This window comes from Oryzias latipes, chromosome 6, assembly GCF_053564925.1.
Source record: "Oryzias latipes strain Hd-rR chromosome 6, Olatipes_Hd-rR_3.1".
In the NCBI taxonomy this organism is placed as follows: Eukaryota; Metazoa; Chordata; class Actinopteri; order Beloniformes; family Adrianichthyidae; genus Oryzias; species Oryzias latipes.
Window position 1 is genome coordinate 9,715,192 of NC_136242.1, and position 244,069 is coordinate 9,959,260.

The window sequence follows — 244,069 nt, forward strand, 5'->3', positions numbered from 1 at the left end:
TGGACATTTTTGCAGCTAACGGGTGTGTTGATAACATTTGAGTGTTTGTATGGACAGGCCCCGCCCTTTTTGTACTACATTTGAACCTTACCGTAACGATAAACAACCAGTAAACTTGTTGCTTTATGCAGCTTCATGGTTTACCCCCCCCCCCCCCCATCACCCTCCTACCCCCCCTCTCTCTAACATCCCTCCCTTTTCTTCCCTTCTTTCCTTTTCCGTCCGGTCCAACACCCAAGATTTTCAAACATGGTTGAAATTAATAAAGTTTGGCCTCAATTACAAAAGGGGATTATTCAGACATACCTTTGGTTTGTATGAAGATTAATAACCCCTATTGTTAAAGTAAAATATGTCCAACACAAGAGGCCCTCAGCTCTCATCTGTCTGCTCAGCTGTTGGACAGGACAAGTTAAAAAAAAAAAAGAAAAAAAAGAAACTGTCAAACAGTTGAGCTAAACTTGAGAAGGATTTACTGTTTTTTGTTTTATTACATTACACCAGACTTAGTGTAAGCCACCTGAAAGGTTTTTCTTCATTGTTACATTTAATTACAAAAAAGGATTTTACCAAACTTTTAGTCTTTTGTTGTTATTTTGTCACACACTAATCATCAGTGGCGGTTTTTGATATGGGCGATGTGGGCGGTCGCCCAGGGCGGCACGTCATAGGGGGCGGCATTTGCCGTGCCTGATGTGTTACACATAATGTGCTACATACTGAATTCAAAGAGGAAGCTTGGAGCTTTAACACATCAGACTACTAAGAATGTCTTCCTCCTATTTTCTCTTCACACTTATGGTGCAAAAATAAAAAATAAAAAATAAAAGAATACCTCAGAGTGAAACAACGTAAAACAGGCACATGAAAAGGAATTAGGCAGAACAAACATCCGTGCTCAACCCAATTTCGACAAAAGCAGGCAATGGAGATTATTTCCAACAATTCTTTGCTCCGACACAGCAGACCCGATGCGCACGTGATCACCGCCCTCTGCTACAAGACGCTTGCGGCCACACCTCTTTGCGGTAGTCTTTGGAATAGGGTTGGGCGATGTCCCTTAAATTGGCCGTTGACGATGTTTGCTGTCAACCATCGGGATGGACGATGACATCGTCGGGGGGGGGGGGGGGGGGGGGTATTTTTTACATTTTTCGTTCTTATATAACTGCTATTCGTTTTTTTGCTTTTTTCATTTTATTTCCCAACTAATGACTCATCCGCGATGATCCAGTATAAACGGAGGGAAGTGACTTTAACAAAAAAAGTAACAAACAAAATAGAAAAGAAGTAGTCCGCTCCCGCACTTCCGGGGGAGTGCGGACTTGCAGCTTTGTGTTTGATGGGAAGGGGGGGGGGGGGGTGTACATGAGCGGTATGTGTGGGAGATTTAAGACTGCGATCCGTCCCGCAGCTCTAGGGGTACAACAGGCAACCGAACTCAGAACCGGGTCTAAAAGTGTGTGTCTGTGCACAGCTCGGATCGTCAGCACACACACAGCGGTTTGAGCTTCAAGCAGAAATGTCGCTCAGTCCTTAGAAAACATTCAATCAATCACGTGGATTTGTGTTTCCAGTCGTGTCCCGACTAAATAAAGGCTGATGTTATTCTTACATGTTTACGTGCAGCCAGCAAGCAGCACCACCCAAAGCTAATGTTGTTAGCCCGTGTTAGCATACTGCTAATCCTGGCTTCGTTCAGAAAAAGCACTGACCACACGGATTAAAATTCAAATTATGAGCGAACAGGTGTTTCATAATAACCGTAACATTATTAAAAGCACGTTTAGAAGATCATCTCGTATTTTACCGAGCTGACATGTCAATGAATAATGCCGCTCGGCGCTGTTTAACAATGTTTTGTATTGAATTGTTACATACAATAAAGTTTGAAAAAAAAAAGCCGCTCGGCGGAGTTTATATCCTTCCGTTTTTCAAACCCTACTGCGCATGTGCGAATGATTTATTCCGACGGAAAGTGTGACCTTAGTGAACGTTTTTATATTCTGAAAACATTTTTCTGGGCCCATCTACACGGTTGGATTCTAATCCGACCATTGATCCCATCAAGATATTTTGTACATGTAACCGCGGCTTATGGTGTCGACGCGCAACGTGGCGGGGGCGTGGCATCACGATGGTGGTCTCTCCATCGGGATGTCAGTCACCCATCACGATGGACGATGATATCGTCCATCGGCACAACCCTACTTTGGAACATAAGTCAAAAAACTCGAGAGGGGAGCGCAAGTCGCCGGTGGCTGGGTGAATCACACTAACAGGTGATTGGGAGTCTTTTATTTATCTGACAATCAACTCTGAGCCGCAGCTGCGCCTCCCGTCATAGAGACGGAGCCGCGTGTGTCAGAGGGAAGGGGAGGGGGAGGGGGGATGAGCGCAGACCATTTTTTATGGATTGAGTTTTTTTGGAGGATTTCTACTGTTGGTCTTGCACAAATTTGGGGAAATGCCAAATATTTTTGGAGTAATCCCACTGATGAGTTCTAAGATTTAGTCTTTAATGTTTTATAAGACCTAAACATATTAATCACAATAAGTTTTATTTTTTAGATCTAATCCCTCTGTTATGTTTTACAAAGACACACACAGGACGTCACACATTAAGAAATTATTGCTAAAAATGAAGCAGGAGTCCAGCTCTAAAAAAAGTGCTCTAAAAAATGATGAAAGAGCAAAAAAATGGAATTATTTGATATGTAATTTCTTATTAATATTTCCAGGCTTTCTTTGTTTTTTGTCCTGCAGCATGTTCATATTTGTATAATTTTGACAGAATATATTTAAATGGAGAACAAAATATTACAAGTTATTTAAGGTTTAACTTGAGTTATTCTGGATTAATGTTCCTGTTTTTATTCATATTTCAAAAAGTTCAGTGTAAAAGGTTTAAAAGTTTAGCTTTAGTGTGTAGTTCAGTAATTTTTTATCCTCTTCAGCTCAAAACCTTAAGCGTGTTTTTAACTTAGGCCCCTGTGTGACTGAGTTTGACCCCCCTGTAATACGAGTCTAGAAAATTCATGCATTTTTTGAGTAAAATGGCTAAATAGAAGATAGGGAACACAACAGGATGTTGTCAAATTTTGTATGTGTGCGCTGGTGCGGTTACTCGCCCAGGGAGTAAGTTAGTGTAGAACCGCCACTGCTAATCATATGTTGAATCGAAACAAAACCTTGACCCAAAATTGAACCAAAACGTGGTGAAAGTGAATCATTGCATCCCTGATAAACGTGTATTGTGTTTTGGTTTTTGACCATCCCCTACGGCATCTAGAGAGCATTGATGGAAATGTCAAAACCCTCAGAAGAAACAATCAGAACACACGTTCTGACAAATTACTAAGATGGACCAAAAAACTTTTGAAGCTTTTTTAGCAAAGGTTCTCCATAATTACAAGTCTAACACAATCTACCCTTTTTGTGTTATTTTCCATCCAGAAGAAATGTTGAGTCTTCAATTTGCTGCCTCCAACTGGACAAGCATGAGACAAAAGACAACCTTTTGTTTTATTAAATCCACATTGTTGACTATTTTTTACTGTTTAATTATTGTTTATGATCGTTAAAATGGTGAACAACAGTGTGCTGTGGTATTGCAACACATAAACATGGAACAACAGACGCTTTAGGTAAATTACAGTTAGATTTGTATCAGTGTCAGTGGTTGCATTCTTGTGACATCTTTCAGAGTATTGGGGTCATAGTGATCTGAGGAAACCGCATTGTTTAGCCCAGATTACCAACAGATTCATGACTTGCCTGAGAGAATCTACTTGTTCTCTTGCTTTCTGGGCGCTTTCTTTGTTCACACAAAAATACGTCAGAAAACCCCTGAGCTGAGCTCTCTGTGAGTCACCGTCCTCGCCAGCCTCTCGGCTCTTTCTGCCTCAAGGCTTCTTCTCATTCTTGTTTAGGTGCTTCCAAAGAAAGTGCTGCTGATTGAAAACAACGGCAGCCAGAGGGCATCAGATTTATGCACGCAAAACTCATCAGAGGTAAAAATGTGCTGTTATAGCTCTTGAAAACAGGGGCTTTAAGTGATCTGAATCTTCTGCGCGGCGTGAGATGATCGAGGCCCAGAACTGACGTAAAGACGTCTGACATCTTCTCTGACTCACACATCTTTGTGTTCTTGTTTTCCATCAAGGTAAACGGTTGATGCTTTCATTCAAACCATGTAAGGAGAGTCGTTCCTGTAGATGTTTTAGGAAGGAAAACTTCCAAATTTGAGCACCGTTTTTATGGCCTAACTTAATCATTTTGGTTACATTTGAACTGAAAATAATTGGGATTATTATGTTTATTTAATTACAAATACGGAAATGTTTGTTTGTTTTTTAGGAAAAATCTCTAAAAAATGAAGTTGACCTCATCATAAATATTCATGATTATCAGTAACGACTCATTCCTTGAATCCAGGATTCTTATTTGACAGTGTGAATAATCATGAGTTTGGCTGCAGGCCGCATTGGTAAACGGATGCAGACACGCCCCTTGCTCATTTGCATAGACAAATACACCTTGGACCACAGCTGTAAACATAAAAATAAAAGTATAGACGACATGAAGAGGTGCCATGTTAACAAATGTGTTACTCAGACAGTCATCCAAAAATAAAAGACAGGAAAACCAAGACTTTCTAAGAATATGACAGGTTTTTTATCCAGCTATTAAAATGAAAATAAAAATCCTATTTGGCATTAGGTTTTGTGAAACTGCCTGTGTGTGGTAAAATAGGGATGCTTTTATACTGTGCTGCTGAACATATTTATAATCCAACATAATAATGTCACATATAATGTTGGATACATGTGTTACATCACTCCTAAAAATCATTTTTAAAAGAGTAAAACAGGTATCTTTGAACAAAGAAATCATCTTGATGAGTTGAACAGTTGCTAACATATTTTTTCAGGTTATTTGAAATAACATGGAAGCAGAAGAACTAGATTAAAATCATTTGACTGATATCATTTTTGCTTACTCACCAAACAAGTTTTACCTGAAGCCCTAACAGAACAGATAAATGCTGTCAGTGACTATTTCACTCCTGATCCCCCCCCCCCCCCCCCCCTCCGTCCCTTTAAGCTACATGCTACATACAGGGGAGTTGAATCTTCCAGGGTTGAGTTGGAGAGTCCTCGCTTTTCTTAGCATCAAGTCAACACCTGCTGGCGGAGCAGCCAACATTTTCTGTAGCAAAAAGTAAAAAAAAAAAAATACACCAGTAAAATTCTCAGAAAAGCACATATATACCATCCACAAACCCCTCTGGCTCTGTTTTTACAGTTGTATCTCATGCAAATAACGGGTGAATAATGCATGGCTGAGTTCACAACTTGTACTGCTGCATACAGCACTCTTTTGTTCTGTAACTTTCTTAATGTAGAAGTAAAATGGATCACCTAAAGGTAACCTGGAAGCTTGAGAAACTCACCTGGATGATGTAAGCTACAATCAACAAAACAGTTCAATTACTGCTTCATCCAGGAATGGACTCATTTGAAGCTTTCTGAGCAATTTAAAGAGGACATTAGGTTTGATATTTAAAAGGCCACAAAAGAAGAGTCGCAAGAAGTTTCGTGATAAGATCACACTCTGGCAATAGAATAAATTCATAAATACAAAGAATTACAGTAGTCAGGTGGATTGCTATTGGATGTAGAATTGCTTTGTAAACTATAAGTTTTCTGAAGCTTTGGAGCAAAACAATAAAACTTTATTTAATCACTAAAATTATATTTTTGAAGGACTATAGTTTGGAAATAAATGTTCTCTGTAAAAGTGACAAGTTGTAAGCAATATTTGTTCATTGGGTCATTAAAGAGTGAGGTTTTTTCATCACTTTGTCTCCCTCTGGTGGACATTAGAGGAACATATTTACATTGCAACAGCTTGCTAAATTCAGTCTAAATTCTTTTAATATTACCAAACGGCTTAATTAATTTGTGAAAATTTCCATACGACCAAAATCGTTTTAATTCGGTCATTTTCTGTGTAACTCTGTTTTCTTGTCTTATCACTAACTATTTTAAACAAATGGCTTTAAAACCTGAATCCATGAAAATGTGTCTTGGTACCTTTTTTCCCAAAACCTGATTAAAGGATTGGATCCATGAACACAAACAGTTAAGTTGGCATCAGTTTCACTGAAAGGCGTCTCCTTTGCACGAGATTTAGTCTCACCTTGTTTTTGTTATCTGTTCTGTAAACAAACTGAATCTTGCAGTCAGTTAGATAGTCTGTCGGTCGGTTGGTTGGTTGGTTTTTGAGCCTTTTCTCCCTGTATCTGGAGCAGGGATCTGCAACCTGAGGCTCTAGAACAGGGGTGCTCACACTTTTTTGGCGTGTGAGCTACTTTTGAATTGACAATGTCTTGAAGATCTACCTATACGAACCACATGCAGCTCTTTCTTTGCTCCATTGTGGCTCTTTAAAGTTTTTAAAAAAAAACGCTAGTGAAGTTTTGTCATTATTGTAACATTCGGAAACTGAGGTGTTCTTACATGAGTGAAACTTAAATGTCTTTTGTTGTTTTGTTGTTTTTTTGCCACTGCTGACTACACTAAAGCACTGAGAGCCAAGCAACGTGATTGTGAAGGTTTCGATATTGTCAGAGTGGAACAAGTTCAAACTCTTATCTAGTGTCTAGTTGTAGTTCATAGACAAAGTTCTTAAAGTATAATTGCAAGTAAATCTACTGCAGCTGGAAGTTTTTAATAGACACAGGGTATATTTTATTTTGAAAGGAACTGGTATGTGCTGCTGTCAAAAGTAATACAGTACAATATAGTACTTTTACACATCAATTATTTTAAATATTTATAAGCTACATTTTACAAATAAATGGCCACAAAAAAGTGTTAGTTAGTTAGTTAGTTAGTTAGTTAGTTAGTTAGTTAGTTAGTTAGTTAGTTAGTTAGTTAGTTAGTTAGTTAGTTAGTTAGTTAGTTAGTCTCACCTTGGGTTTTGGTTCATGGGGACCTGGACCACATGGTTCTTCTGATCTGGTGTTATTAGTAACGTTCCCCACAAGAGGGCAGCAGAGTTCAACTGCTACGTCATAGAAGTTTGAGCCTAAGATTAATCTAATTTGAAAACCGAAAATATTTGTGATTTCATTTATGACCTAATTGGTTCTTTTTTTTGTTTGATTCTGGAAATATGTATTTTTGGATCTTATATCAAAGAATATAAAAAAGGACTGGTTTGCTTTTAAATCTCTTGCTCATTTTGGCCAAATTTCATATTCACAAATGTAAGTTCTGTGGTGGAAAATCTTGTTTCAATGTATTCTTTTCTGAGTTTAATCTGTGTATTAATAGTATTTATAATTCTGAGAAGCAAAATGTAAAATGGCATAATGTGCAATAAAATTTATTTAAAAATAAAAACTAATTAGAAAACCGAGGAGTGTTTTGTATTAACCCTGTGCTATCCTATTTCTTCTTTTGTGTAATGCTGACATAGAATGATTTTTGTAAGATGTTGGAAAGAGTTCTCTAACAAACAAAGATAGAATAAATGAGTTCTGAAGTTTTGAATTAACCGGTCGACCATTAAACAACAGAGATGGAAGCTGAACTTGAACACTATGAACCAGACTGGAGGACATTTGGATTCAAGTCTGAGGGATTGCTTTGATCACATTGTTGTATTGTTTTCTATCATTCAATTTAAACTTACTGGAAAAAGTTTCAAATGAGATCATGTTTCCATTATCATTCATAATATGTAATAATGACCAAATACCGTTATCAATCCAATTTTTGTAAAATATTGATTTGTTCCTACATAAAATATACCAACAGTTCCATATGGGAGTGTTGTGTGGACTAAAATTATGATTAAACATGAGCTTCCAGTACAGTAATACCTGCTGATGATAAGTAGAAAGTTTAATAGGAAGTTTTCTGTAATCAAAGTCACATTTTAGGAGGAACTCAATGCCCCCAAGATGAGAGAAAATGTTTGAAGGAATATGAAACCAAATAATTCTTCCATTTTGCAGAAAAGACCTAAGCCAATTTCTTTTAACCCTTGTGCTCCTATGACCCCACCCTTACATTGACGTGTTCTCCCTACCATGACAAAGGTGGATTAAGGTGGAAATATTTCATGTAATCCATGGACACCAGTGAAGATCACAAATCATTGAAGAAAAAAGGTTCAGAGCATTGTCTAGTGGGTCTAAATCAGTGTTTTTCAACCAGTGTGCAGTGTGCCGTGGAGAAATTGCCCTCATTAACTGATCTAAAAACATTTTCTATCTCCAGGATTTCAGCTCTGTGTTCATCCAAACAGGCCCTGATAAAACATTGAGTAGTTAGGAATATAAAAGATCTTAAAATTACTTTTTCTTTGTGTTTATTTAATTCTATTAAAGACATTTTGATAAGAATCACGGTACCACGATTTAGCTACAGCTATAACTGTGCAAGGAAAAGTCCCGCCCCTTTAACTGTCTCCGCCAATCATTCTTGAAGGCTTAATCACATGTCATCAGTCTGACCAATCAGAAGTGGATAAAGTCTTCACTTCCTTGTTCTTAATTCTGCTGATAAAGTCGCTCAGTTCTAACAAAAATACCAGCTAAAGCTCGTCTTTAGCTGGTGGTTCATCTCTTAGAAAAAACAGCCTGCTTTTTCTGCCACAATTATCACAAAAATCCACGTGAGATTGCGCGGGGCGGGGGGGGGGGGGGGGGGGGGTATCAATACAGACCATGAATTTCTGCTTTTTTTTTTTTTGGATGCTGGTGTTCCGCGGGATTTTTGTTAGGGTTAAAGTGTGCCGTGGCTCAAAAAAGGTTGAAAAACACTGGTCTAGATGACCCAACTCCCAATGTTAAAGTGCCTAGGATAGCACAAGGGTTAATCATACCATCTAAACTTTCAAAGTCTATGGCTTCAAGTCCATTCTCACTATAATCCTGAATTATTATTCTTTTTTTTATGTAAATAGTTTTGTTTTTCCAGATGAAGTTGAAATTGGCCTGGTTTACTGCTTTCCTTGCAGATTTAGGAATTGGGAGTGAATATGATGGATAAATGAATCTGGATAAACTTTCTAATTTAGTGAGAAACACTCTGCCCAGAATAGAAATGTCACGCTGTGACCACATGTTTAAATTGTTTGGCTATCTTTGGTAATATGAACACCAAGACATTTCACAACAGTCCTAACAGGTCTGTTATGAATAACTGACTGATCAGAATGGTGAATTGGGAACAATTCACACTTGCTGAGATTTAGTTTTAAATCAGATGCTTTAAAGAGAAAATCCACGGTCGGTCTGAATGATCTCTGGTATTTGATGACTGTCCTTCATGAATATGGCCGTGTCGTCTGCTAGCTGAGTAATGGCTAACTGTTCTCCCAGGACATTGACTTTACAGAAACAAGAGTTTTTTTTACAAGTACTGATGACATTTCTGTTGCTGTTATAAAAAGTAACGGTGATATTGGACAGCCTTATTTCATTCCTTTGTTGATTAATAATCTGGGAGAAATGCCATTTGGTAAAATAACTACACTGTTTGTATCGTTATAGATTGTTTTCTTGATTGCTGTTTTTTATGGAGTTAATTCAGTCTCAATAATCAGAAATGCACACAACCGGTTTTACAAATGCACACGCTCCGATTCACAAATGTCATTTTATGCAAACGTGAAAAATAAATTCGGAAATACACACCCTGTGTTTCACAAACACACAGATTGTGTTTCACACATGCACACTAAATGTTTTACAAATGCACAATAAGTGTTTCTCACAAATGTGCACACTGTTTTTCACAAAAACATTTTAGAAATTCACAATAAATGTATCAGAAATACACAGTAGGTGCTTCACAAACATGATTTTTAGGTACACATGTGATGTGAACTCACAGATCATTCGAATTGCAGACTGTGCATTCAAAATCCCGTTCTCGTTTGTGAATCTCCCCGTGTGTGTGAGAGATTTTTCTACGGTGAATATTGAGACTCATCTGACGGAGCGGGTCGACTAATCTCACCATTGGCTAGTGAATCTGTCAATCAAACTAATCGGCAAAGCAGGCGGGTTCGCTTTTAGCCAATCGAATGGCCCCTTACACTCCTCACTTTCAAAGTGACGAGGGAGGGAGCTGTTCAGCACAGCAGTTGAAAGGACGCGGGCGGCAAACATGGCGGAGAGGTCTTCTGAACGGGATCAGTCTCAGCCCGTAAGTAATGCATTTATTTGATCATTCCCTCGTTGTACGTCCTGTAATGTTATTGAATACTAAGTTGAAGCGTTCTCCTTTGCCAAGTGACATGTGTGAATGCTTTATGAACACTGCAGCCGAGTCGTTTGCAGAGTACCCCCACCGCAAATTAGCTTAGCTTTGTTTTGCTTAGCCTGTGCAAGTTGTGGCTGCCTGTGAGTGTGAGTGAAGTTCAAGCCGGTGTCGGTTCAAGCTAGCATCTATAGCCAATGATCTGTAGGTTCTTAACATGATTCATAAGGAACTAAGGGGAAAAGCATGCCGGATTTACAGCAGCAAAGAAAGTTTAATAAAAAGTATTGATTTGGAGACGGCGATTTGTTTAAACACTGATGCTATGCTATGCTAACTAGCTAGTTGTTCCGTGTGCTGCCTTATGTAAACGCGATCCGGGTTAAAGTTAGACACAGCATTTTCACAACCCAGACTTTAAGACGGGGTGGACTGTGCAACAAAGTTAATTCATATGACATTCATGAAAACGGCATTTTTTAAATATAACATACATGAATCCACTGTTGAATGAAAGAAGCCTCATTAAGTTTCTAACGTTAGAACCCGTATTCATTGTGATGACCAGCCCTGTGAGATTGTGTCAGAGTGACAGCCACTAAATTCCCCGTATCTTTACTTCCAATGACGTAATGACAAGAATCCCAAACATTATGTTTTTAGGCTGTTTTGTAGTCGATAAGTAGTCACAGAAAGGGTGGATGGGAGAAATCAGCTGTCAACAGTGATTAGAGTAGAAGTTACTGTAAGTATTACACACAGGCTTCCTGTGATCAGTGTCTTGTCTCTGATTTTTTTTAAAGGTGTTCTTTACTACAAGCTCAAGTAATCATAGCAAGAGTGTTTTAAAAAATTCCCCTTTCATATATTTGAAAATTATGTAATTTAAGATCAGACAGCTAAATGATTTAATCCATGTTTGTTGTGTTTTTATTTATTCTCTAGGAATTACTGAAGCGTGACAGCGTGACAATCTTTTGTTCCTCGTGACATCAGGCAATACAACTCTCTGGCAGGGCATCTTACAAGTAATTTCTTTTAATTTTACCCACTGATTTTCCAATTATTTACCTATTTTTATCAATCTTTTTATTTTGTGATATTTCTATTTGTAATGCATGTAAAAACACAAACACTTATGTGTTTTTTTAAGATGGCCATTTAAAAAAAATTTCCTCAGGGATTATTAAATACCCTTCTATTCTATTCTATTTCATATTTTATCATCCTATTGTATTACTGTTTTACCTGTCAATTGGGAATTTAGCATTTTTGCCGCCGTAAACATCTGTCAGTTGAAAGTATTTGTACTTGTATTCCATAGATCTTGTACCTGAGAAGATAGCAGACAACAACTGTGCAGACACCCACTTGCCCTTCTTCAGTGACGCTGTGAACGTGTAAGGCTTTCCTCTGAGGTATTCATGTCATTCATAAAGAAATCTTTTATTCACATATCAGGCAGTATAAGTACTTGGTTATTTGTACAAAAATAAAATTACTTTTTTTAGACTCCTCTCCATAAACAAAGGCAACTCTAAAACTTTCCCCTCATGAATAACATTTTACCCCCCCTTAACAGTCTCTCTCACCTCATTTTTTCCCCCAGTGATACATGTAACCCACTCCTGCAATTTTTTTAACCTAGAAATTCTACTTATTGGCAACATGCATAAGAACATTACATTTTAAACTGATGTGTACCGTATTGGCGATGCATTTGTAATTATGTGTTTGAGACATGATTTTCATGTTATTGTCAGGGTGAGAGGAGATCACGGAGGAGAAAATGTGGGCATAGCCGAGTTAATGCTCACAGTACGTACAACTGACACAAACAGCTTCATTGTGGGAAAAGTGTACACACAATCAACGGTGAGTTGAACCTAGTTTTAGAAGCTTTAATATATACACAGGGCTCCAGACTGCGTCCATTTGGTCGCATTTTGCGACCAAAATTTGAGAGTGTGCGACTGAATTTTACACCCAGTCGCACATGTGCGACCAGTAAATTTGCCTCTTCCACCCTCCGTATTTTTTATACATTAAACATGAAAGGAGCACGTCAATGATCGATGAAATGTGAGATGAAATCATCAATGAGACGCGAGCGCGCACGCAGGCAGACACACACACTCACGCGAATACTCATGAGACTGGAGCACACACTCGCGTTTCATTGAGTGATGCCTGAGGCGGCCAATGCGCGTGAGAAGAATAGGGAAAGTCACTGCAAGTGGCTAAAATATGTGGAGGGGCGGGGCCTAGAGATAATCGAGCGCGCGTAAACATCCGTGGGAAGGAAACGGAGACAAATATCATCACAACCTGATATGTGCGTCTGAGCTATGAGCAAGCGAACTATTGATTAGTTCTTCCGACCTGCAGCTAGTGTACCAGTGACAGAGTGTACAGCAGGGGTCTCAAACTCGCATGAAATCGAAGCTGCAGCGAGACTGAAAGAGACCAGGAATTAGGAGTTGTCCTTAACATTCAATTTCGTTTTAATATGCCTCTCCCCCTAAGTATGAGCTGTGATATTACATGTTTTATAATTATTTTAATGTTTTGTAATGGATGTAGCCTTTTTTTAATCAGTTGGTATTTTAAATTATTTTAATTGATCAGTGAACTACAAAAAACCCATCAGGACGCATGTCCCATAATGCATTGTTTTTTAGTCTTTAGGGCAGCTTTTAGTCAGTTCAATACTAAATTTCCAGCTGCGTTCGCTCTGATTGGTGTCTTGCTCTCACCCCTTTCTCGTGATATTTTTGTTTTGATTGACAGGTGATGTTGGAGCAAAAACAAAAATATACGTCACACACCAGGTGATCTGTGCAGTGTTGCGTCCATCTGGGTGATCTCAAACACGCTTATTGTGCATCTTGGCTGAACCTATTTGGTGTCACCAACATGAATTTCCATCCTCTAATATTTACATACATTTAAGTATTGTTTGAAACTGTGAAATTACGAAAGGTTACTACGGTAATCACTTGTTACTAAAAACTTTTTTTTATTCTAAATGTATGGTATTTTTTTTACTATTTTTACTTAGTTGTACTGTCGTGACAGCGATGGTGCTGTCAGTTTACCTTCATGTTGCATCTTCAAAAGTGCAGAATAAAATGTGACACTGAATTAGAAACAGCAAATTGTAATTTCTGCATCTATTATTAAAGTATTTATTTGTAATACAGTGGAAATTAGTAGATTTGGTTAGAATGTTGATTTACGGTATGCGCCCCTAAATTTTCTGGTTGTGCCCCTAAAATTTTCAGTTAGGGGCCACTATGCTCCTAGTGAAAAAAGTTAGTCTGGAGCCCTGATACATAAAAGTGAATGATGTTTTAAAAATAAATCTGACAATATAATATTTCTTTTTGCTTTTTTCCAAATACAGGATTGAGCTCCTCTGGTGTGATGTCTTCGTGAGTGTTACTGGTTTATATTACAACATCCTGCACTCTCCTGAGGACCAAGACTTGCTCAATATCAGTCACATCACGTATTCTGCAGCCATTACATTTTTCTACCACGCATTCAGGCCAGTTTGGATGTCTTTAGTGACGCGTGGGACAGCCATCCAATCAGGACGGAGCAAAGCATGACACCAAATCAGCTGTGGCAGTTGGGCTTGACCCAAAACCCTGTTTCTGATCCCCGGGTAAATGCTTTATTTAATCTCACTGTACTGGACAACTGATTTGTGTGCAGTTTGACTAAAGTGGAAAGTATCAAGAAGAGTATCATGAAATCATAATGACTACAGTGAATTTTCATCGAAAATGAATGAAAAGGATTATTGTTGTGTGGTGCAAACAATTTCCCTAAATTGTTTGTTTGTAGGAAGAGTAGCACATCTGCAAGTTCAAAATGCATCACAATGCATGGCCTTATGAGCCATCAGATATACTAATGTCACTACTTTGTTAAGGTTCACTTATTTGAAAATTATAAACAGTTATGGAGATATGAGGTCTGCCTGCAAGCAACAATATAAGTTATTATTAGTCTGTCACTGTTCCTACATAATCTAAAACACAAAAAAAACAGTGCTGTTCATAAACAGTATCTTTTTTTTTTTTTTTTGTCAGGGTATGCTGGTTCCAGAGATTAAATGTGAGGAGAGTGGATCCATGACTGAACCTCATCCTGGGATCAATGTCCTGGTAAGGGACAGTCCCCTTTTGGGTCCACAAATGTTGGAACTGCAAGACGACATCAATCCATTGTGGAATTCAGACCGTTTGGGAGTTGACCTACATCTTTACTGTCCAGTGTGTTTAGAACTTAATTTAGGCGACATAATTACATACAGAAGAAGAGAGACTGAGGGGAGGAAGACAGAGTTCAAATAAATACTGCTGTATTGTTCAAGGGACTTCATTGTATGTAAGGATGTTATGAAAATTAGTTCCAGTTTAAATAAAATTCAAATCAGTAGAGATCCCACATTTGCTTAAATTTTGATGTTTTAATCTGTCCATGTTTTCACTGAATTTTACTCTGCAATAAAGGGTGAATGTTTGCACTTTGTTGTTCTATGACCATCTTTTGTTGTGTAGTATTTAACCAGCTATAAAACCCAGAGAGATGAGGATCTTTTTTGCAAGGGTGACCTGGCCAAGAGGTTAGCAGAAATATGGTTACAATATAAAATCAATGACATTTGAGTTATTAAAAAAATAAAATTAAGGTCAAGCAAAGTGACTTCGGGCTGAGCAGGGGATGTGTATTGGGTATCTGTGATTGACAGTGAGATGAACTTGAGGTAATGTAGTCCCACTGCGTGGTACGGAGCTAAGTGATGGCAGTTTCTCCACAAAACCTGTGGAAGTTGAAGATTTTTCTCCACCTTCATATGATCAAAACCGTGTCTGAGTGTTGAAATGACGCTAGCATGAAAGCTAAGAGAATAACGTACAAACAATCCCGAGTGAAACATTCATTTTAAATCTCATGACCAGTACAGAGTTCGATGGATTCAATGTCAACTGCATTCAACCACTGTTGCCTTGCTTCCAGGTCCACTGAAAAGTTGCACAAGCCAGTAATTTTTGACAACCGAAGGCAATAAACCGACAAGCCATGCTAAGGCTAACACGCTAACGACCGACTGGTACAGAATCAAATATGGGCGGGGCTTTTGCCACCCGCAGAAAGCGTAGAGAAAGTGTAAGGGGCCATACGATTGGCTAAAAGCGAACCCGCCTGCTTTCCCGATGAGTTTGATTGACAGATTCACTAGCCAATGGTGAGATTAGTCGACCCGCTCCGTCAGATGAGTCTCAATATTCACCGTAGAAAAATCTCTCACACACACGGGGAGATTCACAAACGAGAACGGGATTTTGAATGCACATTCTGCAGTTCGAATGATCTGTGAGTTCACATCACATGTGTACCTAAAAATCTTTGTGAAGCACCTACTGTGTATTTCTGATACATTTATTGTGAATTTCTAAAATGTTTTTTGTGAAACACAGTGTGCACATTTGTGAGAAACACTTATTGTGCATTTGTAAAACATTTAGTGTGCATTTGTGAAACACAATCTGTGTGTTTGTGAAACACAGGGTGTGTATTTCCGAATTTATTTTTCACGTTTGCATAAAATGACATTTGTGAATCGGAGCGTGTGCATTTGTAAAACCGGTTGTGTGCATTTCTGATTATTGAGACTGAATTAACTCCATAGTTTTTAACCCAGGAAGACTCGTTTGTGTCTGTCATCATCTGCGCATGCGCGTTTCCCTTCCTGTTCCCATCAAAGATTAACGATGTGTGGCCGTGGTGTGTATGTGCGTTTTGTCACGTAGTTTGAAGGGTTTGCGACCCCTTGTGGTTGTAGTTGAACATTACACCAATGTCTTGCTAACAATCAGACATCGTGTGTAATTAATAAGACAAGAGTGTTAAACAGGATGAAAGCGATATGCAGTGTGGTAAAGGGCACCTGGAGAAGACAGTAGTCTTTGGAATAATAATTATTGTGAGAAGACTTTAAAATATTAACTTTTTTTTCTATTGAACTGAGCATGTGACAGGGAAAGTCATTATCTTGTGTGAACTCAAAAATGTACATTTTACCTAAAAAACAAGGTGATGCAAAGCCTTTGACATTGGTAAAATGTGGATGTTACAATTGCAAAAATCTCTTAAGAAAACCACTTGGTTGAATAAAACTGTAAATTGGAGTTTTAATTAAAGCGGAGTAAATTGTGAATGCATCCACAATGCTATGCAAACCAGACTTGCTGTGTCCACTGCAGCCGTCTGAGCAAGCTGGCTCAGACACAAAAGCTGCTGGTGGGTTGCATCACCAGCTAATTGTGACCCCAGAGACTCTGTTTTGTGGCAGGCAGTAACAGAGGCCACCACATGTGTGCAACAGAAAGCCCGCCGCCCCTGCTGCTGTTTCTGCTGCAATCACCTGCAATCCTTTCTTGCAGTTCCAGCCGGTTGCCAGGAGACGGGGTCGCCTGGGCCAGAAAGCTTCTGCTAGCTGCAGGGAGACTTTGAGGAGTGGGTTCAAGAGGAGGGGGAGGCACTGGGAAGGTGCCAGTTCAGTCTGCATGATTGCAGTCTAGTCCGGTTTGAAGCCACACAGCAGCTCACTGGATTAGGAGCAGTTTACACAAAAGGTCTGGGCTATAATTAGATGAGCAGAGAAACTGCCAACTACGTCCATTTCTACTCTAAAAATACCCTAAACCTCTTACCTCTTGCTTTGAAAGTTATATCCTAGCATATGTTTACAAAGGCATAAAAATGTTTTCATATGTTCATTCTATTTTCTTTAACCTTTATGAAATATCAGATTTTTTTATTTGATCCTTTTTACTATTTTCATCTTGAGCAAATGATGAATCACTTGCTTTAAAGGCAATTCTCTCAATATTTGGTTATATACTTTTAATGCTAATAAATATACATATATAAGTCTTGTATTTGTTTTTTTCTACCTTTAAGTACAACAGTAACCCTTGTGCTATCCTGGGCACTTTAACGTTGGGAGTTGGGTCATCTAGACCCACTAGAACCTTTTTTCTTCAATGATTTGTGATCTTCACTGGTGTCCATGGATTACATAAAATCTTTCCACCTTTATCCACCTTTGTCATGGTAGGGAGAACACGTCAATGTAAGGGTGGGGTCATCTAAAATAGCACAACATTAAATACTTTAAGTATATGTGGAACAACCTGCAGGTGTTGCACTACGCTTTGGTGGCGTCAGCAGAGGACACACCGCTGACACAACTGATTGCTCACCTTTGCACCATGCTGCAGGCGTTGGAGCCCAATTTGCTAATTAATTTAGTCCCGTAGGAAAGCCATTTCATCATACTTTGTGTTTTTTAACCTTATCTGATGACAGCCTTACAGCAGTCAGTCTGCACACAGACTCTTGGGCCTCTGGGAAATTACGAGCTCCTGAGTGACTGTGGAGACGGCCTACGCAAGGCCAGAGACACCGTGAGGAAGAAATGAGGGAGCTTTTTTTAAAGCTTTTAAATATCAAAAATGATAATTAATGCAACTTACTGACTTTGGGCAAAAGAATGAGTCATTTACATTAAAAATTGTAATTTAGCAAAAACTGTTTTGTCCATGAAGATGTTGTTTTTTTAATAGCATATCTGTAGAAATATGAAAAAAAAACAAATACACCTAAACACAGAAATCTCAATTATCAAAGCAGAATTGTGCTGTTTTTATTTAAGATTATTAGAGAGTAAAGTCTTACAAAAAGCGTGACAGCAGAAAACACAGTCTAAATGTAAAGAAAGCCCAAACTAGAAAATCCGGTTTCTCTAGACGTTTGCACAAACACACACTAAAATCTGCACTGCTCCACAATTCACCAACACTAAAAGATTTGACTGATTTCTGTCAAATACTTGTGTTTTGTTCTAGTTTTCTGGGGCAAATGAAAAATCCAAACAAACTGTAACATAGTGTGACAAATTTTATTGACTTTCAAGTACGAACAATCAGTTTGCTACAAAAAATGTTCACAACGTCATCGTGAAAGGCCGAGTGTCAGTTTTTACAGTTAAAGCTGCCATCATGAGCCAAGGTACGAAAAAAATAGACAAACATCTTACATTTTAAATAAAGAACTGCTGCACAAAAACTCCATATGTTCGTATCATGCTAAAATAGAAAAATAATAAGCATTTCCAAATTCCTTCTACTGTAAAGCTTTTGTGATAGCACTTCTAAACGTCTACAGTCGTCACAGGGATTCTGTCACACGTAGAAAAACAGTCAAAAATACACAACAAGCTCCATAGGGCATAAATAGGTTACATTACTAAGTCAGTGTATAAGGCATACAAAACAACATTCCACATGTTAGGTTACTATGAGAAAGTGTCCATCAGTGCAACAGCTACACAATGTATAAAACCTTTGAGGTACAAGGTTGTTTAGCTTCACACCAAACATTTAAGATGGCCAAAATAAAAATACTAAATTAAAATCACTGTTGCATTGCAACCAATCACGGGTCCTCATCTGACAACCAACCAATCGTGTCAGAGTTCAGGACCTTTCTGCTTTTCTCAAGGCACCTTCTACATATGCCTGGATCTTCTGTCTGTGAGGCGGACTGAAACAGTAGCCAATGGCTTGCTCCGTCTCCACAATCCGCCTCCGGAAGCGGTCTCTGTCCCGCGCCATTTCTTCCCACAGTCCTTTGCGGGACGCCTGGCGGGCGAAGGGCCAGGTACGCATGACATGAACTTGGACTTGAGGAGAAAACCGCACCTAAAGGCCAAAAAGAAAAAAAAGAAAAATTTAACAACTCTTCACCAAATACCACATGCTTATGTTAGCAGGTAAAAATCCGGTTTACAGTTTTTAAAATGTACCCTGAACTTTACAAACAGAAGCAGGGAAATCATCAGATAAACATTACGGTTTATCCTCAGGGATGAATTTAGAGTCTGAGGTCATTAAATGACAACTCAGCTTCCTGACTTTGCAACACTGCTGCAACTTCTCTTCACAATTTTCCCCCTGACTCAAGGTCACATGACCAGCTCAGTCCTGACAACCAGCTCCGCAGCGGTCTAACAATCAGCAGCTGATCAGGACATGGTGTGTCACTGGATTATTATCGCTGATCTGTGAAGTCAGGACACTCCTGATGATTACTATGTTTCAACTGTAAACATGTGACCTCGGCCTCTTTAGTGACTGTGCCAAATTAAAGATGGATGTTAAAGTTACTTTGGTTTGCTTTATAGTTAAACTCTTCATGGTCTCTACATTTAGTTCTAAGTTTGTTTTGGGAGCTGACTTCCTGGTAGAGTATCTAAAGCAGAGATCTGTGAGCTTAATGACCTGCTTTGATGAGGCGTTCTTGGTTTTCCTCTCCTCTGGAGGCGACTGTCCTGGTGGTCTTTTCCAGGGTACCAGAATTCTGTCGGGATGGGAGTGCTGCTTTACCGGCCTCTCTGCCAGAGCGGGTTTGGCAGGTCCGGATTGTTTGGATGCTTTTGTGAGTCTTCTGCTCTCCGTGGGAGGAAGCTTTGAGGCCTTGTCCAGCTGGAGTGTTGGTGTGGTCTGAAAGGAGGCCTGGAAGTTGAGGGGGTGGTATGGGTCATGGTTTGGGCTGAGAGATTTCCAGAGCAGCTCTTCTTCGTCATCCTCTGACGGCGGGGAACCGCTCTCTTTCTCCTCATCGTCTGGGTCGCGCCGTGAGGGAGGTGCAGGAGAGGAGGCCTGTCCGGCGGCAGAGTTGGCACGGGTTTGGGAGGTGACCTTACAGGCTGAGAAGCTCAAAGGATTGTAGGGGTCTCCGGGGCTGCTGAATAGCTCCCAGAGTTTATCACTTTCCTCCTGGTCAAAATCTGGACTCGAGCAATCTGAACCGGCCCAACTGCTCCAACTGCTCTCACTGTCGGAGCGGCAGAGCCACATGTTCAGCCTTGGAGGCCCTTGTACCTCCTCTTTGGACTTGCTTGCTAACTTGAGGTCAGCGTCACAGCTGCCTCCTGCTGCGCTTTTGCTTTTCCCCATGTCTGTTTTGGTTGAAATGCAGGCAGAGAAAAAGAAGGGGTTGTACGGGTCGTTTGATTTGGACAAGGATTCCCAAAGTGCTTTTGTGTCTTCACTCTCGAACTCTACGACATGCGGCTCTTCCTCGCTGCTCCAATGGGAACTTCTGTCGTCCTCTGAAGTGTCCCGTTTGAAAACTCTCTCCTTACATAGATCTGCTTTGAAGAACTTCTCGCTGTTTCTGTGGGACGCATCATTCGAACAAGAACTGTCACTGCTCGACACGAAGATGTTCCAATCGCCTGGAAATCCCACTTTCCAGGTGGACTGTTTCCCGACAAAGATGCCGTCCTCGTTCCCCGCCGTTCTGGACACCAAGTCATCCATCAGTCCACAGCATAGATCATCAGCCCGCAGACTGGACAGCAGGGCCTCAGCAGTGGATTTCCCGGGGAAAGGATCGCCAACGTCAGCACAGAAGTTGGAAAGAGGGTTCGAACCACCAACCACGGAGGAGAACAGGAAGGATTCAGATGGGTTTGCTGCTGAGCTCATGTGCTGGATGTGTTCTCCAGTTTCATCTGTGATCCTCACGTGGACCTCAAACCTGAACATCTGGAAAACTAAAAGGATAAAAAACAGAGCGGAATTCAGTCCAAGATTTTTGAAGATTTAATTCTGTAGTTTAAAAAAAAAACAAGAGCTAAAATGTGCAAATTAAAAAGCCTGATTTGTTCATTTTCTTGAAATGACAGAAGTTCCCTTAAACATATTTTTGAACTATTAGTTTACGACCCCAGACAACGAAATACGGAAGGAAAATTGTACATTGCTGTTGAGGATTAAATTACCATGGAGACTGGACGGAAGTAAACGAAAAACTAAGGGACTGCCTTAATCGTTGATTTTTAAAGCATATATAGTGAAGTGGTAAACGTTTTTGACTGTTAATTCACAACTGCCGTAAAGTAAAGCAGATGTCGCACTTATGTGCAGAAAACACGTTACGTGAGTTACGCATTTGAAGAAGAGCTTTAAAAAAAAGAAAAACGTTCATACCGGACATAAAGGTGTAGTAAATGACTTGAACCAGCAACCGCAGCTGTTCCCACAGCACGGTGAGCATCTGCTTGGTCCACGGCAGAAGCGCCATCCCGCCGCCGATCCCGAACTTCTCCATGGCCGTTGGCTGAGAGCCGTTCTCGGAAACCTCCGTAGCCATATTTCCTTCTTCCCTCTCGATTACGGCGACAGTCGAGACTAATCCCTCACGTATTCTGATACTCTTCAACGAAAACCAGTAGATTCCGTCTTTGTGCTGATGGCAGACAAGCGTCGCTGAGCTGTCGCTTCATTTTCTGGCGTTTGACAGTCATTTTCTGATTTTCCTTTGTCAAAAGTCCCGATTCTGCTGCTCCATGTTTCTTATCGCTGTTGTCTTCTAGTTGTGGAATGAGTACACAGGGCGAAATACAACCAAATATATACCAGCGGTGACGTCACGCTCTACTGTGATTGGACAGAAGGAATGTCACAGAACGGACAGGTTTCCAAAACAAGTCAGCTCAGAACGCTCATTGGTCAAGACAAGCTCCTCCCCTGAGTTGTGTAATGTGTGACGCATAGAAAGTGCCCGTAATTTCCCCAAACGGCATGAAAAAAACCTCTGAAAATCCACAGAAAATACAAGCGAAATTATGTCTAATAACACGAAAGTGATATCGCCGTCAATGTTCAGATTTAGAACCGACTTAACTCTAATATTAAAGATTTAAATATTAATGTTTACGTTTTAAGTGGCTTAAAACCACTACAAAAAGATACTACCACATTTTTGACATTCATTAACACTGATACTGGCTGAACACAGAAAAAGACAAACACGTTTCAGAATTTAAACTGTTTTATTAATCCAAAAGTGTTGACGTTTATGCCACCAGAGCAGATGCTGTGGAAGATTCACTGTAACAAAAAAGAAAAATACATTAAAGCCTCAGGATGTCTACAGTACAATCAATAACAAATACTTGAGGTTAAAATAACATGTATGAAGGGGACTGGCAAAGATGACACCAAATAGTCACTCTGCTAATTTACCTCCAGTTTTTTTCTAGCACAGCAGAAATATCACAACTCTTAAAAGTAAAGAGCAGGACAATGAAATGTGCAAAATCCAAGACAGGTTTATGGGGTGTAACGATTAATCGACTTAATGGGTGAATCCATTTCTATTCCTACGATCCAACCAGATCAATCTGTCTGAGGCAAGTTAGTAATCGAATCAACCCATTCCATTGTTATTTTTAAAAATTAAAATAAATCAATGATATTGGAAAATAACATTTGGATTGATGTACAGTAAGTTTATTTTACTATAACATAAAAATGATGTGATGACAGCAAAACCTGATCAGTCCATCATTCCAGTTCAGCGTGTTAGAATTTAGCAAAGTCATGTGACCAATCAGCGGTGCTGGTTGTCAGGACTGACCAGTGTGCTAGAATGTTCTAATAATGTTCCCTTTGGATTATATGGATGTGGAAAACCAATGGTGGGATGACGTGAGACTAAAATGTGAATGGATTTGACATTAATTCTTGTTTACTTGTACACATTTTATTTACGCTTGGTTATCTTGAAGAAATACAGGGAATGTGGAAAACCTCTCCTGCACTGTTCAGTACCAGGTATTCATCTATGAGTCACACTGGTTGAAATTTTACCTAAAAGTGTCCAGGATCCAATGTAGGTCAATTGGATCATTCAAAATGAAAAAATGACCAACTATGAATTATATCAGCAAGGCCACATTATGATATGAATCAAATTGTTCAACTGAATCGTTACACCCCTATTTTTCATATAATATTTACAAGATGACATTTAGCTAGTTTTTAATTAGCTATGACTTGAGCAGGAAACTAATGAGGAATACTTACTACTTCCAGTTGGGGGCCAGGACTCTCTTGGTCTTGTAGTAGCGGGCCAGCCTGTGGATCCTGCTCTCAATGAGAATCAGGCGAAACTTGGCATCTTTGTCCTTTGAACGTAAAAAGTTATAAATTCAGTCATATCACAACAGCTTAATATCATCAGTCTATTGAAAAACAGAACAAAATTCAAAAAAGATCTTAAGGATTTTAGCAGTAGATCTCTCCTAAAAGTTTTTATTTTTATTTTTGCAAAGTGTAGACAAACATTTGGGCCTCTCGTGGCATGTTGGTTCAACACTGCCACAATAAAATGACAAAACAGTATTTATCAGTGTATTCATAAACAGCCGAGAACAATGCTCTCATGGCATGCCGTACCTTTCTGTTTCTCTCCAGGTGCTTCCTGACTGCCACAGCCTTCTTGATCAGGTGGTAAAGATCCTCTGGCAGGTCAGGGGCCAGACCCTTGGACTTCAGAATCCTCAGGATTTTGTTGCCAGTAACGAAGCGTACCTGGGCCACACCATGGGAGTCCCTCAGAATTACACCTGAATAATAAAACAAACAGGAGCATCGTGGATTAGGGGGGTAAAACCTTTGGAGACTGGGTTATTAATAAGTCTGGGTATCATTGCAACATTTTTTATTTTTTTATGATTTATTTTGTAAACTCGTTACACCGGGCATTTGACACGCGTTCAAGAAAGCTCAAAACGCGGGTCCATGAATATGCTTTCAAATATGGTGTTTACATTGGGCTGTCGCTACCAAATACAGTTGAAAGAGGTTTGATGCAAAATGTGGAAGCGGTACAAATCTTGTGAATCTTGCTCCAGGCTTTTTCTTTCACAGCTCTAATTCGATACATGACAGACTTGGTGTCATATTTCTGTCCAGACACAAACCACAATTATCAATTTCTAATCCATGATAACTTTCAATGTTTAGCATTTTTGTAATTGAAAAGGACGCTATTGGGGCGGTTAGAAAAAATTGATTCGGCAATACATCGCAATAGTTCATTTGGTGATACTTGTATCGATTCAAAATGCTGTCAGGGTGATATATTATTAATTGTTTATGAGCGGCCGACTCTTGTTTTCCACTTACACATCCGACCACTATTTGGCAGCAGAGCACACAGAGCCTCTTTGAGCAGCTCTACCCCACACAAAACAACAGGAAGACCTCAGCCAGAGGCAGCTCTTTTGTTATGAGACATGAACTACTTAGTTTTTACTTAGGATGGATACCAAACCGAAAGTCTGTTCCCTGTTGCTGCCAGCAACACATAAAAACACGGATTGCAGTGCTTTTTAGAGGCTCAGATATGAACGAGTGAAGCACTGTGGCTTCACAGCGGCTAATGCACTTGGCATCAGCTAAGATGCTATTGGCAAAGCGGGTCAAAGTTCTGCAGAACCTCCAAGCAATAGATTCTAGTTTAGCGACCTGATCAATCAGAGTGATGTGTACAACGCTCTGAAAAAAGGCCAACATCGTTACTAGTTTACTTCCGCGTATCAGAAAGTATGGCTGCAGCAGTGCAGTGCAGACTGATATGTGAACAAAGCATCTTTGCCACATTTAAGCGTCTCCTTCACACCGTCATGCAGCATCAGCATCACACTTTATTGTTTCTGCAAAGAATTAAGTGTTTTCCCCCCCCTTTTATCTTTGAAGTACCATTCAGGCTCCTGTTTCATGCTGTGTTTAAAAGTACTGAGGAAGCTGCAGTTAGCCATATTGGAAATAAACAGAACTTTATTTCCTTAATCATACTTCAGAACCTTATTGGTTAAGGCACATTCATTCCATTTTTTTTGTTCTTATACTGATATATTTTGTTGTGGAAATCGGACAATGTTGACTCTTACCTTTCTATATTTTAAGTCACCAAAATAAAAGCACTATGATTTTGCCTGGGTAGAAGCAACTTATGTATGAGATACAGTTGCATTGCTTAGCATTGTGATCATTAAATAAACAGAATTTGATCATTCTATTACAATGGAAGACGTATTGAAATTCAGGTAGAGTTTTTCTAAGTCATATTAAAAAAAAAAAAATAGAAAAGGGGTTCTGGTACAATATTGGGATACGCATCGTATCACCAGACTGGCCAATACAACACACCCCTAGACGCCATCTACAAGTCAATACAAAATCAGAGTCCTTGACTGCTCAAAATTTAATTGGTTTAACTTTCAGTGCATGTTCTATGGTTGAGCGTTTTGCTCATAAAGGTCGAGAACTGACCGTGCAGTACAAGTTAGGAAATGTTCCGGATGGAATTTGCATTTCACAAAACCACCAGTCAGCTTTCTAAGGTAAGCTCGTCGTTGTCTAATCATGATACTATTCGATTTTTGTTGTTGTATTCTTCAACTCCTGAAAATTTTATGAGAAAATAACACTTAGCAGAAATTGTTTTCTCATTCGCAAGCCTGTGTGCCCAAGCAATGAATGCTGGAACATGAGGTCATGTGACCGGCTTTTAGTAAACCGACTGCAGCCAATGTCCACAAACATACAGGAGCAATTGTAGCCAAATGAAATGCATTTAGAATGTGGCATTTTTAATAAAACAACGGGTTTATTATTGTTTTATCAAAAATAATAATGATAATAATAATAATAAATCAATCATGACTTATAAAATATTTAATAGTATTTTTACCCGTTGGTTTGATATTTTTTGCAGACTTTTAAGACATTCTTTTCCTTCCGACTTTCATCATGTTCTAACTTTTTTTTTTAATGAAAATTTGGTTTGCCACCAGGATGTTTATATTTTCTCTGCTTTCAGCTTTTGAGTCCTTGGATCTAAAAAATAAGAAGAATGTCTTTGTGATGCACAGAATTGCTGCCAAATAATGGATATGAAAGCCTGGAATCTTTTCATATTGTAAAAAAAAAAAGATGTCTGCTTTAAGTTTTATTTCTTTTTTAGCTAAATAAATTTGTAAACATATCTCACGCTGAAGACGTCAGTGTTTGCTCTGCCTTACAGCATCTGTGTAGCTTCAAATTGAACTGTACCATTTTCTTTATTATTTTCCTAATTATTATTTGATAAGGAAATAAAATTGATTTTATATCAACTTTAATTCTTGTAGATCTTTTATCTAGCTTTGCAATGACACCCCCTTTCTCGGATGGGACAAGTAATAAGAAGGTTATGAGACTATGAACACTCATCTTTGAATTGGGTCACAAAAGATTTGTTGGTTTTCTTCATATTTCAGAAATAAAATAACGCCCCATATGCGATCACTTAAAATGCAAATTTTTTTATTTGGACCTAACTGAATGATCTTTATACCGTTGGAAATGTGTCTTTAAGACCTTTTCAGTGACAAAGATCAAGTAAATCAAATTCATTCTAAATCTTTAGTCACATAGTTACTACATAAAATTTAAAAACTTAAACGAAACAGTTTACTTTTAATATTTAAGTGATGTCCTTGAATTGAACGGAGAAGTTCTTCAGTTAAGCGACTTCAAACTCAAATATTATATTGAATGTTCAACCAAGGAATTTCAGAAAACCTGCAGAGCAATTCAAATTGCTCTAATACATTTAAGAAAAAAATACAATATTGTCTTCAATGTTAAAATTAAACTGCCAAATCTAGTAATAGGAGAAAAAAAACGTTATAAAAAAAGTGATAATATATACCTAAACAAATCCTTTAAAGGTAAATCATACCATGACTTTAATAGAAAAGTGAAATATAAAATAACAGACACCTGACACATCAAGTGCTCATTCAGTCTATTCATTGGGCAGCAGTTTAACTCAGGCGCAATCCTCCTGATTTCGGGAAAATATGTTCATAAAAAAAAGGGAAAATGATCGACCAAATTTTCTGTGTTTTAAAAATGAAGTCAGACTGTATTTATCCTCATTGAAATGTATTCAGAACTCAAGTCCTTTCATTGATGACATTTGTAAATCTGCTACAGAATGGTTACTGATCTAGGGTCGAGAATGTCGATTGCCTTAAAATGTAATTTATGCTTAAAGATTTCTATATTTTTATATATGTTTGCGTTTTTGTTTTTTTATTTGTTGTTTTTAGTTTAGAGCTGTGCCTTGAATCATTGTGTGGTTGTCTGCTAGACTATATTTCAATTTTAAAAAGTTTACCTTGACTATATTTTAAATATTTACTAAATTGCACAATTTTGACAAGATTACTTACCAATTTGAGAGGGAGTGAGACCCTTTTTAGCAAGTTTGAAGATCTGCTCTTTGACATCATCCGATGTAAGCTTGAGCCACTATTAAGAGAAAAATAAAACGTTCTTTGTTATTAAAACTTGACTAGCCTAATAGTTACCAGATAAAAATAAATCGAAAGAGGAGCATACTCACAGTGGGAACACTTCGCCTGTATGGAAGAGCTGACTGGGACAGGCCCTTTCTGCAGAAGAAAGCAGGCGAACATAAAGCCAGAATTTTGACAGTTTCTAATAATACGATGCGTTAAGCAATTTTATGTAAACGTATTTAGAAGAGACACGTGCAACTCAGACAACTGCGGGGCAAAGAAAGAGGCCCCGAACCTTTTGCTTTTCGTGTTAAACAGCCATTTTAAAATAACAATACTACTGGTTTCATCTACGACTTAAATGAAATATGTTAGGACTAAAATCAAACACTTTGTGACAAAAACACCTATACTGTAAAAATTAGGCAAGACGTCCAGACCCAACGGCTAGTATGCTAGCATGCTAACGCAAGCTAACAGGAGAGAGGAGCACAGGAAACAAAGTTGTTTTCTCCACCTTTTATCGAAACCCTGAATATTTGCTTGGGCTCACACTTAAGCAGTATATGTTAATTAGTAAGGTCATGGGAATAAATTAGATTCAACGTCGTTTTAATCGAAATGTGTACGATTAAAGGAAGGCTCACCCGGGAGCGTGCATGCGACCCATGATGGCGGTAGAGGAAGAGAGGCCGCACACGCGAAAGAAAATGGCATTTTTCGCCGGCCTCGGAAATGACGCAATGACGTACAGTGACGTATTTTTTGTGCTTTGGTTTTTTATTTTTACCAATATTTTTTTTATTAGAACTACAAAAAGATGACACACGTTCATATAAATACAACATAAAGAAATATGAAAAATAAATAAATAAATAAAATTAGAATTACAGTCCACAATACTAGGGATTGTCATGCAACATGTGATAAATGGACAGTTTTAGGCGTTTTTGTTTTTCATAAATTTCAGCGATTTAAAATATTAATAGATTTTTTTTATGAAATGTATCAAACAATGGTTTGATTTTTAAAAATTTGCTCTAATGAATGAGAAAAAAGTGAATGAAAAAAGTTCCAGAAGATTCAAAACAGATTGAAACGTTCTGAGACGTTTCCTCGCGGGTGGTTTCTCACCCAAGCTCGGGTCATACCAAAGGTCTGGGCTTGAGGGTCCTGTGCAGTATCTAAGCTTTTCTTGACTGAGATGTTGAAGGTTTTTTACAAGGATCTGCTGCTTGCTGTTCTGAGTGCTCTGACCACCAAAGCCACCACTGACACCTACTGTTCAGGCATTTGCAAATACAATTTTTTAAGGTCTGCTTGAATTGTATTTCTTTTTACTCCTTGATGTTTGTACTGAGACTTACATTTCGATTTCAGGAATATTGTCTTTTTCCTATAGTTTGCCATTCAACATTTAGGATTCAATGACCACCCTTTCTGGTGTTTATTAAAAATATTCTCATCAGTTTGCTACTCTTTGTAAACTGTTATATTTTATTCTGTTCTTTCATAAAGCTAATTAAAACTAATCAACATGTGGAATAAAATCAAACAATTAAAAAATAATTAGTTTTACCCTTATGTTTAATTGCCAAGTGAGCCTATGTAGCTGTGCCCAAGCAAAAAAATAAAATATACCCACGTGTTTTAGTTCTGCTGATATAGAAAAACCATCTATTTATAACAGCCTAAAAAACATTGAATGTGTGTTTTATTGACTAATCAAAAGCGAATTCAACAGTTTGGGGGACTTAGTATAGGGTCCTATCTATCTAACCTATCTATCCTTATGTGTTTTTTTTTGTATCTGTATGTTGTTTTTTTAACTCCAAGTCACTCATGAAAATGATAAATGTACTTATTTTGTTACAGCTGACTCCCCCAACATAACTAATTATTTCTTCATGTAAACATGCAGTCAATAAGTAAAATCTTTTCGTCAGTTTTGGGTTAATAATAAAGCAACTCCTGCTTTTCTAAATCGTAATTTCATCAATCACCTTTATTTATTATCTTATAGTTTACAAAATGTCAAACAAAGACATCCATATGTTATGCTTGTTTCAAAACATTTAATTTGCTCTAGGAAAGAGATGGATTACAGTACATGACATGTTCATCCATTCAGGGTAGAGGTAACCAATTCAGAATAAATAACTGGCCGTGGTAATGCACTTTCTTTGTAAAGTTACTGAAAACGTAGATTAGACATCGAACATCAAAGTATGAAATCTTGTCTTGAAGTTCTCTGAAAAGCCTTTGTGGATATATTCATCTTAGTTTCTTTATTAATCATCAACAACTTTACATTTAGTTTACAGAAAAGCAAAAGCAAGTCATCTCTTGTTCAGAAACTTGTTCCCTTCTTTTGAAGACACGAGACAAAGTTGAAGACCCTGACATACAAAACAGTCCCAAAATGAAATAAAACAATCTCAGCTTCTGGACCTTGTGGCAGTTATTGCTGATTTTTTATTGCAGATTTTATTAAACTAAGTCATTAAACACAGAGTTTATACACTATTACCAAAATACAGTGGTTGTTATTGGTCCTAGATCCCAAAATAGTTAAGATTTCTGCTGGGACTCGCTTCCTGATTCAATTTTAACTAGTTTATTTCAGATGTTTGTTAGTTTACGATATTATTCATTCAGGAGACAGAAAACCAAAAGTATATTTATAGTTTGATATAATTAAGGTGTGCTGTGTAGAGACTCAAGTAACTCCACAAGAAAAAGACCAAAGTGGTGTGGCTTTTGGTGACATTTCACTGTTCAGAGGTTTCCAGTCAGGACTGCTCTTGTAAAACTACGGCAATAGCTTTATACAATCTAGAGGTTTATTTTCTGAGAACATAGCATATTGCTAATAAAATATACATATTGTTTTAAGGTTAAATTTTGCATTTAAAAATATACTGTGAGAACATACTAAGGCACCCTGATCAGCTCCCTTTTGGGGAGAGTGGTTTGAATTTCAATAGTTTTGGCACACTTTGGCATTATGTGAGTTGAACTCACAAAATACTTGGGCGAGGTGGGGGTGATATTTATGTCTTTTATCAATAGAAGAAAGAAAATAAGGGAAAAGTAGAAAAGAGCCTTCTTTTGATTCCTCAAAAATGTAGACTGACATAGTCTACATTTATTTAGTCTTTTGAAAAACTGTTTTGGTCCTCTAATTTCAACATTTACAAAACATACCAGCTCTTTATTGAACTTACAAAAACTACAAGACTTTGCGTCAAAAAAGAAACGAAATAGTATGGTTTTAAAGAGTGGAAAAAAAAAATCAAAGTTAAGGAGCAGGCTCCTTGTTCTGTTGTCCTCAGAGTCTGAACTGGTCATTTCATTTGAGACTAAACTGTGGAACAAAATGATGATTACAAGATATTCCAACAAAACTCATCTGCCTCACACCATGGAAAGACACAATTTATGATACACACTTTCATCCAGAAGCACAGCTATATCTCAACACTTCCATCTACAACTGTATTCATGTGAAAAAGTGTCAGTTTGGTCAACTAGATTTCAAAATAAAACTCTGTGCCTAAATTTCAAATGAGATTTAGTCAAAAATCCTTCTTAAACAAAATAAAGGTTTGTTTTTCAGATGTTTATGAGTAGCTAAAGGAAACCATGATCGTTTTTTTTTTCAAGTGAGGTCACATTTCCTGCATTTTTCCATATGATTTGAATGCATCGGCTGTCTGCAAAGTCAGAGCCAAGTGGGGCTTAGAAGTAGGGAACTGCTGTCAGTTTGTACCACTTGACCGTCTCTTTGCTGAGGTCAAAGTCTTTGAGTCTGAGCGTGATGCTGCCCAGAAAGTAGTTTTCACTCAGTGACTCAGCACTGAGCACGCTCAGTTGCAGCTCCCGCAGTCCAAGCGTTTCTTTGCTGTAGCCGCTGTACACCAGCTGAGGAAACAAGAGCGAGAAGAGAGCAGTGAACATCTCATTTTTGATAATACTGAATACATTATTTATGGGCTTCAACTTCCTCCATTATTCTCACTACTGTGTAAATATTTTCAGATTGCAATTTCTATAGTCATACAACAAAAAATGCAGGAAACTGACCATCTCATTGAAGGTGGGGTTTCTAGTTTTCCTGGAGATCTTCGTCTTTCGTTTGGAGGTCTTGTGTGGATCTGGAAGCAGGTAGGTTTTCACATATGGGTTGGGATCTGTTCCATCTTCAGAAACCTATAAGGGGGAAACATTGTTGGTAGTGTTGCAACAGCCGTTTAAATAAAAGTCTTTTCTTCTGATTAGCCAAAAATAGCTGCATTTAGAAATGATCTTGACAGCTACTGTATTTATTTACCAGGTCCTTAATGTGCATGACCATGATGAAGAGCGTGCTATTCCTGTAAGAGATGGAGAGCTTCACTTCTCCCTCCACCCGCCCTGAATTAGGACTCATTGGAGGCTCTATAAACATCACACAGAGTAGAAATACATGTACCAGTAAGTCTTCAGCATAAATAAGATAAGAATTGAAACACTTTAAAGGACAAAATGGCTAAGAAACAACTCAGTTATTGTTTTTCAGCAAGTCTAAAAATAATTGAAATTTCACAACAATAGATGGGGTATTTACCAGGTGCTTTGGGCGTGGCATCTAAACCTTCTGCCCTGTCATCTCGTGCAATAGGATGAAAGAAGGTGTAGATCAAGTCACACTAGAAGAGCAGAGTTTAACAAATTAACGCTGATCCTCGACTTGGAATGACACCAGCTGTGTGTTTGTGTGTACCTGGATGACCTCAGTGGAGCTCCTCATCAGGTTGTGGACATAGTGGCTGAGCTCCACCTTCCTCTTGGCTGCCACCTCCTTAATGTGTGTGCGACCGAGCACCATTTTGTTTGGGAAACTGGAGAGAAACAGAGAGCCAGCGTCAGCTGCCGTCCTGTACCGGCTCTTCTAATGCTGATTTCACACTGAACACCTTTTGCGCATCGGATTTTTTCCATCCGCCTCTACAAGAAAAAAATACTAAAATATCTGATTGAATATGTATTTCTTTTGTAAGTGATAATAGCCGACGAAGTGTGCATTCTCAGAAAATAATGCACTTCTCGCGGACGGTTCAGGCTTCCACGGCGTGCGTTATCCCTTAAACATAGTAACTGCCCTGTGAAATTTCGACAGTTTGTCCTTCAAGGCTAACTAGTGTATTTCGGTTCAACATTTGAATTTCAGAGTCAGAGAAGTAAAGGTAACATCCCACCTTGGCAGCTTCCACAGAGGAAAAAGAATGGTGAGTTTATTGTGGAGCTCTTGAAACTCATCAAAGGTGCGGAAGACAAACTGAGGCTCATTCTGACCTTCCCTGAGAATCCTCACCACGTAAGTCTACAACAAGAGATCAGGATAGAAGCAAACAATCAGAGTTATGATCAAGTAAAACAACACGGATTAAAGATGGAAACTATCAGGGTATCTAAAAGATAATCAGTTGAACTCACATAATACTTGTCAGGGTTGTATCTCTTCTGGAAAGAGAAAATGGATGCGTGGAGGATACGCCCCTCCTGCTTCATTGTGTATGTTTTTGGGGAGAAAGACAGGATTGGCTCATCATTGGCAGGAAGGCCAGAAAATCTCAGCTGGGCAAGGTTGTGGATGAAGAAGTTAAATTTTGTGGCCACACTTCCCAGACTGGACTCTATGAGCCTACAGCAAAATAAAGAAAAAGAAAAGAAAAAAACAACAGACTTGAAGGAAGGTTGACAGAGATTAGATCGGAGGACAAAAGTCAGTGTCTTGCTGAAACTGTAGCTTCTTAACAAACCCACTCTGATAAAAATTGTGTTTTTAACATGTTCTTGTGGCATTTTTCTGATAATGTAAGACATATGAAGAAAATTAAGCTTACAATTGCATTTCTGACCAGTTCTTTTTCAAATAGTTGGGAATCAAGTGCAGATGAAAAAGAGCATGTTTGTGACATAGAAAACATGCTGGGTTGGTCACAAGCTCCCAGCTCTGCTCCATGCTGATGCATCCACTTATAGAAATAGATCCATGTACACTTTAGTTTTCCTCGTCTGAACTGTAATCCAGCTCAAAAATTGTACAACTGGATAGCTTCAATATTGCTCGCCATTTTTGTTACACAGGTCAAGTTGGGCTGGGTGTGAGGGGCTGTAAGCTAGAAAGAGGGCATGTAAACAGAGCGCTCTCAGAAATGGAGAATGGAAGGGGGGCGAGGTTGCCCTGAGCCAACGGTCCTGGCTACAATTCAGAGGTGAATTTCTAGTGAACTACTGTCGCTTTGCAGAAACTGTCCTAGGAAACGACACAGGTTTATGGATTTTGTCTCAAAACGACATAATTATAATTAAAAGACCACTGGGGACGCTTTGGAAATAGATCAAAAGATGATTGGAGTGGGACTTTAAAAATCTCTCATAAAACAAATGTTCAACTTTGATTGGGATTTTTGCCACCTAGTGGCAAAATACAGAACTTTAAAATGATATGGAAAAAGGATGCAGAACTTATAAGAAAAACAAGTTGATGCTATGAAAAACATTCAGAGAATCTTTTTTTCCCATCCCAAATTTAAAAGTATCACAGAGAGATTTATGCTTTATGGGCATCCCAACCATTAGGGCAGAAGTTGAAATGTTCACCTTGTGAAGAAGATTGTGGCCTCAGCGTCGGTGCTGTGAGGCTGAAGGGCATCGAACACGTACTTCAGATCTTCAGAGCCGGACAGCTCGGGGAGGCCTGATGACATCATCTGAGACAAAACACAAACATTCCAGATAAACAGACTATTTAACTTTAACAGAAAACAACAGGCTGCAGGGTGGCGCAGTGCTTAGCGCTCTTGCCTCACGGCAAGAAGGCCCCCGGTTCAAGTCCTGGCTGGGGGACATGAACCAGAACATCAATGGGGACCTTTCTGTGTGGAATTTGCATGTTCTCCTCGTGCATGCGTGGGTTCTCTCCGGGGGTCTCCCGCTTCCTCCCACCGTCCAAAAACATGCCTAATAGGTTAATTGGTTAATCTAAATTGTCCATAGGTGTGAGTGTGACTGTGAATGGGTGTGTGATTGTGGCCCTGCGACAGACCGGCGACCTGTCCAGGGTGTCCCCTGCCTCTGCCCACAAGTAGCTGGGATAGGCTCCGGCAGCCCCGTGAAGGGATAAAACGGCAGAAGATAAATGAATGAGAAAACAAGATTTTTATTAAAAGAAAAGAGGTGACACTTTCAGTCAGGTATTAGTTTTTTAGTTAAGAAAACCAACACCTTTTTTATTTCTACAATGAAACTCAATGGAGAATCCACATTCCCAACTAAAATTTGTAAATGTTTCCACTTTGTGAGAAAGGTCTGTAATGTTCATCATAGATACACTTCCACTGTGTCAGAGAGCAGGTAAACAAAGAATTCAGATCCATGTATGTTGAAGTCGCAGTTGAAGTCTATGGTTGTCATTGACATAGTTATATTACATACCAAATATTTATTTTCTGCTCATTATAGAAATATATTCTTTAAAAATCATACAAAGAGATTTTCTTTTTTTTTATCCCGTTTCTCACAGTCGGCAATTGAGTGCTCAGAAAGGCTCCTTTATAAATAAAATGTATTATTATTTTATTATTATTATTAGTTGAAGTGAATGCAGGATGAACATCAAGAACTTTCTTTAAGTGGGACAACTGACTCATACTGGTACTTTTCTGTCCCACTGGGTTTTTATTTATTAACAAATAGGAAAAAAAGTTGATACCAATAATTCAGCCACCTTTACATTTATATAAAAAATGCATTTGCAGTTGACCAAAACCAAAGGTATGGGTAATTGAAAATCCAGATATGAACAGTTTCAACTTGTCCAAGGAGCAAAACTCTCTGAAAGGCGATCCAGGAGGCCAAATGACAAAATACAGATTTAAGCTTAATATAACCAGGTAATCCTTCAGGTGAAATTTCTTTGAAGAACAAACTGCAAAGCTTTGTATGAATGCAAATAGATTAAAATGTTTGCACACAAAAACCCTTCCACTAAAAGCAGTGTGGCACTGTAGCCTATTTCTGAAAATAAATGTCATCAATTGGGTTTAGTAATAACTTTGAACTCTGAATGAACTCAGCACAAAAACCATATCACAATTTAAAAGCATAGCTTTAAAATAGGCTTAAGCATTAACTTTTTGTCTGCTATTTATGTGTGCAAACAACTTGTGGTCTGTGTGCGTGCTCACGTTTGTGTAACAGCTACAGTGTGAGTGTATTTTGTCTCACCAGAGACAGCAGGTTAAGGAAAAGGCAGCAGTGCTTGCGAATGAGGTTGTAGGCTTGGCAGCAGAGGTCCACAAACAGCTGGAAGCGGCTGGTGGGGCGCTCGCCTCCGTTGATGACGTATGCCATGTCAGATGTCAGAACAAACGGCGCCCGGTCTCTAAAGCAAAAGAATAATGAGTCAGTATTCAGGCTTAAACCGGTTTTTATCAGGCTTTAGGCAAAACGTATTATAGTAAATCTCAGAGGATGTCACAGGTTAAATTCCATGGAACGTAAACGTAAATTCCTCACCTTTTGAAGCTGCCAAACATCTGGGCATGTCCCAGGAACTTCCCAAAGTCAATGTGAAACATGTGACCAGTGGAGCGCAGCATTATGTTGTCATTATGACGATCACAGATGCCAAGCACGTATGTTGCAACACAGCACCCTGCACAGGAGTAGATGAAGTTCTCTGATGCCTTCAAAGAAAGAAAAGAAGGCGTTTCATGCTGTGATTGTGAAGATAGGAAACAAAATTAGATCTGTATCCATCTGGCTGAAGTACAACATAATGATTCTCAGTAGGTATTAAAACTGTTTTCTAAGCTTTAATTTTGTTATATTTCAGTGTTGACCTTTCATAGCAAAAGTACCAGGGTCAAAGGTCAAGAGGTGAGTGAAGGGTTTCGCCATTAAGTCAAAACAGATGGACGGCATTAAATGGAGATTTCTGTCCAAAGAAAACAGCAGACAGACTGACATTTTTATATTACATGACTTCCATTCAAGCAATCAATTTTTTATGTTTTTCACTCCACACACACACCTGTTTAATTAGGATGAAAAGAATATTAAACAAAGTTTTCTGTTTGTATATTTCTATCGTCTTCAGGCCCTAGAACGTTAGAAATAAAATAACTAACAAAATACCTGGAAAAAAAGGGGTTAAAAACACACATTTTTAAGTGGTAATCTTATTTTTTTATAAAACCTTTTATTAATTTTGATTTTTTAAAAACTTTAATAATCTAAAAAACAATTTTAATCACTAAGAATTTTCAATGTCCATTATTAAACTACAAACATTTTTATTTGAAGGGCTCGTTTAGGCTTGTAAACTCAGAGACCCTTGTTTAGAACTTGAAAACACTCATTTGTTTTAAGCTGTTAAAATCTATAAAGAACCGGATGCTTAAAGAATTACACAGAATTACACATCTTAATATGAGCAGTATAATATGAGTAATTATTGAGGTGATTGTTGAGGTTAATTATGTGGCTCTCTTATTTTGTGTACCTTCTCGTATTCATCCTCTGCAGGGTTGTATTTGCGAAGCCATTCTGCAAGAGGTTTGTCTTTAAAGGATCCAGTGACGCCATACTCCACCTGAATCTTTCTCAGGGTGTCTGAAGACGGTACCAGCTCCACCATACCTAAAACAAAACAACACATTTTATGAACAGAGGGTCATAGAAATGTTTAATTGGTTTTCCCTTTAGGTGAACTGATATTACAACAAAGTTAGGAAAATGAATGCCAATTGGTCGGAAGATGTAGTGAGTCTGGTCAATGACGGATTCATCAAAGGCTGAATTTGGCTGTTTAACTTACCTTTGTCTTTCCCGGTGGAGATGCACTTGAAGTTAACGATGCGAAGATCCAGCCCTTCCTGCAGCCACATGCGGTCCATAATGCGAATCATCTGAAGAGCCAGCATGTCCTGTCGCAGGTCTTCCCCCACCTGAAGCATCAATTATAATTTTAAAAAGCATCAACACGTGCTGAGATGGAGGAAACATAAGCGGAGCATTTGACACTTGTTTGAAGTTAAATTCAACCACCAGGGGGAGCAGTAATCAGAGAAAATGTAAACAGTTGAGAGGCTATGTTGTTCTTGCAGGAATCTCCCTGGTTTATAATTGAGTGTCCATCTATGCAGTCAACAGATAGAAATACCGATCAGATACATTTGTTATCTCTGTAGCTGTTCATTTAAAGCATTTTGATTGTAGTTTTGTAAGAGTGTGGTTGTGTGTACAACATCCCATCACCTTAAACATGACATTGATCTCCTCTCCCAGTGGGTCAGCATTGACCAGGGCCAGCTTGAGGGGAACTGCGTTTGAGCTGAAAAAGGAGCAGGCCTGCACACAAACACAAGCAGTGTGAACTTTATCCTCACTGCGCCACCAATGCTGCTTATCTGAAACACACCAAGCTACGATTTCCTTCCCAATCTTTAAACATTTTATCTATTGAAACAACTAGAGGCCAAGAAATGTACTCATTATGTATTTTTAGGGCAAATGTTTCAACGGGCCAAATGGTTTGGTTCACTGCATGGAAGATGTATCATGTAGATACGTCAGGTTCTTTTAAAATGGATGTTTTGAAAAGAGCTATGTGGGATGGAAGCCTCATAAAAGATTCAATCTGAGCAATGAGAGGTATTTTTTTAATTACCAATTAGAATAACTTCTTTAAAGCCTGCAGCCTACTCAGTTGCAGAACTGAAAGATTATTTGAGATGCTGTCCTTTGAGTCTAATTAGAAGATCTTACTCCCACAAATCCTTTTGTTGCCAGTGGAAGAAGGGACCATAGAGACAATACATTACATTATCTGTGATCGACAAAGGAGTATCTGAGTGCATAATTGCATTGAAGCTTTTGTTTTTATGAAAGTGGAGCTTAATGTGCTTTTCTCAGGGGGTCTCAGTAATGTATTAGGAGTAGTTCTTCAAAACATTTATCGCAGTCAATTCATGGACGACGTGAGATACCTTAATATTTAGCTCCTTTGCCACCAGACTGGGGCTGAGAGGAAGCCGGCAGCTGTTCCTCTGGAAATAGTTCTGAACATTTTCAAGGCCTTCCTGCAGTGCGACCTAAACACACAAATATAATCCCAAACAGACACATTACAACCACATTTTAGTTCCTCTGTGACGCAAAATCACATACTCGCGCAGACCTGTCGTGCAGAACCTCCAGCCTGTTTGACCCTCTCTGCCACAGCGCCCAGCAGAGTAACCAGGTGAGTCTGTTTCTCAAGCTCCGCCCTCAACTTGCTTCCACACAGACAAAGCAGGGCACCCAGCACCCGCTCATATCGCTGTCCCCAGACAGGATCTTGCACAGCATCCTTCAGCAGCCTGCAGCCATTAGAGAAATGTTTTAGAACTTAACCTACATTTTTGTTCCGACTCCGTTTGTAATTTACAGAGTAGGTAATTTGTGCACCAAAAATGCTAAAGTGTATGCAAAAAACTGCTAATTTGTGGGCATAAAAGCTCATTTGGGTGCACACAAAATGCTAATGTGCAAAGACAAAATGCTAATTTGTGCCCACAAAGCTAATTTGTCCCCACTAAATGCATATAAATTTCAAATCTGTGACCGCATAATACTAAATTCTGGCCACAAAATGCTAATTTGTGCCCACAAAGCTAATTTTAACCTGCAAAAGTTAAGAAAGCTTACTAAATGAGAATTTGAGTTAAAAAGACCAGAAATGACAAGACCAAACTCCATTCTGAAATGAATAATGCAAACATGACAATCCTGTCCAGATGACACAGTTTCAAAAGCATCCTAAAATATCCTAAACATGGTTGGAGCTTCCCAAAGTACCACTAGAAAGACTAAGAGGTTACCCTCTCCCTAAACAAACAAACTTAAGATATATCCATGTTTGCTCACTAGTGCACCACCTGGTTGAATGTATTGCTGTTTCAGACTCACCAGTAGAGATAATGTGCTATATTGATGTTTCCTTGTGCTCTGGATAGGAGGAACTTAACGAGGGCATTGTTTAAGTGACACTCAAACTTTAATGCCTTAAAAAGACAACAAAAGACAAAAATTTTAGTTAGAGTTGGAGACATGATGTGAAGACACAAACTCATAACTGATCAAATTCATGATATGAACTGTGTTGATGGTTGTACCTGTACTAGTTGTGGCAGGTAGTCAGCTAGTTCATCATCAGAGCTCTTCTCGATCCAACTAACAGCCACACTTCTCACCTCAGTGTCTGCAAACCTACAAAGGAAGCCTTGTTAATCAACAGGTATTCCAGAAGAACTTGGTTCTGAGTGCATTTCTTAAAATTAACACTAACATTAAAATGTTTCATTGCGTTATCAATGGATCTATCGCAGAATAAAAATACAGTGTATTGTTGCAGATGAAGTACTGAGCACAGTGCTCACTTTGAGTCAAGCAGCTCCAGCGCAGCGACAGGGGGCAGGGTGGGCCAGTGGTGCAGCAGGGAGTGAATGTGAGCCATGCTGGCCCAGTCCCAGCTGGGTGCACTGGCCAACACCTTGGGGAGGCTGCTGGGGTGGTCCCTGCGACAGTGGAGCCGGTAGTCCCACAGGAGCTGATGATCGGTCTGTTTCAGTCTGGAAAACAAAGAAAGCAGGTCAGACAGGAGGGCATTATCTAAACACTCTGAAGACAAAAAATGAGAAATTTGAAAATGAGAAATTTGAAAATGAGACAAGTTAAATCCTTTTTCTAATATTAATAAATTAAATGCATTGAAAAAATAAAAAACAGCAGCGTCCATTAGGCTAAATATTTAAGGTGATGGATCTCAAGAGTAAAACTATTTTAAAACTTCATAGCTATACTAAAAACACTAGTCACATGCACCCGTACAGAGGGTTGATTCCTACAGGTGCTGCAGGTTTTTGCATTGTCGGGGTCTGTAGAGGGTGGTAGACGGGTGCAGCCGTATCTTAAGGGGAGTTCAGCTGTGTTTTGAGATGATGTTGAAAATGTAATGCACGATTGTTGTTCGTGTGGTAAGTGTATTGTGAATTATTTGGAAAGGACAACGCAATTTGCATGCACTGATGACATATGAGTGATGCTGCAGTACAGCGCCCTTAAGCCACACACTAGTCATTAGTAAGGTGTGCGTCCTGGCATGAGTTGTGCAGATGATACAAAAGCATCCGTTGGACGCCCACACAAACTACACAATGATTTTCTAATTTCCTGATTTCTAACCGTCTGGATGCATGCAACTATTGTGTGCCTTTCACTTGAACAGCACTAACGGGCTCCTTGTGCAGTGTACAGGATTTGAAAAAAGGAAAAATCTGTATGACCATGCCTGCGTCTCACCTACTTCCCCCTTCTGTTTTGTTTAAGTGTTCACTACAACCTGTCGCCCGTAGAAAAAGAGTGTGTGAACATTTGGCTCTAAGGGATAACTGAGCAGTCTAAGACTTTGATATTTTGCACAGCCCAGCTGTGTGCCCTGCAAACAAAAAAAAGTCTTCTAATAATCTTACAAACTATAATGTCATGTAACAATTACGCAAAAAGGCCTCTTTTCAAGAATTTTGGCAGGAGAAGCTTGAGAAGAAGTTAGCGGGCAGGACAGAAAACACACACTGAGGGAGTGCTCTGTGCCGAAGGGCCACAAAGTCTTGTGGATGTTGGCAGAAGAGTGGAGGGGAGATTTGGCTGGCAGCAAGCAAACGACAGCATTTAGCTGAGCTTGGCACAGCTGGAAGAAAACAGACACACAGAAGCAGACGAAACACTGGCACTCATGGGGGAACTGTTGATAACAAAGCGAGCACCGTCCTCTAAAATCCCCTGATTCTACTAAATCCATCGAATTCTGAGGGGTTGAGGTGCCTGGTGGTACATTTAAAAAGGACAAAGCGTGAGTTTTAAACAATAATAATGGACTGCTTCTACAATCTAGTAAAAACCCAACTAACATGCAAGATGAAAAGGAAAAATGAATCAGCAGATTTGGTTTCATTTTGGAAAAACTTCTATATATTTCAAATAAAATATAAGAAGCTATCAATTGCACTTTTCCTATGCTTGGTTCCAAATTCTCGTGTTTATACAAGCTGCACATCTGTTTTAGACATCAGACAGAAAAATCACAGCCTCTTCATGCACTAACTGATATCCGTGCTTTATTTCAGAACCACACAAATTTCTCCTTTTGAACTTGCAAGTGATTCTGAATTGGAGCATTCCTTTAACCATTTATAATGAGGAATGTTGTCTTGCCCAAAATTAGATGCTCGGCTGCAGATTTTCTCCAGTTTGCGGCGGAGGTCTGGATCCAGCTCCTCCAGTGCGTGAGCGTCAGGGTTGGGGACCTCTTTGGGTCCAACGTATAAAACATCCACGGCCGAGTTTGGGAAATCCACCTGATGGTAACATAGACACAAGTACTGGATTCAGCTTTTTCTTCAGACAAACCTTTAAATTATAAAATTAAGATTTTTTTAATAAAATTATTATAAAAGTTATTTTAGCCAATCACAAAAAACTTGTAATTTTCTAGGACATAGTTTCTGCAGAGCGGCAGGAGTTAATTAGAAATTCACCTCCGAGTTGTGGGCCGGACTGATAGTGCAGTGTAATCCTGTCCCAATTTCCCATCATGCACTCACACTAGCTTACAGCCCCTCACACCCCAAGCCTATCATTAGCAGGTCAACAGAAATGGTGAGGAGTACTGGTGTTATCCAGCTGAACAGTTAAGATCCAGACTCCAGCTCAGGCGAGGAAAACAAAGATGTACATGGATCCTGGATCCATTGGAATGGAGCAGAGCAGGGAGCTTGTACCTCCCAATTGTAGCTTCTACAACACAAATAAGCTCTCTTTCCACAACAGCATTTTTTTCATGTGCTTCTGATTTGAATAAAGAAATACTCAGAGATTCAACTTTAAGCTTAATTTTCTTTATACAAGTCCTCCATCATGAAAAAAATTATTTTTAGCGGAGTGGGTCTTTAATTTTTTTGCAGCTTTATATTTAGCAGGATCAACGCAACATAACGTGTGCAATATACGTGGCAATGTCACTAACCTGTAATACTACTCTTTCTGAAGGTATTCTCTTGCGACTACCTGCAGGCCCGGCAGCAGCAGGTCCCAGTGCAGAAGTCCACAGACCCAGCAGCTTGGTGCCACGTGCAAGTACTCTGTAAAACAGACCATCATTAAAACTCAGACCTATAACTTGCTGTTTAAGTCTGAGTATTCACAGACACTCAATGTTAAACCTTTCAAACACCTAAAACACACAACTTTTTTTGCTTGTTGTGGATCCTCTGCTCTACTCACCGTCTGAAGTCAAACAAGGGTGTGGACACTTTACCCAGAAGCTCTGGGGCTTTCCTCTGTTTGTTGGAGTCTGGAGAGCCGCTGGCATTCTGGTTTAGCACCCCAAACAGAGTCAGGCTCAGTATGGATTCCAGTGGGAGTATGGCTATTGCTATGGGGAAACTTATCCTTAGAGAGAAGGGGGAAATGTCAGCAACAGACAGGTTCACTTCCTGCGTTATCAATGCTGCATGAGCTAATGGTGAAGGATAACATCCAAATAGAATGAGAATATATTCAAAAAGTTTTGTTGTACACGAATTTAGTTTAAAAGATTTAACTCATTTAACTCATTTTCTGTTTGTCTTTCAATTTTGATGAATAGAACTCACAGCTAATCAAATCACAGAATGCAGCATCTCAGAGCTAAAAAAAAATTCCTTAAGAGCAGATTGAAAAAAAAAAATTTAGCAACAAGTTTTATGAGAACTACAAATGTGCAGAGCAGTCAGTAGTTGGGCTTTGGTTAGCATGAATCACTGTAGTACTGTAATGTGGAAGCCCCTCTCTGCTGAGTTGCTCTGATAGCAGCTTTCTGCACGTTTGTGTTGTTTGGTCTGCTGTCTCTGAAGTTCTCCTAACATCCTCTTTGGAGTTCTGGTCTAATAAATTTGCTGGTTAATCCACCGTAGGGGTACCATGGTCCTTAAAGCAAGAGACACTACTTCTATGGACAGGAGCCAAATCCAGCAAAAACAAGCAAAAACAATCAGCTACTCTGAAATTCTAGTCAGATAAAGATAGAATGAAATGCTGTCAAGAATTTGGCAGCACTGACTTGATAAAACAAAGGCAATACCAGTAAATGACGGGGCTCTTTCCAAAATGAGGCAACTCCTCATATAACCTCAAGTAACCTGGATTATATTCCCCTACTGTTTAACTCCAGACTACAGGACATCAATTTAAATTAGTTAAAAATCTGATGTTCTTCTTATCCCACATAAGACACCTTTGGTGTTTTCTCTGCTCTAAGAGAGGCTTACAATGCTAACCCTAACCACCTGTCAGAGGTGATTTTTGAAGCTCTGTCCTAAGAAGCATCAAATGCTGGCTCTGTTAGACTCCGCTGGTGAAGAATGTCAATGATGATCTTCTGGACACCTGTCAAATTAAAGACCCACTCCTATCTTCTGCTGATCTATGGTCAAAATGTTCCCAGGGGTCTTTCAATTGTGATTATGGCGTTTTTAGACCAAATAAAAAAAACCTGTGTCATTTTATAGGATATAGTTTCTGCAGAGCGGCAGGAGTGCATTAGAAAGTTGCCTCTGAGATGTGGGTGGGACTGTTGGCGCAAAGCAACCCCACCCACCCTTCTCCTCTCTGTTGTGGAATGGAGCAGGGAGCTTGTGGACCGCCCGGTGTATTCTCTACATCAGTGTTTTTTCAACCAGTGTGCCGTGGGAGATGGTCAAGTGCGCCGTGGAGAAATTGCCCTGATTCACTGATCTAAAAACATTTTCCATTTCCAGGATTTCAGCTCTGTGTTCATCCAAACAGGCCCTGATAAAACACTGAGTAGTTAGGAATATAAAAGATCTTAAAATTACTTTTTCTTTGTGTTTATTTAATTCTATTAAAGACATTTTGATAAGAATCACGGTACCGCGATTTAGCTGCAGCTATAACTGTGTAAAGAAAAGTCCCGCCCCTTTAACTGTCTCCGCCAATCATTCTTGAAGGCTTAATCACATGTCATCAGTCTGACCAATCAGAAGTGGTTAAAGTCTTCACTTCCTTGTTCTTAATTCTGCTGATAAAGTCGCTCAGTTCTAACAGAAATACCAGCTAGAGCTCGTCTTTAGCTGGTGGTTCATCTCTTAGAAAAAAAAACAGCCGCAACTTCCTGCTTTTTCTGCCACAATTATCACAAAAATCCACGTGAGATTGCGTGCGGGGGGGGGGGGGGGGGGGGGGGGGGGCTGTCGATCAATACAGACCATGAATTTCTGCTTCTTTTTTTTTTGGATGCTGGTGTTCCGCGGGATTTTTGTTAGGGTTAAAGTGTGAAAATGTTTATTTAGCGTCTTCTTTATAAAATATAAATAAATGTTTCAAGTAAATCCACTTTTTAATGACTTTCTATTCTATGGAGAAGCACTTGAACTATTCAATATTCAAAATTTTTGGGACTTTAAAAAAATTACCAACAAGTACTTTTTTTGCCTGTTAAAGGAGAAGACATTGAAATCATACAGAAGAATTCTGTTTAATTCGGCACTTTAGGAGTAAAACCACTGAGAAATTTGGACGATAAATGTTGCTTGCATCGTTTCATTTATACGCACTCTCAGCCTGCTTTTACTACCACCAATTTTCCCGTTTAGCTATAGTGTAGACCCATGAAAAAAAGACAAGAAATAAACAAAGGGGCAAGGACAGGACTTACAATTCATCCCATTTGATGTGGTAGAAGAAGCTTTTGTACGTGCCCACTTTCTTGGACTGGACTGGTTTGAACAGGTTTTTTCCATTGTGGGTAAGGGAACACATCAGGAAGTATTTCTCATAGCTGAAACAACAAAACAAACACTGGTTCAGAGTGTTTTTGTCTTGGACTGACAACAGAAACTGTAGATTACATTAGACATAAAAGCAAGTAAATTGTATAGAAATAATTCCATGTTTAAAATATAAAATGATATAAATATATCATAAAAAACAAAAAACAAAAGTCACTTTCTATGTATTTTGTCTAAAAATGTGATCACCCGAATTACTGTAAAGAGAGCTAAAAAAAAAAAAAAAAAAGGCTGCATCACCAAGTTTTAAAATGAGGCTTTAATATTTTTATCAAGTCAACTATAAACTGCTCCCAGTGTCTGTGGGAGGGGACGGAGTCTTTTACAAACCTCTGCATAGATTTAAAGAAAACTCACATGAGCCAACACCTACCATGTGAAAATAGCAGTGCAGCTGCAAAGTTAGTGCAAGGTGCAAATGTTTGCTCAAAGGTCATGCATTAAATGGCCTATCCCATGCTTAATCTTTTCTTTGAGCTTTTAAGTGTATTATAACATTCATTCCCCATAAAAAGAAACCTCAAAGCCATATTTTGATCTGTTCACGCATTTCTGAGTTTTCCTCTAAAAACCTGTGCTCTGAGCACCAGACCCTCCACAAAAACAAGTGGGTCATAGATAAGTGAGAACACCCCCTTGCAGGAAAAAATTCTGCTGCCAGCACTGCCCCATGGCTAAAACACACACACCCACTTTCTCTGTGAAGCCCGTAGTAATCTGCTAAAGTTCTGCATTAAAGTTCTGCTAAAGTTCTACATTAAACACATTCATCTTTGCTGATAATTGACTTTTTTTGCTAGTCCTATGTTCAGACTTCAAGGGCTTCTGGGGGAAACCTTTTATTAGTGTTCTCATTCATTCCCTGCGCCGCGCCTCTCACGCCCTCTACGCTACACGCACTCCTTCTTCTTACACACACACGCGGTTTCAGAAACACACACACATCCTCATTCTACAACAGAAGTTTCCGTCTCGCGGGGAAATACGACAAATTTAACACGTTCTAATAATTGATTTCCATTGTATTCATTGCCATCACAAGCTGCGTGCTTTCTTGAGTGCGTGACATGGCCGCCCACCGTAGGATTTTGTGTTTGTGTGTTTATTACTGTTCTCCTTCACTCTGTAACACCAAACATGAACGTGCACTGTTAGATTTCGATGTATATCACTACAAGTTTTGTTTGGGAACTATTTTGTGCAAGTTACGTGTCTGTATAAATAAAGGCGGAGCCTCCTGCCCCGTGTTCTTCATGGGTGTCAGGCTTCATGGCTACCAGACAGGTACACTTGGTGACAACAGAAAAGAAATGATTGTAGTAGTGGTCCAACTAGGTTACAAATCAATATTCATTAATGATATGCAGCATTGGAAACATTTCTAAATGCCTCATAAAGAAAGTATGTTCGCATAGCTTTTTACGTACCCTTTAGAATTACCTAATTGCAGATGTGAGGCAAAGAAACCTCCATAAGCTAGCAGTTTTCTTCTTGTACTACTATAACAATAAATTGTATTTACTATGATGATAAACTCATGGCTATAAGAACAAGCAGCCACTGCTGAGTGCCATCTGTTTTGGCAGCTCCGGCATGAAACCTGGCACCGACAGAGGCCACAGATGGATGACACATGAGCCACAACAATGCCAAACACTCAGACTTTAATAAATCAGCATTATAGTAAAACCACAACACAAAAGACGTGGTTTGCTACTCATCTGAGCTACAAAATCTGTCTCTGTGGCACTGCGCAGTGTGCAACTCAACACTTTTATGTCTGTTTTTGAATGCTGATACAATATTTGTTGGCATCCTAAAATAACTGCCAGAGCTGGCTGTGCCAGAGTCAACAGGCCTGCTCAAAGGGAGTTATTCTGACGAAGGCCTCTGTCTGTTTTCTGCCAACCAGAAAATTACCATAGAAGGCTTCAAAGCCAAAAATGTCACAAAAACACAGTTTAAAAGGAGCATCTGCCCAGAATCCTTTGTAGGTGGCTTTAATTGTAACTCATTCTAGCCCTTTTTAAAATGAAGATGTTGTAAATCTAAGAAAGTGAATAAAGATGCAAACCGTGTGTTCCATTTTTGTGAAGTTTGAAGGTTTTTAACCCTGGACAAGACTCCTAAATCGATCCTAGTTGGTGACACATGACTACATGAGGATGGAAATTCAGGCTTGGCTCTTTTCCAAACACAAACAGGAGATAAAGTCTGGGTGAAACTAAAGCCCGCATGGAAAAAGAAGAGACACGGAGAGCAATACCAGAGGTGTCTAATCCAAGAAAATGAGGGTACCAGGTGAGTCAGCACACCTAGAAAACCAACACTATAGCTCTGCAGCATCCTAGGAATGCCTTCTAAAATCTCTTTTATAAAGTTTAAATAAACACCCATGCTCCTGACTTGTGTATTTTCTTAAAGATCATCCATATCAATATAATAACTGAAACCGTACCGCTGAATTTACTAGAACAATATTCCATCTGTGAGTGTGAGAGAATTCAGGAAATTCAGGAGAAATAAGAACGTGACACTCTGACTGGAGCTTTTGAGGTCAAATTTCGTTCATACTTTCCAACGTGTCAACAGCATTTTTCAGACTGTCCAGATAATAACCAGAGGCTTTCACTGAGGAGGAAACTTCAGAGTGCATAAACAGCTTGCAACATTAGTCTGTATGTGCTCCCTTCATCCTCTACAGACACAAAGCGAAACTAAGAAGCCAATTAAAACTGTAATTTTAAAGGCTAATATTTTCTACATAATTTGTTTGAACAGAAAACAAACAAAAATTGTATCAATAATTGTGCTTTCATGTATTTCCTCTAAAAAAACAGAAGTTTTAACAGGAAGAATTTTTTTTGAATTTTTGGGGTTTAATAAACAAGGTGATGGGTTACCTGCTGACCCATGTGCCTGGGATGCCGTGCATGGCAAACAGAGTGAACTGCAGATGATCTGTTGTTCCAGAAGCTTCTTTGACACCCCTCCCCTCTGTGGCGTCCCCTCCTTCTACAACCTGGGGCAGAGGAGGGGAGGTGAAAGAAGGCGACGGGTGACAAAAGGAGCGCAGGTACAGCTTGGCAAGGTCACAGACGGCCTTTGTTAGCATGGCCATGCTCTCCTCCACAGGGCCGGAGACACCTGTTGGGGTCAGGTATGCATCAGTGTGAGTTCAGGGAGATCAGAAAACGAGAGATGAGGTACAGGACATGCAAATGCAATTTAAAAAAAAAAAGCAAAATGAGTAGAAGCTTTAAGCATAAACAGAACAGGACTCACCATTGGATGACTGACCAGAGGATGTGGTCCCCAACTAAAAAACAACACAATGGCTTTATAATGATGACATTTTTTATCCCGATGATAAAAGTGTTGGTAAATGCCCTTGTCTCACCTTTGGTGAGCTTGACTGGGCCAGGTTGGCAGAATGGCGTAGTCTTTTGACTGCCTCTGTAATAGCTCGAGTCTCCACCTCGTCTAAAGCACAGCAGAGGTTCTTCACAGTCTGCACCACCCTGTCCACTGTCTTAAACTGAGTATTCTGCACAAAGCGAGAAAAAGCAGACCAGTCACCGCTTAGACTGACAACAGTTTATGTTCAAAGTTAGTCAAAAAGATCACAATCAGTGGTCCAGACCTCAGAGGAAATTAAACCAACAGCTCACATTCAGAGCAGTTTTCTTGTACAACCACCTTTATGATCATTGACAAATCCAGAAAAGTGTTTTGAAAGCGTGTTTTCTTAATTTTTGCTGAGCTATTTAGATTTTCATTTCAGATTTCAGATATTCACACTGCATCAGGAGGAAGAAAAGTCCCTAGCTGTTGTGAGAAATTGGCCTCTTGTCTTTATTAAATTATTTTTATCATAGCCAGGAAGATAAGATAAACATATTCATCCTTCTTTTGCACTTTAAGATCTTCACAGGAACTACATGTACCTCATTTTGCAAACAGCTGTTAACTTGATTGTGATATCCTTCCAAATAGTCAGCAAGCCCTTGTCTGAAATAAAAACAAAGTTATGCTAACTTATTGTGGGTGAAAGTCAGACAATGTGAAATAATAAGAAACCAAAAAAAACAAAACACAAAATCAAAGCAATACAGAGTGTAGATCTGGAGCCACATTTTCCAAATAAAGCTATATTGATACCAGGAATGGTCATACCTGGTGACATTCTCCTTGAAAGGCCTCTCTACCTGCCCCAGGTGTTTCTCTAAATCTATTCGGGAGCTGTCATCGTCAGACTAAGGAAGAACATAGATTTGACCATCAAACACATGAGCTGAAGTAAGGCAAAAACATGATTGTAATTGTACCGAAAATATTTTTTTCAATGTTTCAATGGAGAAAATGTGGATAACAAGTCAGAGTGTTGTCTAGATGCCACCATCAGGAGATTATGCCCTAAGTTGATAAAGTGACTTACAGTGCGTGCCAAGTCCCTCCTCATTGTGGAGTGAGAAAGCAGTTGCAATGTGATCTCATTCTCCCACTTCCTGCAGTTCTGGACATACTCATGGCTGCCAAGGCTGTGTTTGCTGTGGCACAGAGGGACAACGGTCAAAAATATCCCACAGCATGGCAGAAAATGATCAATCATTAGATGCTCCTACATAAACAAAGCAGGTCTCCTCAGATTTTCCAGTTACATAGATTTGCCTTTGATTACATTTTATTTGACAGCAACACACAACCAGGATAGAATTAATCTGCCTCCTTTGTGTAGCTTCCTAACTGAACTTAAAAAGACCCACTCCGATAAAGATTGTGTTTTTGGTGTCATTAACATGTTCTTGTGGCATTTTTCTGAGTGCATTTTTATTCAAATCGTTGCGAATCAGAAGCGGATGAAAAAATGTCATCAGAAAAAGATCTTACTTATGTTGTAATAGCTACAGTGGCAGGCAAGTGGCACAAGATCCCTACTCCGCTCCCTGTTCTGATGCATCCACTTCCAGACAAACAGATCCATGTATGAGCTGGAATCTGGGTCTAAACTGTACGGCTGGATAGCTCTTATATTGATTGCAAATCTTTTTTCACCGTTAATGATAGGTTTGGAGTTTGAGGGGCTGTAAGCTGAAGGGAGAGCATGTAAACAGAGAGCTCTCAGCAACAAGGAGGGGTTGCTCTACACCAGGTGATGTTCTAATGAACTACTGCTTCTCTGCAGAAACTATGTTCTGGAAAACAACACAGGTTTTTTGATTTTGGCTAAAAATGGCATAATCATAACTAAATAAATAAAAATAATAATAAAGACCACTGGAAACACTTTTACAATACATGTAACGATTATCTGAGTGGATCTTTAAAGCAGTATATAAAAAATGTTCACTTATGTTAACATTTATCCTGCTGTTTAAGTGCACCTGCCATCTTAAGCCCCTTTCCTGACAGTCTGACCTGTAATGGAAAGAGGGGCATCATTCCCATGCATCCTAGATTAGCATTAGTGCTGGAGATTAAGGGGTGGGGCAGGAAAGAATAACATTTACCAAGACATTGGGAGTGTGTGCCAAAACAAGAGTGACAAATTAAGATGGAGTAGAGAGAAAAGGACATAAGAAAACACATGAAGCATGTTAAAGCTCGTGGGAAAATATGTTTCTGGAGGTTTATAACATGCCCGTGTTTTGAAAATACTCACTTCTGCAGCACTTCCTCCCGACCACAGACTTTGAGCAAATAACTGGAGAAGTCCACTTGGTTCAGGTCATCATGGACCCAGCAGAGAGTCTGGCTTATCAGGAGCTCCACTGGAGAACTCACTGGACAACCACAACAGATCGGATGGAGGCAAAGTGATTGGGGGTTGGTGGTGGAGAACAGAGAAAAGAAAAGAATTTGAAAACTTGAAACTTCAGCAAAACCTTTTGCTCCATAAAACAAACTTTGTCTGCAGCAACATCTGAATATTTCTGTAATCTTCCACGGGAACCAAAGAAGATGCCAAACCCAGAATTTCTAAATCATAGTTGACTTATCCTAGTATCAGTTATGATGAAATATAGATAGATAATTTTCTCATGTTCCATCAACATGAACAGGTTTAGTGTTTTTCTCAAAACACTGAAAATGTGTGAAACTTGGATGTCATTATAGTCAGAATTCCTCTCAAATCAGAGGAATCTCAGTTGTGTGTTCTCATTGTCCTTGAGGAATGGAGGGTTAAAGCTCCTAATGCGTTTGCATGTGCTCAGTTAACCAATGTGTCCAGCCAAGCTTGGTCGGATGCAGAAAGTAACCTGACACACAGCAGATTCCTGCTGCTTTTCCAACGCTTCAGAGCTTACAGGAACCACTCTTCAAATACACAAACTCAGACTCACAAACACAAAAGCAGATAAAGATTATTTTGCTCAAAGAAACTTCTCAACTTTGGCCCGAGATCCTCTGCTCAAGTTACTTCAGTCACAGAGCAAGACCACTCCTGCCTCCAGGAATAACAGACCACCACCCTGCAGAGGAATGGTGAGTCTTTTTCTGCAGCCTGGATCAGAGCTGGATGTTTTTGTGGCGATAGTGGTGCTGCCAGCATAGAACATGTGATACAGGTGAAACATGGGTGTTTCCAAACCAAGTGATCAGACTGACCACACCTTATCCATGTTTTTTCACAGCAAAGACAAGGCCATTTAGGAACTAACGAGTGAAAAGAAAGCAAAAGTTATTAAGTTAATTACTTAATCGTTTCCCTCACAGGATGAGCAAAATGCCGCAAAAAATGTGTTAGCAAATAGCTAATAACATCATATGTACAGGATCATGTGTGATGTTAAAATAATATTCGATAAAGTTCAAAATCAACAGTTGCAGGATTGAAGAACCATTCTGAGGAAAATTGAGTTTTGGGTGTTTTTAACATGTTCTTGTGGCATTTTTCTGATGATGAAGACATTTATAAAGCAAATTAAGCTTAAAAATGCATTTCTGATTATTTCCTTATTCAAATCATTGTGAATCAGGAGCAGGTGAAAAAATGTCGATTGCAAATGATCGTATTTGAGACGTAAAAAGTACGTTGGGCGGGCCACAAGCTTCCCGTGCCGTCCCATTCTGATGCAACCACAACTCAGGTGAATTTCAAATGAACTCCTGCCGCTCTACAGAAACTATGTCCAAAAAAACTACACAGGTTTTTTTATCTTGGCTAAAAACGGTATAATCATAATTGGAAGACCACTGGGAACACATTTAAAACAGCTCAAAAGATGATCAGAATGGGCCTTTAAAGAGCTTGAGAAAAGCTACGTATGAGAAGATCTCTCTCTCAGCACTTGTTAAATCAACAAGGCAACTATTTTAACAATGTGGAAAGGATGACTGCAATTCCTCAAGAAGCAAATAAAGATTTATTTGGCAAGTCCAATAGTCACACAGTCATTTAGAGACAGAGGGAGAAGCAAACACGTACATAAACACATGGGAGGAAAGGGAAGACAATTAGTCAAACTGTTTCTTACAAATCATTAACTTATAAATGACCAAAAAGATGGACAGCCAAGTCATTTAAAGGTCAACAGTCTGACTCAACAAGCAGAACTGTTCCCGTTTATCAGAAGTTCAAAAAACAGACTGAACAGGCTGTAAAAACATCTCGGCTAAAACAAAACTGTTTTGTGTGCTTCAAGTCATATTACCTAAACTCCACCAACCAAACAGCTTTCCAACTGGTGAGTGAAGAACTGCTTAAAAATTCTGGATGCAGTTTTTAATCCTAACATTAGAACCAATCCAAACAATGATGGTAACTCCTCCATGTTTAATTATATATATACTTTTTGTCTACTCTTCACATTCATAATATTACCAACACTGTAAGGTAACTAACCGACCCTGTTAGTTATTTTAGTATGTGACCCATACAAAAATAAAACACTACCACATGTAACTTTAGCTTATTCAAGTTTGATTTTTTTTCAATAATGTACAACCTTAGTTAGCATTTATTTAAAAATGGAAAGGCAAAAAAAGATTGCAGCTTTGTAGCTATGAGGTTTTCTCTGACTTGTTTAAATATTTCTTTGTTAACATTATCCATTGATCTACTGAAAGAAGCTCCCTAATGGACTCCTGACTCCATCTTTAAAAGGTTTAAAAAATAAGCAATCTTCAAGATGTCTGAGCTGCAGATAAAATCTTGAATACAACTAGAAACATTTCCATAAAATTCTCCTTTTTATTTTAAATGTAGGCAGTTTTTTTGTGTTCTGAAAGTTTAATTGAAATTTGTATCTGTTGCTTCATCGGATGAAACTTCTGGTCTTTCACAACTGTCTGTACAGACAGTTAAATTTAGAAAAACATGAGGAATGATTGAGACAAATTGATAAAAGAATTACAGTATTAAGGAAGAAGCTCTTCCGAACAGATGATTTGATTCTGAGACAGAGATTTGATTCAAAGACAGGACATGGATGAATGTTAAGGATGTCTGATAGAAGTGACTTCCAGAGGTGAAGACAGAACAAGAAGAAAGCTCAGCTTACTGAGTTGCTGAGTTGGTCAGAGACACAGGAGGATGAAGATCTTTGAGAGCAGGTGGAGATAAAAATACGGAGGAGGACAGACAAATATGGAGGTAAGAGGTGGTAAAGGGACCTGAAAGTATTTCGAAGAGAATTCTGAAAGGAACAGGGAGCCTGGAGTACGTTCAGGGTTGGGGGTGACGTGGTGAGGAAGTGTTGTTCCAACCAAACTGTAAAAATCCTCAAGTCCAATTATTTGGTTGGTTTAAAAAAAAATGCAGAAATTTTAAGAGCAACTAAAACTGCACATTTTGTGACACGTCTACAAATGATTCATCATTGCAGACATTTACAGAAATGTCACTGGGTAATTTTGGCATGATTACACTTTAAGGCAATAAAAATTTAAGAAAGTAAGCTCCAAATTATTTTGCAACGGTAAATAAAGATGAACAGGGAAACGGTCAATATATATATATATATTGATGCTTCAATATATATATATATATATATATATATATATATATATATATATATATATATATTGAAGCAGAACTCACTATGAGGCTCCAGTCTCTGCTGCGGATTTCATAAACAAACACATTCTTAAAAATTGAATTTTTAATGTAGATTTGCAAAGATTGCAGCATTCATTCATTGACATTAAGTTAGATTTACATCAGTATAAACTAGAAGTAAAATGCCTCAAATGCTGAGATCCATATATTTAGTTAAATTGCTTTAACAACAATTAAGGTTACCAGTCTTTCATCCATGGTGGGTGCTTACCATCACAGGTGAAGGTTACCGGCTCCCGAGATCCAGAAATTTCGATGGAAACTTTGACAGAGTTACTGTTGTCGCCCCCGTCGCCCCTCTGAGCGATAACCGGGCTAAGGACGAAGCCCGGGTTTGTGGAAATGTCGTCATTAGGGAATTTGGAGCGCAAGCTAGAAGACGAAACAAAAGACCATTTTAAAATTATTCAGCTTTGATGGCACGTAAAAATTAAAATGCACAAAGCAAATGTCAGCCAGAAACACAGACGCTTCATTTTACACAAAAGTCAGGATGGGTAAAGGTCAAGGAAGAAGAAAACCCTCTCAAGAAATACCACGTTGATGCATTCTAAAAGTCACACAAACCTTACAATTTTGCAGTGATGTAGAGGTAGAAAGCAGACAACACATTACAAGAAAATGCACTTATTGTGTTAACATGCAAGAGTCTAAGATACAATCAAATCCATAAAGAGTCTTGCATGTCTTTTTAGCGAGTTGATAAGATTTGTAGAGTACAGCTGCATCAGTGATGCAGAAATGACAAATAAAATTCTGTTGTATTTGTTGAACACATTTCTAAAGACACATCACTTGAAGAAGTGATGGACAGACTTGTGTGTTCAGCCCAGTCCATCAGTTGTAAAGAAAATACTCAAGACTGCTTATGTACTCCAGGTCTGTCTACTTAGTTGTGTTTAAAATAAAGTAACTATGAAAATAAGTCAGTCTTTAGACACTTCTGCAGTTCACTAAAACTGATGTCAAATGATAAATAAAAGAGGAATTTTTGGTTAATATGTGCCAAACAATACCTATGAGACATTAGTAGTGATGTATGCAGCATGCAACGAAAGCTTAACTCAGAAAACAAGCGTTAATGAAAGTCTTTCCACATGCACTGAATGTAAACAGATTAAATAGCAGTCACTATCAGTAACACTTTGGCTGTCATGGCAACAGCAGGAATCTTACGTTGCCACATCTTTACAAAAGGCAGCAATCTCCAGGTTTTGTGCATCCTCCTCATCCTGGGCACCGTTTGCCTTTAAAGCTTTTTCTTTTCCTTTGTCCTACAGGAGTCAAACACAAACATGGTCAGGTAACCAGAGTAACAGATGAGGGACCTGCAGATTTACTCAGCTGCTTTAAACAGAAGCCATGTGGACAGAGACAGGCAGCCTGGTGAAAGACTTTTGTTGTTCTGATCTGCTGATACCAGCTCAGGATGATCTAATAACAGAAATAAATCTTTATCTGATTAATAGAGTGAAACTCCACGAAGAAACCTGAAAATGAGGATCTAAACATGCCTTTTATATATGAGAAAAGAAGATGTTGATCCATCTTTTTCCTTCACTCTCACACACACAAACAAAACTAAATCCTCAGACAGCTCTATTACAGAATTAATCTGACAGATTCCTGGAAACCAGCCGGCTGCTAAGGACTGTGCTTTTTAATGCTGTCTGATTGCCAGCAACTCAGGAATGTGCTTCCTGTGGCACAGGAAATGAGAAATAGAAAAAGGCTCCACCCCTTCCCACAAAGGCTCTGGGCTGTCTGTGGAAAAAAAAAAGCTCCGTCATGGCATCATGGCTTGCAAATCTGTGTCAGTCACATCAATCCTGACACGATGGAATTAAAGAGGGCGGATAGAAATAAATGCTTAGGAAGTCAGAAAAGTTTTTCTCCTTCAAAGCTTCAACAACATTGAAACTGGACAACCAAGAATGTGTCTCATGCCATTTTTAGGCGCCAATGGGAGAATGTTTTTGCACTTGCCAAGAAAAAAAAACCCACATTTCTTTTCGTACTTTCCTTAACTTTTCAAAGCTGGAAAAATGTACAAGTAATCAAAGGTCAATATTAATATATCTTACTTTTTCTAAACTTCAAGAGAGAACAAAAATGTTCAGAAACTTTGTCAGAAACTGGCTTTTCTGACATATCCTCTTTTCTCTGCTCTCTTCAGCTTTTAAAAAGTCCATATTAAGACAGTCAAAACAATTCATTTATGCAAAAGGCTATAACCTATATCAGCTGAATGTTGTCACAGTGATGTAATTGATAAGATTCGGATATAAAAAAAGAAATTTTTATATCTTAAAAGAAAGAGGCAGGGGCATTCAAGTGCTTGCTTTACTGATGTCACCGTGGGTTATGTGTTGCCAGATTCATTTTAGATTTTATTAACCGAAAAGTGTAGTTTGGAAAGAAAAAAATTTTTTTTCAAAAAGGACTGTTGATTTTTAAAGGGCCTATATCTTGCAAAATCAACTTTTTTGAGTTCTTAAGTGTATTATAATGTTTATTCCTTACTATAAGCAACAGCAAAGCGGTATAGTGTTTTGATCCATTCACGCATTTCTGAGTATTCCTCTAAAAACCTGTGCTCTGAGCACCAGCCCCTCCCCACTCATGAAAACAATCAGGTTCTCATCACATTGTGACGTGCTTCCAGGAAGAGTCTGCACTGCCAGTACAAGTTAACACACACAAACACAATTTCTACACTTGTTAAAAAGAAGCTTTTTTTACAATGAAAATACTCCATGTTTTATCCATATTTGAACTTTGCATTCATCTGTCTAATTATTGCTCAAAGAAAGCGATAAAGTTATACAGTGAGGACCATAAATATTTTGACAGAGACACTTTCTAATTTTGTTTCTGTACATCACCACAGTGAATTTTAAATAAAACAACTCAGATGCCATTGAAGTGCAGACTTCCAGCTTTTATTCCATGGGTTGAACATAAAGATTGCATAAAAATGTGAAAAACTAAAGCATTTTTTAAACACAATCCATTCATTTCATGGGCTCGTAAGTAATTGGACAAATGAAAGAACTGAAAACAAAATGGTCATTACTAATATTGGGTTGAAAAGCCTTTGTTGGCAATGACAGCCTGAAGTCTTGAACTCATGGACATCACCAGATGCTGGGTTTTCTCCTTCTGAATGTTCTGCCAGGCCTTTACTGCAGCGGCTTTCAGTTGCTGTTTGTTTGTGGGCCTTTCTGTCTGAAGTTTAGTCTTCAACAAGTGAAATGCTCAAAGGGGTTAAGATCAGGTGACTGACTTGGACATTCAAGAATATTCCACTTCTTTGCTTTAATAAACTCCTGAGTTGCTTTGGCTGTATGTTTTGGGTCGTTGTCCATCTGTATTATGAAACGCCGCCCAATCAGTTTGGCTGCATTCACCTGGATCTGCGCAGACAGTATGTCTCTGAACACCTCAAATTTCATTGGGCTGCTTCTGTCCTGTGTCGTGTCATCAATAAACACTAGTGTCCCAGTGCCACTAGCAGCCATGCATGCCCAGACCATCACACTGCCTCCACCGTGTTTTACTGATAATGTAGTGTGCTGTGGATCAGGAGCTTCTCCACGCCTTCTCCATACTTTTCTCTTGCCATCATTCTGGTAGAGGTTGATTTTGGTTTCATCTGTCCAAAGAATGTTTTTCCAGAACTGTGATGGCCTTTTTAGATGCTTTTTGGCAAAGTCCAATCCAGCCTTCCTATTCTTGAGGCTTATGAGTGGCTTGCATCTTGCAGTGTACCCTCTGTATCTACTTTCATGCAGTCTTCTTTTTATGGTAGACTTGGATATTGATCCGCCTACCTCCTGGAGAGTGTTGTTCACTTGGTTGGCTGTTGTGAACGGGTTTCTCTTCACCATGGAAATGATTCTGCGATCATCCACCACTGTTGTCCTCCGTGAACGTCCAGGTCTTTTTGCGTTGCTGAGTTCACCAGTGCTTTCTTTCTTTCTTTCTCAGGATGTACCACACTGTTGATTTTGCCACTCTGTAGCAATTTCTCACATGTTTTTTGTTTTTTTTTCCTGTTTTCTCACCTTAATGATGGCTCCTTTCACCTGCATGGAGAGCTCCTTTGACAGCATGTTGTCTGTTCACAGCAAAATCTTCAAAATGCAAGCACGAGTCCTCTAATCAACTCCAGGCCTTTTATCTGCTTCACTCATAATGACATAACAAGGGAATTGCCCACACCTGCCCATGCAATAGCATGGATGTCAATTGTCCAATTACTTACGAGCCCATGAAATGAAGGGATTGTGTTTATAGAATGCTTTAGTTTTTCCACATTTTTATGCAATCTTTTTGTTCAACTCATGGAATAAAAGCTGAAAGTCTGCACTTCAATGGCATCCGAATTGTTTTATTTAAAATTCCCTGTGGTAATGTACAGAAACAAAATTAGAAAGAATGTGTGTCTGTCCAAATATTTATGGTCCTGACTGTAAATGAGAAAAGAAACTGACAAAAATAGGGAAAAGGAAAAAATAGAAAAAGACACAAAGAAAAGCTAAAAATAAATTTTAAAAAAAGAACTGGAGGACAGCAGGGCAAGAAGGGGCTCCATCCATATGTCATTACCAAATCCGACTCCTGGATTAGTCTTAAACTTGGTTTAACTCGCAACATACGTTCAACTGCCACATATTTTGTACATAGAGCCCACAACAGTCGTAGAAACTGGAGTAGCTACACATGACTGCTTTAAACGCAGAAGCCCAAAATGTGCATTTACATGCGTTTTTTATTGGAAGTGGCCGCTTGAACATGCGTTGCCAAGGGTGATTTGAACATAGCTTAGGGGCATACTGTTTATGTCTAGATGTGGATTTTTCAGATAAAAATATACATGAGATAAGCTAAAGAACAGTTTATAATCACATTGATACACTCAGTCACTATTGCCCACACATGTTCACACACTGACTAATCCTCCTATGAGAATGCCAGTCCGTGTTACAATATTGCAGCAACAGGAACACGCTGTCCGGCTAAAAGAAAGACAGTTTAAGAAATATCACTGTATAAAGAGCCTTGCATAAGTGCAGCTTCCTCTTCTTTGACATAGCTCGGATCCATCAGACCTCACACGTACATGTCACAGTGAAAGCTGTGGACAAACAGTTTCATCGGAATCTAGAGTCAGAACTTTCAGCCCCTGTTAGGCTATTGTCATCTGGAAGACAGCATTTTCTTTCTGGGGGAGGTTGTTGGCCTCAGGGAGCTACGAAACTCTGCATGGTATGCAAGAATATGCAAGTGGGTGTTGTGTGAATTCCTGACAAAATCAAGGAACACTTAGGCTGGTGCCAGGAGGGTGAAAATGGGACAAAAACTTCTGACATCATACCCACCCTGAGAAGCAGCTCTATTTGCAAAGGTTGTAAGGAGGGAAAAAACAGATTGAAAGTGGATATAAGGGATTCTTTTTTTTTTTTTTTTTTTTTTTACAAGATTTTACTAATCATGTATAAAAGTAATCAGGATCGTTGAAACCCTGATTGGTGTTTGTTCTGGCTTTGGCGGATGAGTGCAACGTAATTTAGAGAAGATAAAGTACGGTTTTTAGCTAAGGAAGGACAATATTGAACATATGTGATGAAATTTTCATCTACGGCTTTGGGTACCGTAATTTCCAGGCTATAGAGCACACTTGATTACAAGCCGTACCCTCCTGATTTAATGAAGATACACCATTTTTTTCATACACAAGCCTTATTTGTATACAAGCCGCATATTGTGGTTTCAACTGGTGCGTCACTGATTACCTTGCCCTGAATACTAAGAGACCTCATTAGTCTCAGAGAGGGAGAAGTTGGGAGACCAGTAGTTTAGCCTATTTATTTGAACACACCCACATCTGCCAAACAGCATGGAACTGACTTCAGCTCACAGCTCCCTCAGTCATGGTGAGAAAATTCACACTCAGTTTCCCCACTTCCCATGAGTCTTAGGGGTTTAAGGTGGGGCTAACCCCCCGTTTGCCACACTGTGTTGTAGATTGATGATGTATGTGTGCTGAAACCGTGTGCGTGTTTAAGAAAGAGCAGGGATCTGCAGCGGGACGCGAGAGCAGCTCTCCCCTCTTTTCGCCTGTGACACGACAGTAACATGGCCGCAATGTGGAAATAAAAGGGCTGGATGAAAAAACATACCAGTAAAAGAGAGCAGCAGTGACTTAAAAGCGTGCGCAGCGTGTGCGCCAGAAGTTTCCTTCCACAACAGTGAAGGAAACTTCTGGCACGTAGCAGACAGGCTTTTCCAAACCCGTTGGTGATGGTGGATTTTTTTCACACTGCTTTTAACGATTGCTCTTAACTTGAAAGCTGCGTCATATTGTAGTGGCAGAAACATGCACGTTGGGTCTAATGGCACCAAAGGATTGTGGGATGCGGCTGAGCATGGGTGTTTCTTTTATTGCACTTTGACTTAAGTGTCTAAGAGCTGAAGTCAGGTTCATGCTGTTTGGCTACTTGTGTGTGTGTCAAAGCATTCACACTTGTTGCTTGACATAAAACTATGCAGGCAGCATCCCCTCCGAGACCGCCGGAGCGCTCCTGGCGGCCGTTAAATAAAAGCATAAATTAACCGCACCATTGAATAAGCCGCAGGGTCGAAGGTCGTGACAAAAGTCTTATAGTCCGGAAAATATGGTAATCAACTCCAATTCTCAAAGCCCACTTGCTTTTTTTTTTTAGGTGACCGTGTCCTTATCATGGCTGACTACCTGGATCAGGTGAGCCAAGTCACCCAGAAGCTGAAAAGGCAGACGTGTTTGGAAAAACACCTGACATAAACAAGCTTTATGGTGATTTAGATTCACTGTGTACCTAATACAAACCCACTTTTGGTGCTTCAAAACCTAATTAATGTCAATATTTATGAACAACGCATCATGGAGAAGGTGACCATGAAAGATACAAGCTCGTTTACTTTCTGATTATAATTCTGCTGCAGAAAAGGTTTTTGCTAACCTTTTTTTTTTAAAGAGGGGACAGGTTGGGTAAGAGTTATTAAAATGACTGGAGTTATTCACTCACCAATCTGTAAACAAACATCATTTACAAGCTAAAATAAAAACATTTTTTTTATACATTTTGCTCTTGGCTCTGAAGACCAGCGGGTTCTGCCTCAAGACAATAAAAGGAAACAGTGCTTGAAATTCTTTGATTTGTGCACATTTAATTTGTGCAACAACAAAAGAAAAAAACAAATTTTTGCAAACCATTATCCTGTTTTCATAGCATTAATTTTGGTTAATTTTAGGCAGAAATGGCTCTATGGGGTCTGCTCTATTCTATTTAGTGACATAAAAATGACCTTTTTGACTTCAGCAAATGTTTTATAATTATGATGGAACAGGCTATGACTGTGTAAGCAATCTATTACAGGTTTGTGTTTATAAACCTTTTATGTAAAGAATGTTTTATTTTGTTTTAAACAGTGTAAAAAACAATGCTGCATAGAACTGAATATACCACCTGCTCTATGAGGTTCCATTTGTGCCAAAAATCTGTTTTTGTGTCCACTGTCTATGTCTTTGGTCGTCTCACTTTGTCGTCAGGACTTAGCAACCGTTGCTACTGTCGATAGCTACTGTCGATAGCTACTGTCGATAGCTATTGTCGTTAGCTACTGTCGTTAGCTAGGGTGTTTGCTGCTGTCGTTAGCTACGACGTTTCCCCGTGTTTTGTCGTTAGATGTTTTCGTTTTTCAAATTTTGCCGAAGTCGTCAGAAAAGTCCTTTGTAAGGCCGGTAAATTTTTTCCTGTACTACCACGGAACGAAAAAGAAATGTTTATCAAAGCAGACGTCAGGGTTAACCATGACAACACGTTTTTAAGATGAACTTTATTTTGATATTCCCTCAAACGCGTATTGCCAGAAGGGGGGGGGGGGGGGGGGGGGCTTGCATACAACGCTTGAAACGAAAACAAAGTGGCGCATTACCGCCACCACCTGATCTGGAGGCGAACTACTTCTATTTAACGCGGAGAATGACACATAATAAATATGAACATTTTACGAAGACTATTTATGAATGTGCTGTGTTCTGATCATGAAAAACGTGGTTGATTTATTAATAATAAAATTACAAACACATTGGTGTTGATTTAATGTATTTGTTCAGAAATAAACCCTCAAGTCATTAGTCCATGGCAATATTTATTTTTTTGCCGCTGAACGATTTACGGGGGCCTTGCAAGGAGGCCTTTAAAATATCTTTGATGAGTTACCTTCTCAAATTTTAGTGGGTCGAGTCACTAATTATGAATATAACAGTCGAAAACTGACTGGTTTTTGAGCTTTTCTTTTTAATCTATTTATGTGACCATGAGATGGCGCACTCGGGACCACATAAGGCTCTTATTAGCCCGTCTGATCCTCGTTTATCCATCAGATTTGTAACAACATATTTTATAAAGATCAGTCATTTTTCAAAATAATTTGAAATAATAGTTTCATCACAAGATTAAATTAAAGCCACACTCTAAATAACTTTAAACGGGAACGTGAAAGCGTTGTACGCTGCACCCCCCCCCCCTTTCTGGGATTGCGCGTTTGCAGGATTGTCAATAAAGTTTTTTTTTTTTAAGTGTTTTGTTCCGTGATAATACGGGAAACAATTTATCGACCGTACAAAAGAGTTCTCTGACGACCTTTGCAAAATTTGAAATACAACAAGATCTAAGGACACGACATGGTGAGAGAACGTAGCAAACGACACTAGCAACGGTTGCTAAGGATCTTCCTGACGACACGTGAAACGACTTGGCAAACGACACTAGCAACAGTTGCTAAGGATCTTCCTGACGACATGGTGAGACGACGTAGCAAACGACACTAGCAACGGTTGCTAAGGATCTTCCTGACGCCGTAGTTAGACGACATGGGATAAGGACAATGACAAAGATAAAGTTTAAGGATAAAGCAAGCATATACATCACAAAGTTAATACAAAGTAATAATCAAAGAATCATGGGCATGCAGAAGATATTGCTTAGTAATACATAGACATGAACCAATGTAAAATGAACTCGTTCAATAGACATAGACAATGAGCCCAAAGCATAGACAGTGGACGCAAAAACACGATCAGTAGACATAGACAATGGACCAAAGACATAACAGTAGACGCAAAAACACATTTTGATATTTTTGGCACAAATGGAACCTCATACTGCTCAACTTATAATGTGCAACTATGTCTTAATGAATTTAAGAATTGATTATGAGCAAAAAATGACCAAAACGTTTTTCTTAAACTGCTTCAAAGAAGAGATGTGTCCAATGAGTGTGTCCAAGAATTTCATTTAAAAGTCATGTGGAAGTTTCCTGAAAAATGGTCACAGAACAGGTTTAAAGAAATCTCATCTAAATCTGCCCTCATGTCCTTAACGTGCCCTTGCTTTTGTTTACACCTGCAATTTGTGCACCTCTGGCCTATGAGGTTCCATTTGTGCCAAAAATATCAAAATGTGTTTTTGCGTCTACTGTTATGTCTTTGGTCCATTGTCTATGTCCACTGATCGTGTTTTTGCGTCCACTGTCTATGCTTTGGGCTCATTGTCTATGTCTATTGAACGAGTTCATTTTACATTGGTTCATGTCTATGTATTACTAAGCAATATCTTCTGCATGCCCATGATTCTTTGATTATTACTTTGTATTAACTTTGTGATGTATATGCTTGCTTTATCCTTAAACTTTATCTTTGTCATTGTCCTTATCCCATGTCGTCTAACTACGGCGTCAGGAAGATCCTTAGCAACCGTTGCTAGTGTCGTTTGCTACGTCGTCTCGCCATGTCGTCAGGAAGATCCTTAGCAACCGTTGCTAGTGTCGTCTGCTACGTCGTTTCACGTGTCGTCAGGAAGATCCTTAGCAACCGTTGCTAGTGTCGTTTGCTACGTTCTTTCACCATGTCGTGTCCTTAGATCTTGCTGTATTTCAAATTTTGCAAAGGTCGTCAGAGAACTCTTTTGTACGGTCGATAAATTGTTTCCCGTATTATCACGGAACAAAACACTTTAAAAAAAAAAAAAAAACCTTTATTGACAATCCTGCAAACGCGCACTGCCAGAAAGGGGGGGGGGGGGGGGGTACAGCGTACAACGGTTTCACGTTCCCGTTTAAAGTTATTTAGAGTATGGCTTTAATTTAATCTTGTGATGAAACTATTATTTCAAATTATTTTGAAAAATGACTGATCTTTATAAAATATGTTGTTACAAATCTGATGGATAAACGAGGATCAGACGGACTAATAAGAGCCTTATGTGGTCCCGAGTGCGCCATCTCATGGTCACATAAATAGATTAAAAAGAAAAGCTCAAAAACCAGTCAGTTTTCGACTGTTATATTCATAATTAGTGACTCGACCCACTAAAATTTGAGAAGGTAACTCATCAAAGATATTTTAAAGGCCTCCTTGCAAGGCCCCCGTAAATCGTTCAGCGGCAAAAAAAATAAATATTGCCATGGACTAATGACTTGAGGGTTTATTTCTGAACAAATACATTAAATCAACACCAATGTGTTTGTAATTTTATTATTAATAAATCAACCACGTTTTTCATGATCAGAACACAGCACATTCATAAATAGTCTTCGTAAAATGTTCATATTTATTATGTGTCATTCTCCGCGTTAAATAGAAGTAGTTCGCCTCCAGATCAGGTGGTGGCGGTAATGCGCCACTTTGTTTTCGTTTCAAGCGTTGTATGCATGCCCCCCCCCCCCTTTCTGGCAATACGCGTTTGAGGGAATATCAAAATAAAGTTCATCTTAAAAACGTGTTGTCATGGTTAACCCTGACGTCTGCTTTGATAAACATTTCTTTTTCGTTCCGTGGTAGTACAGGAAAAAATTTACCGGCCTTACAAAGGACTTTTCTGACGACTTTGGCAAAATTTGAAAAACGAGAACATCTAACGACAAAACACGGGGAAACGTCGTAGCTAACGACAGTAGCAAACACCCTAGCTAACGACAGTAGCTAACGACAGTAGCTATCGACAGTAGCTATCGACAGTAGCTATCGACAGTAGCTATCGACAGTAGCTATCGACAGTAGCTATCGACAGTAGCAACGGTTGCTAAGTCCTGACGACAAAGTGAGACGACCAAAGACATAGACAGTGGACACAAAAACAGATTTTTGGCACAAATGGAACCTCATACAAATGGAACCTCATACTGGCCAGACATTAAGGTCTTCAATTATTTGTGGATCCAGGTGAGTTTCATAAAAAATAGGGCACAGACAGATATAACAGTCAACAGATTTCCACACATCTGTCAGCATCAGATTTATGTTCTTGTTTGTCATAACATAAAAGTAGGCCAGACAGACCAGCTTATATTACTAACAATATTTTCATTATATTTTAACACTAAAAGTCTTAATTTGCTGTTCATAGATCACTGAAATGAGCAATTAAAACTTTTTCACAAATATTAGATTCAAAGAATAAACTAACCTCTCTTGCTCTGACACTTGAGTAAACCGCTGTGACTGGAATATTTCTTTTTTTTCTTCTTCTTTTTATTGAGTTTTTAACAAATTTTCAAAATAGACAACACTAACAGATTACAATAACAAATTGTGGAAAGAAAAAAAATAGAATAATGTAGAAAAAGAAATAAAGATAGGAAAAAAATGACCAAATTTAAATGTTTTTTTGGAAACTCATTAATAAAGGTGGACCAAACATGGAAAAATGTCCCTTCCCGTCCCTGCAGGGTGTACCGAATTTTTTCTTAATTTAGAAAAAACAAAATGTTTCTGATCCACTGGTTGTGTGTGGGGGGCTGTGTTTGCTTCCAATTTAAAAGTATGATTCTGCGTGCAACTAAGCATGTGAACTAAATTACCCTACGCTCCGATTTCTTTTTTAAAGTTTGGGGACGGGTGATTCCCAGAATTCCGACGAGGGGGTCCAACTTGACCGTCTGGTTTAACATTTTTAAAAGTGTCAGAGAAACATCAGTCCAAAAGTTTGACAGCTTAGAGCAACCCTAAAACATGTGAGACAAAGATGCTGGAGCCTGTCCACAGCGTAATCAAAGAGGGTCAACATCTAGGAATCTCGTACTCAGCCTAAGTCTGGTCCAGTGGAGCCTGTATAATATCTTAAACTGAATTAAACCGTGCCTGGCACAGATTGAGGTTGTGTGTGTGGAGCCTAAAGCTTGACCCCGTTGCTCTTCTGAAATATTTATTCCGAGCTCTTCCTGCCAGGCCTCCCTCAGGTGCTGCAAGGTGCTATGACCATTGAGGTGGCTCGGTTTATTGAACAAATGTGAGATTCCATCCAGTTTGGAAATTTCTCTGTGATCCAAAATGAGATATTTTAAGGTTAGAAGCCCAATAATAAAGCAGAAAATTTGGTAAGCCCAATCCTCCTAAGTATTTTGGTCTTTGTAGAAACTCACGTCAAATCCTAGTGACTTTCTTATTCCAAATGAACTCCAGTATTCTCTTTTTTCTTCTTTTTTGAAGAAAGATTTGCTTAGGTGGAGAGGAATAGATTGAAACAAAAACAAAAATTTGGGCAGCACTGTCATTTTAATCACCCCCACAGGACCGGCTAGAGAGAGTGGAAGAAGAGACCATTTCTCAAGGTCACTGGTGGTTTGTTCAACTAGTTTGGCGAAATTTTGGTTATAAAGTTCTTTTACTGCTGAGGTAACTGTAACTCCCAAGTATTTAAATTGGTATGAAATCCTGAAGGGAGGTCCAGATATATTGACACAGGTGTCATTAATTGGAAAATTTATACTTTTTTTTTTGCAAATATCTTTTTATTGTTTTTAAAACACAAGAACAAAGTAAGAAGCAGTGAAACAGCATATAATGAACAAAAATCCCCAAAAAAATGAAAAATTAGTACAAGAAGGTACGTAGAGTTGTCAGGTTGAAATTATCCTCCTATCCAGAATACTGATCACAGAGTTAACAATATGTCATAACCTTTCCTTGTTTTGTACATAAACCATTTTTCCCAGTCCTTCAGAAATCTGTCTTCCTTCATTCTTAGTTTGTATGTAAGTCTCTCCATGGTTTGGATTTCTTCCACAATATACATCCATTGTTTGTGTGTTGGGGCGTCAGCCTTCTGCCAGTTCTTAGTTATGGCTTTCTTTGCTGCCACAAGAAGAACTTTTACTAGGTTTTGGTCAGATTTATGTACTGTTTTCTCTAAGTAACCCAGATACATCACAAGACAGGTTCGGGGTATCTTATACCTGAGTGTTTCACATATAGTAAAGTGGATGGTTTCCCAGAAGGGCTTTATTTTCTCACATTCCCAGAAAATATGTGTCTGATTTGAGTCCTCATCCATGCAAGTTCTCCAGCAGAGTTGCTGAGTTTTAATTAGTTTGCCCTTGATTTGTAGTGTTAGAAAATATCTTATTTGGTTTTTCCAGGCAAATTCTCGCCATTTCAGTGACTGCGTTGTGGTTTGGTGAACTTTCCACATATCATCCCACATCTCCTCTGAGATTTTTTCTCTCAAATCTTTTTCCCATTTTGCTTTGACATATAGAGTTGACCCCATTTTTGAATCCATAAGGTGCTTATATAGAACTGATATAATCTTGGGAATATTTTCACTGTAGGCCTGTATAAATGTTTTAATTATTGGGTGTATTTTGTGTTCCTCTGTTTTGATTTGCTTTTCATAGTAGTCTCGCATTTGCATATATCTGAATAGGTCCTGATTTATTAGACCATATGTGTCCTTAAGTTCCTGAAATTCTCTCATTTCACCTTTCTTTATTATTTTGCACATGGCCGTAATACCCTTTTCAGCCCATTGTTTAAATCTGTGGTCAAATTGTGCAGGTCTAAATTTGTCGTCATATGCTGTCCATTTCAGTAATCTGATTTCTTTACCTAATTTTAATTGTTTTATAACATAATACCAGTTCTCAAGAGTAAATAATGTTATTGGATTTATATCTAAATGCTCTTTAGCAGTGGCTGGGACCCCGTTTTCCCCCATACATGTTTGAATTGGGAATCTGGGTGTGAAAAGTTCTATATCTTTCCATCGGGCAACATACTCTGTATTACACCAGTATACTAAGCGATGTATTTGGGCAGCTCTAAAGTATTCTTTTAGATTAGGTAAGGCTCTTCCCCCCTTTATAATGGGTAGTTGTAAAGTGTGGTATCGTATTCTTGGTCGTTTTCCTTCCCATATAAATCTTGAAGTAAGTTTATCCCATTTTTGGAATTGGGATTGTGGGATCTCTACTGGTAAAGCTAGAAAGAGGTAAAGGAGGCGTGGTAGTATATTCATTTTTATAACATTTATTCTTTCACTTAATCCTAGTGTGTATGTGGACCATCTTTCTATGTCTTTTCTGATATTGATATTTATACATTCATAGTTATTTTGATATAGTTTTCCTGGGTCTTTAGGTATATTCACCCCCAAGTACTCAATTGATTTGGCATCCCATTTTATCTTCCATTTCTTTAAACCTTGATATGTAACGCAATTAAACATGAGTGTCTGAGTTTTATTTATATTTATTTTGTATCCTGAGCTTTGACCAAATCTATCAAAAATCTTCATCAAATTACCAAATGATTTGACTGGATCTGATAAATAGATCATAATGTCGTCCGCGAACAGGCCTATAATATGTTCCTGTCCACCGATGTCTACTCCTGTTATCCTTGTGTCTTGCCTCACCATTTGGGCTAATGGTTCGATATAAAGGGCAAAGAGTACAGGGCTAAGGCAACAGCCCTGTCTAGTCCCCCTTCCGAGACTGAATCTATTTGTGAGGGACCCGTTAATTTTGATTCTACCTGTTGGTTTGTAGTAGAGAGCACTGATACACTTAATTGACTTTTCATTGAACCCAAATTTCTCCAATGTTAAATATAGAAATTCCCAATTGACTCTATCAAATGCCTTTTCGGCATCTAAACTTATTAAGGCAGCTGATAATTTTTTTTTATGTATACTGTTTATGATGTGAAGTGTTCTCCTTATATTATCATGTGTTTGTCTACCTTTGACGAATCCGGTTTGGTCCTCATCTATTAAGTCTGATATAAATGATTGGAGTCTATTTGAAATTATAGAGGTGTATATTTTATAGTCAACATTTAATATAGAAATTGGTCTGTAGTTTTGACAATGTTCCTTGTCCTTTAATGGCTTAGGAAGTACTGTAATGACTGCCTCCTTCCAGGAGGGTGGAGTTTGTCCACTTGATAAAATCCAATTGAAAGTGGAGTGAAGCAGTGGAATAATTATTTCTTCGAATTCTTTATACCATTCTGATGGAAAGCCATCACTCCCAGGTGCCTTGTTTGATTTCAGCTTGCCAATTACTTTTTTAATTTCTTCCGTGGAAATTTCTGCTGTCATGAGATCATTTTGTGTCGTTCCTATTGAAGGTAGGTCTAATGAGTCTAGTAAGGTTTGCATCTCCTCTTGTTTTGCAGTCATTGGCTCAGTGTATAAATCTTCATAATAGTCCCTGAATATATTCTCAATTTCTTCTGGATTACATTTTAATTGATTTGTTTTAGGGTCTCGAATTTTATTAATGTTTAGTTCTACTTGTCTTTCCCGTATTCGTCGAGCCAACAGCCTTGTGGCTTTGGGGCCTGAGTCGTAATAGTTCTGTTGTAAGTATCTTATTCTTGCTTCGGTCTCATTTTGAAGTATGTCATTAATCTTCTTTTTTGTTTCACTGATTAGCTGTCTTGTTGTTTGGTTTGCGTTGTCTTTAAAGGCTTGTTCCATTTCTTTCAGGTCTGAGGTAAGTGTCTCATATTGTTTTACTCTCTTTTTTCATCTGACTTCCAATTGCAATAAATCTCCCTCGTATCACTGCTTTTAGCGCATCCCATATAATAGCTGGATTTGATTCCCCATTATTGTTTAATTCAAGATAATTTTGTATATCTTTTTTAATTTGTTTGGTCACTGTTTTATTGTTTAAAAATCCTGCGTTCAGCCTCCATAGAGTATTTCTTTGCCTGCCCTTAAGTCTAATTTTTAAATAAATGGCATTGTGGTCTGATACATCAGCTACTCCAATGTAACAGCCCATTATTGTGCTCATGTGCTCTTTCTGCATGAAGAAATAATCAATCCTGGAATAGACAGAATGAGTTTCCGAGTAGTGGCTGTATTCTTTTTGTAGAGGGTGGAGATCTCTCCACACATCAATAAATCCCATTGATTTCCACATATTTTTAACAAATTTTGAGGTTGGTTTCTTATTTCTATTCTTACTGGTTGTGTCTAGATTATAGTCCATAATCACATTTAAATCCCCTCCACAGATACATATACCTTCAGCTTCAATTGCAATAGTGTCAAACAAAAGTTTGAAAAATTCTTTAGTACTTTCTGGTGGAGCATAGACATTTACCAGCGTTATTGTTACCTGGTCAATTACTCCTTTAATTATAATAAATCGCCCTTCTTTATCTTTAACCTCCCTTTTACATGTAAATTGAACCGTGTTTGCTATAAATATTGCTACTCCTCGTTTACGTGGATTGGTGTGTGAGCTATAGAAAGCGTTCTTGAATCCAAACCTTTTCAATTTTTCGTGTTCTGCACTTGTCAAATGGGTCTCTTGCAGGAAGTTTATATGCTTTTTTTCTTTCTTTAGTTTAGTCATAATTCTGGCCCTTTTAACTGGGTTTCCCAAACCATTTACATTTAGAGACAGGAGGTGGTATTCATTTCTTTTAGTATCCATAAATGGTTATAGAGTCTTTTACAAAATAATATTCGTTCTGCAGGTTTCTAGATGTACCTTCTTCAACCAATAACTGGAACAAAAGTTTAGAACACATTTTAACTATATACATGAACAGATGCTTCCATGAAGGAAAGTCGACAACAATAGTAGTATTAAGTCGGCTCCCTTCTTGTTTTAAGGGGTAAGACCTCACAAAGAGAGAGGGCCCCTTGCTAGTGATGAGATTCATCCCGTACCGGATTAGTTTACCCATCCTAGTTCGCACAACAAATTCACATTCCCACATAACCAACATTTGTCGGGTTTAATACCCATCAAGGCAAAGCATATTAACAAGTCATATTCTAATTTAGATTTCAACTATAATTATTCACTTAAAAGTTTTCTTTTTCTTTTTTTATTACTCATCCTTCGTTTGTGTTCTTGTGCTGAAATTCCTGGAGCTGTGCGCGTGCTCGTCTGGCCGCTTGTCCTGGTCTCTCTTTCCTGCTCGGTTTCCATGTAGCGACTCCAGTTGACAGTAGTTTCTCCGCCTGAGCAAATTCCTTGGGGTGTCCCACCGGGTCTTCCACCTCGTATCCTCTCTTCCTCAGATCGTTGGTCGCGTCATCGGCGTCCGCGTATGTTACAACTCCGCCCGGCCAGTGCACGTGCATTTTGTTAAAGGGAGTTTGGAAGCGGATTCCTTCTCTCTTTAAAACCTTTTTGATGTTTATGTATGCTTTGCGTTGTTGCAGAATGCTCTCCGCGTAGTCATGATCGAAAAAGATCCTTTTCTCTCCGTACATGACGATCTTTTTGTCCCATGCTTTTTTGAGTATCATGTCTTTTACGGTGAATTGTTGAAAGCATATTACAATAGACCGTGGAGGATGACTTGCCTTTGGCTTTGGAGCCATCGCTCGATGCGCTCTCTGAATCTGGAGATCCATGTTTAGTGAAAACTCCTCTTTGAGCCATTTGTCAATAAAAGCAGTCATCGAATTTTCTGTCGCCTCCGCCTCCTCTTTGATTCCGTAGATGCGTAGGTTATTCCGCCTTGATCTCGATTCCAGGTCATCCAACTTTTCTTTCATCTTTTTGTGATCTTTCATTAAATCACACAGCACACTATTTGCATCACGGCTCCACACTTCCATCTCCTCCATCCGCGCCGCAGCTGCGTTTATCTTCTCTTGTTGTTCGTTCATCTTCGTTGATATTTTGGACAGCTTTTGATTGATGTCCTCCCTGAATTCGGATAATTTGTCGCTCATTTGAGCCGTGATGTCTTCTTTGAATGTTTTCAAGTCAGCCTTCATTTCGCTATGCAAACTCTGGATTTGTTTGCTAATGCTGTTTAGGCTGCTCTGAAAGTTAGCCATGTCAGCGTCTGGTGCTAGCATGCCTTTCTTCTCGATGTCTTTGTCTTCTTTGCCTTGTGTGTTTGGGTTCTACTTCTTTTTTGAAAGACCCCCGCTCATATTCTTGCTTTCTATTCCTTGTACTGTCGTGTTCCTCGCGTTTTTTGGCGGAGTTTCTTCTTATTTTGGAGTTGGTTAGTGGGAGCCGTCTTTTCACGCGTCCATGTGCTGCAACGGTCACCCGGAAGTCGAAAATTTATACTTTTATTTATATTTATCTTATAGCCAGAAACGGATCCAAAGAATTCTAGTTTTCTCCTTGTGCTTGGAATACAAATGCTAGGATTTAAGATGTATAACAGCAGATCGTCAGCATAAAGTGAAACTTTATGTTCGCATTTAGCTCTTACAATGCCTGTATAGTCCCCTAAAGTGCGTAAAGAGATTGCAAGTGGCTCAATTGCAATAGCAAAAAGTAAAGGAGATAATGGGCAGCCCTTTCTTGTCGACCTGCAAAGTGGATAGTACTCTGATCTATAGCCATTCGTTCGAATAGAGGCGATTGGAAAGGCATATAATATCTTGACCCAGGAGATGAAACTGTGTCCTAAACCAAATTTTGAAAGGGCAAAGAAGAGGTAAGACCACTCCACCCCATCAAAGGCATTCTCCCCATCCAATGAGATGAGTAAGTCAGGTGTGGGCTTTTCACCTCTTGTAAAGATGATATTAAAGAGACGACGAAGGTAATGAGATAGCTGTCTATTTTTAATGAAACCATTTTGATCAGCATGGATAATTGTAGGTAGCACTGACTCTAATCTCTTAATATTTTTGCCAGAATTTTAGTATCAACATTTAAAAGGCTTATGGGTCTGTGGAGGACACAGATGTAGGATCCTTGTCTTTTTTATGGATCACAGATATTGTTGCCTGATAAAAAATTTGATGGAGCCTACCAAGGCATAGAGATTCATTATATACCTGCAACAACACCGGAGCAAACCTATCAATAAAAGATTTATAAAATTCAACAGTAGAACCATCAGGTCCTGGAGCTTTAGAGTTCTGAAGGTCTTTAATAACTTGTTTTACTTCCTCCAATGTAACTGAGCTCTCCAACTCTGTTTTATTCCTTTGACTAATTGAAGGAATAAAAAATTGTTTACAAGGTTTGCATCTTCAACTTCAGATGAGTACGACTGATATATTTCAAACATTCCTCCACATTTTTGGAATTTTTAACATAATGTTGTTGTCAATCTCTTATGCCAAGAGTTTTCTCTGGCCTTGTGAGCTCAGATTACTTTGCTGACAGCATTCAGCTTTAGACCGAGACAAAATCAGTTATGATCATATGAACCCAGCAAGATATGAAACGATGAGACATTTGTCTGCAGTGCTTAAGCATTTTTTTTAACAAAGATAAGCACTTTTAAAATGTAAACAAAAATTTTTTAAAAACTTGGTCATTTACTTTGTTTTTGTTGAGAAATACCGAAATCTCAAGAAAAATCTTAATCTTAACTACATCAGAAAAATAATCAGTATTTTACTGATTAATGAAAAACAGAAACATGATTTCACATGATCGGCTGGCACGTCATAAGGATTTTTCCTTTTTTCAAACCCATCGAACCCTGTGGGGTTCAAGCGATAAGTGTGCGCTCCTTCTGCACAGCCTGACTGTTAGAAATGAGGAAATTAGACAATCAGGTCTTATAACACTATTGCGCTCACTTAAGATGCTGCCGTTCCCGTCTTCGACCTTCAATGAGTCCGGACAACCCAAAAACCCGCAGCATGCATGCGGGTCAACCCCCATATGGGTCATGTGACTAAGGCATTATCTAGAAATAAAAAAATATCAGCTGGTCTGTGATACTTAACATTATTCAATTATTACAAAAACCTTTCATCAATGTGTGCCTCAGGCAGTTGAGCAGGTCGGCCAAAGATCAATGGGTCTGCGGTTCGATCCCCGCTCCCCCTAGTCGACTGTCGTTGTGTCCTTGGGCAAGACATTTCACCAGTGTGGCTCCACTGGCGTGTGAATGTGCATGAATGTCCCGGTGATGATCAGGGGGCGCCGTAGGCGCAAACTGGCAGCCACGCCTCTGTCAGTCAGCCCCAGGGCAGCTGTGGCTACATCAGTAGTTACATCACCAAGTGTGAATGAGGAGTGATTCAATAATAGAATGTAAGCGCTTTTAGCGTCTCGAAAACCGCAGATAAATCCAATCCAATATTAATATTAATAAAGCAGCAGAGTCATTGAGCTGAATGCTGAATTTCACTCAAGGCTCAGATGAGCATGTCAGCAGCTAAAGGTGTAAGTTTGTACCAACACTTTTTGTCAGATAGTCCAACAGCAGTTACATTCACTCAAGATACCTTTGTGAAATAAATGCTGCTTGGAAAAAATTGACCACAATCATCATTGTGAAGTTTTGTCTTTGGTTGTCATAAAAAAAAACTTTTTTTTTTGTACTTTTCAGTCCTTTGTTTAATGACGGTTTGAAGAGAGAAATGGCCACAGACCAGCTAGGTTCCTTTTTTGGTTGCTGATGGTGTCGTCATTTTTGTTTAAGAACAGTGATTCCACACAATGGTTCCTCTCTGTGCTTCTGAGTGAGAGTTACTCATCTGTCAATATGAAACATGTTTATGTTCACAGACAGGACAAAAGGTTGAACCTTAAACTGATTTGCATCTAAGCTATCAATAGTGTTTCACAAACCAACCCTAACTTTCAAATGTAAAAGAAATAGCTACAGGTAGTTATGTACAAGAAAAAAAGCCTAATGCCAAAATCTAATTGCCCACAAGTTCATATTTGAACACATATTCTGTCATAAATAATGCTCTTATGTGTTTTGAAAGCTGGGGAATATGATTAACTTATGGAAATACAAAGATTGATTTCTACCGACTTAATTCAAGTCGAAAGTGCTGCAGTCATGGATTTGTTTGAGTAGATCTTGCAGAAAACAGTGAGCTCATGCATCAGCATATAACATGATCATGACTTTAATGGCTTGTGTACACAGAGCCACTCCCATTAGAACAACCATTAGTGCATTTGACACAAGCAGGATTTTCTACACAGTTTGAACAAAGCTTTGTCAATAATAAAAGTGCAAATGAGAAGTTTTGAAGTTAATATCGGGGTAAATGACTGCACAGAAGGTGAATCAACAACTTCTTTCAGATAGGAAGTGACCTAATAGCTAGTCAACCAGTACTTCCTGAAATACAGTTACATCTATATAGTTTCATGAACCAAAATAAATAAATCACGCACACCTGAATAAATGTGTTCGATGCAACAACCAGGTCAAGATTTATTACAATATTTCTTAAAAACACCAATAGAGATCAGTTTAAATTTGAAGTTTTCAAGTGTACAAACTAGTTCAAAGGTGGAAGTTTTTTTTATTCTACCTTTAGAGTGTAAAATCATTTCATCAGAAACAAATATGCATTGTCTTATACTTGGGTATAAGATGTAATTACATTATGATATGTGAGAGATGATCCATTTGTATAATTCATCATTATTATTTGTAAAATAAATATTTTGTAGGTCATGCAGGCTGTGCTGTAAAAAAACAGCCGGTCCCTGGTGAGCCAGTGAAGGGGTCATACACACAACTTCTTTAGATAAATAAAAGATTTCCTAAAGAACATAACGGGAGCAAGAAAAAAACAGGAAATTAGCTTTTTTCCTACTCAGAAATGCAATTTGAACTTAATTTTCCTTTTATATGTCCTCCATCATGAAAGAACTGTCAAAAGAACATGTTAAAAACACCAAAAACCCAGTTAAATCGGAGTGAGTCTTCCTTTAGGCATCAGAGGAAAGGAAAAATATATATGAGTTACAAATGCAAAAGAGTCTCAGAAGAAAGAAAAATCCCCCCAAAATATGGATGAAGGATACTACAAAACTGATGGATAATGTCCTTGCAATCACATTTCTGCATGAAAATTCCAATTATAGTGTGTGTGGTGTGTGTGTGTGTGCCTGCATAACAGGAATACCAGTTGTAGTTACACACTGTAAACTAAATAATTACTTGTCTTGGACTAATTGATCAGCATAATTATTGTATAAGTACACATATGCTGACAGATTTCTCTTTTTTTCGAGAGTAAATGGTCGATGTCAGACCTGTACAACTATCATTATAAGAATACACCCGCATTCTCAAAAAACATTTGAGGCGTTAACTACGTTTGCAAAATAAAAAAAATATCCAGAAAAGGGAAGTTTTCTTTTAAACATGTACAGTTTAGAGAAGAAAACTGGTAACAACAACCAACAGACTGTTCTTCCTCTTCTCTCTTTAGCTTACCTTTAAATATTGGACAGTGGAATTGAATAAAGAAAACAACAACCACAAAATGCTCATTCAGCTTTGACTGGTCAGCTCCACAGGCTCTGGCATGCATAGAGGCCCATCAAAAACAGTTATAGTGGGAAGCATCATAAATTTAAATTAAGTGCATAATTTATTTAAAAGTTAGTAAACTTTCCACAATAAAGCAGTAGCAACGATCACTATTATTCTCTGCTTGCAGCCATTGTTGGCCTACATAAGGTCTAAGGGAAAAGAACAGTAAGACAAAAGAAAGTTATTTCATGGGACATTTCAAGGAAAACAAAGAATCTCTGTTTAGAATTCAGAGGTGGAGCAGTTCCAACAAATGTGGAAGACTGTGGTTTGAAGTCTACTTTCATTTCAATGTTCTGCTCCAGTAAAAACAAGTCTATGCAAACAAACAGCCTCCATGGTTTTTCTTAGTGTAGCTGTTGATGTGCTTCTCCTAAAAAGATGCTATTTTTGTCAAACAGACAATGTCAAAGTATTGTTTAAAATGACGTTTCTAGGCATAAATTACAGTAAAATACGCTTTTGACTTAAGAGCTGAAAAATGAGGACTGACTTAGGATAGATGCGTAAGAGGATTAAGTAACAGCTCAAACTGTAACGCTTCGCATTGATCATAACTGAGCAGAAAGAGAGCAGCATCTGCTTGGCCTGTCTGTAACTGGAGTTGTCACGGTGACTTGTACGGGCCACTTGTTAGATTAGTCGGTTGCTGCTGCAGGGTGCAGCTGACCTGCACCGACTTGTTCCCCTTTCTGACGATATGCAACGTGAACAAGGGGAGCAGGCAGGCACAAACCTAATGACCTTACAAGAACAAAGACTGCAGGCATTTTGAAAATAGTGGAATGAAACAGAAAATACAGAGCTGAAGTGATTTGAATGACATCACAGTGTTTTTCCTCTAAACATACACAAAGACAACAGTAATCAAGATGTTCTTGATTTATATTAAAAAAAAGAAAATACCAATGTATCTCAGACAAACACTTATGAAACTTGCTGGACCAGTCCATCTAAACTAAATTAGGCGGATATGTTTGGAGCCTATAATTCAGCTCTAATCCACTGTAATAATTCCAATTGTTTATAAATTCTGGCCTGTATTTGTATTGTAGAAAAATGCTACATCATGTAAGACTGTTCATAAACTTAACTTAGAACATAAAACATGCCACAAAAAACAATTGTTCATTGATGACATATCTAAAAACAATGAGCAGGAAATGGGTGTGAAAAGAAAGAAACTGAAATACAGTGTTAAGCAGGACTTTCTGGAGCCCCTAATACACAAAGTGGTCCTTAATGCGGTAAAGATTTATTACAAACTGGCTCACTAATGCAATCATTTTAGAATCTGTACAACTGTTGTATCTTTTCTTCCTACAGTATCTTAATTTGGCCAAATGAGGTAAAATAATAAAGTAAAACAGACTTGGGAGCATATAACGTTTTAACAGCAGCCATCAGAAGGTGAAGTTCCTGTTTGGAGAACCAGAAAGAACCTGATGGGCGACTTATCAGCTGGTCTGTTATTTATCCACTTTATTATCTTTATAACATTTGCATTGCAGGTAATGGCTGGAAAAATATGGAAGAAGTTTACAGTGGGGCAAAAAAGTATTTAGTCAGCCACCAACAGTGCAAGTTCTCCCACTTAAAAAGATGAGAGAGGCCTGTAATTTTCATCATAGGTATACCTCAACTATGAGAGACAAAATGAGAAAAACAAAATCCAGAAAATAACTGTCAGATTTTTTGACCTGAGCAGAGAATGAAAGTTTTTATTTTAAAGCATGACATGTAAAAACTCTGCTTGGATGTTGGATCTTAGCATTACTTAAATGTTTGGCTGGAAGTCCTCAGCTCAGGGCTACAGGCCAAATGACAGATGGCAGTTCAGTTACAGTGGAAAAAACAGACAACAATATCAGATGTCCCTTGCCCGCGGCACTGTCCCAAATAAGCTCTAAATATGCGCAAGCAAAACACTTTCATCTGACACGGCAAAAATCATTCTTCACAAAGTGTGGTTAAAATGAAAAGTTTGGTTGACAGTGGCAGGTATAAAAATGTAACAACCAGGAGTAAATACTGCATTGGTGGATAACAATCTCAGAGACACGTTCTATTGTTTTCGCAATTCACTAAAGAGGTATTGCATATGAGTAGAGGATCCAGTATTGATGTTCTGACTAGACCTCACTCACATTAACCTTGTGACTTTGAAAAGCTGTGGCTCCATTTCCTGATTAATTCTGCATGCATAACTGACAGCATGTTTAAGCAGGGTGGGAGACATATAAAAGTAACTAAGGCCTAAGCCACATGCACCAGTATGGCTCCACCCACAGTAAGGGTGCTATGAGTTTTTAGCTAGTTGGGCTCATATTTGGGCCCAGGATTCCAGGTGTGTCTTGAGGCTTGTGTGGCCACCTTAAGGCAGGGCTCCAGACTGCGACCAATTGCTCGCATTTTGCGACCAAAATTTGAGAGTGTGCGACTGAATTTTACATCCAGTCGCACATGTGCGACAGGTAAATTTGCCTCCCCCACCCTCCATATTTTTTATACATTAAACGTGGAAGGGGCACGTCAATGATCAATGAAATAATCTGAGACGCGAGCGCACACACACGCAGGCAGACACACACACTCGCGCACATACTCATGAAACGCGAGCACACACTCTCGCGTGATACCTGTCTGTGAGCCGGCCACTGCGTGTGAGAAGAGTAAGTCACTGTAAGTGGCTAAAATATGTGGAGGGGCGGGGCCTAGAGATATTCGCGCGCGCGTAAACATCTGTGGGAAGGAAACGGAGACAAATATAGTCACAACCTGATATGTGCGTCTGAGCTATGAGCAAGCGAACCATTGATTCATTCTTCCGACCTGCGGCTAATGTAAAGCAGGGGTCTCAAATTCGTGGCCCGCGGGCTATTTGCGGCCCCCAAGATGATATTTTGCGGCCCCCTGATTAATATGAAAATTTAATGTAACTGCAGCCCGCCAGTTTTAATGAATGACACTTTTTCATTGTCGTGCACGGAGATGACCAACCAATCACAGTGGTGTAAATTACTCTTGGGGGCGGGACAATGACAGGGCTTGAAAGCAGGACACCTGACAGCCCCCTCCCCGGACCACACTAAGGAGTTCCTTACTTTCCTTTAGAACGTATTTATTCGCTCCTAATTTTCTAAATACATGCAGTCCGTGCTGAACTTTTCTCTGGGTCTCACAGACCCGGAGGAAGGTTTAGTGTTTTGGTTACGGTTACGGCGGCGCATCAAACAGTTATGCACGGCCGTTACGGCAGCACACCGCTCCCGCGGGAGTCGGGTCAGCTGAGGAGAATAAATGTCCCACACCTACATGCGTGACAGCTAACGGGGATTGAACTTTAAACACGTGCGGGCAAAAACAACATTAGTTTTAGACACACTGAAAATACGTGGGGAAAATGCAACGATAGACGTGTTTGAGATGAACCGGCACCTCACCTGGATCGTTGGGGAGACCAACGATGATTGACAGTTGATGTTGGAGCAAAAACAAAAATATATGTCTCACACCAGGTGATCTGCGCAGCGTTGAGTTCACCTGGGTGATCTCAAACACGCTTATTGTGCATCTTGGCTGCACCTATTTGGTGTCACAAAGATAAATTTCCATCAGTTTTCTTTACTCATTTGTACTGTCGTGACAGCGATGCTGCTGTCAGTTTACCTTGTTGTTGCATTTTCAAAAGTGGAGATTAAAATGTGACACTGAATTAGAAACAGCACATTGTAATTTCTGCATCTATTATTAAAGTATTTATTAGTAATACAGTGGAAATTAGTAGATTTGGTTAGCATGTTGATTTACGGTATGCGCCCCTAAATTTTCTGGTTGTGCCCCTAAAATTTTCAGTTAGGGGCCACTGTGCTCCTAGTGAAAAAAGTTAGTCTGGAGCCCTGCCTTAAGGGATGTCCTAAAAATAGAACATACCATTGTCACGCGTGTGCTAAATGTATTGAGAAGTATTTTTAAGGATAATTTAAGTTGTAAGCACTTATGACTGCAGGTGAAGCTGTCATCTTGGGCCTTAACATCACACTCTAGTCGTTAGTAAGGTGCATGTGCTGACTTCTTACTGACCGCATGCAAACGCTACACGCACAGGGTATGGAGGTGATACGCAAGGCCCCAAAGGGCACCTGTAAGATGCCACTATGATTGTCTAATTCCTTTTTTGTTTAATTTCCAACAGTCAGGCTGCGTGCAAAGACTGTTAAATGGGCACGCAATTTTCATTTGAACAGCCCTAACAGGCCGTTTGCACTGTGCGTAAGGTTCAGTGGGGGTTGAAAAAAAAACAAGAAAAACTCTGTTCACTGTTCTGGGGGAAACATTTTATTAGTGTTCTCCAACACTCCCTGCACCCCGCGCCTCTCACTCCCTCTTGCGCTGCACGTGCTCCCTCGTCTTACACACACCTGCGTGGTTTCAGCAGCACATCCTCGTTCTACAACAGAAGTTTCCGTCTCGCGAAGACATACGACAAATTTACTGCGTTCTAATTATTAATTTCCATTGAATTCATTTCCATTACAAGCTGCGTGCGTTCTTGAGTACGGGACACGGCCGCCCGCCAGAGGATTTTGTGTTGGCGGGTGCTTATTACTGTTCTCCTTCACTCCCCAACACCAAACACGAACTGTTAGAGTGTGATGAATATCACTACATGTTTTGTTTGGGAACTATTTTGTGCAGCGCAAAGTTACAGGTCTGTATAAATAAAGGCAGAGCCTCCTACCCTGCGATCTTAATGGGTGTCAGGCTTCATGGCAACCGGAAAGGTGACAAAGTGTCTGCAGTCTGTTTATTACTGGGCAATATATATAATATTCTGAGAAGATGTCTGTAACAGAGAGTACAGGTGAAGCCTCGCGTGCAGCTCCAGAGCACTCCGCTGCAGAAGAATCAACACGCACCCCCAACACACCTGTGTGAGCTCCTTCCTCCTACACATGCAGCACGCGCAGACACATACATACATACATTTAGTCATTCTACAACACCTATATAGTTAGTTCACCCAATCACACACACATGCAGACTGTGCTCAGCCTTTTTTTGCTGGGACCTGCGTAAAGGTTGTCGCCCTTAGCCATGTCAACTGGTAAGGGCAGTTGCAACCAAGTCAAAATGCTGCCAAAAACAAGGGTGGCAGTCATCAGCCCCATTGTAGCTAAACATTTGTATTTGATTGTTTATCTTAACAGCCAGTGAACAGTTAGATATTCAAGCTTTACTGTTGTTGTGTTCTTACCTGATTGCTGGGTTTGTGCTGGGACGATGTCTCCGAGATGTTGAGCGAGTGACTCCGGGTGACAGATGCTCCTGTCGATGCTCTCCTGTGCTGTGAGTGAACTGCAAGTGACACGTTTGCCTCTGGAGGGGGGCTGCTTCTACTAGTATTCCCTTTAGACTCAAGGACCGCATCCCACGGGTCTCCTGCAGTAACTGCTGATATCAGCATAGGTCCTTCTGATGCCAGAGATGCCTCCTCATTCTCAGCTTTGCGCTTTGTGAGAGGGTCCAGATCGAGCCAGTCAAAGTTGCTGGTGTTAGAGGGTTCTGTCACCACTGGCTGTGGGGTTGGTGGGTTAGGTGCCAGAGAAGCTGCTCCTGCTTTTGAAGAATCCAAGCCGGTGCTGGTTGATCTGCCATTCTTCAAGTATTCTGAGGTGCTGGCAATTTTGTGAAACAACTTGGCCATCTCTGGGTCTACAGTTGGCTGTGGGAAGACCATAGCGGCAGCAGGTTGGATGGGAGTGAAGGGTATGAAAGTTGCCTGCTGTCCTGGTGGAGCCATGAAAGGTGACATTGCTGGAGTGAAACCATTTTGAAATGTACCTGGTTTGGGAAACGGGGCTGAGGGGAACAATGGGGTAGGCTGGTGGGATGGAGTGGAACCACTGGAACTAGATGGGGTGGACAGAACAGATCTCCACTGGCCACTCTGAAAGTGCGAGGAACTACAGGCATTGACACCAGGGTAGGATGCACTAAGGTTAAATCCCAGCAGTGATGAAGGCCGGGACACTATGCTGTCAGTATCAAAGTTTTCATAAATTAGAATGTCTTCAAGCTCTTCGTTGGTTAACTTGTGCACGTCAATATCCCTGAACTTATCCTGCTCTGCTTGTCTCTTGGACTCTGAGAAGACAATGAGGTCCTTGTCTGGTTTACTAGTTGAGGAAGAAGGTTCAGGAGCAGCAGTGGAGGATTTAGATGGTTTTGATTTTAGGAAAGTTGACGATGCTGCTGGCAACGATGTTGACACTGAAGGAGTGTATTTCTTCTCCCTTTGCAGTTTAGCTAAAGCCTCTTCTTCCATACGGAGGGCTTCCTCTTTACCCACAACCCCCTTTGGCTGCGGGACATCCAGCTTGAACCCATTCCCACTTGGTGTTTGGGCCATTCTGTCAGGTGGAATGAGCCATAAGTACAACAGTTTTCAAGTGGGTCTGGCTCAACAATTTGAGAAGTAAATTTTCAAACACCTAAAAGAAAGAAAAAACATTTAAGTTCGTTGTTGTTTATTTAGTGAGCTTTTAGCAGCTTTTGGTCACACACATTGATTGTATATGACAACTGGACCGAGTGAATCAGTCAGTCAATTCAGTAGTCACTATTTCGGGATATGGACGCCGCCATGTTGGAGCCAGATGTTGTCAGTAAGCAATGATTGGTCTATGTCAGTCTGAGTCAACGTTTCTATGGCAACCACTCTCACCAATCAGTAATGAGCTTGTTGGAAGGACACACCTTGAAAGCGGGCTCTGGAAAATTTGTCAATGAGACATTTCAACTGTTCGCCGTGAGACCACATACCGTTAAAGCATCTGATTGGTCAGTTTTTAACTTAAATAACTTGTACTACAGAAAAAATATTTATAAATGGGATTTGCAAGAACATTAAAAAAAAAAAAAAGTAGCACATTCTGACAAATAGAATGACTGAGTAATAGCCTTCTATTTCTCAATAGAAGTCAATGGGATTTTGGCTTCTTGGAACCAGCAGGTACTTCCTATTTGGACATCCAGGGGGGGAAGAACATCCAGTTCAGTTCTGTTATACAATCAATGGTCACATATTCACAACAGAAAAAATTAACCCTACAACGCTTTAGATAAAAAAAAGTTACATTATCATTTTTGCCAGGAAATTTTTACTAGAGATAATAAACCCAACAAAAAGTACTTGTCATAAAAAATAGATCAATACATGACAACATATAATAAATTAGAGTGGTTTTCTTTCATTTTCAATTGTGTCATTTGTAAAAAAAATGAAAAAGAAAAACATAGGAAGTTCCTAAAAACATGCTCAAAAATGACTGAAAAGGTATGAAATGTGAGAACAAATAACTCCTAGAAAATAATAAAATGATACGAGAAACTTGGTCTTTGATCCACTCATTCCTGGGACATGTGAGACTTCCCTGGTGAAGGCACAAACTCGACACGCGACATACTGAAATTCATGTGAATAGTTAGAAATAAAGGATTTTTCCAACAACCTTCAGCTCATATCTCTCAGCTATTTGAGCTCAAACATAAAACTGTAACTACTTTTAAATTAATAAATAAACAAATAAATCACCAAACCACTAGTTTGCAAACCTAACTGCAACTTTTTTGCAACAACGTTGTGGTCTACCTTAAAAGCTTGTCATAAGACAGCTTTAGCATGTGGGAAGCTATATTCATGGTAAAACAAAAAGACATTGCAAAGGAGACGTTTTTGTGATTTAAAAAAAATTGACGGTGCCCTGTGAAAGCAACCATTCATGGAAAGATCACAGCCCCAGGGTTGACAGAGTTCCTTCTCTCACCAGGCGTCGCTGGCCTCTCCTGAGCCTCCTCTCCCATTGGAGGAGACTGTCTGTGCTGGGGCTCAAGCTAACCTAACACTATTGTACAGCTGAGGAATTTGGCATGCTAAACAGCCCCAAAGGGTCCCTTCTCTTCCTCCAGCCTTCTCTCCCTCTGCTGGCATCATGTTAGCACCATAGTCCAAGATGGTCTTATCAGCTGTGCAAGCATCAGCAGACAGTGACAAAATGTGGCAACATTCAAGCTCTCATCTAAAGACAGCTTAGTGCCGACTTCAGCAACAACACAGCTTGAGGAAATTATGACATGAAAAACGGTCACAGTCATTGTAGCTCCACGCTGTAACTGATTGCTCCATTCTTTGAAGAAATGTCTTGTGCTTTTACAAGAGATCTGGTTGTTGACGATTTTCCACACCATGTGTGATTTAATAGAGAAGTGCGGAACATTTAACCTCCTAGTTTTTAAAGGCCATAAATGTAACAGTCCTTTAACTTTTAACTATTTTAACTGCTACATTCTAAAACTCATACTGAACACTTATCACTAACCAGAAGCTACAACCAGACCCTTGTCGACATAGGAGGCAAACATCAAACATAAAAGGGCTCATCTGACTGATCAACAACGTAAACGGGTCCTTCCGATTGGTTAAATGCATAAAGGGATTTATTTCATTTGCTCAATATTTCAAGCCGCCATGAGTTTGTTTTAGCACATTTAAGGTAAACATTTATTGTGATTTTCGCCGTCTTTTGCGGTATGCATATTGCACAGCTTGATGTCGCGATAACGATACATTTGCAGTATATTGTGCAGGCCTAGTTTAAACCTAAATTTTTGGGGAAGTGTTTTGTTTTGATAGGATTCGTGTATTACAAAACAAAAAAACTAAAAATTCAGAAAACTTTTTATTTTATTTTGTAATAAGCAAGAAATAATAAAGACAAAACATTTGGTTGGATGATACTAAACCTGATGTTATGAAAATAAAAAGTAATATTAAATTTAGAACAACACAAGTTTTTGACACTTTAAATGCAAACATGCAAATATATGCAGTCGGGATGCTACGATTCGTATCAATAGTGTAACATATAGATCGGTATAGGACATTCCTATAAAACACTATCATTTAAATTCATTAGGGATGTTAAGATTCATTTTAGAAACGATTCATATCATAATTTGTGGTAGCCGATCTGATTCATAGTCGATATTTATTCATTTTTAATGAACCGATTTCATCCGATTCACTGACCAAAAATGGATCCAGGACATCTTTAGTCAAAACTTCAACCAGTGTAACAGAGATAAATACCTGGTACTGAACAGTGCAGGTGAAGTTTTCCACATTCCTTGTATTTCTTGCAAGATAATCAAGTGTAAATTAAATATGTGTACAAACAAGCAAGTAAACTAGAATGAATGTCAAATCCATTCACATTTTAGTTTCCTAAAGTTCAGACCGCTGTTGTTTCTCCACATCCAAATAATCCAAAGGGAACATTATTAGAACATTCTAGCACACTGTATGGTCACATGACTTTGCTAAATTCAAAATGTTTCCACACATTGGAGTGGATTGATGGACTGACCAGGTTTTGCTGTCATCATGTGTGTTTTTCTGCTGTGATGCACTATGTTATCGCAGAATAAACCTACCATGCCTTAATTCACGTATTTTTTAATATTGATATAATCGATTTATAGCATTTTGAAACTATTTTAAAATGGTTTAAGTCAATTTGATTAACAGTTAGCCTCAGAAAGATCAATCTGGTTGGATTGTAGGAATGTTAATCGATTCATCCATTAAGTCTATTAATTGTTAAATGGCTAAAATTCATAAATAAATCTTTTTGTGTCTTTTTAACTACAAACACCATCTAAACAGTAGACACAAAAGTTCTAAGTCAAGATTGCATGCTTATATGAGGGGGGAAAAAAAAGTCAATGCTAAGAAACCAATTTTTGCTCCTTTGAGTAGAAACATCCAACCTCCACAGGACCAACCTAAACGGCGCATAACTACATGCCTTCAATGATAACTTAAAGGAACTAAAACAAAAAGAAAGCCTTTCATAGACCTCAGAGGTTTACATATATAAGTTTTGACACCTAGACACAAAGTTTGTGTCATTCAAGGAACATGATGTGCATTACTTCAGCCCTGATGACCGCTTTATTTCACATATAACAGCACAAAAATGCAGATGTAAGCACTTTACTGTTTAAGTGATCAAAGTGCAACTTGTGTCAAAAATATAGAAAATGTGTAACTAAGTCTTACAGTTTTCAAAACTTTATGATTTCTTTTGTGACTTTTATTAAGATGCTTTTTATTGAAAAATCGAATGTGTTTTTATCTTATAGACAAAAAATCCATAAAATGTGTAAAACAAACCTTAATATTTCATGTTATATATTTTCAGCAAATGTTTTGTTGTGGTTTCCTCACATGAAAGAGAAAGAACACCGTTTTAATTTCTCCAGCTAAACGTCATCATAGAAAGAAAAAGCTCAACAATTGTTCCCTGTAGGCGGTGTTGGTTTGCTTTTGGTTTTTGTATGTGTAAACTAATTGTTACAAAGTGGTATGAAGGAAAAACTAAGGCTAAAAAATCGACTTTTGTCACAGCAAAGTCATTTCATCTAAGGGTTTTCGCTAAAGCGCTCGTGTTACTATAGTATGACTTCAAAATGTGTTCGTATGTTAAATGCAACTTCATTTTTTTGACAATTATATTGTTGACAAAGGGCAGCAGGTTTTATATTGCTTGTAACTTGCTCAGATATGTAGAAAAACGGCCCGTTTTGTCGCCTTTTTCAGGCGCTGCTGTGTTAACTCTAACTTTTAACTGTTGAATGCTAACTTAGCCGCTAAACCTACCGCCCCTGTACAAAACAACAACAAACACACCTCAATCATGGACGCATTTACCCGAAGAGGTTTAGCCGAATACCGGCAGCCCCTACGAACAGTCAGCGGTAAGAAAGAGAACGATTTAATAATTTAAAAGTGTCAGGACAACTATTTCCTTAGGTCCAGCCAACTGAACGCAGAAGTAACGAACAAACGCAGTCCTTTCTGCCGCGGCAAACTCTTGGACACAACGAAGATGTAAAGGTAAATTCGGATAACTGCAAGCTAAAACTTTTAAAAATGGTTAAGGTGTTTGTTTCTCACCTTTCAGCGGTGCGGTATTTGGAGCCATTTTTCCTGCAGCTGCATTTTCCGTCCAATTGCACAGAGGAGACGTCAGTTCCTGTTGGGCTGATTGTCGGAGTTTTGGTTGGACCCGGTTGATGGGAACGTTTCTGCCGGACGACCTTTGGCTCACACAGAAACGCAGCGCCACCGTGTGGACGAAGTTAGGCATCGTCGACAAACCCATGCTTTGAATTTTTGAATTTTTTTTTTAACAATTATGGTTACTTTTGGATGATACCAGAAATAGAGAATATTTTATGTCCCAACTATCATATTTCAAATAATCCATGAACAATATACTAAAAAAATGACTAAATTTACTTGTCTTGACAGCAAAACTACAAAAACGAATGCTTGAAAATGTAAAAACCAAATAAGTCTGGAGGACCCCCTAAAATGCCCTTTTAATGTCCAAATTTAAAACATTTAAAATTACATTAAAATGTATTGTTTATCTCTTTCATGACTGTCTCTTGCAACTATGGGTTTTTTATAAACAAAATATTTTTAATCATACTTATTACCAATGGGACATGTGAACCACTACACACTGTCGGACCCGTTACCATAACCTATGTTGGAAAGTTAAAGGAGGAATTTAGCAGAGAAAAACAAGATTTGCTGGACTTGACCTCATCAAACAGCTTTCCAAAAGATTGGGTAGAGCAAATGTATCTACTCTATACTATTTGTAATATTTTTGCAACATAGTTTGTGTAAATTGATTTATGATTTATTTATATTACGTATTTACATTTTTGTTTGGTCGTCAGTAACAGTAAGTTAAACAGTTAGCTTCATTCCCTGAGAAAAAGATAATAAGTAATACTTGTATCGATTTTCAACCCTGTGGCCTGCAGAAATTGGTAAGGTGCAACCAAACCTATCTTTTCAAACGCAAAAAAGTGAATGTTATGCTAAATTAAATCTTTGTACAAATTCTTCTAAAAAATATGAATATTATTAATGTGCTGAATTTATCCAGGCCAGCTTTCATTGTCAATGTGCTGTAAAATGTAAGCACGTCGTGTTTAACGAGTTGTAATCTAATCTTCAGGGATGTGTATTCCTCACGTCAACCCTGAGTCCGCTTTTTCCGGGGGTTATCCAAACGCCACGTACAGTTTGGGTCAAAGCACCTTAGAGCTCGTCTTAAAGTTTGATACCGTTTGAATGACAGGCGGAGCATCCAATCAGCTCCCAACGCGACTGTTTTAGGCTGCGAGCACACTCCCCATTGTCCAATACGATGGATCGGGGGCGGGGCGTTGCCATGGTGAACACGATCTTTTTTTTTTCCTTCTCCTTCGGTAGGCTGTGGCTACCTGGAGCTTGTATTGGTGCTTGATAGATGACAGCTGTAAACGGGCTCAGTCGCTTCGAAGGCGCACTTAACGGCGAAAGCTCGGCGGGGGATTAACGTAACTCACCGTTTTTACAGTAAGTCTTAAACGCTTTTGGCTATTCTAATAGATTTGTTTTGTTTTGTTTTTTGTCAACTCTGCAGTGAATTAGCTAACACCATCATTTTTGAAACGACCTGTTTATAGCATTTGTGTCTGTCATCGATTATAATGATGAACCACTTCAAACCTGCTATTTTTTCCAACCAGTTTAATTTAATCTGCCTGTGTTTTGGGCTCTTTCATGTAAATGAGTCTAGCTCTGACTTGTATAAACTTGATCTCATTTCGTTAAATGTAGAGTTGTAGCTTTGACCTGGACAAACTACTGTAAGGGCCCCTCTTGTCTCCATTCACTGCAATTCAGTTATGGATTTACCATCTTAATAAAAAATGAAATTGTAGAGACGAACCCTCCACCCATTGAATCTTATGTTCCTGTTTTTCAGATGGTGATGGGTAAGGGCTTGGCCTCAGGTGGGTTGGTTCTGTTGGGTTTGTGGTTGTGTGTCCATTCGGTGCCCATCAGTGTGGAAAAGACCACAGGAAAGCCTGAGGTGGAAGAGCTGGAGCCACCCAGAAGCACTGTGAGTCACAGGGATTTGGGGAAATGCAGGGATCTAATATTTAAACACGGGCTTTGCTGACATGGTTGCCAAAGAGCGACAGGTATGTGGCAGATGCTGAAGGAAAGTTCATCTGCTTTTTGTGCAAGAGCCTAATGGAAAGACAAACAAAAGCAGCTTTAGTTAAAGTGCTCATTAATTGTGAGTGTTGGTGTCCGGGGACTGACTGGCGTGTTCTTGTTCCTTAGGACACGGGGCTGCACTATGACCGCTATCTCAGGGAAGTCATCGAGTACCTCGAAAAAGATCCCCATTTCAGAGAGAAGCTGAAGAACGCCGACATGGATGACATCAAGGTGCTGTCTCGCCAAAATCCCACTATTTTGAAAACTGTTTATTGACTTTTGCTGAACTGTGCCATGTTGACTCCCGTTTTGCAGCAAGGCAAACTTTCCAAAGAGCTGAACTTTGTCCAGCACAATTTTCGGTCTAAGCTGGACGAGCTGAAGAGGGAAGAAATAAACCGGTTGCGAATGCTCATCAAAGCCAAACATGACACTGAGGAGCACAACGGTAAGTCTATGATGTGTTCAAGGACCTGATGGGTCACTGACAGACTTGAGTTGTCCTTGAGGTTGTAATCAAGTGTAAGAGATTGCTCTAGAAATGACGAACGGAAGACATGTTATTAGGATTCTCTGTCTGGGAGCTGATTAAAAAGTGATATAAAAGACCCATTTGGATGGAAATTGTTTTTGTTGTTTTTAACTTGTTGTTGTGGCATTTTTCTGAAGGTGGAGGACATATATAAAGAAAATGAAGTTTTAAATGGCATTTCTGAATATTTCTTTATTCAAATCATTGTAAATCAGGAGTAGATGAAAAAATGCCACTGGAAAAAGTATGTAGTTGTGACGTAGGTGCTACAATCAGCAGGCATCAAGCTCCCTGATCCGCTCCATTGTCAGACATATAGATAGATCTAAGTCCTTATAGGACCTTTAGGTCCTTGTTTTCCTCGTCTGAGCTGGAATTTGGATCAGAACTTTACGACTGGAATGCTATAATATTCCTCGAAGCTTTTGTTGCACCAGTAATATTAGCCAAATAATTAAAAGACCACTGGGAACACTTTGAAACTAGATCGAAAGATGATCAGAGAGGGTCTTTAAAAAGAATTAAAATGTAAGTGCAGAGTGAAATTTACCTTCTCCCCAATGTAAATGTACTTGAATGTTGAACTTTTAAACCATGCCATTGCCATTGCAATTGTGACCCCCCCCCCCACACACACACACAAAATAAATATAAAATAAAAATCTGAAGTGTCCATGAAACTCCAAGGAAGGCATGTCAAGGTCATTTTCTCATCCAGGAAGGAGGAGCCGTTGCACGGGTTTCCTGATTAGCACAGTCAGTCTGTCATTGAATGCCATCTGAAAGGTCCTGCCTTACTATAAAACTACTACAATGGGAAAGAAAATCCACATGTTTGTATCTGTGCAGGCCAAGCCATGGACCACCAGACTCTGCTGAAACAGTTTGAACACCTCAATCATATGAACCCACACACGTTTGAGGTGGACGACCTGGATCGTCTCATCCAGTCGGTACGTTTGAGCGTCGCAGCAACACATTAAAAAGCTGAGATGGATAACATTTAGTCCCTCTGATAACGGTAAGCATATGTCATTGTTAGCATGATATGCTTACAGTTTGGGGAAGCAGGCCTGCTATGGATAAAGTTATTGATTTTAGAGCAGAGTTTGTTTCCTGTGATGCCTCACTAGGGTTGTTTGTCTTTACCTTTACTAGAAAATACATGTGTGCTTTTGCTTTATTAGTTTTCAGCTTACTCCCATCGTACATTTTTACTATTAGTTTGTTTTCTTAAAAAGCAAAACTGGTCCTTTATAATCTTTACTTGTAAGACCTGTTATGGATTCGATATTATTTCTGTTGACACGTTTAAACATTTCTCAGCAGGTAGATGCCTGCAGGGCTGTAGAGTAAGAAACTGCTTAAAACGTTCCGTTGTTACTTCATGAGTTGCTTATACTTTTAGTTTCTAATCAGAGGTTTTGACAGAACTTTTAGATGATAGTTCTAAGTTCGTATAAATACAATAGTGGTTTCATCCCTCATTGTAACGCCTAACCAGTTTGACTCTTTAAGGACCCACTCTGGTGAAAATTGTGTTTTTGGTTGTGTGTAACATGATCTTGTTGTATTTTTCTGATGATGGAGGACATATATGAAGAAAATTAAGCTCGAAATTGTATTTATGAATGTTTCTTCATTCAAATTGCTGTCAATCCGGAGCTGATAGAAAAAAAATGGCGCTTGAAAAAGATTGTATTTGTGACGTTTGGCGGGCCTCAGGCTCCCTGCTCTGAGCCCCCATCAACAGGGAGGGGAAGTGGGGGTAGTTTCTCATGAACTCCTGCTGTTCTGCAGCATAAAGAAAAGACTAGCGGGAACACTTTTAAAATAACTCAAAAGATGGTCAAGAAGGTTAAGATTCCATATTAGCACTCTGGTGTTTTGTAAGTTGATAATGTAATGGTGTCTTAAACAAATACATGTGGGACTAACAGTTTGTTGACTAAATGTGTGGCTGTTTCCTCCTCAAGATGAACATTTAATGAAATTCAGATGGAATATGTCTTCACATTTAAAGGCAACCAAAGATTTGGAGAACTTTGACAAAGAACGCCATGACGAGTTCAAAAAGTACGAGTTGTTGAAGGAGCATGAAAGGAGGGAGCGTCTGAAGGGCATGAGCGAGGAAGACCGCAAGAAAGCTGAGCAACACTATGAAGAGATGAAGAAGAAGCACGCTAATCATCCGAAAGTCAACCACCCGGTAAGTTATTTATTCTTGATGTCAACAAATGTCTCACGATCTTCCAGCGATCCGTTGCCTTTTTGTGTTTTTGTGCACAGGGCAGTGAAGACCAGCTGAAAGAGGTGTGGCAGGAAACCGATGGTTTGGACCCCCAAGACTTTGATCCCAAAACCTTTTTCAAAATGCATGGTAACCAAAATCAACAGCTTAATTAAATTCTATTTTATGTTCTACTTACTGCTGACAGGTATTGCGATATTGAGATTTCCACGCTTTATTGTGTATTCCAGACAGCAATGGAGATGGCTTCTTTGATGAAAGTGAGCTTGAAGCTCTCTTCACTAAGGAGGTCAGTATTCATTTAATGTACAGCTCTGATTTTTAACAACTTTCGAATGATGAGATGGTTTAAAAGAAAAAAAAAAGATTTTGTTATTTCTTAAAGCTAGAGAAAGTGTACAACCCTGACAACGAAGAGGACGATATGGTTGAGATGGAGGAAGAGAGACTGAGAATGAAGGAGCATGTTATGAATGAGGTGAGCCACTGCAAAAAGAAAAACGCCACACTGTCAAATTCTATCTTTTTTGTGCTTTGAGTACCTCTTTTGTAAACTCTCTAGAGTCTAGTGAAAGATTTAGTCTCTTACTCTTTTCACGTCGTTCGCAACACGAGTAGTGATGTTTTTAATGGCCCCTCTGGGTCTTAAAGTGATCTATGGTACATCGACCATAAGCAGATGCAGATTAACAGCATTATAAGCAGTGATACATGAGCAGAACAGAAGTTTTTGTTGGTTATTAGTGGTGATACGCTCAGTTATTATTTATTTTAGAATCTTTTGGAAAACTTTGCCAGTGATTGAAACAAATGAGAACTAAACCTGCTTCTTGTGCTTCAGGTGGACACCAACAAAGACAGGCTTGTGTCCTTCAGCGAGTTCATGGCAGCCACCAAGAAAGAGGATTTCGCTGAAAAAGACGAGTGGGAGGTAAAGACGGGGAACCTTCTCTCTTGGTTAAGATGACACTCATGCAGTTATGAGTACTACATCAGCCACACCAATACCTTTTTACTTTAGAAATCTTTTCATGTTTCCTGCATTCTCTAAAACCCTTTCTTTCTGTGTCTTTGCAGACTTTGGACCAGAACCCGATATATACCGAGGAGGAGCTGAGAGACTACGAGCAGCATTTGGCCAACGAGGAAAGTGACATCAGCAAGAAGTCCGTTGAGCTGCAGAAACAAAGAGAAGAACTTGAGAGACAACAGGAAGAGCTGAATAATCAGAAGTTGGGGCTAAAGCAGGTGAAAAAATTTAAAACGTTTGAAAGTACCTGACTGAAGGTAAAAGATCCACTACGATCATCTTTTGATCTATTGTAAAAGCTTTCCCAGCGTTTTTTTAAGTATGATTACGCAGTTTTTAGGCAAAATATACTTCCTCCATCATCAGTAAAAAATCCCAGAAGAACATGTTAAAACACCCAAAATACACTCTTCCATCTCTAATGTATGTTGTTAAACTACAGTTTTTTTTAAAAAAAGATTCTAAAGACTGTAAATAAAAATGTATTTTTTTTCTGGTTAAATAATTGACCAATGATAACTTATATATGTACTCTTTAAGACTTTATTTTTCTTCTCAGGCAATGGAAGAAATGGAAAGGATTAAATCTCAAAAAGCTGAGATAAAACGTAAGTATGGCATTTAATGTAGGCATCTGTATTGATATAGGACTTCACAATAAACAGCTTAGTAAAAATTTGGATTTCTGTGGATTTGCTTATTAGTGGTTTTGGTCTTAATGAATGAATACAAATTCTAATCACATAAAATAAACACTCCCATACCATTGCTTCCTTCACTTTTTGTTTATTTTTAGATCAAAACATTTGGATTTTCATCAAATTCCAATATTTAAAAATACTTTTTTTTACAAATGAATAAGATTTGAGATTAAAAAGTATTTTTTTAAGAGACCCTGTCAAGGAACACCATAGCTATTAAGCTATAGCCCCAGATACTTGCAGTAAAAACCAATAAATTCCTACTTCTTACACAAATCTGAATATTAGAGACTGTAAAAGTGTTGCCATAGAAGCCTTATCAGAGCTGTCAGCAGTGAACCAAAACCATTTACTGCTATATATTTTTAAATTTATTAATAACCCCAAGCCCTCAAGATTTATGCAATGTAGCTCCTTCCAGGTGTAGGGAGCACAATATTTGGTTGACCTTTCCCTCTTTGCCTCTTGCTAAATTAAAAATGAGGTCTTGCGAGCACAGACAACAGCTGTTTGGAAGGATGGGAGAAAACCCATATAGAACAGCTGAGTAAATAAGGGTATATAAGGGCTTTGTTTTACAGGAACGTAACAGGCTCTCCAGCCCGGGGGCACACATACATAGAGAAAGAGCTTGTGAATAAAAAGCGTATTTCCATGATTTAAAAATCACACAAAAGTCAACAAAACTGTTATACTTGAGAGGAAGCGTGAATATATGAATAACAAAAAAGGTAAGGGAAACCTATTAGAGTGTTATCTTTTGCCAGTGTTTTTGGCAATTTTGAATCAATTGTTTTTATTGTGGCTAAAGAAAATATCAGAAAAAAATACATTTTGGTGGCATTATTGACTGTTGAAAGTAGAAATAAACTGCAGTTCTCCCAAAGCCAGAACAGTGATAAGTGTTGAATGTTTACATGTGAGTCATTTTGTGTAGTTATGATCCTCTCAGTCTGAAGTTCTGGATGACTCTGCTTTTTACCTGAGCTGTCTGACTTGGAACGTTTGTGTTTTCTGACATGACCTTGAATGTAATTTTCCGGCAGAGCCAGGGTCTCTAGTTACTGAAGGACAAGCCACGCTGGTCGTACCGGGAAACAGTCAACCTCTGCCCCCTGGTCACCAGCAACAAGATGTACCGATCCCAGGACATTCTTAGCAGAACTCGCTGCGCTGAGTGTTGGTGTGTTTCCATTTTCATGATCTCAGTCTTCTGTTGTTCAGGATTTTGCAACCATGTCTTGACAAAAACATTAAAAAAAAACTGCCTAATTATTTAAAGCTCAAACGTTTTGAGGTTTGGTGCCAATGATCACTTTCCCCTTCCAGGCCTAGTCAGCTGAATGAGCCAGACTTGAATGGAGGGGGGCTGCTGGAGTTTAGTGTGGACAATGGACCCTTTTGTTTTGTTTTTTTGCAGTTTTGACCTCTTATCACAACAAAAACTCTGTTCTGGTCTGCAGTGGTCTGATCATTAAGATTTCTGGTGCAAACTGTACTTTGCTGTGGCTTACGCCAATCCTCACAAAAAATACTTTAAAAAAAAGTATATTTTTCCAGAAAGCATTTGTTTTAGAAAATTTTACTTCTGCAAATCTGAGGTAGAATAGAGATGAAACTACTATGTGTCCTTAGAACCAGATGGAGTTAAACACTGTATAAATTATTTAAATCTTTTCTTTTATTACATTTTTGCTGTTATGGACCATTGACTCAAGTGCTTGTTTTGATTGTATGTTTTAGTGTTTAAACTCCTTCGTATAAGTGTCATTTTTTCTGATAAAGCAATGTTTATTTTCTAAAACCACTTACGATCCTTCAGTAATGGTATAATTCAAAAGACAAAAACACTTGTATTTTTTTTAATTAAATTTTTATTTTTATGCAGAATTATTACCGATAAGAAAATTTCACTTTTTTTTTCATGTTGATGTCTGCTATATTTTTGTTTCTATTCTAAACACCTGTTTACCCCTTCAAAAAACTAAGATCATCCAACATCCTGTGAATTGAAATCACTACAATACTGTAGGTGAATGTTAACAATAAAGCAAATGTAACTTTATACACTCCGGTTAAACTTCTTTCACATTTCCATTGTTCTTTAAAGTATTGTTTTGGGATCACCATTACATTTCAAGACACACTTTCTTAATTGGCACATCAGACTTGTAACAGAAGTAACTCTTAAGTAGGATGACCATCGCAGAGTTTGTAAAATTCTACCTGAAGGTAGCATTCCAACATAACAGCATGCGTGACTTTAACTTTTTCCATACGAGTCTCTGAGTTTTTTGAGAGCATGGGCTTCTGCGGTGATTGGAGGGTATTTGTTTGAGCCATCCAGGCAGGTGATCACGGCCTCGTCATCTGGATGAAGAAAGAAGGCCAGAGACTGACGTGTGCAGGAGTCTCCAACAGGGGGAAGCAAAACCCTGTGACACTGCAAAACAGTGACCAAAAAGCACAATGACTACTGTCTCAGGTATACTATGTTAACTAACACACATTCTGCATCATTTATGGGTTAGGACAATGCAGTTTTCTGAAAGTTAATCTCCAAATGTAATTCATTACAGAAACAATTTTACAATATTGGAATGTGTCACATGATTCCTGCATTACATTAAAGCTGTTTTTTTGTAAAGCCTGCAGAAGTACTACATACAATTTGAAGTGATAAATGTATCACAAAGTATGTGAGGAGCAATATGGTTTCATATTAACAAATTATATTGTTTCAATTGGAGGCACAAAAAGAACAATTGGTGGAGCAACCTTAAAATGCTAACAGTTTATTCCCTAAAAAGATTCAATCATTGCTTATGTTTTAAAAACAAAACAAAGGAGAACAAACTAAAAACCTGAGGTCTGTTTGCCTCTTAAAGACTGAAGGGATAAAAATGCAACCAAATAAAAGCAAGTAAAAATGACTGCACCCAGCTCACAACAAAACGGATATTTCTGTGAAAAACAGGACTAAACCCATTTAAACACCAACATTTAATTAAAACGTTTGAGTCTATGAAGGCTAACAGGACATTCATTCATCCTCCTAACCCGTTTTGTCCCATGCCATGGGGTCACCAGTATCTATCCCGGCCACTTGTGAGTGAAGGCAGGGGACATCCTAGAAGGGTGGCCAGTCTGTCACAGGGCCAGAATCACACCCATGCACTCTCACATTCACACCTAGGGACAATTTAGAGAAACCCATTGACCTATGAAGCATGTTTTTAGACGGTGGGAGGAAGCCGGAAAAACCCACGCATGCATGGGGAGAACATGCAAACTCCACACAGAAAGGTCCCCCCCATTGGTGTCCTGCTTCAGGTCTCCCAGCCGGGAGTTGAACCAGGGGGCCTTCTTGCCTCTTAAAGACAAAAGTTAATTTCTTGCTGTGATGCAAGACTGCTAACCACTGCGCCACTGTGCAGCCCAACAGGAAATTTAGCTCAGTAGTTTCAATTTACATAAATAAAAAAAATCAAGCAGAAAACAAGAATTTGTTGGTGGGATTTTTTTCTTTTCGTCCTTAAATGCCTCATATTCTTGTGTCTTAACAACTGCATTTTGGGTGGGGAGTCTGATGTAATACAAAAGTTACTGGATATGTAAATGAGCAGAATATTTTAAAATTCACAAGTAATGCCTTAGCGAAAGGTTTTATGTTATGGTTCTGCATTTTTTTGTAACAAGTTAATCCCAACACTTCTGCCACGTATTTTTAAACACTCCTCTGATTTTCAAAAACTTTAAATCTCAAATACTTCTGACAGTTTGCTAGCAGGTAAAACACGTCCTTTTTTAAAAAGGTCAAACAAGAGTTTACGAAACATTTTTGTAAATATCCAAGAAAAACCCATTTGCTGTTTCCTTCATAAAACAACTGCTCTGATGTCACGCATCATTCAGAAGAATCAGTCTATAAATTGACCAAAGAGGAAGCCACGTACTGATGGAAGAGCTCACTAGTTCATTTTAATGTCAACAGTTGATTTAACTAGCTGACAAGTTCCCTAAAGGATCTGTAAGTGTTTTTATATCTGAAAGTAAAAGAAAATTACCACAGAGATATACTGGTCACTGGTCCAGTGCTGCAGCAAGTCAGCGATATTGAGGAGGATAGCTCCAGGTATGTTAGGAGCAGGGAAGAACTCACCTGAGCGTCCACACACCTGAGGAGGCACATTTTACAGAAGAAAGGGATTAAAAAAAAAAGTATCAGCGAAGAAGAAGTGTTCTATGAGATTTACCTGGAGACCCTCTGAACCCTGGAATAGCAGAGTGAAAGTGCCATAATCTGTATGCTCTCCACACCGTATCTGACCTTCTTTTGGATTCTCGCTGTTCAGTGGCGGGTAGTAGAGAGCCCGAAGAGTTGTTCCGTTCTTATTGGACGCTGGAGAGGAGGGACAGGAATATTGCTCTGATTTACTGTTTTTGCTTCGTTTTTTTTAAGCATCCTCACTCTTCTATAACTTTAGGGGTCAACACAAGAAAGTTTGTGACTGGTTTGGTTCACCCGGTAACCACCTGGTGGCTTGTTAGGCAACCAATCAGTCCCGAAAAATGAAAAGTAGAACCTTGCTACAGAAATAAATATGCTTTTTCCCTCTGCTCCTGTGGTTAAAATAATAAGCATTACTTTTGTACTGGTGGGGAGCTTTTATGAACCTCATCAATTTAGCATTTAACATCCACATTGCACCCTAAGAAAGCTTAGCCTTTGAACTTATGGGGGACCCTTGATGCCACAGCAGGGAGCAACCATTTGGACACCTCCTCCAAATAATCCACAGGCTTGTTTGCCCTTTTGAAAACGTTTTTTGACGCTAAATCAAGCTAAGATGATGAAAAAGCTTCAAATCTAACACAAACTTCACACACCCGCCGCCTGAACAATATTTAGTAACCAGGTCATTTATAGTTTTAAAAAACAACTGGCGTCTGAAATTTTATGCAAACTGGTTACTTAAATAGTTAAAGGGGCTAAGAAAACCTAGTTTCTGTAAAAAAATGTCCGCCCATATAACTTGGTTACTCTGCCATGGGAAGACCATATGTGGGTTCTCATTCATTTTATCCCCAACGTGCGTTCTCACGATAAAAGCACTCAGCCCTCTCTACGCCGTGATTATTGATGCAAATACGCATCAAACCACTTCTGCTCCAAATTTACTTTGATTCAGCATCTACTTCAAAGCATAAACTATGATTTTGTTTTCATACCTGGAAATAAATTCAGGTGTCAAGAAGTTAACTTTTTAATCAAAAAGAAGCCAAATAAAAGAGGAAAAGATTTCTCTGTGAGATGAAAAGCTATTGTGCATGTCAATTCATAAAAGTATATAATTTGAAACCAGGTTTCAGCAACTAGGGTGCTCAAGCTTGTCTATGCACAAGTTGCTTCTATAGAAATGGGTACATCTGTAATCATACTTCCGATAAATTTGTGTGCACTCAGGATCACGTCCGGCTGTAGATTCAGACTGAGAGCCACGACCTTCAGTACCCGCAGGCTCAGTTCTTTACAGAGCTGGAAAAATGACGTGTGGACTTCTTGAAAATCTTTTGATGGCCACTTCTGCAGAACACAAAAGGACAGGAACCATCAGAAGAGTGCTCTTTTTCGTTTCTGACAACAAAACATGACATTGGTTCCAAAGCGACAAATAACAGAAATAGAAATACACAACGTGGTGACAAGAGGACATGTCACGTGACACATCAATAAAGCTTTCAAAGACTTGCACTTTAGCCTAAAACAGATAACTAGGATGAGATTAGTCTGGACTTTGTCTTTTGGCATGCAGATGATCACAATGTCTAAATCAAAGTGTGAACGTCTCAAATGAGTCATTACTATTTCTGGGTCAAGTGAAGAAATGTTGAAAGCCTCCTTTAGGTCTCCAGGTCTGCTTGGATTCAGACTGTAAAAATAAAGATGACAAATTTAAAACGTTAAGAAACAGTATGAAATGTTAATTAATTAGGTCACACCTCTCCGTCTCCATAGAAACCCAGCCATGATTGAAGCAGTTTTCGAAGTTTCCTCTGCTGAAAGGCTGTTTCTCTTCATCAGGCTGCAAAAAGAACTGCTTTGACGTTTCCATGGCACGATCCACCTAAACCCAAACACACACATTAAAGCACTGACACCAGTTTGACTAGAGCTGTGTCAGATTCGACTCACCAGCTCCTGCTCAATTCCATAGTTCTGCAGAAAAACAAAGCCAACCTCAGTAAAGGCTGCTCTTAACTCTGTCACTAGTGCATGCAGCTGCTCGTCTGGAACATTTTCCTTCTCCAAGCTGTAGGAGCTGAAGTCCACCACGGGGATGTTCATTTTTGACAAAAACAAGGCAAATGGAGCAAAAGTTTGACGGAATAAGACCTGGGAAGAAAGTTGACTGTCGCGACCCTCCTGGTCATGTGACCTTTGCTCAGCCAATGAGAGAAGAGCTCATCAGAAGACGCACGAGTTGGCCAACATTGATCCGACTTTTCACCTTTGGATGATAATTGAAGGTGTGGTGCAAAAGTGACAGCATTTGAACATAATCTTTTCCGCAGGTTAAATTCTGCGATTGACTAAAAAAAATGTTGGATTTGGAAAAAGAATGGAGCATCTCTTTCGCAGGATGCGGTTTCATGGGAATTTATTATGTTGGAGTCAGCAGTTGCATCCTTGAGCGTTTCCCTCGCTTCATACAGAACGCAAGAAGAATCTATGGAGCTTCAGCAGGTTCTCTGATGGCTGCTATTCTGACTCTAGGAGTTCCCCTTGGTGAGTGTTTGGTCTACTTTTGACAGACTGAACATACTTAGAAATAAAATATTATCTCTAAAGAGTCCACCTTCCTGTAACTAATTAAAGTAATACTCAACATGTAATCTAAACCTATTTAATTGTTAAAAGAATTTAATGAAATGAACCGAATTGCAGCTATAACATGTGATAAACTTATGATAAAGCAAATGCACATTTTAACGGAGGGCCAATATGATTTTTAACTAAAGAAATCTGTGCTGTGTGTATATATATATATATACATATATATATTTTTTCTTTGACTTTGTAACAGATGGTGTTCACCTTTTTTGTTGTTGTCAATGTTTCTTTGACAAAACCTATTGTAAGGCTTAATTATATATCCCTATTATATTATTTAAAAAAAAAATTTGAATGAAGTTTGCTTAAGTTTCCTTTTGCATCTTCTTGGCTTCTTGGCATGTCGCAATAGCAAATTAACAAATGTATAGTTTAAAGATTTATCTATTTTTGATGTAACGGTTTGATTGGTCCCTCAATATGCATCCATGCATAACTTTCCTGACTTTACTTGTGTTTAGATAAATGCTGTGCAGATTTAATGCACATGGCCAAGGAAGCCAAGAAGCACAAACTGGGGCCTCTGCATCCAGCTTACAACCTGCTCCAGTTAGTTCAGGACTGTTTGCTGGGCAGCCTTCCAGAGGACGCCCACATTCGAGCCTCCGGGAAGCTCTGTGTGTCTCTGACCAGAGTGTCTGATGGGAGGAACTTGCTTGTCTCACAGTTTAGCAGCAGAGATGATCTTATTCAGGCATGCAACTTGTTTTTGTTTGGTTTTTATTGATGCCATATAGTGGTTTTCCTACATTGTCTAATGTTTTTACTGAAAAACTTAATTTTTTTCAGGCACTTATATGCAGCTGCTTTGTTCCTCTCTACTGTGGTGTTATTCCACCTACATACCAGGGAGTTGTGAGTCAACCAGCAACACTGAATTTATTCCATTTCTAATGCACTCTATCATCACACCTTCTATTACATCTTTATATCATGTTTGATTTTAGAAGGGGGGTTTATTTCCTTTTGATGAAATGATCTTCTAACAAAAAAAAAACCCTCTTAGAAAGAAGTGGTTTAATTCATTTGAACAGTTTACACAAAATATTGTTTTATTGCGATGAATTAGTTTTTTTCCTTTATGCTACCTTTGAGTTTAAGCCTCAGGCACTAACTAACCTTGAACGCGTTTTCTTGTCTATCCAGCATTATGTGGATGGTGCTGTCAGTGACAACCTGCCTCGCTGTGACCAAGGAAACACCATCACTATCTCTCCATATGCTGGTGAGAGCGACCTCTGCCCCCGAGCAACCACGCTGACCTTTCATGAAGTGCGTTTCAATAATGTCAGCATCCAAGTCAACTCAGAAAACTTGTATCGAGTGACCAGCACATTCTTCCCCCCAGACCCTGAGGTAGGAGACAGATGGATCATGTTTGTCTTGCAGGACACAGCACAAACACGTTGGCCATATTCAGAAACCTATGGTAGTAACAAGAAAGTATATTAAGAAAATAAATAAATTAAAACCATCAAAACCTTTTTTTTTTTTTTCATTTGTTTCTGATAATGCTGCTAAGGGTTCATGCACTGCACTCCAAAAATGCAGTGCATATTTCCATTTCCATTACAAGTCAGTTTGTTTATTTAGCCAGAGCAATGACTATCTGTCTGGTTGTGGTTATCACATGAACCCTAAATATTAAAGATAGGTCATAGGTTTGCAGGTTTTAGAGTCCATCAAACTCTCTATTATTTTTCAAATAGAAGTTCAGTCTATGTTAAATTTTGATTGATCAATTCCACAAACAGGTCATATGCTGAAAAAGCAAGCAAAAAACATAACACAAGATGTTAATAATTTACAATTGTTAAATTGTCTTTTGCCGGATTTGGTCCAGTTTAGGGAACACTGCGTTATTTTAAAAAAAGTAATTTTAGACCTTTCACTGTCAACTGAGACTCTGATAGCACTCAATATAATACATATAAAAAAATCATCAGAACTTTTAGTGGAGTTGATCCTAAAGCCCATTGGAACGACTGTTGTTGTGATTTTGGGCTATGTAAATAAAATTGAATTGAATTGAATTGAAAGCACACCCAGCAATTTAAAGCAAAGGGAAAAAACAGAAGAAGAGTATTGGTTTTCAGTAGATTTTTTGGATTTATAATGGTACATACAGGTAAACTGCTTTTTACGGTTCATAGATACAGCAACACTGTTATTTTGGAACTTGCAGGCAATGGCGGAAATCTGCCAGAATGGCTACATGGACGCTCTTCGCTTCCTGCAAGAAAACAGTAAGAATATTTTTCTTCTGTATTTCAATAACTCAAGCTGTTAGTCAAGACTACAAGACAAGAAAACTTGACTATAACCTTTATGCAGTCAGATGTTACTCTTCCATCTGTTGTATTTTTCTTTGAATTTCCAATTTAAGATCTGATCAGCGGTGCGTCGCCCTTCAGGAGTCTGGACAATGACGAATGCAAGCATGCTTGTTGTGATCCGCTAGATACAGGAAAGTCCACTGAGAAGCAGCAAGAACCGAAGCAGCCCGACAAAGACCACTATTGGGTGGATCCAAAGACCATTATGAAACTCCCAGTTAACATACAAAAGGGTAACAGGGGTTGACCTTCAGGAAACAGTCATCCTAAGCTGATTTAGCAGATTCAGTACATTTAATGTTTTTTCCTATTTCCATGCCAGTCTTGTGTAAGGCGTGTAAAGAGACACATGCTGTTGGGGGTTTGTTCACCCAAATGACCGATTACCTGCCAAAGAAAGTGACATCCTACCTACTCTTTGAATCCCTTGCTCAGAGGTACTTCCTCACAATTTCTGTCGTGATCAGATTTACAACAAAGCTCAAAGAGTCTCAATGTATAAACATATTTTCTTCATAGCCCGAGTCATTTCTGACTGATTTGATCATTTTTCCAAGAAGGAAAAATGTGTAGAAGAAGAGACACCAGAGCACAAATTATGTAGTAACATTTATTCCATGAATATGTTTCAGACTTTAGGAAGCTTTTGTGGGTTTTGGTCTGTTTTATGTCAAAATATTTTGGAAGTTAAAAAAAAAGTTTCTAGTGTTTTTTTATTTACTTATTTTATATGTCATTACCTCAAGATGACTTTTTTTTTAACTGTCCTTTAAGGAGACTTTGCATACCTACATAGTTGTTCTACACATCTATGTCTATTTGAACCCATTGAGTTCAGGATCTATTTTTGAAGGCAATCTAGCCAAAATGTCGCAGTGTATGTCATAAAAACAAAACAGTTGGACAATAGGAGAAAGACAAGAACAAATACAATTTAAAACATTCAAATATGAGAGCAAATTAAAAAAAATGTAGATAAAACATTAATTGTAAGTGTAGAATAGGTAAGAAACAGAAGAGTAATAAAGTAGGTGCATTAGCCGTGTTTGGAAGACTTGTTACATTTAGTTTGTTGGATGTTCCAGGCAGTAGATGCAGCAATACTAAAGCTTATTGATCAACATTGGTCCTAACATGGGAAAAAAAGCAAATGATACTAAGTTCTGAAAGGTTGTAGATGTATTATAACTTCCTGATCAGTGGTTAGTTAAAGCCACCATTACAAATACTCAAGGGAACAGATAACCAGTCATTTCAACAACAGTTTTTACTATGACCCTCAAAAAGCTGAAGTAAAAAAATGACGTAACTGCAGAAAAGCCAAAGACCTTTGAGCTGATTTTCAGTAGATTACCTTGGTTTTTGCTTGGTTAGTTAAGTTAAGTTGCTCATTTTATTGAACGTTTATGCTGCTTGATGCATCCTTAAACTCAGCCAGTACATTTGTGTTTTAGTGAGCTTCCGTTTCTGATAAACTGTTTGTGCTGAACATTTAAAATAAACCAATCTACTTATTAAAATATAAGAGAAAAGGTATGGGTTTTTACTTTTTAAGAGTCTGATTTCTTCTTGCAGAGTCAAGGGTTGGATTCCAGATGTGCCGAGAGATATTAGCTGTCTCTTTGGCCCTGCTGAAGGCAAGCAAGACTTGAAAGTCAAGGCAGAAGACAGGCACAGGTGGGTTGCTGCTTGAGTTTAAGGTCAAGCATGATAAGCTATCTCCGAGTTTTGATAAAGAAGATAACTTTAGGATATATCTTCTCCTAAACTGAAACTTAAAGACTTTGGTGTGCCCGTTGAAACCCTCTGAAACATTCAGACTCCAGCGTTGGCTGCATCATGTGGAAAACGTTGCCAGAAACGTTAAAGACCCACTCTGATGAAAATGGGGTTTCTAGTGTTTTTAACATGTTCTTGTGGCATTTTTCTGAAGATTAAGGACATATGTTAAGAAGATTCAGCTTAAAATAGCATTTTTGTCCTCAAAGAATGTCCTAAAAAAAATACAGGTTTTACTTAATTTGGATAAAATTGGATAATCATGATTAAAATACCACTGGGAAAACTTTGAAAATAGATCAAAAGATGATCGGAGTGGGAGTTTAAGTAGCTATCAAATTGATTTCACTCTGAACCAAAGAATCCCAGATACTGATATCACTTAAGTATGACAAGAATACACATTTACAGTAACTGTCAAACACTGCATTTCTTTTCCAGTCAGCCACTTTTGCGCAGGTGCACAAGCCTGCCATCAGACCTGAATCTGTGGAGTCAAAGAAGTGAGGTCATCAAGGCCCTCACATTGAACGCAGGGGTCAGTTCTGGGATTGATGAAGTCACCACAAAGTCATCCTCCCCTGGTGTAGCTGGAGGCTGGGGTTTGGGCAGAGTAATGGGGTGGCTGCAAAACCTTAAACCCAACAAAACATCAGAGCTGAAGTAAAAGGTCAATTCTGCACTTTTTGTGCATTTGATTATTTCTACCCCTGTGGAAAAATAGCATTCAATAAAATGAGAATCTGTGTTTTGTTGCAATACTATCAAAAAACATGAGTAAACAAACTAGAATAACAACAGTAGACTTGCTTTTCCATCTTTTAGGTGTTTTTCATGTTTTTATTCAAATTTGAAATGTACTGATTACACAAAAACCGCCACAATTCCTCACAAACCTCTTCAACTTTTTTTATTCTAGATCCTTGTTTTTAATGTGTATCATGCCGTTTTTGTTCTCTTACCATCCTTGTCAAAAAGCTTCTATCATCCATGTCATTTTGACCAAAGGACACTAAGTATGGCAAGTGGAAGTGACCAAATACAATCACACTATGTAAAAAGATGGTACTGACAATAATCCATCATGCATTTTTATTCATTCAAAGCTTCAATAAAACAGCTTTAACAGTCAAAGAGATTCTTGCATCTTTCATTTTTTTAAACTGCAACCTATATTTATTTTTAGTCTTTAATTTGTACTTTTTTTTAATTAATATTTCTTTCTTTCTCTTTGCTTGTGTCATTTTTATTGGATTGCACCCATGTGGTCATAAAAGTGATGCAGTTCCAAGATTAAAACTGATTCTGTTTAGTTCTAGCTGTAAAGTATATCTTTATAAAGCAATGCAAGTTGTGCAAAAATAAAGTAATAAAAAAATAATAGTTGATGTGGGTTGCAAGGAGCTACAAGTTAGGCTCAGGAAAAATATTTGTCCTAATAATCAATCTGTTTAAACCAGTTGGGCAATAAAAACTGCATTCTTCCTTGTTTTCCAGCATACACTGACCTTGTATTTTCAGACCGGCTGAACACAACTGATCACTGCAATCAGCAGTGGGTGGGGTGAGATAACACACAGGGACATTTCTTGTTTTGATCTTTGTAGATTTGAAGGGCAACGGTGATGTTCTGATGAAATGTGACGCACTACAGTCACTCTTGAACCTGTCGGAAATGTGGGCCCCTCCACATCTCAGAGGCCCCACCCACACCATTTAACAGCATGGTCACATGTTGTACTGTAAGCCAGCAGAGTCTAGTGAGTCTTGTAAAAACATGGTGGCATATACTGTCCTGCCAAATTTTTCTCTGAATTTTGTGGAATGAGTTCACTCAGGCAAAATTCCAACAGACTGAAGGATCACTGAAAAGGCAGTAATATGAGAAATACGGTTCAAATCAATCAGACCGCTGGTGAAAACCTGGTGGAGAATGTTTAACTGGGCCGAGGAGTGGAACTTCTCCTTTTCTGGGTGTGGATTCAGGAGTATTTACTACGTGGGAGTTCTGAGCTGCTTCCTAGAGCGAGTCCCCCAGCTGGTCCACGGTGCCTCAAAAATTGGTGGAGCTTCATCTGGGTGTCTGGTGGCAGCAGCTCTGACTGTTGGAACTTCCATGGGTGAGTCACTGTTGTAAGGTGCAGTACACATACAGAAGTTGCTACATCTCCCTTTGCCCTGTTGAATGTCTGAAGATTGCACAGAGAAAGCAAATTTCTATTTTTCTATCACCACAAACTACAACAGTTTTTCTAATAACTAACAAAACTGCCTACCTTAAAAACAAGCACGAAAAAAGTTTCTCCGTGGGTTCATTGACATTCAGAGTTTATGAAAAAGTTAGGGCAAACTCCACTGGGTATGTAGTATTCAAAGGCAACAGATGTTTTAAAAATGCCAAATGGTGGAGAACAACATTGACATGTAACCTGGAAACGTTTGCATAATTTCAAACTCGACCAGAATCACTGGGAAATTCGATTCAAGTGTTTAATCTCTATTTTTAGAGTGTGAATGTGTATGTGAATGTGAATGGGGGAATAGGACTGTGACTGTAAAGTACCTTGGGCCTTCTAAGAAAGTAGTAAAGCATTATATAAACATACGCCAATTACCATTTATTTTAAAGTAAAACTTTTTGGAGTTTTTTGTTTTTCCTCTTACTTCAAAAAGGCCATGTGATCACTGATTTTTATTTTTTTTACATTGTCCTGTTAGAACAGCTCTGTTTGGATATCATGACCACAGCAAAGGAGGCCAGAAAACAGACCCTTGGAGTTTTCCACCCCAGCTTCTGTCTGTTGCGGACGGTGCAGCGCTCCTTGCTGGATAGGATCCCCATCGATGCCCATCTTCGAGCGTCTGGAAAGCTGTGCGTGTCTCTCACCAGGCTGTCGGATGGAGAAAACGTTCTGGTGTCAGAATTTGCCAGTAGAGAGGAGCTCATTCAGGTAGTTTGTCATAAATACGAAGGAGCCGTATGTTTTTGGAGCTCTTTCTTTTTGACCTTGGTGTGTTTGTTTAGGTTCTCATGTGCAGCTGCTTTTTCCCAGTTTATTGTGGCTCAACGCCTCCTTCATATCGTGGAGTGGTGAGTGCAAATATAAAAATGTTAGTTATAAATCATCATAAAATCAGACTCTTTTAATTAGTCAAAATTCTAAAGACACTTTAGATGCTAAAAATAATTTGGAGTGGATTAAAATTGGACAGATCTAGTCCCGTTTGGACAGATCCCTCTTGGTAAACTTCTGGCAACAAATTGTCTGGGTTATGTTACCCTGTATCCTTTCATTTTATACCATGCATCATTTTAACAACAAATAGATTCATATCATAATTTGTAGTTGCCGATCTGATTCATAATGGATTTTGGTTCATTTTAAACAATCGATTCGAATCATTGACCTAACATGGATCCAAAACATCTTTAGCCAAAATTTCAACCAGTGTAACAGAGATAAATACCTGGTACTGAACAGTGCAGGAGAAGTTTTCCACATTCCTTGTATTTCTTGCAAGATAATCAAGTGTAAATTAAATACGTGTACAAACAAGTAAACAAGAATGAATGTCAAATCTATTCACATTTTAGTTTCCTAAAGTTCATCCCACTGTTGTTTTTCCACATCACAGAGCATTCTTAGAACATTCTAGCACACTGTTTGGTCACATGACTTTGCTAAATTCATATTGTTTCCACACATTGGACTGGAATGATGGACTGATCAGTTTTTGCTGCGTCACATGTGTGTTGTCCACGGTGATGGAAATTGGTCATTTTTATGTTATAGTTAAATAAAACTACCGCCTCTCCATCTAGATGTTATTTTTCAATATCGATATAATCGATTCCTTTCATTTTGAAAAATTTTTTTCATGGTTTAGGTTGATTCGATTAACAAATGTCCTCTGACCGATCGATCTAGTTGGATTGTAGGACCATAAATCGATAATTCATTTAAGTTGATTGATCGTTACACCCCTACTTTAAAATGATGTCTTGGTAAAAATGGTGGGCAGCATTAAGTTAATTTCAGCAGTCTTAAACATTGCCGCCTATATCATTGTATGGATTTGGAATGATTGTTTCTCATACTTGCTTTGGATCCATCTCTGCCAGCACTACATGGATGGAGCCCTGAGCAACAGCATGCCCCTGTTCGAGCACAGAAACACCATCACCGTGGCTCCATTTTCAGGAGAGAGCGACATTTGCCCGACAGAGGGTACTTTCAACTTCTTCGAGGCAAACTACGGAAATGTTAGCATTCAGGTCAACACTGGGAATGTTCATCGTGTTTGTACATCCTTCTTTCCTCCTCCACCGGAGGTAGATTTGCCCAGTTTCTCTCTTTTTTTAAATTAAATTAATATATTTTAAAGATTAACTCTACAGAGATTTTGTCATAAGGCAATTGTTGATTTATTTTTACAATTTGTGACAGATGCTGGCTGAAATCTGCCACAATGGCTACATGGATGCCCTTTGCTTCTTGATAAGACAAGGTTAACGCTTTCACCTTTACTTTGCTCACAATCAAACCCTAAATCTGTTCTCTCCCTTCATAATCATCATCATCATTAAATCTTACTGGTATTTTTTCTTTTCTTTAAATAAAGGTCTTTGCAGTGCAGGGTTTAATCCCTGCAATATGTTGTTGGAAGAGGACAAAGTCAAACCTCCATGTTGTGATTTTGTGAAAGAAAAGTGGAAGATGAAAAAGATGCTGTTGACGGAAGAGCACTGGTGGCTTAATCCCAAAATAATAGAAAACCTCCCACCTGGTGTCAAGAAAGGTAAGGCAAACAACCAGAAAAAAGTTCAAACATGGTGTTATTAATAAAAAACAGATGGTAAAACCCATGGTTTTTATATATTACTTGATCATTTCGGTTAATCGGGAAACCAATCACAGGTTGAGTAATATGTACAATATTTGCAGGAATTATTTATATTATCCCCACTCAATAAAGTTGTTTTTGTTGATTTATGATAGACTAATTTTAGAGAGAGACTTTATAACTTTTTGTTAAAGGTCCAAGTGTAAGAATTTGTGCTTTCAGTTCTGTCTTCTTTTTTTCCCCTTTAGTTTGTTTAATTTCCATTTTGCTGTTTTCTTTTGGATCATCTATGAACATTTGCATTTCAATAAATAGGATATCACATGGACAGATAAACTGCTTTTAACAAACACAATGAGAACAACATATCAGTTAACTTATGCTTTTTAATGACATTTATTTTAAAATCATATGAACACATTTTAAAACAATTCAGTATTAATTCTTTTCTTTCACACTGTCCAGTAGTTAGAAAAATATAAAAACTCCATGCAGAGATTGAAACGTGCTCTTCATCATCCTCACAGGTTTTCATCTTTTGCTGCATGCTTGCATGTGTGTGTGTGTGTGTGTGTGTGAGACAGTACTGTGTGAGGCGTGCAGGGACGCTGCTGAGGCTGACAGCTGGTGGTCTCGGATGACAGAGTTCCTCCTGGTGAAAATCTTGCTGTGCATGCTGACCCTTCTTCTTGTGCCCCTTCAGTTTGCCCTTTTCCTGGTTAAAAGGTAAATTGATCCTGCAGAGATTATGGATGAGAAACAATTCAGATAAAGACTTTTGTCATTCTTAAAATGGATTTTCCTCATTAGTTTTGGGCCTTTTTTTCTGCTTCATCGCAGTGGGATGATCATCTGTATGAACAGGCAACAGCAAACTGTTGATAGGATCAATAGAACGCCACAGATGTCTGCAGAGCGTCAGGGAGTTTCACCTAAAATACTTGGTCTGAATTTGTCTTTTTTTTTTTTGTGGCGTAATGAGATATGTTTAATTTTTCTGTTCTATTTTCTTAATTGATAAGGTTTGTTGCATTTCCATACCTTAACATTTCCTTGACCATTAAAACAGCTAATAAACAAGTCACTATTAAAGTAAGAGCTGTGCAGACTTGCAGTCTAATGTCGATTCTCCTGTGTTCCTCATCTTTAGGACAGCAGGGCAGCAGTAAGTCGTCTGAATCTGCAGTCAGCTGACATGAAGTCTTCTGTGATCCAGTTAAAACATTCCTCCATCCACTTTCTGAGCCCAATCCTGTTTGGAGTCACAAGGATGCTGGAGCCTACCCTGATACTTTTGAAGGCAGGGAACCCCTTGGACGGTTCACTGGTCCATTGGAAGGCCACAGAAAGACAGACTATCACAAATGTACTCACACTCACATGTAAGGTTTAAGATTAGAGTCATCATTAAACATATGAAGCATGTTTCTGGACTGTGTCTGGAGAAAACCCACAAAGTATTCAAAGGTTACATTTCTTTACATAACTCTTGCTGCATGTATATTTATTTGTAAGGCTCACAGGTACATAGAAACAAAAATAAATAGTATTTGAAAAGAAATATCTTTCAATTTTAGAAAAAAAAAAACATCTTAAACATATTAAATATTATTTCACATTGCCAGTATGTAATGAAGCAAAATGCTGTAAGAGTGGAAAAGCATTTATGCTTATTTTGCTTTAATTCAGGGTTTGTATTTTTATGCAAACCAAACTGAAGCAATGTTTAAAAACAATGTGTAAGATATAAGATCTAGAAAATTAAGCAAGTATTTTGAAAAATCTTAGACAAAATATATTTTTAAGACATTTTTCAAGTAATTAAAAGATTTCAGAGCGACGACTTCAAGAAGTATCACTAGTTTTCTGCTCATTTTGGCTGCTAAAACACGGCAGAGATCTCCTTGTATACCTTGTTTGTGAGTCAAAACAACCAATAAAACTGAACTATAGCTCATTTCCTTCTTATTTTGCTTATTCCTTTCCAGTTGTCAGAGGGGTTGCTGGAGTGTCTTCCAGTTGCTTTAGGGCAAAGGTTTAGAATCTGGGCGATTGACCAACCTATTGCGAACCACGCACGCTCGACAGTTAACCTGTGATTTTGGACTGTGGGAGGAAACCAAGGCGCCTGGAGAAAACTCACACAGGCATGAGCAGAACATGCAACACACAGGGAGAACCCAGCCGGGATTTGAACCAGAGTGCCAACCACTATACCACCACAACGCCATGCTTGTTGAATGCGTTAGCAGTTAATTTTTAAGACGTGGAGACAAAACGCTACAACCTATTTACTAGATAAATAAAACGTAAAGCAAACATAGAAAAAACCTTGTCAGGACTTTTTAATTGAAAAAGGTTTCATAAAACTCCATGTCCATTACATTTTTTTTTTTACAAACATAGCAAACATAGATAAGATTCAAATGAAAGTGTTTTTCTTAGCAGTTGTGTAACATGACATTAAAAGGATTTAAGAAGTTCCAGTTGTGGCTGAGCCCCCAAACTTCATAGCACCATGAGTGTTTAACAGTACTGACATCTTAACGCTCCTGCAGACAGAGAAACATCCAGGTAGGTACTGTTAAGGAAGGCTTATCAAGTAACCAGTGTCACCTACTGTCCACACAGCAGATGTTAATGTTGACACATATTGCAGCACAGAAAAAAAGAAATGCTATAACACATGATGCGTTCTTTCAAAGCATTCAATCATCAGCCCCAGCTTCACATTAAAAAAAAGACTGCAATGAAGACAATCTTAAATACATACAAGATTCCAAAACAGAATAAAATAAGCAGACAGCATATTCTGCAAATTTCTATCTACAAAGTCCTAAATGTGGCTATTTTCCACTCAAAAGCTACTAAAAAAAAAAGATCTAAGCATGGTGGTGAGGTAAAGAGCTGAGCTGGTCCCTGCACGTTTCCCTCACGCGCTGCCTTGTTTTGGTCCACCGCTGATGTCTGGAATATGATCTGCGAAGGACTGGGTCATCCACTGTCCGTCTGGAAGCTGGCCCTCTGCAGTGTGTGACGTGGCTGCTTCCTGTGCTCCCTCTGAACACGGAAAAAACACAAGAACTGAACTCCAAGAGTTAACCATGAAGCATTTTTACAGTTTGGAGGGTTTTAACTCCAGACGAAGATTAAAAAGACACTTCACTTGAGACAACTAATGTATAGCCAAGTTTAAGACAAAATCCTGTTCAAGCAATCTACAAAAGAGATTATCAAAACAAAGAAGCAGAGGCTTTAGAGATTTTTTTTAAAGTCCCACTCAGATCATCTTTTAAATTTATTTTCAATGTGTCCCCAGTGGTCTTTTAATTATGATTATACCATGGTCCGGGTGAATACTCGATTCTGATTGGCTGCTGGGTGTGCGTTAAAAAGTGATAACCACATGCCCCAAAAAGAAGTTCCGGTCACCTGTCTTAAATGTTTTGTATCACTGCGCCGGCTTCTTTAAAACAACCTTTAGCTTCATCATCTGGACAAAAACCAGCGGTAAGAGGAGAACTTTCTCTCTGAACTGATGCTTTATTCAACCCATCGGGACGATCAGCATTTATATATTGCTTTATATCGCCGAATCTTGACTGAAGCGGTGCGTGCGGCGCGTGCGCCACGTAACAAACAGTCTGCTTTTCGGGGGAAAAAGCGATCGAAATCGGGAAAAAAAACAAGAATTAAGGACTAAAAACTGGTTAATATTTATTTCTTTTGTAAGTGACCATGGTATAAGCAGGTTAATGGCCTTCGAAGTATGCATTATCACCTCGGTTTTAAACCGAGGTGATAATGCATACTTCGAAGGCCATTAACCCGCGGCGTGCGTTAAAAAGTGATAATGCATACTTCGTTGGCCATTAACCCCTACTTACGATGGCTGCCACATAGAGACAGTTATTCATTAGAAATTCACCTCTGAGTTGAGGGCAGGATCTCTGGTCTGACGCAACCCCCCCCCATTTCCTGTCACCCACGACTGAGAGCTCTCTGTTTACACACTCTCATGCAAGCTCTCATGCAAGCTTTTCACACCCCCAACCCAACATTACCAGTTAAACAGAAATGGTGAGCAATATTGGAGCTAAGCAGCTGTACAGTTTAGATCAGGGGTTCTCAAAGTGCGGCCCGGGGGCCAATGGCGGTCCGCGGGAAGACTTTTCGTGGCCCTCAATTAAAGAGAGCCAGAGCAGGTTCCTTTGAGGAAAAACGTCGTGTTGGCGAGGAGAAAAGGTGCTTTCAAGCTAAGTGGACAAATACTTACTTTGTCGTACATCATGGGCTGGATAAAGTCATGTGCCTGATTGCAAGCAGGTAAATACAGTGCTTTAAGCATTCAATATAAATCGTCACTATGTTACAAATCATAAAAACTATGACAAATTTACCGGCGAGGAGCACAAAATAAGTTCCAACAACTACAATGAGGCACCAGATGTTTACAAAAATGGGTAAATCCAGTGAAGCTGTGGCAGAAGCTAGTAGCTACGTTGTGGCTTTGGAAATGGTCCGGCATAGCAAGTCCTTCAGTGACGGGGAGTTTGTAAAAACATTATAGAAAGTAGGTGACATTGTTTGTCCAGAGCAAAAGAAAAAGTTTGAGGAAATAAGTCTATCAGATGATACAATTACTAGACGAGAAGAAGATCTGGACAGCAACCTCCGGAAAAACATCTGGAGGGCCTGGTTAACTGTACAAATGACACTTGGTCATTAAAGTTATTAAAACAACTTTTTCCGTTTGTTCTTTTTTTTCCACCAAAATTGGCCCCCAGTCTAATGTCAAATTTCTAATGTGGCCCTCCGCTACAAATTTTTTTAGAACGCCTGGTTTAGATCCAGATTCCAGCTCAGAGAAGGAAAACAAAGACATACATGAATCTATTTGTATACAAGTGGATGCATCAGAATGGAACGGAGCAGGGAGACTGTAGCATGTGTATTTTTTTCTATGTCACAACTACAGTCATCTGTCTGCTCCTGATTCACAGTGATTTGAGTAAAGACATTGTCAGAAAAACAATTTTGAGCTTAATGTTCTTCATATACTGTATGTCCTCCATCATCAGAAAAATGCCACAAGAACACGTTAAAATGGTCATCGGAATGGGTCTTTAAAAAAGTATAAATTCTTGGATTATGTATAGATTTAAGTCTTTTTTTGTGGCAAAACTGTGTTGGTAAAACCTACCTGTATCACATGAAACTAAAATAGATTATTAATGGTTTAGTCTTAGTTAACTGTTCAGCAAACAAACACCTGTTGTGGCATGTCATCAGTCATTTCTGACTACCTTTGTTTTCAGCAGATGAGAATGAACAGTGACCGTTGCTCTGGCCTTCCGCCTGGCCCTCTTCGGCTGTCTTCTCCACATATGCTCCGCCATAGGCATCTTCATAACCAGGATCATACTGCTCCTCCTTTATTGCCAGCCTCTTGGCATCCTCTGTTGGGGTGAAATGAGAACCATATAATGCACGTCAAATGGGATTTTTTTTTTTTACCATGATCCAAAATATGTCTATGAATCTCCTTGTGTGACCACTAAATACTTTGTGAACCGGAATATTACATCCCAGGCTCAATGGAGACCAACATTACCTTTAGCCAACTGGAGGTCAAAAGAGTAGTCAACCTCCTCAATCTCAGTGTTTCTTCGAACGCCCTTCAGCTGGTCTCTTAGCTCCCTGAGTTTGATGTAAAAGTGAACTTTGTCTTGAGCACGTGGAAACTGGGCACAGCGTGCACTGGATGATGGCATCAGAAACAGCGCCTGTGAAACAAGAATGGTGCTGAGTCAGTCGTTTCCGGCTTTGGAGTTGTTTGTGCTCATTTAAGACAAATGGGAATTTGTTAAAAAACTGAAAAACAAAACATGTCTGCCACGGAAATGAAAAGACATCTGAAGGCAGAAGCAAACCTAAACACTGCGAGAGAACACTCCAAATTCGTAAATGTAACTATCCGTGAACTCACCACATCACAGTCGGGTATCTTGTGTGGCTGCAAACCAAACTCCAGCTTTTGAGGTTTCTTTCCAAACAGCTCCCTGCAGAACATTTCATAGATACCTGCACAAATAAAAATGATCTTAAACAACATGTTACAACGTTTTAACGGTTGTTCTGCCTATAATAGATTCCTTACATTTTCCATTGAACACAGCTATGAGGGGCTTGTATTTTTTCAGCTTCTCTACTAGAATTTTGCCTCCTTCACGCAACTCCTTGCTGTAGAAAAGGAGCAAGAATTTGATGCTGTTTCAAAAACATTATTTGCATTTTGATTTTTCCTGCTAAAAGCAGTCCATGGGTTTTGTCCAACAAGAATACCTTGACAGGTCTTTGCTCCCTGGTGTTGCCCTGGCGACCATGTTGGTGAAGCCCATTTTGTACTTCACAGGCAGAGTTGTGTCGTGCATGTGGTTAAGTTGATCCTCAGTAAACCCAGATAGAAACAGGCATTTCCCTGTAACCGGTCATTTTTTTTAGCAATCATCTCCAATAGGTTTTATACATAGCTCACTCAAAACAGCTGATATTGAGTAGTTTAAAAAAATAAGGAAAGTACATGTTTAAAAAACTGGAAAAAGTGTACAATCTGTTTTATGGCTAAATAGATTTTTTTAAATATTCACATACTAATATAATATTAGAATTATTACTCACAAAAATGATTCCCAGGACCCGGAAACCAACGCCCGATATAAGCTGCCATCAGCCCTGGATTGATACCAATCTAAAACCAAACAACTATCAGGTCAAATGAAACATTCAAACATTGCAATCACAATCACTTTAGTTAATAATGAAATCTCACAATGACGTAGTCCAGGTTGTGGTCCAGTAGGTCTGGAAGAGTCTTTTTCATGACCTCCTCCTCTGACATCCCTTTAAAGCGGTCCACTTTCCTCTTCACCTTCTTGAAGCTCTCGTCAATCTTCTCCTGTTTTCCGTCAGCTTGAGCACCGGCGGATTTTTTGGGCTTTGGACCAGGTTTTGCTTTAGGGGCATTTGGATCCTTGGGTGGTTTTGGCGCCTTGGGTGGTTTTGGCGCCTTGGGGACTTTGGGTGGCTTGGGTGGACGTGGTTCCTTGGGCTGGGCTGCTCTGCCTCTTTTCTTGGCTGGAGCTGTTATGATGAAAAAAAAAAAAAAAGGCTGCATCTTTAACAACTTTTTAAAGTTCCGGCTGCTAATGTTCAAAACCAACCAAAAACTGTGTTGATGCCTTGAAAGCACTACAACAACTTTCAATTGCTGTTTTAGTCAATATCACTACAACCTACTTAAGCGGACAAAACATATTTGAAATGGTGTCACTGTCTTTTTTGACAGTCTCCCTTAAAATTAAGGCTGACATATTTCTGCTTCTTGTTTAAGCTAAAAACCAAGGCTACATCTGAAGATCCCGTTTTTTAAAGCGACTTCCTCTTACAAAATGAAATAACCAGCTAAGAAAGCTATTATTAATTCAAAGCTTGAGTTTACAACTTTGTGTAAATGAGACACATCTAGATAAGAATGATTTTTAAAAATGTACTACAGTACGTTTAACTAGATTTGCAGGTTCCATCGGATCCGTCATGCCGTCTGGGTTGGCCATGTGGGCCGCGGCTGGCTCTGCAGTCCGACTCTCTGGGTGGGAAAACTGGTAGTTGGGGTTGAAGTTGGAGTACTGGGCCTGGAGAGCCTGGAACTGCTGGGCAGACTGAACCCTGTGGTCAACATTCAGCAGTAATAAAAGCACAATAGAGCACTAATACATCAAACAATACATAAAAAGGAATTTGAGTAAAAACAGATACATTTATTTGCTCTTTTGCTTATTTTTGTTTAACCTTTACTGTTTTAAGAACAAACGAGATGAATATTTTCATAATACGTCTGTGGATTTACATGATTAAGTCTCCTTTTCTTGAATTAAGTATTTCAAAGTAGGTGGGGCTGTGATCATCACTGTGATTATGGGGGATAAATCAATTTTGTCAATTTATTTGAATTTGCTGTTTAAAAAAGACTTTTTTTTAGATAAATCTGGATTTTTTTCTCTCCCAGCACTCTGCTCTCTACAGTTTCCACTGTTGAAGTAAGGTCGGCCTGTTCCTTTCTTACAATGCACAGATGTTAAAATGGCAACTAGCAAAGAGGAGCTTGCTCAAAAATTAGTTACTTCAGTGATATAGAACTGGTTCAATTTTGTGGCTTCCGATGTGGAGCAACAAACCGCACACTGAAAACTCTGTTTGAAGGCTGTTGCTGCCAGAAGTGAGAGTATGACGGATCCGTTTCAACCCCAGAAACAGAGGCTGCTCTCTGCGAGATGCTCAATAGCAGCAGCTCACAAAACACCTTTGCAAACATTTTTACAACTTTAATTTTATTCCACTTTGAATTCAGGTCAAATCCCAAAGAGGATATTGAAATAAAAGAGTTTTTGATAAGTATTTTCTGTCATTTGTAAAAAAAAAAAAAGGAAATGGAAGGGAAGAAAAAAAAATCAAATATCAAATTTGGTGTGAAGAAAATCTTATATTTAATTTAAAGGTCATAATGCCCGGCCCTACGTCTGGCAGTAATGCAGCTGATGCAGATGTAAGTGAATGAAACTGAGCCCAGTCAAAAATATGAGGAAAAACAACTTTTAACTTCAATGAGTCGATCAACACACATATTCATGTAGTTATACTGTAATAACCATACAGATCCTGACCAAGTAAAGAGCTTAGTAGTTATTAATTACCAAGTGTAATAAATAAAAACAACAAACAGGGTTAAAAGTCAAGCCGAGGCAAAAGGTGCACATGCTTTGATTCATCAGTCCTCATTAGTCTTTACTGTTAAAGATGCTTTCTAGCCGCTATGGTGAGCAGGCAGACTCACCACTGGTGAAGATACTCCGGGGAGACAACAGGCAGAGATCCATTCATCTTTTCTTCCATCTTTTGGCTGGCTTTGACTTTATCACATAGCATGCACGTTGATAAATCACACAACAAAAATAGGATGTTTCATCGTTAAAAACTACGCTGAATGTATGTGCTATGGCACCGACGGACTTACAGACAAAATCATCGAAACAAAAACATCAGCGTATATTCATATAACATATGTATTATATGTGTACAGCGTTAATTATAAAAAGAAGAAAAACAGTAGTGAAGAGCAAGAACAAGCTAGCAAACTATTTATAATTACCAAGCTAACCCAATTGAAAAACGACTGTAACTACTGCTAAAAACGTCTTTTTATATAAATAATAATAATAATAATAATAATAATAATAATAATAATAATAATAATAATAATAAAAACACTTTATTTTCCATCCCTATTCAGCACTTCATATATTCAGCAAAGCTAATGTTAGCAATAGCTAGCAGGCGGGCTAACTTGGAATGGCTGAACGGTTTTGCTTCCTATTAAATTTTACCCCACAACAAACTGTACATAGTTGGCTGTGATTTAGAAACCCAAACATACCTCGTTCGATCGGATCAAATCCAAGCTAGTTTCTTCTATGACCACAACTGTAACACACATCGACTCATTAGAATGCGGCACTACGGAGGCAACAAAGGGGTGACAACACAACCGGTCAACTTTGACACTGGAAGAGTGCAAGTCAAAGAAATGGGGGTGAGCAAGAAAACTGTGTGTTGCTGTTAGGTGGAATTTATAAAGGCAGCCTTATTTTTAAAGCCAGAAAATACAGGCAGAATGTTTTTAAAATCAAGAGTTTTCAAAGGTTTTTGCTACATAGTAAAGCAATAGAAAAATGCAAAGTGCGTGACATGCTCAAACCTGTAATGGTTTAATCCGTTGGACTCCTAACTTTTTGAAACTGCTTTGTATTGGCGGCTTTGTACTTTAAATGTACTTTAAATCTGGCACTTTCAACATGTCCACGATGTTTATAATACAATGAAAACATCTTACCTGTTTCTAAAAAATAAAAAAGAATAAAATAATTTGTATTTTATGCATTATAGTTGATTCAAGCTACTTAAATATAATATTCTTTTTTGTATTTTCATTTCTAGTTTACACATTTTGTGGATTTTAATTAATTCAAATATGCATATTTCTATATGACATTTCCTCTATTGAAATGTGTGTCTGTATTTTTAATAATATCAATAAATACAACTAAAACTTTAAATTTCCCTGTTGAGGGATCAATAAAATGATATTGTATTTTTGTCTTTTCTAAAACTTTATATGCAATCTGGATAATAATCTGGACTTCAAATTGTTACAACTGCAAAACAATTTCTTCTGCTCTTTTTTACAGCAAACTAGTGTACTGAATTTGCCACACTTAAACCAAACTAACCGTTCTTGTTCTTTATAAGCTACAGAAAGCTTTTTTTTTTCCAAAAACATTTTGCATCTCGATCTAGACACAGGTGGCACAAAGACAAATAACAATTCAAGTTTATATTCAATTACATTTCCAGATTTATTAATGCTGCACAGTTAGTTAATAACAAGTTATAATAATGAATTCTTGGGGTTCAGGTGAAGGACTTTTCTTCACAAATAAAAAACAACATACAAAGCGAAGTTATCAAATTCAAAATAAATATTTAAAAACATCACCTACAAAATGCAATAAACATTACTAAAACAATAACAATAATTCATGCCTGTAAACAGATTGCAGTTCATTGTGTGGAATTATAAAAGTCTGAGAATCTTTTTCTCTCATGATGAGGTTTGTCTTCATCACTGGGGTGTCTCGCAATCAGCTGATTTTTGCCTCTCTGATGAACAAACAACCCGAGTTCAGGAGGTCCTTGATGGGGTCGTCTTCGGACATGCCTGCTGAAGCCGATACTGTAAAAGGTTACATGACAGGAATTACACTCCTTTAAGTGCAAACTTATATTTCCTCAACACCTAAATTTTTCATCTTTTTTAAATATGTGGTAAAACCCTAACATAAATGGCACAATACCTGAGTGCTAAGGCAAACTGGTCCACTTTTCTTTGCTCTTCAGCATCAGCTGCTTTGTCTCAGCTCTGTCTGCAGCCCAGTGCAGCTTTCATACTCTGGATCCACTTGTTCTTCTTTGATTGAGAGTCTTTTAGCATCCTCTGCAATCATAGGACAACATGAAAGCTTTTATTCTTTTCTAAATTGTGTTTTTTTTATCTGGAGACTAAAGTTTCCAACCAACCTTTAGCGAGCTGCAGGTCAAAAGAGTATTGCGTCTCCACCACCTCGCCGCCAGGGAGCAGGCCTTTCATCTGATCCCGCAGCTCCTTAAGCTTGATGTAAAAATGTACCTTATCTTGTGCACGTGGAAACTGTGCACAGCGGGGGCTTGATGATGGCATCAAGTAGCAAACCTAAGAAAACAGGCAGTAAGAGGATTGTTCAACACCACCGGCTCTTAGAGCACGTCGGTCAAAGCTCCGGCTTTCACATACCGTTTCAGTTTCTGGGATTTTGTAGGGCTGCAGGCCAAACTCCAGATTTTTGGCTTTCACACCAAATATTTCTTTACAAAAGATTTCGTAAATGCCTACAAAAGAAAAAGTACATTTAAAAGCGTTACATCCAAACCTTCGGTCTTCATCATTTGTTGTGTAAATGCTGTAGGCACAGATTGACAAAAATTCAGCGACAGAATATGTTTTACCTTTGCCATTAAAAGCTGCTATTAATGGTTTGTATTTTTGCAGCTTTTCAAGTAACTGTCGACCTCCTTCACGAATCTCCTTACTGAGACAATAATAAGAAATTAACCAAGAAAAACAGTCCAATCCTTTAACCCATACATTCTCCGATGTGCCTGTAAATCCATTTCATTCTTGTTGAAAAACGGATTACTAACAGCCGTTTGTTGGAAGAATAAATGAAGGGTGACGTTAGTTTCTACATCAGCATTAATAAGGTATGTTAGGTGATGGATGTGTGGAAGGGACAGAGAACCTTGATGTTCCACATGAAGCAGCTAGGAAGGATAGAAGGAAAACCTATATATGCTAACAGAAGACAAAACACTTCCAGGTATCAGAAAAACAGACTGAGATCATGAAGTACATCAAGTTTTTCTTTCTTATTGCACACAAAGCATGGGCACTGACTCCAATCTGTGTGTAGGAAATGCTGTCCCAAAGCCACTCAGTCTTAAAAAGAGATGTTGTTTGTTTAGCAGGGGGCCACAGGCTCGCTAAATGGGACACAACCTATTAGGCTACTTCTTCACTGTAGTGTAAACTCAACCAGACACACAATATAAACCAAAAAAAAAACTATAAAAGCAAATGTATGTCTAAATGAACTGATTTTGCAACACTGAGAGCAGCTGGCACCCTCTTTTTTCCCTCCTGACCTGGAGAGGTCCTTGCTTCCAGGCGTGGTCCTCTCTACCATGTTGGTGAAGCCGATGCTGTACTTCTCTGGCAGGTTCTGATCGTGCATGTAGTTGAGCTGCTCTTCAGTCAGACCAGACAGAAATAGACATTTCCCTGGCCCAAAAAAAAAAAAAAACTGTTTCAAACTATTAACATTACAACAGCTCAATGTAAGTGTTTGTTTTTCACGGTCCTTTCTGTGAGCCAGTGAGTCTTGCTTTATTTCTACTGATTTATGTCTGAATTTCCTCCTCACTACTTAGTGCACTATATAGGACGTTATCATTTTTTTGGGAGATCCAAAATCCACAATTCCAAAATTCTGTGCCCTGGAAATCTCCCAGAAGTCTCTGCGTCAATACTTAGTAGATTGGCGAATATAGATCACAATACATTGTGTTTGTCATATAAAAAATGTACGTAAATGTGCTTTTAATGAATCATCCAAGTTTTTAATTGCCAGAACACAGTTGATTCATAAATATCTTTTTAAAAAGTTCTAATCTTTTTAGGTTGGGAAATTTGTGATGTCATATTTGGCGTTTAGAACAAAAAGTAGTGAGTATGTGCCTGAATTGCATTGTGATGTAGGGCACTGGATAGTCCTGCACTATCTAAGGTTTACGGAGTAGTGAGGAGTTTGGACATAGCCCTAGTTTCTCTGTTGGACTGCCTTGGACAAATCCAGAAGAAAATATTGAACCAAAACAACGCAGGAGTTTGAAAATGAAAAAGCTTTTCAACTGACTCCCATCTACTGCCTGTCTGGAAGGTTGAAATGGAATTTCAACATACAGAAATGATTTCCTGGGTTTGGGTAGTGATGTCCTTTGAATGCTGACAGCAGTCCTGGATTAATCCCTATCTGGGGAGGAAAAAAAGGGATGGATTACTCTAGAAATTTGTTTAAGACTAAATTCATGGTTTGAGAATGACAAACATAAAACTCTCTCTTAAAACTGCAATAACCTACTATCAAAATATCCAAATTGTAGGTGATGACATCCGGCAGAGTTTTGGCCATGACTTCTTCCACTGACATGCCGTTAAAGCGGTTCAGAGTCCTCTTGGCTTTTTTGGCAGCTACAATGTCATTCTCCTCTTCAAGTGTTTCTTCTTCTACCTGCTGTTTGGAAGGCCGGCCTCTCTTCTTCTTTGCTGGTGTCACAGCTAAAACAGAAAAAAAAAAGTCTTAAAATCCTTCTGGAGAGCGTTCATGCCTTTGTAAATCTGACTGTAATGTGTGCGCAGAGTAAAACATCTTTAACAATAAGCAGCAAATTAAAAATAAAACCAGAAAAGGTTATTTACGTTGAGGTACATCAGAAGGCTCAGTCTTGAACTGAATACTTGGCCCTCCCTGCTGCACTGTATACTGGTGCTGAGGGGGGGGCTGGGGTGCAGGTTGCTCCTGCATCTGATAGTGAGGGTAATTCAGAGTTGAAGGGTGCTGCTCAGTGTTAAGCTGTTGCTGCTGGTGGGACTGATGGTAAGGGTGGTATAAGGCTGAAGGATGCGGTCGGTGCTGCTGAGGGTGAAGCTCAGTTTTAAGCTGCTGCTGAAGCTGATGGTACGGATTATATGCAGCGGAGGGATTCTGCTGTAGCTGAGGGTAAAACTCAGATGAAGTTTGCTGCTGCTGCTGCTGATGATGGTGGTGGTGCAAGGCTGAAGAAGGATAATGGTGCTGATGCTGAAACTCTGATGTCTGTTGCTGCTGATGGTGCAAAGCTGAAGCATGATGTTGGTACTGATGCTCCCTGAAGCTCTGCTGGCAGTGATGCACCTGGTTGTGGTTCGAGGGTGGAAGATAGCTGCTGTAACCAGGTTCCTGATGAACCGATGGATCCTGGTGGATGGCCTGCTGTCTCATTACAGACTCCTCAGTAGGATTTTCAGAATAATAGTCCATGGTGCAATATGGATTTACACTCTGTTCCTCAAGATGATGCTGATCATACTGGTAACTAGAAATGAATGAAGAGAACAAAGAAAAAAATCAATTAAATCTCTTATCCCCCAATAAGTCAGAAAAAACAAACAAAAATAAACAATTATTTATATATTATAGAAAATGTTACTTCATAAAATAAAAGTCTCACCATGTATGACTAAAAAAACAGATCATGTTGATATTTTTTTAAATCTTGTTTGTTATTTACAAGTATAAAAAAAGAAAAGAAAAATACATAATTCTGAGATAGATGTATAATTATTTCTTTATAAAATTAAAAATGCGAACCTCCAAGTCCAACATAAACGCTATTGGCGAATTTATTGATTAATAGATGTCGGAGATGAAAATCGCCTAAATCTAACGAACACATATATAAGCGAATGAGCAATGCTAAAGTAAGATTAAGCTAACAGTAATATTTTTTTAACCCTGCAAATTGTAGCTGTCGTTCAGAAACTCCAGGAAATATTTACAAAATCAAAACTTTCAAACTACAGAAATACTGATCCATACCTGTCGTACATTGTTTTGAGGTTTGGAATGAGCAGGAAACTGCTAAAAAACAAAGACCATTTCAACGCTGAACATTGTTCGAGGTAAATGGTTGCTTACCGCCCCCTCGCGTTATTAGGGTGTACTGCATTGAGAACACCGTATCTCCACAAGACTGCAAAGATTTCGTCTTATTTTTTGTTTTTACACTTACAATTTAAATATATATTGACATAAGCACAAATTTGTTGCTATGTATTCTGTATTATCAGGAAATCCCTAGAATAGATTATGTTACTTGCATTCCGATGTAATCACTAGGCGGCGCAATATACAGCTATTTTCAAAGCAACTACATGAATTTAATGCGTAGAAGAAATAAATCCGCCGAAGATAAAATATTATAACATGCTCACCACTCCACGATTCAAGTCATCTCTAGGGAGTCAACAATTAGCAGTAAGCAAGTTTTGTGTATCATTTAACATTAGCACCAGAAATATACAAAGGTTGGAGGCGAGGACATAATATTAAAGGAAAAGATAAAGTAGAACTGGATAGCGGCTGTAAAAAGAAAAAAATACAGAGGGAGTGCTCTTTACACACGCTTGCGTTAGCTAAGCAATGTCACCCTTCTTGTGTTTTCAAGATTGCTGGTTGTGGATAATAATCAAAAGAGTTTTACTGAGCGGTTATAACTAATTTGTTTGTTCCAAGAGAGGTATGGGTTTTCTTCATTAGGTAAAATTATATTTGATTTTTCATTAACTAGACCCCAAACTAATTTTGTTTTACTAGAGCAGCTTGCCCTACAGGATCTGCATAAGGACACATGACATGTAACACAATAATAATTATGCCTATTAAACTAGTACATGAACTCTTTTAAGTAACTTTGGTCACGATAGCTTAAATGCTCAGTTTAGTTGTATTTTTTCGGATCTGGTCCGAAAGATCAGTTTCTTCCGTAACATTTAGTGTCAACTTTTTAAACGCATTGTGTGAATCTAATAATTCATTTTTCCACAGGCTGAGTTGCTTCCTTTAAGGCTGTAAAGATGCCAGCCGGTGTGTCGTGGCCTCGATATCTAAGGTTGCTTGGAGCCAGTGTTCTAGCCATGTTTGCCGGGGCTCAGGCTGTGCACCAGTATTACCTGCCAGATCTGGTCAGTGATGACCCTATGATATTGCAGATTTTCATGGAAATGATGTGGGAATTCACCCTGAATGTAATCTGAAATATAACATTTCTGGATAGTTATATCATGTGGACTGGGCAAAAATACAATTTGTCCAAATTTTTATGTTGTTATCTCCTGGAAATGTTGTCTGTCTCTAAAGGGGATGTGTTTTATATTAACCCCCCATATAAAGACAAGATTCATATTTAACTTGTCAAATTTTAGTGGCATCATGTGAGCATAAAAAACAGCTTTTTGTAAGATTTGGGTTTTGTTTTGATGTCTATTCTTCATATTTCAGAGTATTCCAGAGGTCCCACCCAAACCTGGAGAACTCCAGACTGAACTACAAGGATACAAGATAAGAGAAAAAGCAATTGAGACACTTAAAAAAGGAGAAAATGATGACAGATAAAACATAATTCTCAATGGAATGGTTCTGCTGTTTTCTCAAATGTGCCTTGGAGAAATGGGAGTTGTTTTAAAGACTGCAGAGGACTCTTCTGGCTGCTTTGAATGAGAAAAACGAATCGTCATACAATTTATGTGCATTTGAGTTGTCTATTTGAGACAACAATCTTTATCTTTAATTTAAAAATGACTTCGCTGTCAGTTCACCTTATCTGTTTTGAATAATTAAAAGAAAATTTCGTCAGTATTTTATGTAAACATAGAGGTCTAAAATATTTGTGAATAAAAAAAACACCAATTCTGTGAAATAAGTTTGTGAAAAAAACAAAGTTGGAGTGCTTTTGTTTATCTGTTGCATCTTTGTAAATAAAGTTTTTTTTTTAATATATGTTTTTTGTATTATTTTAACCAATTTTTGAAAAACGGGACTTTTTTTTGGCATTTTTGCTAAATGATCGCCATTCAAGCGACGATGCGGGTGGCGCCTGCGCAGTGACCCGCGTCTGCGGAAGGCCCTCTCGCTAGGTCTTTCCCGGTATCCTAGCAACAGCCTTAAACAGGAAAGATGGCGACAAAGCAGGAAAAATACGCTGCCGACTATTTGAGGAAACACAAAATAGCGGAACTCGTGGAGAATCTGTTCTCCATGCTTCTCTTCTACAGACCCGGTTTGATATTACGTTTCTTCATAGTTTGAGTCTCATTTGTGTAAAAACTGACCACGAAGACAGTTTTAACTGTTTCTCAAAGTGTATCACAAAGAAAGAGCACAGTCCATTATAAGCTTTTATTTAAGTATCGACAAAAATCCTTAACTGCTTGGTTGCGTAGATAGACTAGTTACAGAGTTAACGTTTTTTTTTTTGTCTTGATGCTGGTGTCCACAATTAAGAATGTATCAGTAAATGTAAGAGGAAAACTCTTATTTTGTGAAAAAGATAAACTAAAAAAAGACACAACAATCCTTTCTGGTTCCCCTTGTATTTCTTTTCCTTTTTGGCTAAATTAAAATATTTCATTTTTTGGTAAAAATGTTCTTTTGCATGTGTTTATGCCAGGAAAGTCAATAGCCTGTTACATTTAAAGATCCCCTCTAAAGAAAATTGTGTTTTGCTGTTTTTAACATGTTCTTGTGGCACTTTTCTTATGTTAGACATATATTAAGAAATTTAAGATTAAAATTGCATTTTTGAATGATTTCTTATTCACATCAATGTGATTTTAAAAAGGCAGTTTGATAAAGAGCGTAGTTGTCGTGTATAAAATATGCTGGGTGGGCCACAAGCTTTTTGCATTCTGGAAACACTTTGATAATAGATAAACAGAAAATGCCTGGAGTGGGACTTTAAGATAAGTGATGTCATGTTTGTGTGATTTAGATAATCCCAGGGAGTTTCTCATTGAGCAGCTGAAGCTGCTAAAGCTTTCTCAGATCAACAATGTGATGGGACCTCATCTGTTGAAAAGCTCAAACCTGGATGCAGTCTTTGGAATCCTGGATCCAGCCAAACAGAAGCACATCACGTTTGCACAGTACAGGCAGGGTACGTGTTTGTTGAGAAAGCTTGTGAAAAGTCCCTGTTGATTTCAATATTATAGATTCTACCAGTCACTTTATTTTTTTTCTTCTTTTTACAGTCACTTTATTTTTCTCTTTTCATAGTCACTTTATTTTTTTACCATCCTATTTTATTTTATTTTGTAATTTGAAGTTAGAGTCCCTGTTTAGACTGGAGCTTTAGAGAAACGGAATTTCAATGTCTATGTATGTGAAAACATTATAGATATTGACAATAAAGTTTATCTTGACTTTGACTAAGTAGGTTGATGGAGTACCATTTTAAACAATCCCAACACAGAGGATAAACACAGATATTTACTTTTTCTTTCCAGCTATGAAGACACTTGGCATCAAGGACATCGATGAATGTCCTGAAGGTGTTAACGAAGATAGAATATCCTATGAGACGTTCAAGGCAGAAGCGTAAGATTAGATGTTATTTAGCCTCCATGCCAGACAATTGCTTTATCACACTCAAATGTCTCTTTGGTCTTTTTTATTTTCTTCAACAGGGAAAGGGGACTGCAGAGATACTCAGCAGCATACTACTCCGAGCATTAATGTTATTCTCAACACTTGTTGCTGCTATTTACATGGTAAAAATCTTCAATATCCATTCTATTATCTTCCATAACAAAGTTATGAAAATCTTTTCATTAAGTTCTGACCACCATAAATCCTATATTTTTATGTTTGATTTTTTTGGTTTAATGTTTATATATTAAATATAAATAGTATCTTTGTACCTTATTTGAATAAATGTTTGCTGGCCTGTTGACAGTTTTTATCAATCCTCCAATTTTTTGTTTTTTGGCTTTCCTATTTTCAAGGGCTTTGTCTTATACTGTAAACTATTTTTTTACTTACAGCATGTAACTTTCTTAACAGAACCACATAACTAAAAGCCAATATATTGCTAACAGGACTTTTTAAAAAAATTTTTATACCATTAACTTTTGCCCAAAGGAAATTCACAAAGGAAAACACTTTTTGTTTTAAAAAATGTACAAATACATATATTTATTGCAAGATCTGTGTCTCATCTCATCTGTGTACTTTGATTCTTTTCTGGTGACATTCCGTATTAAGAAACATTGAAATCATTCAATAAGAATAACAAGCTAAATCAGAAACACGTTGCTAAAATATAATGTTGACCTATTTAATTGGAGGACATTAGCTATAAAAGAGCATTCAGCATGTTTAAAAGCCACAGAAGAATAACATGTATGCTGTAGCCTCCAACTCCACAGTTTGAAACCTAGGGGTTTTATTAGACCAGGATTTATCATTTAAGGCTCACATATCTCAGGTGTGTAAAACTGCATTTTTTTCACCTGTGGAATCAGAAAGATCAGAAATACACTTTCCAAAAGTGATACAGAAAAACTCATCCATGCATTTGTCATGTCTGGACTGGATTATTGGGATTCTTTGTTAGCAGCGTGACCTAAGAGTTCCTTAAGAAGTCTCCAGCTTGTTCAGAATGCAACAGCTAGATTGTTAGCTGGAACTAGCAGAAGAGAACACATCAAAATCCTCCTGCTAACCTATAAGGCCTTACATTGTATGGGCTCCTCCTACATTAAAGACCTAGTGCCTTACTAACCAAACAGAGCACTTTGTTTGCAAAATGCAGGACTGCTTGTGGTTCCCAGAATTTATAAAACCACAGTTGAAGGTAGAGCGTTTAGCCACCAAGCACCTGTTTTATGGAATAAACTCCCAGCTCGTGGAAGAGAGGCCGACTCAGTTTCTACATTCAAAGTTAGACTTAAAACATTCCTCTTTGGATAGACTTCTTGTCAGACTAGTTAGTGTTCAGAGAATATTTACCTTACTGTTAATTTGTTTAAATTAAACTTAATAATAACAATAAAGTTGTTAGTAGGCTGCTAAAAGTTTGAAGCTGGGGTAGCTATGGTGCTCGGGGGTTCTGTCCTCTTTTCTCGCCTACTTCTACTCTCCTCCTCTCTTCTATTATTTATCATTAGATATCATTTAGTTCTCCATGCTTCTGTTTGGTTTAATGTGATTTATGTACTGTCCCTCTTTTCCCACTCCTCTCCTGGGGAGTGGGAGTGCTTCCAGATTCCAGTTGGCTCATCCGTGCTCCTGTACCTGACCGTGTACCTCGTCTCTGGCTTGCCTCTACCACTGCTTCTACACCTGGCTGTGGATCCTGTCTCCAGTTCGTCTTGTGCCCCCAGCCGTCCCCCAACTTCATCTGGATGAAGATCATTTGCTGGACTTTAAAGATGTAGTTGTAGAGTTAGATAAGTTAATTCTTCTCTATGAGTTCTGGTACATCGCCTGTCCGCCCTGGGGGAGGATCCCTCCTTCATGTGGACACCCCTGAGGTTTCTTTGTTTTTTCCGGTATCCGTTTTTTTTAGGAGTTTTTCTTTACCACGAAGGAGGGTCTAAGGGCAGGGATGCCAGTTTAGTCTGTTTAGTTAAAGTTTAGTATTATCCTATTGAATTCTATGCATACATGATCCTTTTTGATTGTATGTTTACCTTACAATTACCGGTACGAAGCCCATTGAGATGACTGTTATTATGAATTTGGGCTACACAAATAAAATTGAATTGAATTAAGAAAGCCTATACTTACTGTAATTTTAATTAAAATAAAAATGAACGGCATTTTGTGAACTTTAGTCATTAACTTACATTTTAATCATCTCAAATGAGCTTTGTCCAGATCTTTAGTATTGACTCCAAAAGAGCCAAAAACAAAAATTATTGGCTTTTTAAAAAATTTCTGCACAAATAATACATGTAATGACCTGTTGTGATTAAAATTATGTTACTTTTCAATCAAAAAACCCTTTTAAAAAATAGTATATTTTTGAGCATGTTTTTAACTTTTATTAAGCATTTGCATTTTCTATTTATTAGTTTCATTCTGCCAAAGTTCTGAAACAGCTCTGTTGTATTAAAATACTCGTAACTGTTTTGCTCTAAACTTTAAAGTAAACGTGTTGAATTAAATTTGTTGTCACCTAAAAATGTCCATGGAACCAAACTGCCCCTGTCCCAGTGAAGGCGCCCCTGAACGCGCCTCTGTTCGTCCGCAGCATTGCTGTCTTGAACGCGCACCACCAAAGGGGCGTGGCCAGGAAGTGACATGGCCGCCTCCTTATACGGAGGTCCCTCGCTTCTCTCCGGTGACTTGTAGGTTAAAGTAGTTTTGCGTTTTTCCTCGCAAAGTTTCGCCAGCGCGTTCCCGCTCAGCGCCCCGCGGAGCTCAGCATGGGCACCGTCCATGCCAGGGTAAGGACAGGTCCGGCCGCCGCACGCGCTCTGACTTTGACCTCTCTCAGTGAGAGTTGGCTGTCTGTCTGTCTGACAGTCGGCATTCATTGGAGTACAAAAAGGCCCCACTGTGAGGACTCGGATACAATAGCTATAACGTTCAAACAACAGAAGACATTGATCTCAGCTCAGATTGTACACATATTTATTAGAGGTGTTAACTCAGAGTCACTGGAAGCTGTTTTTGTTTTGATTGTTTAAAAAACAGTGACGACGGCTGTTGCTGCTGCTGTGTTTTGGTGTTCTAACCATGGAAGAACTGTTCTGGAGTTTAGACCAATGAAGGTTGTATGTCAAAAGGCAAATTATTCTGGAAAAATATCTAGAAATGCTGAAGTAATAGGATACATGAACTCATTAATACTCAAAGCATCATTAAGTTCAGCTTAAAAGTGGCTGGTTGGGTGACATCTGACTGGGACCAACTGGAAGTGGATAGAACCACTATCTCAGTGACTGTCTTGACATTGGCTTTGACTTCTTAGGTTCTTCTATTATCAGACATGATTGTGTTTTTTTTCACATACCTTACATGTTTCGACGGATGTCTTCCGTCTTCATCAGAGTCGTCCAATGGTAGTGATGTGACGTATATAAAAACAGATGATTGAGACTGAGGCGGAGTCACCTGTCAAACGTTGGCAGGTGACTCCGCCCATTGATGTCCGTTTTCTTCTGGAGGATGTTACTCCAGGTGTGAGAAAGCAGGTAGGCCCCCTCATCCCGGTTCATGGAAGTGTGGGCTCGCTTTCGGATCTTCACCGCCTCCATGATCCATCTGCGGTGTCTGTTGTCTTCAGTGCGGAGGACTTTAGCATTTTCCCAGTCCATGATGTGGTTTTCTTGTTTGCAGTGGTCATGGCTGGTTTCATGTTTTCTTGAGATGCCTGTTGTCTTCTTGCTCTTGTTAGTCTTTTATTTGTTTGTGTTGACCAAGGGAGCTGTAATGGAATGCAGACGTCCACTCTGTAGGTCAGGAATGGCATCCCCATCAGACCCTTCATGCTTAACCTCACAATGACAACAACTTCCGTACTAGAAGCCAGGCAGATTCTTTAGGGGGTGGAAAGGATCATGGCATAGGCCCACGTGGGCTTCAAGCCTGCAAAGTCCAGATCCTTGGTTTTAAAACATAGGAAGGTCAAGACAATTCCGCTTTAGGCTTAGAGAAGAGCATTGGAAATGTTTGTCAACTGCAGCATGAATTAATGAAACTAGACAACAGGTGCCAACTGAAAAAGAGCCTGTAGTAACAACACAAGGGCCGCAGAGATGGTTTCCTTTGGCCTTTGCTGAAGAAAAGAGAGAAGTGGGAGCAGCAGAAAACCACTTGGACGCAGATTGGAGCCAGATCAGCCTCAGGCGGGACCCTGGATGAGGGTCACCCAATGACTCCAGGAAACAGCGCTAATAATCTGCTCACAGTTGATCAGTTCATATTTCTGAAACTGAAATATTTGTTGACCTAATTGCTTTTGTGACATTTTGATTTTGCAGAGCCTGGACCCCATGCCCATGCAGGGCCCAGAGTTGGGGGTTCAAGCTGATGATATTGAAGCTCCAGGAGTTCAACAGGAGCCAAAGCAAGAAGTTCTTGAAAACAAAGATGTAAGACCCATTTCACTGCATCAAAGTCTTCATGAAAATTTCTAAAAGCACTTTTGCATAGCGGTAAACTGCTTAAACGTGAGGAATCTTTAGTATACAGTTCAGTTTTGTGTTTATTTTTTAGAAATTGGAGAGATTTAAAATGGAAGTACTGGTGTTAAATACCAAATGAGTTTTTGGAAATAAACATTTGCTGTGTTTAGCAGCCCAAGTAATTGGGACAATTAATTTACTACTAAAACTACTTCTAAAAAGAATAACAACTTTATTAAATAGCACTTTTAAACAAACATATTTTACAAAGTGCTTTGACAAAGATAAAGACCAGGTCAAAAGATTTAAGAGTGTAATATCTGAAATCTTTAGAGACTTTGAACCATTTTTTTAAATTACAATACATTATTTTTTAATGCTCGCTCCATCTGCTTGGGATCACAGATGGGATGTTTTTGATCTTATATGATGCAGAAAAAAATAAAAAATACCCATAAGTATGGCTTGAAAGCTGCAATGAGTATTAAAGGCAAAATACTTGATATAAAGCTTGGGAAAAGCTTTTATGGCGCAGTGTATTTTATTAGATGTAGGTAAACGGTGTTTTTTTTTCTTTATTTTTCTAGATTGCATGTTGAGTATTTTCTAAAGGTTGTAAATGATGGTTTGGTTGTGTATTTGCAGGTTGTAGTTCAGCAGGTGCACATAGATGGTCTTGGAAGAACTAAGGAGGACCTGCTGACCTATGAAATCGCTGAAGTCTTTCGGGCCAAGAATTTGATTGATGTGAGTACATGTTAGCTCAAATATGTTTTTATTGATCATTGAATGAGTGGTTTGAAGGAGCTCTGGGATGTCCCAACATATATTTTTTTAAACCTATACAGGTGATGCGTAGGTCCCATGAAGCCCGACAGAGACTGCTGCGTCTCGGCATCTTCAGAAAGGTTGAGGTCATCATAGACACCGCACGAGGTAATGCTCTGCATCAACCACTGCAGCACCTTTAGAAAGCTTCTTCCTTAGGATGTTCAGGGCAAACATTTGCTGTGATCACATGGTTTTGTTGACGTTTGTCCATCATCTCGTCTTGAGGTGAACATGCTCTTCCAAATGGCCTTGATGTCACCTTTGAGGTCACCGAGCTGAGACGCTTGACAGGCAGCTACAACACCATGGTTGGAAATAATGAAGGAAGCATGGTGAGTACCTAAAGGGCTCTCTCATTTTGATTTTTTCTCCTGTCAGGATCGTGTCTTTGTTTTTTTTTTGCTTCAAACGTCAATTTCTCATCAAAAAGTGACATTTTCACCAAAAAACATATTTAAATTGTAGTTCATTTTACATGGGAGCTATATTTATAAATATAAAAGCTACACTTTCCTAATCAGAATCATTTTTTTTGTCATTTCAGGTACTTGGTTTAAAGTTACCCAATGCACTAGGTCGGGCAGAAAAAATGACATTCCAGTTTTCCTATGGAACCAAAGAAACATCCTATGGCCTGTCTTTCTTTAAACCACAACCTGGACACTTTGAGCGCAAGTATGCTGTCAGTGGCTGTGTCAAACCAAACTAATGTATAGTACCCATACGTTTAGTGATATTCTCATCCACACCACAAGACTTTGAATGGAAAAAATGCGGTGCAAATTAAGTTTACATGCAAAAAAGTGTGTGTTCTTTCTTTCTCACCTTTCCCCTATGTTACCATAACTTTGTTAGTAATTAAATTGCTCTGATTAAAATAGTTATTTAGGCATGAATCAGTTCAGATTCATGGTAATTTTGATTTCTATCTTTTAAAGAGTTAAAGGTTATCAGTGATCCACATTGCGCAGTTAAGATGCATAGGTGTTTTTAATGTGTAATAATTGTAAAAGAAACATTTTCCTCTTTTTACCTTTTAGTTTCTCCATCAATGCATACAAAGTGACAGGCCAGTTTCCTTGGAGCTCATTGAGAGAGACGGATCGAGGAATTTCTACAGAAATAAGTGTAAAAACAATCCACCAAGTTCTTCTTATTGATTTTCTGGATGTTAAAGTTATATTTTTAAAATGTTTGTCGTTGCCTTGTTATAGTGAATTACCTCGTTAGACAGCCTCTGTGCCTGCTTTGTCCCACTATGCTGTTTTGTAGAGGGTAGGGTGTAACATAATGCAACATCTTTCATACTTTTTTTGTTCTACCTCATAAGGTAGTGACAGGGCCAGTACTGAGGGCAAACCAGATCTTTTTATTTGGGGGAATGGGCACTGCAAAATTAGGGGGATAACCTTTTAAATATTGATGTATTTAAAGGCAAACATTACTTTGTGGTGCAAACATTAATGCTCAGAGCTGCTCATTCTTAATCACTGCAAATGATGACGAGGCCTTTATTCAGGCACAAGTAATAAAATCAGCTGAAAAACAGCATTTTCACTGCCAGATCTCACAGAAAGAATGAATGGGAAAGTGCATTTTTACCTGTCAGCCTAGACATTTCTCTGCACAAGCCTTACATGTTTTTGTGTTAGTGGTATCTATTTTAGGCTTTGCCACTCCATGCACCTTTCCTTATAGATTCAATGATGTGCTTGGGTCAGCAATACGTCTTTGTTTTGAACTCAAAGATCTCCCAAAAAGCAGCATGGATTTGGACATCTGGGCAAAAAGTGTCTGGCAACAAGCAATTCTGCAAGTTGTCCCACTAAATCTAAAATAAATTACTGGATTCTTTTTTTTTTAACATTCTGTCACTATGATGAACACTACAGACCTCTGTCATCTTTTTAAGTGAGACAACTTGCAGAACAGAGGACTGACAGATACTTTTTGGTCCCACTTAACAACCTGAAATATAACCAATGGACCTGTATCTCACATAGTTTTGGATTTTATATGTATAATTTATTCTCTGGTAAATAATGTGCTCAAAACTATTATTGAATAGGATTAACAACAAATAAAAAATATTCCAATGCTCAAATTAATATTTGATGAGATTAGTTTTGACTGTATGCAAACCAGTTGCATTTAGATTGCTTGTCATTGTTACAATAACATGTTTACCGTAAATCATCGAGGTACGGTGGCCCAGAAGGGTCACAACACCGTATCGAAGCCACTCGAAGCAATTGATACTTAGGCCAAGTCTTCTTTTGATAATGGCATGCTGATAAGTATGGAAGACTATTAGAATTAAACAGCATTGTGGGATCTATGTGAATGCAAAAGCTGAGTGATAGCAGACATTTTGGAGTGCCTCATTATCTCAAAACTTAAAAAATAATTCTGTTTTGACATTATAACTCTACCCCAAACCGTTCACAAATAAACTGTATGTCAATGTATGTTGTGTCCTTTACATTATGTTTTTTTTTTTGTTGCTATTGTGTCCCCCACAGTTCCCTGTGTGGAAAACCAACCAAACCTTGAAGTGGGAAGGAGTATGGAGAGAGCTGGGCTGCCTTGCTAACACTGCTTCCTTTGCTGTCCGTGAGGAGAGCGGTCATTCCCTCAAGTCCTCCCTTTCGGTCTTTATTCATCCTCCTTACATTAAAGATATAAAACGTCTATTTCATTTAAATCACATTTCAGTTAAACAATTTATGGCAGTTTGTATATTCAATCTATAAATGTTACTTATTTTACTTTTTCCAAAAATTTGGATGAAGAGGGACATTTTGAAAAAGGAATACAAAACAGACAAAAAGTTTTAAAACGCTCCAAACCTTGTGTTTTTTTAGCATGCAATGGTCATTGACACCAGAAACTCCTCCATCCTTCCAAAAAAAGGGGGCTTACTGAAGATCCATCAGGTTTGTTGTTCAAACAGAAATGATCACAATTCTGATTCATTTTAAATACAACATGAACACAGAGTTGTAATAATGTACACAACACAACTATTCTGCTTGTTTAGGAGCTTGCTGGTTTCACTGGAGGAGATGCTTGTTTCCTAAAGGAGGATTTTGAGATCCAACTCAACAAAAAACTCTTCTGGGACTCAGTAAGTTTAAATGTTTTTAAATCAGTTCTCCGTTTTGGCAGATTTAATCGATTGAAGCACACCCTTAATTTACCAGCTAGGATTTTAAAGTAGATAATGCAAAGAGTTATTTTTACTCATCACTAACCGGTAACCCAATACTTGGAAAACAGAATAAAATCTTGAAGTGGAACACCTAATTAAATCAAACATAATGTTACATCAAAGATGACGTAAGTTCTGTTTGCTCAGCTATTGTTAATTCTTTGCGCTTGAACCTTTCTTTTTAGGTTCTTTCTGCCTCATTGTGGGGTGGCCTGCTGCTACCTCTTGGTGTCGAGAAGACGAGCATAGCAGACAGGTATGAAGAAGCAATGCAGCAGCTTATTGGCTGCCCTGTAATTAAACTTTACAATAGGTGCACACCAATATTCTGATTTTGTGATGGAAAAAGCTTATATCCTGAATAAAACACTTCAATTTAAACTGACTTTATGTCAAACTCCCATGTTGCATTCTCAGTCCAAACATTTTATAGGGGAAAAAACGCAGGTAATAGATACTTGATTCAGAATATTCTAGAACATAAACACTGTATTTGTAATGACAGTTCATATTTCCTGTTTTGTTTTACTACAACTCTGGTGAATATATTTCCGTATCTTGTTTCCAGTTCTTTGGCTGGGAAGACTTTTATTGCTAGAAAACAATGTTTTGCGTCACAATGTTGTTTTTCACTGATTCAGAGTTACTGTATAGAACAAGTGCATGTTAACATCATCATTTGTAAGTTTAAGAGAAAATCATTACGACTTTTTTTGCTAATTTTCCTCCCTTTTTACATGATCTGGTACACCAGTAAATTATGAATGGCTTTAGATTTACTTGTAGTTTAAACTTTCACAACAGAAATAGAAGAAAATGAAGACTCTGTCTACTGTTTGAAATGTAAACCATCTATTTTTTGCAGCAGTCTGTATCAATGGGCATGTTAAATACAAAAAAAACATCATAAAGATTTTTTTTTCTAGTCACATTCTAAATGTCTTTTACATTTACATAAATATGTGTTTTATGTACAGTTCACTGTTTGACAGCAAGGTAATTTTATTTATGTAAAGCTTTTACATAAATACATTTGAATTACTTTGAGGTTATGTGTCTTTGTTTGACCCTCTAGGTTTTATCTTGGTGGTCCTACCAGTATCAGGGGGTTCAGTATGTACAGTATGGGCCCACAGAGTGATGGTAAGATGAGAGCTTTACCTTATAGTCCATTCAATTAGGTTGTGGGATTTGTTTTATGACTCTGATTGTGACCTTTCTAATTTGGAAGGAGATTATTTGGGAGGAGAGGCCTACTGGGCTGGAGGCCTCCACCTCTACACACCTCTTCCCTTCAGACCTGGCAGGGGAGGCTTTGGTGATCTGTTTAGAACCCACTTCTTCCTGAACGCTGGAAACCTTTGTAACCTCAATTATGGTGAGAATCAAGGAAAAGAAAGGAAACCTATACCATCACATTCATCACTTAAATCTCATATGTTTGAGATGAATTCCATTTTCACTTATTTGTTTGTGTATTTTTTTCCGTTAGTAACACTAATATTTCGGCTTAAGTTTGTAAAGTGAAAATAGTTTGGATAAAGCTGACCTGAAATTATGCACACCAATTTTTTTTTTAATTTGAAAGAAGTAACATGTATGGCTTTACTTAGGTGAGGGGCCACAAGCACATTTGAAGAAACTTGCAGAATGCCTCCGCTGGTCATATGGACTGGGCATTGTGCTGCGTTTGGGAAACATTGCCAGACTGGAGCTGAATTACTGCATTCCCATGGGAGTCCAGAGTGGCGACAGGTACGAACACTCAGGGTAAACCTATCTCAGATAAGAAGAGGAAAACAATTCTACAGACCTGTAAGAATACTAAATAGGAAAGCTTGTATGAGTAAAAGTCATGATAAGATGGATATATTTTGTGTTTTAATCAGAACGTAAAAGCACAAATTATAAAGTATTTATCAGATGGACTGTAAAGGCAACTTTTTCATTTAAGTTTTTTGTGAATTAAGCACAAATTACACACAAATTAGCTTATGTGAACTCATTCTGAAGCCAACGGTGGGGTGTATCTGCAGTGTAATTTAACACTTGGGTATTTTGGTGACAGCAGTACTTTGTACTTCCTTAGAGTCTCCATCATATATTTAGACATGTGCTTTTTCAAAATATCTGTTTAAAGCTTTACCACATGAAAAAATGTTACATGAATAAGTTATTATGTTGGCTCTGATATTTCTTACACTCATTTTCTCTTGTAGGATTTGTGACGGGGTCCAGTTCGGTGCAGGAATCCGATTCTTGTGAAACTGCTCTCGACTTACCCAATGCATCGAAAAGAGAAACTGATTTGTACAGTACTATTGTTGAAATAAATTAGTTAAATAAAATTATTTTATCTGGCTGTCAAATGTCATTCATATTTTGAGGATTCTTGGAATTGTGAATAGATGGATTCTGGTTCAGCTGAGTATCTACTGATAACTTTTGCGCCCTGGATGTGTCCTTGGGCAAGACACTGAACCCCACCCTGCCTCTGGTGGAAGGTTGTCGCCAGTGTTCGGCGGCGGAGCCGCCACGAGTGTGTGAATGTGTGTGTGCATGGGTGAATGGGTCTGTGACTGTAAAAGCGCTTTGGGCCCATGAGGAAGGTAGAAAAAGCGCTATATAAATATACGCTCTTCACCAATTACCTGGAAACAGTCAGGGAGCTATATCCAGCGCTGAGTAAAATGGTAAAACTTTTGGCTTCTTGTATAGTGCTTCCTTGACGGCCCAAAGCGCTTTACAGTCACAGTCCCATTAAAACACTGAATACTCAAACACTGGCTTCAACCTGTAACCACCAGTATGAGGTTCCATTTGTGCCAAAAATCTATGAGGTTCCATTTGTGCCAAAAATCTGTTTTTGTGTCCACTGTCTATGTCTTTGGTCGTCTCACTTTGTCGTCAGGACTTAGTAACCGTTGCTACTGTCGATAGCTACTGTCGATAGCTATTGTCGTTAGCTACTGTCGTTAGCTAGGGTGTTTGCTGCTGTCGTTAGCTACGACGTTTCCCCGTGTTTTGTCGTTAGATGTTCTCGTTTTTCAAATTTTGCCAAAGTCGTCAGAAAAGTCCTTTGTAAGGCCGGTAAATTTTTTCCTGTACTACCACGGAACGAAAAAGAAATGTTTATCAAAGCAGACGTCAGGGTTAACCATGACAACACGTTTTTAAGATGAACTTTATTTTGATATTCCCTCAAACGCGTATTGCCAGAAAGGGGGGGGGGGCATGCATACAACGCTTGAAACGAAAACAAAGTGGCGCATTACCGCCACCACCTGATCTGGAGGCGAACTACTTCTATTTAACGCGGAGAATGACACATAATAAATATGTACATTTTACGAAGACTATTTATGAATGTGCTGTGTTCTGATCATGAAAAACGTGGTTGATTTATTAATAATAAAATTACAAACACATTGGTGTTGATTTAATGTATTTGTTCAGAAATAAACCCTCAAGTCATTAGTCCATGGCAATATTTATTTTTTTTGCCGCTGAACGATTTACGGGGGCCTTGCAAGGAGGCCTTTAAAATATCTTTGATGAGTTACCTTCTCAAATTTTAGTGGGTCGAGTCACTAATTATGAATATAACAGTCGAAAACTGACTGGTTTTTGAGCTTTTCTTTTTAATCTATTTATGTGACCATGAGATGGCGCACTCGGGACCACATAAGGCTCTTATTAGCCCGTCTGATCCTCGTTTATCCATCAGATTTGTAACAACATATTTTATAAAGATCAGTCATTTTTCAAAATAATTTGAAATAATAGTTTCATCACAAGATTAAATTAAAGCCATACTCTAAATAACTTTAAACGGGAACGTGAAACCGTTGTACGCTGCACCCCCCCCCCTTTCTGGCAGTGCGCGTTTGCAGGATTGTCAATAAAGGTTTTTTTTTTTTAAAAGTGTTTTGTTCCGTGATAATACGGGAAACAATTTATCGACCGTACAAAAGACTTCTCTGACGACCTTTGCAAAATTTGAAATACAGCAAGATCTAAGGACACGACATGGTGAAAGAACGTAGCAAACGACACTAGCAACAGTTGCTAAGGATCTTCCTGACGACACGTGAAACGACGTAGCAGACGACACTAGCAACGGTTGCTAAGGATCTTCCTGACGACATGGCGAGACGACGTAGCAAACGACACTAGCAACGGTTGCTAAGGATCTTCCTGACGCCGTAGTTAGACGACATGGGATAAGGACAATGACAAAGATAAAGTTTAAGGATAAAGCAAGCATATACATCACAAAGTTAATACAAAGTAATAATCAAAGAATCATGGGCATGCAGAAGATATTGCTTAGTAATACATAGACATGAACCAATGTAAAATGAACTCGTTCAATAGACATAGACAATGAGCCCAAAGCATAGACAGTGGACGCAAAAACACGATCAGTGGACATAGACAATGGACCAAAGACATAACAGTAGACGCAAAAACACATTTTGATATTTTTGGCACAAATGGAACCTCATACACCAGAGGCAAAGTAAGACGACATCAAATGGTAATCTTGCCGGAAAACACCTTTCGAGTTCAGTTTATCCCACAATTAAAAAGACTTAGATTTGAAATTTTTATTCTGTTTTTATACCAGAGACTGCTTTTCGGACACATGGGGCTTTAGCACAAGATGTTTGAGTTTAGAGTTAAAGGTTTTGTGTGTTTTGGAACTCCAACAATGCAAATTAGGTCTGATCCCATGCTTGAAAATGTGAAGGAACAGAGATTATCTTGTTAAAGTCCCACTCCAGTGATCTTTTGATCTATTGTAAAAGTGTTCCCAGTTGTCTTTTAATAATGATTATACAGTTTTGTTTTTTTTCCAAAATCTAACAACCTGTCATTTTCTTGTCGCTTTCTTGGACAAAGTTTCTGCAGAGCGGCAGTTCATTAGAAATTGTTGGTCGGACCTCTCTTTTGGACCGTTGGCCTGGAGTAGACCTGCCCTCATTTCCCATTATCCAGTGTTTGCTCCAATTTGCTTTTTTATACTCACAAAAACTACACCATCACTCATTTTCATTTTGTAAGAGCTTAACACATTATGTTTTTACAAATGCCATGAGGCCCTCTTTAATTTTGAATCTTTACTTACATCACCCAACACTTATGTCAATGGCTTTTTTTTTAACCTTAACTTGAATCAATTAATATGAAAAGGTTGACCTTCTTGTGTCAGCTCTGCAGACTGCGGCATAGTATTTACGTTCATGTAAGAAACACTTAACCATGTCTTGTTAAAAAAAAGAAAAAAGCAATGTAGATTTGGACAACTTTTGCAATTACTCTCATTGCAATATTGTCATGTCGTGTTTTCTTTCAAGTTTAGAAGAGCCACGTTAAAGTATTCAGACTCCGTACGCAATTAAGGGTGTTGACTACTGTCTCCTTTCTCGGGCTCTCTTCGAGTCAACGCGCATGATTGTGGCGCACTCGGAGGTCACGTGGTTCCCCCGCGCATGCGCCGTACGCTTTGTTCCATAGCTTCGTACACTGGAGAACATTGCGGGAAAACGAATAGAAGGTGGTATTATTATTTTTTCCTCGGACTTTTCGAAGTTTCACCTTCCCCATTCCCTTATAAAAGGACATTGATATTGCGGATCGAAAGATTCCTGCTTTGGTCGTCTATAGTTTACTAAAAGCAACCTAAAAACGGTCTTATCAGCGGTCGAGACTGAGCGGCAGGCACTAAGTTGGACACACGCTGATGTGTGATGGCGGTCACCATTGAGGATCTCTATCGAAACTACGGGGTTCTAGCCGATGCTAAGGACAACCTCAGTCAGGTATAGTAAAACAGCTTGTGTAATTTTGTCAGGGTATTTTATTAACACATGGTATCGTACTTCTTTGTGTTTCGTGCATTGTTTGTGTCGTGTGCTAAGTGATTAGCCGCTGTTAGCTTTAGCAGTGGGAAGGCTAGCTAGTTGTAGCTTTACTTCGGAAACCCTGAATTATATCTATTATTAATTCTGGGGTGTACTAATGTTACCCGTCTTTGGTATGTCTGATTTTAAAAGTGGTGACCAAAAATAAAAGCAACCCATCTACCTCAAATTGCATTTAAAAGATCTTGACAACCGACATATTGAATTTGATAAATTCATCGCTTAAGTTAGAGAGACATAATTGACACGATTGGAATAATGTTTGTCAAGTCGCGGTTCGTGAGAAATCGGTCTTTTTAAAGTCTTACTTTACACAGATCACACAGCATTGTTGCAGCAATTTGTAACTTCGCCTAAATAAAAAACGAACAAATTGAAGTTAAATCCTTTTTTTTTTGCAAAAATGCGGCCATTATATTATTGGTTTAATTTGATCATAGTTTTTATAATCTTATTTACTAGCTGCTGTTTTCTGGTTACAGCCAAAACAAAAGAGCTTAATAAGGGAAAACTACTTTTTTTTTTTTAGTTTGGTGGTATTTTGTGAGCTTTAATCACTAAAATGGAATTTTTCCAAGTTTAAATTGAACTCTGAAACCAGTTCTTGGAGGTTTTCTTTTTCTCATATACACATTGTTGAAAGAAGTGTCAGGAACAGTAATAAAAACAGTAATAAAACTTACATATGAGCAATATTGACTGCAGTGAGACTCATGATAAAAAAGTAACAGGTTTGATTTAAACTTTTAAACATTTGAGGTTTCTCATTACATATTAAGCTGACCTCTTTCCAAGAATCAGAAGATGTGGTTTATCTCTCACAATGTCAGCACAAAAGTAGTTTTAAAAACAGTAATTTGCAGATGACTGACTGGTCTGCTCATGAACACAGTTTCTTCTAGCTCATGTTAGACTTAAAAAAAACCTTAATGTCATCCAGACCATTTAGTGCATCATTGATATCATAAATGAGATCTGAGGATTTTTTTTAATCATTATTGGTTGCAGCTGAATGCAATAAAAATATCTGATCAATTTCTTCAGATTTTATATTACACTTTATTTCATGTTGGTCTTCTTGACCCAGCAGCTATGACACAATGTTTGTAGGTTTGAACTCTAAAAATATGGGATAATCCTTTTTGATCATGTTTACTCAAAATTACAAATAATCATTAGATTTATAACATAACAAAATGTCTGTCTTCGTATTTTGCAGCACAAAGATGCTTATCAAGTAATCCTGGCTGGAGTGAAGGGTGGTCCAAAGGAGAAGCGGCTGGCAGCTCAGTTTATTCCCAAGTTCTTTAACAGCTTTCCAGAACTGGCTGATGCTGCCATTAATGCCCAGCTTGACCTTTGTGAGGATGAAGATGTGTCTGTGAGTAACAAACAAAGCAACTTTTTTTGTTTGTATTGGGACATTTCTGTTTCAGAATCAATTGCATTTTTCCTTAATACTCATTGCGATTTTTTTTTTTTTGTCTCTTTGTTCAGATTCGACGACAGGCCATCAAGGAGCTTCCACGCTTTGCAACTGGTGAAAACATCTTCAGAGTCGCAGACATTCTTACCCAGCTCCTTCAGACAGGTATTTATCCTGCATACGTATAGCTACCTCATATATTTCATTGGGCTATTGAGCAGAAGTGGTCAGTTGTCCATGTTCTTTCAGATGATACAGCAGAGTTCAACCAAGTTAATGTGGCACTCATTTCAATCTTCAAAATGGACGCCAAGGGTAAGTGCCAAGTTCTACCACCATTGCATTTAAAAAAAAAATATTTCAAGCCTTCTGTGAGCTAAAGGGTGTGATTACATTTAGAAAAAAAGTTTCTGTTCTGTTTTTTCTTATTCAGGTACTCTTGGAGGACTTTTCTCTCAGATCCTGCAGGGGGAAGACATTGTGCGAGAAAGGGCCATCAAGTTTCTTTCCACCAAACTGAAAACTCTACCAGAAGACATAATGACAAAGGAAGTGGAAGAATATGTCTTTGCAGAGACAAAAAAGGTTTGAAATTAATTTAATTAGTGCTGTCTTGTGAGAGAAAAGTTTATCTCGTCCTGCAGGCTATTAAAACATGCTATTTTGGTTCATTCAACTCAGTGCAGACGAGTATAAGTGCCTATGCTGATGAGAAATGTTTACTTCCTGCAGGTGCTGGAGGACGTGACAGGAGAGGAATTTGTGCTTTTGATGCGTGTAGCGTCAGGTCTGCGAGTCCTGCAGACGGTAAACGGGCGGCAGCAGCTTGTGGAGCTGGTGGTGGAGCAGGCTGACCTGGATCAAGCTCTTAACCCAGCAGACCCTGATGCTGTGGACCGACTCCTGCAGTGCACACGCCAGGCCCTCCCACTGTTTTCTGTAGGTAGAGCAAGGCATTGACTGTCAGATGGACTTTGCTTTGACTATTTTTTGCTTATTCACAAAAATAACTTTTTTGTTTCACTACAAAGCTGCATTTTAGTAGTTCTAGAATTAGTATATCATTCGCTAAGGCAAAAGGATCACTATTTCTTTCCCATCATATATTTCACTTTAGCATCCCTTGAGCTCTTTTAAAGGCATTCCCAGTGGTTTTATTAGTTATGATTATGTCATTTATAGCCAGATGTTTTCAAAACATCTGGGTCGTTTCCTAGGACAGTTTTGGGCAGTAGTTCACCTCAGAGTTGTGGGCGGGAACATTGGCGTGATCCCGCCTCCTCAATCCCCCCATGTTTATGAGAGCTCAGAGCAAAAAAATACACCAGCTTGGCGTATTTTCTACATCACAAACGAGCTTTTCCTTTAAACAGCATTTTTTTCGTCTGCTCCTTATTCACAGTTGTTCACCTGTGAATCAGGTGATGGGTCGCTACAGCAAATCAGCTGCTCTGAACAGGTAGTTTGGCCGAGTTTTTGAATAAAGAAGTACACAGAAATGCAAATTTAAGCTTAATTTTCTGAATACATGTCCTCCATCATCAGAAAAATGCCACAAGAACACATTAAAACAACCCAAAAAAAAAGCAAGTTCATAGGAGTGAGTCTTTAAACACTGCAGATATGTGATTTAAATATGCTTTCTACATCTTTTCTTTTTTGTGGTTTTTGTTTTGTAGAAAAATGTTCATTCCACCCGTTTTGTAACCTACTTCTGTGAACACGTCCTGCCCAACCTCAGCACCCTCACCAGCCCTGTGGCTGAGCTGGACATCCAGCTGGAGGTAAGAGTATTCAAATATTCCCAAACTAGTCAAGGGTTTAGACTTTTTGTTTTGTTTTTGTTTTTTTGGGGGGGGGGCTTCCTGTCTTTAGTAAACATGTCCACTAGAGTGAGGCGATGGCAGTTGTAATGGTAAATAAAGTGAGTGTGGCAGCCACCTGTCAGCAGTGTCAACATGTTCTTAATGGGTCATTAGCCAGCATCAGGCGGCACCGTTTCTCATTAGTTCTGCACGTTAGTGCACAGCGATTGTTCTAAGATGTGTCTGTGCTTGTAGGTGCTGAAACTGATGGCGGAAATGAGTCCATATTGTGGAGACATGGAGAAGCTTGAGGCCAACCTCACCATATTGTTTACCAAGCTGCTGGTAAGACCAATGTGTCCCACCGGAACGTTAATACACAAATATACACACACGCACAAAACATTTGTATTTCTTTACATCAGATCTACATTCACAAGTTCATAAGTTTCATGCTGCTTTCTTTTTTGTTGTGAAACCATTGGGTTTTCTTGTCGATCTTTGAGTTGCTTCCATCTCGTTTGCTGCTTAGATTATTGTTCTATCTAACTATTTAAGGTCTTTGGTGTTTTTACTTTTAGGAATTTATGCCCCTTCCACCAGAAGAGGTAGAAAATGGAGAGAACTCTGCAAGCGAGGAGCCCAAACTGCAGTTCAGCTATGTGGAGTGCCTCCTCTTCAGCTTTCACCAGCTGGGAAAAAAGCTGCCAGACTTCCTTCTTGACAAAGTGGATGGCGAGCGTCTCAAGGACTTCAAGATCAGGTGAGGAAGCGACCTCTGTAGAAATCAGTGGAATGATTTGACCCGATAAGTCTTTGATCTTCTTGATATATGTGGTTTTTAATCTCAGGACGGAAGGACATTTTGCATTTGTCCTTTTGTCTGACCGCTTTCGCTTCACATGAACCTAAATGTTTTTTTAATTTTAAACAGGTTGCAGTATTTTGCCAGGGGGTTGCAGGTTTACATCAGGCAATTGCGGGTAGCCCTGCAAGGAAAGACGGGAGATGCTCTGAAGACGGAAGAGGTAAAGATTTACTGCAGTTATCTATTTATTTGTTTATTTTAGTTGAATTTTGGACTTTAGTGTTTTAAGTTCAGACAGAAAATGTCTTACAGAATCTAAAATGTGAACATTTGTGTTTATACAAAAATCTTTATCAGAACAAGATCAAAGTGGTTGCCCTCAAGATCACGAACAACATCAACATCCTCATCAAGGTAAAGTCCTGTTACAGAATTGACACAAATCTAAACTGGAATATCTTCAAAAGGTTGAGTGTCTCTGAGTCATTTTCCAAAGTGTTTCTTTTGAGTTTCTGGTTTACTTGGTGTAATGCTTTACTGATTATGTTGACAAAGTTGAGATGGTTTTGTTTATTGCTAACAGTGCTAGGCTTAACAGGCCTTAAGTGGCCTTAACTCTTCCCACCAGAGCTCTGTCTCCATTGTTGACATTGTTTCGACGACCATAACCCTTCGTCCATTTACGCAATTGACGTAGTTGCAGCTGATTCTGTTGCGAAGAAAAGCGATATGTATCAGTGTAAAGCCAATATGAAACGGCGCTTTCCAGCTGATTCACGTTGATGGCATGAATGCTTGAAGAGTTGTGGTACGTCTAAGCATGTAACCAGTGACATCTCCAGTGTTAAAGGGCATCTTGTAGAAACTCTTCAAAATGATAGGCCTCTCATCTTTTTAAGTGGGAGAACTTGAAGTATTGGTGGCTGATGACTGTTTAACCCCGCTCTAATGCAATGATATACTGGTGTCAAATTGTTCGTTTTTTATTTTAGGATCTGTTTCACAACCCTCCATCCTTCAAGAGCACAGTTACTCTGTCTTGGAAACCTGTCCAGAAGACTGAGGCAGTAGCGTAAGTCTGCTCCTCCTTTCCTTTCTCATGTTTTTCTTTCTCTCTTTTTTTTTAATGTGTTTTTAAGATAAAAAAATGTAATGAAACAGCATAAAGTCTTTTTTATTGTATTTTTGTTGTAGAGCCAAACGTTTGTCAAGCGAAGAGATGGGTTCCGGTGCAGCCACAAAAAAACAAATCACTCCTCTTCCTCGGAGGGACGCACGACAGATCTACAACCCCCCCAGTGGCAAATACAGCTCCTCGATTGGCAACTTTAACTATGGTGAGAAACATTGAGTGCACAGCTAAGGTGAACAGTTGCCAGATGAGAGCGCCTACAGAAATGTGCATAAACTAACATTCACTGCAAGAGCAGATTGATTGTTGGCAGATCGTGTATTTTGCCAATGTCATCCCAGCATGTTGGGACTGAATTTTGGTTCTTTGGCTCCAGAGCAGCGCGGCGGATTCAGGGGTGGCAGAGGACGAGGCTTCGGAGCTCGAGGTAACAGGAGCCGAGGCCGAATCTACTGAGACACAATAGTGTACATATTGCTCATTGAACTGCATCACATCAGGATCTTTGCTTCCCGGGGATGGACTATGTCTTTACAATTTTTCTTACTTGTTTTTTTTTTCTCTTCTCCTAATAAATGTTTCGGTTCCAACATGTTATTAAGTTGGTGTTTTCAAGAATTGTGTCTTTTTGGTTTTTGTCTTCAGGATATCAAACACTTTTCTAAGTACTATGTCATTATTTCCACCTAGTGTTTCCTTTAGCCAAGTCTATAGCATCTTTGTTATATTTTTCTTCTTCCACAGCTTAAAAAGTATTCAATGTACTTTTGTTTCATAGACGACGTGTTGTGGCTGAAATATTTTGTCAAGTAGTTGTAGGAACATAAAGATCCTTTTGTTTTGCAACATGTTCATAAATGCACCAATTTTTACCATTTTATTTAATCTCGTTTTTATCAGAGCTTAATTGGAATTGGCTGACTGTACTACTTTGTATGACTTAATGCTGTTTCATTGGATTTTTATCATAAACTTCTGCGGAAGGAGGGTCTTTTGTGTCTCAATTGTTAAATTCTTCATAATGAACTTTAAGCTTTCTTTGGAGGAAGAGACAGTTTCTTTTTTTTTTCTGTTCTTGTTTTATAATTGCATTTTAATGTCAATATAAAACCCGACTGTTGCCACCAGCAAACTGACAAAAATCTTCACTTTTCCATTTCCTAAACCTAAATCAGTTATTTCAGTTACGATTTCTGTTCTTGTTTATTTTTTACCTTTCTATAGAAAAATGGCTTAATCGGTAACATTGGAGTATAATTGCTCGATGTTATTTGTCTAAAGTAGAGGCTTTATTTCATTATTAATGGAAGAATCGTCAAACCGTTTAAACATTTCCTGCTCTTCTAATGTGATTGTTTGAATTTTTGGTTGTTGGCAAAAATATGTGATATTGAGAAAACTATAATAGGTCTAAAGGCTGGAACTACCAAACCTAAATATTCTCACAATACAGTTTTCAGTCGTTTTTATTCAAAGGTCCCCTCTGATTATCTTTTCAGCTATTTTCAAAACGTTTAAAAAGATCTTTATTATACCTTTTTTAGGCAAAATCACAAAACCTGTCGTTTTCTAGGACATAATTTGCCTCTGAGTTGTGGTCGGGACCCGCCCCCAAATTCCTTCCCTGTTGCTGAGAGCTAGCTCTGTTTAAACGCTGTCCTGCTAGCTTACAGCCCCTCCCAACCTAACATTGCCGGCGCAACAAAAATGACGAGCAATATTGGAGTCATCCAGCTGAATAGTTCTGAGTCGGACACCAGATCAGACGAAGACAGACGTTTGTGGATTTATTTGACTACAAGTGGGTGAATCAGAATGGAGCAGAGCAGAGAGCTTGTGGCCCTTCAAGCATATTTTCTGTCACATCTTTTTTTTAAATGGCCTTTTTCATCTGGTCCTGATTCACAGCGATTTGAATAAGGAAATACTCAGAAGTTCAATTTCAAACTTAATTTTCTTTCTTTTGGTCCGCTGTCATCAGAAAAATGCCACAATAACATGTTAAAAACGCCAAAATCACAGTTTTCATTCAAGTGAGTCTAAACGCTCAACCAAACTTGAAGGCGCTGTTTTGCTCTCTTAAAAGATTACTTGTATAAAGGTAATTGAGCCTATGGTTAATTCTTATTCTTGATTTGCATTCTCAATTATCTTGATTACATACATACATATAATAGCGAGTTTCAAAATCCCTATAACTTATTGAAATAGATGTCTTTATTGGAGGAATGGTTAGAGCATGTATGTAGCAGGTCTTCACGTGGATTTGTGCTGGTGTGTGGAGGTGGCTGCTTTGGGAAGGAACAAAGTGTTTTTTTTCTGAATTATCAGTGACTTTATGAATAAGTGAAGCAGCTGAAACAATGATTAGCAGTGTTTTGCAGAAGCTGGATCATACAGACTGCTGTATTCTTCTGAGAAGTAAAGTTATAATTTAAATGTATTTTGGATGAGTAGTAAAGCCAGGAAATAACCCTTGTAGATCATTTGCCTCACAGGAGTCTGTGATACATCATCTCTTCTTTCACCCATATGAGTGTTTAATTCAAGTGAAACTTCAATGGGTGAAAACATATTGTAGTGCCCCATAAATAAAACCTAAATAAACAGGTTTATGTCAATAAATATTGTTTTGTCAAAGAACCAAACGCAAAGTTCCTTACATTTTGTATATAATTCAGTACACTGATACTTCTAGATCATTTCACAGTAAAGCGTCTTTAGAGAAAGCAACTCTGAAGAATTCCAGGTAATTTGCACTGAAATGTAACCATCCACGACGCAATTTGTCTTGACAGAGTTTCACCTCTAGAGGGCGATCTAGACCAGGGCTATCCCTCAAATCTATTTTTATCATGAGTGTGCCACATAAGGCTTCTTAAATGATTTCCACTTTTATATTAATCAACATAAAGGAAAAGATGAGAGGAAATTATTATAAACCTTTAAATGCCAATGAATCTGTCTTTCTATGGATATTTATAAATTATCCTTATTATATTCAGTCAATCCTTTCTGCTATTTTCATTATTTGAACATTTTCAGTAAGTCACTATGATAGTGCGAGTCTGTTTTTCCTCTTTTCTTTCTTGTAAATTTCTCGGTGCTGACTTCACAAGGCACCACAGTTCCACTTTCAGAACAGTAGGAGGAGCCATAAGACCAGAAAGAAGCCCCCTCTATTGATCGTGACCAGGTATTTCCCAAACCAGCCTGCCAGCCAGTCAGCCAGCAAACGCCTGGCACTACACACACACACACATACACACATGGCGGAGCTGAAAATAATCAAATGGTGGAGGAGGAGTGGGCGGCAGCAGCAGGAAAAGAAGCGAAGACGACCCTCAGAGAGAGAAAGAGAGGAGGAAGGGATGACTGTAGCAGCCCACGTGAGAGGAGAAGTGAAGGGAAATCGATAGTTCTGGAGCACTTGGTGGAACTAGACGGGTTTCCTCACATTATTAACAACCTTCGGGAGTGGATGTTGTTGTTTGTGGTCATAAAACAATGCCTTAATACAGTAACAACACACACCCGAGGCAGACTCTACAACCACCCTAAACAGAAAGCTTTTTTTCTATTACACTGGTCCTAAATTTCCACTCTTTGTGAATTGCAGACAGAATTGTGATATGAAGATGGCATACTTTACACATCACTGATACCTGCAGTGTCCAGGTGGAGTCTTTACGTTCAAACACCAGTGAAGACTGCATTTGGCTTCCCAACCGTGCAGCCAATAAAGAAGAAGAGGGTGTACAGGACTCCACACAAAATGAAAGATCTTTCTCTCTTTACTTACAAAGGTCTCATATCCTCATCAGACCTACGGATGATGATAACAGGGAGCCTGGTAACTGTCTATTGTCTGTCATACATGTTTTTAACCCGCTTATGTCTTTCAGGGTCACAGGGCTTCCAGAGCCTAACCTGGCTACTATTGGGCGAAGGGGGAGTACATAGGTTGCCAGCCTGGCTACACAATCACGCACCCATACACTCTCACTGTCGCACCTATAGGGACAATTTAGAGTAATCAATCAACCTATGAATTATGTTTTTGGACTGGGGGAGGAAACCAGAGTGCCCAGAGAAAACCTACACATGCACAAGGAGAACATAAAAACTACAGAAAGGTCCCAAAAACTGAAAGCAATTTTATCAGTATGACACTTAGGAATGAGTAACAACTCACTTGGCTTAAAGAATAACATTTTATTGCTCTTAGTGTTTTTTTTTTTGTTTCATTTTGTTGGTCTTTCATTGATGCCTTACTCTATAATATAGGTTCAGTTCATTGAGTTTCACTGGCTTTTGTTTATGAAAAGACACCTAAAGTCCTGCCACATCGATTCAGTCAAGTTGAGATCTAACCACTGCAACCCTTTTCCAAACTGTTCTGTTATGTTTCTGTGACTCTGATCAATGTCCTGTTGAACAGCCCACCTGCACTTCATGTCACATCAGGTTCTGTGACCACAAAGCATCCATAAGCTTGGTCTCTGTGAGTGGTTGAACAGCTGATATTTGTCCAAATGTCGGTCTTACAGTCATGTGATTTGTAATGACTTTAATAATTCAAGTGAAGCTATTCATCAAAAGAAGAAACCTTGATCAAATAGTTCCCACTTGTGCAATCATTTTCTGCTTAGTCTTTTATAAACTATGATGTTAGGCTTGATTACTAAGTTATCAGTCTGAAATTTCCCCCTTAGATTGTTTTGTTGTCTATAGAATCATATAGTGGCACAGTGATGCAGGGGTCATCACTCTCCTCACACTGAGATGACCCTCGTTCAAATCCCTACTGGGTTCTTTCTGTGTGGAGTTTGCATGTTCTCCTTATGAATGTGTGGGTTTTCTTCGGGCACTCCAACTTCCTCACGAAGGCCAAAAGCATGCCTCCGTTGATGGGTGATTCTTACTTGTCCCTATGTGTGGATGTGAGTGAGTGTGATTGTGTGGCCCTGCAACAGACCAGCAACCTTTGCCCAGCAATTGGTAGGTATAGGCTCCAGCAACCCTGTGTCGCTGGAAAAGGGAGTAATCAGGCTTAGAAGTTGGATGGATCCTACAGCATAACTTGAGGGTAAACTTGTGCCTCTTTCCTAAATATTTCCCATTTGCAGACAATCTCCAATGGAGTCCACGCTATGGCTAAAAAAACCCTCTCCATCATTTTGCGCTGGAAGGTCTGCTTCCGTGAGAACAATCCTTTACGGAGAGTTTCAGAGCAGCAAACTGACAAAAGGCGTCTCCTTTCATTGGGTCAGTCGTTATAAAGTGGTTGATTTCTCGGAAGATCGCAGACTCGGTTTGTACTCTGTCCGCCCATGTGTCGAAGTGTCCTTGGACACTGAACCCCACATAGCCCCTGGTGGTTATAGGTTGGTGGAGGTGACATCAGTGTGTGAATGTTCGTAGATGAATTGGACTGGGACTGTAAATTATTTTGGGCCTTAAAGCAAAATAGAAAAGCGTTAGATAAGTATACGGCCGTCATCGGCCCTGACACACCTGCAGGTGATCATTTTGTCATGGGTGTTTGGTTGAGCATATGTTTGTCTCTAACCAAGCAGTTTTGTACAAGGCTTGTATATTTCAGTCTTAGTTATGCAGCACATTAAATGACTGCATGATGCCAAATTGTTTGTCTAGACTATGAATCAGATGGTTTATTTGTGTCCTCTGATTAGTAAAGTTTTAAAGTGGATGGTGTGTTATTTGTTTATCTCTAAATACATCAATAATCACATTTAGCGACATAATAACTTTGTAACATACATAGATTTTGTTCATAATGACTTTTCCTTTGTATGCCTGATCCTTCTATAAACAGTCAAGAGCGGACAAAAGTGTCGAGGAGCTGTCCGTGGTGCTGAGCATCAGAGCAGCACTCCAGTTTTTAGAGAAATTTGAAAAATCACTGCAGATTTTTTTTTTTATCTTTGGCATTAAAGCTATTTGAAAAAGTTTATTTGGACTTTCGCATCGTGCCAATAGTGGATCTCTCATTTGTGCTTTCAGAGATGCTTCAGTCGTGGTAATGATGGACATTTATCAACTGTTTCTTTGTCCTTAACTCTGGTATTTTGGAATCGTGACAGGCTTAACCGCAACGTGCCTGAAGTAATCTGGTTTCATTGTCAGAAAACAGGTTGGTGTGTGTATGCAAAGAAAAAAACAGTTGTGAAAAGGGAACTTTATCTTCTCTTTCATTATAAAAAGAAAGGTAAAAAAGCGCCGCACCATCCTCCCCCTCATGTACAATGCTGGGAATAGTAACAGCACTGTGAGGCTGGGCTAAATATAGCAGCCAGTGAGTGTTAACATGTCAACTTCAGCAGGAGTGCAGGGAAGCGGCTGCTGCACGTGTGGCCGCCTGGATGTACACAGTTTCGCTATAAATACTAAATCTTCTCTATACCAAATGCACCACAGACAGAGGAAAGAAAACATGAAAACATGATTTATTTCCGTAGGAGGCACAGGAATAAACGGACGAATATAGCTCACGATGCAGGCTCACGATGCACCGAGTGCCCCGTTAAATAAAGGAAGAACTGCCTTTTCATCTGCCTATTTCTTTTAAAGGACGTGGAAATAGGATTCAAATAGATCTGTTTAGTGTCATGACACCCCCCCCCCCCCCCCCCCCAAAAGTCTCATAGAGTAGGGGGGAACTGATTAAGGCTTTTTATGTCAACTTCTTTGCCAGCTTTTCTCATTTGAATAAAAACAAACTAATCAACCAAACAATGTTTGTTTTATTTATGTAGTTCTTTCAGTGCTGGTGGAGGCAGACCTTCGGCACGCGCACAGACCTCCCTTCTACTTTACGTAATCGAGTACGTGAATGTCAAGATATACAGAGGGACTCATGGACAGAGGAGGAGCACTTCGTCAGTACACCCAGCACCCAAAACTCATACTAAAGGAACACTGTGTACTCGATTGTCCTGTCAGACTTTACGCATTAGATTTGCCCACCTACCCCTCCTTACGCGTACGAGCATGGACGTCCACTCTCATCAACCTCCACTGGATCATATAACAAAACAAACACAGATAAAAAATATATATACATAAATAGAAAAAATGGGTGGCAGCTGCACATGCGCTGCGTAAACTGGTGGGTTCCCCATATGCAACCAGTCTGCTCGGCCATTCATGCGCTCTGCAGGGGGACTTGTGTGAATGAGTGAGTGGGAAAAGGATGAATGAATGACTATAGGTGAGTGAATGAACAGTCAAAAACAGAATTAGAAGCTGGCAGGCTCGCTCCCGTCTCTCTCAATGGTTTTTCCACTCATCCATTCACGCGCCCTTCTATTCATCCAGCCATCGCAATATTCAGCGCCCCCCCCCCCCCCCCCCACCACCACCACCACCACGCACAAACACAATACTACCTCTGGTGTGGAGGGAAGTACGCTGCACGGGCACTAACCCAGCATGGAAAGCAAACACATACAGTACACACACGCCTGTCAGAGTGTGCATCAGTGTGTGTGTGGGTGTGTGTGTATCAGGGAAGGGTTCTATTAATAGCACTATAGCTCTGCTTCCATTGACATCATGTAGGTAGGAGAAATGGAAAAATAAATAGGTGAAGGGGAAGAGGGAAAGGAAAGGACACAGGAGGGTTCCTTAAGCTGGACCTGAATTTCAAAGAAAACAACATAAGCCCCTGAACACTAAAATCCACAGTCTCACATACAATCCTGTAATGTGATGTAGTTTAGGTGTTTGCTAATTACATTTAAAGTCTTTTCATTGCAAATACTAAAAACTCAGTCAGCATCAAATTCCACTTTTTGAATGTTCATTTTAAACTTTTCCCTCAAAATTTCCACAACACGTAAACAAAAAATGGGCTTTGTGTTAAAGCAGTTCTCTATGAACGATTTATTAAACCAAGGGTCTGCAACCTTTTATGCTAAAGGAGCCATTTGGTCCAGTTTCTTTACTGAACAAAACCCACCAAGAGCCATCAAAACCCAATGTTTAGAAAAATACACTTTATTTATGTTTTTGTGGATATTCAGCCGTTTTTATATGTGGCTTTTAAATATTTACAAAAGGTGAAAATTAACAGTGTTCCATATTTCTGGGCCCAGGTCTGGGTCCCCCTGTGCCGCTCCCTAGTCCAGATAAAATACTGGGTTGTGTCAGAAGGTTCTTTGCCAAACCAAATGTGTGTATCAGTGAAAGCCGATTACTATAGCAACTCATGAGGGGATGTGCTGAAAGGTGAACAACAACAAAAACTGTGTTTTATATTTTTCTGTATAAATCTATTTTGAATTTCTTTTTTTTACCCTCAAAACAAAACCCACCCTGTGTAAAATAAGATCCTCCTGCTGCAGCAGATTAACTTGAATTAAGAATCCAACAAAATCAAGTCAGACATAGCATTTTCTATCATTATCACTTTATCCCTTATATCCAAGGCACTCTAACATTGGGAGTTGGGTCATCTAGACCCACTAGACAGTGCTCTGAACCTTTTTTCTTCAATGATTTGTGATCTTCACTGGTGTCCATGGATTGCACGAAATCTTTCCACCTTTATCCACTTTTGTCATGGTAGGGAGAACACGTCAATGTAAGGGTGGGGTCATCTAAGATAGCACAAGGGTTACACATGTCCGTGCAGTTCCATACTATATTTTCCCTCTGCACCCCAGCTAGACACTGTTGGGCAGCAGAAAATCATAGTATGTCTTTTAAATTTATTCAAATAATGCACCACTCTGGCATTAGATTGAACCTTTTAACATTATTTTACTCAGTTATCCGATGTATGGAAATCCAAAAAAACACTAAACTTAATGAACTAAAAGAATTTCACAAAAACTGTAAGCCCATTATATAATGAAATTACTAGCATTTTTCTTCAAAGCCAAGGAGCCACGTAGGACGGATAAAGAAAGCACATATGGCTCCAGAGCCTCAGGTTGCAGACCGCTGCTTTTAACCTTTTTTGTCTTTAGCTTGTATGATTGTCCTTATTCCCTGCAGCCTAAAAAAGACAAATAAACCGCCACTTATTCTAAAAAGATGAATGAACTTGAAGAAAAAACTTTGACTTCAAGGAGATTTCCAAATGATTGAGCACCGCACATGTACAAGAGATATCCACTCCTACACATAAAAACAGGGATCCATGAGGAAAAGACAGCCAAATTATACGTGCAGGAAGATATTTTTACTTATCAACATGCTTATAGGATCCACTCTGGCTAAAGCTTGTTTTAATGAAGGAAAGACTTTTATTTTGTTGTCACAGCTTGATTCATTTGTTTATGTTAAGAAGAAGGAAAGGACGCAACAATATCTTTCCATGGTTGGAGTTTATTAGTCACACCCAGGATCTCTGCCTATCTGAGTCTGTCATCAGCCTTGGCACTGACCCCTAAATGCTGCGTGACTTCCACTGGTGACGATGACGTCTTCTGTGATACATTTCTCCCCATGTTTGTTTTCCATCATGACTTGTGATCACACATTTCACACCTTCTGCCTCCAGAAATATGTCTGTACTAGTAATTGTTTTCTAAAATTATCATGATTTTATCATTATTTGTTGAATAGGCTCCAATTAGATAGACATCAGCTGCAGTTGCTGGGCTCCCTGATGACTTAAGTGTTCATCAGAAGATGCTTACCTGAACTGAGGGAGATACTTATATGCAGCACGTGTGTATTTCTTTCTTAAAGTGAGGTTTAGATTGTTATTTATCCTTTTTTTTGCAAGACCACCTTTCCTCTCTGTCAATGGTGACACACTTCACCTACACAACACCATCACACCCTGATTTGAACATGTTTTCTTGAAAGGTGTGGTACCAAATGGCTTGCGGACATGAAACACCGCCCTAAGTTATTTTTAATGTGTAACTCTCAACTCAAAAGGATAAATCATGAAATTGATTTTTAATTTCTAACTGTAAAGCACTTTGGCTAAACTCTCTATGCTTACTTCTTTAATTCCCTCTTGGTCTTGGTCTTCTCCTCTTTCTCTTATTGTGTTTTTCTTCTCATATGTTCTAAAAGAATCAGACCTCTTGAGGGAAATTTTCAGGCCAGTGTTAAGAGTAATGTTAGTATCTCACACAGAAAAAAATCAAATGTATTCCGAGAGATTTCTTGCAAACTAGCAGCATTTTGTTTGTAAAAAAAAACTGCAAAAAAAGTATAATTTGCACATTTTCTAAAAATTAATGTAGAAAAAGGTTTAGTTGTGTAGAATTTTCTGAACATCTATTTTTAAAGCTTACAGTAAACTCCATCTTTTTGTAACTTAACTTGGTATTAATGAGTAATAACAGAAATATTTGCACTAAAGAGACAGTAAAACATTCTTACGATAACACAAGATAAAGTTCTGGAGTCGAAACGAAAACAGAAACCAACACGTGACCAACGCAATGACATTTCAGCACCACGGATAGCTCCTGGAATCTGACTTTAGTGACCTTGGAGAATCCAAAATCTTTTAAGTCCCATTCTTAGGATGTAACCACTTACTGTATTTTCAACGTTACTGGAGTCGATGGTTCTATCACTCACCTTCCAAATTTATTTGATTAAAAATAGTTGTTATTCAATTTATTATTCTGAAAGTAATTCTCTGTGGTAGCCTAAATTTAACGAGATTCTACATTTGTAAAAACTTTTTTGGGGCATTTGTTGAAAGTATTTATTAAAACATGCTACGAAAAAAGTGTAACCTTTTGAATTTGCACTTTGTGTATTTTCTGTTCTATCTTGTTTATGGCTTTAAGGGGTTGTTGGTTAGGAAAACGGTTTTAGCATAGTCAGCTGGAGGTTGGAAGATATTTATAGATCCGAGGAGCCAGAAAGACACAGGGGACCAAAAAATGACAGAGACGAACCTATTTTGACTGGTATGACCCGTTTGCTGAGGCCACTTAACATCAGTTTTAGTTAATTCTGTTTTTTAATTCCGTGTACTTTCATATACAAACACGACAAGTATAATTTCGTGATGTATTTTTTTTTGCCTTCACTGGGACTCCACATTGAACTCGTAGTGGCTCGCGCTGAGATATTGATGTCTGCTCCAGTTTGACAATGGGGCTGAATGGAGGTAAAAAAAAACTCCGAATAAAACATGCAATCACAGCTGCCCACAACCCCCTTCACCCCGAACACCCCAACCCAAGCACTTACAAACCCCACCCCATTTTTCTTGCCAGCTGAATTAATTTGATGCTATTTTTAAAAGTCGGTGTTTCTAAGGGATACCTAATGACGCAATGACGTCAATGCAGGTCAATAGCACACTGTTGGGGAAGAGGACTAGAGAAAGAGAGATGCACAGGCCCATAAGGAAGACAAGGGTCTGGTCTTTGAGAAGCACGTGCAGCCTTTTCCTTTGTTAAAGATTTCCTGAATGCGTCTTTGCTCCAGGAGATCTCTTCGTTCGTGAATTCCAATAACAATGTGGACTCAGAGTCGCGCATTTCCCTCCTCATTCATGTTTTCCTCCTGCAAGTCATTCACACAGGAAGACACCGAAGCGCACACAGACACAAAGTGTCTGCGCTGTGAGGATGAACCGTGAGTGCGTCTCCCTGCATGTCGGAAACCCCCTGTCTGGTTCTTCCTCAATGGGCTAACATTTGGATTTGCTCTTTCCTTTCCGATCAACCTCTCAACACTCAAACCCTATCTCTCCCCCCCTCCTCCAACCCACATTTCTTTTGAATAGGTTACAGGTTGAATCTCAAATTGCAACAACAAACATCTCAATCTCCGCCGGAGCAGGAAGACGACGCACATCGGACATTTTCCACCCTGACGCACGGGGGAAGACTACACGCTGCCCTGCGCTGTCGTGTCTCAGTTAGCATTAACGTTGACTTTAACGACTTTAAAAAGAAAAAAAAGTAATCACGAAGGTAAGTGTCTTTCGTTGGGTGGTGGTGGGGATCCCAAAACAGTTACATGGGGGGGGGGGGGGGGGGTCGTTTTAACTAATCTAACTAATGAAACAGGTTTTCTCCTGATGTTTTTATCATCATCATTATTATTAGACAAATATTTTATGACGGATAATTACATGTTGCTCTGACGATGAATGTTACAGTGCTCCTGATAACAGAGTTACAGACCTCAACATCAGCACGTTTCTGTTAAGATTCAGAGACATTTTTAGACCAATGATTCACGGAGCATAATTTTTCAAGTTTGTATTTAGCAGGAAAAATGCTTAAAAAGCTTGTAAACTTTGATCCCTGTCAATGTTTTTGCTTTGACTGGTGTTTGGCTCAGCGGGTTGAATTTTGCATGCACGGGAAAGGGGCTCCGCGTATTACGACTACTCACGTGATGGAAATCCTCAGTTTATGCAGGTTTGCCTGCATGCATGCCTAGTAACAACAAAGTGGTATAGTTAAACTTTGGAAATATATTTTTTCACTCCTGCTGATTAAATTGATAATAAATTCTGCATTTCTATTAATATATTTCTATATTCAATGCAAGACAGCAAACCAAGCTTATAAACTATACTACTATAAACTGGCGTCGAGTTTTATCTGTCTTTTGTTTTGGTAAACATTTTAAATAGATTTATGAATCTTGAACGCTCTGAATTGTCTTTTTTTCCTTAATATTCAGCAGCTCTGAGCTGCATTGAAGTGCGCTAATGTAAGGGTGGGAAAAACATGACACAAGCGAAGTTTATCAATGTAAACCTATAAGAATTCATTGACTGTCTTAAGCCTATCAGCATTATTAAAAGCACTCTCTCGTGGTCTCTTGTTCTTCTTAACTGAGCTTAGGAAAAAACATAATAATTAAGCTTTTTAGTACACTTTTTATATAGGAAACAATAGAAAACACAACAACCTGTATTCAGTGTTACAAACACTGCAAAACCGGTTTCCCCATCAATTCACTTGGTTGGATGCCTGTAGGGAGGAACCTTCTCAGTTCAACTTAAGATCATACACATTTTACCTCTCCGACCAAATCTCCTTTACTGGCACCTATAACCTACCAAGAAGGATCTCATGTTGATTCTGTCGACACCTTGTGGGAATCTGAGAGTATTACAGTGAGAAATTCCCGCTTCATCTCCCATTGATACTGCTCTTCGATTAAATGATCGTGGTCTACTGGGAGTTGTGCTTGGATGTGTGTAGGCAATTTAGTATATGTATGTGCACGCGCGTGCAGAGTGTGGCTTATGATGGTCGTTAGTAGATCCTCTTCCATTACTTGTTTTCCTGATCTTTACATATTTTTTCTCCAATTTCTTGTCTAAATAAAACAAACTGAATGCCACAGAATCTATCTACTTTTTCTTTCTTGTGTTTGTCTATAGGGGCACAATCAGTCCACAGTGCCTATAAGTACTAGCACAGACTCCAACAGTGTACAGTTGGCCTACAGGCAGGGATAAAAATAGCACGCACCGATGCGACGGGCGCAGCCCTTTTCCATTCTGAGAGACGACTTTTCTAGGATGCCACTCATTCAGGATACTCACTAGCCTTATTTCCAGCCCCCACCCTGTGCTATCTGCTTCACCCCTCTCTGTAAATATCTTCAATATGCAGATGAACGCAGACGTTGAATGTAAAAGAAAGATGTAAAGTAAAAATGTTGTTTAGAGAAAGGTGAACACGGAAGGTTTATTGCTGCGCCCTTGCACGGACAATCCACTCCCCGTGGGTCTTATCTGTGGGTGAGCAGGGTCTGATGCGTGGGCATGGCCGGTGAAAATATAGGAGATGTGGAGCTGCCACTGACTCCTTGTGTTTTCTGAATGTTTTGCCCGCCAAATTCACTGGATGCTGGGATATAAATTCTCTAGAAGAAAACATCACCGACACTTTATTTTTGTATATGTGTGTGTGTGGAGGAGGAGGGGGGATAAATACAGACAAGGTTGGTAGGCAGGGATAGAGGAGAGGGAGGGGGGAGGCTGGCTGGAAACCCTGATGCTCCAGCGTTAGAGGAGGGATTCTTTTTTATTATTTTACCTGGAGATAACCTGATCTAAAGCTTCTAATAGTCCATGCCACATTGGCAGCTGCATGTTCCTCGTTCCCTGCTGTATATGTTTCTTCTTTCATTGTGCATTTTCGCAGGGCTGATCACAGAGCGGCAGTCTTTAATCAGGCTCTACGGGCTGTAAAGTGAGTGAATCTGAACGTGACGTCAATGCCTAGAAACTGACGCAGCCCTTCAACATAAATTGGCTTTTTATTTATTTTTCCCTCTTCCTCTCCCTTCTTCTCATCAGCAAACCGTAATTACTAAATTGTACAGCTGGTAGTGCGTGTTTGCTCGGACCTGTTTTGGCGTTCTCGAGTGCCACACTGGGACGAGGAGCTTTTGAAGAGACATCTCGAACATAGACGGTGAAAATGGCAGCCTTGGCCAGTTGCAGATCTGAGTTGTTGGGAAGAAAAGTGGCGGGTTTAATCGCGGAGAGGGACGCGGTTCTGCGCGAAGACTCGTGTTTGAAAAAAAATCTCTGCAATGATGCAACGGAGGGGACTCTGGGCTTTTAAGCACAGTTGAAGAAGCAGCAATGTTGTTTTACTTTGCGCGCAGTTTACGCAGCGTTCCTTAAATTTGACTTTACGAGTGTTTGGGTTTTTTATAGTTTGCCTTCTTCACGCTGTGACCTAAAAATAGCATCATAGTTTGGATCGTGCGCCAGAAATAGACAGACGGGTATCACTTGTATAAAAAAGGAGGCGATGCTGGGCAAACTTGGACGTACCCCTGTAAGCCTAAAGTAACAAATAGAGGACTTAAACTGTTGCATTTCTCTCAGAGTTTTCTCTAAAGTATTTCATCTTTTTTTCTTTCTTTTTTCTGCAGTTTAGAGCAAGGACGAGCATGAGCTACGGTGAGTGACACATATGCACACGCTGCTTTTAATTCTGTGTACTTTTGTGTATTTAGTGAATTCCTCTTGGAGCCTATGCTTCTCCTCTTCTCCAAATTTCACCCTCCCTCTGCTCTGTCTCTGCACACAAGAACAGTTGGCTCTCAGACATGCACATGGATTTTTACTTTATTTTATTAGCAGAAGCAGCCCTTCCTGCACAGTAGGGATCACCCTCTTTATGTAATAAGTTAGAGCAAAAACTCCCTTTGTCTGTTGGCGCTGTTGAGTCTTCATCACGTTCTCCCCTCCCCTATGCTTAACCGCGAAAGCCAGGGTAGCCCTTCTTTGGCCAGCTCTAAAGGACGCCTTTCCCATCGTTTTCTTGTTTTTTAAGAAGAGTCATGTTGACTGAAAAACGGCGGTGGAGGCAGAAGAGGAAGAGGATGTGGTGGTGAAGTGAAGGAGCTGTTGCTGCTGCAGAAACCAGGCGCACCGCATGGGGAAACCCGGAAGCTGACCAGCAGAGGTGGTGCTGAAACCACACCAAAGTGGCAGTAGTGGGCTGTTGCTTCGTATGTGTTCGTGCATGTGTGTTTGCGCACGGGAGCTGGTTGGGGTTTCAGGAGATTTGTTAATTCCCCTGTTTGGAAACCAGAATCGTTTTTTCCCGGAGCATATGCTTGAAGTTTCCTGTTTTGGCGACAATTTTCACAAACATGTTATATGTGAGATTCTCTTGCGTATGGTTTGAATGGGATGAAACTAAGAGACGGGGAAAAAGGGATTCCAAAAGCAGCGACCAGACTTGTTTGAATAAACTTTTCTTGTGCTTACGCGAGCCCCGTGATTTCTTCCCGAAACTCAAAGCAGCTTGAGATTCCCCATCATTTTCAAGCGAAGCAGCGTTGCCATGGCTTTCAATCAATGTGCAGATGTGTGACCAGTAACAACTATGCAATGAAGGCTTTATAACGGTCACGTGACTATGTGTTTTAGGAGCTCTCCTCAGTGAAACTGCTTTCTAAGTCGTTGCAAGAGACCGAAGAAGCTCTGTTCGCGTGGTCTCTACTCCAAAATAGACGAGATCACCCTTTCAGTATCAGTGCCTGTTGGAGAAATGACGAGTATGCGACTGCACAGCTCTGCAGTCTAAAGGGCACGCGAGAGCGCGCTCACAACAGTCCGGTGAGTGCGCGACTTCAGCCAAATTTCCCAGCCTACAGCGCACCATCGATGAAGTAACACATCTACCGCCTGTCCTTGTCATGCAGCATCCAAATTGCACGCCACTTGCGATTCAATACTCCATCTAAGAAAGTACAAATGAAAAAAAATGTACACAGCATCTTCGGCCAAAACGCACCAAAACCTTCACCAGGGATCAGATCTTGCCCAGTAATGCAACGTCGGACGTGTAATTCGGGTGAAAACAACACAGATTACCGAGTCGTGACCGCCAAAGTGAGTGATGTGCGCGTTGGTTGCGTCAGGAGAGCCAGTCACTGTGCAGTGCAGACGGTGGGTGAGAATCGTGACTGACTAGGTTGCAAATGAAAAGACCACCCAATAAAAGACAGGGAAAAAATACCCACATTGGGAGGGGGTGCGCTTGAAGGAAGGGAGGGGTGGGATGTAAGGAAAAATATGGGGTCTGGAGTCTGGGCTGGACCTTGGCACTAACCCTTTCCCTTCCCCTCCCCAACCTTTCCCACGGAGTCCCAAATGTGTCGTTTGTCCCCTGAGCTTGTTTTTGCTTCCAGCCCTGCTGCTTGTTGGCATGCTTGAATGTAGTTTCACCAGTGATCGTGGGGCTTAGTTGATGGACGGAGAGAGAGAGGAGGAAGTTAGTTTGGAGGAGGGGGAGTGGTCGGGGTGAAGACTGGGGCACTTTTGGATCGTGACCCGTCCTACCTTAATACAGGACTTCTCCTTAGGGATTCTTGACTTGTTTTGGGGACAGAGTTAGGCTTTCAGAAAAAAACCCTCAAAGGAACTGTTGCAGGTAATAATGAGGTAAGTTGATCGTTCCATGCCTTCATTTCTAAGCTATACTAACAAGAAACAAAATCCCATTAAAGCCCAAATGTGTAAAGCAAACAGGGAGAACTCTGCAGCTCGTGCTCTGTTCGAATATGTAAACTTTTGTAGAGCACTCCATGTGCGTGGTTTCTTACAACCTAAAAAAACTGTACAAACTGAACATTGTTAGAACATTTACCACACTGTTACCACAATGTTGCAAGACTGAGCCACGAATGGACCCTTGCCGCCACTTCCCCGTTCGGAACCCCCCGCGACGCGTCGTGCTGTGGTACCCTCCGGTGAACTGGGTGACCACGAGTCGCCTCGGATGCGTCCTCTTATGTTTTGATGCAAGGTGGGAGGTAAAGCAAACATTCCCACACCTTGGTCGACGCAGTTGCAGTTTATTAAGAGCGCCTGTTTGCGTTTCCCAGAATGCCGTGCAGCCTGCAGCTGCCTCGTGATTAGAGGAAAAAGGGGCGTTCTTTGTGATGAGGTGAAAATGGCTCGGTCTTGTCGTCATTTATCTTGTTTATTTTTGTTATCATTGCTTGGTGTCACTTGTCGCAATATGAAGCCCAGATAATGTTGGTTAAATACCTTTATTGGGGGAAAACATCTAAAAAAATACTGCTGATACCACCATTAAATGTTTTATTTCTAAATCAATGCATAAGCATACACTTTGCTATAGATCGCAATTTGGTTTACCGTCTTTTTTTCTAAAAGGGGGGTCCCTGTATGAGCGAGACACCGATTGGTTGATGACGAGGTTTGGTTTGCTCCAATGAGATCCCTCCCTGCTCTCTTTATTGCCAGCAGTTTACAGCCTTGCTCCCTCCTCACCCAGGGCTCTGGAGCGGGTGCAGACAGCAAGCGCTTTACTATAGGGAGACGCACAACGGAGCCGAGAATATCATACACAGAGAGCGCGAGCGCGCTGACAACAAAACGCATCGATGCACTGCTCCCACTGATCACACGCGCCATGCACATCCGTGTGTTTTTCTGAGGAAAAGAGATAAGCAAGACAGGGAAAGAAGGAGAGAGCAGAAAGGGATGGTTGAGGGAGGAGAAAGGAGAGGAGGGAGAGAAGGGAGGATATCAACTGGAGGAGGAGAGGGGAGTGAGAGCGCAAGGACCTTGGACAGCTCTCAGCTGCAACAGCAGCAGCTGAAGACCCTTATTCCCTCACTTCCTTTTTTAATATTATGTTCATGCATCCCTTTATCTGGCTTCTATTGTATCTTGGAGTGAAATACTTGCCTCAGGTTGTCGAACGCTGGAAATATTACCGAGTGAGTCGGGATGGGAGATAAATTCACGGAAGCGAGCAGACTATCTGAGTGTCACGGAGTCTCCGTCGGACGACAGCAGCAGCAGCAGAAGCAGCAGCAGCAGCAGCAGATAATGTCCTTCACAAATCTTTTTGCGGTCTGGGCTTGCTGTTTATGAATATTAATCTGGGAAGCCCTTACCCCAAAAAGCATTTGCGGAGGGCGCATGCCCCGCTTCAAGACATCAACAGAAGACGGCTCCACTCATGGAATTTTACAACAATCCAAAAAAAAGAAGAAAGAAATTAAACGCAACACACCTCTAGCGATTTTTCTACTCATTTTTATTTGTTGCTTTAGTCTTACCTGTATTTACTCTTATGATTTCCATCATTTTCACGGCTGTAATGACTTTGTTTTATTTGATTTCACACTTTCTTTTTGTAGTTCAGAGTTTCCCTCCTTGTTAGAAAAGTTGCTGCAAAAGCTCTGCAGTCAAGGTTAGCCTCAACTCCGAAGCAGTACTTTGTTCAGTTGTCCAAAAACACATCAACCTCAAAGTTTGACCAATTAAGCCATAATTTCAGCTTTAGCCCCCCACCCCACATGTTCCCCCCATTTTTAAGAGCACACTTGAGCGCACCCCAGCAGAGGTGTAAGCACTGGGAGACCCCATGAAGTTCCACGTGTGCATGTTTTGAGGAGGGTGGGGTGTCACCTTAATAAGATGAACTTCCATATGGAAAAAAAAAACGTGAGAAAGAGACACACATCCATGAGAGAAATGCACAACGCACGGGATTTCCCGACAAGCCGGCCACGCGGGGACGTGTCATGAAGGAGCAGCTTGCAGTAACTTCCTCACGCGATGAGCGCGCAGCCCTGTGTCCACTCCGGGAGAGAGCATGGCCTTCGTGCGAGCATCCACTTCCCTTGAACACACGATGTAGAATGCGCACGTGTCTGCCTCCCAGTTTTGTGAATCGCAGTGAATCCAATTCAAGCATCTCACTTCCCTATACTTCCCCACAAAGCCCCTAGCCGCAAATGTCCCTCCACACTGATATCAAACGATCCTCAACAAACATTTACGCTTATTATTGACCCGTAATTTCGGAAACCTACAGAGTTGTTTTGTGTACTCCACAGCAACACATGAGCAAAACTTTTTCTTTTGGTTGAAAACTAAATGATTTGTACACAATATATTGGTCATACCTAAGAAAACAAACTTGGCAGACGTGCGTTTAGGGTCTTGACAGACAGAGTGAAAAGAATCAAATACGGTACAACTCAGTTTAGCCTCGAAAAAAAAGGCACACGCAACTTTATATTCAGTCTTCTCTGCGCGCATCCGAGTTCAAGAAGTGGAAAACAAAGATTCACCCCGAGACAGTTAGAAGTTGAAAAGTTTATTTGTGCTTTTTATAGGAAATGTGCGCTTTAAAAAACAATTCAGACTAAATCAAAAACACGCATATGTGAAAGTAAAATGATTCACTGAGATCAGGATGTTGAGGGGAAAAATAGCCTGTGTGTGTCTTTTGGACTCTATATATAAAAATAACTTAATCTTAAAAAAAACCATTAAAATCCACAACACAGAGGAAAAGTCAGACAAAGATGAGGCCAAATCTAGCCTACCAAAAATTTGGGGCAAAACCAGACAGAAACTGTGGTATTTCTTGTCTTAAAATATGTTGAAACAGCTGGAGACTTCAGATCCAAGGCGCTGTGAGCTGCAAAATGTGACGCAAACGACGTACCTGCGTGATTGCCTCTCTATCCCCTGTGCCAACGGAAAAATAAAAATATGTTTGAGCAGTGCCCATCTGATAAACCTCAAAAACCCAATTGAAACATGTCTGGAAATATTAGCAAATGTTTAAAACTTACAATAAAATCTATCCCGATCCTTGTTTGTGTCTTTGATCAATGTGACTCCAAAAAGTTCATTTTTCCTTTGCCTGGTTCATCTCCAGTAAAGTATACTTTACGCATGGTCACCGTGTTTTACAGGAATAAAAGGCCACGACAAGAGAGCTAAGATGTGAACGGGGTGTCTTGCGTGGATCCTGTTGCAGCTGCAGCTGGAGCCCCTATCGTGCGCCAGAGGAGAAGTGTCCCACCACTTGGATGTAGTTACCCAAGGAAGACACTGTATGACCTCCGTCTGACACCTCATCCCTGTGTCCCCGCCCCATCTTCACTCCTAAAACAGGTAACTGCACCGATCGTAAAGTGCGGGAGGATGACGTCAAAGTCAAATCACTCCTCCAGGTGCGTTTTGCTCAGGCTCGTAATTGCTGTTCTTTGCACGTGAGCAAGAGGTGCGTCTGCAGTTGTCCTGCTGGATTATCTTGTCTGCTTCCGTGTGCTTTGTCTACTTTTCTGGCTTGAAATTAACTGATTGGTTACAGTTAGTTATGTCGTTGTTGACGCTTTTGCCTGGTTACAATCAACAGTAATTGGTAATTGTGCGAAAAAACGGCACTTTATGCAGCGCAGCCTCCTTTAATTCATTGCAAATTTCAATTTTTTGTTAACTTTTTTTTGCAACAAAATCTCAATTCAGTCTTCATAAAAGTAAAGAATTTGTTTTTGATTTTGTGGTACACCCTTGAGGTGTTTTATTAAAGTATTGAACATTTCCAGTAAAACGTCTCCCACCATTAACGGAAAGAATGTGTTGTGGAATTTAGGTGTGAGCATGCATCTGCTGATGGCATACACCGCAAACAACAGTGGGCTGAATTTGATGAAACTTAAATGTGAATAGATTTGACATCAATTCTTGTTTAATTGTTTTTTTTTGTACACATATTTCATTTATACTTGATTATATTGAAGAAATACAAGGAATGTGGAAAACCTCACCTGCACTTTTCAGTACCAGGTATTTATCTCGGAGTCACACTGGTTGAATTTTAGGGTAATGATGTCCTGGATCCATTTTAGGTCAGTGAATCGGATCGTTCAAAATGAGCCAATATTGACTATGAATTGAATCAGCAACCACAAATTATAGGATGAATGGAATTGTTGTAAAAAAAGAAAAAAAAAGAAAAACCTTTCACCTATATATATTTACCTACCTATGTTACCTTTTTACTTAGTTTTGGGGGCTCATGTGCTGGTCACGAGAGAAAAGTCATGCAAAACTATTACCCCACGCACTTGGTATTTTCAGCAGATGCTTTTAGCCCTCTTCTCTTTTTTTGCCATCAGTCATTTGCAGTGTTTGCAGATGACATCACCGCAGCACAACAAACTGCTTGACAATGTCTTCGTAGTAATTTAACCAAGAACTCCTGGACAAAGTTTAAACTCAAAAGCTCGTTTATTGTGCATTTCTGCATTTACATTGAAGCAATACACATTAAAAAAACACATCAAATGTTTTTTAAGTTTTATAAAATGAATTATCATCTTTATCATTTTCTCAGTAAATACAGTGTTCCCAAAAAAAGAAAATTATATATATTTTCAAAATCCAGAATTCTCTTAGCCTGAGGGAGTTAATGTAATCTGTAGCCAAGGTTAACATAAAAGTTCTTTATCTGCACTGTAAGCCTTTACATACATTTAATCATATTTTTGTGTCAATGTCATCCTTAAAAAACTCTTGTTTTCTTGAAATTAAAAAATAAACAAGATTAATAGGACTGGATACTAATATGATAGAAATATACTGTTGTCAATAAAATAAAGGCCAAAATCCCGGTTTTAATACATGCCTGTGTCATTCCTGAAATTGACCATGGATGAGTTCCTATTTTATTTGATATATTTTGTGTTGAAAATTACCACAAGTAATGTTGTCTACTTAACGTTTTTGAACCTTTTACATTTTTAAACACACGACGAAATGTTATAAAATTTTACTCAGACCCTTATTGAAAATTGCTCAAACCTACAGCTTTTTAGAGTGTAGTTTAAAACAAAATTGTGAAAAACATTTGACGTCAGACATATAATTGTTAAAGTGTAGTCTCAGCCACATGCACATGTGCACATTTTGCAATGGATCAGGGCTGTGTTTTCTAGTGGCGAGTTCTACATTTTTGTCCACAGTGGGCTACAGTGATCATAGCATAGCAAAATGTGTAAAATAGATGCTCAAAGTTTGCTCACTTGAATCACTGAACACTTTAACCCTAATCACAAACCAAACACATGAAAACAGTTTTACGGCTTTTCTTTTTTTCTTGGCTACAGGTTCTGAACAAAATCTGCAAACACGGGAGTAGAAAATATGTTTAAAAAGAAAATGATTTACCAAGATTAGTTAAATGTACAACTTATACTTAGATACAAAAACCCACATTAACTTTCCATCCATTTTCAGAACCTAATGCATCCCTTTCAGGGTCATGGGTTGCTGGAGCCAACCCTGCTACGGTTGAGCAAAGGCAGGGTACAGCTTGGACAGGTCCCTAGTCTGTTGCAGGGCCACACACTCACATGCACACCTAGGGACAATTTAAAGATATCTATTAACCCATGAATCATGTTTTTGGGCTGTGGGAGGAAGTTGAAATAGCCAGAGAAAACCCACACATGCACGAGGAGAACATACAAACTGCACACAGCTTGAATTCAAACCAAGGCCGTCTCACTGTAAGGCGATAGCACTAACCACTGCACCACTGCGCCGCCCATGTTAATGTTCACTTTCAAAATGTAAAGTCTGGCAAATGAAAACCATTTTGATCAGAGATTATTTCATTCCTAATATAAGGTAACATGACTGCAGTAATAGAAAACGACAAACTGCTCTAGAAATCAACTGTTTATCATTTGTCCCTGCCAGGTGGTAGAGCTGAACAGCTCCACACTTCCTTTAACATGGTTTTAATTCATGACTGGGCCAAGAGGATGGAAAATAAAACCCTGACCTCTTCAGCACACTCTTTTGACACAGTATTTGAGATTTTAAATATTCAATTAGTTTTTTTTTTGGTGATGCATATGTGATTGTTTTGGTTTTTAAAAATGCAGTTCAATCTTGGTGAATCCTCTTCATTATTTGATCATCTGTTATATACACTGAGCTGCAAAAAGTTTTTCAGAGTGCAAACGGGCAGAAAACAGAGTTTTTTTTAATCCTCTCAGTTCAGCAGAGAGCAGAACAAATACTGCAGCAGCTTAAAATTTGGAATCAGGTCATCTGGACTGTTGTAGGAAAAAAAGGTTTTTTTAAAAATGTATAAAAAGTTTATTAACAGAATTCAGTGAGCAAGCTAATTCTAAACCCTAAATTTCCGTGTTTGAAACCTGTTACACTCCTAAAATGTAGTCAAGGAATGAATAAATACTCTAGTGGTGGGGACAATCAAGATAAAACAGGTGACAACTGCTTAAAACAAAAAAGTATTTCTTTGTCTTTGGTGGTTGAGATTTAAATCATCCATTCACCACTTTGCCCAGTTCGGTACTAATTACTGTTTTTAACTTCATAACGATTTTCTTCTTACTTTATTAGCATCATCTAAAGAAGTGTTTTGGAGGGATTTAACAAAGAACAAAAACAGAGAAATCACACCTCTCCCAAGTCCAACCCTGACTGTAACCTGTTCTCATCTTTAGAAACATTCATTTCCCCCAAAAAGGAAAATATTCACTTTTTGAATTAAGCGACATTAATACATGCTTGTGGTAAAGACCAGAATCTTTAATACATGTTTTAATGATCCTTGAGAGATGCTTTCAACTTTCCATGTGAATTCATGTAAACATGTTTCTGAAATGAACACATCGGTGGCTCTACTGTTCACCCTTACAGTCAAGACACAAAACAAGCCATGATGCCCAACAAACTCAAGAAGTAGGAATCATTCTATTACAGTCAACTTCTTAACTTCCTGTGACATGAGTCACCACGAGCGGCATGTTGCGTGACCCACCACTTTCTACGGGGCTGGTGTCTGTGATTGCTTTGGATTGGGGAGGGCTCTGTTTCCACATGAGTCATAATTGTTAATTAGATATATGAAGCCACAAACAGAGCAGCAAGTAATCACTCAAGTCACCATTTTGCTGCTTTATTGTGTCAGACAAAAAAAATATTAAAACTGCTTGTAAGAACAATTCTTTAAAAGAAATTCTTAAAAAAGCTGATGTCATGTGACACAAATTTGTTGAGATGATTGGTGAAAAAGAGAACCTCAATGCATGAGGTGCTGATAAAAAATAAAAACTTTATCAGACTTACAGAAACTTAAGTTATATTTGTCAGTACATGTTCGACAGAAATAAATGTATGATGATAAAAACAAAAACCATGATAAATGGAAATAGAATACAGAAATACTTTGGAAGAACTTTTGTTTGCTTACATTTTCCAGACATGACCTGGAAGCATCAAAGTAGCAGTCTTAATTTCTCAAATGCAGCTCAAAGATGTTTCATTGCTTTCCTTAATAAACAGACCCTCTTTTTTAAGACAAACTAACATTTTCCTTTTGTAATTTTTGTTACACAAGATTCCAAGTAATGCTTTGGTCCTACCCAAACACACCAACAGAAATATATGGAAATAAATGCACTTATACGAAAAAAACAATTTACCTTTTAAACTAACAGTTTTGATTTTCCATGAAAATGTATACAGTTATTCTAAAGCAATGTTTAGTTTTGGCAACATTAAGAAGCTTCTACATTAAAGAAGAAATTCCCCAAAAAATAGTCAGTAGGAGTGAGTGAACTCACTTCAAATGAAAATAAATGGAGTAAAACTAAACAAGTGAGGAAAAAATTGGAATAAATCTGAAAGTTGAGATATAAAAGATAAAAAACTTGAAAATCCATCCATCCATGTATTTGAACTATAGAAAATGGAAATCACAACACAACGAAAACTATAGAAAATGACTAATACGTTTAGTTTACCCCCAAAAATAAATTTTTATTCATTATGTTTGTCTTTGACTCTTGTCTTGGAAGATAGTTTAAGACCATATCTATGAATTTCCTGCATGGGCTTGAATGGAGGCATGGCTTGTACTGGCATCACTTCCCAACCCTGTATGTTGATGTGGTTTTATTAGGGCAAGGCGATCTTACTGGTTCACATTTTTACATTTTGCTGCCATTTTTAAGTAATATTTAGAATGAGCAAAACAGCATATTTTGAAAAAACTTGCAGAGCTTAAGGTAAAACTGTAGCACATCTTTTCATGTTCCAGATATCACTATAGTAGATGTTAGTCATAGCAACTGGACTTAAAATCTTCTTCAGCCACTTGGATGAGCGGCCAAATATTTCAAGGAAGAAGTCCAGTTGCTATGACTCAACTTCAAGATATTGAAAAAACCCGGAGAAGGGAGTTTACCGACATGTTCCAAAAATAATAGCACTGCAAGCTGAGTCTTAGTCTGATCTAAACTTTATGTTTGAAAATTTTGTATTAAAAAAATTAAAAATCATGTAAGCTGAACTTATTTTTCCTGTGGATCGACAGTTCGAATCTCATCTGGTAAATCAAACGAGATGTCAATGTCAGCAAATCAGCTTCACAAGTTCCAAAAATTCATTCAGTTTCAATGATTGAAAAAATATGGTCATGATGACTAACGGTCTCAACTCATAAAAAAACGTACCTGCTTTTGTACTCCATCTTTGTATGATGTGATAAATGTCAACATTGTATTTATTTATCGACAGTGAATCAAATGATCTCTTTGTAAAAGGATTGCCTCAGATAACAACCAGCTTTGTTTTTGTAGTGAGGGAGATGCTGCCCCACACCGTCACACTCCCTCCACCAAAAGACAATTCACAGTTTATGCAGGAAGCAGCGTAGCTTATTCCAAATCTTCTCTACACCACTCTGGGCTCACCTCTGAAAATAGAATTCCTCATAATGTTCAGGTTCTATTGCACATGTTGTCATGGTAGGTCTTCTGGCAGCCCTGTGAGACCAGAGGTTGAGTCAAGTTTGTTCTGGATTTTCGGACATTTAGCCATCGGATGTATCATCCAACACACTTTAACAGTACATTTGTTAAAGACAAACGTAACTACCCAAGTACTGAGGAAATATTCTCACTTGGATGTTATCGTCTTGGAGTGACCACCTTGTTACCAGTCTCTCTCAGCGTTTCATGAAACAGGGCCATTCAGTTTGGAGATGGTAGAGGAGCTTATTTCATACAAAACTGCCATTCTTTTTTTGGGGGTACTAGAAACTCAAAACAAGTCAGTTACAATATAAATATTGTTGCTGTTCTGAATTGGCTGGAAGAATTCAGCAAAATGTGCATTGGCCCAATCCAGCTCTGTTTCTCATTCCCACAAGTTCCTTAAAAAGTGACTCCGTTCAAAGACTCACAATGGGATAGTAATATCTCAAACAAATGTTTCATTAGGACTTTAAAACTTAAAAACTGGCCTTGGTTGCAATTTTAACATTTAAAAACTATTTCTATGCATTTTGTGTTCAGTATTTTGTAGTCTTCCAAAGGCTTAGACCAAATCCAAATTCATTCCCCATCCCTACGGTTTCTCCCTACCCTTACATTTAGCCCTCTAAGCAGGGAGTTATGGGAATAACCGTGTTTTAAAATCAGGACATAATTACCACTCGACGTTGCCAGTCATCTTTGTGAGAGCATAGCTGGGAAAATACATAACAACATCAGTTTTATAACTTTGAAAGTCATTCTAAAGAAAAAAGTCATGGTTACATTTAAATGCAAATGTCTGTGCTTCAGAGCACACCCATGTCAAGAAGTGTGATTCTCCTTCACGTCAAAAGCGCGACACAGATCACCTCCGATACCTGCGGAGGGACAGCCAGCCCTAAGTCCCTACGGCTCCACCTTAAGGTGCCCACCGGACTTTAGAGTCTTTGTCGTTTAAAGTTCTATGAGTGTAGTCAGACATTATATCTGTCCAATTTCTGTTATGGCTTTTGTTATTAAACATTAGAGAAAAAAGAAAAGTATAGGATAAAAATGTATTTACATTTAACCATAACACATTTTTTTCTGCTTGGGTAAAGTTGTTTTGATGTTTTATTCTGAAATTTCCAAATTTAATGCAAAATGAGCTGATCAATGTTAATATTAAAGTTCCAAAATGTAGTTTTGGAAAGGAGTCATTCTTGTTAAATGCAAACCAATACTGTACAAGGTATAAATAATAATATGTCATTGAGCAGTATGGTTCTGTGATTTTTATTCTGTATTAATGTCTGCTGTTTGGAGACATGTTTTCATTTGTCTATCTCTTCACCGAACTCTCTGGGACTTTGTTGAGTTCCACTGTGATGATGGTGGCAACCGGATAGCATTCAGTCTCCTAGCCCTTAAATATAGCAGAGAAAGTGTGTGTGTGTGTGTGTGTGGATGATCAGGTAGAAGAGAATGTGTGAGCGTGAGTCAGTAAGTGTCAGCTGGAGTGCGTCAGTCTACAAGTGAGAATTTATTTGTGAAGTTGTGCGCTCGTGACATATGCGACGAAGTGTGTGAAACTGAAGCGTTTGCAGATCCCAAGAGTTTGCAAAACATTGGATATTTCTTGCTCACAAAATACTTCTGTTATTCAAAACTAAGGCAGGAAGAGAATTTTTTTAAAAGTTGCTTCACAGTTTTTAATTAAAAAAAATCAAAAATTGACCCTTTACCACAAAATCAACTCCCTGCCTCCTCTTCTCCTGAAAAATGTTTATCACTCCCCTACACATAAGAGATTTTTCCTTTGACTCCTAAACAAAAATGCCCATTAAGGCAGTAGTTATTAGATGATAAATGAAAAAATGGTCCAAATTAAAATTCATAAAGCAACCGTTGCAGGAAAGAAGGTGCTGAAATCAGGAAGAGAGATGGAGGTGCAGGACTGCCTGGAAGTGGACAGGAACCCACAAACCAAAACTGTTCCAGGATTTAGTTTTATCCAAAACAACTGGTACATTAAAAAAAAGACTCAAATACAAACAGATACAGAACCGGTTAGATGGTGTTGTGGCGGTTTAGATCTCGTATTGCGACCTAATGCATAACTTTGGTATGTGAGGATCTTTAAAAGTTGTCAATAGAAAACGTCATGACTACTTATTTAAAACACATCACACAATTATTTCACTATCAGTGATAAAATAGGAGCCAGTCAACCTGCAGTAAATGATTAAATTACCCCTTTTAAATGTAAATGTGAGAGGAAAACACGTATTTTCCAAATCAATATATAATAGAAATCTTGTAGAAAAATCAGAGCTCAGAAATACATAAAAAAACTTTACAATGTTTATTGAAAACAGGTAATTTGATTGATTCTTCCTTTGTATTTGGTGTTTTTCATTTTTATGGCACACTTGCCTGTAAGGGATTTTCTAAAAATGAGTCACACTGCTATACTAGAATTTGCAGATGTCCACAAAAATTAAGGTAAATATTTGGTATCAAATAATCTGGAGACAAAGCAAAAGCTAACAATAACGTATGTTCATTTGTCCCTTTCTCTTAAAGGTTAAAATTTTTGCATCTTCTAATTCTAAACCTGTCTGTAACCCTTTTTGCTTTATTCATCTCAAATAAAACATTTGTGTTTAATTTCTAACAATTTATACTGTCTTTCCATTTTAACTTGTTTTAAAAACATGTTCAATTAGTGGTTTAATTGTATTCAAGTTTAACCAGCAGGAGAACGTGCAGCCTCAGCTCCCAGCATGCCTGTGGGCCAAAACATTTCCAACTATACCATGCCATACTTCAGCATCTGACTGATTTAAAGAACATTTTGCTTCTTATACTCAGGAAATAAAACATTTCAGTAGGAAACATCTGCTAGAGACTTTAATGTGGTTCAGCTTAACTTAAAAATTGCTGTTTCAGAAACACACTCTTGCTGTTTTAACTATTTAGACCAATATATTTCATTGTAAATGTTTTAATTTGTCATGGTAAAATTTCAAATTCTAGAAGAGATTTTGATGACATTTTTTATCGAGAACCTTGGGTTCCACTTATTTTAGGAACTAACTTTTTAATGCCAATTTTTCTTTTCCAGAAGCTGCCATCCAAAACAATGAAAGGCTTTGCAAACCTCTGCATCCCAAAGGTCAGAGAACATTTACATTATTTTGGTCAAAAGGTTTTTCTTCCGTCAATTTTAACTTTCTGTGTCATGATGCTGAATTAAGGAGGGTAAAACGTAGATCCTTGTTTTTCATGAACCTTTATGTTTTCTATATTTTCTTTTGGGGTGATTTCTATTTTAAAATGCTATAACGTCATTTTTTACCATACCTGTTAGAATATCCCCTGGGCTTCAAGCCAATTCAAAACCATGGTGCTAGACACACATGAGCAAAAAGCACAAAAGATGTGGAAGAAAAAGAGGTTGAAAACACAAGTGATCAAAAATAAAGATAATCCGTCTCTAGAAGTAACTTATAGCTGTGTAGTCAATTTAAAAATTAATAAATACATAAATTATGGGGTAAAAACACATATGTAATACATAATGAACGATGAGCATCGTTGTCCAGTCAGGAAATTCTATGTGGAAAAGTAAATCCAGAACAGTAAAGAAAATATCTGCTTAATCAGAAAACCAAACTGCTACATGTTTTTTACCCCAACCCTCCTGAAAAAACAAATGATTTTTTTAAACACAAAGATGAACTAAAAAGTTAGAAAAAGCACCCACAAATGCATTTTTCTTCACAGTTACTATTCTATATGGGCTACGAGACCTTTAATAAATTATGTCCAAAATGAATACATAAACAGTTACATCTGCCAATAAAAACATTATAATTTACTTTCTGGATAGAAAGACAAAGAAACAAAGAAAACCTGTTTATTGCAAACAAACGTGTCAGCTGGAGTGACTGTTTATTTTTAGAATATCAGGTCTGCAGATATGGCAGAGTTGAGAAAGAATTAGGAACTGATTTTTGTTTGTTTGTTTGTTTTAAATATATTTGTTACATTTATTAAAAGTAATTCCTGTCTGAAGAAAACCAGGATTTTTCCTTCTGTTTATTTTTTTAAAGTGTGTCACTAGTTTCTGGCAAAATAAAAGATATTAGCAGCTTTAAGACATTTTTATTTCACAAACATGACACCAGCTTTAAACAGTAACTTGCAGTCACAGTTGATTAAAGGTCAAAAACATTTGTAAAAATAATATGCACAACAAATCCCTATATTTAAACAAAACCAATCAATTTTTTTGTTATGTATTTTAATTTCAACCTTGCTAAAAGTGAAATGTTTGCAAAAAAGGCTTTGTGATACATGACTGTTTTGAAGTTTTCATCAACAAAATACTAAAAAGTATCTGGCTAAAGAAGAAGAGGAAGATAAGAGAGTATGTGATGAGGGTGGAGAAACGGTGGAGCAGAAACAGAGAGAGAATGACATGAAGAAGGAGAAGAAGGACTCACCAGTTAGGTTTCCTTTGGTTTTTCAGGATTTCGTCCCAGTCCAACCACACCTCAAGCTCCCGAGAGGGGAAGTGAGTGAGAGGGGAGAAGAAAGACAGACAGCAGAGAAAACACACCAGAGAGAAGATTCACAGAGGAAAGTGAAAGATTAGGACAAATGCCAAAAAAGTAGAGTAAAAACAACAACAACCAGAATTAAATAAAAAAGTGTGAGGAGATAAAATGCAGATGAAACATTTCCACACATTGTCAGTTGCACATTATAAAAACTACAACTTTGTTTCAAGTAAACTCCAAGCATGAAAAATTAGTTTGCTTATTAGATGAGAGCATAGACTCCAGAGCAATAACTTTTATTTGATTTTAAACTGTCTTTTCTGAGCTACATTTTTGCTCTTTAAGCGTTAGAGGTAGTTTCATTTAGGGCACATGTAACACAGATGCAACACATAAATGCCTTGCCACCCATTAGCAAAAAGTAGTACACTTGAGGTTTTTGTTATTAAGTAAACTTGAGTGTAGCAAGCGTACTAGACCAAGACTAACTAAAGACTTCTTTAGACTAAAATGGAACATTTTAAGTTTACAATATTTAGTTAGTATATAAAAAGTATACTTCAAGTATACTGCCTCACTTTTACTATAAACTAAGTATACTAAGTATACTACACTTAAATTGATTACTTTTTGCTAAGGAACAGTTTGATACTATCAGGAAGAATTTTGATTGAATTCAATTCAATCAAAATTCAAAATGTTGATTTCAGCTTCTATTGGTTATTGTACTTCAGACCAGGAGACGGATTTGTTAGAACAATGAAAAACATAAAACCAGCATCTATTCAGTGCTAGATTGATAATATTTGCTAAAAAAAAATACTCTTGAGGCTTGGCAAAACTGACATGGATCAATTTAGACAAATGAAAAAATGTCTAAATGTAATTTCATTCTTTATTCAATTCTATAATCTTAATTGATAATCAGCTGGTAGAGACTAATAAACTAATAATATGTCCATTTTGAATCTTAACACACAGTTCAGAAACAAATAAAAGCAGAAAACCTTAAAATAATTTATCTGACATTTAGCACCGCTAAACCCAAACTAGTGTGAGGAGGACTCCAAGCATGCCATGAAATGATGATGACCAGGGGGTCTGAAATAAGTAATGACAAATGGAATATTTGTTTAATTTAACAATTGTCATATATACAGTATATATGTGCAATTTCATATGCAGTACAGGCAATGCAGTGTATTTTTAACGTAATTTAAATTTTTTATTTAGTTGAATGTAAACAGTTTTTCATTATTTATATATTATTCATATTTCCAAAGCCAATAGATAGGGTTCCTTTGTAAAAGTAGAAGACAAACAATGAGGCTGCACTTTTTTGACAAAATGCCAACAATGGTTACTCACTGGTATGCAGTGTGAGGTTGGAAATGTATCACGACTTCATTTAAGATGACTTGGCCCTGAATGGTCAACCACACCCACGTGTTTCTGCTAAGTTAATCTGTCACATAACAGACATTTTGTAACATTTTGGAAGGTGTTTGTCTTTTTGTGCCTGTCCTATGGCTTCCCCATGGTTTCAGGTTTTTCTTTTTTCATTATTATAATTCACTTTATTTCAGACTCGGATGCGGTCCATAGAAGAAGATACAAATACAATATACATTAAAAAAAATTACATTAAAAATGAAAAAGAGTATAATCGCTGTATCCAGTGTTTCCTCAAGGCGGAAGTGTAGTGGCAGGAACTTCTTTTGGGATCAGTCAGGGACATGATAATTGAATTCTTAGATTTGTCCAGGCGTTCCATGAGGCTGTATGTAAGCTTACGCAGTAGTGCTTCACAGGTGGGGATGTGAGCATCCACAAACAGCTGACTGGCTCTGTACCACCTGGGCATCTGTAGCAGAAGCCTAAAAACATCGTTATAGGCCACTAAGAATTTACAGAATGTCCCACGTCCATAGTTCCACCAAATAGGAGCTGTATACAGAGGAGTGCAGTAAGCTCTGAACAGCGAACACTTCACTTGAAGAGAACACGTACTGAATTTTTTCATCAGCATATTTATAGAGTTTACAGTACTGTCTCTGAATGTCTCTATCATCCCTCCAATCAGCAGTAATGAGGTGTCCAAGATATTTGATAATTGAGGTTTGTTCCAGAGGATTTCCACAAAGCTTACAAAAAGTTTACATTTTTGTCGTCTTTAGTCCTTACAATCATTAGTTTGCTTTTAGAAGGATTGTAGTTAATATCAAAGTCTCTGCCATAGCCGGAGCAAGCTTTCATAAGTGTTTGTATCCGAGCACTGTAGGGGCTAAAAATGACAAGGTCATCAGCGTACATAAGATGATTAAAAGTTTGACATCCAAAAACACACCCAGTTTTTCACAGATTCAACTTAGTAGAAAGATCATCAATATATATACATTTAATAAAAATGGAGAGAGGATTGAACTCCATTACTGACATAAAAAGGCTCAGATAAAACATTGTCACATTTGACAACCATTGTTGGATTAGTGTACCAGAAAGCCAGAAATCATACCAGATATTTCAGCACACCTCGATTAATTATTGATAAAGCTCTGAGGAAAAGGTATAACTATGAAAAAGGTTGTCATAAAATAAAATTGAATTTTATCTTAGTGGACTTCAACTCAAGTTTTGCAATGTTTTATGAAGTGGCCTGCACTAAATCATGTAATGTGTGTGTGTGTGTGTGCGTGGGGGGGGGGGGGGGGGGGGTGTTTGAATGTAAAAGAGAATACAAAATAAATGCAAGTTTTACTTTTGTAACATACAAATATTTACAACTGTTGTAAATATGCTGTTAAGTGAAAAATAATTAAAAGCAGGACATTTCACAAAATATAAGGCAGAATATGGATAAGCATATACAGTTTTTAGCCGCTTACATGTCCAGTTTGAGGAAGATATTGTTGATCATCTACACATTTGAATCCCAAAGGGATTAAAAGAACACCTTAATTTTTAAGTGAACATGTGTATATACTCTTTATTATTCTTATTTGATAAAAATTATAGTAATTATCAAGATTACATATAAACATGATGGTTATTTCACGTTACTAAATTCAATGTTTCAGTGCAGCACTTTTCAAGAGGCTTTGGACACTTTATGGCTTCAGGTACAACAATAGTGGAAAAAAATAATTTGGATGATTGTTTTAGTGTATTCCTTAGATAAAAGTGTTCAGTGACTTCAAACTTCAGTTTTGATTAGGGGCTAATAAGGACTAACACACTAAGAGGATGCAAAGACAAAGTCAGTGCAAGGTGGAAATACACATTTCAGGCTGTGATGTCAAAGTCTACCCGTTGGAGTCATGTGTGTGGATCAAGTGATTTATGCTCTTTTATCACATATCCTTCCATCTGCATTTGTCTGCATGTGTGTGTGGGGTGGGGGGTGTAATCTTGTGTGCAGGCCTGCAGCTCAAGTGTATAAAATGTTGCTCAGCTAAAAATAAATAAAGGGCTCTGGAGAGGAGCGAAAAGCATTGTGCGCTGTGAGTCACGACCAGGAGTGGTGGTGACGATACACTCCCCTCACTGCGTGCACGCACACACGTAATCACACACACAGACACACACACACACTGAACTGTCAATGATTGACAGATTAGAAATTCATACAAACACAAACATGTTATGGTAATGCTCACAAATCATAAATATTGTTTTATTATGCCGATATCTAATAGGAAAAACTTGATATTTTTTCCCTTTAGATTCCCAGAAAGAAATTCTATCCAACATCTTCACAATGAATCAGATGACTCATGTTGTAGCTTAACGTCTAATTTAGAAACTTTGAACCAAGAGGATGCAAATGCGTGACATTCTTTTTTTGTTAACTTTTTGTTGGTTCTCAAAAATCAATGTGCAGCCTTTGGAAAAAAAATGCTCACACCTTGGTCTTTTTGTTTAAAAAATGTGTTATTCTAAAAGTCCAGTTTGTTATTAGCCTCACAAAATACAATTTAAAAAGTACAAGATTTTCTTTTATTTGCAGAAAATATATTCGTCTTAACTGCATCAGCAGATGTTTATTAATCTGGCAATTTGTCCTTTCATTGTAAAAAGGGTGATGCTTCAAAACTTTACACAATTTCCTGTTGGGACTATGCAGAAATATATATATATTATTCTTCTTTTTAATGTGTCAAGACTGTTATACCACACTTAAAAAAGGTCACTGAAATGTTTTAAATGTAATCAATAATTTATAGAAGTAAAATAATCCCTTTGAAATATGAGAATGTGGAAACCCTGATTATGCAGATGTTGAATAGGCTAAAAACCATAATAGCATGAAATAAAATAAAAAAACAAGACAGGAGTTCATTGCCTTCATCAGGTGAGATGTGAGGTCGTTGTTTAATGATTGAAGTGTGGGTCGGGGTTTATATTTTCCATCACTTCTTCGTTTCCTTTTGAAAGAAAATATACTTTTTTGAGAGATGTTTTTCTGCTGATCCTTTTTTTTTCTTTTAACAACACATTTTTCTGTAAAATGTATGCCCAACCTCTGTTGATTTATTCTTTTCCAAACCCTCTTAATACATTTTTGAGTTCTGTTCTGCTATTTAAGTTTTTTTTGTTAAATAAACAAGCCTTACAGAAAAATCAAGATACAGTTTGTTTCATTTATTCTTAAAATTCACTGAGAGTATGCAGTAAAAACTAAAGTGAAAATCAGTTTTTAAATTGTTTTATTATGTTGATGTTGCCATTTATTGTTTGTTATCCGTTTCCCCCCGTTTTTGTTTTATTTTTTTACTCTGATTTAATCAGTGTACAAAATAAAATGTGCTTTCAAAATGCTACCAGGCTAAAAAATGCTCAGTTTGATGTTGAATACTTCTCAAAACTCTTAAAATGTTTACCTGTTGTTTCATTTTCATTGTTCATGTTGACAAGCTTATGAATATGTTTTTAACTGATTAGGAGTTGTTTTTTCAACATTTTAAACTTTCAAAAACATTGTGGTTAATAAATATTATTATGTGCACAAAAAACTAGTTTCTATGCACGTCTCTTTTGAAAAGTGCTTTATGAATCACAAAAACAACGTCAACCAGCTTTTTTTAAACCTTTTTTTAGACTTAAATCAGAGAAGTAAAATAACAGTAATAGTAATGGTTACAAGTTTTATTTTTTTACAGAAAATGTCTCACAGTTGGCAAAAATGGACATGAACAACATTCTATTTTTTTCTCTAAAGCCAGTTTGGAAATGCCAACTTAGTACATGTGACTGCTGGAAGCAGTTTTCTAATAATAAATGAATTTGAAGAGTGTCAAAACAAACTCAGTAATTTCACCATTTCTATTGAAACACAATAGATTATTTTGTGGTTCCTTTGATTTCTAAGATCAGATGCTTTTCTGATGATTCCCACTGTCATGTCACCAGCTCAGTTGACAAAATACAGAAGGAAAGTGCATTAAATTTAAAAACCTGAACTATCAAGGCCCCTTTTTTAGATCTGGGTCTTACTTTTGCATTGATAATATGCCATTCTATGTAAAGAAAAAAAAATTAGGGGGGATTAAAAAAGTGAGATAATAAGTTTTTCTTAACCTAAAAAAGAACCCCCCCCCCCCCCCCCCCCCCCCCCCCCCCCCCGTGTTATCTGTGTCTACAAACAGGCTGTGCGTCCATCACAGTCCCAGCTGGAGACATGATTGTTTAATGTCCAAATGACTTCTTGAATGGTGTCTTTTTTTTAGCCAGCAGATGATTTGGGGAGGAAACTGGGATCTAACTTTACGAGAAAAAGGACAATTTGAAGGAAGAACAGACTGTTTAGAATCAGGAACAAGCATGCTCATCTCTACCGTCACCTTTGTTTTCTTAAGAACTGCTTGAAATCAGGAATTTCATGTTTGACTGAGACTCATCTACTTCCCCAAACACCACAGAAACACAGAAACACTTTGAATTCCTGTAGGAAACTAAATGGGTTTGACTGTTGACTATGAGCCAGACTTAACCCTTTAAACAATCATTTTATTTTTTCTATTTTTTGCTTTTCGAACAAAAAGTTTCAATTTTTTCCCCAGGTTAATTCAACAATTGTCATAATTCACAAACGTATAAGAGGTTTCCAAAACCTTCAGATGTTAACATATGAATGTAAAACTGCCACTGAGACTCAACATCCACATTAAATTGATGCTTACTTTACATACACCTGCAGAAAAAACAAAGAAATGATGCAAGAAAAGCTTGCAAAACTGTAGAGCTTGTGAAATAACTGGCATCATGTTGAAAGAACCCACAATTTTGGCTCCTGCTGATTTTGAACGACCAAAACATGATTCACCATTAAAGTTTAGACTAGGTAGCATTTTTCATTTGCCTATATTCTATGAATCTTTAAGTAAAAAAAAAGAAAAGAAACTACAGGCATATATTTTGAATCACCGTGTTCATTTCATGGGTTCTCTTTTTTATATCTTAATGAGTATTTTAAAACATGATCTGTTGGTTTTTTTATATGAAACTCTTAGTCGTTAAGAATTTGATACTTATTTCTTTTGTTTGCCGCATGGTTATAAATTGAATTATTCTGATGGTGTTTCTGGTGTTTTGAACCCATCCTAATTCAAAGAAAACAAACAGAAAAGTCCTGCAGAAATTTGATTCATGTTCTCCTAAAATGTTCTTTTTTTCAGTAAAACTAAATGAAAATTTAATTCAGGACTTCTATTTTTGGTTAATGAAAAAAATACTGCGCTCTGGAAATAAATTAAATAAATTAAAGGTTGTTGAGTCTGTTGTTCAAAAAGTTTCCACTGATTTTTTTCCACTGCAGTTTTTACAGTTGAAAATACATGTAGGTCACATAATAAAATTGTAAGTGAATCTGAGGGTTAGGTGACAGAATCAGGGTTAAGTCCTTGTATTAAACGGCTTCTCACAGCACTATGCTTATTTTTACCTACAAATTCTTGCCCTGTCTTTCACAGCAAATTGTTAGTAAATAACTGTGAGCCATACTTTGGCCACATCAGAATGGATAATTAAACTGTATGTAAAGGAAAGCGTCACATTCACTGGTGATGTCTCTGACAGACATCTGTGCATCCACCCTGAAACTGCACATTGAAGGAAGAATGTCATTGTGTCTGTTGATGTGATAGAAAATAACATATTTAGAAATAATTTTGCTAAAACATTTTTAGCACATGTGATATTTGAACTGTAGAACCTTAATTATGTAGTGATGAAATTACAGGTGATATGTAGCGGATAAACCAGTAAACGGCCAACCAGTTACAGATCAGGGACCACAAAGCGTCATTAAATACGACTCAACTGTACAAAGTAAGATGTTTAAAATTTAAGATGTGTCAACTATGACAGCCATACAAACACCCACACTAACACACACACACACACACTTGATCTGAAATGAAAAACTTGAAATCTAAACTGGAACAAAAGTAATTACACAGGTACATAGAAACATTCCAGCAGAGCTTCACAATCATACTGTGGGAGGTTCACACACCCTCATGACCTCTGGAAGAATAATGTTTGGGTGTGTTTTAGTTAGGCTTAAAGACTCCTAAAGAAACACATTTTGAAATATGCTCATATTGGCTATATTGTAACGGAATTCTGATAAATTATAATTAGAATCACTTTGAGGTTTTTCTTTAACAGTACACAAAATGTCATAATACTTATCTTTCAGGTACAGACACAAAAATCAGCTAAACGTACGCCTTTGTAGTTTTGTTGCACAATGAAAAAATATTTTAAAGAAAATATGCATTCCTTAATAAAAAACATTTTCGTCTGCACCTCCTGGACTGAAGTCTTTATTTTTTCTTTTCAATATGTAATTTGAGATTTTAATTTAAGATTGTAATTAAAGTAAAACCTGTGAGTAGTGACAATGGGGAAAATCCTGCTTTGTGTCAATTAACAGTTGAAATTTTAATTTTGTTCAATAAAGGTTCATTAACTCTTAAAAAAGATTGGAAACAGCAGATATAAGCTCTTAAATTGTATGTTTTGCTACAATTATAATTGATCTGATTTTGTTGCATGTATCATCAGGTGCTGCAGCTGCAGGATTGCTGTCACTGGCTGATGGAGACAGACTTCAGGTATGAAAGAAATCAAACATGTAAAGTTAACAGGACATGTCAATTGTAACACAGTTGAGTGAGTGCACAAAACTCCTAAGACATTAAAAGTGTTAATACTCTTAAAAAAAAAAAACTTTGGATTGCTCTCCAATCTCCAACACCTGTACTGAATATCAGCACAGGTGTATGTAAACATCAGATGCAAAATGTCATTTTTGAATTTTAATTGCTGCTCGCTGATCTTGAATTTGATGCAAAAACCATAGACTGTGGCTGTCCTGCTAGATGCTAACTACTCATGTTGCTGTGAGCCCTCTGGGAACTGAAAGGCAGACGTTTTTTTTGGAAATGATCTCAGTGATGAAACACGTTTTACTGCTTTTGAGCATTTTCTCACGTAGGTGCTTTGTTTTTTTTGTTTCAAATCTGGTTATAAAAGCTATTCGAATGCATTGCAGCCTCAGTGAAGCTTCCTCATGTCTGACAGAAAATGGCTGACTATAAAGCTGAAGGCACAGAGCTGCAGAAGGAAACAACACAACTGCTGCTTATCTGTTTGTGGCACAAGCTGATCGAAAATTACTTAAATAAATTAGCATTATAATAATTTACGTTTAGATCATGTATTCATTAGCGCTGCGATCATTTTGCCAAAGACACAGAGTAAAAGTGAAAGCTCTGATCAGTTCTGCAGACTGGAAGTGGGGGTGGGGGGCATAAAACAGCATGAATTTAAGAGTTTTTATTCTATAACTGTAATATATTTTAACCAAATAATGTTTGAAGCCAAAAACAGCTAAGAAAATAGAAAAAAAGAAGGACCGAGTTGAAGCGTAAAAGCTGTGACATATAAAGGAGAGGACAGGGATAACAGGTCATTGAACCAACATCTTTGCTTGCATGTGCATCGCCCTACAGTGAATTAAAAACATGCCTTTGTCCCTCACTTTGAATCTGTGGGCAAAGTTTCCCCCCGTACAATAATTGTAATCACTCTGAATGAGCCTACATAACATAATATGTAAAAAAATATATATATTGAAAACCAAAAACAGGAATAATTATTAAGACATTCAATATTTTCACATTTTTTATTTAATGTCAGTGAAATTTGCCAGCAAAATGATTTACTTTAAAAATACATAACAGATTCAACACAATGTTAAGTTCTCCAAAATGGTGGAAGCTGTAGCAAATGAAATCTTGTAAATGAAAACATAAACAAATTTAAAACATCAATGGTTTTAAAGAATAAATATCATTGTTGTTTAAAAAGCTTTTTTCCAACAAAAGTTATAGATTCAAATTCAGATATTTCCAGATTATCTCAATTAAAAAAACTGTCTCATCATTTTCTGTAAGTTTGAATCGCATCCAATCATGATTTTGACACATTAAAGGAATCATTAAGAATATAAATGAAGTAGTTTTATACATTTTGAATAAAATGTCTGTGTACTTTTAGAAAAATATAAAATAAGCTTTGTCACTAAAACACATATTTAGACACAGTTAGATCATAGCAGTGTTTGCAGCTTCATGAAAATTTTGTAGCTGTAAAACCAAATCATTTGAGTCAAATAAAATGCTAGATTCAGGGAAATGTTATTTTTCATATTATTTATTTTTGTCTTTTTAGTTTATTAAAAATAAAATGTCATTTCTGCAGAATATATGAATTAAAGCTGCTAAAAAAACCTGCATCAACATTTGTTTTGATGAAAACATTTGTAATACTGGCAAATTTAGATGAGTATGCTATTTGAATCAATTAGTTAAAATGTTATGCGTACAAACCTTAATTTTTGACCCACCAGTAACGTCTGTGGGGGACATGTTGCAACTTGCATCACATGTGAGACAAATTTCTACCTCGTGATCATTTCAGTTTCAGATAGACATGGCAGTGAGATTCCTTCCAAGACTCATTATGAATCCAGTCCTCATTGGGTTTTTGTCTGAAAGTTACACCCTGGGTAGGCACAACAATCATCTGGTTTTCCTGACAACGTTCAGACTAGTGTAGGTGCAGAAAAGCTCTTGGTGACATTTTGAAAGCTTCTGCAAATGAAATACCAAACTGCTTAGTTATCAATGACTTAAAATATGAAACTTCGAGTTTTTGTTTCTTTGCATTTCTGTTTATTTGGAAATGTAAAGAACCCATATTTTGTAATGATTTCTTTTTGTTTCAGAATCTGTCAAAAGTATGTCTTTGAGTGTGTTTGTGTGTGAGTGTGTGTGACACTATATAAGTGTATTTTGGCATTTAAGGCTGATTATTTATATGTCAAAAATTTGAAAAAATGTGCAATTATTTAAAAAGTGTGTGGGAATGCGAGTCAAAGTTTGTTTACCTGTATTAAAGATCGTTTGCGTCTGTGTGTCTTTGAGTTTTTATCTTCTTCAAAAAAAAACAGGTGTTGTCAGGTGTGTTTTTGGGCTGTTTGACTTGTATTCAGTCTAAATGATCTACAGTGAATTGGATGACAAATTTCTGTACATGCGTACACCACGAGCTGGTATATTCTAAAGCAACTTCAGATAAATCAGATGTTAAAACACACATTTAATATTGCTGGACACCATAGTGAGATAAGTGTGAGTATGTGAGACGGTCTGTGCTGTTTTCAACTGATTTTGATGGAGATGTCTTAATTCAAAATTACGTTTGTGGGGGTTGCTGGTTTTGACTTTAATTTTGAATTATGCTACAGAATCGCTTCCATAGGGGTGTCTTTGTGTGTGTGTGTGTGTATGTGTGTGTGTGTGTGTGGGGGGGGGGGGGGGGGGGCTTATCATTTCACAGATGGAGTCTGTGCATCTCTCCTGAGAGGGAGTAAAAGATCAAGTTAATGTTGAAGAGTTTGTATATTTTTATACAAAAATTTCAACTTTGTATTTGTATTAATATTTTTGTTTGAAACAAAAATGTCAGTCTGCTGTTGCTTTTCCGTCAAGCCAAGCAGCAAATTAAAGAAAAAAGAAATTAAATCTACAAATTTCTTCTTCTGTATTATGGAATTTGTGGTGAAACTATTTCCTTTATAAATGATGAGCAGAATTTCTGGCGACAAACTTTCTGCATTTTAGAAAACACTTTAACAAAACAAATACATTTATTGTTTGTGTGTACAGGAGTCTATGTGTGTGTGTGTGTGTGTGTGTGTGTGTGGGTGTGGGTGTGGGTGTGGGTGTGTGTGTGTGTGTGTCCAGCCTGAGATAGGACAGCTGAGTGTTGCTTTGCTTGATGCAACAGCAGCAAAAAACTGCAGTGTATCTTGCAAAGAGACATCCCAGAAATATTAACTCTACCATACATGAATTTGAAGAACATTGTTAATTTTAATTTTTGTTTGCTTTAAAATCAGAAACTCTTCACTGAAATTCTAAGCTATTTTATTAAGAAGCTGAATTAACATATTTGAATGTATCTAAGTTGTGGTTTAAATGTTAATCTTATTATTGTATGAAATTGTGTAATTTTAACATTGATTCAAAAACACGAATTTTGGCTATTAAGGTTGTTGTTGGAAAATTGCTGAGAGTTTGTCATAAATCTGCATGGATTGTCAGGCTTTAAACATGACTCGTTTGATTGATATTTCCGGATTGATCTTTGTCATTTGAAAGCTGAAGTCCTCTCTGTCCGCTCCGGCCAAATTAGGGTTGGGTGAATGTAAAACCCTACACGTTGCTTTGTTTGCTCCGCTTATTTTCCTGCGTAGTGCTGCATGCGTTGCATTTGTGCTAGTCAGCTGTGGCGAAGGCTTTGTCAATTGTGTGTCAGACAGTTTGTGCCAACTTTACATGGAGAACAAACCCTCCTGATTGCTCTGATGAAGCTTTGCTGGTGCCAGAAACAGGGTTTCAGCGTGTCGCTGTCCACTGACATGGACGTTTCAGCACCACGGACAGAGGCAGAAGCAGCGAGGACAAAGGAGTTCAGAGCAATGTCACTTCTTTGCACACAGAATTATATACAAAAATGAAGTTCAATTGCGGGAAAAAGTGTGATATTTATTAACACTTGTGATGTCTGCCAATTATTCTTTTGGTTGTTGATCGCGAGCTCAGAGAGAAGGAAAAGTTTAGTGCCACGTTTCTAGTTTTGTTTTATGTTTTCTTTTAAAATTGTTTATTCTGCATTTCATTAAGAAAATATAAGCAGAAAGGAAGTGAAATAAGTTGAAAGTTTCTTTCTCTTGGTTTTAGTGTACAAAACTCGGTGTGTTTTTCAAGGTCACAATGAGAGAAAGTGGGTTTGGATCAGTCTGATGAGAGAAGGTGTGCGCGTTGGTGTCTGCAAGCCTGTTTACGCACGTGGTGACCAGTCGATATGAACACATGCAAATATGGGGAATAATGTGATTGTGAAATGAAAAACTAAGCATGCAAAGATAAATGTGAAATATGTTTATGAACACACCACAGCTCGACAAATAGACCTTTAATATTTTAAATTATCTTTATAAAACACCGTGGAAGTTTTCCTAAAGAGCAGATATGTGTTGTTTTTTTCTTTGAAGTGCAGATCACACATTTTCCTGTGGAGATTTTGATGGGGAATTGCGCACTTTTAAATCCCAATTTTCTTTGTTTTGTATTTTTCAGTTGTTGAAGACACGGCCATGATGTGAAGGAGGACACTCAAACGTGCATTAGGTGTATGAGTGTGTGCGTATTGTAACAGAAGTAAAATCAGAATTTACATTGCTTTAACACAATCTGGTGTCATTATGTTTCATATAACTAGTCTGTAGTTTTTAATTTAACATTTCTAGAAAACATATGTCTTCAATGCATTTTTTAAAATGTTGTAATGCATCAAACTGTGTACAGCAAATTATTTGTGTTGCATTTAATTGAATGTATTTTTTGGATTTTTTTTTCAAATATTGCATTTATACTTTTAAAAGATGTGGTGTAAAAACTGGAACCTTAACCTGAAAGCTCTTTCCCGATGACACTATTCGATTCTTTCACTTCAGTCGATGAATGCGTGCAGATGCGTGACGGCTGTCAGCATGACAGCTGATTTTTATACTCTTGTCTAAATGCTGAGTACAGGAAAGCGTTTGTTTTGCTGCTTGGGTTGTTGCTCTGCCTGCACGCTGCGTTTGGTTTGTCGGTGTGAGACAGAGACGGGGAGCATGGCGACTGATCGGCTGAGCTGGAGACTCAAAATGCTCTTTCAAAATCGCCTTTTTCTGGGTCGCAGTGATGTGCGCAGATCTCTGACAACTGGCTGTGCAAAAACAGCCGCCCCCTGTAAACATGTTTAGCTCAGAATGTGCGTGGAAATGTAAAAACTCTGTCAAATAAAGCGATGGAAATTTACAAGCGTGTCTCAATGTTTATGTAACACACGCACACACACATGGCTTTTATGCGCCCTGCTGCTGAATGTTTTGAACGGGGAATTTACTACCGCTGGATAATCTCGCGAGAATGAAAGAGGGTTTGATGGGGATTGTAGTTCTGGTATAGCTCTGGTTCTGGTGTAGCTCACAGTTAAACGTTGCCGCAGTGACAGATGATATAGGGGGTTCCTGGCACAAAGCATGCTCAAATGTCCTCAAAAATGACCTGCTTCCTTCTGCAGTGGTCCAGAGGTGATCAGCAGAGTGATGCAGACTGAATACCTAAAATAGATGAGTGAGTCATGCATTGCTGGAAGCAGGCTGACCTCACAGACTGGCGTCAAATCGGCCAATAGTGTGCCACTAGACGCTCTCTGCTGGGAGGGGGGAGCTGCACATTCCTCACCAATGAGTGCATCACTTCATTCATAAAGTGGTAAGGGCAGTTTTTTCTAACGTGTGGGTCTGGAGAGTTTCATAATTCTGACTGAAACCGTCTAACTTGTTCTGGAACGAGCCAATGGGGGAACCCGGATGGGAGCTGCCGTAATGGTTGCCCAATCGCCTGTCATCCCGGTCTGGCTTCATCCCGCCCTCCTTCATAGAGGAAATCGAATGAATGGGAGACGCTCTGAAGTTGATTGACGTGTCGATGCGCCTATCGGCGGGGCGGAGCAGTCAAGGGACGGATGCTGCAGCCAGTGAGGCGCACAGCTGGGAGGTGCGCTTTAAATCAGGCTAGACAAGTGTTGGGGGGGGGAAGTATGTGTGATGCTACAACCTCCTTATAAAGGGACGCTCTCTCACGTTGTGGCTTGGAAATTAGAGCACATTGCCTAAAATTGAGGTCTCCACATACACACTCTCACACACGCCGAGTCACCGACTGTCGCTGCCATGAACCGGATGAACGCCGAGGAGATGATCCGTAGGGCCGAGCCGCTTTTCTTCTGGGTTGGAGCCTTCACTTTGGCCTTCTTTGCGCTGTGGCTGCTCTACAGGCTGGTCACAGGCTTTAGGATCTGGGTCTTGGGAAATGGAACGCTGCTCTCCCCGAAGCTGGGCAAATGGGCAGGTGAGTTGAGTTTTGTCACATTTCACAAGCAGGAGCTCGAAAGTGCCCAGGTGGAGTCGGCGTGCAGACACCAGAGAGAACCCAAGGAGTTCAAACTTCACTGTGGCACAAAGTGAAGCTGCATTCTGGTGCATTTTTGTCACTGGTATCAACGGGGGGAGGGTTGGGGTGTTGCATAACCAGCGCAGGTAAGCAGCTGATTGATTGGGGGGGGGTTCTTTATTAGCTGAAATATTTCCCCCTCTTTTTCGTCGAAGTTAACACGGAGTGCTGTCATGAGCTCCAATCAGTGTTTTCAGCCACGTTGGAGCAGTACAGGGATGCCCCACATTGGTCAGCCAGCAGCCAAATTGCGCAGGCTATGCGCACTTTTCAGAGAGCTGTCTCATGTGGGTGAGCAGCACCAGAGCAGCTCATGCTCATGGGACAAACACTCCCTTAATGAAGACATGACCCACATCACAGATAATTAAAAAAGAGCCCTTGAAGTAAACGTTCCACCTTGGAGGAGCTGGTCGGTCATTACAAGGATTTAATCATTTTGCATATTTAAACTCCTTGATATTTTTTGGTTAGTCCTGTTCATTTTTCTTCGACTCCACCGGTTGACCTTTTTTGTCGTCACAAACTCGCAGATTGAATCTAATTACTTTGACTGTGAGCTTGTGGTGTCTTGAGTAATTTGACTTAAACCGAAGGGTTCTGGTTCGGTGTGGATGCTTTCCTATGTTGCCCAGTCATGGTTTGACCCACTTCTCCAATCTCATATTAGGCGAAGATTGCTGCGTAGAGAGCCCCTTGCTGCGCAGTTTTTTCGAAGCGCCTTTCATATTTGGATACGACACAAATCTTGTTTTTGTTTATTATCAAATACCAGACGGATCGCACACTTTTTTTTTAACGTGACACATTAAACATGCAGCCATCTGTTGGGTTAAATGATTAATTGATGCCCTGTGCGCCATAAGAGAATGAAATTCACGACGCTGGACAGGTCGCCCTCAGGAATGACTAATGCACACTTTATTTCTAGGGGTTCAGTCTGTGCAGTGGAATGTCGGTGCACTGAGTCATGTGTTCCACCCTTAGGGTTTTAACTGTCAACCATCCTAAAAATGTAAAGAACATGAAACATGAAAGGATAACATGAATAACTTTTTAGGCGCTCAATTTTCCTTTTCTTTTAACCCAAACATATTTTTACAATATATTTTCACAATGTCTCCCTTTTCTCTTTTGCGCATCAATGAGTCATCCCTATCTGACACGTGGGTTAAACTTGTAGATTTTAATCATAAGTGAAAAAATACCATTGACAAAAGTCTCCTTATGACCTTGAGCAACCCGAGAAACCTGAATACCACTCCCCAAAACCAGTCTCCGTCACCAGTTTGACCTGAACGCGCTCGTTTCCCGTTGGAACGGTTGAAGAAGACAGCAGGTGAGGTAAACGGGTTTGAAAGCAAAGGAGGGTAGTGGTGGTTGGGAGGAGGAGGAGGGGGAGGGGGGTAATTTGCGCCTTGGATGAGGTGTCCTCCTCAGCCGGTGGGACCAGGTGATCTGGTGTAGCCAGTTAATTCAGCGGCCATTTCTCTAAATGGCATGCGTAAGTCAGACTCTGTGTAGAACTTAAAGGATCACCTGTTGCATCACGTTTGACGTCTGTCTCATGGACTTGTGCTTTTCCTTAAACTAAAACAAATTGGCTTTTATTATGCCAGTCACTGCAGGTTTTTGATTCGTTGGTAAAGTCAATTTCCAGTACAAATTTACATTTCTCTCAATCCACTCTGAAGGGCTCAAAAGATTCATGTGCAATTTTAATAATCCAACAAAATAGGATAAATATGTGAGCAACTGTGCAAAAAATGATCTATTTTTCTTTTGTAAATGGAATAATGTGCTGACTTGGCATATGACATAACAGCTAAATAAGGAGAAACTTTGTTCCTCGTCAGACAGGTTTAGGTGCCTGTAGGTTATCAAGTTCACTGACATTCACCTGAACTTAGATAAGATGTTACAGCTTTTTAAAAATCTTATCTTTATCCCCTGGCTCGAAAAACATCATGTTCCATTTCTGCACACCTGGCTGTGTTGGATGGAGCTCTGCTGCTTCTTATGCACAGCAGGGTTTTCTCGGGATGACTGGTCCTGTTTTGGGGTTATGGGACTTCTAGTGGCACATGTGAAGTACTGCAGCATGAATCATAGCGGCTTTCCTCACCTCCTTTCCCTGCAAACTCCTACAGTGCTCGACTGGAAATTCCCTCCTGCCTGAGCATTTCTGCTCATCTAATCCCAATTCATGTCTATTTTAGAGAAACCTCATCTGCATGACACTTTTTTTCCCCTTTTTTCTTTTCTAGTTTTTTTTGCTTCTTAAGACTTTTTTTTCCCCCCCAAGTGTGTAAGAGAAATGGAAAAAACCTCAGCAAATATTTTGTAGCAATGTGACTGTTTTTCTGCCTTAGGGAGGGAACCAGCTAAACATGTTTCATACCTTAGTTTTTCTCCGCTCCGACCTCTAGTGGCCTCCAGCTTTCCAAGTTATGTAAGATGGTCTGCTCTGCTGTAAAACTCCATTATAAGAAAAAAAAACTACTAAAGAATAGCATCCTATGGTGATGGGAGGGGCAGGAGTGTGATATTCATCCTGTAGGAACCCCATCCCCACTTCTGACTTCAACCTATTGAGGAAATAGTCCTATTATGTAAGAAAGATGCACAGCACACCATTTTGGACACAATATGCATTTTTGCTTCTTCAGGAACAAAGCGTAGGTGAAACCTGAAGAAGGATCAACATTTAATGTCACTTGTAAACATTGTGACATGTCTATGTATTTTTGTTAGGGTTCACCTTTGCAGCTTAATGCATTCACACGTGAAACCACATGTCATTCTTGAATGAAGCAGTGGTCTCTGCTTCCTTCTTGAGGTGCTTCCCCCTAGTGCCATGTGTGCTTATGTGTGAATGAGCAGTTGGAGACAAAACCCTGCTGATCGTGTCATAAACACGCACTGTGACACGTGCTGGAGCAAAGGATGCGAGGGGAAAAGAATCCTGTACATCTCCCTCCCTCTTCAGTTTATCTTGAAAATGTACTTGCCTTTTATTCTATTCTATCATTTTCCTCTGTGCTGGTTTACTTTTAATCCTTTCACAATTGCTTGTTCACCAGAGCCTTCTCACAGTGCTTCATTATGGGCCACTAGTTATTCTAATAAACAGATGATGCCTACATATAGAAAAATACTTTAACAAGGTTTTTGCTGATTTGGGCAACATCATATGTGTTTTCATTTTGAGTTGCATCTTAATGTAATATTTCAAAATTTCTCGTAAACTCTAAAGACTGAATGTTAACTATGAGTTGTTAAAGAAAAAGTAACCCCCCCTAGTTATCAAATAGTTATCTAAAACCAAAGTTCCTTATGAGATAAAGCCACATGTTCGCAAAAATAGAAACTGATTTTCTGTATTGCGTATTTAAAAAAAGCTTTTTTGCACAGTTTCAGCTCCAAAATAAACCCTGCACGTTCCCATATCCCTTTAAAAATGAAGGATGAAATGCTTTATTTGAATAGCCCATGTCTTTTAAGCACTAAGGGGGGAAAAAAACAAAATCTTTCCCTTTCTGAGCTCATTTACAAATTGAGTTGTTATGTTTATCGTTCTGACTAACCAATAACTTGAATGCTCTTATAACAAAACTAAATAGGACCTCGAGCATTGAAATGTCTTGCCATCATTCTTAATAGGCATTGTACTGGATGGTTGACATACTTTGAGGGCAAGGTTTATGTTGACGCTCAAGGCGACAGCATGAATTCATAATTTTTAAGGTGTGATTCCGAGTGACTGTGAAACATTCCTTGGAGAAGGAATGTGCTACATGCAGTCATGACCTGGTCCATCAGCATTGGGGAGGGGGGGATGCAAAGATAGCACCTTTATCAGAATTAAAGGTTTTCAGTTATACTTTTGTAAGATGACAATGCAAAAGATGAAATCTTTTGCAAAATGCAGGTGCAATCCGATGCATGTTTTGTTTTTCTTGTTGGGACATTCTTCATCATACTTTTGCATGTAATTTCCTCAAATCTTTATCTCAAACTATAGAAATATTCTTCAATTATGTCATTTCTGTTTCTTAACATGCTGGTTATCTGACAGCACAAGAGAATCTCCTTTAAAAAAAAAGAGCTTTTCTAAAAGTCAAGTTTTATTTTGGCTCTTAGATTAACAATGTTACTTTGCGTTGTTGCTATTTAAAATGTGCGTCTCTTTAGGGGGGGGCTTATGGAAAATGTGTTTTTTGGATAAGGATGGAGGAGAGGGGTGGTTGCCTTTCAGTTTCATGCACCCCTCCCTCCCTGCATCAGTTATTTTTTTCCACAGAGATGGGAGGGTCTGCTCGTTGATAGAGGTTGGGGAGCAATACATTACATAATGTTGGGCTGTGTTAGGAGACTGGGGCATGAAAACCGCAGCAGCTCCTCACTCAGAATCCTAATTAGGGAAGTGCTGATGATGGGAAATGTCACCCCCCACCCCGCCATTTATTTATATAAATTTTCTTTAGGGTGTTGAAACCGAGTCTCTTATTTTCTTCTCATGGATTGCAAATTCTTTGTTTCGCTCCATTCACACAGCTTGCTTGTGTTATATCCCTTTGGCAGGGCACATGCTGAAATGAGGGCTTTGCAAGGCAGGTTCAAGCTCCAGCAGGGGTGATTGTGGAGGATCTTGTTGGTATTCTGGTGCTGCGGCAGGCAAGCAAGCAGCTCCCAGACAAGGCAGTGCAGGCACTGCTATTTTTACTCCTCCTGCTGCTTTTTTTAGACCCTCGGAATATTGAGCATGCAGAGGCAGGGGCTGCTCCGCTGCTGAGGAGGGAGGGAGACAAAAGGCTGGGGGATGTCAATGTCTCTGAATGTGCCATGACGCTGAGCTGCAGTGCAAATGCGCCCCCATCAGGGCACCTCGGAGCCAGCATTGGAGGACCGGGATTTTCGATGCATTTGAACGTGGGGTGACTAGGTTCAGAGAGATGGAGGGTGGAATGAATGAGAGGCAGTCGTGCACGCATGCACGCACCGCTGTGCAGCGGTCTATCAACATATCTTAACCCTGCTGGCGTCAGTGCTGCTGTCACTCGCGTGGCTGCTTGCATATCCCCTCTTGCGTTGGAGCTTTGTCTCTCTGATGTAATGCCTTTCTCATGTGAGGGGAGTTGCTGCTGGGAGCACTGGGATTGAGAAGTCTTTGTATGAGAATTCCAGTTCAACAATTGATTAATTATTATTATTATTTTCTTAATAGTTTTTGTAGAATTCCTCATTTTTGGGTGAGCTTGGGGAGTGATTGGAAAAAGGTTGGGGGGGGGGGGCATTGCCGTCCTTGGTGCAAAAATAAAATTGAACAAATTTTATTACATTTTTTTTAGCTTTTTGCCCCCTAATCATTTTACCGCATCTTAAAATGAGCATTATTGCTTCCATGACTGTAATGCAACTAAAGTGTATTTCACTGTTGCAGATGCATAAGAGGGAAATCTTTTTTTTTATTTTTTATTTTTTTATTATTAAGATAATCTATTTGGTTATATATTTTTAACGCTGTTTATATAATAAAAAGCTCCCTGGATTTTTTTGTTTTTTAGTTTTTGCTTTAGCTTGCTTTATGGATGTGGGTTGATGGTCCCATTTACATAGAAACTCTGCAAGGTGGAATTCTCCAGTTTGGGAGGAAAAACACTAAATTAACTCTTGAAATGTGTGGCATGTCAAATCTGATGCAGGCATGTGGCATGCAAAACACGCCAGGGGACTGCTAACGTCTTCAGGTTCAAAGTGTTTTTCTGTGCTTGTGCATTTTTAAGTTTACAAAGTAAACCTCCTCTGTTTAAAACTTCAAACTATGATGTTGTACATGCTTTTTGTTTGTTGGTGCATTCCTAACAAGTTGGGACATGGTGTGTGTATAATTTACCTCCCCACGATAATGCAGGAATGCATTTCAGTTATCTTTCAGGCATTTTTAGAGGAATGCTATTGGTACACTTGGGTACATGTGAAAAATTATTTGCATATTTTCTATGGCACATTTTTAATCTTAAGCAAACATCTGGCAGTAGATTGTTGATGCCTGGTCCTGCAAGAAGCCATGCCAAATGCTATTATCTTTAATGTTCAAGCAAGATGTCTAAAAAAGCACAATGTGCTTTAAGTCTTTGCTACAAATACCACTTGTTTTTGCCAGATGTAGGAAAAAATAGACCCCATTTCTTTTTTTAAATGGAAATTGTCCTCCACCTACAAGGCATTTTACTTTACAGCAACAGTAACATCGACACTGCTGCTGTATACCCCTCTCACACATGCACGCACAGAGGCATCTGCAACAGGGATCCTGACTTGGTACAGCCTGCACCCATTAAGGCTTTTCTGCCACAGAGCATTTCATTCTTAACATGGCAAGGTTAAAAATAACCAGGGATTCTGCTCTAACTTTTTACTTTGTGCAACTCTACTTCACTCATTCATTCACTTCTTTTTCTTTTTCCCCTTCTCCTCCAGTCATCTCCATTCGGTTTCTTCACTCTCCCATTCTTCTGCTTCGCTCAAGTTCTATTTTTAGCCACCCCTAGGATCCCTCCCTAACCCACTTCATCCTCCTTTCTTCTGCTCCATGTTCGTCATCACTCCCTCCTCTCTGCATCCCCTCTCATCTTTTTTTTTCAAGCTTTTTGCCAGAGTGTCCTCTCTCTATTAATCTTTCATCAAGCCTTGCGTGTGTATTCATGATTCACAACTGTGTGTGTATTTGAATATACCCATGCCTCCCCAACCACCACTATGCGCTCCATTTTTACATTTTTTTTTTATCCCTGTTCATTTTTATTGTTATTCTACATCCTTTCTGCTCAGCATCTTCCATGGCAGAGGGACTGGGATTGATGGCCAGCAAAGATTTAAAAATAGTCCGGTTTGCTTGACAAGGTGACGAGAACTCTGAACATAAGGAGAACATCAGTTTTTCTATTGGCTTTTGTCCGTCTGCACTAGGAAAAACCTTTTCTTTTTTTTTTTCCTCCTGTCTATTCAAAATCCTTTCTCCACCTTTTACCACAGCATTCTGCAGCTCATCTGTGATTTTCTGCTCAGAGTTCAGGCTCAGAGTTCTATGCTCCCCTCTGGTCTTTTGTTATTCTCATCTCAGCCTTATAAGTAATCTGCCACCTCTACTGTCTATGTAGCTCACTTTTTGAAATGTTTCTCGTATTACTTTCATCTGGAGTTTCATAATCAAAAAGAGCCTGGTCAATAAATATAAAGGCTAAAGAGAACTCATCCCAAATGTTTAGTTTCACTTAAGGGTGTGTCCATCTGATTGGCTTTGTGTGCTCTTTCACCTATTAAGCTCTATAGCTTAACTTCACATTGAGGTTTGCGTCTCGCTGTCGACGGTTACAGGTGCCCAAACCGGATTTGAAGTCATGAAATCCTAAGCAAAGATCTAATGTGATTTGTTGATACTGCATAACTAAAGCCATCTGACAGCATCATTTGTGTCTCGTATGTCATTTGATGAGATTAACTCATTCATTTTGATTCAGATCTAACTTTTGAGACTTCACTAGTACATTTGCCTAGTTGCAATGTTGCAGCTGAGATGAAATTCATTAATGTCTTTGCTTTTGTTTTTTCTTTTTTTTTTTTTTCCTCTCTCAGTTGTGACGGGAGCTACAGATGGAATTGGGAAATCCTATGCGGAGGAGGTGAGGTTCCTGGACCCTTTTAATCTGTGACTCATGCACACATGTCGTGTTCACTCAGGCCACAGTAGTGGAGAGCTCTTACAGGCCTTTCAGTGCAAGGGTCCTCACAAACATATGCACACACTTGAGAGCAGACTTGCCAACAAGCATTCACTGATTATGTGCAGCCAGGTCACTTGTCCCTCATCTACCAGTGTAGGAGGGCTGCGTCATACTGCCGTTTGTGGCTTTTTGACTCGTGCTGCTGCTTTTAGTGTACAGCCGATTGATGACAACATTTTTCCATGCTTGCTTTTAAGAAAAGGAAAAAATACAGTTGACGTGAAAATAATCTGTGATGTGCACTCACAGCCTTTGTGTCACTTTTTATACTTGTTCGTTGAGACAGCTGCTTGGGATTGAAAAAAATATTTGGAATTCAAACTGCTTTTTCATATCAAAGTACAATTTGACTTTACGAAGCAAGAAACCTTTAAACTAACAGTGTAGGTTTAAGTGTAGTTAATAATATTGAACTATCTGACATAAGCAAGAGCTATTTTACAGTTTCTGTTCTTTAAAAGCGGTGAATTGAAGAATTTAAGGCAAACTGTGGCTTTTTGAAGATTGTTGAAATATCATAAGTGTGCTGCCATCCTTGTACTGAAAAGTCTGATCAAACCCGTTCTGTGACTGATGTAGTTTTTTTGTTTTTCTTGCTTTTACAGCTGGCTCGTCGAGGATTTGCAATGATGCTTATCAGTCGCTCCCAAGAAAAGCTGGATGACGTGGCAAAGTCACTCGGTGAGTGTATTTGCAGTATTCCACAACCTCCTGGAAACAAGTTTTGGGTTGGGAGGATGATGTAGGCTGATGGGGATGTGCGTTTGGAAAGGCGGGGATGATGAACCCACCTGTCAACAGCCAATAACTGTATATTAAGGATAATGTAAAAAATTCAAATATTGGAACATTCAATTGGCCTTCCAAAGAAACTCCATAGGTGTGCTATGGTTTTTATTAGTGTCCAGTCTAATTACAGTATATTCTTATCAATCCTGCTGAGTTTAACTACTTTTACTGCCAGAAAAATAGGAAATTTCACTCTGTATAGTAATAAAGTGAAGAATTATTCATCACTGAAGTTTGTAATTATTGGGTGTTTTGTTTGAAAAGGAAGAGCTTAAAATTTTCTTCAACCCTTCCATTCAGACCCATATCCAGCTTTTAACACTCTGAATGAAGACTTTGCCCCGTCCCTCTGTTAAAAGTGCCCTCTCTACGACTCACTCTTTCCATCTGTCTCTGATGTCTCACACAGTGCAATTTTCCCTGTCGTGTTTCAAGTCCACAGAGGGGGCTGATGGGTAGTCACGAGCAGGGTGCGGCATGCTAAACTCTGGCACTCCTCCCTCACGATTAGTCTCACAAAAATGCCCTTCTTGCCTATAAGCAGCCAGCTCACCCTGCCCCACCTTTAACTGTGATTGTTTCTCTTCCTCTGATTCTCTGTTTTACCTTCTATATCTATATATACATTTTTAAAATATATTTATAACTTTTTATATTTTTATGTTTTATAAAGCTTTGTTTGCTGAGAAATACAGCAGTTCTTCATAGATGGACCATGATTTCTTTTCTCTTCTCACTTCAAATATATATTTGTCTTTCTTTTATAACATTTTTACAAATTTACTGAAGTTTAAATACAACACCATGCTACAGTGTTGCTGTTTTTTTCCCCACATCCCAATTTTCCTCTTCTAACCCCCTCTGCTAAAGGAGTCTTTGGACAATAGATCCTAATTGCAGCAGGCAAATAAAACATGTGGAGGAGAGTTAGAACTCCAGTTTGTTGGCACGCAGCACCCTCCAGTGTTCCAGTTCGACAGTATCTAGTTTTATGCTGCTAATTTCAAAAAGTTTGTATAAAAGTTCATTTTGACTTGTAATTTGTGTTGGAAAGATCAACCGGTACCAGGAAGGTTGATGTAGGATGTGAAATGTCAAATCTTGTGACTGCATAGTGAACACTGGCTTTTACTCGCAGAGGAACAGTTTGGCGTTGAGACCAAGACAATTGCAGTTGACTTCGGCAAGACTGACATCTACCCAAAGATCGAAGCAGGACTGGTGGGGCTGGAGATTGGCGTTTTAGGTAAGATCAAAACGTATTGGTTTTTCTGTTGACTCACTACTAAAAACCTTTGCTTGTTTCTTTGTCCCACTACTTGCTTCCCAACTTTTTCTGTCTGGTTTCACATGGTGCATAGTTTCACTGACATTCCCAAACAGTTGCTAATTGATTTCGCAACTATTTTCAGCTTTTTACGACTCTTCTGAAACATTGTGTCCTTCAAACGTCTGTGCACGTTAGAAATATGCGATGGCATCTCATCATTGTTTTACGTAGCACAGCCGTTAAATTCCAGTTTTGCGTTGAACGCGGTGACTTTCATTGTGCCAGCAAGCAATTATGGTTATGTGTGAATAACACGCACAAGATCTGTGTTGTTTTAGTCATTCCAGTTTTGGGAAAGCCAAGGAGAAGATCAGTTGCCTTTTAATTCTTGGTCTTGTGATGGACCCTGCGCTCTCTTGGCTTCAAGTCTCTCAATTGCAGCTTTACAATCAGGCAAACGCTAATTTCGATTGCTATTTTATGTGATATTTTTAAAGATGTGTCATTTCTAAGCACTTAGGCTTTAAAGTTCACACTGTACTTTTCAACAGAACATTTCGAGAACTCTTTGTTCTTTTTGTTACCAGCTGTGTTCTAATTCAAGGTGTGGCTGTTAGTTTGGTAAATGCTTATCTTTTTTGCTTTTGCTGCCACCTTGTGGTAGGTGTTTGTCTCAGTGTCTTTGGCTTTCTTGTAAAAAATAGGAGTAATTTTTCCCCCTCATTTTTGTTTTCCCTGAACAGTTAACAATGTTGGAGTGTCCTATCACTACCCTGAATACTACCTCAATATCCCTGACCTGGACAATGTAAGTAATCTTGTGCTGTAGAGATAAAAAAAAAACCTTAATGATTAAAGTGCAACATAAAATCCAGTCCAAAACTTATTTTTTAGACCACACTTTAAATGTTTTTGAATAAATTTTTTTCTCTTTCAGTTCCTCACAAATATGATCAATGTCAACATGACCTCAGTGTGCCAGGTAAGTTTATCGTTTTGTTTGTTTTTTGCCTGGAATTAGTGTTTCTCACACAAGATGGGGCAAGGGATTTAAAAAAAAAAACTTTGCCTTTTTCGGCCCATTTGTTGTTTTTAAAGCTGTTTTTTTCCTGGCTATTCTTGTTTCCTTCTGATCTGCTATTCTCACTGTGGTACCTGCAATGTCTTAGTTGTTCCCAAAGCAACGCTGGACTACACAAACGATGTCTGTACTCTTCGCCCACGCAACTGCTTCCCTCTGCTAGTCTGTCTCTTTCTGCTACTTTTAGTAATTCGGAATCTTTATTTGTCCTATTTTCTGTACATTTTACTTGGTTGGTTTTTTCTTATGCTGAATGCATTTGATTGTAAACTTCATTGTGGTGTTGTGGTTGGCAGATGACTCGTCTCGTGTTGCCTGGAATGGTCAGTAGGTGAGTAAAATGATAGGCTTTTGTGTCATGCAACATGACTGCAGTAAAGTGTTTATCTGCTAAATGCCGGACTGAGGGCCTTTAAAAACAAAATTTCTTAAAGGAAAATAATATATCTGTTTCTTTGAGGAGAAAACGCTTCTCAGTAAACATTACTCTTCATTGCGAAGTGGGACCAAAAAAATCTTTTCCATCACTGCATCTTTTTACCCTCTCCTTTGTTCGCAATGCTGTCAAGCTTTCAATTCACACAAAGTGCTCTTCCCATCTCATTGGCTGCCCTGTTCCCATGTGATTCCTGCTGGCCAATGGCAGCGCAGGCACATTTTTTGCCGTGTGAGGCTGGAGCGTCCTCACTACATCACTGCAGCAACAGGCTGCCATGGCAACGCATATGACCACTGCCACACTGCGTGTGTATAAATGTGAAATCACTGTATTTATCAGTTTGCTGGATGTGTACAGACGGATTTCTCACCGAAAATCTCCAAAAATTTGAGATGAATAAGTAATGAAATGCTCCCATTGCATGTTTTTAAGATTGATGCACAAGGAAAACCTAGATATGTAAAGTTGTTTTAATATAGGATCACATCAGAGTTATCTTTAGGTTTTAACCTAGACTTTCATGAGTATGCTACATGAAAAATTTAGCATTTTATACCTTTGACAAACTTCTGGATCAATCTTTTGTGTTTTTCCCCTTAGGGCCAAAGGTGTCATCCTCAACATTTCCTCTGCCAGTGGCATGTACCCTCTCCCTCTCCTCACAGTCTACTCTGCAACAAAGGTATACACTTCTCTGGGATTCTGTTAGTCAAGCAATATCTTCTGTACTTTATTTTTCTGATACTTTCATACGTATGAATCCACATCCATCTCCATTTGAAAGAGATGTTAACAGACTCATGACCATTTTCCGTCATTCTCTCTGCAGGCCTTTATGGATTTCTTCTCTCGTGGCCTTCAGGAGGAGTATAGGCGTCAGGGCATCATCATCCAGGTGAGTTAAGGAATGTTGCTGTCTCCAGACCTGAAGTTAGTGGCACTGCTAAAATATAATTTTATGTTGGTAACTAATGAATTCCTGAAAAAGGTTTACATCTAGGCCAAAAAGTACCAGAATGATCTTAATTTCACCTTGTTCTGTTTTAAGGCATTTAGAGGAATAGGTGCAACAATTATATACTGTTCAAAATTTAAGTTAGTTCCTCTTGGAAGAAAAGGTTGTTTAAAAAAGAAAAAAATATTATTTTTATGTTTTTTTTTTTACACTCATTTCATGTGACTGGACACGACTCAAAGGCCATGAGCTGCATGAAGACTCTGGACTTCAGCTTTAAGCTGTGGTGTTTTTAAATATGCAGTCTTGGAAAGAAAGCTAGGATTTTCTGCTTTAGCCCTCTGTAATTTACTGCATACCGGTATTTCTTTTACCCAAGCGCCATCTTCAGGCTGGAGAGCATAAACGCTTCTTTAATTTTATTCACATAAACCATACTATTAAAACAAACATTTTAGATACTAATGAAGAGTGTTTATTTATTTATTTATTTTTAATTTGATATGAAAGGTCCTATACTTCTATACTAGTTTACTATAATTCATTTTTTGTGTCTTCCTCTCATCAGAGTGTGCTGCCATTCTTTGTTGCCACAAAAATGACTCGCATCAGGAAGCCAACTCTGGATAAACCCACTCCAGAGCGCTATGTGGCTGCAGAACTCACCACTGTGGGTCTGCAGAACCAGACCAATGGCTACTTCCCCCATGCCGTCATGGTAAGAAAGCAAAGAGCCTGGAAAAAACACACGTCTCTGTAAAAGGAATTCACCTTCATGTTTAGTGCATATAATGGATCTCATGGTAAAGCTAGACAAAGTCTCCAGTTTATTTTTTTTCTAAACTTTTAACCACCTTTATTATGTCAGAGTAGAAACTCCACTATTCCAGTTTAAATATCATTTGAAAATATTTTTAAAATTTGACTTGCTGTTTTTTTTCTTTTTTTTGTGGAGAATAGAAATTCCCAGAAGTTTGTAATTTATTGACGGTGTATTGATCCAAGTGAATCTGTGCGTTTTTCAGGGCTGGGTGACCACCAAGCTGGTGCCCACCAGCATCGTCATCTTTCTGGGAGCCAGCATGAACCGCGTACAGCGCTCAGGGTACCTGCACAGGAGGAAGCTGCGAGAGATGAAGAACGGTGCAAGTCTGAAGAGTGAATAGTGAAATCTTAGACAACCATGCTGGCAGCCCCTCTGTTATGACCTGCAAGATTCTTTACCAAAGATGGGAGGATTTAGGATTTGTCTTCCAGGGCTCATTTAACCCTTTTTTTTTTTGCCTTCTAAGAAAAGCACACATGAAGGCTTGTGTGTTGGCTCTGTGATTAATGTTGTATCTTTATGCTGAAAACTAGCTGGGAGAAAAAACCAAGAGGAAGAATAGGAAGTAAGATGATGAAACCTTTAATATATTATTTTTCTTTGTCACTGACACTTGTGGTGGAAAAATACAGCAACGCGCAGAGGCTTTGCTAACCCTGCTGTTGTAAGCAGTGGAAGAAGGTGATGGGTATCTGGTTTTTTTTTATGTATAAATTTATTTATTTTATATTTGTATGAACACATCTGCCAACCCAGACCTTCAAAAGCAATGTAGAACTTAGTTCTGTTTACAAATCAGACATTTAAAGACGGCAGTATCTGCTTTATAATAATTGAAACTTACATTTGTTGCGAAAAGCTTGCCGGCTCTTTACCTATATTTTTTTCTTCTTCTCTCAAACTTGTTTGTTTGCTATCTATTTAAAATATCTCCTTGTGGTTGACTGGGGTTACCTTGATTTCTTTCTTTTTTTTTATGTTTTGAATGCCAAGGTTGATCAGTTTCTTCATGTTTCTTGTGGCTTTTTCTACTGAAAATGGTCAGTTTCAGTGAGAGGGTAATTTGTAATTGCATTAATAATTTTATCAGCTGTCCAAGTATTTGCTGTACAATATTTCCTCAAGGATATCACACTCTGTTTTTGAGCAGCAAGGTTTTTACTTCTTCTGCCATGGTTTCTACTTTACCATATAGTTGCTGCTCAAAGGGGTTTAAATAAACTGGGAACCCCTACTTTTTATACCCCATATGATGTGGTCTGACCTGTGCCTTAACCAAATAACCTTGTGAATGTTTTCTGTGGATTTTAATGATTGAAAATAAATGACAATTTCTTAAGAATTTCTCTGTTTAAAATGCATTGTTTACATTTGTTCTGCAATTCTAATGGCTAATTGTTTTGTTTGTTAATAAAAATTTTGGCACAAATCTTGCTGTTTTAGTTTTTCTTTCTTTGTCCCTTAAAGTTGTGTATGATGTATTGATGTAAAAAAAAACTACTTGCAGTTTCATTTTAGCTCTTTTTTTTTTTTTCCTTTAGCAAAACAAACTAGGAATAAACAATCTTCAGCATAATGCAGACCCAAAGGAAGTTTGTTCAGCTTTTGGCTTAATGCAAATGGAAGGGCCAAAAGTAAATGGCCACATAAAAGTATTTAAATACAGATGTAAATGTAAATGCGTGCATCTGCCCACCTAGAAACAAACGGCGCCCCCACACAAATGCAGATATAGTTTTAGAAAGCAGAACAGTGTGGATAATGAGTCTGTGTGAAGTATGGCGTTCCTGTCCCTCCGTCTAGGAAGAGGCATGCACAATTTGTGTTCTGGCTGGTGGGGTCCTCAGTACTTGAAGTTGGTTGTTGTACACAGAGTCCAGATGTAGGAGAGTTCTTCCCACAATCCCCTATGCAGTTTTCAACTCCCAGGCCATGTTCTTCTTGCTTTGTTTGGTGGAGCTCTAATACCTCACTGTTGCATTCAAACAGAAGATGTGTTCTGTTTTGTTTCTATGGACGTTTGTCAGAAATTGAGGGGAAGAGTCTAGTTCTTTTGACCTCATTGAGGAAGCCTTTTTTGGGTCTCCTTTATCATATAAGATGGATGTTCAGAACAAGTGAGGTCAGATGGATCCACAGGAACTTAATGCTGTCCATCCGCTCCAACTCTTCTGCGTCAATGAAGAGTGGAGTGTGTTCCATCCTCCTGGATCTCCTGTTGTCCATAAGGACTTCTTTGGTCTTGCTGGGGTTTAGGACAAGGTTGTTGTCAGAAAACGATCCTGTCAGGTTGAATCTCCTACCTGTAGCGAGTCTGATCATCGTCTGACAAGTGATCCACTACAAATGGTGTCATTTGCAAACAACCATCTTTGTTGAATGAATTTTGGCTATTAGAATAATCGACTTGCAAGACTATTGGTACAGGAGTTTTAACTTTTACACTGACATGAAATCGACATTCTGGTACAATTTGAAAGGTCATCTAAACAAAATATGACATATTTCTACTAAGGCTCTCAACCAGCTGACGTTGCATTTAGTCAAAAAGCTCAGTGCTCTGCCATTTATTCGGGATGTACTGAATTCTGATGCGAAGCAAAATAGTGGTATGACATAATACTCTGTAAGCGAAAACGTTTTTGTGTGTGAAAAAAAAATTATGGGTTTAGCTCATTTATTTAAAGCACTGTAATTTCATTGCATTTGTAACACTGCAATAGAAGTTCAAATGTTATAAAATGGCTTAATTTCTTTCTTAGGTTAAAAAAGGTTTTATTATATTTATTGATTGATATCATGTTAAACCTGCCGGAAATTTCATTTAAAAAGAAATCCGGAACCTTTGCTTCCTACTCGCGTTTCTAGTACGAAATGTTTTGTAGTAACACACCGTCCATGGCTCTCTTGTGAAAATCGTTTGTTTTGTTTTGTTTACAGTTTTTATGGCTGTTTGAGAATCATTTTGGTAAGTCGTTGCATGTTCCATAAATGCTGAGAAAAACAAAGAGTTTACTTAAATGTATTCCGCAATCATCTATTAAGGATTTAATTTAGTGCTTCTGTGTCAGTGATAACAGATATTCACTGACTCCTAGTGTCCTCGGTCCTGACTTAACCAAAGTTTAAGTTAGCTAAGTTAGCTAAATGTAAGAATTTCTCTAGTTAATTTGGGATAGAATTGACCAGAATAATTATTTCTGGCAACGTTTTCTTTAAATGTGAGAAAGCATGAAGGACAAAATTAACATCCTATCGCATTTAGTCTCTATCAATGGAAAACAACATGTGCAGGTCCTAACATTCAGTGATAAAGAAGTACTATCCTGATCAAAATCCAAAGAAAGACCGGTTAAAAATGCATGAATGTTCATTTAGTACAGCTGGATCTTAACAAGGTTCCAAGTAGAGCTTCGAGAAATGCAAAACGAAGAAAGTGGATAAAGAGAACAAATGTTTTAAGCTGCCAGTGTATTGAAAATAGTAAAACAAATGAAGGTGAATTTGTACAAGCATGTTAAACTAACTTAAATCAGTGTGGATTGCATCAAATGCCTGTCACTACAGCAAAAGTCAAACATAACTTCACTTTTTTCTTGTAGATATTCTTATTTATAGAGTTTGTTTTGATGTTTGCAGCCCTCTCACTGATATACTTCCTTTTGTAAAGTCGAGTCCTAAGGATTCGACTTTCCTCAAGCTTTTCCCAAGATACCACTGAGAGAAAACATATAAAGTGTGCTATTTGAGATTTTTGGCATAAAAAAATTCCAGTATTTTCTCATGTAACAATTTCATGTTAAATAATTAATTATTATCCCCCTTTACATCAGATCCAATGTCTGATAAGCGTCAACGTGCACGAGTCCAGGGCTCCTGGGCCAAACAATCCCCCAAACCCTCCGGTCAAACAGGTAATTGAAGCTGGAAATGACAATGTCAGAGGTTCAACTTCTCATGATTCTCCCCTAAAAAGTCATTTTAAACGTGCAAGTCGCATTATTTCACTGGATCTGACTGTATGTGAGAAATTTCTCCTTTACAGGTATTGCCCTAAAGAACAATCAGTCCGTTAATGCTGCTGCAACCGTTGGCTCTTGGGGATTTGATAATGAGAAAACGCCTAAAGCTTTTGAGTTTCATCAGCCTACTAAGGTAACTACCTTAATGTTTAATTACAAGAACATCTTTTTGAGCTGCTTCAAAATTATGTCTGTTTCCTTCTTTGCAGCCAGTTAGAGAAGTTCCTCCAGAGAGAGTGATAGAGTAAGTAAAGCACTGATACTTGACTTTATTTAAATGATTACTTATGTGCAGCATCTGTAGTTTAAGTCCACATAACAGAACAAAAACTTCCTTTTAACAGACAGGCTGGTGAATATGATATCAGCTACGGGCCATCAGGAGTGTCTCGGTAAGTACTATTTAGTTTGGAATAAATATAACACATCGAGCATTGTTAGTTTTTTTTTTTATCATTAATTTAATTGCAGAGCACTAAACCTGTATTTTTGTATCTTTGTTGCTGAGCTTTTAGTCAGTAGATGGCAGCAGCACATTTCTGCAAATTTCACGTCACTAACTTTAATGCTGTTCCCTGATAGATTCTTTCAAATTTAGCTCTAATCATTATTCCCATCCATCCATTTCCTTAACTGGCTTTATGCCTTCCGGGGTTACAGTCTAGCCTGGCTCCTGTTGGGTAAAGGCGGGGTACACACTGGACAGGTCGCCAGCCTGTCGCAAGGCCACATAAGCGCACACCCACACCTACGGACACTTCAGCTCCTTCAATCTATGAAGCATGTTTTTGGACTGTGGCAGAAGGCCCACGCATGAATGGAGAACATGCAAACTTCACATGCAAAGGTCCCAACTGGAATTTGAACCCTGACCCTCTTGGTATGAGGGGAAAGTGCTAACCGCTGCTCCACTGTGCGTTTTACGTTTTACTCTTGAATTTTTGATCTAAACCAAAATATTTCATGTTATAGAAACTCATTCAGATTAATTACTGTTAGCAAAGTTGTTCTGTTTTTTAGGCAATAAAAAGATAGTATGTTCAAATTAAATATAATGTTAAGCTTTCATCTCGATACAAACTAGCTCTCAGCTCTGTAACATGAAAATTTACAACTCTGTTCAGGAGTGGCAAGAAAGATTTCCTCTCCTACTATAAACAATCCAACTGCTGCTGAGAACCAGTAAAATACATTCATCTGGATTTCTTTCATTTTTGTGTGTTTACATAAAAAAGACAATAAGTGCAAATTTATCACAAACAGACTATAGTTTGCATTGAGGGTTTTTTTCTTCAGACTTTGGTTATGTAAAAAGCATAAAGACGGGACACATCCATCCTGGGTTTTGAATGACCGTTTCCTTGTTTTTGTCATGCAGATTACGTCTGCTGCCTGGGTTTCTTTCCACAGAAGAGGCCGACTGGATGTTCAGTAAGCTGCTAGCAGAGCTTCCGTGGTCTCAGAAGACCAACTACAGAGAGGGTGAGCACAGTAACCACTGAACACAGACTGAATGGTGAGCTAAAAACGGAAGTTTCTTTTTGCTTTTTTTATTTAATTTCTTCATATTTCAAACATGGTTATTGTACACTGTGGTATAAGAAAATTTAAAATCATAGTTTTTCTGATTTTTTTTTTTTCAGTTTAGAAGTCAGTACTTCATTTGTTCTGTGAACTGAAAATCACCTAAACAACACCAAAATGTTCATATCTGCATTATAAAAACTATAGAAATGGTCTATGTTTATAAATAAAACAAATAGTATGCTGTGCTCATGGTAAGATCAAGCTACAATTCTGCCTTCTGTCAGCTGTGTGTGATTCTGTGATAGCACCATGGTAGTCTGATGATGTAGGCGAGCCGGACTATTTCTAAACACTCCTCGCAAAGAAGGGTTGTGTCATTCCTGCTCCATCATTCTTTATGAACAAAGTTCTGTGGTGCTGGACTAAAGAAAGATCCGTGGAGGAGAAGAACAATTGACTGAAGCACCCAAATGTCACCTTTCCTGCCCAGCTTAACAAATCACTCTTCATACAGTGACTCATTTTTTTCCTCTACCATGCTGTTTTCCTATTATAAACCTCTTGTCATGGAAAAAGTTAGTCTTTTGAGAACAGACTGCACATTTTTAAACACATGAGTCCCACAAGACCAGAATACTTTAGTCCCATTATAAATGATGACAGATCAAGTACTTTGTTTTGGTTTTCTATGTGACCCTGTACCAGAGGACTGGCCAAAACACACTAATGGAGGAGAATTGGTTCTTGGAAGAGATCAGGTTGTTGGCAAGAAAAGAGACAGACACCCAAAGAGAAAAGCAGACAGAGAGATATTAGATGTAGGTGTTTGCCTTACTGATTGTTTGGAAATAAAGTCCTGCGACAAACCTGATTATTGTCTGATTATTGCAAAGGACAAGATGAAAAACAAATGTAGAAATGTTCTGCTCTTCCCAAACAGGCCTTAAGTTACAAATACAATAAAGATTGATGTGATCTCTCTTTCGGACACAGACGTGTCAACAAAAAAAAAAACTTTCCAACATAAATGAAACAAAGGCAATAAGACAGTCAAAAAAAGCACCAAAAGAATATTTGATTTAAGTTTTTATGAACAAAAAGCAACTGGTTTTAGTTGCTGATTTTAAACATGATTTTACATATTTGTTTCCAAAAATAATAATGAATAACCACCAATAAAATTTAATGTTCTTTTGTATTTTAGTCCGTTTTTGGATGTTTTACTATTCTGTTTATTTAAAACTGGAATAGTTCAGTTCAATTTTTTTCTTTACCATAGGTGAGGCATATGAGGAGCCCAGATTGACCTGTTGGTACGGAGAGTTGCCATATACCTACGGTCGTTCCACTATGCCCTCCAACTCACAAGTAAGAATCCTGGGTTATAAGAAAAAAATAAAAAACATTTTAACACAGTGTTTACCTTCATACTGACATTTCATTTCTGTGTAGTTAAAGGGCCGATACCATGCTGCTTTTGAGCCTCTCAGAGTAAACTATATCCATTTATATGATAAAATATTACCTTTGGCACACTAAAGAATCATTTTTTAATGAATTATTAGTTCTTTTACTGAGCTCATTTTCCAATCCGGAAGTAAGATGACTCGAACTCTGAGGCACCGCTCTGTGTTGGTGCCGCCCATTTCATGACATCATCCCAGAGTCGGTCTCGGTAGCGTGTCTGCGTTTCACCCACAAAAACAAACAACATCTGAACTTTTACATAGATGAATGAGAATATTGTGCATAGAAAAGGAACCCGTTTAGCCAATCACCGCTAGCTTAGTGGAGGAAGTGTGTGTGTGTGTGTTAGCCCGGGAGTGGTGCTGGCAACACAGACTCTTCCTGGAAGGGGCTGTTCTTCACTTTTCGACGTCACAATATGATAAACCCCTCGTTTTCATGGTTTAGGAGGGGCTGGTGCTCAGAGAGCAGGTTTTTATAGGAATACTCAGAAATGTGTGAATGGATCAAAATACTACTTTGGGGTTGTTGTTTTTTTTGTGCGAAATTAACATTATAATACACCTAAAAGCTCAAAAAGTTTATTTAGAGGCCCTTTAAATCCCTCCTTTGTTAACACTTTACAGACACTTTTTTTGTCCTGTTTTTCTTTGCAGTGGCACCCAGTGTTGGAAACCCTCCGCGCAGCAGTGGAGCAGGCGACTGGATGCTCGTTTAACTCTTTATTATGTAACTTGTATCGCGATGGGCATGACAGCATTGGCTGGCACAGTGATGACGAGGCCTCCCTAGGTGCCAAACCAACCATTGCCTCTCTCAGCCTGGGAGACAGCAGAGTGTTCAGCCTCCGCAAGCAGCCTCCACCGGTGAGATTGGAGTGGTTACAGATTAGCATGGCTTCAGATAAAGAGTCTTTAAAACTTTAAAGTCCCATTCCAATCAATAGTCTTTCAATTATGATTACCGGTGTGCCATTTTTAGGTCATTTTCTAGGACATAGTTTCTGCAGAGCGACAGTACTTCATTAGAAATCCACCTCAAAGTTGTGGGTGGGAACGTTGGTGCCAAGCAACCCTGCCCCCCCTTCCCTTTACCGTTGTTGGGTGCTCTCTGTTTACACACTCTCCCTCAACTTAATGCACTTCACAACCCCAGCCTAACATTAGCGGTGGAGCAAAACTACCGAGCAATATAGGAGCTATCCTCCGTACAATTTTGAGCCAGATGACGATAATAGTTTGCACTTAAGAACTACAAGCTTTTTCAAACAGCTTCTTTTTTTTTTCTTCTGTTCCTTATTCAACACAATTTGAACAAATAGTCAGAAATGCAATGTTAATCCTATTTTTCCTCCATCATTAGAAAAATGCTGCAAGAACATTTGAAAAACACCAAAAACACTATTCTTATTGGAGCGGGTCTTTAAATAGTTAGATCAATTTTGGCAAATATTTACAAGTCACTGTTTAATGAATATTACAGAAGTTGAAATGAAGTAGGGTGATATGTCATTTCCAGTCTCGAGGCTCATTGGGGTAGACCTTTAAAGACAAACCTTTTTATTTAGAAATTAAAGATGCATTTGACAAATAAATTAATACTTTAACCTCTCAGGGGGTGTGAGTCTGACAGGTATAATTTACCTGTAATTTCCAACCATCACAACACCTCTTTTTCTATGGTGTAGGCAGCCTACAACTACTAGTGCTTTTTATACATTCAACCACACCTGCACACCAGTAACTAGAGGAAGTGCTGGAAAGAGCCTCACACACTGACACATTTACTGTGTGAAATCTTGTTGTAATCTTATTTTCTTGTTTTTTCTTAGTAGTGGCATCTTGTTGAACACATGAAACTGTAAAACTTGAAAATAAAAAACCTGGGATTTAAAAACCCAACCAACTCGGTTTCAAGTTACTCACTTTAGTCTTGGTGACAGGATAGCATTCCATCTTTTTAATGAAGAGATGTTCTTGCATGTGTGGGCATGCATGCATGCAGAGAGATTGATTGTTTTCATCTGTGGGTATTTGTTAGGAGGAGAATGGTGACTACACCTATGTGGAACGGATTCGGGTGCCTTTAACTCATGGGGCTCTTCTGCTGATGGAAGGAGCCACGCAAGATGATTGGCAGGTGTGCTTATCTTTTTATAAGATTGTTGATGTTTTTTGTTTTTAAAATGACTGTATTTTTATTTCTATAATTGTGTTTTTTATATTAAATATCCTAAAATGCAGCACAGCTTTTTTTTTTTTCTATTTTGTATTGAGTATAATCCTTTTCACATTTACACTATTGCACAGTCACACCTGCACGCTGCTTGTGGCCACTAAGCAGCTTCATTCCAGCAATCGGAGTTCAGGGCCTTGCTCAAAGGCACCACAAAGAGTAAAACAAACACTATTGCCCATCCGTCCCCTTTAGATCTGCTGGTCCAGAGATTCAGTCACCCTCCAGGCAGATGTTTACATCTTTAACAATTACCCCACCATTACCGTTCTTTTTGTTTTTATTTTTTGTCTTGGGGTCGTGGTGCTTTATATTAAAGGTAATGAAGGACAACAGTTCATAGCATTTTGTGATCCTCCGAGAGAAAAAGACTCACCATCAGATTAAATCACTGGTTCTCAAAGTTTTTGTAGTGTAGGGGCCAAATTAGGAACTCAACATTAGAGTGGGGGCCAATTTTGGTGGGGAAAAAGAAGGATATACAGAAAAACTTTAATGACCAAGTGTCATTTGTACAATTAACCAGGCCCCCCCAGATGTTTTCCCAGTTGCGGTCATAGGTTGCTGCCCAGATCTTCTACTCGTCTAGTATTTGTATCATTTGACAGACTTACTTCTTCAATCTTCAAGCTGGACAAACAATGTCAGCTACTTTCAGCATATATTGGCTTTACAAATTCCCCCTTACTTAACGGCTTGCTATGCCGGACCATTTTCAAAGCCACAACATAGTTAGCTTCTGCCACAGCTTCACTGGATTTACCCATTTTTGTAAACATCTGGTGTGCAGCAATAGCCTAGTTGGAGTTGTTGGAGCTTATTTTTGAGCTTCTCGTCGGTAAATTTGTGATAGTTTTTATGATTTGTAACATAGTGACGATTTATATTGAATTCTTTGAGCACTGTATTTACCTGCTTGTAATAAGGCACATGACTTTATCCAGCCCATGATGTACGACAAAGTAAGCATTTGTCCACTTAGCTTGAAAGCACCTTTTCTCCTCGCCATCACAACGTTTTATTCTCAAAGGAACCTGCTCTGCCCATCTCTCTGAATCCCACTCTGGCTCAATTTTTCTACTTCTGTCGTCACGATCCTTCCTTTCGCAGAGGCATTGACATAGAAAATGTTGTGGTAAAATTAATACACTGTACTGTTGACACCCGCGTGTAATTACCTTTTTTTCCTACAGATGTTGCCAGAAACCAAAAAACAATATTTTTCCAAGCAATCTACAGCTGGTATGAGGGCCACAAAAAATCTTCCCATCACTTTCAGGACTTTTACTGATTTGTAAAACAGATCACACAGCTGCAAACGGGTTTAAATCATTTTCTACCTCAAGTCTTTAAGAATAAACTTGTGTTTCTTATGAGTGCGCTGTTAAATTTAAAAGGCGTTAATAATTATGATAACTAGATTGAAGTGGAGGGTGGCAGACAGCTGCTCCTGAATCTTTCAGTTTGTCAATACTTTCAGGTCAGAAAGCCATCTGGCCTAACAGTAATGAGCCACCTGTCATTTCTAACCATCACAAGACCTACTTTTAAGTTTAAAAAAAAAAAATTGTACAAATGGAGGATTCATTGCAGCTACACCTGCACACCAACCACTAGAGACTCCATCCAACCACAGACGTGTTATTAGTGAACCCAGTCTGCAATGCAGCTACTGCAAATGTTCTCCCACTGTGTTTCTGTAATGGATGCATGTACCGTACATCCACTATTTGGTTTGTGAGGCTTTTGAATGGCCTGGGGGGCTCAAATAAACTTAACAAAAATGTCTCTAAGTTTTATAACCACAAGGAGAGGAAGGACACTTACTCCTTCAATAATGATGAGCAAGATTTTCTTGATTAAAATCTACAAAAAAGTGTAACCCTTAGACAAGAGGTCTACAACCTTCAGCACCTGTGGAGCCAATTGGGTGGGTTCTTCTCTAACAACAACCCAGGAAGATTTAACTCATCCTTAAAAAAAGGGAAAAGGAAATGTTGTTATTTTTACAATAAATGTGATGAATGATAGCTTTTTTTGGCATAAATAAAATAATAGAAATAAAAAAAAAAGTATTTTGTTTTTCACTTTTGACGCACACTGATGAGTTTCTTTTAAAATAAGACACACTGAAATGAGGGTTTGCTGCAGCAAATTTACTTCAATGATAATCTTTGAACAAAGCAAGTTAAAATTTGCTTCTGAATCATAAATATGTGTCTATGTGTATGTGCTTAGACTTTTTCTGATAATAAACAGAGCTTAAAGAAAATCAGACTTTTTTTTTTACTAATATTTTGCTCAGTTTATAAAAATTGGGTATTCTGGTAAAGCATATAGCCTCTTCAATCATTGTCATCAGTGGTGAAAAAAAATCCCCACAGTTTATGGTACTGTTATAGGAGCACCTAACCCATAAAATAAATAAATGTATACAAAACAAAATGAAATTAGTGCTACGTAAGTAAACCCAGTTTTTTAAAATACTATCCTTTTATTTTTTTCAGCTAAGGAGCCACAAAGACCCATAAGTGGCTCTGGAGCCTCAGGTTGGAGATCCCTTCCTTAGACCAAAGAAAGAAAAAACCTAGCCTCAACAGGAGATCATGTGCTCTAAGCTAACATAGCAAAATCATACTTTTGAATCTATTAGTCATTTCTTCAACTTCTATGGCACTGGGAAAAGCAAATTCCAAACATAAAACTACGAAACTATTCTGATCAGTACTATTTTTTCATGTTTTTAAAAAAAATATTAATCTTCCATCTAAGTAAAGACACTAATCCTTCCTGTCTCTAACAACTGAAAATGTTGTTTTACCAAAACTTAAGTTTGTATGTTTGTTAATAGTCTATAAACCCAATTTTGCTTTTGACTGAGCACATGAGAAAACGTATCAGGTTTCGATAAAAACAGGTTTTTTCCCCCACCTAGCAGGTGCACGAGGATGGATGAGGTTTCCTGCAGAGAAGCGCCAAGCTTTAGCTTAATGAGAGCTATTTATTTTCCAATCAGAGACAAGCACATGGGCTTTGTGAGGTGGAGTGGGTCTGAATGAGTATGTTTGGGTGTTTTTTTGTTGATGATAATTGGGTCACATTCAGCAATGGTTTAATGCAGTATATAAACGTGAATTTTGGTAAAAAATCCCAGCTGTCTGGATCACAGCTTTACCAGTCTTGTTCGAAAGACTTCACACGGGGAAAAAAAAGACACATTTTGTATCTCATAGTTTAAAGGCAAAGGGGTTATTAATGAAGGGATGGTCTTATATATATGCTCAAGATTTTAACTAAAGTCATATTTAAAGATAGCATTTTGTCAATATAATTGCTCATTGTGAGTCAGAATTTAATCTCTATTTGTATTTAGTGCTAATGAACACGGTACCCGGCACCTACAAGAGCCATTAAAACCTTTTTATGAAGGATGTAAGAGACTCAGATTATTGCTTATTACAAGAAGAGGACTCATCAAAGTGGTCAGATCATGTATGTCTAATATTCAAACCTATCAAAGCGTAGCTTAAGCTGTAGAAGGGTGGTTTGAAAGGCCAGGGGAATGAAGTAAGAACGAAAGAAAGTAAGAGCAAAGGGGTGTCATCCTAAGCGGAAAGCAGGAGAAGGTCACAGAAGTTTTATGGGACACCCTCCAAAATGTTTCTTCAGGGGGTTTGTTGCTCCTTTAGAGTCCGCTTGGAAAAAGATCACTCCGACTATCAATCCTTTCTGTTATTGCAGTCAAAGTGGGCCGTGCAAAACAACTCGGCTCTGGCAGAGGGATTTGCAGCTGAGGGCTGCATAAATAACTAAACCTGTCATCCGTCTTAAAGAACCTAATTTGTAGAAACTAAATACTTGGTTATTACTGTCATTCATGATCTGCTGTTATTTTATTAAAGTGTGGCATTAGAAAAACAGACTCGAACCCTATTTTTCAGAAAAACTTTTATTCTTTTAAAGACAGGTTATTAAAGTCCCACTCCAATCATTTAAAGTGTTCCCAGTGGTCTTTTAGTTATAATTATGCTCTTTTTAGCCAAAAACAAAAAACATGTATCATTCTTTACGACATAGTTTCTGCAGAACGGCAAGAGTACATTAGAATTTCGCCCCTGAGTTATAGGCGAGTTATAGGCACTGGACAGATCGCATCCTTTCATCTGATGTCCTATTCTTCATTATTTTTGTCTAAAATTGGATATTTTTTTTTACTAAATGTAAAACCTTTTTAAAGTTAAGAATTTTTCCCTAAAAATTACCCTGAAATCTCTACACGACAACTCAAACTCCAAACTCATATGGATTGTTTTTACTCAGAATAGTTGAGATGGAGTTTCTTTCTTTCTTTTTTCTTTCTTTCTTGCTTGCTTGCTTTCTTGCTTTCTTTCTTGCTTGCTGTCCTTCTTTCTTGCTTTCTCTCCTTCTTTCTTGCTTTCTTTCTAAGAGACATTTATACTCTATAAGTGAGTTTAGGAAAGTTTACTTTGTAGTTGTTCAGTCAAATTTGAGCTGCATTTCTGAATGCAAGTTAATTTATATTGTTTTAGGGTACGACAAATGTCTAAGATGTGCATTTGGACTAAGAGATCCCAAAAAACAAACGACCAGTTTAGTGAAGCACATCTTTCCATGTCCCAAAAGATTTCAGGAAACTGCAGTTTAGACAAGAATGTACAATTCATCCCATTTAGTTACTTTATTTAGCTATTTTAAAAGGCTTATGACATTCAAAATAGTTTTTTTTTAGCTTTTAAGTATATTATAATGTTCATTCCTCGCGAAAAGAAACCCCAAAGCGGTACAGTATTTTGATCCATTCTCAATTTCTTAGTTTTTCTTTTAAAAACCTGCACTCTGCTCACCATCCCCTCCCAAACCATGAAAACTAACAGGTGTCATGGTAGAAATAACTTGTGTAATATTTGGGGTTTATCTTACCTGACCTCACACAAAGAGAGGGAAGTATGTTGACAATTACCGTGAGTTATTTTCACAAGAGAAAGATTGAAATATTTAAGGTTTCAACTGCAATTCATTCATTGCAACCTGCATTAAATTAAAAGTCAACATTATTTCTAAAAATCACTGCTTTTTACACATTGTAATTTATTGTCATTATTTTGTTTTTTATTATTTTCATTTAGTTTGTGTTTTCATTCCTTCTATATTTTAAACCAGATCATATAAAAACACTTATATTACTTCTTTTTAAAGTTTAATTTACATGTTAAGCTATACTTTCTATCTTTCCAGCATCGTGTGGCTAAAGAGTACCATGACAGGGGTCCACGCATTAACCTGACCTTCAGAACCATCTACCCGGAACCGGAGGGCCACAGACCGGGCACCAAGATGAGATTCACTGAAAAGAAAACATAAGAACGCCCTCATGATAAAAAAGAAAGTAAACATTTGTTTCTATTGTGTTTCTCTTGTTTACACACACTAAGTTTATTCAAAGAAATTAATAATCAGCTTGTTGTTTTTTTTTGGGGGGGGTGTTTGGTTTTCATGTTTTATTGCATTAACACCTGCAACCTTAAAAAAAAAGGAAAAAGCAGGCAAGAAGATATGTTTATTAAAAGGTTTAAGTTATATTTGAAATATTTATTTTAAGTACTTGGAATACAAAAAAGCACATATTCACATATTTTTTTTTTTTTTTAGATGTTATTAAAGAAATGCCTTCACTCACTGATTATTGTTTTTTATTTCAGAGAAGCTGTTTAGGTCATTTTGATTATTAGTTCATCCAAAGACCAGAACTGATTTGCCACCCTGTATTTTATCCTGTGGCTCTAGAGGTAATTTTTGTCGTTTTAGTTTTTGTATTATTTCTGAAACTGTCATTACATGTTGACCTTTGGTGTGAAGTAATTTATGAACCAACAGTTGGTAATGACTGGTCAGAGTGTTTCTGAAATTCAAATGATGTCCTGTCATCATTAAGAGCTAAAATAAACTAAATAGGAGCACAGTGAGAAGGGAATGGGCAAGTGAAGCGAGTGGCAACTTCTACAAGTAAAGCAACCAAAATGGGACTTGATTTGAACGACTTGTCAAGTAAAGAAAACCAAAATTATACTAAACTGCTCTTTTACTTGAACACCTGACATTTTTCTTTTACCAAATTGATGAATTTCTAGGAAATAAAAGTTAAAATTGTCCAACTTTCTCTTAGCTTCCACATTTATTGATGTATGAAAGTCTTCTGTTATTCAAAATGAGCATCAGATTTATGTATGAGAGGACTAAAGCGACCAGTGTCCTTAACAGATTTATTTTTCTCTAAAGTTGATTATCAGTTTACAATATGATATTTTCTATTCTATTAAACTACAAAAGCAATTCTTCCCTGATATACATAATGCAGATGTCATGTGCTATGCAGCAATGAAAATGTAAAGGAAAAATTAGAAGCTGTTATTTAAAAAAAAAGGCTGTTTGAAAACATTGACTGAGACTCATCTTCATTATTTAATCTTTTAAAGAAACATTTTAATGTTTAAGTAGTTTGTGTTTGTCTATGGAAAATTAAATAAAATCACTGTAACAAAGAATTGTGCTGCAGTTAGAAATGATCTAAAGTAGCGGACAGTTTTGCAGCAAAGTTGGAAGAGTTTTTCGTTCAGAGACACTACTGTTTAATCAGTATGTTGTGCAGAGTGAGTGCAGCACTTTCCTTTTGCTCAGAAACAGTCTTCTGCGTCAGTTCTCTGAGTCTCTGTTGTTCCTAGAAGTGACTGACTGCAGATCTGTTCTTTTTACAGGAACATGTTCTGGATAAAATGTGCGCCTGTGTATTCTGTTAGCTTCCTCCCCACTTAAGATGTCAGAAATTCCAAATAAGTCAAAATATTGTTTCCAAAGACACCATCCTTATACAAAGTCCACATCTTTATGACTTTCTTATTGCCTCTTTCTTCTACCGTAATTATCATCCAGTATAGTTCAAAAACCCCGGAACTAGATTCATCCGGTTATACAGAGCTATGTCACATTTTCAATATGGACAGTATTTTTTCCATCTTCTGTACTGGAGACGTGGAGTTTCACATGACCAGCAAGACCAGTGAATGATGACTTGGCTCGTACCTCTTCCTTTGCTGATCTTTTTCCTGATCTTTTTCTGCACATAGAACATTTCACTTTCAGCTCACCTAAGACGTTTAAAACGACCGTTTTCCTTTAGAATTTAAGATAATGTAAAAAAAAAAGAAAAAGGCTTTGAAACTGAGATAATAATTTCCACCTCAGCAATAGTGAGGATGAACATCACATCCCACAAGGTCAATATATTTGATTTGATTTGAAATGGTTTATTTCAAGCAATCAAATAAGAACAATACACAAAACCATTACAATCATCAGTAATACATTCATACAATGACGTATCAAACTTGGGATTATTAAACATAAAATTAATTATTGCTTGAAAGGGAGTGGAAGGAAGCTAACTTATATAAGTCCACCCCATTCCACCGTAACCATTTTATTACAGGATTTATCATTATTCAGTTCATAACTTTCTCAGACAGAATTAAGAGTCCTTAGGTATCAATAAAGCACATGAAGACAAAGATGAATTACTTAAAATATTATATAGAAAATAACGATTTTAGAATATATATATATAGATATAAATATCTATATCTATATATCTATCAATATATATCTATGTATGTATGTATATGTATGTCTATATGTATATATATTTACATACATATATACATACATATACATACATATATATGTTATTTGCTGAAAGATTCCTCCTACATTCTATATACATTTCAGTTCCCTAACTGCTTTTATTTCCTAAAATTGTAAAACAAGTTTTTTATGGGATGTAGGTTATTTTAACTAGACACTGAAAGTAAGCCAGGATGAATGAATATGTTTGTTTTGTCAATAGGCTGAAATCTGAGTTTACTGTTTGCAAAATAGACCCAAAAAATGTGCTTCATGACCCCTGAGAGAGGATAAGTTATGTAACCATTAGGGCACATGTCTCAAACTCAAGGCCTGCGGGCCATATGTTGCCCGCAAGAGCATAAAAGATTTTTAATTCTTAAAATAAAAAGTAAAAATTGGTGTGTATTAATTCATATCTAGGGGGAATTGGACTTGAAATATTGGATTGGGTAACTATACATTAGGACTTAAACATTGTCCATATAACCTAACCTGACAAAATCAAATTTAAAAGGCTTGATGTTAGAGTAACAAGCAAACATATGTTTTCTATGCAACTGGAATTGTCACTTTAAAAAGTTATAGTAAATAAATAATTAGTTGTTTAACATTAAAGAGTAGTTAAATTTATTTTTCATTACATTTAGTTACATGTATAAGTTATATCTGGCCCTTTGAGGACAGCTTTATGCTGATGTGGCCCTCAGAGAAAATGAGTTTGACACCCCTGCATCAGAGTTTTATATGAAAATGAGTTTCAGCTGCTAAAATATTTCCAAACCTTTTATTGGACCTTTCAAATATAAGTGTAACTGGAAGCTCTTTAAACACTTAAACCAGCGGATTCCAAAAACAATTTAAACAATAACGTTCAATATCAAATTAAATCCAAAAGTTGCTAAAATAAAAGCAGCACGATAAAACAAATACAAACAGCCCGTAAAATCTACGATTTTCAAAAAGGATGGTGTTACTTTTTATATATAAGCAGAGCTTCAGTTTCTCTTGGGCAAAAGGTTCTTTAGAGAAGGGACTTCAAAAATAAAAGCCTTTTCCACCAGTTGTGGTCTGAGCACCTTGTCAGAAACAGGAGAAGTTGTTCTGAGATGAAAGTGTTCCTTTGGGTTAAAAGAAGACAATTACATAGGCCTTAATGTTGGGAAATGTTTTGATTTATTGGTTTACTATCACTTTTAAACAATTTTTATCTAAGTTATTGGTTGACCTTTCTTTTTTTTTCCAATATAAGTCCATATTTGTCCCTTTTTTGTTTGAGCAGTTCCAGCTTTATTGAAACTCCTTTCAAAGCACAAAAAACCCATCCATGTGTGCAGATTATCTCACAGAACAAACCATGCTCTTAATATCACCTTGATATCTTGATCTGATTTGTGAATGTGACCATCATGCAGCAGGACTTTGAAAGCTCACAGGACAACAAACTAAACTTTGTTTTTAATGACTTGTTACAAAAGCAGGCTTCTGTGTTTCCATGACAACGATCTCACTGCCTCCTTTTGGTCCCCTGATGGTCTGAAGTGCTCCCTGATTTCCTCCTTATTAAATGGACAGTTTCCTAATTAGCAGGCTGTACACGTGGTCTCTTTGCCCACACACTTCTGCGAAAATGAGAAGCTTTTTTCCAAACTGATTACAAAGCAGCAGTTTTCATAAATATAGAAATGAGTTTTTGGATATTTGTGTTTAAGGGGATGGCATTAAGTAAAAACCAGCAGATAGTCAAGCACGTTGTGTTGTAGATTCTGTGCTGCTTGTTGCAGCAGCACACATGTGCCATACTGAGCCAAACGTTTCCTAGCTGCTAGATCCAGGGCCGCCAGGGCCATAGATTGGAACATTTTGTTCAAAAAGAACACGGCACATCCCATCATCGACTGTGAAGCAGATGTGAGATGAACGTTTTAATTTTGGCAGGGTTGCTTAATGTTCTAGTAAAGAGAAGCTGTTCCTTTCCAGTATCAGACGGTGTACCTGTCCCTCTCAGGCCTGTGGTTGTCATGTTAACCTCTAAGCTTCACAATCCTAAAAAAAACACCTTAAACTGTGTTTTTCACCTTTTTTATCCTCAGATTTTATAAGTAAGCATACATAAGTATACATATTTTTTAGTTGTTTTATTTTTTTCCAAACAGATTTATTTCAAATTGGTTTAATTTAAATATTATTCATTCATTCCTCTTCTAATCTGTTTTCCCTTTCGGGGTGCTGGTGCCTATCCTAGCCACTTGCGGGCAAAGGCAGGGGACACCCTGGCCAGGTCTGTCGCTTTGTCACAGGGCCACAATCACACACCAATGCACTCTAACATTCCCACCTAGTGACAATTTAGAATGACCATTTAACCAATGTAGCAGGTTTTTGGACGGTAGGAGGAACGTGGGGTCCCTGGATAGGGCCCACGCATGCACGGGGAGAACATGCAAACTCCACACAGAGGGGTCTCCCATTGGTGTTCTGTTTCTGGTCCCCCAGCAAGGACTTGAACCAGGGGGATTCTTGCTGTGAGGCAAGATTGCCAACCACTGCGCCACCATAATATTATTAATTTTGTTTTGTATGATTGTAAAGCACTTTGTGTTATACTTTTATATGTAAAGTGCTTTATAAATAAAGTTTGATTGATTGATTGATTGATAAAGCCCCACTTTAAAGATGAACTTTTCAAAATTATTGTTGAAAAAAGAAAATAACTTTATCTTGTCCTTAAAGATCCACGCTGATGAAAATCATGTTATGTTTTGGTTTCCACTCTGCCTTGAAAGGTGGCCATCAAACCAGCTTCTGCTTTGCTTATTCAGGTTTCTGCTTAGTTTATATCATGTTTGTTCTTCCCTCCATGCCTGTTCATATGTAACTCACCACAGTAGAATTAATATTCCTTTTCCCCTTAACCTTATGTTGAAAAGTCACTATGCCTTCGCTGAGTAAAAGGCCATTACTGAACCTAAGTGTGCAGGTAATGCCAGCCTTTAACCACGCTGCCGGATGTTTGAATAAGGGGAACCTTGCAAATTTTTAAACAGTGTTCTAATAACATGGTGCTGCACGCTTATTTGTGGTTTTGCTGAACCTACAGTAAGCAGACTACCATTACGCTTAATAGCAACCTGGATCTGTCTGGGAGTCTGTGTGTGTGTGGGCCAGATGTTTCTTAGATGGCTTGTTGGGATTCAATTAACGGTTAAAACTCGCAGTAGACCCAACATTTTATCAGACCTATAAAGGTTGTGTTTTGGATTACCTGTGGTCATAATCTTACTTCCATGCAAGCATTTGTGCTTTCACTTCAGTAGAACTTCATTCTGAAATTTTCATTAGTTTCATTCATATTTTTTCATTTTACTGCTGAGTTTTGTGTTGTTTCTGGAGTAATAACATAAAAGATACAGAAGATGTTCTTCTGATTTCTGTAAAAGAGATTAGAATGAAAAAAGAAAAATAAGTAAAACATTTAAAGATGAATGTAACAATGATAAAGCATGGATAAAGTATAGAATTTGTCTAAATAAATCAGACAACTGAACTGATTTAGCCAAAACCAAAAAACTTTAGAAACAAAAAACAAGACAAAATACTTCATCAATGCAAGTATTTTGTATAAAATAATCTGGGAGCTGTTTTGAAATCGCTCTGTTCTCACTGCAGAATAATGGAAACCATCACCATACTGACACCATACATGACTTCCACTGCCTCCAGCCCCCTGAACCTGTTTCTCCTCTGTTGGTTTCACCACCCGATTTGAATTTCATGTTCACAGACACAACATTAGTGGTATTTACCAAGAAGGTCACTCTGAGTTGTATAAGAGCTGTGTGTGTTCTAGGAGACAATCTGTTCCTGTAAAGCTTACAAAGATGGATCCACCGTCAGCAGACTCTTATCATTTGCACAAACACAGTCTGGACTGAAATCTCATAGCAACGTCTCCTTTTCATCACATGTTTAAAAAAAAAGCCGCTTCAGCCACTAAGACACTGTCTTTGATTGAAACAAGCAGAAACAATTAGGTATTAAAAGGCTAAATACAATCTCAATATGTTTGGTGGCTCGAAAAGTTTTTCCAGTTATTTAATAAAAATAGAAAAAAAACAATGATTATTTATGTAATCCTTCTCAGACCTATGAAGTCGTTTATCAGGGGGTGTTCTGGGCCAGGCAACATAAACAGACGTGTTTCTGGATGGGAGTAATTCCTAGTTCCCCCAGTCTGTCTATAAATAACTGCTGTGTCCCCATGTTGTCTCACTGTCTCAGTCAGGGAGACTGAGATGGGGGGGAAGGTTAACAGGAACAAACCCCTCCCAAGATGATGGCTGCTTTCTTCTCCATATTTGCTTTGCTACTGATGTGAACCAGTGCTAAGGCTTCTCACTTTGCGTGACAGCTCAAGTTTTTTTGGGATTCTCCACATCACAAGAATGAGATGATCAATCTTTAAAAAACAGGAAAGGTCAAACAGTTCCCATCTTTTACTGTAGAAGCTGTCTGCAATGTTTTCTTTTGAGGAAGCCCAGTGTGGATCCACTAACAAACTCTCTTATTTTCTTAAGTTTGCTGTACTGAACAAGGACGGCGGCACAGGAACTGTGCCTGGTCGTGGTTCTGTGTTATGAAGAACGCACAAACTGACTTAACAACTTTGACTTCACTGCAGTCAGCTGACATTTAGGTTGGCTTGGTAACAGGAGTGCCCCATCACAGCAGGAACAGGGAGATTTACTGATGTGGGAATGAGTCCTGTGGCGTGTACCTCTCCTTTGTGACCCTGTGATCCTGCTTAATGAGTTTTCCTAAGTCATCCCTCTTTCTGAATTTTTTCTCCATCCTCCTCTTTTAACATAAACTCTAGAAATGACTTTTGTAGCATTATATTTGTATTTTCACACACAAAACAAATATGACCCGGCATGACACTAAATAAATATAAATAAATTGAAAACTGAGTATAATATCTGTTTTGTGATCAAAAGCGCTGTTTTAAGTCATCAGAAATTCTAAAAAAAGAAAAGAACATTTTATCACGTGTCATCTTGAAAGGTTAGATTAAAGTTAAATTGCAAGTAAAAATAGTTTTTTAGTAAAGTTCAGGAGTTTTATTTTGCTCTCTAACCAGCTTTCAGGAAAATATATTCCAATCTGATAAGTAAAAAAACGTTTTGCTAATTGCAGATGGAGTATTTTTTTAAAGTTATGCTGCAGTAAAAAAGAATCTGCACTCTGGACTTTGAACCTTTAGCTGTAACTTGTCATCGACTTTATCTACTTGGATTGTTATTTTAAGTAACTGTATCACACAGATAGCAGTCCTTCAGCTCCCTTACAGGCTGGAGAGGCCTATTTGTTTTTCCATTTCTGTCTTTCTTTGAACTGCTTTTCCCAATTGATTGCTTGTTTGATTAACTAGCTGGTTAATTTTTTCCCCTCCTTGCAATGATGTAATTTCATACAGGTAATTATTAAACTTTGTTACAAATCAGATCATTTTTGGTTCTCAAAAACAGCTGTTGTATTGTGGTATATTTTGCTTTTCAGAGGAACTAAAGCTAGTTTTTGTGCAGATGATCACACTAGGTGGAGACTGCTTGGATCTTGGGTTTGTATTCTGAACTATAATTATAATAATTTGAAGATCAGTAGTCTTTTGTGTGACTCTGTGACCACATAACCACTTTAACTCGTAACTCACAGTGAATCTTAGTGAGCAAAAGTGGTTGAACACACTGTGAGGAGAAATAAGTCATCCATGGAAAATAGTTTGTGTTTTTTTATGTTCACTTAGCTGTTTGTTTAAAGCTTTTTAAAGGTTTTCTTTTACTCTCATGTACATATTTGTGTGTGTCTTTTTCCTAACTTTCTCCAACTCTTCTATCACAACAAGGCTTTCCTATTGAACGCTCCGCTCTCTTGTCGGACTTTGGCTGCATGGGCTGACATTAGACAGAGGAACCGAAAATATTAACTCTAGTCTAAAGTGTTTGTTTAGACTAAAACACTCAGACAGTTAAATCTAATGTTAAGAACTCCAATAGGCTGCTTAATGTAGATATTCTAATAGTTATACGGCAGTTCCCAATGAAAACATGTGGAAGAAATACTAAGACCTAAACCATTAAGAACAGTTGGAAGATGATATAAAAACATTAGATTACTTGTGTACCTAATATAAACTAGTATTCAAGTTTGTATTTTTAAAATATAAAAAAAAGTACAACAAATGCTCTTTAAATTTAGAAATTTTGTGTTTACTTTCAAAGGCTTTTGTTAACTTTTATTCATTTGCTTTGTTTTTTATTTTTTTCTGACCTAGAGATTTCTGAATCAGTTACAGGTAAGTTTCATGTTATTTTTTCTTAACAGGCCAATCCACCTCGTGATTACCTTTAACTTCCACATGCACAGGAACTGCAGGCAAAGCAGCAATCAAAGTGCTATTATGCAGTCTGTAGAGACAAATGTCAAGTGGAATGTCCTGTCTGCATAATGATCATTTGAGTTTAATGCTTTTGAGTCTATCAATGGTAATGAGCACCTTGTAGATGTTATTGACCTCAGTCCACAGCAGCACAAACATGGTTTTCAATTTAAACAGGGAAATAGTTTAGCTTATATTTACTGAGGTACACAAAGTGCTGCATTTATGTCTCCATTTTACATTTTTACACCAACCAATAAAAATAAATATTATTTAGATAACCTGAAACCAGCTGTTTTTCATACCCTGCAACATGTTTGCTTAAGATGACTGGGTCAAGTACAATGCTGTGGATAAAAGGTACACCAGTGCAAGTATAAATATAAAATCAATTCTTGTGTTAAAGTAATAAAGTTATTACTTTTTAAAATAATTTACTAAAATAATAAAATTACTTTATTGAAAGAAATTGGATAACAACTTTGATGTTATTTTGATTTGATTTGAAATGGTTTATTTCAAGCAATTAAGTAGAAATAATACACAACAGCAATATAAACATCAGTTATACATTCATACAGTAACTAATCAAACTTAGGATAATTAGACATACTAATAAATATTGCTTGAAAGGGAGTGGGAGGAAGCGAACTTATATAATCCCACCCCGATTATACTGTAACCATTTTATTACATGATTTATCAATATCCGGTTCCCAGTTTTTATCAGACAGAATTAAAAATCATAAGATATCGATAAAGCACATGACAAAGATGTTATAGGAAATAACACAAAGCCTCTGCTGATGATAGATGTTTATTTATGCATTTGTCGCTATAAAACAACAAAAATAAAATTAAGGCAACAAAAGAGGTCAGATAAAAGAAAATGTCCGCTTAGAAATCTTTTCAAGTGTTTCTGAAATGTCGAATGAACACTGACAAGACACCAAGACAAAAATTCTTCTCAAGTTTTAATTGATGTTTTTTTCTTATTAAAAAACATTGCTTTTTCCTTCATTTATGGAGTACATTCTGTGACATAAACTTTTATTAATGATGGAATTTTCATTTTAATTTCAAATACCAGTATTTTGATTTCCCCTTCTTTCTGGAGAGAATGAGACTCAAATTTTATATTTTCAAAATAGAGACTTTAAATAAATAATAAAAAAAAAGATTTAAAAAAAAAAAACCTTCTACAAGTGCCAACTGGTAAGAAAAGTAACTAATTCTTAGATAAGTCAATATAGTCTGTTGGACTTTTCTGTCACTGTGTTCACATTTTTCAATAGGTACGGTTTTTAAATGTATTTCTACTTTTTAATGGGATTTTGTTTTTCTTTATCTTATATTTATGTAATTGCTTCACTATTTTCACATTGTTACATCAACTTTTGATTAAAATGCATTATGCTTCAGTAAATAAAAATGTTTTGTGATAGCTACAACTGATCATAACAGAAAAGTCCAGTTAAAAACTGAAATGGAGTAAATAAAAAACAACAGTGTATCATTTTATGAGGTGAGTTTTGGGGAGGAACCCAAGCAATGTTAATCAAGAGGAAAACTCGAGGGAAAATCATTCTAGGCTACTATATTTGTTGTTCTCTGCTGGAGGTATTTTCAGGATACACTAACAGTTTTCATACTCTAATAAAATGACATATTTGTAATGCCAGAAATGACGGAAGGGCACACAAAAATAATCTAAAAGAATGGGTAAATGGAGGCAAAAATGATGATAAATATAAAATCAGTTTGGCCTAATAAATACTTTTTAAGTTTTTAAGTGTTGAAATGTAAGCAGTCTGTTTTTTTTTAAAGCTTGTTTTCTTCGTATTAATTCAAGTTTAAAAGAGACTTTTTTTCTTTTTTCTTTTTTTGGTGCCCAAGTTATGTGTGCTGGATTGTTTTTTTAAGATGACAACTTCCAGAGCCCGTTTTCTTATTTTCCACGAACTGGTCAAGAAATCGCTTTGAGCAGTTTTGATTTTTTTTTTAAACTCCATTGTTTAAAATAGAGTGCATTCCTTTAAAAGTGTTATTTTAAAGTTGAAGTAAAGCAATAGATTAAAATGTATAAACACATGCTAACATTTTCTGACAGTTGTTTTCACCAACCCATGTCCTTTTGTGGAGAACATGCAGCCGCAGTGTCTGTAACAAAAACAAGCAGGCCCAGTAGTTTCCTCTACAGCACACATGTCCTGTGTCACAAAACACATGCAATAAACGCGTTCATTTACAAAAAATGAACCAATCAGCATCACATGACCAAAAAGACATTTAGACTCTTGAGTACCAACTAGACTGGGATGTCATTTAATTGGCAGCTGTTGACCTTAAATCTGCTCAAAATAGAACAAAAAGTATTTACAAGTTTACACAACCTGCTTGTCCATCCACAAAGTTCATATGACTGTGTGTGCGCTGTGGAAGATTCAAAACATGACCTGACCTCCATTTTTAACTCCCCTGAGGTGTTACCATAGGAATGCATGACAGAACAGGGGCATTTTAGCATCACTCCAGAGAAATCTGCAACCTCTGCAAAAAGAGGCATGTGGTCATAGCCTGTAATACAGCCATGTTAATCCCTTCATGTAATGGCTGATCCACACAATACTGGCAGTTCTGGCGGTGCAAATTTATATCAGTGTGTAAGAATGATATTTTGTTTAAGTTTTAGCTTTCTTGTTGTTTCACCCATAGACGAGTCATTACAATCCAACCAAATAAATCTGTCAGAGGCAAATTGTTAATTGAATCAACCTGTTAAAAATTCATTTCAAAATAAAACAAATTGATAATATTGATCTTGGAAATACCATTTGGATTTAGGCATGGTTTATTTTACTGTAACATAGAAGCGACTAAGTGCCATCACGCGGACAACAAACATGTGATGGTAGCAAAAAATGATCAATCCATAATTCCTTTCCCAATTTGAATTTATTAAAGTCATGTGACCATACAGTGTGCTAGAATGTTCGAAGAATTTTCCGTTTGTATTATTTAAATGTAGAAAAACAACAGTAGGATGAACTTTAGGAAACTAAAATGTGAATGGATTTGTCACTAAATCTTGTTTACTTGTTTGTTTTTGCACTTATTTAATTTACACTTGATTATCTTGCTAAAAATACAAGAAATCTGGAAAACATCACCTACACTGTTCAGTACCAGGTATTTTATCTCTGAGTCTCAATGGTTGAAGTTTTGACTAGATGCCCTGGATCCATTTTATGTAAGAGAATCAGATTGTTTGAATTGAACCAATATTGACTATGAATCGTATCGTCAACCTTGAATTGAATCTTTGCTAAAATAAATCTTTTTTTTTTTTTTTTTTTTAACTTGTCCTGTCCAACAGCTAGGCAGGCAGATGAGAGCTGAGGGCCTCTTGTGTTGGACATATTTTACTTTAAGAAGAGGGGTTATTAATCTTCAGACAAACCAAAGGTGTGACTGAACAAACCCCTTTTGTAATTGAGGCCAAACTTTATTCATTTCAACCATGATTGAAAATCTTTGGTGTTGGACCGGACGGAAAAGGAAAGAAGGGAAGAAGAGGGAGGGATGTCAGGGGGGGGGGGGGGGGGTGATAGTGAGAGGGGGGGTAAGACCATGAAGCAGCATAGAGCAGACAGGTTTACTGGTTGTTTATCGTTACGGTACAGTTCCAATGTAGTACAAAAAGGGCGGGGCCTGTTCACACACACTCAAATATTATCAACACACCTGCTAGCTGCAAGAAATGTTCACATGTCAACATGTACACAAAACAGATAGTGTTCACACACGCATACTTATGCCTTTAAACCAACTAGTGTGAAATCTTTCATTCATTCAATCATGCAAACTATAAGTGCAAAGGTGAGCTAACACCTGTGCTCAGGTGAGTGTTTATGTTCTTCTAAAATGGATGGTGGAATGTGAAAAGAAGGAAGAGGAGCGCCCAGCCACCCCCACACCCAGACCCCCGCCGCAGCAGCAGCAGCGGCAGCCGGAATTCCCCCAACGCCACACAGGAACAGGCAGGGAAAACCGCCCCCCGGGCGACCAAGACCGCCACCCAGGCCAGGGCCAGCAGGACCGCCGCTAGGCCCCCAGAGCCAGAGAGCAGGGAGGCGCGGAGGGAAAGAGAGCGCCGCCCCAGCCCAGCCAGGAAAGCAGCCCCCCCGCCGCGCCGGAAGAGCCCAAAGCAGGGCCCCACCGGAGAAGGACGCCCACAGCCCCAGACGAGCACCCCACCACCACCCAGGAGTTCCGGGCATCCCCCCGCCCAACCCCAGGTACGAGCCAGGACCCCCCAAGGGAGACCCGCTCCGCACTCCAGGCAGCCACCCACCCGGCCCACGGTTGGTCCAGGGAGGAGCAAGGCAGGGGGGAAAAAGGGTGGCCCACAAGGGGTGTTATAAATATGGCCCGACCAGGCTCAGCCATGTTGGAAGTTTGGCGGGGCCCAGCGCTCAGGGGCAGGGACCAGGACCCACCCCCCAGGGCCACGAGCACCCCCGGCTCAGGTGTAATATGAACCCCCCCACCGTGCGGAGAGAGCACCGCCGGGCCCAGGGAGCCGGCACCCAAGGGACACGGCCGCCATCGCCAAGGGGCCCGCACCCCCCACCAGGGAAGGGGTAGGGGACAGATGGACCCAGGTCCCCCCCTTCCTTGCAAAATGTGTGTGCGTGTATGTGTGTTTGAGAGGGTGTGTGTGTGCATGTGTGTGTGTTTATGTTGGAATGTATATATTGAAGGGGGAGGGGTGTGTGTAGTAAGGGGGGTGCAGTTAAAATTGGCGAGTAGGGCACTAAGGGGACATCTCCTGATTACTCACAGTGATGTCCCCCCACCCTCCCCACCAAGGGGCCCTAAATGTCTAAGGTGCGGTTAAAATTGGTGGGTAGGGTGCCAGGAGGACATCTGCTGCTTGCTTGCAGTGATGTCCAAGCACCCCCCCTACCAAGGACCCTACATGTCTAAGGTGCAAATAAAACCGAAAGAGGGGGGGCCCACTCCATACGGCAACCATAGGAGGGGGGCCACTGCCAAGTAACCCCCCCCCCCCAAGGCGCATTGCAGGCTAGACCCCCCCACCCCCTCACCCTAATATGAGGTTATATGAGGAAGGGGGTAAGTTGGGGACAGCTGGTCGACTGTGCCCCTGTGGTCAAACAGCTGTCCCCCAGCCTCCCCCCTCCCCCCAGCAAAGGGGCCAGGGCCACCCAGCCCAAGGGCCCCACCCCCGGAGGGGCAGACACCCCAAGCCCGGCACCACCCACCCCACACAGAGAGAGAGGAGCCAGAAAGCGTCGCCCCCCCCCGGGGCAAGCCCAGGCCCCCACCCCCAGACGCCGGCCATAGAGGAGCTCTGGTCAGGCCTCGACGGGACCGAGGAGGCCAACCGGCCGAGGCAACCACTGATTGCCTCAGCGGAGACCCCGACCCGCTAGCCCCCCGACCCGTACCAATAATGCCCCCCCCCCTCCCCCCCAGAACGCCCCCCCACAGGACAGGGCCGACAAGCCCCCCACCCCACACCACCCCAGACCCCGCAGCCGAAGCGGATGACACCCAGAGCGACCGGGGGCACCGAGAGGGTTGTCCCGTCCCGTCCCAGAGCCAGGGAAGGGCCGATCCCAGCCCCAGGTGCAGATGGGCAGCCCATCCGGAGCCGCTGCCCCCCCCCCGAGCAGGGCCCCCCGCCAAACCCCCCCAGCGCAGGCAAAGGGACCACCCCCCCAAGCCAAGCCAGACCACCACCACACCCCCCCACCACGCACCCCCACATAAAAAATAAATCTTAACATCCCTGCTATGGAGGCAATGTGGTGGAACACCACTCCTCAAGTCGCATCTAAAACTAAAATCTAATGGCAGAAATCAATTTTCTTCTAAAACTGCCTTTAACAGTCAAATGAGCTTATAATGCTGATGAAATAATTATATCATGTGGTTTTCTTTTTAAAAAAAGACCTTTTCAATTAAATCAGCATTGAATTTGGCATACATGATGGATTTTCCACATCAGCAACTCTTGTATTGAGTCATACATTCTTTGATCACCGTCTGACCTTCTTGGAACTGAACCAGGTCATTTTTCCCAGCCCCGGTGGGCCCCCCAACAGCAATGACACCGATAAAAATAGTCCTTACTGTAACAGTTAAGATGACACGACATGCCTACTGGAAGGCTGCTGATGAGCCTGTGGTTTTCTGTTTTTGTTTGTCGGCTCTGACGTTTACTACAAGGCCTTACCCATAGGACACATTCAACAGACCCCATTCCCGGTGTTTTCCAAACGCAGGCCACGGTCATGTTATTAATCTGTTGATTTTTAGCAACAGAGCGTTTAGTTGAAAACTATTTCAGATTTTCCCTCAATAGTATTCACTAATTTCACCAATACCACCCACATAGATTACATGCAGGGGTTGCACAGTGATGTAGTGGTTAGCACTCTTACCTCACATGAAGATGGCCCTGGTTCATATCCCTTAAATCCTTTCTGTTTGGAGTTTGCATGTTCTCCCTGTACATGCATTGGTTTTCTGGCACTCCAGTTACCTCGCCCAGTCCAAAAACATGCTATATAGTTTAATTGGTGTCTCTAGATTATCCATAGGTGTGTGCGAAGTTGTGTGGCCATGCAATGGAATGGCACCCTGTCCAGGATGTACCCCACCTTCACCCAACAGTAGCGGGGACAGCCTCCAGCAACCCTGTTACCCCAGAAGCGAACAAGTAAGCATTAGGACAGGGGTGTCAAACTCATTTTCACCAAAGGCCACATCACTTTAGTGGCTGTCCTCAAAGGGCCAAATATAACTTATACATGTAACTACCGGTAAATGTAATGAAAAATAAAAGTAACTACGGTACTCCTTAATGTTAATACAATATTTAAATGTTTGTTTCTGCTTTTGGGGAAAAACCTGCACTGAGCTGCATCTTGGGAGTCAACTGACTTTGAACCCACTTGTATTTCTGTTTGGAATAAACAGTGGGGCTCCCACATTGCCTGCAGGTGATCAGAGGATCATTACTTTTTCAACTTTGCTAGCTCGACGCCTCATTCTTCTTAAGTGGAAAGATGCTGCCCTACCCACTTTCTCATATTGGATTCGAGATGTGCTTTACCATCTTAAACTTCAAAAAATAAGATTTACTGTGAGACGGTCAGAGCATAAATTTTATAAGGTATGGGGACCATTTCTCAACTTTTTTAGTCTACCATCTACGAGTGTGACAGAATGATGCCCCCCTTTTTTCTCTCTCTCTTTTTTTCTTTCTTTTCTCTACATGTATTGATACATTTGCACTTTACTTATTTTTTTTTTATATATATGCTATTTCATCTATACTGTGACTGATTTTATATATTCATGTTTCTCTCTGCTGATAACATGTACCATATCATTTTCTTATAGTTTCTTTACTTAAATTGATATTGGTGTGTATGTCACTGACAGCAGCAGGGGGTGGGGGACTGGGTTTTGAATTTGTTTGTATTGTGTTTTAAAACTGAAAACTTAATAAACATATAAAACACTAAATGTTTATTTCTTATAAATTTTTAAAGTGACAATTCCAGTTGCATAGAAAACATAAGTTTGCTTGTTACTCTAGCATAAAGCATCCTTTTAAATTTGATTCTGTCAGGTTAGGTTATATGGACAGTGTTTAAGTCCTAATGTATAGTTGCCCAATCCGATAGTTTCAAGTCTGATTCCCCCTAGATATGAATAAATACACAACAAATTTTTTTTTTTTTTTTTTAAGAAATCAAAAACTTTTATGATCTCGTGGGCCACATAAAATGACATGGAGGGCCACATTTGGCCCGCGGGCCTTGAGTTTGACACGTGCATTAGAACATGGATGGATGGATGGCATTCACATACAGCATTTATAGCCATAGAAAATGCTGATCGGTCCTAATTTAGTGATGAGTTATTTTAATATAAAACTTTTAGTGAGCAGCTTTAATTAAATAAGAAAAAAGAAATTGAAGCGTAAAAATGGCTTTAAGTTTCCTGCATCACATGTTTGGCAAAAAAAGGAATAAACTTATATATTGCTTTTCTAATTTCGTTGTGGTCCAAAAAATATTGTGTTCGGCTCAAAATTTACCCCTTTTCAAGTGTGAAAACGGATCAATTTTGACCCAAACACAACATATGGGTTGAAGTCATAGGGCCCGTTCAGACATATTCACGCACTGATGAAAACAGAGTCGTCATTTAAAGTGCTAACCAGACCAGGAGGAATGAAAGGTTCAGTGTCTTGCCCAAGGACACTTTGACACACAGGCATCAAACCAAACATACAACCTTCCAATCAGAGGTTGACCACTCTTCCTCTACACAACAAGTTAGAGAGGGATCATGAACGTGTAATAAAGTAGATCAAAGTAAAAAAAAATAAAAAATTAATAAAAATGTTTCTCATCTTGTCTGGACTCTCTTTCGAGTCACTGTTTGTCTTCTTTTATAATTAACACTGCTATCAAAGAAAAGGTTCAAACCCAACTCATTAAAGAAGACTTTACTGTAGAGATGAAATAAACGTAAAATATGGGACATTGCCGTGATGACTTTTTTTATTTAATAAAGAATTTCTCTTTGAAATGCTGCATGTTCACATCTGGACTGACACTGATGCCTTTGAGTGCTTCAAGCGCTTTGTTACCACATCAACATTTTGCTAGTTCACATTTTTTACAAATTAGAAAAGTGCGTCACTTCAGCAATTCTTAAATATAATGACGAAATCTATACAAACAGAGATGAGGTGTTTTAAGTTGTAAAGCAGAATTGAACTTGTGGGACAAACTGTGGTTTATAGGTAATGTAAGGTAAACAGGTCAGACAAAGTACTTTTGATACAATTTCAAACTGTTTAGTTCCAACAGTTAAATAAAAAGGTTTCATGGAGCAGATTAATGATATCTTTTGAAAAACAAATGTTTGCTATGTTTCTGCAAATATTCCCAAATCCTCAACGTGAAAAACCCTGAATTATGACAAGTTACATCCATGTGTGATTAATGCAAGAACAATTCCATTGACCTAAAATATAACCGAAATGGAAACTGTCTCTGATAACTTTGAACTACTTTAATAAACTTGGAGTTTCTTTTCTAAAAAATGCTGTTGATACTGATTTAAATGGGTTAATTAGTCAGCATTAGCTGGTTACAAAGGCACTGCCTCTCAGTGAAAAGACCCCTCTCTTTACTCAGATCACGTCGTCTCTGATCTGTGCAAACTCTACGTAAAGCAGCACATGAGAGACACAAGACTAATGTAGCATCAACACAGAAAGCTGTTGCTATTTCCACTATTTTTCTGTACGAGGTCATGTTTACATGTTTACAGTGGTAACACGGTAGAGCTGCCTGGAATGTGTCTGTCAAAACACATAAGACAAGCCAACCTTTTTTAGCTTACAGAACCCATTTTCACCACAGTTCAGTGTTTGCGGTCTAAAATGCTTGAAGGTGTCTATGACCATTACTAGACTGAGACTGCTTATTATAAAGACCAATGTGAAAAGAGAGTCTGAACAGATTGTGAGACATCTGTTCGAATTTAAATTCACATCTCTGTATGTGTGTTTACAACAAATTGGTGGAACATACACCTAAGAAGAAAAACACACAACCCTTATCGCCTCATTTGTTTATTTTAAGAGGTTGACTCCTGCAGTGGCGAGAAGGAGGGGAGTGGGAGGGACCTGGCAGGCTCAGAGAGACAGAGCGAGACTGAGGACTGAGGCACTATAAAAGAGAAAGCCGGGGCTGTTGGTGACATTAGCTTCAGCTGACTGAGACTGGCACTCTCAATTTAAGATACAGAGCACAGACTGCAGACTCCAGCAGAGACTGAGGAGATATAAAGCTGCTTTTTTTTAGAAAGACAGGTTTTTTTAGAAGCTTCTGGACTGATTAACAGATTTTTTTAAGTGGAATTCTGATTCACTCCACAGAAAGATAAGTTTGGTCATCGTTTCAGACCTGAAAAACTAAAGCCTTGTTCTGGCTGTTTTTACACCTGGTGTACCTTTTTTTTTCTAAACCTGCAATGGCTGCAGTACGTCAGATGGAGACCACTGGCTTGCATGTCCTTCCTGCTCATCTTATGTCTTCTGCTATGGAAGAGTTCCCCCAGCAGCTGCCTGTGCCAAAGGGCCCAACAAAGGGCAAGAGCCGCTTCCGCCGACCTCGGGAGGCTCGCTTCAAAACCCAGCCCGTCACCTTTGCTGAAATCGCAGAGGTGGAGGAAGAAGGCTCCTCTCCCCTGGAAGAAGAAAGGGCCCGTCGCTCCTTTTTGCAATCCTTGGAAAACCTGCGGCGAAGCACACAGGCCCTCTACTGCCCACCAGCTGCCCATCGCAGCTCAACCCCAACACAAGCCAGCCTGGACTCCAGCGACTCTGATTCAACCCAGTAAAGCCTTCAGTTTTCCCATCTCCTCACTTACATATTCCCTGCTTAGTCCCTGGACAGGGGCAAACTGAAGTGAACCGAGCTGGTCTACCCTTCAGACTGCCTGAGCATGAACTGCTGCTGCCATGCAACAGTCTGACCTTTGCATACTAACCAGTCAACCTTCAGCTCGGAGATGCACTTCCTGTATCCCTGTAGAGACCGAAGGATGTTCATCCTGTCATTAAGAAATAACTCCTGTAAAGTTAGCAAATGACGCTGTGAGGAACATGAGAACTTCAAAGTATTCCTTTTCTACTTTAGATGTTTGAGAAGAACATGTGAGATAACAGACGGTAGATATTTTTATATTTAAAGCTGTATTGCTAGTTTGGTTTTTCTACTTGACCAGTCATTATAAGAGATTTTTAAAGATGTTAGGATTGTTGTGACTTAATGCACTGTAAATAAAGTAAATAGATACCTAGCTGTGGCTGAAGCAATTGAATACAATCACAAAGCTTTGTCAAGAGTCTGAACTCTTGGTTTCCAGATTGACAGTCGACGATAATATTTTTCCCTGCTTTATTTGTTGAGCAGAAATGACCTTTCTAATGTTTCTATTTATTTTAATATATTTACTTGAATAAATATTTTCATGCATAACAAGCCATTTTTCAAAGTTCTGATTTGCTATTTTATTAATGAATGCAAAAAACCTAAAGAGTAGAGTCCTTGGTTCTATTTTGTTGTATCACGTCTTCACTTTTCAATCCAACAGTGATCCCCAAAAACAAGAATCCTCAATCGTGCTACAATTTGAAGAAGAAACATGAAGCAGCATTTGAAATGTTTTTTAATAAAATCTGGAATGCATATGTACAGCTTTAGTGGGCTGACGTCCGACTCTTATGCTCTATTCATTACTTGACCCGTGTCTGCTGCTTGGCTGATGACGCACTTTGTGTAATGTCAGGTTTTCATCAGCAAAATCAACCACAACAGTGCCCTTGCCTGCGGAGACAAGTGGCTCCCTGAAAGCTGCTGGAGTGCAACCCTCCTGCTGCTGATAACCCTCTTCCCCCATCTACCCGGAGACACGTTAGGCGCAATCATTTCCATCCAACTCTGCACCAAAGGGCAGTAGGACACAATATTAAATAATAAGTTGTTTATTTCACATTAGGTCTGAAAAGAGACTTATGGAGACTTCTTTGGACAGAACAGCCCCGATTCTGTAGAAGAAATAGTGTGTGACAAGATTATTGTCAAACAAAGTGTTCACAGATGTACAGGATTTATTTGAAAATATAGAATTTGTCTTTATTATTCATAGACCAATTCAAATATTATTTTACTGGTATTTCACTTTTAAGAATTTCCTAATTACCCATTCCGGATTTTTACAATGTGGTCATGTATTTTGGACAGATTTAACTTTCATTCCCTTTGGTCTTTCAAATGAAACCACAGTGTTACATTTTAATGACAAAAAAGAACTGCACTGCAAAACAGGCCCCTCAAGAAATAAATCAAAATGTCTTACCTCATTAGCAGTTTTTTTTAATACAGGAAAATATCTTCCAATGGGGTAAGAAAGATGTTTCCACCAATTGTTATTTTAAGAAAAATGTTCTTGTCACCTAGGGATGTTTTGTCAAACTAAGATTACTTTCCTATTGAAAAACTTACTTGATAAGATTATTTTTCTTGAAACAAGGGTCTTTTTACTTTGTTAAGATTCAGTTTTTGCAGCGTGGTCCAGAGATAGGCAACCTTTACCTTTAGGAAAGATAAATGAAATAACTTTTTTAATAATGTATGGTTTTTATTCTATTTGACCCATTTGATAAGAAAACTTGTCTTTTAGGAAGGAAAAAACTCTAAAGCACTTGCATTTTCTGCTGTCCACCAATAAAAATGAGTACTCACTGCTTTTAGCGATTGCTTGGATTATTACTGTCCAAAGTGTCGTATTGTTATTTTTCTGATATGAATGAAAAACAGAAACCAGGACACTTGTCTCTGGAGAGGAACACAGGTTTGTTTTAAGTGGCTGCCTGCACAATTATTGAAATGAATGAGTGTGTTTTTAAATGATTTCAGGACTTCATTTACATCCTGTTCAGGCTGTTTAAGAGATGTTCTGTCACAGGCTGAACAGAATAACAAGCCCCTCTCATAAATAAAAAGCATGAGCGTAGGGAGTCCTCTCAAACACACAAGCATCCTGTTTATGATGTTTTGTGACGTTATTGTTTTTTTTTGTGTTCTAAATACATTTGTATGAGACTGTTAATGTATTTCAGTTTATCTGTAGAAATAATAATCACAAATGGTAAATAAAAGAATTTAAAAACCTAAATGTACAGATATAGGGAAAAACATTTTAGATTTTTTTCACAATTCTTTTTACAAAGGCAAATGCAACCTGGAGGGAAATGGGAAAGCAGCGTCAAACCAGCTGCAGTAAATTTGACTTTTAGTGGTGCTTTATAGTTCTATTCTCACGTTTCCAACGGCTTATACAATTATCTTTCATTTGGTTCTTTTCACAAGTTGCTGTTGACAGAAGACGTATGACTGGCTTAATCTTGAAAAGGTTTCTGTTTCTAAAACTGTATAACTGCTGGATCATCAAATACTTTAGTCTGGACTAAATGATAGAGCAGACAAAGAGGCAAATTTAGTGTAAACTGTGGTTTCCACTAGAAATAAAGATGCTGCTAATAATGCCTCAAAGCCAAACAACGTTTAGACAGTTTTTATTTGATTTTAAATTCTCAGACCATACAGTAACTATCAGGACACTTCAAGATTCAAAAAATGCGTACTTTGAGAATATAATGACTTAAAAGGGTCACTATTGATCAGATCAATAAACAACAAAAATCCTGCTTTTCTGACATGACAAAGAGAGTGAGGAACCTCTGATATGCTCTTCTTGAAGTGTTATTTGCTCTGTGGGGTCATATTTCCTTTTGAAATATATTTGATTTGTCTGATTTACCCTTAGGCTGCAGTGGGTTAATCCATTAGTTAATAATACAATGTCTAAGAATCTAACACTTCTGAAAGTTTAAGTAAGGACAGTTTTATTGATATCTGGTATTTATTTAAATACAAATTAAGTTAGAAAAACAAACTTTGATTCG

General features: G+C 38.6%; 16 protein-coding genes, 2 long non-coding RNA genes and 1 other non-coding gene across 32 annotated transcripts; 12 read left to right on the forward strand and 7 right to left on the reverse strand.

Moving 5' to 3' along the window:
- Positions 1-10,091: 10,091 nt before the first annotated feature.
- On the forward strand, positions 10,092-14,820 carry LOC144992418 (uncharacterized). Of its 3 annotated transcripts, none has more exons than XR_013656337.1 (7): positions 10,092-10,229; positions 11,229-11,311; positions 11,608-11,701; positions 12,047-12,158; positions 13,690-13,717; positions 13,834-13,953; positions 14,384-14,820. It is a non-coding gene; the product is annotated as an uncharacterized LOC144992418 (long non-coding RNA). The 3 variants fall into 3 exon arrangements; XR_013656338.1 differs by having other exon boundaries at positions 13,854-13,953; XR_013656339.1 differs by having other exon boundaries at positions 11,608-11,683.
- Positions 14,821-18,247: 3,427 nt separating this feature from the next.
- Positions 18,248-21,810, reverse strand: LOC101162120 (protein phosphatase 1, regulatory subunit 15B-like). Its single transcript, XM_004069395.5, has 3 exons — positions 21,359-21,810; positions 19,643-20,922; positions 18,248-19,063 (listed from the first exon to the last, which is right to left on the reverse strand). Exons 1-3 carry the CDS (start codon positions 21,519-21,521, stop codon positions 18,839-18,841), a joined length of 1,668 nt encoding a protein of 555 aa, XP_004069443.1. The 5' UTR covers positions 21,522-21,810; the 3' UTR covers positions 18,248-18,838.
- A 374-nt stretch (positions 21,811-22,184) lies between these two features.
- Positions 22,185-28,269, reverse strand: rps13 (ribosomal protein S13). Its single transcript, XM_011475790.4, has 6 exons — positions 28,158-28,269; positions 27,615-27,663; positions 27,442-27,520; positions 23,612-23,781; positions 23,240-23,340; positions 22,185-22,261 (listed from the first exon to the last, which is right to left on the reverse strand). Exons 1-6 carry the CDS (start codon positions 28,178-28,180, stop codon positions 22,228-22,230), a joined length of 456 nt encoding a protein of 151 aa, XP_011474092.1. The 5' UTR covers positions 28,181-28,269; the 3' UTR covers positions 22,185-22,227.
- Positions 22,341-22,469, reverse strand: LOC111947594 (small nucleolar RNA SNORA19). Its single transcript, XR_002873474.1, has one exon. It is a non-coding gene; the product is annotated as a small nucleolar RNA SNORA19 (small nucleolar RNA).
- A 1,216-nt stretch (positions 28,270-29,485) lies between the features above and the next one.
- On the reverse strand, positions 29,486-88,244 carry pik3c2a (phosphatidylinositol-4-phosphate 3-kinase, catalytic subunit type 2 alpha). Its single transcript, XM_011475791.4, has 33 exons — positions 88,110-88,244; positions 82,347-83,583; positions 55,684-55,781; positions 54,719-54,879; positions 51,109-51,229; positions 49,885-49,996; positions 49,623-49,702; positions 49,394-49,457; positions 48,847-48,993; positions 48,732-48,765; positions 48,350-48,593; positions 45,314-45,436; positions 42,883-43,050; positions 42,626-42,740; positions 41,815-41,957; positions 39,981-40,172; positions 39,717-39,810; positions 39,511-39,605; positions 38,741-38,921; positions 38,550-38,654; positions 37,819-37,911; positions 37,379-37,508; positions 37,064-37,200; positions 36,076-36,245; positions 35,785-35,941; positions 34,159-34,268; positions 32,989-33,196; positions 32,751-32,875; positions 32,276-32,393; positions 32,120-32,201; positions 31,844-31,950; positions 31,597-31,722; positions 29,486-31,434 (listed from the first exon to the last, which is right to left on the reverse strand). Exons 2-33 carry the CDS (start codon positions 83,499-83,501, stop codon positions 31,252-31,254), a joined length of 5,178 nt encoding a protein of 1,725 aa, XP_011474093.1. The 5' UTR covers positions 83,502-83,583; positions 88,110-88,244; the 3' UTR covers positions 29,486-31,251.
- Positions 88,245-89,433: 1,189 nt separating this feature from the next.
- On the forward strand, positions 89,434-96,806 carry LOC101162363 (nucleobindin-2). The gene is made up of 14 exons (XM_004069396.4): positions 89,434-89,573; positions 89,986-90,123; positions 90,351-90,458; positions 90,543-90,675; positions 91,609-91,712; positions 92,783-92,968; positions 93,049-93,139; positions 93,241-93,299; positions 93,396-93,488; positions 93,852-93,941; positions 94,088-94,258; positions 94,600-94,648; positions 95,788-95,924; positions 96,071-96,806. Exons 2-13 carry the CDS (start codon positions 89,986-89,988, stop codon positions 95,898-95,900), a joined length of 1,335 nt encoding a protein of 444 aa, XP_004069444.1. The 5' UTR covers positions 89,434-89,573; the 3' UTR covers positions 95,901-95,924; positions 96,071-96,806.
- Positions 96,593-101,191, reverse strand: LOC101162596 (uncharacterized). Its single transcript, XM_004069397.5, has 7 exons — positions 100,938-101,191; positions 100,745-100,869; positions 100,608-100,674; positions 100,184-100,328; positions 98,998-99,143; positions 98,809-98,919; positions 96,593-97,184 (listed from the first exon to the last, which is right to left on the reverse strand). The coding sequence occupies exons 1-7, from the start codon at positions 101,088-101,090 to the stop codon at positions 97,005-97,007; spliced, it is 927 nt and encodes a 308-aa protein (XP_004069445.1). The 5' UTR covers positions 101,091-101,191; the 3' UTR covers positions 96,593-97,004.
- Positions 101,192-101,208: 17 nt separating this feature from the next.
- On the forward strand, positions 101,209-106,882 carry LOC101155345 (patatin-like phospholipase domain-containing protein 2). Its single transcript, XM_004069450.4, has 9 exons — positions 101,209-101,531; positions 102,098-102,330; positions 102,426-102,491; positions 102,783-102,992; positions 103,822-103,882; positions 104,023-104,205; positions 104,295-104,409; positions 105,548-105,649; positions 106,193-106,882. Exons 1-9 carry the CDS (start codon positions 101,345-101,347, stop codon positions 106,416-106,418), a joined length of 1,383 nt encoding a protein of 460 aa, XP_004069498.1. The 5' UTR covers positions 101,209-101,344; the 3' UTR covers positions 106,419-106,882.
- A 613-nt stretch (positions 106,883-107,495) lies between these two features.
- LOC101155596 (patatin-like phospholipase domain-containing protein 2) lies at positions 107,496-112,553 on the forward strand. 4 transcript variants are annotated; one of them, XM_004069451.5, is made up of 9 exons: positions 107,496-107,871; positions 108,470-108,702; positions 108,777-108,842; positions 109,875-110,084; positions 110,200-110,260; positions 110,375-110,551; positions 111,181-111,322; positions 111,437-111,540; positions 111,747-112,553. In XM_004069451.5, exons 1-9 carry the CDS (start codon positions 107,685-107,687, stop codon positions 111,788-111,790), a joined length of 1,224 nt encoding a protein of 407 aa, XP_004069499.2. In that variant the 5' UTR covers positions 107,496-107,684; the 3' UTR covers positions 111,791-112,553. The 4 variants fall into 4 exon arrangements, with proteins under 4 accessions (XP_004069499.2, XP_011474095.1, XP_011474096.1 ...); XM_011475793.4 differs by having other exon boundaries at positions 107,501-107,871; positions 111,124-111,322; XM_011475794.3 differs by having other exon boundaries at positions 107,697-107,871; positions 108,475-108,702; positions 111,124-111,322.
- Positions 112,554-112,917: 364 nt separating this feature from the next.
- Positions 112,918-120,228, reverse strand: LOC101155844 (G/T mismatch-specific thymine DNA glycosylase). 2 transcript variants are annotated; one of them, XM_023955592.2, is made up of 11 exons: positions 120,090-120,228; positions 119,490-119,565; positions 118,158-118,324; positions 117,429-117,739; positions 117,278-117,347; positions 116,942-117,077; positions 116,757-116,839; positions 116,586-116,680; positions 116,211-116,382; positions 115,903-116,055; positions 112,918-113,656 (listed from the first exon to the last, which is right to left on the reverse strand). In XM_023955592.2, exons 2-11 carry the CDS (start codon positions 119,546-119,548, stop codon positions 113,529-113,531), a joined length of 1,374 nt encoding a protein of 457 aa, XP_023811360.1. In that variant the 5' UTR covers positions 119,549-119,565; positions 120,090-120,228; the 3' UTR covers positions 112,918-113,528. The 2 variants fall into 2 exon arrangements, with proteins under 2 accessions (XP_023811360.1, XP_023811361.1); XM_023955593.2 differs by lacking the exon at positions 119,490-119,565 and having other exon boundaries at positions 120,090-120,210.
- An 815-nt stretch (positions 120,229-121,043) lies between these two features.
- On the reverse strand, positions 121,044-125,784 carry LOC101162834 (G/T mismatch-specific thymine DNA glycosylase). Of its 3 annotated transcripts, none has more exons than XM_004069398.5 (10): positions 125,443-125,784; positions 124,284-124,939; positions 123,946-124,142; positions 123,768-123,837; positions 122,951-123,086; positions 122,255-122,337; positions 122,043-122,137; positions 121,790-121,961; positions 121,567-121,706; positions 121,044-121,445 (listed from the first exon to the last, which is right to left on the reverse strand). In XM_004069398.5, the coding sequence occupies exons 1-9, from the start codon at positions 125,451-125,453 to the stop codon at positions 121,612-121,614; spliced, it is 1,515 nt and encodes a 504-aa protein (XP_004069446.1). In that variant the 5' UTR covers positions 125,454-125,784; the 3' UTR covers positions 121,044-121,445; positions 121,567-121,611. The 3 variants fall into 3 exon arrangements, with proteins under 3 accessions (XP_004069446.1, XP_078804539.1, XP_020559462.1); XM_078948413.1 differs by having other exon boundaries at positions 125,452-125,529; XM_020703803.3 differs by having other exon boundaries at positions 122,043-122,337.
- Positions 125,773-127,401, forward strand: uqcc6 (ubiquinol-cytochrome c reductase complex assembly factor 6). Of its 3 annotated transcripts, none has more exons than XM_004069400.5 (3): positions 125,773-125,880; positions 126,451-126,587; positions 126,904-127,401. In XM_004069400.5, the coding sequence occupies exons 2-3, from the start codon at positions 126,480-126,482 to the stop codon at positions 127,015-127,017; spliced, it is 222 nt and encodes a 73-aa protein (XP_004069448.1). In that variant the 5' UTR covers positions 125,773-125,880; positions 126,451-126,479; the 3' UTR covers positions 127,018-127,401. The 3 variants fall into 3 exon arrangements, with proteins under 3 accessions (XP_004069448.1, XP_011474097.1, XP_004069447.1); XM_011475795.4 differs by lacking the exon at positions 125,773-125,880 and adding an exon at positions 126,003-126,142; XM_004069399.5 differs by lacking the exon at positions 125,773-125,880 and adding an exon at positions 126,025-126,162.
- A 115-nt stretch (positions 127,402-127,516) lies between these two features.
- Positions 127,517-131,222, forward strand: efcab10 (EF-hand calcium binding domain 10). 2 transcript variants are annotated; one of them, XM_020703804.3, is made up of 5 exons: positions 127,517-127,681; positions 128,393-128,557; positions 128,907-128,997; positions 129,087-129,170; positions 130,666-130,803. In XM_020703804.3, the coding sequence occupies exons 1-4, from the start codon at positions 127,579-127,581 to the stop codon at positions 129,133-129,135; spliced, it is 408 nt and encodes a 135-aa protein (XP_020559463.1). In that variant the 5' UTR covers positions 127,517-127,578; the 3' UTR covers positions 129,136-129,170; positions 130,666-130,803. The 2 variants fall into 2 exon arrangements, with proteins under 2 accessions (XP_020559463.1, XP_004069449.1); XM_004069401.5 differs by having other exon boundaries at positions 127,518-127,681; positions 129,087-131,222.
- Positions 131,223-131,688: 466 nt separating this feature from the next.
- samm50 (SAMM50 sorting and assembly machinery component) lies at positions 131,689-139,946 on the forward strand. The gene is made up of 15 exons (XM_023955595.2): positions 131,689-131,852; positions 133,392-133,502; positions 134,181-134,282; positions 134,384-134,471; positions 134,592-134,698; positions 134,911-135,041; positions 135,407-135,494; positions 136,889-137,017; positions 137,231-137,302; positions 137,407-137,493; positions 137,763-137,833; positions 138,653-138,720; positions 138,809-138,955; positions 139,191-139,332; positions 139,797-139,946. The coding sequence occupies exons 1-15, from the start codon at positions 131,832-131,834 to the stop codon at positions 139,840-139,842; spliced, it is 1,410 nt and encodes a 469-aa protein (XP_023811363.1). The 5' UTR covers positions 131,689-131,831; the 3' UTR covers positions 139,843-139,946.
- A 3,058-nt stretch (positions 139,947-143,004) lies between these two features.
- On the forward strand, positions 143,005-149,666 carry api5 (apoptosis inhibitor 5). 2 transcript variants are annotated; one of them, XM_078948412.1, is made up of 15 exons: positions 143,009-143,402; positions 144,724-144,885; positions 145,002-145,095; positions 145,180-145,245; positions 145,364-145,515; positions 145,663-145,869; positions 146,333-146,389; positions 146,610-146,714; positions 146,991-147,080; positions 147,317-147,498; positions 147,670-147,763; positions 147,901-147,957; positions 148,536-148,615; positions 148,738-148,880; positions 149,052-149,666. In XM_078948412.1, exons 1-15 carry the CDS (start codon positions 143,331-143,333, stop codon positions 149,129-149,131), a joined length of 1,641 nt encoding a protein of 546 aa, XP_078804538.1. In that variant the 5' UTR covers positions 143,009-143,330; the 3' UTR covers positions 149,132-149,666. The 2 variants fall into 2 exon arrangements, with proteins under 2 accessions (XP_004069450.1, XP_078804538.1); XM_004069402.3 differs by lacking the exon at positions 146,333-146,389 and having other exon boundaries at positions 143,005-143,402.
- Positions 149,667-159,987: 10,321 nt separating this feature from the next.
- LOC105354181 (uncharacterized) lies at positions 159,988-192,749 on the forward strand. 2 transcript variants are annotated; one of them, XR_002290364.3, is made up of 7 exons: positions 159,988-160,264; positions 160,416-160,605; positions 163,547-163,574; positions 168,875-169,076; positions 177,867-177,917; positions 187,375-187,424; positions 192,021-192,749. It is a non-coding gene; the product is annotated as an uncharacterized LOC105354181 (long non-coding RNA). The 2 variants fall into 2 exon arrangements; XR_002290363.2 differs by lacking the exons at positions 159,988-160,264; positions 160,416-160,605 and adding an exon at positions 162,618-163,449.
- A 686-nt stretch (positions 192,750-193,435) lies between these two features.
- On the forward strand, positions 193,436-208,522 carry hsd17b12a (hydroxysteroid (17-beta) dehydrogenase 12a). The gene is made up of 11 exons (XM_004069403.5): positions 193,436-193,844; positions 201,585-201,631; positions 202,339-202,414; positions 203,661-203,768; positions 204,536-204,600; positions 204,730-204,774; positions 205,170-205,204; positions 205,913-205,994; positions 206,142-206,207; positions 206,836-206,985; positions 207,293-208,522. Exons 1-11 carry the CDS (start codon positions 193,667-193,669, stop codon positions 207,431-207,433), a joined length of 993 nt encoding a protein of 330 aa, XP_004069451.1. The 5' UTR covers positions 193,436-193,666; the 3' UTR covers positions 207,434-208,522.
- A 1,414-nt stretch (positions 208,523-209,936) lies between these two features.
- On the forward strand, positions 209,937-222,522 carry alkbh3 (alkB homolog 3, alpha-ketoglutarate dependent dioxygenase). Its single transcript, XM_004069404.5, has 10 exons — positions 209,937-210,061; positions 210,927-211,007; positions 211,139-211,248; positions 211,325-211,359; positions 211,460-211,507; positions 212,494-212,597; positions 213,922-214,010; positions 214,766-214,975; positions 216,150-216,248; positions 221,601-222,522. Exons 2-10 carry the CDS (start codon positions 210,932-210,934, stop codon positions 221,724-221,726), a joined length of 897 nt encoding a protein of 298 aa, XP_004069452.1. The 5' UTR covers positions 209,937-210,061; positions 210,927-210,931; the 3' UTR covers positions 221,727-222,522.
- A 17,906-nt stretch (positions 222,523-240,428) lies between these two features.
- c6h11orf96 (chromosome 6 C11orf96 homolog) lies at positions 240,429-241,088 on the forward strand. Its single transcript, XM_078948414.1, has one exon. The coding sequence runs from the start codon at positions 240,571-240,573 to the stop codon at positions 240,937-240,939; it is 369 nt and encodes a 122-aa protein (XP_078804540.1). The 5' UTR covers positions 240,429-240,570; the 3' UTR covers positions 240,940-241,088.
- Positions 241,089-244,069: the final 2,981 nt, after the last annotated feature.

What these genes read in the sequence shown, in the direction of transcription:
- LOC101155345 (XM_004069450.4), top strand. Translation starts at nt 101,345, where the DNA reads ATGTTGGATTTGGAAAAAGAATGGAGCATCTCTTTCGCAGGATGCGGT. An exon ending in TTTGAATCCCTTGCTCAGAG is followed by an intron (nt 104,410 to 105,547) that starts GTACTTCCTCAC and finishes TTCTTCTTGCAG; the next exon opens with AGTCAAGGGTTGGATTCCAG. An exon ending in AAGGCAGAAGACAGGCACAG is followed by an intron (nt 105,650 to 106,192) that starts GTGGGTTGCTGC and finishes TTTCTTTTCCAG; the next exon opens with TCAGCCACTTTTGCGCAGGT.
- uqcc6 (XM_004069400.5), top strand. Translation starts at nt 126,480, where the DNA reads ATGCCAGCCGGTGTGTCGTGGCCTCGATATCTAAGGTTGCTTGGAGCC. An exon ending in AGTATTACCTGCCAGATCTG is followed by an intron (nt 126,588 to 126,903) that starts GTCAGTGATGAC and finishes TTCATATTTCAG; the next exon opens with AGTATTCCAGAGGTCCCACC.
- LOC101162596 (XM_004069397.5), bottom strand. Translation starts at nt 101,090, where the DNA reads ATGAACATCCCCGTGGTGGACTTCAGCTCCTACAGCTTGGAGAAGGAA. An exon ending in AGGGTTCAGAGGGTCTCCAG is followed by an intron (nt 98,920 to 98,997) that starts GTAAATCTCATA and finishes GTGCCTCCTCAG; the next exon opens with GTGTGTGGACGCTCAGGTGA. An exon ending in GTGACCAGTATATCTCTGTG is followed by an intron (nt 97,185 to 98,808) that starts GTAATTTTCTTT and finishes ACTGTTTTGCAG; the next exon opens with TGTCACAGGGTTTTGCTTCC.
- LOC101162363 (XM_004069396.4), top strand. Translation starts at nt 89,986, where the DNA reads ATGGTGATGGGTAAGGGCTTGGCCTCAGGTGGGTTGGTTCTGTTGGGT. An exon ending in AACCTTTTTCAAAATGCATG is followed by an intron (nt 93,140 to 93,240) that starts GTAACCAAAATC and finishes TGTGTATTCCAG; the next exon opens with ACAGCAATGGAGATGGCTTC. An exon ending in AGGAGCATGTTATGAATGAG is followed by an intron (nt 93,489 to 93,851) that starts GTGAGCCACTGC and finishes CTTGTGCTTCAG; the next exon opens with GTGGACACCAACAAAGACAG.
- samm50 (XM_023955595.2), top strand. Translation starts at nt 131,832, where the DNA reads ATGGGCACCGTCCATGCCAGG. An exon ending in CCTGGACACTTTGAGCGCAA is followed by an intron (nt 135,042 to 135,406) that starts GTATGCTGTCAG and finishes TTTACCTTTTAG; the next exon opens with TTTCTCCATCAATGCATACA. An exon ending in GAATTTCTACAGAAATAAGT is followed by an intron (nt 135,495 to 136,888) that starts GTAAAAACAATC and finishes TGTCCCCCACAG; the next exon opens with TTCCCTGTGTGGAAAACCAA.
- api5 (XM_078948412.1), top strand. Translation starts at nt 143,331, where the DNA reads ATGGCGGTCACCATTGAGGATCTCTATCGAAACTACGGGGTTCTAGCC. An exon ending in CTTCAAAATGGACGCCAAGG is followed by an intron (nt 145,246 to 145,363) that starts GTAAGTGCCAAG and finishes TTTCTTATTCAG; the next exon opens with GTACTCTTGGAGGACTTTTC. An exon ending in AAATCAGCTGCTCTGAACAG is followed by an intron (nt 146,390 to 146,609) that starts GTAGTTTGGCCG and finishes TTTGTTTTGTAG; the next exon opens with AAAAATGTTCATTCCACCCG.
- hsd17b12a (XM_004069403.5), top strand. Translation starts at nt 193,667, where the DNA reads ATGAACCGGATGAACGCCGAGGAGATGATCCGTAGGGCCGAGCCGCTT. An exon ending in GCTGGAGATTGGCGTTTTAG is followed by an intron (nt 203,769 to 204,535) that starts GTAAGATCAAAA and finishes TTCCCTGAACAG; the next exon opens with TTAACAATGTTGGAGTGTCC. An exon ending in ACTTCCCCCATGCCGTCATG is followed by an intron (nt 206,986 to 207,292) that starts GTAAGAAAGCAA and finishes TGCGTTTTTCAG; the next exon opens with GGCTGGGTGACCACCAAGCT.
- LOC101162120 (XM_004069395.5), bottom strand. Translation starts at nt 21,521, where the DNA reads ATGGCTACGGAGGTTTCCGAGAACGGCTCTCAGCCAACGGCCATGGAG. An exon ending in TTACTACACCTTTATGTCCG is followed by an intron (nt 20,923 to 21,358) that starts GTATGAACGTTT and finishes TTATCCTTTTAG; the next exon opens with TTTTCCAGATGTTCAGGTTT. An exon ending in AGAACGCCTCATCAAAGCAG is followed by an intron (nt 19,064 to 19,642) that starts GTCATTAAGCTC and finishes TTTGGCCTTTAG; the next exon opens with GTGCGGTTTTCTCCTCAAGT.
- LOC101155596 (XM_011475793.4), top strand. Translation starts at nt 107,685, where the DNA reads ATGTTTAACTGGGCCGAGGAGTGGAACTTCTCCTTTTCTGGGTGTGGA. An exon ending in GACTGTTGGAACTTCCATGG is followed by an intron (nt 107,872 to 108,469) that starts GTGAGTCACTGT and finishes TTGTCCTGTTAG; the next exon opens with AACAGCTCTGTTTGGATATC. An exon ending in CCCACCTGGTGTCAAGAAAG is followed by an intron (nt 110,552 to 111,123) that starts GTAAGGCAAACA and finishes TCATCCTCACAG; the next exon opens with GTTTTCATCTTTTGCTGCAT.
- c6h11orf96 (XM_078948414.1), top strand. Translation starts at nt 240,571, where the DNA reads ATGGCTGCAGTACGTCAGATGGAGACCACTGGCTTGCATGTCCTTCCT.
- rps13 (XM_011475790.4), bottom strand. Translation starts at nt 28,180, where the DNA reads ATGGGTCGCATGCACGCTCCCGG. An exon ending in GGTCGCATGCACGCTCCCGG is followed by an intron (nt 27,664 to 28,157) that starts GTGAGCCTTCCT and finishes TTTCTTCTGCAG; the next exon opens with AAAGGGCCTGTCCCAGTCAG. An exon ending in CTGGCCCCCAACTGGAAGTA is followed by an intron (nt 22,262 to 23,239) that starts GTAAGTATTCCT and finishes TTTTTGTTACAG; the next exon opens with TGAATCTTCCACAGCATCTG.
- LOC101155844 (XM_023955592.2), bottom strand. Translation starts at nt 119,548, where the DNA reads ATGGAAGAAAAGATGAATGGATCTCTGCCTGTTGTCTCCCCGGAGTAT. An exon ending in GGGAGCAAAGACCTGTCAAG is followed by an intron (nt 116,840 to 116,941) that starts GTATTCTTGTTG and finishes CCTTTTCTACAG; the next exon opens with CAAGGAGTTGCGTGAAGGAG. An exon ending in CTCATCTGCTGAAAACAAAG is followed by an intron (nt 113,657 to 115,902) that starts GTAGTCAGAAAT and finishes TTCCGTGTTCAG; the next exon opens with AGGGAGCACAGGAAGCAGCC.
- alkbh3 (XM_004069404.5), top strand. Translation starts at nt 210,932, where the DNA reads ATGTCTGATAAGCGTCAACGTGCACGAGTCCAGGGCTCCTGGGCCAAA. An exon ending in CAAACCCTCCGGTCAAACAG is followed by an intron (nt 211,008 to 211,138) that starts GTAATTGAAGCT and finishes TCTCCTTTACAG; the next exon opens with GTATTGCCCTAAAGAACAAT. An exon ending in GAAGACCAACTACAGAGAGG is followed by an intron (nt 212,598 to 213,921) that starts GTGAGCACAGTA and finishes TCTTTACCATAG; the next exon opens with GTGAGGCATATGAGGAGCCC.
- efcab10 (XM_020703804.3), top strand. Translation starts at nt 127,579, where the DNA reads ATGGCGACAAAGCAGGAAAAATACGCTGCCGACTATTTGAGGAAACAC. An exon ending in GCTTCTCTTCTACAGACCCG is followed by an intron (nt 127,682 to 128,392) that starts GTTTGATATTAC and finishes TGTGTGATTTAG; the next exon opens with ATAATCCCAGGGAGTTTCTC. An exon ending in GAGACGTTCAAGGCAGAAGC is followed by an intron (nt 128,998 to 129,086) that starts GTAAGATTAGAT and finishes TTTCTTCAACAG; the next exon opens with GGAAAGGGGACTGCAGAGAT.
- LOC101162834 (XM_020703803.3), bottom strand. An exon ending in AAACCCAGGAAATCATTTCT is followed by an intron (nt 123,087 to 123,767) that starts GTATGTTGAAAT and finishes TTTTTGGGCCAG; the next exon opens with GGAAATGTCTATTTCTGTCT. An exon ending in AAATCCCAGAAACTGAAACG is followed by an intron (nt 121,962 to 122,042) that starts GTATGTGAAAGC and finishes CTGTTTTCTTAG; the next exon opens with GTTTGCTACTTGATGCCATC.
- pik3c2a (XM_011475791.4), bottom strand. Translation starts at nt 83,501, where the DNA reads ATGGCCCAAACACCAAGTGGGAATGGGTTCAAGCTGGATGTCCCGCAG. An exon ending in CTGGAGCTGCTTGACTCAAA is followed by an intron (nt 39,811 to 39,980) that starts GTGAGCACTGTG and finishes CTTCCTTTGTAG; the next exon opens with GTTTGCAGACACTGAGGTGA. An exon ending in GCCACAATCTTCTTCACAAG is followed by an intron (nt 33,197 to 34,158) that starts GTGAACATTTCA and finishes ATTTTGCTGTAG; the next exon opens with GCTCATAGAGTCCAGTCTGG.